Source organism: Dendrobates tinctorius, unplaced genomic scaffold, assembly GCF_039654945.1.
Source record: "Dendrobates tinctorius isolate UK_male_01 unplaced genomic scaffold, ASM3965494v1 ptg000116l, whole genome shotgun sequence".
In the NCBI taxonomy this organism is placed as follows: domain Eukaryota; kingdom Metazoa; phylum Chordata; class Amphibia; order Anura; family Dendrobatidae; genus Dendrobates; species Dendrobates tinctorius.
In genome coordinates this window covers 47,276,006-47,511,885 of record NW_027361784.1, presented here as the reverse complement: position 1 = coordinate 47,511,885, position 235,880 = coordinate 47,276,006, and the positions used below count along the sequence as shown (strand labels likewise).

At 45.8% G+C, this 235,880-nt stretch overlaps 1 protein-coding gene and 1 long non-coding RNA gene across 2 annotated transcripts; both read right to left on the bottom strand.

Moving 5' to 3' along the window:
- Positions 1–72,353: 72,353 nt before the first annotated feature.
- Positions 72,354–178,157, bottom strand: SLC45A4 (solute carrier family 45 member 4). Its single transcript, XM_073590416.1, has 8 exons — positions 177,864–178,157; positions 133,144–133,761; positions 91,246–91,434; positions 89,207–89,386; positions 87,674–88,737; positions 84,741–84,840; positions 82,635–82,846; positions 72,354–82,473 (listed from the first exon to the last, which is right to left on the bottom strand). The coding sequence occupies exons 2-8, from the start codon at positions 133,379–133,381 to the stop codon at positions 82,105–82,107; spliced, it is 2,352 nt and encodes a 783-aa protein (XP_073446517.1). The 5' UTR covers positions 133,382–133,761; positions 177,864–178,157; the 3' UTR covers positions 72,354–82,104.
- LOC141101354 (uncharacterized) lies at positions 164,680–177,129 on the bottom strand. Its single transcript, XR_012234950.1, has 2 exons — positions 166,619–177,129; positions 164,680–166,580 (listed from the first exon to the last, which is right to left on the bottom strand). It is a non-coding gene; the product is annotated as an uncharacterized lncRNA (long non-coding RNA).
- Positions 178,158–235,880: the final 57,723 nt, after the last annotated feature.

Below are 235,880 nucleotides of genomic sequence, written 5' to 3'. Positions count from 1 at the left end.
AATGGTTAATGTAGAAACCCAACTGATCAAGATGATATTCACTGTAAAGACCCCAATTGTCAAGATGATAGTCAATGTAGAGTGCCCCACCAGTCAAGAAGTTATTCTCAATGTAGAGACCATACCGGTCAGGATGAAATTCTAGCTGTAAATAGTAAGGCCAGCCAAAATGCGAATCAATGAAGAAAGCTCTCCTAGTCAAGAAGATACTCATCATTGGCTCCTGTTCAGTAAAAATTGTAGTCTAAAGATACCCTACTAGATGATAAGATTCTCATCGTAGAGACCCTAGGGGTCTAGGTGTAGACAGTGTTGCTAGTCTAGAGCAGGGTTCCCCAACGCCAGTCCTCGAGGCCCACCAACAGTTCATGTTTTCAGGATTTCCATAGTATTGCTCAGGTGATAATTGCATCACCTATACAATACGAGGGAAATCCTGAAAACATGACCTGTTAGTGGGACTCGAGGACTGGCATTGGGGAACCCTGGTCTAGAGGATAGGCAAAGAATAAAGTTCTACAAGTCAAGAAGATACTTAGCATAGGCAACCAATCAGTCAAGATTATACGTAGTAAAACGATTCTCAATATAGAGATGGAATATGTCTTCTGTGTTGCCGTATCAATCCATGTCGCAGTTCAGCAGAGCAATCCAATGCCAGCAACAAACAAACAGGTTTAAAAGAAAACTGCTGTACTACAACAACGTAGATTCACAGAGAAGACAACGATGGATTGCTCCCCACTCATCACCAACTTATAGTTCAGGGGGAAAAAAAAAAAATCGATGTAGAAATATCGGTAGATTGTTATATGTCGCTGCCAGTGATATTCCTGAAGAAATCCACAGTTGTCTCTACAAATAGCTTTGGATCCTTCCTGATTATGACTTGGAGCAAGTAAACAGCAATCATCTAGTTAATGAATAAAACATAGTTCAAATCTACCAAACTCTATACAGGAGTAACAAATGAATAGAAATAAGTGGTTCAATAAAACTTGGCAACGCAGTTCAATAGGATTAAGTCAAGGTTTCGCCCACAATTTTCGCTTCTTCTGGGGCAAAACCTTGAGTCGAACTTATAAATCAGCATCTTTATGAGCTGGCCTCATATGTTTTTATTGACATTTCTTATTAATCCCTTCACGACCAATGACTCATATTTACGTTATCGGCGGTGTCCCTGCCTTTGGTGCAGGCTCCCACGCTAAGCCTACATCTTTCTCCACATTTGATGGCTGATTTATTTACAGTGGGGGAAAAAGTATTTAGTCAGTCACCAATTGTGCAAGTTCTCCCATTTAAAAAGATGAGAGAGGCCTGTAATTGACATCATGGGTAGACCACAACTATGAGATTCAAAATGAGAAAACAAATCCAGAAAATCACCTTGTCTGATTTGGGAAGATTTATTTTGCAAATTATGATGGAGAATAACTAATTAATCATTAACAAAGGTTCATCTCAATATTTTGTTATGTATCCTTTGTTGGCAATGACAGAGGTCAAACGTTTTCTGTAAATCTTCACAAGGTTGGCACACACTGTTGGTGGTATGTTGGCCCATTCCTCCATGCAGATCTCCTCTAGAGCAGTGATGTTTTGGGCCTGTCGCTGGGCAACACGGACTTTCAAATCCCTCCAAAGGTTTTCTATGGGGTTGAGATCTGGAGACTGGCTAGGCCACTCCAGGACCTTAATATGCTTCTTACGAAGCCACTCCTTCGTTGCCCTGGTGGTGTGCTTGGGATCATTATCATGCTGAAAGACCTATCCACGTTTCATCTTCAATGCCTTTGCTGATGGAAGGAGGCTTCCACTCAAAATCTCACAATTCATGGCCCCATTCATTCTTTCATGTAGACGGACCAGTCGTCCTTGTCCATTTGCAGAGAAACCATCCCAAAGTATGATGTTGCCACCACCATGCTTTACAGTAGGTATGGTGTTCTTTGGATGCAACTCAACATTCTGTCTCCTCCAAACACGACGAGTTTTGTTTCTGCTAAACAGTTCTACTTTGGTTTTATCAGACCATATGACATTTTCCCAATACTCTTCTGGATAATCCAAATGCTCTCTAGCAAACTTCAGACGGGCCTTGACATATACTTCCATTTCCTTATTATTGCTCCCACAGTTGATTTCATCACACCAAGCTGCTTGCCTATTGCAGATTCAGTCTTCCCAGCCTGGTGCGGGGCTACAATTTTGTTTCTGGTGTCCTTCGACAGCAATTTTGGTCTTCACCATAGTGGAGTTTGGAGTGTGACTGTTTGAGGTTGTGGACAGGTGTCTTTTATACTGATAACAAGTTCAAACAGGTGCCATTATTACAGGTAAAGAGTGGAGGACAGAGGAGCCTCTTAAAGAAGAATGTACAGGTCTGTGAGGGCCAGAAATCTTACATGTTTTTAGGTGACCAAATACTTATTTTCCACCATAATTTCCAAAATAAATCTTGCCAAATCAGACAAGGTGATTTTCTGGATTTGTTTTCTCATTTTGACTCTCATAGTTGTGGTCTATCTATGATGTCAATTACAGGCCGCTCTCATCTTTTTAGTGGGAGAACTTGCACAATTGGTGGCTGACTAAATACTTTTTTCCCCACTGTATTCAGATGAGAAAAAGCTGCGGGTGGATCCAAGATCCACCGACAGCTGTTAGCCAGTTAAATACCGCTGTCAATCACCGGCAGAAGCATTTAACAAGAGCAGGCAAGAAGTGCGTCATTGATTCCGCTCATTGGTTCCCCTATCTAGTGATCGCTGGGCATCATATGGGTTATCATGAAAGTCGAGTGTCTGCTGAAGACCCTTGTGTCTTTCATCATGATCCTTCTGTGCATGCAGACCCGTGGCCGGCGTTCAGAGGGGATTGTGATTTTTGCCATACGTAGCAGCACTGGAACACCGCTGTGTATAGCACAGGTGATCAGACCATAGCAGCTTCAAGTCTCCTAAGGGGACTATTTAACACAGTATAAAAAAAAAAGTTTTAAAAAATATTAAAAAGAAAAAAGAAAACTTAAAATGACCCCCCACCCCTTTGCCCCATTAAAGATAAAACAATTTAAAAAAAAAGGAAAGACTCATATATGGTATTGCTGAGTTCAGAAATGTCTGATCTATCAAAATATAAAATAAATTAATCCGATCAGTAAAAGGCGTAATGAGAAAAAAAATTCAAACCTCGGAATTATGTTTTTGTGGCCCCTGCAAAATTGCAACAAAATGCAATAAGAGATCAAAAGATCATATCTACCCTAAAATAGCATCAATAAAAGCATCAGCTCAGGGCACAAAAAACAAGCCATCACCCAGATCCCGAAAAATGGTGAGAAAATCAAATGTATTTATTTTTTTGCAAATGTTTTTGATTTGTTTTCACCTTTTAAACTATACGTTTGGTATCGGCGTACTCGTACTGACCTGGGGAATCACATTGGTCACATACGGATATATGTCTAGTAATATGAAAAAAAAGTTATGGCTCTTGGAAAAAGGGGAGGGAAAAAGAAAAAAAATGGAAAGTTGCCTGAGGGTGAAGGGGTTAGGCTAATTTCACATTAGCGCTTTTGAGCGCAGCGACGGCCTGCGCATGGCCGCCGCTAAGCCCTGCCCCCTGCCGCGCCTCCATCGGTAGCTCCGCCTACCGGCGCATGACGCAGCATGCGTCCTGCATCCCCTATCTTTATCACTGGGGGCGCAGGCCGTGCGCAGTATGCGTTTGGCGGCGCATGCGTCCTTTTGACGGTGCGCCGACCTGCGCCAAACGCAACCTGCTGCAGTTTGGTTGCGCTCGGCGCACTGTCAAAAAGGCGCATGCGCTGCCAAACGCATACTGCGCATGGCCTGCGCCCCCAGTGATAAAGATAGGGGATGCAGGATGCATGCAGCGTCATGCGTCGGTAGGTGGAGCTACCGGCGGAGGCGTGGCAGGGGGCGGGGCTCAGCGGCGGCCGTGCGCAGGCCGTCGCTGCGCTCAAAAGCGCTAGTGTGAAACTAGCCTTAATGTTTGTGAGTATAATTTTACTAAACATTTGGTACTCCATACTCCAGTAACTAATTTGGTGGATTTACACTTATTTTTATTTCATCATCTCTACATCTATGTTCGCTGCTTACTTTATCCAAGACGTCATCAGGATCAAAAACTATTTGCAAAGAAACCTGAGGATGTTAATTCAAATCTCAGCTCATTCTCAGGTTAGGAGTCCAATAGGCGGTCTTACTCAATAACTGCTATCTGTCAAGACCACCCCCTGGAATCCTAAGCCCAGCAGAATGACCAGGGATATGTATTCCTTGCAAGTTATACTGAATATTTTCTCACAAAACTATCAGTCCTGGTTTCTAAGATATTGCAGACACAATAATCAACGAACAATTCCCTTTAAGGTGACACTCAGATTAGACAGTACTTGATTTAGGGATCCCTAAAAGAAAGAAGACATTGCTTAATATAGACAGTCCTAAAGTCCAGATGAAATCTAATTTTCGAGTGATAAAGGGTGTAAGAGCGATGACGGGCGTCCCATTATCTAGTCTGCGGAATCGTCTTCCGAGTGCTTCTTGGGTGTTATGGCTGCAACATTTGGATTAAGAGTTGGCCGAAGAGAATGTTCTCATCATGAGCAGATTCGTATCTCCATGGTGTCTGTGGCTTCACATGAGCCCAAAGCTCAAAGCTCCATAGCGAAGAGCGAGCGCTGCAGGGGCGATAACATCACGGAAACGTTTCACATATTTTACTTTTTTTTATGTTTCTGTTGTTTCAAAGTTTTACTTTTTTTTGGGGCCAAACGAGTGGACATTTGTCACCTGCAGGCGCTGAATCCCAGAGGAGCGAAGGCAAATATTTATTATCCATGTTTAGTTTTTGGTTCCATTAATAGTGAAGAATTAAACAACGGGATCATTATCTGTTCTTTGCTGTTCTTCACTTTTTGACATATAAATGTTTCCTTGGAAAATCTCCAGTGCTGTAAAGCCTGAATAATGAATGCAGGAAAATGATGAGTGTCTGCCATCAAGAACGATCTGAGAACTCATTTATTTGTTTTTTTTTTATTTGTTTTTTATTGTGTTTTTTTTTTAAGTATATTCAGATTTTAGGTTATCTGTAGAGTTTAGGACATTAGGGTCCCCACAGGTCAATTGTTTTTCCCATGCATGAATATAAATCAGCCAGCCTCCTCCCCAAAAAACGTAATCTCGTGCTTTACGGCTATGGAGGGAGGGTATACGGGTTGTGGACCATATGATACCCACCCTTACACATCCTGCAAATAGTGGGGGTCCAGGTCCTGAGACCCCCACCTAAAGGCTGCAGCTCTGCAAGCAGACGTTCTCAGCTCCTGCATGGGAATGTGCATACTGCAGCGCACGGACAGCGCTCTGGGTGCACGCTCCTGTATACACTGAGCGCCTCTGCTAGCCGAGCTGTGGGATCCTAGAAGCGTTTTAATTATTCGGTGGGAATCCAATCGGAAGAACCCGTACGGTGGTTTCACCTAATTTAAAAAAAGAAACAATAAATAGATAGATACACAATAAGAATAGTGTGATCCTTATGTAGCTTAATAATTATATTACCCCTTCCTGGTGCAGAGCTTACCATATGTATACAGCAGAAATAATACTGTATATTTACTGGGTACACGTAAATAATAATATTATGACATATTTATATAGGGGTTGGCGTTTTGATCACAATTCCAAATTCTATCACAGCAATAAAAAAAAAATAATAATTTGGGCTGCAGCCAAAACATGGACTATCTCACTACAGCTACCACTAGGGGGAGGCTCACTACATACAGATTTATACAGTCACCACTAGGTGGAGCTCTCTACGTACAGATATATACAGCCACCACTAGGGAGAGCTCTTTACATACAGATTTATACAGTCACCACTAGGGGGAGCTCACTACATACAGATTTATACAGGCACCACTAGGGGGAGCTCACTACATACAGATATATACAGCCACCACTAGGGAGAGCTCTTTACATACAGATTTATACAGATTTATACAGTCACCACTAGGGGGAGCTCACTACATACAGATTTATACAGTCACCACTAGAGGGAGTTCACTACATACAGATATATACAGCCACCACTAGGGGGAGCTCTCTACATACATATTTATACAGTCACCACTAGGGGGAGCTCACTACATACAGATATATACAGCCACCACTAGGGAGAGCTCTTTACATACAAATTTATACAGTCACCACTAGGGGGAGCTCACTACATACAGATTTATACTGTCACCACTAGGGGGAGCTCACTACATACAGATATATACAGCCACCACTAGGGAGAGCTCTTTACATACAGATTTATACAGTCACCACTAGGGGGAGTTCACTACATACAGATTTATACAGTCACCACTAGTGGGTGCTCTTTACATACAGATTTACACAGCCACTACTAGGGCAAGCTTGCAAATACAGAAATTTGAGGAACCAGTAATGGGAGTTCACTACATACACATCTACACTACTGGGATTAAAAATAAATAGGCAGTATAAAAAAATATGGGTAGTATAATAAATGAAAATGCACACAAAAAGCACGCAAAACAAGCAATCCTTAGTAAAGTATACTCTAGCCACATACAGTATACAGTATACTCTATCTCAGATAATAGTCCCATCTGTAGCCTGTTAATAGTGAATGCAGCTTTGGATGTGACTGGAGTATACATTTTAAGATTAGGCTAGTTGTGCACATAAGTACTGCATTTGCAAAGAGACTTTGATTTAGGGATAAGACTTGATGTCTATGATATTTTGGCTACTTAAGAATAAAGGGAAAATATTCTTCAGGCCCAAGAATATAACAGTCATTGAGGAAGGAGAACAGGGACAGATGAACCATGACCCCCTCCCCATAGGGAACATTAGTCTATTGTAAAAAGGAGGGCTGATTATTGAATAATGGCTGGATTTACTTAGCGCTGTCACTGAAACTTAATAATATTCAATGATGGAGATCTGTGAATATCACAGAGATCAGGGACATCCAAAAAATAATGTGTCCCTCAGACATAGCATTAGCACTGGGTTGCATGTGGCAGATCCCTCATGTCAAATCATTAGTGCGAACATGTCAGACTGAATCATATTTAGCGCCTATCACAGTGGTTAAACTTGAAGCCCCCTATAGTTGAGGTGTTCCTCACCTAGGGTCTATGGGACTCTCACAAAATAGCCATTACTATACCTACCTGTCCATATACCTTCATCAGTATCTAGTGGACATCATGGCATAAAACCTTAGAATAAGAAACATAGAGAATGGCGAAAGAGGAGTAAGTGAATCTTGTGTAAAGGAAATTTGTCACCTCAATTTTGGCGACCACAGCCATCAGGGGTGCCTCCCATCTTCTAGCGATGATGTCCTTCTTCTTACTTCTGCCGCGGCTCCGGCGCAGGCGTACTTTATCTGCCCTGTTGAGGGCAGAGTAAAGTACTGCAGTGCACAGGCGCCGGACCACTGTGACCTTTCCCGGGGCATGCGCACTGCAGTACTTTAACTTCCCTATTGAGGGCAGAGTGTTGTGAGTTCATTTTCTGGACTACCAGTTGTGAGTTCTCCTTCCAGGCTCCCTCTGGTGGTAACAGGAGGTAGTGAGGCTGATTTAATCAGTAGAGATCTGCCACCTGATAATGAGGATGACGATTGGACCTCAGGAATCTCAGACTGGATTTAAGACAGCCGACGCCCTACTCTGGTGCTGGTGATTCCTTCTGGCTTGTCAGGTCTTGGTTCTCATCTCTGCTCCAGTCAGCTCAAGCTAAGTTTTTCTGCTAATGTTCACACTTGATTTTGTTGGTCTATTCAGTTTTTTGTGTGGTCAGCCAGCCCCGGCTGGGGCTGTGCTGAATTTCCACTCTTATTTATCTGTATTTTCCAATTTGCTTTTTGTCCCTTATTAGATTGGCCTCTTTTTGCTCTGTCTCAGAATATTTCAGAGTGCTGATATAGTGGGAGAAGTCTAGTGACTTCAGGGTTAATTTTGTTATCAGAAGTGTTGGACATTATTTTTGTAGGGTTTTGGGCAGATTGCAGACAGTGTCTTTCCTTTCCTGTCCTTTCTAGTTAGTTTGGGCCCCATCGTTTGCTCAGCCTATTTTCCTGCCTATGTTTGTGTTTTCATCTTGTTTCACCGTCAATACAGGTGTGGGGGATGTCTTTCCTTTGGGGTCTGCTCTGGGGCAGTTAGTGTTCAACTTTTCTTGCTTTAGGCTTATGTAGTCCTCCGGCGGTGACGAGGCGTCTAGGTTCATTGTAGGTACGCTCCACGGCTGCTGCTAGTTGTGTGGTTCGGATCAGGGATCTGCAATCTGCATAGTTACCAACCTCTCTGGTTTTTCTGGGGCTTAGCTTGTTTAGGTTTTTTCTCCTCGGTGACCCATTCATAACAGAATCACCAGCCATACCGCAGATTCTAGGGTACTCAAAAGCAGGAAAAAGTTGTTAAAAAAGAAAAAAAAAGTGTCAGAATTTTTTTTTTTAGATGTATTTTTTCCTCTTTTTCTCTGGGGCCGTAGGAGGATTTTTTTTCCCTAATGGAGATTAAGCAATTGTCTGATCATGTGGAGCAACTTGCTGCTAAAGTGCAGGGAATTTCCACCTACCTCATTCAGTCACATGCTGCTGAACCTAAGATCCCTACTCCTGATCTGTTTTCTGGGGATCGGTTTAAATTTCTGAATTTTAAGAATAATTGTAAATTATTTTTTGCTTTGAAGCCTAACTCATCAGGGAGCTCTGCGCAGCAGGTTAAAATTGTCATCTCCTTGCTGCGCAGCGATCCCCAGGATTGGGCTTTTTCTCTGACATCTGAAAATCCTATTCTGACTAATGTGGATGCATTTTTTCAAGCCTTGGGGTTGTTGTATGATGAACCTAATGCTGTTGATCAAGCTGAGAGAACCCTGTTGGCATTAAACCAGGGTCAGGATTCTGCAGAGTTATACAGTCAAAAATTCTGAAAGTGGGCGGTCCTTACTTCATGGAATGATGGTGCCTTGGCAGCTCTCTTTCGGAAGGGTTTATCAGAGACCGTAAAAGATGTTATGGTGGGATTTCCTGTTCCCTCTGGTCTGGATGATTCTATGTCATTAGCCATTCAAGTTGATCGGCGTTTACGTGAACGTAAAACTACACGAGAGGTGTTGCCACCTTTTGAACAAACGTCTGAACCTATGCAATGTGATGGGGTTTTGTCTAGGGCGCAACGTCAGGAGTTTAGAAGGCATAATAAGCTGTGTTTTTTCTGTGGAGATGCCTCTCATACTATTTCTGTCTGCCCTAAACGAGAGAAATGTTTTGCACACACATTTGTTGTGGGCAGTGTACAACCTAAGTTCCTTTTGGCAATTACTCTGATCTGCTCCTTATCCACGTTTTCCACTAAGGCTTTTGTGGATTCAGGAGCAGCGTTGAATCTGATGGATTTGGACTTTGCTAAACGTTGTGGTTTTTCCATGACGCCTCTGCGGACGCCTATTCCTTTGAGGGGTATTGATGCTACTCCTTTGGCAGAGAATAAACCTCAGTTTTGGACCCAGGTGACAATGCGAGTTACCCCAGACTACCAAGAAAATTGTAAATTTTTGGTGCTGCATAATTTGCATGATACTATTGTTCTGGGTTTTCCCTGGTTGCAAACTCATAATCCAGTTTTGGATTGGAAATCTGGGTCTGTGGTGAGTTGGGGTTGTCAGTGTGTTCTTAGGGACGCACCTGTTTTCTCCACCTCTCCTCAGTCTCGATATTCCTGCTTATCTGGCCGATTTTTCTGATGTATTTAGTGAGAGTAAGTCTGCATCTTTGCCTCCTCATAGGAGTTATGACTGTGCAATTGAGTTGATGCCTGGGTGTAAATTTCCCAAGGGTCGGCTTTTCAATTTATCAGTACCCGAACATGATGCTATGCGATCCTATATTAAGGAGTCGTTGGAGAAGGGTCATATTAGACCATCCTCGTCACCTTTAGGTGCTGGGCTTTTTTTTGTGGCCAAGAAAGGTGGTTCATTAAGACCGTGTATTGATTATCGTTCCCTTAACAAGATGACGGTTAAATATCAGTACCCGTTACCTCTGATGTCTGATTTATTCTCCAGAGTTAAGAGTGCCTGCTGGTTTACTAAGCTTGACCTCAGGGGGGCGTATAATCTTATTCGCATCAAGCACGGGGATGAATGGAAGACGGCGTTTAATACTCCGGAGGGACATTTTGAGTACCTGGTGATGCCTTTTGGGCTCACTAATGCCCCTTCTGTCTTCCAGTCCTTTATGAATGATATTTTCCGTGACTTTGTGGATAAGTTTTTGATCATCTATCTGGATGATATTTTGATCTTTTCTAGTGATTGGGATTCTCATGTGGAACACGTCCGGACTGTGTTCTGGATTTTGAGGGAGAATTCCCTGTTTGTTAAGGGATCAAAATGCCTCTGGTGTACAGAGGATTTCATTTTTGGGATTTATCTTGTCTCCATCGACTATTGAAATGGACCCGGCCAAGGTACAGGCCATTTATGTTTGGGTTCAGCCTACTTCTTTGAAGGCCCTCCCGAAGTTTTTGGGTTTGGCTAATTTCTATCGTAAATTTATAGGTAATTTTTCTGGTATTGTCAAACCACCAACTGATCTGACCAAGAAGGGCGCTGATGTGCTGAATTGGTCTCCTGAGGCTGTCTCAGCATTTCAGTAGCTTAAGCGGAGATTTACTTCAGCTCCGGTTTTACGGCAACCTGATGTCTCACTTCCATTTCAGGTGGAGGTAGATGCTTCTAAGATTGGTGCAGGAGCTGTTTTGTCCCAAAAAGACCCTGTGACTTCTAAGATGAATCCTTGTGCCTTCTTTTCTTGAAAGTTCTTTCCATCTGAACGCAACTATGACGTGGGGAATCGGGAATTGTTGGCCATGAAATGGGCATTTGAGGAGTGGAGACATTGGTTGGAGGGAGCTAGACATCAAGTTGTGGTCCTCACTGATCACAAGAATTTGATTTATCTGGAGTCGGCCAAATGCTTGAATCCTAGACAGGCTAGATGGGCCTTGTTTTTCACGAGTTTTAATTTTGTGGTCTCTTTTCTTCCGGGCACTAAGAATGTTAAGGCAGACGCCCTTTCTAGGAGTTTCTTTGCCGATTCTCTTAATGTGACCAAGCCTACTACCATCCTAGGTGAGGGGGTAGTTCTTTCTGCCATTTCGCCCGATTTGAGGCGCGCCCTGGAGGAATTTCAGGAGGATAAACCTGAGCGTTGCCCTATGAGAAAATTGTATGTTCCTGACCAGTGGAGAAAGAGAGTGATGTCTGAAATTCATTGCTCCGCATTGGCTGGTCATCCAGGTATTTTTGGTACCAGAGATTTGGTGAGTCGGTCTTTTTGGTGGCCTGCCTTATCTCGTGATGTCAGGAATTTTGTACTTTCCTGTGGGACTTGTTCTCGGTCTAAACCCTGTTCTCGTTCTAGTGGGTTGCTGATGCCTCTGCCGGTGCCCAAGAGGCCATGGACCCATATCTCAATGGATTTTATTTCTGATCTTCCGGTCTCTCAGAGAATAACTGTTATCTGGGTGATTTGTGATAGATTTTCGAAGATGGTCCATCTTGTACCACTCCCAAAGTTGCCATCTTCTGCAGAGTTGGTGCCCTTGTTTTTACAATAGGTGGTTCGGTTACATGGGATTCCTGAGAACATTGTGTCTGACAGAGGAGTCCAGTTTGTTTCCAGATTCTGGAAAGCCTTTTGTTCCAATCTGGGAATTCAGTTATCCTTCTCCTCCGCGTTTCATCCCCAGACCAATGGACAGACTGAGAGAACAAACCAGACCTTGGAGTCTTATTTAAGATGTTTTATATTTGCTGATCAGGATGATTGGGTCTCATTTCTGCCCTTGGCCAAATTCACGCTGAACAATAGAGCTAGTTCTGCCACTTTGATGTCACCCTTTTTCTGTAATTTTGGGTTTCATCCTCGATTCTCTTCAGGGCAAGTGGAGTGTTCATCCTGCCCAGGTGTGGACACTGTGGTTGAGAGAATGCAGCAGATATGGGACCAAGTGGCGGATAAGTTGTCACTCTCTCAGGAAAAGGCCCAGCGATTTTCCAACCGGCATAGGACTATTGGTCCCCGGTTTAAAGTGGGTGATATGGTTTGGTTGTCGTCTAAGAATATTCCTATGAAGGTTGCATCTCTAAAATTTAAGCCAAGATTTATTGGACCGTATAAGATTTTGGAGATTCTTAATCCTGTTTCTTTTCGATTGGCTCTTCCAGTTACGTTCAAGATCCATAACGTATTTCACAAATCTCTGTTGAAGAGGTTTGTTGAGCCAGTGGTTCCTATGGCAGCACCTCCTGACCCTGTGTTGGTTGAAGGCAATGTGGAATATGAGGTAGAGAAAATATTGGATTCTCGTTTGGTTAGACGGAGACTCCAGTATTTGGTCAAATGGAAGGGTTATGGCCAGGAGGATAATTCTTGGGTCTCTGCCTCTGATATTCATGCCAATAGATTGGTTCGTGCTTTTCACCGGGCCCATCCTGATCGGCCTGGTGGCGTGGATGAGGGGTCGGTGACCCCTCCTCAAGGGGGTTACTGTTGTGAGTTCATTTTCTGGTCTACCAGTTGTGAGTTCTCCTTCCAGGCTCCCTCTGGTGGTAACAGGAGGTAGTGAGGCTGATTTAATCAGTAGAGATCTGCCACCTGATAATGAGGATGAAGATTGGACCTCAGCAGGGCCGGCCCGAACGTATAGGTGAACTAGGCGGCCGCCTAGGGCGCCGACCCAAAGGGGGCGCCAGAGAAAAAATAGAAATTAATATAAAAAATCTTTTCAAAAGGCAAAAAGTTTTAGGGATGGAAAGAAAAGTGTACATATTTAAGGGAAAATATGACGCAAGAGAGGTTGGTTGGGTTGGCAACAATTTCGATAGAATCTGAAGTTGCTAAACAAATTAATCTCGGTGACTTAGTGTCATCCTTTTAAAAAAAAAAGGCAAGGAAACAAAAATTTTAATTACCTATGGTCGTTTTTGTTTTGTGTTATTGATTACTTTGTATATATTTGTCCTATACAACTTCTCAGAAGATTAAAGAGTTAGGAGAGAGTTAATTAATCATTGTTGTTGTGGTTTATTTTGCTCCTAAATTTATATCCCAAGTTTTCATCTGCCAAGAATAGTAAGGGCGCAACAAAATAGTTTCGCCTAGGGCGCCTTAATCTCTCGGGCCGGCCCTGGACCTCAGGAATCTCAGACTGGATTTAAGACATCCGACGCCCTACTCTGGTGCTGATGATTCCTTCTGGCTTGTCAGGTCTTGGTTCTCAGCTCTGTTCCAGTCAGCTCAAGCTAAGTTTTTCTGCTAATGTTCACACTTGATTTTGTTCGTCTATTCAGTTTTTGTGTGGTCAGCCTGCCCCGGCTGGGGCTGTGCTGAATTTCCACTCTTATTTATCTGTATTTTCCAATTTGCTTTTTGTCCCTTATTAGATTGGCCTCTTTTTGCTCTGTCTCAGAATATTTCAGAGTGCTGATATAGTGGGAGAAGTCTAGTGACTTCAGGGTTAATTTTGTTATCAGAAGTGTTGGACATTATTTTTGTAGGGTTTTGGGAAGATTGCAGACAGTGTCTTTCCTTTCCTGTCCTATCTAGTTAGTTTGGGCCCCATCGTTTGCTCAGCCTATTTTCCTGCCTGTGTTTGTGTTTTCATCTTGTTTCACCATCAATACATGTGTGGGGGCTGTCTATTCCTTTGGGGTCTGCTCTGGGGCAGTTAGTTTTCCCCTTTTCTTGCTTTAGGCTTATTTAATCCTCCGGCCGTGACGAGACGTCTAGGTTCATCGTAGGTACGCTCCACGGCTGCTGCTAGTTGTGTGGTTAGAATCAGGGATCTGCAATCTGCATAGCTACCAACCTCTCAGGTTTTTCTGGGGCTTAGCTTGTTTAGGTTTTTTCTCCTCGGAGACCCATTCATAACAGCAGAGTAAAGTATGCCTGCGCAGGAGCCGTGGCAGAAGCAAGAAGGAGGATGTCATTGCTAGAAGATGGAAGGCGCTGGATCGGACTGCGACACCCATCGGACCTGACCGGACACCCAATTAAGTATAATCTAACTTGTTTTTCTGTTCTTTCAGGTTACATCGGTGGCTTATCTACAGTATTACAGAATGCTGTAGATAAGTCCCTGATGGCTGTGGCCGCACCTCATAAGCCAAAAATGAGGTGACAGATTCCCTTTAAGGTCACAGTCTGAGAGTTACATAGCGGAAGGAGCAGTGTTCCACCACAGCAGAGTATTTCTAGAGAGGACCATAATCACCTCATAGGAGATCCCACAGTGAAAAGAGAAGGTTGTACAACAGCATACCTCCCAACCGTCCAGGATCCGGCTGGACAGGACTGCATTTGGGGAGCTGTCCCAGGAGATCAGCGCATTCTCAAGATACAGCTGTAGTTCAATACAGCAAGGGGAGCAAGGAGCCATCAGATCCGTCCTCTGATCAGTCAGAGTAAAAACTAAAGAGAATAAAAGAAACTTGAGGTCACCTGACTAGATTAAGAGGGCAGTGCAGTTCACACGGGCATGAGGAATGCTTGTATGGGGGATCACACTGTGTGTTGGAGAATGTACTGTGGGGACATCATACTGTGTGTGGGTGACTGTACTGTGGGGACACCATGCTGTGTGTGGGGGAATGTACTGTGGGGACATCATACTGTGTGGGGGAATGTACTGTGAGGACATCATACTGTGTGTGGGGGAATGTACTGTGAGGACATCATACTGTGTGTCAGGAATGTACTGTACAGACATCATACTGTGTGTGGGGAATCTATTGTGGGGACATCACACTCTGTGTGGGGGAATGTACTGTGGGGACATCATACTGTGTGTGGGGGAATCTATTGTGGGGACACCATACTGTGTGCGGGGAATCTACTGTGGGGACATCATACTGTGTGTGGGGAATCTACTGTGGGGACATCACACTGTGTGGGGAGGAATGTACTGTAGGGATATCATACTGTGTGTCGGGGAATGTACTGTGGGGACATCACACTGTGTGTGGGGGACTGTACTGTGGGGACATCATACTGTGTGTGGGGGAATGTACTGTGGGGACATCATACTGTGTGTGGGGGAATGTACTGTGGGGACATCATACTGTGTGGGGGAATGTACTGTGAGGACATCACACTGTGTGAGGGGGAATCTACTGTAGGGACATCATACTGTGTGTGGGGAATCTACTGTGGGGACATCACACTGTGTGAGGGGAAATGTACTGTAGGGACATCGTACTGTGTGTCGGGGAATGTACTGTGAGGACATCATACTGTGTGTGGGGGAATGTACTGTGAGGACATCATACTGTGTGTGGGGGAATGTACTCGCGGACATCATACTGTGTGAGGGGGAATGTACTGTGGGGACATCATACTGTGCGTGGGGGAATGTACTGTGGGGGCATCATACTGTGTGTGGGGGAATGTACTGTGGGGACATTATACTGTGTATGGGGGAATGTACTGTGGGGGCATCATACCGTGTGTGGGGGAATGTACTGTGGGGGCATCATACTGTGTGTGGGGAAATGTGCTGTGAGGACATCATACTGTGTGTTGGGGAATGTACTGTGGGGACATCATACTGTGTGTGGGGGAATGTACTGTGGGGACATCATACTGTGTGTGAGGGAATGTACTGTGGGGACACTATACTGTGTGTGGGGGAGTGTACTGTGGGGACATTATACTGTGTGTGGGGGAATGTACTGTGGGGACATCATACTGTGTGGGGGAATGTACTGTGGGGACATCATACTGTGTGGGGGAATGCATTGTGGGGACATCATACTGTGTGGGGGGAATGTACTGTGGGGACATCTGACTGTGTGTGGGGAATGTACTGTGAGGACATCATACAGTGTGTGGGGGAATGTACTGTGGGGACATCATACTTTGTGTGGGGAATCTACTGTGGGGACATCATACTGTGTGGGGGGGAATCTATTGTGGGGGCATCACACTGTGTGTGGGGGAATGTACTGTAGGGACATCATACTGTGTGTGGGGAATCTACTGTGGTGACATCATACTGTGTGGGGGGGAATGTACTGTGGGGACATCTGACTGTGTGTTGGGAATGTACTGTGAGGACATCATACTGTGTGTGGGGGAATGTACTGTGGGGACATCATACTTTGTGTCAGGAATGTACTGTACAGACATCATACTGTGTGTGGGGAATCTATTGTGGGGACATCACACTCTGTGTGGGGGAATGTACTGTGGGGGACATCATACTGTGTGTGGGGAAATCTATTGTGGGGACACCATACTGTGTGCGGGGAATCTACTGTGGGGACATCATACTGTGTGTGGGGAATCTACTGTGGCGACATCACACTGTGTGGGGAGGAATGTACTGTAGGGACATCATACTGTGTGTCGGGGAATGTACTGTGGGGACATCACACTGTGTGTGGGGGAATGTACTGTGGGGACATCATACTGTGTGTGGGGGAATGTACTGTGGGGACATCATACTGTGTGGGGGAATGTACTGTGAGGACATCACACTGTGTGTGGGGGAATGTACTGTGAGGACATCATACTGTGTGTGGGGGAATGTACTGTGGGGACATCATACTGTGTGTGGGGAATCTACTGTGGGGACATCATACTTTGTGTCAGGAATGTACTGTACAGACATCATACTGTGTGTGGGGAATCTATTGTGGGGACATCACAATCTGTGTGGGGAATGTACTGTGGGGGACATCATACTGTGTGTGGGGAAATCTATTGTGGGGACACCATACTGTGTGCGGGGAATCTACTGTGGGGACATCATACTGTGTGTGGGGAATCTACTGTGGCGACATCACACTGTGTGGGGAGGAATGTACTGTAGGGACATCATACTGTGTGTCGGGGAATGTACTGTGGGGACATCACACTGTGTGTGGGGGAATGTACTGTGGGGACATCATACTGTGTGTGGGGGAATGTACTGTGGGGACATCATACTGTGGGGGAATGTACTGTGAGGATATCACACTGTGTGTGGTTGAATGTACTGTGAGGACATCATACTGTGTGTGGGGGAATGTACTGTGGGGACATCATACTGTGTGTGGGGAATCTACTGTGGGGACATCATACTGTGTGGGGGGAATCTATTGTTGGGACATCACACTGTGTGTGGGAGAATGTACTATGGGGACATCATACTGTGTGGGGGAATGTACTGTGAGGACATCATACTGTGTGTGGGGGAATGTACTGTGAGGACATCATACTGTGTGTGGGGAATCTACTGTGGGGACATCATACTGTGTGGGGGGAATCTATTGTGGGGACATCACACTGTGTGTGGGGGAATCTACTGTAGGGACATCATACTGTGTGTGGGGAATCTATTGTGGTGACATCACACTGTGTGGGGGGGAATGTACTGTAGGGACATCATACTGTGTGTCGGGGAATGTACTGTGAGGACATCATACTGTGTGTGGGGGAATGTACTGTGAGGACATCATACTGTGTGTGGGGGAATGTACTGGCGGACATCATACTGTATGTGGGGGAATGTACTATGGGGACATCATACTGAGCGTGGGGGAATGTACTGTGGGGGCATCATACTGTTTGTGGGGGAATGTACTGTGGGGGCTTCATACCGTGTTTGGGGGAATGTACTGTGGGGACATCATACTGTGTATGGGGGAATGTACTGTGGGGGCATCATACTGTGTGTGGGGGAATGTGCTGTGAGGACATCAGACTGTGTGTGGGGGAATGTACTGTGGGGACATCATATGGTGTGTGAGGGAATGTACTGTGGGGACATTATACTGTGTGTGGGGGAGTGTACTGTGGGGACATTATACTGTGTGTGGGGGAATGTACTGTGGGGACATCATACTGTGTGGGGGAATGTACTGTGGGGACATCATACTGTGTGGGGGAATGCATTGTGGGGACATCATACTGTGTGGGGGGAATGTACTGTGGGGACATCTGACTGTGTGTGGGGAATGTACTGTGAGGACATCATACTGTGTGTGTGGGGGGAATGTACTGTGGTGACATCATACTTTGTGTTGGGGAATGTACTGTACAGACATCATACTGTGTGTGGGGAATCTATTGTGGGGACATCACACTCTGTGTGGGGGAATGTACTGTGGGGACATCACACTGTGTGTGGGGAATCTACTGTGGGGACATCATACTGTGTGAGGGGAATCTACTGTGGGAACATCACACTGTGTGGGGAGGAATGTACTGTAGGGACATCATACTGTGTGTCGGGGAATGTACTGTGGGGACATCATACTGTGTGTGGGGGAATGTACTGTGGGGACATCATACTGTGTGTGGAGGAATGCACTGTGGGGACATCATACTGTGTGTGGGGGAATGCACTATGTGGACATCATACTGTGTGTGGGAATGTACCGTGGAGACATCATACTGTGTATGGGAGAATGTACTGTGGGGACATCATACTGTGTGTGGGGGGGAATGTACTGTGGGAGCATAATACTGTGTGTGGTGGATGTACTGTGGGGGCATCATACTGTGTGTGGGATGTACTGTGGGGGCATCATACTGTGTGTGGGGGAATGTACTGTGGGGACATCATACTGTGTGTGGGAAATCTACAGTGGGGACATCATACTGTGTGGGGGGAATCTATTGTGGGGACATCACACTGTGTGTGGGGGAATGTACTGTGGGGACATCATACTGTGTGTGGGAATGTACCGTGGAGACATCATACTGTGTATGGGAGAATGTACTGTGGGGACATCATACTGTGTGTGGGGGGAATGTACTGTGGGAGCATCATACTGTGTGTGGGATGTACTGTGGGGGCATCATACTGTGTGTGGGGGGATATACTGTGGGGACATCATACTGTGTGGGGGGAATCTATTGTGGGGACATCACACTGTGTGTGGGGGAATGTACTGTGGGGACATCATACTGTGTGTGGGAATGTACAGTGGAGACATCATACTGTGTATGGGAGAATGTACTGTGGGGACATCATACTGTGTGTGGGGGGAATGTACTGTGGGAGCATCATACTGTGTGTGGTGGATGTACTGTGGGGGCATCATACTGTGTGTGGGATGTACTGTGGGGGCATCATACTGTGTGTGGGGGAATGTACTGTGGGGACATCATACTGTGCGTGGGGAATCTACTGTGGGGACATCATACTGTGTGGGGGGAATCTATTGTGGGGACATCACACTGTGTGTGGGGGAATGTACTGTGGGGACATCATACTGTGTGGGGGAATGTACTGTGAGGACATCATACTGTGTGTGGGGGAATGTACTGGCGGACATCATACTGTGTGTGGGGGAATGTACTGTGGGGACATCATACCGTGCGTGGGGGAATGTACTGTGGGGGCATCATACTGTGTGTGGGGGAATGTACTGTGGGGACATCATACTGTGTGTGTGGGAATGTACTGTGAGGACATCATACTGTGTGGGGGAATGTACTGTGAGGACATCATACTGTGTGTGGGGGAATGTACTGTGAGGACATCATACTGTGTGTCAGGAATGTACTGTACAGACATCATACTGTGTGTGGGGAATCTATTGTGGGGACATCACACTCTGTGTTGGGGAATCTACTGTGGGGACATCACACTGTGTGGGGAGGAATGTACTGTAGGGACATCAAACTGTGTGTCGGGGAATGTACTGTGGGGACATCACACTGTGTGTGGGGGACTGTACTGTGGGGACATCATACTGTGTGTGGGGGAATGTACTGTGGGGACATCATACTGTGTGTGGGGGAATGTACTGTGGGGACATCATACTGTGTATGGGGAATCTACTGTGGGGACATCATACTGTGTGGGGGGAATCTATTGTGGGGACATCACACTGTGTGTGGGGGAATCTACTGTAGGGACATCATACTGTGCGTGGGGGAATGTACTGTGTGGGCATCATACTGTGTGTGGGGGAATGTACTGTGGGGACATCATACTGTGTATGGGGGAAAGTACTGTGGGGGCATCATACCGTGTGTGGGGGAATGTACTGTGGGGACATCATACTGTGTATGGGGGAATGTACTGTGGGGGCATCATACTGTGTGTGGGGGAATGTGCTGTGAGGACATCATACTGTGTGTGGGGGAATGTACTGTGGGGACATCATACTGTGTGTGGGGGAATGTACTGTGGGGACATCATACTGTGTGTGAGCGAATGTACTGTGGGGACATTATACTGTGTGTGGAGGAATGTACTGTGGGGACATCACACTGTGTGGGGGAATGTACTGTGGGGACATCATACTGTGTGGGGGAATGCATTGTGGGGACATCATACTGTGTGGGGGGGAATGTACTGTGGGGACATCTGACTGTGTGTGGGGAATGTACTGTGAGGACATCATACTGTGTGTGGCGGAATGTGCTGTGGGGACATCATACTTTGTGTGGGGAATCTACTGTGGGGACATCATACTGTGTGGGGGGGAATCTATTGTGGGGGCATCACACTGTGTGTGGGGGAATGTACTGTAGGGACATCATACTGTGTGTGGGGAATCTACTGTGGGGACATCATACTGTGAGGGGGGGAATGTACTGTGGGGACATCTTACTGTGTGTGGGGAATGTACTGTGAGGACATCATACTGTGTGTGGGGGAATGTACTGTGGGGACATCATACTTTGTGTCAGGAATGTACAGTACAGACATCATACTGTGTGTGGGGAATCTATTGTGGGGACATCACACTCTGTGTGGGGGAATGTACTGTGGGTACATCATACTGTGTGTGGGGGAATCTATTGTGGGGACACCATACTGTGTGCGGGGAATCTACTGTGGGGACATCATACTGTGTGTGGGGAATCTACTGTGGGGACATCACAATGTGTGGGGAGGAATGTACTGTAGGGACATCATACTGTATGTCGGGGAATGTACTGTGGGGACATCACACTGTGTGTGGGGGAATGTACTGTGGGGACATCATACTGTGTGTGGGGGAATGTACTGTGGGGACACTATACTGTGTGTGGGGGAATGTACTGTGGGAGCATTATACTGTGTGGGGGAATGTACTGTGAGGACATCATACTGTGTGTGGGGGAATGTACTGTGAGGACATCACACTGTGTGTGGGGGAATGTACTGTGGGGACATCATACTGTGGGTGGGGAATCTACTGTGGGGACATCATACTGTGTTGGGGAATGTACTGTGAGGACATCATACTGTGTGTGGGGGAATGTACTGTGAGGACATCATACTGTGTGTGGGGGAATGTACTGTGGGGACATCATACTGTGCGTGGGGAATCTACTGTGGGGACATCATACTGTGTGGGGGGAATCTATTGAGGGGACATCACACTGTGTGTGGGGGAATCTACTGTAGGGACATCATACTGTGTGTGGGGAATCTATTGTGGGGACATCACACTGTGTGGGGGGGGAATGTACTGTAGGGACATCATACTGTGTGTCGGGGAATGTACTGTGAGGACATCATACTGTGTGTAGGGGAATGTACTGTGAGGACATCGTACTGTGTGTGGGGGTATGTACTGGCGGACATCATACTGTGTGTGGGGGAATGTACTGTGGGCACATCATACTGTGCGTGGGGGAATGTACTGTGGGGGCATCATACTGTGTGTGGGGGAATGTTCTGTGGGGGCTTCATACCGTGTGTGGGGGAATGTACTGTGGAGACATCATACTGTGTATGGGGGAATATACTGTGGGGGCATCATACTGTGTGTGGGGGAATGTGCTGTGAGGACATCAGACTGTGTGTGGGGGAATGTACTGTGGGGACATCATACGGTGTGTGAGGGAATGTACTGTGGGGACATTATACTGTGTGTGGGGGAGTGTACTATGGAGACATTATACTGTGTGTGGGGGAATGTACTCTGGGGACATCATACTGTGTGGGGGAATGTACTGTGGGGACATCATACTGTGTGGGGGGAATGTACTGTGGGGACATCTGACTGTGTGTGGGGAATGTACTGTGAGGACATCATACTGTGTGTGTGTGAGGGAATGTACTGTGGTGACATCATACTTTGTGTTGGGGAATGTACTGTACAGACATCATACTGTGTGTGGGGATTCTATTGTGGGGATATCACACTCTGTGTGGGGGAATGTACTGTGGGGACATCATACTGTGTGTGGGGAATCTACTGTGGGGACATCATACTGTGTGTGGGGAATCTACTGTGGGGACATCACACTGTGTGGCGAGGTATGTACTGTAGGGACATCATACTGTGTGTCGGGGAATGTACTGTGGGGACATCATACTGTGTGTGGGGGAATGTACTGTGGGGACATCATACTGTGTGTGGAGGAATGTACTGTGGGGACATCATACTGTGTGTGGGGGAATGCACTATGTGGACATCATACTGTGTGTGGGAATGTACCGTGGAGACATCACACTGTGTGTGGGGGAATGTACTGTGGGGACATTATACTGTGTGTGGGAATGTACCGTGGAGACATCAGACTGTGTATGGGAGAATGTACTGTGGGGACATCATACTGTGTGTGGGGGGAATGTACTGTGGGAGCATCATACTGTGTGTGGGATGTACTGTGGGGGCATCATACTGTGTGTGGGGGAATGTACTGTGGGGACATCATACTGTGTGGGGGGAATCTATTGTGGGGACATCACACTGTGTGTGGGGGAATGTACTGTGGGGACATCATACTGTGTGTGGGAATGTACCGTGGAGACATCATACTGTGTATGGGAGAATGTACTGTGGGGACATCATACTGCGTGTGGGGGGACTGTACTGTGGGAGCATCATACTGTGTGTGGTGGATGTACTGTGGGGGCATCATACTGTGTGTGGGATGTACTGTGGGGGCATCATACTTTGTGTGGGGGAATGTACTGTGGGGACATCATACTGTGCGGGGGAAAGCATTGTGGGGACATCATACTGTGTGGGGGGAATGTACTGTGGGGACATCTGACTGTGTGTGGGGAATGTACTGTGAGGACATCATACTTTGTGTGTGGGGGAATGTACTGTGGGGACATCATACTGTGTGTGAGGGAATGTACTGTGGGGACATCATACTGTGTGGGGGAATGTACTGTGAGGACATCATACTGTGTGTGGGGGAATGTACTGTGAGGACATCATACTGTGTGTGGGGGAATGTACTGTGGGGACATCATACTGTGTGTGGGGAATCTACAGTGGGGACATCATGCTGTGTGGGGGGAATCTATTGAGGGGACATCACACTGTGTGTGGGGGAATCTACTGTAGGGACATCATACTGTGTGTGGGGAATCTATTGTGGGGACATCACACTGTGTGGGGGGAATGTACTGTAGGGACATCATACTGTGTGTCGGGGAATGTACTGTGAGGACATCATACTGTGTGTAGGGGAATGTACTGTGAGGACATCATACTGTGTGTGGGGGAATGTACTGGCAGACATCATACTGTGTGTGGGGGAATGTACTGTGGGGACATCATACTGTGCGTGGGGGAATGTACTGTGGGGGCATCATACTGTGTGTGGGGGAATGTTCTGTGGGGGCTTCATACCGTGTGTGGGGGAATGTACTGTGGGGACATCATACTGTGTATGGGGGAATGTACTGTGGGGGCATCATACTGTGTGTGGGGGAATGTACTGTGGGGACATCATACTGTGTGGGGGGAATGTACTGTGGGGACATCTGACTGTGTGTGGGCAATGTACTGTGAGGACATCATACTGTGTTTGTGTGGGGGAATGTACTGTGGTGACATCATACTTTGTGTTGGGGAATGTACTGTACAGACATCATACTGTGTGTGGGGAATCTATTGTGGGGACATCACACTCTGTGTGGGGGAATGTACTGTAGGGACATCATACTGTGTGTCGGGGAATGTACTGTGAGGACATCATACTGTGTGTAGGGGAATGTACTGTGAGGACATCATACTGTGTGTGGGGGAATGTACTGGCAGACATCATACTGTGTGTGGGGGAATGTACTGTGGGGACATCATACTGTGCGTGGGGGAATGTACTGTGGGGGCATCATACTGTGTGTGGGGGAATGTTCTGTGGGGGCTTCATACCGTGTGTGGGGGAATGTACTGTGGGGACATCATACTGTGTATGGGGGAATGTACTGTGGGGGCATCATACTGTGTGTGGGGGAATGTACTGTGGGGACATCATACTGTGTGGGGGGAATGTACTGTGGGGACATCTGACTGTGTGTGGGCAATGTACTGTGAGGACATCATACTGTGTTTGTGTGGGGGAATGTACTGTGGTGACATCATACTTTGTGTTGGGGAATGTACTGTACAGACATCATACTGTGTGTGGGGAATCTATTGTGGGGACATCACACTCTGTGTGGGGGAATGTACTGTGGGGACATCATACTGTGTGTGGGGAATCTACTGTGAGGACATCATACTGTGTGTGGGGAATCTACTGTGGGGACATCACACTGTGTGGCGAGGAATGTACTGTAGGGACATCATACTGTGTGTCGGGGAATGTACTGTGGGGACATCATACTGTGTGTGGGGGAATGTACTGTGGGGACATCATACTGTGTGTGGAGGAATGTACTGTGGGGACATCATACTGTGTGTGGGGGAATGCACTATGTGGTCATCATACTGTGTGTGGGAATGTACCGTGGAGACATCACACTGTGTGTGGGGGAATGTACTGTGGGGACATCATACTGTGTGTGGGAATGTACCGTGGAGACATCAGACTGTGTATGGGAGAATGTACTGTGGGGACATCATACTTTGTGTGGGGGGAATGTACTGTGGGAGCATCATACTGTGTGTGGGATGTACTGTGGGGGCATCATACTGTGTGTGGGGGAATGTACTGTGGGGACATCATACTGTGTGGGGGGAATCTATTGTGGGGACATCACACTGTGTGTGGGGGAATGTACTGTGGGGACATCATACTGTGTGTGGGAATGTACCGTGGAGACATCATACTGTGTATGTGAGAATGTACTGTGGGGATATCATACTGCGTGTGGGGGGAATGTACTGTGGGAGCATCATACTGTGTGTGGTGGATGTACTGTGGGGGCATCATACTGTGTGTGGGATGTACTGTGGGGGCATCATACTGTGTGTGGGGGAATGTACTGTGGGGACATCATACTGTGTGTGGGGAATCTACTGTGGGGACATCATACTGTGTGGGGGGAATCTATTGTGGGGACATCACACTGTGTGTGTGGGAATGTACTGTGGGGACATCATACTGTGTGGGGGAATGTACTGTGAGGACATCATACTGTGTGTGGGGGAATGTACTGTGAGGACATCATACTGTGTGTGGGGGAATGTACTGGCGGACATCATACTGTGTGTGGGGGAATGTACTGTGGGGACATCATACTGTGCGTGGGGGAATGTACTGTGGGGGCATCATACTGTGTGTGGGGGAATGTACTGTGGGGACATCATACTGTGTATGGGGGAATGTACTGTGGGGGCATCATACCGTGTGTGGGGGAATGTACTGTGAGGACATCATACTGTGTGTGGGGGAATGTACTGTGGGGACATCATACTGTGTGTGAGGGAATGTACTGTGGGGACATTATACTGTGTGTGGGGGAGTGTACTGTGTGGACATTATACTATGTGTGGAGGAATGTACTGTGGGGACATCATACTGTGTGGGGGAATGTACTGTGGGGGACATCATACTGTGTGGGGGAAAGCATTGTGGGGACATCATACTGTGTGGGGGGAATGTACTGTGGGGACATCTGACTGTGTGTGGGGAATGTACTGTGAGGACATCATACTGCGTGTGTGTGGGGGAATCTACTGTGGGGACATCATACTTTGTGTCAGGAATGTACTGTACAGACATCATACTGTGTGTGGGGAATCTATTGTGGGGACATCACACTCTGTGTGGGGAATGTACTGTGGGGGACATCATACTGTGTGTGGGGAAATCTATTGTGGGGACACCATACTGTGTGCGGGGAATCTACTGTGGGGACATCATACTGTGTGTGGGGAATCTACTGTGGCGACATCACACTGTGTGGGGAGGAATGTACTGTAGGGACATCATACTGTGTGTCGGGGAATGTACTGTGGGGACATCACACTGTGTGTGGGGGAATGTACTGTGGGGACATCATACTGTGTGTGGGGGAATGTACTGTGGGGACATCATACTGTGGGGGAATGTACTGTGAGGATATCACACTGTGTGTGGTTGAATGTACTATGAGGACATCATACTGTGTGTGGGGGAATGTACTGTGGGGACATCATACTGTGTGTGGGGAATCTACTGTGGGGACATCATACTGTGTGGGGGGAATCTATTGTGGGGACATCACACTGTGTGTGGGAGAATGTACTATGGGGACATCATACTGTGTGGGGGAATGTACTGTGAGGACATCATACTGTGTGTGGGGGAATGTACTGTGAGGACATCATACTGTGTGTGGGGAATCTACTGTGGGGACATCATACTGTGTGGGGGGAATCTATTGTGGGGACATCACACTGTGTGTGGGGGAATCTACTGTAGGGACATCATACTGTGTGTGGGGAATCTATTGTGGTGACATCACACTGTGTGGGGGGGAATGTACTGTAGGGACATCATACTGTGTGTCGGGGAATGTACTGTGAGGACATCATACTGTGTGTGGGGGAATGTACTGTGAGGACATCATACTGTGTGTGGGGGAATGTACTGGCGGACATCATACTGTATGTGGGGGAATGTACTATGGGGACATCATACTGAGCGTGGGGGAATGTACTGTGGGGGCATCATACTGTTTGTGGGGGAATGTACTGTGGGGGCTTCATACCGTGTTTGGGGGAATGTACTGTGGGGACATCATACTGTGTATGGGGGAATGTACTGTGGGGGCATCATAATGTGTGTGGGGGAATGTGCTGTGAGGACATCAGACTGTGTGTGGGGGAATGTACTGTGGGGACATCATATGGTGTGTGAGGGAATGTACTGTGGGGACATTATACTGTGTGTGGGGGAGTGTACTGTGGGGACATTATACTGTGTGTGGGGGAATGTACTGTGGGGACATCATACTGTGTGGGGGAATGTACTGTGGGGACATCATACTGTGTGGGGGAATGCATTGTGGGGACATCATACTGTGTGGGGGGAATGTACTGTGGGGACATCTGACTGTGTGTGGGGAATGTACTGTGAGGACATCATACTGTGTGTGTGGGGGGAATGTACTGTGGTGACATCATACTTTGTGTTGGGGAATGTACTGTACAGACATCATACTGTGTGTGGGGAATCTATTGTGGGGACATCACACTCTGTGTGGGGGAATGTACTGTGGGGACATCACACTGTGTGTGGGGAATCTACTGTGGGGACATCATACTGTGTGAGGGGAATCTACTGTGGGAACATCACACTGTGTGGGGAGGAATGTACTGTAGGGACACCATACTGTGTGTCGGGGAATGTACTGTGGGGACATCATACTGTGTGTGGGGGAATGTACTGTGGGGACATCATACTGTGTGTGGAGGAATGCACTGTGGGGACATCATACTGTGTGTGGGGGAATGCACTATGTGGACATCATACTGTGTGTGGGAATGTACCGTGGAGACATCATACTGTGTATGGGAGAATGTACTGTGGGGACATCATACTGTGTGTGGGGGGGAATGTACTGTGGGAGCATAATACTGTGTGTGGTGGATGTACTGTGGGGGCATCATACTGTGTGTGGGATGTACTGTGGGGGCATCATACTGTGTGTGGGGGAATGTACTGTGGGGACATCATACTGTGTGTGGGAAATCTACAGTGGGGACATCATACTGTGTGGGGGGAATCTATTGTGGGGACATCACACTGTGTGTGGGGGAATGTACTGTGGGGACATCATACTGTGTGTGGGAATGTACCGTGGAGACATCATACTGTGTATGGGAGAATGTACTGTGGGGACATCATACTGTGTGTGGGGGGAATGTACTGTGGGAGCATCATACTGTGTGTGGGATGTACTGTGGGGGCATCATACTGTGTGTGGGGGGATATACTGTGGGGACATCATACTGTGTGGGGGAATCTATTGTGGGGACATCACACTGTGTGTGGGGGAATGTACTGTGGGGACATCATACTGTGTGTGGGAATGTACAGTGGAGACATCATACTGTGTATGGGAGAATGTACTGTGGGGACATCATACTGTGTGTGGGGGGAATGTACTGTGGGAGCATCATACTGTGTGTGGTGGATGTACTGTGGGGGCATCATACTGTGTGTGGGATGTACTGTGGGGGCATCATACTGTGTGTGGGGGAATGTACTGTGGGGACATCATACTGTGCGTGGGGAATCTACTGTGGGGACATCATACTGTGTGGGGGGAATCTATTGTGGGGACATCACACTGTGTGTGGGGGAATGTACTGTGGGGACATCATACTGTGTGGGGGAATGTACTGTGAGGACATCATACTGTGTGTGGGGGAATGTACTGGCGGACATCATACTGTGTGTGGGGGAATGTACTGTGGGGACATCATACCGTGCGTGGGGGAATGTACTGTGGGGGCATCATACTGTGTGTGGGGGAATGTACTGTGGGGACATCATACTGTGTGTGTGGGAATGTACTGTGAGGACATCATACTGTGTGGGGGAATGTACTGTGAGGACATCATACTGTGTGTGGGGGAATGTACTGTGAGGACATCATACTGTGTGTCAGGAATGTACTGTACAGACATCATACTGTGTGTGGGGAATCTATTGTGGGGACATCACACTCTGTGTTGGGGAATCTACTGTGGGGACATCACACTGTGTGGGGAGGAATGTACTGTAGGGACATCAAACTGTGTGTCGGGGAATGTACTGTGGGGACATCACACTGTGTGTGGGGGACTGTACTGTGGGGACATCATACTATGTGTGGGGGAATGTACTGTGGGGACATCATACTGTGTGTGGGGGAATGTACTGTGGGGACATCATACTGTGTGTGGGGAATCTACTGTGGGGACATCATACTGTGTGGGGGGAATGTATTGTGGGGACATCACACTGTGTGTGGGGGAATCTACTGTAGGGACATCATACTGTGCGTGGGGGAATGTACTGTGTGGGCATCATACTGTGTGTGGGGGAATGTACTGTGGGGACATCATACCGTGTATGGGGGAAAGTACTGTGGGGGCATCATACCGTGTGTGGGGGAATGTACTGTGGGGACATCATATTGTGTATGGGGGAATGTACTGTGGGGGCATCATACTGTGTGTGGGGGAATGTGCTGTGAGGACATCATACTGTGTGTGGGGGAATGTACTGTGGGGACATCATACTGTGTGTGGGGGAATGTACTGTGGGGACATCATACTGTGTGTGAGCGAATGTACTGTGGGGACATTATACTGTGTGTGGAGGAATGTACTGTGGGGACATCACACTGTGTGGGGGAATGTACTGTGGGGACATCATACTGTGTGGGGGAATGCATTGTGGGGACATCATACTGTGTGGGGGGGAATGTACTGTGGGGACATCTGACTGTGTGTGGGGAATGTACTGTGAGGACATCATACTGTGTGTGGCGGAATGTGCTGTGGGGACATCATACTTTGTGTGGGGAATCTACTGTGGGGACATCATACTGTGTGGGGGGGAATCTATTGTGGGGGCATCACACTGTGTGTGGGGGAATGTACTGTAGGGACATCATACTGTGTGTGGGGAATCTACTGTGGGGACATCATACTGTGAGGGGGGGAATGTACTGTGGGGACATCTTACTGTGTGTGGGGAATGTACTGTGAGGACATCATACTGTGTGTGGGGGAATGTACTGTGGGGACATCATACTTTGTGTCAGGAATGTACAGTACAGACATCATACTGTGTGTGGGGAATCTATTGTGGGGACATCACACTCTGTGTGGGGGAATGTACTGTGGGTACATCATACTGTGTGTGGGGGAATCTATTGTGGGGACACCATACTGTGTGCGGGGAATCTACTGTGGGGACATCATACTGTGTGTGGGGAATCTACTGTGGGGACATCACACTGTGTGGGGAGGAATGTACTGTAGGGACATCATACTGTATGTCGGGGAATGTACTGTGGGGACATCACACTGTGTGTGGGGGAATGTACTGTGGGGACATCATACTGTGTGTGGGGGAATGTACTGTGGGGACACTATACTGTGTGTGGGGGAATGTACTGTGGGAGCATTATACTGTGTGGGGGAATGTACTGTGAGGACATCATACTGTGTGTGGGGGAATGTACTGTGAGGACATCACACTGTGTGTGGGGGAATGTACTGTGGGGACATCATACTGTGGGTGGGGAATCTACTGTGGGGACATCATACTGTGTTGGGGAATGTACTGTGAGGACATCATACTGTGTGTGGGGGAATGTACTGTGAGGACATCATACTGTGTGTGGGGGAATGTACTGTGGGGACATCATACTGTGCGTGGGGAATCTACTGTGGGGACATCATACTGTGCGTGGGGAATCTACTGTGGGGACATCATACTGTGTGGGGGGAATCTATTGAGGGGACATCACACTGTGTGTGGGGGAATCTACTGTAGGGACATCATACTGTGTGTGGGGAATCTATTGTGGGGACATCACACTGTGTGGGGGGGGAATGTACTGTAGGGACATCATACTGTGTGTCGGGGAATGTACTGTGAGGACATCATACTGTGTGTAGGGGAATGTACTGTGAGGACATCGTACTGTGTGTGGGGGTATGTACTGGCGGACATCATACTGTGTGTGGGGGAATGTACTGTGGGGACATCATACTGTGCGTGGGGGAATGTACTGTGGGGGCATCATACTGTGTGTGGGGGAATGTTCTGTGGGGGCTTCATACCGTGTGTGGGGGAATGTACTGTGGGGACATCATACTGTGTATGGGGGAATATACTGTGGGGGCATCATACTGTGTGTGGGGGAATGTGCTGTGAGGACATCAGACTGTGTGTGGGGGAATGTACTGTGCGGACATCATACGGTGTGTGAGGGAATGTACTGTGGGGACATTATACTGTGTGTGGGGGAGTGTACTATGGAGACATTATACTGTGTGTGGGGGAATGTACTCTGGGGACATCATACTGTGTGGGGGAATGTACTGTGGGGACATCATACTGTGTGGGGGGAATGTACTGTGGGGACATCTGACTGTGTGTGGGGAATGTACTGTGAGGACATCATACTGTGTGTGTGTGAGGGAATGTACTGTGGTGACATCATACTTTGTGTTGGGGAATGTACTGTACAGACATCATACTGTGTGTGGGGATTCTATTGTGGGGATATCACACTCTGTGTGGGGGAATGTACTGTGGGGACATCATACTGTGTGTGGGGAATCTACTGTGGGGACATCATACTGTGTGTGGGGAATCTACTGTGGGGACATCACACTGTGTGGCGAGGTATGTACTGTAGGGACATCATACTGTGTGTCGGGGAATGTACTGTGGGGACATCATACTGTGTGTGGGGGAATGTACTGTGGGGACATCATACTGTGTGTGGAGGAATGTACTGTGGGGACATCATACTGTGTGTGGGGGAATGCACTATGTGGACATCATACTGTGTGTGGGAATGTACCGTGGAGACATCACACTGTGTGTGGGGGAATGTACTGTGGGGACATCATACTGTGTGTGGGAATGTACCGTGGAGACATCAGACTGTGTATGGGAGAATGTACTGTGGGGACATCATACTGTGTGTGGGGGGAATGTACTGTGGGAGCATCATACTGTGTGTGGGATGTACTGTGGGGGCATCATACTGTGTGTGGGGGAATGTACTGTGGGGACATCATACTGTGTGGGGGGAATCTATTGTGGGGACATCACACTGTGTGTGGGGGAATGTACTGTGGGGACATCATACTGTGTGTGGGAATGTACCGTGGAGACATCATACTGTGTATGGGAGAATGTACTGTGGGGACATCATACTGCGTGTGGGGGGACTGTACTGTGGGAGCATCATACTGTGTGTGGTGGATGTACTGTGGGGGCATCATACTGTGTGTGGGATGTACTGTGGGGGCATCATACTTTGTGTGGGGGAATGTACTGTGGGGACATCATACTGTGCGGGGGAAAGCATTGTGGGGACATCATACTGTGTGGGGGGAATGTACTGTGGGGACATCTGACTGTGTGTGGGGAATGTACTGTGAGGACATCATACTTTGTGTGTGGGGGAATGTACTGTGGGGACATCATACTGTGTGTGAGGGAATGTACTGTGGGGACATCATACTGTGTGGGGGAATGTACTGTGAGGACATCATACTGTGTGTGGGGGAATGTACTGTGAGGACATCATACTGTGTGTGGGGGAATGTACTGTGGGGACATCATACTGTGTGTGGGGAATCTACTGTGGGGACATCATGCTGTGTGGGGGGAATCTATTGAGGGGACATCACACTGTGTGTGGGGGAATCTACTGTAGGGACATCATACTGTGTGTGGGGAATCTATTGTGGGGACATCACACTGTGTGGGGGGAATGTACTGTAGGGACATCATACTGTGTGTCGGGGAATGTACTGTGAGGACATCATACTGTGTGTAGGGGAATGTACTGTGAGGACATCATACTGTGTGTGGGGGAATGTACTGGCGGACATCATACTGTGTGTGGGGGAATGTACTGTGGGGACATCATACTGTGCGTGGGGGAATGTACTGTGGGGGCATCATACTGTGTGTGGGGGAATGTTCTGTGGGGGCTTCATACCGTGTGTGGGGGAATGTACTGTGGGGACATCATACTGTGTATGGGGGAATGTACTGTGGGGGCATCATACTGTGTGTGGGGGAATGTACTGTGGGGACATCATACTGTGTGGGGGGAATGTACTGTGGGGACATCTGACTGTGTGTGGGCAATGTACTGTGAGGACATCATACTGTGTTTGTGTGGGGGAATGTACTGTGGTGACATCATACTTTGTGTTGGGGAATGTACTGTACAGACATCATACTGTGTGTGGGGAATCTATTGTGGGGACATCACACTCTGTGTGGGGGAATGTACTGTGGGGACATCATACTGTGTGTGGGGAATCTACTGTGAGGACATCATACTGTGTGTGGGGAATCTACTGTGGGGACATCACACTGTGTGGCGAGGAATGTACTGTAGGGACATCATACTGTGTGTCGGGGAATGTACTGTGGGGACATCATACTGTGTGTGGGGGAATGTACTGTGGGGACATCATACTGTGTGTGGAGGAATGTACTGTGGGGACATCATACTGTGTGTGGGGGAATGCACTATGTGGACATCATACTGTGTGTGGGAATGTACCGTGGAGACATCACACTGTGTGTGGGGGAATGTACTGTGGGGACATCATACTGTGTGTGGGAATGTACCGTGGAGACATCAGACTGTGTATGGGAGAATGTACTGTGGGGACATCATACTTTGTGTGGGGGGAATGTACTGTGGGAGCATCATACTGTGTGTGGGATGTACTGTGGGGGCATCATACTGTGTGTGGGGGAATGTACTGTGGGGACATCATACTGTGTGGGGGGAATCTATTGTGGGGACATCACACTGTGTGTGGGGGAATGTACTGTGGGGACATCATACTGTGTGTGGGAATGTACCGTGGAGACATCATACTGTGTATGTGAGAATGTACTGTGGGGATATCATACTGCGTGTGGGGGGAATGTACTGTGGGAGCATCATACTGTGTGTGGTGGATGTACTGTGGGGGCATCATACTGTGTGTGGGATGTACTGTGGGGGCATCATACTGTGTGTGGGGGAATGTACTGTGGGGACATCATACTGTGTGTGGGGAATCTACTGTGGGGACATCATACTGTGTGGGGGGAATCTATTGTGGGGACATCACACTGTGTGTGTGGGAATGTACTGTGGGGACATCATACTGTGTGGGGGAATGTACTGTGAGGACATCATACTGTGTGTGGGGGAATGTACTGTGAGGACATCATACTGTGTGTGGGGGAATGTACTGGCGGACATCATACTGTGTGTGGGGGAATGTACTGTGGGGACATCATACTGTGCGTGGGGGAATGTACTGTGGGGGCATCATACTGTGTGTGGGGAATGTACTGTGGGGACATCATACTGTGTATGGGGGAATGTACTGTGGGGGCATCATACCGTGTGTGGGGGAATGTACTGTGAGGACATCATACTGTGTGTGGGGGAATGTACTGTGGGGACATCATACTGTGTGTGAGGGAATGTACTGTGGGGACATTATACTGTGTGTGGGGGAGTGTACTGTGTGGACATTATACTATGTGTGGAGGAATGTACTGTGGGGACATCATACTGTGTGGGGGAATGTACTGTGGGGGACATCATACTGTGTGGGGGAAAGCATTGTGGGGACATCATACTGTGTGGGGGGAATGTACTGTGGGGACATCTGACTGTGTGTGGGGAATGTACTGTGAGGACATCATACTGCGTGTGTGTGGGGGAATGTACTGTGGTGACATCATACTTTGTGTTGGGGAATGTACTGTACAGACATCATACTGTGTGTGGGGAATCTATTGTGGGGACATCACACTCTGTGTGGGGGAATGTACTGTGGGGACATCATACTGTGTGTGGGGAATCTACTGTGGGGACATCATACTGTGTGTGGGGAATCTACTGTGGGGACATCACACTGTTTGGGGAGGAATGTACTGTAGGGACATCAAACTGTGTGTCGGGGAATGTACTGTGGGGACATCATACAGTGTGTGGGGGAATGTACTGTGGGGACATCATACTGTGTGTGGAGGAATGTACTGTGGGGACATCATTACTGTGTGTGGGGGAATGCACTATGTGGACATCATACTGTGTGTGGGAATGTACCGTGGAGACATCATACTGTGTATGGGAGAATGTACTGTGGGGACATCATACTGTGTGTGGGGGGAATGTACTGTGGGAGCATCATACTGTGTGTGGTGGATGTATTGTGGGGGCATCATACTGTGTGTGGGATGTACTGTGGGGGCATCATACTGTGTGTGGGGGAATGTACTGTGGGGACATCTTGCTGTGTGTGTGGGAATGTACTGTGGGGACATCGTACTGTGTGTGGGGGAATGTACTGCGGGGACAGCATACTGTGCGTGGGGGAATGTACTGCGGGGATATCATACTGTGTGTGGGGGGAATGTACTGCGGGGATATCATACTGTGTGTGGGGAATGTACTGCGGGGATATCATACTGTGTGTGAGGAATGTACTGCGGGGATATCATACTGTGTGTGGGGGAATGTACTGTGGGGACATCATACTGTGTGTGGGGGAATATACTGTGGGGACATCATACTGTGTGTGGGGGGAATGTACTGCGGAGATATTATACTGTGTGCGGGGAATTTACTGTGGGGATATCATACTGTGTGTGGGGAATGTACTGTGAGGACATCATACTGTGTATGGGAGAATGTACTGTGTGGACATCATACTGTGTGTAGGGGGAATGTACTGTGGGAGCATCATACTGTGTGTGGTATGTACTGTGGGGGCATCATACTGTGTGTGGGGGGATATACTGTGGGGACATCATACTGTGTGTGGGGAATCTATTGTGGGGACATCACACTGTGTGAGGGGGAATGTACTGTGGGGACATCATACTGTTTGTGGGAATGTACCGTGGAGACATCATACTGTGTATGGGAGAATGTACTGTGGGGACATCATACTGTGTGTGGGGGGAATGTACTGTGGGAGAATCATACTGTGTGTGGTGGATGTACTGTGGGGGCATCATACTGTGTGTGGGATGTACTGTGGGAGCATCATACTGTGTGTGGGATGTACTGTGGGGGCATCATACTGTGTGTGGGGGAATGTACTGTGGGGACATCATACTGTGTGGGGGGAATCTATTGTGGGGACATCACACTGTGTGTGGGGGAATGTACTGTGGGGACATCATACTGTGTGTGGGAATGTACCGTGGAGACATCATACTGTGTATGGGAGAATGTACTGTGGGGACATCATACTGCGTGTGGGGGGACTGTACTGTGGGAGCATCATACTGTGTGTGGTGGATGTACTGTGGGGGCATCATACTGTGTGTGGGATGTACTGTGGGGGCATCATACTTTGTGTGGGGGAATGTACTGTGGGGACATCATACTGTGCGGGGGAAAGCATTGTGGGGACATCATACTGTGTGGGGGGAATGTACTGTGGGGACATCTGACTGTGTGTGGGGAATGTACTGTGAGGACATCATACTTTGTGTGTGGGGGAATGTACTGTGGGGACATCATACTGTGTGTGAGGGAATGTACTGTGGGGACATCATACTGTGTGGGGGAATGTACTGTGAGGACATCATACTGTGTGTGGGGGAATGTACTGTGAGGACATCATACTGTGTGTGGGGGAATGTACTGTGGGGACATCATACTGTGTGTGGGGAATCTACTGTGGGGACATCATGCTGTGTGGGGGGAATCTATTGAGGGGACATCACACTGTGTGTGGGGGAATCTACTGTAGGGACATCATACTGTGTGTGGGGAATCTATTGTGGGGACATCACACTGTGTGGGGGGAATGTACTGTAGGGACATCATACTGTGTGTCGGGGAATGTACTGTGAGGACATCATACTGTGTGTAGGGGAATGTACTGTGAGGACATCATACTGTGTGTGGGGGAATGTACTGGCGGACATCATACTGTGTGTGGGGGAATGTACTGTGGGGACATCATACTGTGCGTGGGGGAATGTACTGTGGGGGCATCATACTGTGTGTGGGGGAATGTTCTGTGGGGGCTTCATACCGTGTGTGGGGGAATGTACTGTGGGGACATCATACTGTGTATGGGGGAATGTACTGTGGGGGCATCATACTGTGTGTGGGGGAATGTACTGTGGGGACATCATACTGTGTGGGGGGAATGTACTGTGGGGACATCTGACTGTGTGTGGGCAATGTACTGTGAGGACATCATACTGTGTTTGTGTGGGGGAATGTACTGTGGTGACATCATACTTTGTGTTGGGGAATGTACTGTACAGACATCATACTGTGTGTGGGGAATCTATTGTGGGGACATCACACTCTGTGTGGGGGAATGTACTGTGGGGACATCATACTGTGTGTGGGGAATCTACTGTGAGGACATCATACTGTGTGTGGGGAATCTACTGTGGGGACATCACACTGTGTGGCGAGGAATGTACTGTAGGGACATCATACTGTGTGTCGGGGAATGTACTGTGGGGACATCATACTGTGTGTGGGGGAATGTACTGTGGGGACATCATACTGTGTGTGGAGGAATCTACTGTGGGGACATCATACTGTGTGGGGGGAATCTATTGAGGGGACATCACACTGTGTGTGGGGGAATCTACTGTAGGGACATCATACTGTGTGTGGGGAATCTATTGTGGGGACATCACACTGTGTGGGGGGGGAATGTACTGTAGGGACATCATACTGTGTGGGGGAATGTACTGTGAGGACATCATACTGTGTGTGGGGGAATGTACTGTGAGGACATCATACTGTGTGTGGGGGAATGTACTGGCGGACATCATACTGTGTGTGGGGGAATGTACTGTGGGGACATCATACTGTGCGTGGGGGAATGTACTGTGGGGGCATCATACTGTGTGTGGGGGAATGTACTGTGGGGACATCATACTGTGTATGGGGGAATGTACTGTGGGGGCATCATACCGTGTGTGGGGGAATGTACTGTGAGGACATCATACTGTGTGTGGGGGAATGTACTGTGGGGACATCATACTGTGTGTGAGGGAATGTACTGTGGGGACATTATACTGTGTGTGGGGGAGTGTACTGTGTGGACATTATACTATGTGTGGAGGAATGTACTGTGGGGACATCATACTGTGTGGGGGAATGTACTGTGGGGGACATCATACTGTGTGGGGGAAAGCATTGTGGGGACATCATACTGTGTGGGGGGAATGTACTGTGGGGACATCTGACTGTGTGTGGGGAATGTACTGTGAGGACATCATACTGCGTGTGTGTGGGGGAATGTACTGTGGTGACATCATACTTTGTGTTGGGGAATGTACTGTACAGACATCATACTGTGTGTGGGGAATCTATTGTGGGGACATCACACTCTGTGTGGGGGAATGTACTGTGGGGACATCATACTGTGTGTGGGGAATCTACTGTGGGGACATCATACTGTGTGTGGGGAATCTACTGTGGGGACATCACACTGTTTGGGGAGGAATGTACTGTAGGGACATCAAACTGTGTGTCGGGGAATGTACTGTGGGGACATCATACAGTGTGTGGGGGAATGTACTGTGGGGACATCATACTGTGTGTGGAGGAATGTACTGTGGGGACATCATACTGTGTGTGGGGGAATGCACTATGTGGACATCATACTGTGTGTGGGAATGTACCGTGGAGACATCATACTGTGTATGGGAGAATGTACTGTGGGGATATCATACTGTGTGTGGGGGGAATGTACTGTGGGAGCATCATACTGTGTGTGGTGGATGTACTGTGGGGGCATCATACTGTGTGTGGGATGTACTGTGGGGGCATCATACTGTGTGTGGGGGAATGTACTGTGGGGACATCTTGCTGTGTGTGTGGGAATGTACTGTGGGGACATCGTACTGTGTGTGGGGGAATGTACTGCGGGGACATCATACTGTGCGTGGGGGAATGTACTGCGGGGATATCATACTGTGTGTGGGGGGAATGTACTGCGGGGATATCATACTGTGTGTGGGGAATGTACTGCGGGGATATCATACTGTGTGTGAGGAATGTACTGCGGGGATATCATACTGTGTGTGGGGGAATGTACTGTGGGGACATCATACTGTGTGTGGGGGAATGTACTGTGGGGACATCATACTGTGTGTGGGGGGAATGTACTGCGGAGATATTATACTGTGTGCGGGGAATTTACTGTGGGGATATCATACTGTGTGTGGGGAATGTACTGTGAGGACATCATACTGTGTATGGGAGAATGTACTGTGTGGACATCATACTGTGTGTGGGGGGAATGTACTGTGGGAGCATCATACTGTGTGTGGTATGTACTGTGGGGGCATCATACTGTGTGTGGGGGGATATACTGTGGGGACATCATACTGTGTGTGGGGAATCTATTGTGGGGACATCACACTGTGTGAGGGGGAATGTACTGTGGGGACATCATACTGTTTGTGGGAATGTACCGTGGAGACATCATACTGTGTATGGGAGAATGTACTGTGGGGACATCATACTGTGTGTGGGGGGAATGTACTGTGGGAGCATCATACTGTGTGTGGTGGATGTACTGTGGGGGCATCATACTGTGTGTGGGATGTACTGTGGGGGCATCATACTGTGTGTGGGGGAATGTACTGTGGGGACATCATACTGTGTGTGGGGAATCTACTGTGGGGACATCATAATGTGTGGGGGGAATCTATTGTGGGGACATCACACTGTGTGTGGGGGAATGTACTGTGGGGACATCATACTGTGTGGGGGAATGTACTGTGAGGACATCATACTGTGTGTGGGGGAATGTACTGGCGGACATCATACTGTGTGTGGGGGAATGTACTGTGGGGACATCATACTGTGCGTGGGGGAATGTACTGTGGGGGCATCATACTGTGTGTGGGGGAATGTACTGTGGGGACATCATACTGTGTGTGTGGGAATGTACTGTGAGGACATCATACTGTGTGGGGGAATGTACTGTGAGGACATCATACTGTGTGTGGGGGAATGTACTGTGAGGACATCATACTGTGTGTCAGGAATGTACTGTACAGACATCATACTGTGTGTGGGGAATCTATTGTGGGGACATCACACTCTGTGTGGGGGAATGTACTGTGGGGACATCATACTGTGTGTGGGGGAATCTATTGTGGGGACACCATACTGTGTGCGGGGAATCTACTGTGGGGACATCATACTGTGTGTGGGGAATCTACTGTGGGGACATCACACTGTGTGGGGAGGAATGTACTGTAGGGACATCAAACTGTGTGTCGGGGAATGTACTGTGGGGACATCACACTGTGTGTGGGGGACTGTACTGTGGGGACATCATACTGTGTGTGGGAATGTACTGTGGGGACATCATACTGTGTGTGGGGGAATGTACTGTGGGGACATCATACTGTGTGGGGGAATTTACTGTGAGGACATCATACTGTGTGTGGGGGAATGTACTGTGAGGACATCAGACTGTGTGTGGGGGAATGTACTGTGGGGACATCATACTGTGTGTGGGGAATCTACTGTGGTGACATCATACTGTGTGGGGGGAATCTATTGTGGGGACATCACACTGTGTGTGGGGGAATCTACTGTAGGGACATCATACTGTGCGTGTGGGGGGAATGTACTGTGGGAGCATCATACTGTGTGTGGTGGATGTACTGTGGGGGCATCATACTGTGTGTGGGATGTACTGTGGGGGCATCATACTGTGTGTGGGGGAATGTACTGTGGGGACATCATACTGTGTGTGGGGAATCTACTGTGGGGACATCATACTGTGTGGGGGGAATCTATTGTGGGGACATCACACTGTGTGTGTGGGAATGTACTGTGGGGATATCATACTGTGTGGGGGAATGTACTGTGAGGACATCATACTGTGTGTGGGGGAATGTACTGTGAAGACATCATACTGTGTGTGGGGGAATGTACTGGCGGACATCATACTGTGTGTGGGGGAATGTACTGTGGGGACATCATACTGTGCGTGGGGGAATGTACTGTGGGGGCATCATACTGTGTGTGGGGGAATGTACTGTGGGGACATCATACTGTGTATGGGGGAGTGTACTATGGGGGCATCATACCGTGTGTGGGGGAATGTACTGTGGGGACATCATACTGTGTATGGGGGAATGTACTGTGGGGGCATCATACTGCGTGTGGGGGAATGTGCTGTGAGGACATCATACTGTGTGTGGGGGAATGTACTGTGGGGACATCATACTGTGTGTGAGGGAATGTACTGTGGGGACATTATACTGTGTGTGGGGGAGTGTACTGTGGGGACATTATACTGTGTGTGGAGGAATGTACTGTGGGGACATCATACTGTGTGGGGGAATGTACTGTGGGGACATCATACTGTGCGGGGGAATGCATTGTGGGGACATCATGCTGTGTGGGGGGAATGTACTGTGGGGACATCTGACTGTGTGTGGGGAATGTACTGTGAGGACATCATACTGTGTGTGTGTGGGGGAATGTACTGTGGTGACATCATACTTTGTGTTGGGGAATGTACTGTACAGACATCATACTGTGTGTGGGGAATCTATTGTGGGGACATCACACTCTGTGTGGGGGAATGTACTGTGGGGACATCATACTGTGTGTGGGGAATCTACTGTGGGGACATCATACTGTGTGTGGGGAAACTACTGTGGGGACATCACACTGTGTGGGGAGGAATGTACTGTAGGGACATCAAACTGTGTGTCGGGGTATGTACTGTGGGGACATCATACAGTGTGTGGGGGAATGTACTGTGGGGACATCATACTGTGTGTGGAGGAATGTACTGTGGGGACATCATACTGTGTGTGGGGGAATGCACTATGTGGACATCATACTGTGTGTGGGAATGTACCGTGGAGACATCATACTGTGTATGGGAGAATGTACTGTGGGGACATCATACTGTGTGTGGGGGGAATGTACTGTGGGAGCATCATACTGTGTGTGGTGGATGTACTGTGGGGGCATCATACTGTGTGTGGGATGTACTGTGGGGGCATCATACTGTCATGTCGGACACTGTTCACACCAGGGTGTCCGGCAGACAGCAGTAATACCCTGTTGGGTATTCTGTTCCAGTCAGGATAGGGTTAACCAGGTTGTCATGCTGGCTGAGGGTTGGGCCACGCCCTTGGTCTTTAAATAGTTCGTCCTGACTATGGGCGTCGCCGACTATAGCTTTTGCCTAGTGCTAGCAATACCGGTCAGCAGTGGTGGTTTTAGAGCGTCTGATATCTGGTGCAGTATATCCCTCAGTGGTTCTTTCTCCAATCTGTTATATATATATTTGGTTGCCCTTGCACATTATTGTATTCCCTTGTGTATTAACTGTGTGGTGTTTCTTTTACCCCTGTCCATACGTATTTGTGGGGTCTGGTGTCTAGTCCCCTCACTGGGTGGAGGGAGGTGGGTTCAGCTTAGGGCTGGACAGGAGACAGGGACAGGGTGGAGGCTCAGGCAGGCACACCTTCAGTGTAAACCCTGGGTAGAGGGACAGACAGGGTTCCCCTAGTCTGAGGGACATCGCAGGGGTCCCGGGGTTTTTGCCTAAAGTAACCTAGGCATACCTTGACACATACTGTGTGTGGGGGAATGTACTGTGGGGACATCTTGCTGTGTGTGGGGGGAATGTACTGTGGGGACATCGTACTGTGTGTGGGGGAATGTACTGCGGGGACATCATACTGTGCGTGGGGGAATGTACTGCGGGGATATCATACTGTGTGTGGGGGGAATGTACTGCGGGGATATCATACTGTGTGTGGGGGGAATGTACTGCGGGGATATCATACTGTGTGTGGGGAATGTACTGCGGGGATATCATACTGTGTGTGAGGAATGTACTGCGGGGATATCATACTGTGTGTGGGGGAATGTACTGCGGGGATATCATACTGTGTGTGGGGGTATGTACTGTGAGGACATCATACTGTGTGTGGGAGAATGTACTGTGGGGATATCATACTGTGTGTGGGAGAATGTACTGTGAGGACATCATACTGTGTGTGGGGGAATGTATTGTGGGGACATCATACTGTGTGTGGGGGAATGTACTGTGGGGACATCACACTCTGTGTGGGGGAATGTACTGTGGGGACATCATACTGTGTGTGGGGAATCTACTGTGGGACATCATACTGTGTGTGGGGAATCTACTGTGGGGACATCACACTGTGTGGGGAGGAATGTACTGTAGGGACATCAAATTTTGTAACACAACTTGTGGTTTTGGGTCATCATTTTGCTCACTGACCCACGTTCTCTTGGGATTCAGATCATGGACAGATGTGACATTTTCCTTTAGAATGTATTGCGCAGGTAAAATTCAGAATTCATTAGTCCATCAATGATGATGAGTTGTCCAGATACAGCATGACAGGTCCAAACCATGGAACTACCAACACTCAGCATGTGTCACAGATGTCAAAGCTTTATATCCTATAATGCAGTGTTTTTTTTTCCAATTTTCCAAATTTAACGCTTCTCATTTAAACCAATAAGCTCTAATTTAGTCTCATTTGTCCACAAGATATTGGTCCAATAGTCTTCTGGCTTGTCCACGTGATCTTTAACAAACTGTTTATGAGCAGCTATGTTCTTTTTACAGAGGGGTGACTTTCTTCTTGTAATACTGACATGCACACCATTGCCGTTCTGTGTTAATATTAGCTTATGAGAGAGGCCTTTAGTTGCTTAGAGGTTACCTTGGGTTCCTTTGTGACCTCATGAACTATTCTATGCCTTGCTATTGGAGTGATCTTTTTTTTTAGTTGACCACTCCTGGGGACAGTAATAATGGTCTTGAATTTCCTTCATTTGTTAAAAATCTATTTGACTGTGGAGTGGTGAAGTCCAAACTCTTTAGAGAGTTTTGTAATGTTTCCAACCTGATGAGCAACAACAACTCTTCATCTGAGGTCCTCAGAAATCTTCTTTGTCCCTGCCATAATACACTTTCACAATCGTACTGTAAAGACCATACTTTGATAGATCATTGCTCTTTAAATAAAACAGGTCAACCACTCACACCCAATTGTCATCCCACCAGGCTCTAATTGTTAGGAGCGGCGGAACGCACTAAATAAAAATAATAATAAAGTGCGTTCGCCGCTCGGGGTCCACCGTGCAGTAGGTGGTATAACTGCTGCTGAGTAATGGCAGACGAGCAATATGGCGATATAATGCGCACGGGTTCAACTTCACCCGAAGTGCGCAGAGTGGGCTCTGTTCACACACAGAGGCGCCGCAACAAAAACATACAATAGGCTGAGCCTGTTAGAGTCACAGGCCACAGGTAAATGCACACACGGTATAAGGTCACAGGAGCAGGAACTAAGACAGAGGGGCTGCGTCCGTCTAGACCTACCGTGTGTGCGGCGTCGCTACTGCGAACGCCAAGAAGGGCTGCAACTGCAGCGCGGCATAGGACACATCCGCTGGACGACACAGCTACAAAGCAGGCGCTATGTCGGACGCTAGCGCAGAGGTGCGGTGAGCACAGTGGCCTAAGGCTTGCGACAGACTGGCGTAGACTACTGAACTAATTCTCTAACCACATGCGTAATATCAGAGGGAAGGGGTTTCATAATAAGTCAGTCACCAGAATCATACATCTGTCACCATTCACACATAGCAGTATAGTCTATACTAGCGCATGGCGGAACGGCCATGCGCGCTTTTTATAGCAGCCGGGACCTTCCGAAGCTTCCAGATCTCTGAGATGGACCAATGAGATCTGGAGCAGGACCTGAGCACATGACTCCCGATCTCCAATGGGAAACCGTCTCATGAGCATGCTCAGTAGGAGGACAGAGGGACTTAGCCCCTGGAGAGATTTGCTGCAAGGCAATCTCCTCTGCGGTAGATAAACAGCAAGAGACCGCAGAATGTGAGGGTCTGGATTCCTGCAGAGCAGACGCAGAAACCTGACGCCTAACACTAATGTCATCGTCAAATCATCTGTTAATCCTAATGGTTCATATACTTCTACACCTCACACACATGTAATATGGGTCCATTTTTGCTCAATAAAAAAAATGATAAATTCATAATAATTTTTACTAATTTATTTTATGTGGTTCTTTATCTCTTTTTAGGATTTGTATGAAAATCTGATAAAGTTTTAGGTCACATTTATTCAGAAATATGAATAATTCTGACTCGTTAATAAACTTTCCCACGCCAGTTTAAATAGAGGAAGCAGCGAGGCTGCAGATTAGACTTTTCCGGGGTAAAACGAAGAAGGAATGATTATTTAATGTTTCGCACAACGTTCCGGTGAAGTCAGCTCTATCCGTGGAAAGCTAAACCCTGCATCCGGCTTCTGGAAAATATTGGGTTTAGAGTGGCGCCATCTAGCGGTGAATCTGGAAATGAGCAGGTCCAGCCTTACATTTATCTCTGGAACTTTAGCCCTTTCTTTCTCTAATTCCCTATATGGCATATTTCAAGCGAAAATGCTGGTAACCTTACCATGTATCTATTATAATAAAGGACACTAATAGTGTCTGAAAATGAAAGAATAGCAATGACCTTTTTTCCTTTTCGTTCCACCACATTCTCCAATATCTCAAGTAATAAATAAATAAAATTCATTATCAGTCTTTACCAGTTTCCTGAAATGAGAACTAGATGTAACTATCACGGCACCACAATATTATTTTGTATTGTACATCGTCTGAATTGAGAAAAACATTTTTTTTTTAAATTGCAGTTCAAGATCTGTCCATGTGATGGCGCCATCTTACAATTATCGCCACAAAACTGCGCATGGAGCTTCTTATGCAGATTTTTTTTCAGGTTAAAAAAAATATATGCTTAAAAAAAATGTGTTTTTTTGTTTTTGGGCATTTAGTTTTTTCTCAACTGACTCTATACTCAATTTTTGGTTAAAAAAGAAAAGCGTTTCCATGTGGAATATACACATTATTGCTCTCTGAAATCAAAGTACGAATAATCAAAGTGTATTTGCTTTTTTTTATTCATTTCTCCATGTTGGTTTTTGGAGCAAAATCTACATTAAAAAACTTGATGAGCCCGATAATGATTTTTTTTGTGTCTTGCATTTTTTTATGCTTTAATTGATGCAATGTCACATTTACTCTATGTTCGGTATTTGACAAATATATTGAAACGGATCAGCGTGAAAATCAACATAAAAAGAGAAACACGAGATTATTCGTCCTACTTATTTCAATGGAAAAACCCACTTTGCAGGTCACACTTTCACACTGCAAGTTTTGATGAAGTTTTGAAAAACTTCGCTGAGGGAAAAAAGGGAACTTTGCATGTTTGAGGCAGAATTTGCGTGGAATCCGCCACTAAGTAAAAAGACCATATGGAAAATATTCAAAAAAAACTACATAACCGTGTAGAAAAAAGTTTCAGGAGAAAAAAAAGCATCTAAAACCCAAACCAAAAAGAAAGCACCATGTCAAAATTCGGATTCCTCTTAGAAAACTTGCTAGATTTTTACACCTCCCAAATACTCCATTTGAACACAGATTATTTTTCAAGAATCAACCTTCTTATTTTCACCTGTGGACTACTATGGAGCCATGCAGGACCTGTGGACTACTATGGGGCCATGCAGGACCTATGGACTACTATGGGGCCATGCAGGACCTGTAGACTACTATGGGGCCATGCAGGACCTGTACACTACTATGGGGCCATGCAGGACCTGTACACTACTATGGGGCCATGCAGGACCTGTAGACTACTATGGAGCCATGCAGGACCTGTAGACTACTATGGGGCCATGCAGGACCTGTAGACTACTATGGGGCCATGCAGGACCTGTAGACTACTATGGGGCCATGCAGGACCTATGGACTACAATGGAGCCATGAAGGACCTGTAGACTACTATGGAGCCATGCAGGACCTGTGGACTACTATGGAGCCATGCAGGACCTATGGACTACTATGGGGCCATGCAGGACCTATGGACTACTATGGGGCCATGCAGGACCTGTAAACTACTATGGGGCCATGCAGGACCTGTAGACTACTATGGGGCCATGCAGGACCTGTACACTACTATGGGGCCATGCAGGACCTGTACACTACTATGGGGCCATGCAGGACCTGTAGACTACTATGGAGCCATGCAGGACCTATGGACTACTATGGGGCCATGCAGGACCTGTAGACTACTATGGAGCCATGCAGGACCTATGGACTACTATGGGGCCATGCAGGACCTATGGACTACTATGGGGCCATGCAGGACCTGTAGACTACTATGGGGCCATGCAGGACCTGTAGACTACTATGGGGCCATGCAGGACCTATGGACTACTATGGAGCCATGCAGGACCTGTAGACTACTATGGAGCCATGCAGGACCTGTGGACTACTATGGGGCCATGCAGGACCTATGGACTACTATGGGGCCATGCAGGACCTGTAGACTACTATGGGGCCATGCAGGACCTGTAGACTACTATGGGGCCATGCAGGACCTGTAGACTACTATGGGGCCATGCAGGACCTGTGGACTACTATGGGGCCATGCAGGACCTATGGACTACTATGGGGCCATGCAGGACCTGTAGACTACTATGGGGCCATGCAGGACCTGTAGACTACTATGGGGCCATGCAGGACCTGTAGACTACTATGGGGCCATGCAGGACCTATGGACTACTATGGAGCCATGCAGGACCTGTAGACTACTATGGGGCCATGCAGGACCTGTGGACTACTATGGGGCCATGCAGGACCTATGGACTACTATGGGGCCATGCAGGACCTGTAGACTACTATGGGGCCATGCAGGACCTGTAGACTACTATGGGGCCATGCAGGACCTGTAGACTACTATGGGGCCATGCAGGACCTATGGACTACTATGGAGCCATGCAGGACCTGTAGACTACTATGGAGCCATGCAGGACCTATGGACTACTATGGGGCCATGCAGGACCTATGGACTACTATGGGGCCATGCAGGACCTGTAGACTACTATGGGGCCATGCAGGACCTGTAGACTACTATGGGGCCATGCAGGACCTATGGACTACTATGGAGCCATGCAGGACCTGTAGACTACTATGGAGCCATGCAGGACCTGTGGACTACTATGGAGCCATGCAGGACCTATGGACTACTATGGGGCCATGCAGGACCTATGGACTACTATGGGGCCATGCAGGACCTATGGACTACTATGGAGCCATGCAGGACCTATGGACTACTATGGGGCCATGTAGGACCTGTAGACTACTATGGGGCCATGTAGGACCTGTAGACTACTATGGAGCCATGCAGGACCTATGGCCTACTATGGGGCTATGTAGGATCTATGGCCTACCATGGGGCCATGTAAATTCAATTTCTAGAACATTTTCAAAAGTTGTTTTATCTTTTTTTGCGTATTATTGTTTCTCTTATTTTTTATATGCAAAATGTCATGTTTTAATTTTTTTGTTTTTTAACTCTTTTTCTGATGTATCCTTGCGCTATGTATTCCCACAGTAGGGTGATATCACAATATAGCCGACCTATTGTACATGGACTCTCCAGCGCTCATTCACTTAGTTTCCTCCTGTAAGTAATCATCACGAGGGAAGGTCAGACCATCATCAGGAAGAACAGGGAAGATTATCACCTTCTCCACATAGACTGGAATCCTACAACTTCTGCTGTCTGCCCAGATGTGTCTGTTCTATGGATGGATGTAATTCCTGAACACCCTAATATTGCAGCCAACTGCTCATCCACGGATCCCCCATAACAGTGCATCATCCACAGATCCCCCATAATAGTGCATAATCCCTAGATCTCCCATAACAGTGCATCATCCACAGATCCCCCATAACAGTGCATCATCCACAGATCCCCCATAATAGTGCATCATCCACAGATCCCCATAACAGTGCATCATCCACAGATCCCCCATAATAGTGCATCTGTGGCACCCCCAGGAGTACGGTCGCCACAGTGGCTTTGCCTTCCTCCATGGAGGGTAATGCCAGGCTTGGAGGCAATGACGGGTCTCTCTCGCAGTCAATCCATACATGCAACACAGTTCCACTCCAGGTCAGCAAGGGGGACTCTGAACCGGAATTAAGGGGAGGAGTGCTCTCTCAGGGCCAAGAGGAAGGAGTGTTCAGTTAGTCTGCGGAGGGTGAAGTCTGCAGACGTGTGGAAGAAGCGCTGAGATAGAGCTGAGAGGAAGAGCTCATCTCCCGTAAGAGCGCATGAACTGGAGCCTGGTCTCCACGGCTGTATGGACACTGATGGTCCTACAGCAGACACCAGAGGAGTAGAAGGATGTAAATGCATTACTCCCATCTAAGACTTGAGGGCACAACAGCAACACGGATAGTGAGCCGGGACTTAGGAGTGAGGAGTCCCTGGAACAGGCTACAGTTGTCTGCCGTGCAAGTAGAGTTCTTGGGAACATCTGACAGGAGGAACACCAGTGTAACTCAGTACTGGAGATCCCTCAAGTAAGCGCTAGGAAGGAGACTGCACAGCCCATCTGCTGAGAGAGAATTCCTGGGTTGTACCATCTGTAACCAGGACCCTGGACTGCAGTTATCAAGTAAACGTACAGAAACTGCACCCCGCTGTGTCTTGTCTGCTTCCTACCTTCCTGGCACCGCTACATACCCATGCCAACCACATCTACACTGCCCTGGGACTACAGCTTCACCTGTGGGGAGCTTTTACATCTTTGCTGCACCATACCATCAGTCCCAGCGGATCTGCATGCAGCGTCGGCTTAACACCTCCCTTGCCGAGCACCACAGGTGGCGTCACAAACTATTCATTAACTACATTCCACCATTTCCATTCCCCCATTACTTGGGCGCCCAGGGCCACGGACCGGGTCACCGCTGCTGTGACACATCCCACTGACACCGGCCCGGTACCGAGTACCCCACGGCCCTGGGAGGGTGACCCACATCATCCACAGATCCCCATAATAGTGCATCATCCACAGATCCCCTATAATAGTGCATCATCCACAGATCCTCATAGCAGTGCATCATCCACAGATCCCTATAACAGTGCATCATCCACAGATCCCATATAACAGTGTGTTATCCACAGATCCCATATAACAGTGCGTCATCCACAGATCCCCCTGTAAGAGTGCATCATCCACAGATCCACCATAATAGTGCATCATCCACAGATCCCCCATAACAGTGCATCATCCACAGATCCCCCATAACAGTGCATCATCCACAGATCCCCCATATCAGTGCATCATCCACAGATCCCCCTGTAAGAGTGTATTATCCACAGATACCCCATAATAGTGCATCATCCACAGATCCCCATAACAGTGCATCATCCACAGATCCCCCTGTAAGACTGCATCATCCACAGATCCCCATAACAGTGCATCATCCACAGATCCCATATAACAATGCGTTATCCACAGATCCCACATAACAGTGCGTCATCCACAGATCCCCCATAACAGTGCGTCATCCACAGATCCCATATAACAATGCGTTATCCACAGATCCCCCATAACAGTGCATCATCCACAAATCCCCCATAACAGTGTGTCATCCACAGATCCCCATAACATTGCATCATCCACAGATCACCCAAAACAGTGCGTTATAGTTCCCCATCAGTGTGTCATTCACAGATCCTCCATAACAGTGTGTCACCCACAATTCCCTCTTCAGAGTGCATCATTCACAGATCACCATAACAGTGCATCATCCACAGAGCCCCCAAAACAGTTTACTATTATATGTCACTATCTTGCTACACAGTAGACATCACTAAGTACCCACAATAATTCACTGTAAGCATCACCAAGCCACCACCATACTTCACCGTAAGAATCACCAAGCAACTCCCATGCTTTACTGAAAAAATCACCGATCCCCCATTATCTTTCACTCTAAACAATTAGAGCCACCACCATGCTTCACTATAGGCATCAACAAGTCACATCCATGATTAACTGTAGGCATCACTGAGCCACGATCATACTTCACTGTAAGCATCACAGTGCCACCACCAGATATCACTGAGCCATAGTCATGCTTCACTGTAGGCATCACCGAACCAATGCCTATCATCCTTGTAGAGATCACAGAGCCATTGGCATGCTTCACTGTAGACATCACTGGACCACCGCTATGCTTCATTGTAAGTGTGACAGAGGTTTAGTGATACCTACAGTGAGGCATGGCAGGGACTCAGTAATGCCTACAGTGAAGGATGGTAGTGGCTCGGTGATGCTTATAGTGAAGTATGTTATGTATGACATTGAAAAACTGGAGCAAGTTCAGAGAAGAACAAGAACAAGAACAAGTTCAGAGAAGAACCATATTAAAGGAAAAATTCCTTCACATCTACATACACCAATCAGACTAGCTCCCTGGATCAAGGCCCCATGTGAGGCCATTATATTGTATTGGACACTATGTGGGGCCATTAAACTGTATGGAGCACATTTTGTGCCTATTATACTGTACTTTACTAATTTATATGGCGCCATTAATTCCACAGCGCTTTACAGACATTATCAGCACTATTCCCGATGGGGCTCACAATCTGAATTCTCTATCAGTATGTCTTTGGAATGTGGGAATAAACAGGAGAACCCGGAGGAAACCCACGCAAAAACTCCTTGCAGATGTTGTCCTTGGTGGGATTCGAACCCTGCACCCCAGCGCTGCAAGGCTGCAGTGCTAACCACTGAGCCACCGTGCCGCCCTATACTGTATTGAGGACTATGTGGGGCCATTATACTGTATGAAAGGAAATGCTGGGCCCCATTATACTACATGACGTCATTACAACATGCCTGCTGTCCTGAGATATGCAGAGGATCTGAAGACTGAAGACACAGACTAGCGCAGTTGGGGATTGGGGGCCCATTAACGTGTATGGAGCACTATCTAGGTTGCATTGTACTTTATGGAGAAGTATGTGCTGCCCTTTATACTATATGGAGCTCTATGTGGGGCCACTATACTGTATGGAGAACTATGTGTGGCCATTATACTGTATGATGCATCATGTGGGGTCATTATACAGTATGGAGCACTATGTGGGGCCATTATGCCGTATGGAGCACTATGCGTGGCCTATTATACACTAAGGAGCAATATGTGGGCCTATTAGACTCTATGGAGCCCTATGTGGGGCCATTATATTGTTTGAAGTAAGTTTTGTGGCCATTATACTGCATGGAGCACTATGTGGGACCCAGTATACTGTATGGAGCCCTATGTGCAGCCATTATACAGTAGGGAGCACTATGTGCAGCTATTAGACTGTGTGGAGCCCATTATACTGTATGGAGCACTATGTGAGGCCATTATACTGTATGGAGCACTATATAGGGGCCCATTATACTGTATGGAGCACTATGTGGGGCCATTATACTATATGGAGCACTATGTGAGACTATTACACTATATGGAGCACTATGTGGGATCATACTGTATGGAGCACTTTATGTGAGACTATTATGCTGTATGGAGCACTATGTGAGGCCATTATATTTTATCGAACACTACGTGGTGCCATTAAACTGTATTGAGCACATTTTGCGACTATTATACTGTATAGAGCACTATGTGGGACTCATTATACTGTATGGAGCAATATATGGGGCCATTATACTGTATTGAGGACTATGTGGGGCCACTATACTGTAAGGAAGGCAATGCTGGGCCCTATTATACTGGATAATGTCATTACATGTCTGCTGTACTGAGATGTGCAGAGGAGATGAAGACTGAAGACACTGACCAGCGCAGCGGAGAATTGGGCAGAGTATTTTTTTTAATGTGGGGCCCATTAAAGTGTATAGAGCACTATGTAGTGTGCATTATACTTTATGTAGAAGTATGTGCTGCCCTTTATACTGTATGGAGCATTATGTGGGGCCATTACACCGAAGGAGCACTATGTGTGGCCTATTGTACTCTATGGAACACTATGTGAGGCTATTAAACTATAGGGAGCACTATGTGCAGCCATTATACTATATTGAGCACTATGTGGTGCCATTATACTGTATTGAGCACTATGTGGGGCCATTATACTGTATTGATCACTATGTGGGGCCATTATACTGTATTGAGCACTATGTGGGGCCATTATACTGTATTGAGCACTATGTGGGGCCAATGTGGGGCCATTATACTGTATTGAGCACTATGTGGGGCCATTATACTGTATTGAGCACTATGTGGGGCCATTATACTGTATTGAGCACTATGTGGGGCCATTATACTGTATTGAGAACTATGTGGGGCCATTATACTGTGTTGAGCACTATGTGGGGCCATTATACTGTGTTGAGCACTATGTGGGGTCATTATACTGTGTTGAGCACTATGTGGGGCCATTATACTGTGTTGAGCACTATGTGGGGCCATTATACTTGTGATAAAACACTCCGGGATCACCTTTGCTGGGGTCAAAGGCCACGTGGGTTTAGCATGAAACTCAGGTGCACAGCCGGGATTCGGACATAACTGACGCTGGGTCAGGTTTATTTCAGGTGAAAGCAAAACATATAGGAAATAAAGCATAAAACAAATCCTTGCCTGTCCGGCACTAACTAAACAGGGTCCGTACTAACTACCAACTGGAGGGCTTCTCCCAGCCAGCTAAACCAGCGTTACCGTAAGCACAGCTTTCACTCACGTGTGTCTCTCACACAGACAGGCTCTCTGTGTTCCCAGGCTGAGCAACTAACACACCACATGGCATCCTTTTATATCCGCCTCCCATTACTCATTAGTCACCAGGTGAGATACTGACCAGACTAGGCCACATAGGAAAGGTATCTGGGCGAGATATACCTGCCCTCATCCACTATTCCTCCATGATTATCACATATTCCCCCCCCCTCTGCTCAGACCACTCCGGTCGAGCAATGACATCCGCCAAACAGTGCACTCGGGACAGGGCATCCGCATTCCCCATCTGTACCCCTGGGCGGTTCTCCACCGTAAAAGTGTAGGCCTGCAGGGCTAGGAACCATCGGGTCACTCGGCTATTCTGTTCTTTGTGTAAGTGCATCCACTTGAGAGGGGCATGGTCAGTGATCAGCCTGAACTTTCTGCCCACCAGGTAATATTTGAGGGCCTCTAGAGCCCACTTAATGGCTAGGCACTCTTTTTCTACTACCACATACTTTTGCTCATGTTTATTCAGCTTTCTGCTGAGATAGCGGACTGGGTGTTCCACTCCTCACTTGTGACAGTACGGCCCCGATACCGGTCTCCAAGGCATCAGTTTGTACCACAAACTCGCTGCGGATATCCGGAGTCACTAGTACGGGCTGAGAGCAAAGTGCCCGTTTTAGGCTATGGAAGGCTTCTTCAGCCGCTAAGTTCCATATAACCATGACGGAATCTTTCCCTTTGGTAAGATCCATCAGGGGGGTAGCAATGGCTGCAAAATTGGGAATGAACCGGCGATAATAGCGGGCGATCCCTAGAAAGGCTTGCACCTGCTTCTTGTTAACTGGTTGCGGCCAGTCCTGAACCGCTTGAATTTTATCGACCTGGGGTTTAACCATACCCCTCCCAATTACATAACCCAAATACTGGGCTTCTTCTAGCCCGATGTGACATTTCTTGGGGTCCTGCGAAAGCTTGCACTTTCCAGAGTTGAGTCTCCCAGTCCAAGCTGTAAATGACAATGTCATCCAAATAGGCAGAAGCGCACTGCCTGTGTGGCCTCAGGACTCGATCCATCAGTCTCTGGAATGTCGCCGGCGCTCCGTGCAGTCCAAACGGCATATACACATACTGAAATAACCCTTCCGGTGTAGCAAATGCCGTCTTCTCTCTGGCCGCCTCCGCCAGAGGGATCTGCCAATATCCCTTTGTTAGATCTAGGGTCGTAATATACCGGGTCCCTAACCGATCTATTAACTCGTCGACCCGGGGCATAGGGTAGGCAGCAAATTTTGAGACCGCATTCAGTTTCCTGAAATCATTGCAGAACCGGATGGTGCCGTCCGGTTTAGGAATTAACACAATCGGGCTGGACCAAGCACTGTGCGACTCCTCAGTGACCCCTAACTCTAAGGCTGAGTTCACACGTGGCGTTTTTTTCGCGTTTCCGCGGCGGTTTTAACCGCGCGATTTTGCCGCGAAAACGCGAAAAATAAGCATCCCATGCATTCCTATGGGATTCCGCAATGCTGTGCTAATGCTGCGGTTTTTACCGCGGCGGAATCGCTTCGCGGTAAAAAACGCAGCATGCTCATTAATTTGCGGAATCGCGGCGATCCCGCACCCATAGGAATGCATTGTTCCGCTTACTTTCCGCATGTGGCTGTGCACAACATGCGGAAAGTAAGCAGAACAATTGCGGATGGTACCCATGGTCCGGAGGAGAGGAGACTGTCCTCCGGGCTTTGGGTACCATATCCCTGTAAAAAATAGAATTAAAAATAAAAAATATTGTTATTCTCACCCTCCGGCGTCCCGCGCAGGCGTCCCGCGCAGCCTTCCCGCTTCTCTTCACGCTCTCGTTCCCAGTAGTCCTTTGCGAAAATGCTCGCGATGGCGTCCGATCTCGCGGCATCGCGAAGTCTCACGGTCATTCGCGCGACGTCATCGCGAATAACCGCGAGACGTCGCGATCCCGCGAGAACTGACGTCATCGCTGGCATTTTCACAAAGGATTACTGGGAACGGATGCGCGGGACGTCGGAGGGTAAGAATAACAGTATTTTTTTTTTTTTTTTACATTCTATCTTTTACTACTGATGCTGCATAGGCAGCCTCAGTAGTAAAAAGTTGGTCACACTCGTCAAACACTATGTTTGACGAGTGTGACCAACCTGTCAATCAGTTCTCCAAGCGATGCTACAGATCGCTTGGAAAACGCTAGCATTCTGCAAGCTAAATACGCTTGCAAAATGCTAGTTTTTCCGCGGGAAAATCGCGGGAATTTAAAATGCGATTTTCCCGCCGACTGGAATTCCGGAATTCTCGCGGTAATTTCCGCGAGAGTTCCGGTACGTGTGCACTTAGCCTACCATTGCCTTAACTTCTCGGGAGACGGCTTCACGGCGCGCTTCCGGGATTCTGTAAGGTTTCTTTTGGACAGTGACCCCAGGTTCCGTTATGATATCATGCTTCATTAGCATAGTCTGCCCGGGTTTTTCCGAGAAAAACTTTTGCTTGTGAAGTAGAAACTGCCTGACCTCAGTCTTTTGCCGCTCTGAGACAGTCTCTGCAACCCGTACCACCGGTACAGTATGCGAGCAGACGGGCCGGGCCAGATCCGCTGATAAGGCAGACCGATCTTTCAAGGGTTTTATCAGATTCACATGATAAATCTGTTCAGGTTTCCATTTACCTGCCTGATACACTTTGTAGTTTACTTCACCAACTCTTTCCTTAATCTCAAAGGGGCCCTGCCACTTTGCCAGGAACTTATTGTCAGCTGTGGGGACCAGGATCAACACCCTATCTCCGGGTGCAAACGTACGGATCTTGGCGCCCCTGTCATAGATTCTTTTCTGGGCTCCCTGAGCCTGCATCATGTGTTCTTTGACGATGGGCCGCAATACGGTCCTGCATTTGTGTTACATGATCTATCACCGTTTTAAATGGAGTGACCTGACCCTCCCAGGTTTCTTTTGCAACATCTAACAGTCCGTGGGGACGTTGGGCGTACAATAACTCGAAAGGCGAGAACCCTGTGGAAGACTGGGGCACTTCCCTAATGGCAAAAAGCAAATACGGAAGTACATAGTCCCAGTTTTTCCCATCCTTGTCTATCACCTTTCTCAGAATCTGCTTCAAAGTTTTATTGAACCGTTCGACCAGCGCGTCTGCTTGAGGGTGATACACGGACGTGCGTAACGGTTCAATTTGTAGCAACCTGCAGAGCTCCCTCATTACCCTTGACATAAAGGGAGTCCCCTGGTCGGTAAGTATCTGTTTTGGAATACCGACCCAACAAAACACATGCACCAGTTCGTTGGCAATCGTTTTGGTGGTCGTTTTACGCAAAGGGATGGCCTCTGGGTAATGAGTGGCATAATCCACGATGACCAGGATATGTTGGTGTCCACGTGCAGACTGTGGAAGGGGCCCCACTAAATTCATCCCAATCCTCTCAAACGGGACTTCAATAATAGGCAGGGGTACCAAAGGGCTACAGAATCGGGGTTTGGCCGCAGAGGCTTGGCAGCCAGGACAAGACTCACAATACACACGAACATCATGATGCATGCCTGGCCAAACAAAACAGTGTAATATCCTTTCGGTGATTTTCTGGACTCCCAAGTGACTTCCCATCACATGTCCGTGGGCCAGGTCCAGCACTTTCCGCCGGTAGGGTTTTGGCACGACTAATCATTGCACCGTGTCTTCCCCCTTTTTCTCAATCTGATATAATAAATCATTCTCCAGGACCATGTAAGGATATGCCAGCCTAGTGCCAGGTTCTATGGGTACCCCATTTATCACTTTTACATTTGTCCAAGCCTGAGAAAGGGTAGGATCTTTTATTTGCTCACTTTGGAAGTCATCTTTGTGGACTTCCAAATCGGGCAAACGGGGAGGTGGACGGCTGCCTGCCCCCTCCTCCTCCCTGGTCTCCTCAGTATCCCCCACCATGACCGAAAACGGGAACTGAAGGTCATATCCAGTAGACTCGTCACCAGAGTCTTCCTGGAGAACCTCCTCCAGGGGTTCGGGACCCACCCGCACCCTAGGAGAGGAATCACGTACACTGTTACCCTGGGGTATCAATTGATTCTCCCACAATTGCCAGAAGTGGGGGAAATCCCGGCCCAAGATAACATCATGCAACTGTGGCGCCCCTGAGGGTTCAGTCGCCACAGAGGTACTGCACCCCCTCCTGAAGTGTGGTACCCCACTATCCAGGTAAGGTGGAGACACCTGACCACACTCCAACACCTGCATCCCACACAACATAGTAGTGTAGCAAAGCACCTTTGGTGGCTCCCTGCTTGGAACACGAAGAGTGTTGGGAGGTGGGTGGAGCTTAGACTGCACATGAGAGCAGGAGAAGATTAGGAAAAGGTCAGTCTGTGAGAGAAGATCCCTTGAGAGGGATGGAGTGAAGGAAGTGCTGCAGCAGACTCCTGTGACCTGGAGCTGCTGGCACAGGAAAGAGCCATAGAAAGCCTGATTCTTCAGAAGGAAGATAGTTTAGTACGGAACGTAAGGAGAAGAAGAGAACTAAGGACTAGGGTCAGAGCAGAGCCCTTCCTCAAGTTCGAAGCCAATGGCCGGGGTCAGGTCCCCAAGGTTGTATGGATACTGATGTTCCTGCAGCAGAAACCGGAGTAATAGAAGTCGTCACCACTTTATTCCCACCTAAGACTTGGGGGCACAACAGCAACGTGAGTGAGCCGGGACTTGATAGCAAGGAGTCCCCGAAGCAGGTTACAGCTGTCTGCCGTACAAGTAGAGTTCTAAGTAACATCAAGAAGGAGGAACTTGAGTTTAATAAGCAACTACAAGTACTTCAGATTAGGCGTTAGTGTGGAGACGTTCAGAGATGGCACATGTTGGAGGAGTGCTGGAAAGGTGTACTTTACCTTGCCTGGGAGTTGGCTGAGCCCCTCACCTGGAGGACTCGGCACCGAAGTGGGCACCTGTATGCACAACAGACTGTGAGTAAAGCTTTGGAACTACATGCCCTTGTGTCCGCCACTTATTCTTGCGCCTTACACCCGGCTCTGCTACATCTGCTTCTTTCTATCATCTCCCCACTTGCCAACCTCATCTACACTGCCCTGGGACTACAGCTCCACCTGTGGGGAGCTTCAACATCATTGCTGCACCACACCATCCATCCCAGAGAAGCAACCCTGCAGCGCTGGTCAAACTGACCAGAAACCACAGGTGGCGTCTCGAATAATCTTAATAACTTTATCCCCATCACTCTACCCCTTTTACACTGACCGCCTGAGGCTACGGGTCGGGTCGCTGCCACTGTGACATCTCCCACTGTAATCAACGGGCCCAACACCGAGTACCCCACAGCCCCTGGGGGAGAGTCACAACAACGCGGGGACGAGTCCCACTTTATGCTGCACCATCCCATAGGATGTAGAAATGCATACGACCGCGGTGAGGTACGAACAGGTGTCTCCATGCACACATGTTACAGAAAATCTGTCTAATGGTCCAGTCGGGGCTGACACCAGACTGGCCTTCACCAGAGTCACCACACTTCCCGAGTCTACCAATGCCACCACCTTCTTCCCATCCACCGATACATCAAACAGGTGTTTTTCCACCTTACTTTGACCGGCATTCACACTCACTATATGGGCAACCATAGACATGCGTTTTTTAGAGTCTGTGACGTCGCACTGCATGGGTTCAGTAGTGACCGGACAGTTCGCAGCGATGTGGCCCATCTCTTGGCAGCGAAAACACCTAACGGGCCCCTTACCTAGACTAAAGTTCGTTACTCTTGGCGTCACCATGCGAGCAGTCCCGTTTTCCTCCCCCACTGTCTTAGGGATTTTTACTTCTCCCCTACTCCCGGGAACATTCTTACCGATTCCACGTGGAGATGATGAAGACGGAGGTGTGGTAGCGTCGTCTCTGAGTCCTTCCACCACGGATTAACGCTCAACCATATCCACCAGTTGATCTGCCGTCGTAGGATTTCCATGGCTTACCCACTTCCTCAGGGCCGGCGGGAGAGCTCGAGCTCTCAGGTACTTGTCCAGGACGACTCTCTGGATGATCTCTGGTGCCGTCAGTACCTCGGGTTGTAGCCACTTCTTCGTCAGGTGGATCTGGTCGAACATCTGTGACCGCAGTGGTTTATCCGGCTGATAAGTCCATCGATGCCCTCTTTGTGCACGGACAGCGGTCGTCACTCCCAGCTGGGCCAAGATCTCGGCTTTCAGTTTGTCAAAGTCCTGCGTGGCTTCAGGTTCTAAGTCATAATAGGCTTTTTGGGCCTCAACAGAAAGAAACGGGGCAATCAGGCTGGCCCAGCGGGCCTTTGGCCATTTTTCTCGCACCGCTGTCCGTTCAAACGTGGTCAGGTATGCCTCGACGTCATCTTCTGTCATCATCTTCTGCCAGTACCGACTCACGTGAATCACTCTCCAATCGGCTTTCGGGTTAACCTCAGGTAAGGTCGCCAGGCGCTGCGCTACCTGCTGGAGAAGCGAACGATCTGTAGCTGTCATGTTCACCGACTCCTTCAGCTGGGCCATCATCACCCGATTAGCTTCTTGCTGGACGGCGGTGGGCTGTACCAGTGCTTTCACCACGTCCTCCATGTTCATGCTTTCAACGTGGTGCCCGCGTTCTCCACCAATTTGTGATAAAACACTCCGGGATCACCTTTGCTGGTGTCAAAGGCCACGTGGGTTTAGCATGAAACACAGGTGCACAGCCGGGATTCGGACATAACTGACCCTGGGTCAGGTTTATTTCAGGTGAAAGCAAAACATATAGGAAATAAAACATAAAACAAATCCTTGCCTGTCCGGCACTAACCAAACAGGGTCCGTACTAACTACCAACTGGAGGGCTTCTCCCAGCCAGCCAAACCAGCGTTACTGTAAGCACGGCTTTCACTCACAAGTGTCGTTCACGCAGGCTGAGCAACTAACACACCACATGGCATCCTTTTATATCCACCTCCCATTACTCATTAGTCACCAGGTGAGATACTGACCAGACTAGGCCACATAGGAAAGGTATCTTGCCGAGATATACCTGCCCTCATCCACTATTCCCCCAGGATTCTAACATGGAGCACTATGTGTGGCCATTATACTGGGTTGAGCACTATGTGGGGCCATTATACTGTGTTGAGCACTATGTGGGGCCATTATATTGTATTGAGCACTATGTGGGGCCATTATATTGTGTTGAGCACTATGTGAGGCCATTATACTGTCGAGCACTATATGGGGCCATTATACTATATGGAGCACTGTGTGTGGCCCTTTATATTGTATGGCGTACTATGTGAGGCTATTATACTCTATGGAGCACTAAATGGGGCCCATTATCCTGTATGTTGCAATATGTGGTGCCATTATACTGTATGAGGCATTATCTGGAGCCTTTATACTGTATGGAGCACTGTTTGGCCCTTTATAATGTATGGAGCACTATGTGAGGTCATTATCCTGTATGACGCACTATTTGGCGCCATTATACTATATGGAGCACTGTGTGGTGCCAATTATATTGTATGGAACACTATATGGGGCCATTATATTGTATGGAGCACTATGTGGGACCATTAAACTGTATAGAACAATATATGGGGCCATTATACTGTATGGAGGACATTTGGGGGCCATTATACTGTACGGAAAGCAATGCTGGAGCCCATTATACAGTATGTAGGACTATGTGGGTCCATTATACTGTACGGAAGGCAATGCTGGGCCCCGTTATACTGTATGGAGGGCTATGTGGGGCCCATTATACTGTATAGAGTACTTTTTGTGGCCATTATACTGTATGGAGGGTTGTGTGAGGTGTACTGTGGAGGAATTTACTGTGGGGGTAATCTTACTGTGTTTGGGGGCACTTTTGTTTGCAACATGCTTTATCTGCATTATTCAATGTTTTTTATCCTTTGTTATGTATTTAAATTAGGCCATTGGGCCATACGCTTTTTACTGCTCTTAAATAAGATATTAGATTACTCCAATATTTTATTATAGGTTCTATTAATTAAAATGTACCTTGTTGGTGGGACAACCCCTTTAAGTTTATTTCCATATCAAAAAGTTCATAGTTATATTTGATAAGGAAATATTTCCTCAATTGTAGACATTTTTTAAATAAATATCAAGATTGGCCCGTGACTTTCTCCAAGCCTTTAATTTTGTCTCTGTGTATTTGAATTTGACATCCCTGTTCTAGACGTAGAGGATGCCCCCTTGTGCCTATCCCAGGCCTAAGTGTAAAAAGATCAATATAGAGATCTCAGAGATCTGTGTACTGTCCCCTCACATATTTGTACATTGTAATAAGATCGGACCTAAGCCTTCGTTTTTCTAAATTGAATAACCCCAAGTTTAATAACCGGTCTTGGTACTGCAGTCCTCCCATCTTGTTCGCTTTTCTCTGCCCCCGCTCAGATTCAGCTATGTCCTTCTTATACCAAAATTGGACACAGTTTTCTACGTATGACCGCATTAGTGATTTGTATAAAGGCAAAACTATATTCTGGTCACAAGTCTCTATGCCTCTTTTAATGCATCATATTATTCTATTTGCCTTTGCAGCAGCTGCCTGACACTGGTCACTAAAGTGGAGTTTGTTGTCCACCCATACACCCAACTCTTTCAATCTCTTTCAGTGACAGTTTTACAATTTAGTATGTAATTATACATTTTATTTCCTCTGCCGTAGTGCATAACCTTACATTTATTTACATTAAATTTCAATTGCCATTTCTCAGCCCAAGCCTCCAGCTTATATAAATCCTTCTGTAATATTAAATTATCCTCCTTTATGTTGATAACCCTGCAGAGCTTGGTATCATCAGGAAATATTGTGATTCTATTCTGTATGCCCTCCACAAGGTCATTAATAAATATGTTAAAAAGAAGAGGGACCAATACTGACGCTTTTATTACCCAGCTGTTAACTATTACCCAATCTGACGGTATTCCATTAATAACTACCCCTTATTTCCCATCACCAAGCCAGTTGTTACCCCAGTTACACATATTTTACCCTCTTCCCATTTTTCTCATTTTATATACCAACCTTTTGTGCGGCACCATATCAAATGCCATTGAAAAGTCCATATAGACAACATCCACTGTGTTTCCCTAATCCATTCTGAAACTTACCTCCTCACAGAGGCTGGTCATAAAACCATGTTGGTGCTGGGGCATGAGGCTACTCTTATTGAGATACTCAGGATAGCATCTCTTAGGAAACCCTCAAGGATTTTACCGACAGTAGAGTTTAAATTTAGTGGCACCAATGACCCACAGCCACGCTTCATTGTAGACATCCCCGAGCCACCGCCATGCTTCACTGTATAAGTCACTGATCCACCATCATGCTCCACTGTCAGCTGGGTGTTCTTTTGAGTGTGTACTTCATTCCGTCTCTTCTAGACATACTGCTTTATCTATAGGCCCAATAAATCACAGCAATAGAATCCCAGAACTTCTGTTGGTTATTTCTATGGTTTTAAGCATACTGGATCTGCCTTTTCTTTTTGTCGATACTAGAGGTGATGTCTTAGTTACAGCATAGGAATCATCAGAGCTTAAAATACGCCATACAGTGCACACTCAGACCTTATTCCCTGCTGCCATGAAACCTTGCTGCAGGTCACTGCAGCTTTGCAGTCACTCTGGAGTTTTTTGCCCACCTGCCTCCTCAGGAATTTAGTGGCAGCCGGTGACAGCTTACACTTTTTTTCACTTCCAACTGATGTAGCCGATGTTCCCATGTGAATTGTGCTTCAAGCTGTATATTTAGTTACAGTCTTATTTTCCTAGTTTGTTCAAAGCAATTATCTCTACTCCTAGCACTCTTGAAAACCTAACAATATTAGTGCCTGTAGGCCAGGGGTCTCAAACTCGGCAGCGTAAAAGGGCCGCACATGAAAATAAATTTAAGCTGGCGGGCCGCATTCCTTTCAAACTTAATACAGTACAAAATTATTGTTAAACCATTGTTTATTTGAACTACTATAACAATTCTATATTATTGTACTATAATACTGCTAGGCTTAAACTTATGTTGGGGCAGTTACAGCGCAGGTATGGGGGCTCTGTACCTGTATGTAGGGGCAGTTACAGCGCAGGTATGGGGGCAGTGCACCTGTATGTAGGGGAAGTTACAGCGCAGGTATGGGGGCAGTGCACCTGTATGTAGGGGCAGTTACAGCGCAGGTATGGGGGCTGTGCACCTGTATGTAGGGGCAGTTACAGCGCAGGTATGGGGGCTGTGCACCTGTATGTAGGGGCAGTTACAGCGCAGGTATGGGGGCAGTGCACCTGTATGTAGGGGCAGTTACAGCGCAGGTATGGGGGCAGTGCACCTGTATGTAGGGGCAGTTACAGCGCAGGTATGGGGGCAGTGCACCTGTATGTAGGGGCAGTTACAGCACAGGTATGGGGGCTGTGCACCTGTATGTAGGGGCAGTTACAGCACAGGTATGGGGGCTCTGTACCTGTATGTAGGGGCAGTTACAGCACAGGTATGGGGGCAGTGCACCTCTATGTAGGGGCAGTTACAGCACAGGTATGGGGGCAGTGCACCTCTATGTAGGGGCAGTTACAGCACAGGTATGGGGGCAGTGCACCTGTATGTACGGGCAGTTACAGCACAGGTATGGGGGCTCTATACCTGTATGTAGGGGCAGTTACAGCACAGGTATGGGGGCTCTGTACCTGTATGTAGGGGCAGTTACAGCACAGGTATGGGGGTTCTGTACCTGTATGTAGGGGCAGTTACAGCACAGGTATGGAGGTTCTGTACCTGTATATAGGGGCAGTTACAGCACAGGTATGGGGGCAGTGCACCTGTATGTAGGGGCAGTTACAGCACAGGTATGGGGGCTCTGTACCTGTATGTAGGGGCAGTTACAGCACAGGTATGGGGGCACTGTACCTGTATGTACGGGCAGTTACAGCACAGGTATGGGGGCTCTGTACCTGTATGTAGGGGCAGTTACAGCACAGGTATGGGGGCTCTATACCTGTATGTAGGGGCAGTTACAGCACAGGTATTGGGGCTCTGCACCTGTATATAGGGGCAGTTACAGCACAGGTATGGGGGCTCTGTACCTGTATGTAGGGGCAGTTACATCACAGGTATGGGGGCTCTGTACCTGTATATAGGGGCAGTTACAGCACAGGTATGGGGGCTCTATACCTGTATGTAGTGGCAGTTACAGCACAGGTATGGGGGCTCTGTACCTGTATGTAGGGGCAGTTACAGCACAGGTATGGGGGTTCTGTACCTGTATGTAGGGACAGTTACAGCACAGGTATGGGGGCTCTGTACCTGTATGTACGGGCAGTTACATCACAGGTATGGGGGCTCTGTACCTGTATATAGGGGCAGTTACAGCACGGGTATGGGGGCTCTATACCTGTATGTAGGGGCAGTTACAGCACAGGTATGGGGGCTCTGTACCTGTATGTAGGGGCAGTTACAGCACAGGTATGGGGGCAGTGCACCTGTATGTAGGGGCAGTTACAGCACAGGTATGGGGGCTCTGTACCTGTCTGTAGGGGCAGTTACAGCACAGGTATGGGGGCACTGTACCTGTATGTACGGGCAGTTACAGCACAGGTATGGGGGCTCTGTACCTGTATGTAGGGGCAGTTACAGCACAGGTATGGGGGTTCTGTACCTGTATATAGGGGCAGTTACAGCACAGGTATTGGGGCTCTGCACCTGTATGTAGGGGCAGTTACAGCACAGGTATGGGGGTTCTGTACCTGTATGTAGGGGCAGTTACAGCACAGGTATGGAGGTTCTGTACCTGTATATAGGGGCAGTTACAGCACAGGTATGGGGGCAGTGCACCTGTATGTAGGGGCAGTTACAGCACAGGTATGGGGGCTCTGTACCTGTATGTAGGGGCAGTTACAGCACAGGTATGGGGGTTCTGTACCTGTATATAGGGGCAGTTACAGCACAGGTATTGGGGCTCTGTACCTGTATGTACGGGCAGTTACAGCACAGGTATGGGGGTTCTGTACCTGTATGTAGGGGCAGTTACAGCACAGGTATGGAGGTTCTGTACCTGTATATAGGGGCAGTTACAGCACAGGTATGGGGGCAGTGCACCTGTATGTAGGGGCAGTTACAGCACAGGTATGGGGGCTCTGTACCTGTATGTAGGGGCAGTTACAGCACAGGTATGGGGGCACTGTACCTGTATGTACGGGCAGTTACAGCACAGGTATGGGGGCTCTGTACCTGTATGTAGGGGCAGTTACAGCACAGGTATGGGGGTTCTGTACCTGTATATAGGGGCAGTTACAGCACAGGTATTGGGGCTCTGCACCTGTATATAGGGGCAGTTACAGCACAGGTATGGGGGCTCTGTACCTGTATGTAGGGGCAGTTACAGCACAGGTATGGGGGTTCTGTACCTGTATGTACGGGCAGTTACAGCACAGGTATGGGGGCTCTGTACCTGTATGTAGGGGCAGTTACAGCACAGGTATGGAGGTTCTGTACCTGTATATAGGGGCAGTTACAGCACAGGTATGGGGGCTCTGCACCTGTATATAGGGGCAGTTACAGCACAGGTATGGGGGCTCTGTACCTGTATGTACGGGCAGTTACAGCACAGGTATGGGGGCTCTGTACCTGTATGTAGGGGCAGTTACAGCACAGGTATGGGGGTTCTGTACCTGTATGTACGGGCAGTTACAGCACAGGTATGGGGGCTCTGTACCTGTATGTAGGGGCAGTTACAGCACAGGTATGGGGGTTCTGTACCTGTATATAGGGGCAGTTACAGCACAGGTATTGGGGCTCTGCACCTGTATATAAGGGCAGTTACAGCACAGGTATGGGGGCTCTGTACCTGTATGTAGGGGCAGTTACAGTACAGGTATGGGGGTTCTGTACCTGTATGTACGGGCAGTTACAGCACAGGTATGGGGGCTCTGTACCTGTATGTAGGGGCAGTTAGAGCACAGGTATGGAGGTTCTGTACCTGTATATAGGGGCAGTTACAGCACAGGTATGGGGGCTCTGCACCTGTATATAGGGGCAGTTACAGCACAGGTATGGGGGCTCTGTACCTGTATGTAGGGGCAGTTACAGCACAGGTATGGGGGTTCTGTACCTGTATGTACGGGCAGTTACAGCACAGGTATGGGGGTTCTGTACCTGTATGTACGGGCAGTTACAGCACAGGTATGGGGGTTCTGTATCTGTATGTAGGGGCAGTTACAGCACAGGTATGGAGGTTCTGTACCTGTATATAGGGGCAGTTACAGCACAGGTATGGGGGCTCTGCACCTGTATATAGGGGCAGTTACAGCACAGGAATAGGGGCTCTGTACCTGTATGTACGGGCAGTTACAGCACAGGTATGGGGGCTCTGTACCTGTATGTAGGGGCAGTTACAGCACAGGTATGGGGGTTCTGTACCTGTATGTAGGGGCAGTTACAGCACAGGTATGGAGGTTCTGTACCTGTATATAGGGGCAGTTACAGCACAGGTATGGGGGCAGTGCACCTGTATGTAGGGGCAGTTACAGCACAGGTATGGGGGCTCTGTACCTGTATGTAGGGGCAGTTACAGCACAGGTATGGGGGCACTGTACCTGTATGTACGGGCAGTTACAGCACAGGTATGGGGGCTCTGTACCTGTATGTAGGGGCAGTTACAGCACAGGTATGGAGGTTCTGTACCTGTATATAGGGGCAGTTACAGCACAGGTATGGGGGCAGTGCACCTGTATGTAGGGGAAGTTACAGCACAGGTATGGGGGCTCTGTACCTGTATGTAGGGGAAGTTACAGCACAGGTATGGGGGCTCTGTACCTGTATGTACGGGCAGTTACAGCACAGGTATGGGGGCTCTATACCTGTATGTACGGGCAGTTACAGCACAGGTATGGGGGCTCTGTACCTGTATGTAGGGGCAGTTACAGCACAGGTATGGGGGTTCTGTACCTGTATATAGGGGCAGTTACAGCACAGGTATGGAGGTTCTGTACCTGTATATAGGGGAAGTTACAGCACAGGTATGGGGGCTGTGCACCTGTAAGTACGGGGCAGTTACAGCACAGGTATGGGGCTCTGTACCTGTATGTAGGGGCAGTTACAGCACAGGTATGGGGGCTCTGTACCTGTAGGTACAGGCAGTTACAGCACAGGTATGGGGGCTCTGTATCTGTATGTAGGGGCAGTTACAGCACAGGTATGGGGGCTGTGCACCTGTAAGTACGGGGCAGTTACAGCACAGGTATGGGGGTTCTGTACCTGTATGTAGGGGCAGTTACAGCACAGGTATGGGGGCTCTGTACCTGTATGTAGGGGCAGTTACAGCACAGGCATGGAGGCTCTGAACCTGTATATAGGGGCAGTTACAGCACCAGTATGTACTGGGCAGTTACATCACAGGTATGGGGGCAGTGCACCTGTATATAGGGGCAGTTACAGCACAGGTATGGGGGCTCTGTACCTCTATATAGGGGCAGTTACAGCACAGGTATGGGGGTTCTGTACCTGTATGTAGGGGCAGTTACAGCTCAGGCATGGGGGCTCTGAACCTGTATGTAGGGGCAGATACAGCACCTGTATGTACTGGGCAGTTACAGCACAGGTATGGGGGCAGTGCACCTGTATATAGGGGCAGTTACAGCACAGGTATGGGGGCTCTGTACCTCTATATAGGGGCAGTTACAGCACAGGTATGGGGGCAGTGCACCTGTATGTAGGGGCAGTTACAGCACAGGTATGGGGGCTCTGTACCTGTAGGTACGGGCAGTTACAGCACAGGTATGGGGGCTCTGTACCTGTATGTAGGGGCAGTTACAGCACAGGTATGGGGGCTCTGTACCTGTATGTACGGGCAGTTACAGCACAGGTATGGGGGCTCTGTACCTGTATGTATGGGCAGTTACAGCACAGGTATGGGGGTTCTGTACCTGTATGTAGGGGCAGTTACAGCACAGGTATGGGGGTTCTGTACCTGTATATAGGGGCAGATACAGTACAGGTATGGGGGCTCTGCACCTGTATATAGGGGCAGTTACAGTACAGGTATGGGGGCTCTGTACCTGTATATAGGGGCAGTTACAGCACAGGTATGGAGGTTCTGTACCTGTATATAGGGGCAGTTACAGCACAGGTATGGGGGCTCTGTATCTGTATGTAGGGGCAGTTACAGCACAGGTATGGGGGCTGTGCACCTGTAAGTACGGGGCAGTTACAGCACAGGTATGGGGGCTCTGTATCTGTGTGTAGGGGCAGTTACAGCACAGGTATGGGGGCTGTGCACCTGTAAGTACGGGGCAGTTACAGCACAGGTATGGGGGCTCTGTACCTGTTTGTAGGGGCAGTTACAGCACAGGTATGGGGGCTCTGTACCTGTATGTAGGGGCAGTTACAGCACAGGTATGGGGGCACTGTATCTGTATGTAGGGGCAGTTACAGCACAGGTATGGGGGCAGTGTACCTGTATGTAGGGGCAGTTACAGCACAGGTATGGGGGCTCTGTACCCGTAGGTACAGGCAGTTACAGCACAGGTATGGGGGCTCTGTATCTGTATGTAGGGGCAGTTACAGCACAGGTATGGGGGTTCTGTACCTGTATGTAGGGGCAGTTACAGCACAGGTATGGGGGCTCTGTACCTGTATGTAGGGGCAGTGACAGCACAGGTATGGGGGCTCTGTACCTGTATGTAGGGGCAGGTACAGCACAGGTATGGGGGCTCTGTACCTGTATGTAGGGGCAGTTACAGCACAGGTATGGGGGTTCTGTACCTGTATATAGGGGCAGTTACAGCACAGGTATGGAGGTTCTGTACCTGTATATAGGGGCAGTTACAGCACAGGTATGGGGGCAGTGCACCTGTATGTAGGGGCAGTTACAGCACAGGTATGGGGGCTCTGTACCTGTATGTAGGGGCAGGTACAGCACAGGTATGGGGGTTCTGTACCTGTATATAGGGGCATTTACAGCACAGGTATGGGGGCAGTGCACTTGTATATAGGGGCAGTTACATCACAGGTATGGGGGCTCTGTACCTGTATGTAGGGGCAGTTACAGCACAAGTATGGGGGCTCTGTACCTGTAGGTACGGGCAGTTACAGCACAGGTATGGGGGCTCTGCACCTGTATATAGGGGCAGTTACAGCACAGGTATGGGGGCTCTGCACCTGTATGTAGGGGCAGTTACAGCACAGGTATTGGGGCTCTGCACCTGTATATAGGGGCAGTTACAGCACAGGTATGGGGGCTCTGTACCTGTATGTAGGGGAAGTTACAGCACAGGTATGGGGGCAGTGTACCTGTATGTAGGGGAAGTTACAGCACAGGTATGGGGGCTCTGTACCTGTTTGTAGGGGCAGTTACAGCACAGGTATTGGGGCTCTGTACCTGTATGTAGGGGCAGTTACAGCACAGGTATGGAGGCTCTGTACCTGTTTGTAGGGGCAGGTACAGCACAGGTATAGGGGTTCTGTACCTGTATGTAGGGGCAGTTACAGCACAGGTATGGGGGCTCTGTACCTGTTTGTAGGGGCAGGTACAGCACAGGTATGGGGGTTCTGTACCTGTATGTAGGGGCAGTTACAGCACAGGTATGGGGGCTCTGTACCTGTTTGTAGGGGCAGGTACAGCACAGGTATAGGGGTTCTGTACCTGTATGTAGGGGCAGTTACAGCACAGGTATGGGGGCTCTGCACCTGTATATAGGGGCAGTTACAGCACAGGTATGGGGGCTCTGTACCTGTTTGTAGGGGCAGTTACAGCACAGGTATTGGGGCTCTGTACCTGTTTGTAGGGGCAGGTACAGCACAGGTATAGGGGTTCTGTACCTGTATGTAGGGGCAGTTACAGCACAGGTATGGGGGCAGTGCACCTGTATATAGGGGCAGTTACAGCACAGGTATGGGGGCTCTGTACCTGTTTGTAGGGGCAGTTACAGCACAGGTATTGGGGCTCTGTACCTGTATGTAGGGGCAGTTACAGCACAGGTATGGGGGCTCTGCACCTGTATATAGGGGCAGTTACAGCACAGGTATGGGGGCTCTGTACCTGTTTGTAGGGGCAGTTACAGCACAGGTATTGGGGCTCTGTACCTGTTTGTAGGGGCAGGTACAGCACAGGTATAGGGGTTCTGTACCTGTATGTAGGGGCAGTTACAGCACAGGTATGGGGGCTCTGCACCTGTATATAGGGGCAGTTACAGCACAGGTATGGGGGCTCTGTACCTGTTTGTAGGGGCAGTTACAGCACAGGTATTGGGGCTCTGTACCTGTTTGTAGGGGCAGGTACAGCACAGGTATAGGGGTTCTGTACCTGTATGTAGGGGCAGTTACAGCACAGGTATGGGGGCAGTGCACCTGTATATAGGGGCAGTTACAGCACAGGTATGGGGGCTCTGTACCTGTTTGTAGGGGCAGTTACAGCACAGGTATTGGGGCTCTGTACCTGTATGTAGGGGCAGTTACAGCGCAGGTATGGGGGCTCTGTACCTGTATGTACGGGGCAGTTACAGCACAGGATTGGGGGCTCTGTACCTGACCACAGCACACACATGCACAATGCTGACAGACCCCACTGATCGGACAGTCGTCGCCTATAGAGCGGTGTGACAACCCCTGCAGTGAGCCTGCTGTCATGAGAATGATTTGCTCCTGCTCCGTGCACAGCCAGAACTTTACACCCAGTCATTAATCCTGACAGTGAGTAGCAGCACAGCTCTGCAGGAGCAGCCAATGTGACACAGTGCAGAGCAGGTAACAGAAGCGCACAGTTATTACTCCCTCCATAGCCGCCCCCACTGTATAACATGGAGGAGTCCACAGCCGGCGCCAGCACACGGCGCTGTATAAAATCTACCCGAGTCCTCTCACACACGCGCTGGGAGAAAGCTGCAAACTGCTCGCTGCAGTCACATGAGAGGGAGGAGTCACGAGATGGGGTGTTTTTGTTGTGAAGAGATTGTTGGAGTCTAGTCACAACGAAGCAGCACACTCCTCTCTAGCATGAGACATGTGGGGCACCGTGGGCGGCATGCGGCTCGCGTGTTTGAGACCCCTGCTGTAGGCCATTGCCCATAAGATATGTGCATAGATTCTTAAGTAACTGTTGCAAGAAGCTGGTGTCTGGCTATGTTTCATGTCTACAACAGGTCATAACAGCCAGAAGGGCAGCAGATCATAACAGCCAGAGGTGTAGCAGTCATAACAGCCGGAGGTGCAGCAGGTCATAACAGCCGGAGGTGCAACCGGTCATAACAGCCGGAGTGGCAGCAGGTCATAACAGCCAGAGGGACAGCAGGTCATAACAGCCAGATGGGGCTCTACTAATTAGTAAAGACGCTTGTGATGAAGGGGTGAATATGTCTCAAGGCTGCAGTAGTCAGTAAAAGTGGCATGTTGCACTGAATGTGGAGAAACCACTATGCTATTTACATTGCAATAAACCAATGAAGCAAGAACAAACAGCAGAAAGTTTGTTAAGTTTGCAAATAATTTTGACTGTAAGTACAAAACCTTTTTAGAGTAGACCAGAAGTCAGCCTGAACATGGACCCCCTGAAGGTCATTAATCTGGCCAAGATGGCCGCGAGATTCTTCAGGCTATAGCGTTACCTCGCAGCTATTTATGGAAAGAACACTGAATGCAAGAGAAGGAAAGAAACATTGCTGAAGGTGTAAATAACAAGAGCGACCAGCGAGTGCAATCAGTTACTGAAATGTTTATTATGATCGAATTGTTGAACAACGTATCGAAATACACTGTAATACAGAACGGGAAAAATCCCCCAATTTTTTTTTATTTTTTATTATCAATATTTTTTAAATTAAACCAGATCATATAAATCGAACAGAAAATAAAGAACATGGCTTCAATCATATTACAGCAAAAAAAAAAAAAATCATGCAAATGATCAAAACAGAAAAAAAAAACCCCAAACAATATAATACAAGCTCCACAGTGTAATAACAAATCAAAAACAATAATAAAACGACAAAACCAAATCACTCCGCGATCGGTCGCTCGTGACGTCACTCGCGCTTAATCCCTTTTCACCCTCTTTTAAAAACAAACGACTTCATGTGTTTAACACACGCTTATAAAGATCTGCTAAACTCAGCAAGAGCTACGATAGTGCTCAACTTAATAAGTTGATAAAAAAGTAGTTGCTTATACGGGCAGTTCACTATAGAACCAGAATCTTTTTTTTTTTTCTTCATTATGAGATGCCTAAAGTGCAGCTTTCCAGGCATTAAAAAAAAAAAAAAAGTTGCGTGTCGTTTCAGTGTTTCGTTACATCGGCGGTCGCGCTTTGTAACCAATGTGTAAATCGTTTCGCATATATATTTCTTTGTGTACGTTGATAGAGTTCCTACACGTTTCTCTGTATTAAATGCCACATACCAAAATAGTCAACTCTTCATAAAACTGAATTTTTCTATATAAAGTATAGTAGGTGGGGCTGGGGATAGGGGAAAAAAAATGAAAAGTAAAATCTCAAAAATAAACTTTTCGGAGCCGCCAGAGGGCCTCGTTTTGTCTGCCCCCACATGGCGGCCGTATCCAAAAAGCAAGTTGATACATATTCAAGGGGAGATTTATTAAAGTTAGTGCAAGGGGAAAGTAAAGCAGGTGCCCATTGAAACCTTAGGTGTCATTCAGAAGCCCGTATCAAGATCAGGACACCCCACCGTTACAGAGGACCAAACTTAGATCACTATGGAATGTTATGGTGATCTTGGCAGGGTTCATTTGAACCTCGGGGGCGGGATTAGGGTCTTATGGACATATATAGGCAGCTCGCGAATACATAACTGAGCATAAAGGAGGCACATAATGAACGTGAAATAAAAGCTTCATATAATTTGGGAAGGTATAAATATATATAGACTTTTATAGATAGAGCTCTATAGGGGCCAGCGAGGGAGACCACCACTGTCTCTGCCGTACAAAGTAAAGTCATTTTTAGTGTGTTATAAGGTAACACTACACCTATTAAGGCCTATGTCGTAACGTTACAAACAAATCAAAAATTGATGTCCTCATTAGCAGCCCATGTTCAAGAGCAATAATTTGGGAGTGAAAGTGATAAAGATTTACCTTAAAGTGCCAACGCACTACAGATTGAGCTCTACGGAAACAGTGGAGGTCGTTCCTCAGGGGCGGTGCAGAAGAATCAGTCATACAGGACCCTGACTCTGAGGCGAGGAGAGTCGCGTCTGCACCCCCCTATCAATATGCCATTAGTTGCCATATATCGGACTACCCTGAAGTCACTTCTTAAAGGGGATCAAACGAGTTGTGTTTGCCTCAGGCAGATACCAAGATGAAGCAAAGCAAAGCACTTGGGGGCAGGGTTCTTCTAGCCTGCTTGACATGGTCAGCATCCTCCACTTATAGTGCACTCTCCTTTGGGGATGCAGAAGAAAAAAAACAAAACATTTATTTTACAAAAATACCTTGCCCCATGCTGGGTGAACCCCATCGCATCATGGATCGAGGCATCACTGGACCCCAAGCAGGAAAATACATTTTATATTTCTGCAACTTTGAGAAAAATGTTATCTTTCAAGCTCATTAATATTACGCTTCCAATATGTACATAAATTGGGGAGGCTCTAAGTTTAACCTGGCACCAAGTGGCGCAACCAATGAGCACTGGACATGTCCTCGTCCCCACCCCAGAAGATACAAATAAGAGTAAAGTTTAGGAAACGTAAGAAAAAGGTTCCATTACTTTAGCTAAATAAAAAAAAGTGACTCGTCCGGGGCTAGGAGCCACGCTGGGCCTTACTTGGGGTCTGAGCTCTAAAATCAACATTAGAAGTTTTGAAATTTTTTTATAAAGTCATTTACATAATATGTAACATATAGAATACAAGACCCCACTATAAACAAGGTGTACAGCCATCACTGCAAATGAGGTTTAGTGGTCTGCTGCAACTGGTGCCAAGCAGCAGATTGTCTCCAGATTTCGCTCTACCAGTGTAACGACCCACATGACCTTAGTGGGGATGTGTTATCAGAAAGTGAATTAGCTTTTAAATATGGTTTTTTATATTACATGTTTCTTTTCTTCATTTTTTTGATTTATAAAAAAAAAAAAAAACAATTCAGTAATTTTGCAATTTTCAGACTTCCTATCCTTCCAGGGAGCATTTCAGCAGTTTCCTTATCATCAGAGGTGAATTACAGTGACTGATAAAACCTATAATCAAAGCTGACAACAGGTGATATCACAGCTCACCTCCTCCTGTGCAATGACTAATAACACAGGATCCACCAATCACAAGTCCCTTTCCCTTCACAATGACATTTGCACACGCTCATTAGATGCTCATTGCAACTAATTTACATGTGAATTAAAAAAAAAAAAAGAAAGCTAAACGTTTTTAAAAAATAATTTAAAACTAAAAATCCTGATGTAAAGATTAGCTCATTTTCTGATGACACATTCCCTTGGTCTATGAATTTACATTGGCGTCATTTATACTTCCATCGTCAGCCGCAGACTTTGTGCAACGTCTGTCAACCGCAACTGATATGTCACGAGACGAATCTACGACATTTTCAATTTTCTGATACAAAAAATATCTGCAAGGTGATGTGCGTCTGCTTTATTTTCTCATGGGGGAATATCGTTTAAAAGCAAATAACAGCTGTTACCACTGAAAGGAGCCTCGTCTACCAAATACCCAGGTATAAAGGGCAAGTAACCCATCTTTATATTGCAGTGAATAAGGGCACTAGTGAGACCGTTCTTTGGGACATGGCGCCATGCAGTGGTCATCTACGTATCTTACATAAAGCGTCCAATTCTTCCATGAGCACCATACTGTCAGGGATAATATATTGCTCTTATATTATGGTACATGCAAAAAAAAACCTAAAAATACTGCAATCCAGGTCGCCGAATGGTCAACTATTACTATCGCTTCCATCATCCCTTTGGCAAGCCAAACAAGTAGTGTGGCCAACGACAGGTCAAACAACTCCATACTGCCAGTATATTGAGATACGTCTGACGCCAAACACAATCTGTCAGAAGCCGCGCGGCACCATACGGTGCACTGGACCCTTGTAGGAGATTGGAGGAAGAATGAAATGTGATGAAGATCTACAGGTTCTTGGGGAACCAGGAGACTTTAGAGTAGTGGGGCATATCTGGTGCCAAAGCCCTTGAGATGCACCTTATCACCGGTACTGCTGGTGGAAGGAGGACAGACCTCTACAGGGAGAAGCTTGTTTTATGGTTGACTTTCAATATCTGGTCACCAAGAAATCGAAAGGCTCAAACCTATTGATTAGCACCAGAATCAAAAGTGGGAGCTAAAGTTTCGGCATCACCGGAGGACAGGCTTCAATGTAGGGTTTCTCCTGTCACCTGCCCTAGAAGCAAGTGGTTAGGACTTGTCAAATCAGACGCCAAAAAAATCAGCACCAAAATAATCAGCACCAATACGGCCAATGGGAAGAGATGCCCCTAAATCTGTGGCCATCAGACTGTCATATAAAAGAGATACGTCCTATACAAGTCTAGTGCCAAGAGGCATATCTGGCGGCAAAAGGATCTCCAAATCGGCACCAGGGGAACGACCATCTCTCATCATCACCGGCTCGGTAATTACAGTATTCATTGATGTCCGACTAGTGGATGGACAATTAAAGGATCAGAAAGGTGCGAGAGTGCACGGAAGCACGTCATAATAGGGATGTATAAAGCAAGTCCTCCCGGGTATACCCCCGGCTACAAAAGCTCAAACATCACAATAGGCATAAAAAAATAACACTGCAACTTCACCTTGCAACAACCATTAATACTTCATCACCAAACTGTAGGCACTGGCGAAAGCTTAAAGGACAACTCCAGTTGTCAAAAAATATGGATAAAGCTATAGCTTGGAACTGGCAGGATTTACGTGGAACACGTAGTAGCCAACGGAGGTCGGAAAATAAGCGGCTCTTGTGGGAAAATGCAAGGTAGCCACACGCTGCTACAATGTAGACACCACACTGTAAACAGGGGGACAATGTAGGAGGAGGGCGACAATTCAATATCTGACTCTACATGGAGAGACATTTGGAATTTAGAAATCTACAATATACTGACGCCATGGTGGTCGGTGCGCACTAACATTTACAAGATGCTCTACCAAAATTTCCAAAAAAAACCTTCTTCAATTCTGCACTTGGCAAAGTCTTAATAAGTAAAGAGTAAATGTGAAATTGCATGGCCTGAAGACGGGTGGGGTGCTGGTATTCAAAAGTAAGTAGCCATGTTTTCCTAATCCCGGACAACCCCTTTAAAACTATTTTAAACTAATATCTCATAATAAAGTGTTTAGAAACATGAAGCCTCTGCTGATGGCCACATATCTGACTACCAGGATTCTCCTCTAGAGCAGACTGGTCCATAGACGAGCGCAATCTCACCTCCACTGTACAGTATTAGGCTGTGTACCAACGAAAGCGTTTTTTTCACGTTTTTTAAGCATTTTTACCGGCAAAAACGCTTAAAAAACGCTTAGAAGAAGCATCCCATTCATGTTAATGAATTTCGCACTTTTTGTGAACATTGATGTTTTTTTCCGTGAAAAAAAAACGCATTGTGGTAAAAAACGCAGCATGCTCATTAATTTCGCGGAAAAATCCACATTTCAAACTATATTCTATGAGCAGACGGATGCTTCTGTAAAAAACGCATAAAACACTGTGCAAAAATAGCGCAAAAAAAGCGCGTTTTTCCTGGGAAGGAGTCCGTTTTTTTCTGCATACGTGGGTACATAGCCTTAGGAGCAGCCAGAAAACAGGACTGTCTATGAGAAAGTTTTAGCTGCATGATCAATTTCATGCTTCATAGTAGGAGGGACCTAAAACAAGTCTGAGCGGCAGAGAAGCAACCTGTTGTGAAGCAGCACAGAAGCACCATCTCTTGTGCAGCAGTACGGAGGCGCCATCTCTTGTGCAGCAGCACGGAGGCGCCATCTCTTGTGCTGCCTCACGGAGGAGCCATCTCTTGTGCTGCAGCACGGAGGAGCCATCTCTTGTGCAGCAGCACGGAGGAGCCATCTCTTGTGCAGCAGCACGGAGGAGCCATCTCTTGTGCTGCAGCACGGAGGAGCCATCTCTTGTGCTGCAGCACGGAGGAGCCATCTCTTGTGCTGCAGCACGGAGGAGCCATCTCTTGTGCTGCAGCACGGAGGAGCCATCTCTTGTGCTGCAGCACGGAGGAGCCATCTCTTGTGCAGCAGCACGGAGGAGACATCTCTCATGCAGCAGTACGGAGGCGCCATCTCGTGTAGCAGCACGGAGGAGACAGCTCTTGTGACGAGCAGCTTGGAGGCGCCATCTCTTGTGCAGCAGCACAGAGGAGCCATTTCTTGTGCAGCAGCACGGAGGAGCCAACTCTTGTGTAGCAGCACGGAGGAGCCATCTCTTGTGCTGCAGCACGGAGGAGCCATCTCTTGTGCTGCAGCATGGAGGAGCCATCTCTTGTGCAGCAGCACGGAGGAGCCATCTCTTGTGCAGCAGTACGGAGGAGCCATCTCTTGTGCAGCAGTACGGAGGAGCCATCTCTTGTGCAGCAGTACGGAGGGGTCATCTCTTGTGAAGCAGAGCAGCATGGAGGAACAATCTCTTGTGCAGCAGCACGGAGGAGCCATCTCTTGTGCTGCAGCACGGAGGAGCCATCTCTTGTGCTGCAGCATGGAGGAGCCATCTCTTGTGCTGCAGCACGGAGGAGCCATCTCTTGTGCAGCAGTACGGAGGAGCCATCTCTTGTGCAGCAGTACGGAGGGGTCATCTCTTGTGAAGCAGAGCAGCATGGAGGAACAATCTCTTGTGCAGCAGCATGGAGGAGCTATCTCTTGTGCAGCAGACAGGCAATCTTTTGGGCAGCAGCACAGCATGGAGTCAGTTGCTTGTGCAGCAGCACAGAACAGAGAGTCAGTCTCTTGTGCAGCATAATAGTCTGCTTTTTTTTCTATGGCATCCATGAAAATAAATAGCTTAGTATTGATCTCCAGCATGCAGTCATAAATCTGAGCACACATATCATCCCATAACAGGGGAGTCGGTTCGGACACCCCATTCAAATGCATTGGATGCCGATTAATTGCCTATATGGCCGCAGGATCTGCACCAAAAGCCTAGTGAGAGATAGCACATGTGAACGGGGCTTACGGTGACCCTGTAGGAAGAGGACTCCACCACGGTCTATAATCCGAAGCATAGTGTGAACACATGGAGGGATTCAGGGCGATTCCCAAGAGCTGCGTTAGGATTGCCGATCCACTGATCACAGCTTTGCAGCAGCTTGCTTTATGGCTGTAACTGCAGGAAGCTCAGTAGTCTCTATGATCACTGTCTCATGGTTGTGTATAATCCACAGCTACGACGCCCGTGACTCCGCGTGTCCTGTATGATGTACGGCCATCGACCCTCAATATGGGGTCAATCACATTCTTGATGGCTTATGGAACTTCAAGTAATGTGAGATAAAGTTTCTGAAACATTTCAGTATTGCAAAAACAACAACAACCACCTGCCGGGATGGGTTTTAGTTCCGGCAACACATGATTATCGTCAGCATAGAACAGTAATACATTATTACACCCTGCATATAGATTCTTATTGCATTGCTAGGGAGCGGGCTCGGAAAGTCTCCTTAAGGCCTAGGTTCTCCCTTCCACTCCATTTACCAGCTTAGATACATTCTACCTCTCATGGTTATACTCCAGTCACAACCAGAGCTGCATTTACATTTTTTAAAATCTTTTTGGCCTTGTACAATTTCCCCATCTCCACTTTAGTCCTTTGCTCTGCTTCATAAACTCAGCCCAATAGGAATTGTTGGATGCAGCTTTGGATGTGAGTACAGTATACCCAAAATATTTGTAAAGTCACACAACATGTTTTTATATTAGTTGCAAATTGGTAAACAATTTACCTTGACCACTCAAAACTTTGTATTTTTTTCTACTTGGTGTAAACCCCGCTGTTCTTCTGAATCCGGAGCCGTTTTTCTTTTGTTCCTGCGCCTCTCCGTTCCTGAGATACGAGCTCTTCTTCCCGTCATGTAACACTAGTCTGCTTAGCCATGAGGGCGTGGTCATAAACTCTTCTGGGGACGTCCCTTAGAAGAACACACCCACTTGGCAAAAAAAGGACTAAATTTACCTACAGGGAAGAGGAGGCCGCTTCTAAGGAAAGGAAAGGAAAGGAGTAGGAAGAAAAGAAAAATATCGCCGGATTCAGGAGAACAGCGGCATTTACACCTGGTACAAAAAGAAATGATGAGCGACAGCTCGTCTTTAAGTACAGTAAAATTCCTTTAATCCAGCATTTCTCAGCATTCAGAACATTTATTTTATTCCCAGAACCACCTGATTCGGAATCTCACAAAAACCCGAAATGGAAGACTGAGAAGCAATAACCTAATAGGTATAGTAAGAAAAATTGACAATATCATATTTTAGAATTATGGATCTGCTCTCACTCGATAATCTGGAATGTTTGCAAATCCGGACGTGGATTAACGGTATTGTACTGTGCAGCTATGAAGATCTAAAATATATATAATAGTTTTGTTTTTTTTTAATTATTTTTTTCTATCCAATCTATTGTTCCTTCAAGTTTCGGTAAATTCTCACCCCGGCAGCGATAGACCGGTGGCGGCACAGCGTTTACGTTCTTTGAAAAAAAAAATGTCGTTAAGGCAAAAACAAAAAAAAAAAAAAAAAAAAGATTTTTCAACATGCCAATAATCTACTATATACATATTATATAAACCATGCATTTCAGTACAACTATTGAGGATTCAGACTGATGATCGATTATCAAAAAGTGCAAAGAAAAAGAGGAAAAAATGAAAGAAAAAAAAAAATGGTGCTTGGAGCGAAAAAAATCTCCCACGCATGTGCCAATAACGGAACGCTAAAGATTCTGTGCTATACAAAACACGGAAATTCATTTTGGCTTTCGTGCAGCACACTAGCATTGGGTGGAATTTCTCTCCAGCTCCATATACAAAACGTAGAGGTGGCAAATTTCCAAAAATAAATTATGGGGTAAAGCTTTATGGATCTGCCATGATTTTGATAAGACCCCAAAAGTAGCACAAAGACCATCATTACGGCAGTGTGAATATGCGCTGAGACCGGGTTCACACAGGGCGTTTCTTACGTTTTTTGTTTTTTTTTTTCGTGAAAATTTCTTGACCACATTTTTAAATTTTCCATTCCTTTAAGAAAACATTACATTTTAATAAAACGCTTCCAAGGTTTTCTCATCCCCTGTCTGAATCCGGCCTACGCGGAACCCAGATGCCTGAAACGCGTCAGTGTCGATGGGGGTGTGCATGAGTTCCTTAACTAACTTTTAAGATGCAAAAAAAAAAAAAAAAACCATACAATCAACCCCCAAAAAAAGTTTAAAAAAATAAAATGGTGCAATTTTTTTTTTTAAAGTCCTTCCTTACAGTAACCTCTATGGATATAAAGCAGATTTTTTTTTCTGGTGCACTATAGCGATATAATGTAAGAGACCCGATAATTTCCCAACCTGACGGATGATTGGACCGAGGAATTAGGGGTAATATTGCTTTAAATCTTGAATGCCTGATGTCAAGTGGAAAAAAAAAAAAGGAACCAAAACCTCGAATCGCAAACGCAGCCTCAATGCGTCCAGCAAACGGACGGAATTGTCACTACTGGTACATTCCAACGCAAAACGTATAGAATTCAGAACACAAAAGAAAAAAACTAAGCTTTTTTTAAATTTTCTACGTATCAGGTGTTCGGACGCGGAGTACAGGCTGTAACTCTTAACGAAAGTGCATCTGCCGCCGGCACGCAACGGCCATGGATTTACGCGTCTTCTCCATAAAGCTTCCTAAATCTGGTCGCAACTTGTTCATCCAGAGACTCCTGATTCATAAATACAAGGTCGAAAAGTGCAACCTAGATTTTTCCTAAAAAAAAATATATATATTTTTTAAAAAAATTTTAGCGTAAATATTTGTCAGCGAACCAAAATTGTTGCCGCAAGGTTCCGCTGACAGCGGGTGGCGAATCCCCTCGCTTACGGACGACAGATGCACTTTAATGGGCGAGTTCAAATATCAGCGCGGGTTTATAGAGAGAAAATCTATAGTAAAAGGCGTAATTATTTAAGTGCCGATAACAACCGCAAACCTAAGTGTTTCGCAGAACATGCAGGAAAAAAAAAAAAAAGGAAATCCGTAAAAATCTGAATTTTTCATCAAAAAATTGGATCTAATTTTCGACGTTTCGATTTGGAAGTGACCTCGGACTTCACTTTTTTTTCACATACGCACACTTGCAGCACACGTGAAGCTTCGGGTTGTGGTGTGAGCGCAGCCTAGACGTCCGCCCGCCAGTTTGCCGCTATGGCGGGTCTGTACGGTCTGGAATGTGTCGTGATTTTTTTTTTCTAAACTGCGGATACGCTCTCTACTTCCGGAGGAATCGCTGCCTGCCCTTTGGGGGAGAGTTTCAACACCAGCGGCTTCTCGGGACTCCCTCCGTTAGTGATGGCGGCGTCCGGTGCGACCTGACGTTTCGCTTCCTCCTTATTCTCGTCTGGGACTTCGGGGAATATGACTAAGAACACGGCTGTGAGAAATCCCAGGAAGGAGCCTATGGACGCCACCAGAGGGATGACTCGCACAGTGCTCACAAAATCCACCACCGCGCCGAGGGCGGAGGCCACCAAGATCTGCGAGATGTAAACCTGGCACGATAGGATGGCGCAGTCTATGCCGAAGCCTCTCTTGGAGTTCCCGGGACTGTGGTGTATGTACTGCATGGGAAAAAGGATGGAAAAGAATTAGAAAAAAGTTCCATCAGAAACAGCAAAATGAATGAGGTCAAGCTGCAATAACCAGGCACAGCCTGAAGGCAGGTGTGGCGCTGTTTTGGGGAAAAAGGCAGCCATGTTTTACTAATGCGACCTCCTCTCACCTCTTTCATCTCGTGGTATTGTCCGAGCAGGGCGTAGGGACAGTAGGAGATGCTCATGGAAACGATCCCCATGGTGCTGATCATTATCATGGACACGTAGACGTTGGGGAAGATGAACATGACGGCGGTGCCAATGGAGAAGCCCAGCGTCCCCAGGATGTAGATGATTTTGATGCTCAGGTCGTAATTGTCCAGATATTTCTGAAGCAAAACTGCAAGGGAAAACAAAGAGCTGATCCATCGTTCCAGGGACAGAAGCAGAGCCAGTCCAGCCGCATGGTGGCCGCAAGGGGTAGGGCCGGTTTGGCCTCAGGGGTCTGGAACCTTACTTACCGCCTGCATCGCAAGTGCTGTCCCCCATCTGTGCTGACAAAGCTCCAGAGGTGATGTCACGACTACGTCACGCGACTTTAGCAAATAATCACTGGACTCAGTGCAAAGGCAGAGGGCACAAGTGATCGTCTGCAGTGGTCACTTCGTGTGGTCATAGCATCATCGCAGCAGCCATGTGAAGAAAGACTGGGGACAGCATCGGGGGGGCGGTACTGGAGTGGCCGGAAGTAGAGCAAGTGCAAGAGTGGAAAACCCTGCACCAGTTCACGGTCCTAAACCACCAAGGAATTTACCGTTAACCAATTTACTGCTCTAGACCACCAGGAGCGTACGTTATACAACAGGGATTTTACCTTTCACTGACCTACATCACAAGGAATGTTACCTTTAACTGCTGTGGACCACCAAGAATATTACCTTTATCTGCTCTAGACCTCCAAGAATGCTACAATTAACCCTTTAATGGCTGCTGGCAACCTGGAATGTAACCATTAGCCAAACCCATGCCAGGAAAGTAACCTTTAACTGCTCTAGACCGCCAGAAATGTCGCTGTCAACTGCCCTAGACCATCAATAATGTTACTTTTAACTGCTCTAGATCGCCAGGAATGTGACTGTTAACACTTTTGCTGCTGTAAGCCATGAGGAATGTAACTATTAGCCCAATCCATGTCCTAGACCACCAAGAAAGTAACCTTTAACTGCTCTAGACCACCAGGAATGTTACCATTAATCCTTTCACTGCTGTAGGTCACCAAGAATCTATTAGCACAACCAATTCCCTTGACCACCAGGAGTGCTCCTTTCAACCTTTCACTGCTCGAGACCACCAGGAATGTTACCTTTCACTTCCTTACTGCCCTAGACCACCAGAAATTTAACTGTTAACCAACTGACTGCTCTAGACCACCAGGAATGTTACCATTAACCCTTTCACTGCACTGCTCTGTGCCACCAGGGATGATCCCTTTAACCTGTTATTGATCTAGTAGTAACACTATACTCCTTCATTTTCCTAATTTATAAAGGAAGGTACAATCAATTATATCTGTGCGCAGGCTCTTCCAGGTTTGTGCCCCCTGAAACCATATCTTTCATAGTATGCAGTCAGTTAGGATGGGTAACATACGACCGTAGCCAAAGACAATTATATATGAAGTGGACTGATGAGACAATGGCCAGTCCCCACCCCGACCCTGGCGGAGGGCACCTGTCTTATATGGGTGACCACTATGTGAGGCCATGCAGTTTCAGGCCCTGGGGGAGCCACAAGACGTTCTACCTGCTGTACAATATCCTGCCTCTTTTTGCTGCACAGACTTGTTCTTGGTCTCTCCTATAGTAAGAAGCATGAGAGGACTGCAGAGGAAATCATGCATCTTTAAGATAAAAAGGGTCGAGAAGAAGAACGTGTGTCGTCTGTGTGCAGATATGGAGGCTTGGAGGGGACAATTTATAGAAAATGTTATGAGTCAGTGACACATTGGTGATGATGAGGGTCATCCTTCCAGCTCTGCCCCGGTAACACATGGATGTCCGCGTGCTGTCACCGGCTCACGGCAGCCGTGTCTCCTCATAAACCCTATTCATCTGCCAATGAGCGGAGGACGAAAGCAGCAACATCTGCTGCAGCTTATCCCTCTCCGGCATGATACATGGTTTAATTACTGCTCCCTCCATCAGACCCCGCTGTCAGGGGCCGCATCCCTACACGATGGGCACATACTGATACAGATAGAAGACCCCGTATACCCTAGCCTGGGAAAGCCTCACCTGAACAGATGGCGGCAGTAGCAGCATAGATGACCAGGCCCCAGCAGCCCATCTGCACCCCGGCGTTGTACTGATGGAGTTCTGTAGAATTAGCCAATCCCTAAAAGAGAGGAGGAGGTTACAGGACTTCTCTACTAGCAAAGGCTGAACATAGCTGCAGTAGTGCCCAGTAGTCACAGATGGTCTCATACTATCCCCAGTAGTCACAGTAGGTCTCATACTACCCCCAGTAGTCACAGCAGGTCTCTTACTACCCCCAGTAGTCACAGCAGGTCTCTTACTACCCCAGTAGTCACAAGTAGTCACAGCAGGTCTCTTACTACCCTCAGTAGTCACAGCAGGTCTCATACTACCCCATTAGTTACAGAATGTCTCATAATACCCCCATTAGTCAAAGTAGGTCTCATACTACCCTAGTAGTTAGAGCAGGTCTCACACTACCCCCAGTAGTCACAGCAGGTCTCATACTACCCCCAACAGTCACTGCAGGTCTCATACTACCCCCAACAGTCACAGCAGGTCTCATACTACCCCAGTAGTCACAGCAGGTCTCATACTACCCCCAGTAGTCACAGCAGGTCTCATACTACCCCCAACAGTCACAGCAGGTCTCATACTACCCCAGTAGTCATAGCAGGTCTCTTACTACCCCAGTAGTCACAGCAGGTCTCATACTACCCCCAACAGTCACAGCAGGTCTCATACTACCCCCAACAGTCACAGCAGGTCTCATACTACCCCCAGTAGTTACAGCAGGTCTCTTACTACCTCCATTAGTCATAGCAGGTCTCATACTACCGCCATTAGTCACAGCAGGTCTCTTACTACCTCAGTAGTCACAGCAGGTCTCATACTACCCAAGTAGTCACAGCAGATTTCTTACTACCCCCAGTAGTTATAGCAGGTCTCTTACTACCTCAGTAGTCACAGCAGGTCTCATACTACCCAAGTAGTCACAGCAGGTCTCATACTACCCCCATTAGTCACAGCAGGTCTCATACTACCCCCAGTAGTCACAGCAGGTCTCATACTACCTTCATTAGTCACAGCAGGTCTCTTAAGGTACTGTCACACTTAGCGATGTACCAGCGATCCTGACCAGCGATATGACGCGGTCAGGATCGCTGGTGCATCACTAAGTGGTCGCTAGTGAGCTGCCACACAGGCAGATCTCACCAGCGACATCGCTGGGGACGGGGGTCGCTACTTACCTGTCACACCAGGTGATCCTGCGTCCTCCCGCCCGGCTCCACGCGTCGCTCGTCGTCACAGCAGGAAGCGCCGCAGGAAGCAGACGACGAGAAACGGTCCAGGACGTTCTCACGCGATCAGCGATAACCAGCGGGGGAGCCGGTCGTAGGTAAGTATCAGACACAGCGATATCGCTAGCAATATCGCTATAACGTCACAAGTTATAGCGATATTGCTAGCGATATCGCTTAGTGTGACATGCCCTTTACTACCCCAGTAGTCACAGCAGTTCTCTTACTACCCTCAGTAGTCACAACAGGCTTCATCCTACCCCCATTAGTCACAGCAGGTCTCTTACTACCCCAAGTAGTTCACAGATGGTCTCATACTATCCCCAGTAGTCACAGCAGGTCTCATACTACCCCCAGTAGTCACAGCAGGTCTCTTACTACCCCAGTAGTCACAAGTAGTCACAGCAGGTCTCTTACTACCCTCAGTAGTCACAGCAGGTCTCATACTACCCCATTAGTTACAGAATGTCTCATAATACCCCCATTAGTCAAAGTAGGTCTCATACTACCCTAGTAGTTAGAGCAGGTCTCACACTAGGTCTCATACTACCCCAATAGTCAAAGCAGGTCTCACACTAGGTCTCATACTACCCCAGTAGTCACAGTAGGTCTCATACTACCCAGTAGTCACAGCAGGTCTCACTACCCACAGTAGTAACAGTATGTCTCATACTACCCCAGTAGTCACAATAGGTCTTACACTAGGTCTCATACAACCCCAGTAGTCACAGCAGGTCTCTCTACCCACAGTAGTCACAGTATGTCTCATACTACCCCAGTAGTCACAATAGGTCTCACACTAGGTCTCATACTACCCCAGTAGTCACAGTAGGCCTCATACTACCCCAGTAGTCACAGCAGGTCTCATACTACCCCAGTAGTCACAGCAGGTCTCACTACCCACAGTAGTCACAGTAGGTCTCATACTACCCCAGTAGTCACAGCAGGTCTCATACTACCCCAGTAGTCACAGCAGGTCTAATACTACCCAAGTAGTCACAGCAGGTCTCATACAACCCCAGTAGTCACAGCAGGTCTCACTACCCACTGTAGTCACAGTAGGTGTCATACTACCCCAGTAGTCACAGCAGGTCTAATACTACCCAAGTAGTCACAGCAGGTCTCATACTACCCCAGTAGTCACAGTAGGTCTCTTACTACTCCGAGGATTCACAGCAGGTCTGTTAGTATTACTTCTCCAATAGTGACAGCAGGTCTCTTACTACCCCAATAGTCACCTCCGCCTTCTCCTTTCAACACCTTACCCCAGCGGTCACAGAAGTCCCAATACTTCTCCAATAGTCACAGCAAGACCACTATATCCCCACTACTTTCTCCAGCCTTCACATCTGCCTCAGTGCATCCCCAGAAGTCAGAGCAACCCTTACCTTCACGCTAGTCACAGCAGCCCCCTAATTCCACAAACCCTACCTTTACACTAGCCACAACAGCGCCCCTACATCCCCACTATTGTATATAGTAGTCACAGCAGCCACACATCCCCAGTAGACATAGCAGCCCTACTACTTTCACAGTCACAGTAGCCCCCTACACACAGCAGTCTCCCCACATCCTCAGAAGTCATAACGGCCCCTATCGTCCCGTTAGTCACAGAAGACCACCTACTTTTTGAGTAAAGCAGCACACCCCGCCAGCCTTAAGATGACGTACCTTAGGATCACCTTCGAAGATGACCTGACCCATGAAGTCCGTGTAGAACACCGCTTCCGCAATAATGGAAAACCAGGTCAGCAAGTGGCACAAACACAGACGTAACAACTCCTTGGGCATCTTCAGCATGGAAAGCCACAGCAGCCTGACGGTGGTCTCAGTCTCCCCTTCCTCGCTTTCGGTATCGCCGCTGGAGTTGGTGGTACCGCTCTGGTTCCGGTGCCTTTGCCTTTGCCGCTGTCTCTTCTGCATGTCGTAGATGTCATTCATGCTGCGGGACGACTTGATCAGCAGGATGGCGTTGGCTCTCCTGAAACGGTATCGGTGGGAACCTACTTTGCCGTAATAGGAGAAGGTGTAAGAGGGCTGGCGGTAGAACATGTGCCTGCGGCGGCGCATGGAGCTGGCGGTGCAGGACTGCTTCATGCCTATCCTGGCGTGTCCGTTCATGTTCTCCTTCTGTAGAACGTCTCCGCCATTGGGAATTTTAGCTTCGTTAATGTGATTATCGAGCAACATCTCCTCTTCCCTCTCGTTCTCCCTGAGGAAAGCGGACAGGCGATTGAATTTGGATTTGAGGAGTTCCTGGCTGGTGCTGCGCGGCGTGTTAGGATAGGAACAGTCCTGGAAGATGGAGGGTTCGATATAATGTAGGAACTCGGACTCGTAATCCAGCGTGGCGTCGGGCATGTGCAGGACAGAATCGCTTTTGCTCCTTACGATATCCACCTCCAGAAAGTCGAGGTTCAGATCGTTCTCGGACTGGACCTCGTCCGGAAACGTCGAGTAGGGTTCGTCCTCGTTGATGACGTTCAGCCGGGACATGGGCGCCAGGGTGCTGTTCAGCTTCACGCTCGACAGGGTGTCAGCCTCGTCGTCCAGCCGGTCTTGCTGAGGGCTGTACTGTTCTTCTTCGATGCTGAAGAGGTGGAGGCCGACAGATACGCTAAAAATGATGGCTGCGAAGAAGAAAAGGACTTGCTGCTGAGACTTGAAAATAGATCCGAGGAAAGTCTGAGTCCAGTCCAGACCGCCGAGCATGTAACCGATCGCTCCACCGAGGCCTGCGGAGAGAAAGAGGGGAAGGGTAAAGCAATTCAACAATTAGTTATAGGGTTATTTTAAAAAAGTCAAGTTATCCACAGCAGAAGCGATAACTTGCCGATCGCAGGGACCCCCGAAAACGGCGCCGTATGTCTGCACCAATGTATTTAATCAAACTGGTCTCTGGGTATTAGCACAGGAGCGGCTATGTTGCTATGTCTTTCCCCCAATGCTTTACACTGCAGCACTGATTAAACTGATTGCTGTGTATTATCATAGCCTCGTCTACTGGAGTCTGAGCAGTTTATTGCGGTGTTTTTCGCCAGTGCTTTACACTGATTGCTCTGATTGGCTGCCGTGCATCAGCACAGGCTCTTCTACAGACACCAAGCAGAGATGTTGAAAGTGATGATGATTGATAATCCAAAAAGTCAACCAAAAAGTTGCAAAACGTCAAGAATCAGCAGGGTGATTAGGTCGTGCACATACCGGCGGAGAAGGCGTGGATGTTGAGCGCCATGTCCTGCTCTTCGTTATCCGCCACGTCCAGGAGATAAGCACGGATCGGCCCCTCTGTGGCGTCGGCGCAGAAATCTAAGACCACGACGCCCAGCACTGTGAGGACGATGCCAATAGTCTGATTCTCCGGGACATCTCCGATGGCAAGACCTGGGGACAGCGATATATAGTCATATACACGACACAGAATACCCACAATGCAACAGACAACTGAGCTAGACATGAACCAGGGGGCTCAGGATGAACAGACATAACACATATCTACATAGTTGGACATAGATCCATTACTCTCCCAATCATCAGCCATAGAACGACTACTCTCCCAATCATCAGCCATAGATCCACTGCTCTGCCAGTCATTAGCTATAGATCCACTACTCTGCCAATCAGCCATAGATCCACTACTCTGCCAATCATCATCCATAGATGCACTACTCTGCCAATCATCAGCCACAGATCCACTACTCTGCCAATCAGCCATAGATCCACTACTTTGCCAATCAGCCATAGATCCACTACTCTGCCAATCATCAGCCACAGATCCACTACTCTGCCAATCATCAGCCACAGATCCACTACTCTGCCAATCAGCCATAGATCCACTACTTTGCCAATCAGCCATAGATCCACTACTCTGCCAATCATCAGCCACAGATCCACTACTCTGCCAATCATCAGCCACAGATCCACTACTCTGCCAATCATCAGCCACAGATCCACTACTTTCCCAGTCATCAGCCACAGATCCACTACTCTCCCAGTCACCAGCCATAGATCCACTACTCTGCCAATCATCAGCCATAGATCCACCCCACTGCCAATCAGCCATAGATCCACTACTCTGCCAATCATCAGCCTTCTATGTAGGAAACAGGAGGCTACGACTGGACATTGCTTTAGGAGCCAGCTGAAAAGTGCCTAAATGCAGCATTGCACCCAACCCACTGAGTCTCGTCACTGTCTGTGTCAGTCTTCACTGCAGTTTTAGTATTCTATTCATGGACCAGGAGGCACAGGCTGAACAGAACTACTGGATTTATAACCTTTTTTTGCAGAATATCCCGCTGTCTCTGTGTTGCCCTCTATGGGGACCCTTGTAATGGGGGTGTTCGGTGTTGGTGGGAGATACAGGTCCGTTGCCTGTGGTTATTTATTACCTGGTAAGGAGTCATTTCTTCCCACAGCGGGCTCAGAAAAGAACAGAGAGCGTGAAAGGAGATAATATATGAAATAATACTGGAAACAGGATGCATTGTGAGATATGCAATAAAGGGAAAACGGCTCACAACAGGAAACATCCCCCTGTGAACAGGTTCCTAGAGGTTTCTCATGCCAAGTGCTGGCAGCGTTTCCCTCCCTGAGCTCTTCGTATTGAGTCACACAATACTCTGCGAGAACAAACATGAACACCTACTGCATGTGCACACATCACGTATTATACTCCAGTCACATCCAAAGCTGTAGGACAGTTCTACACATTCCGTACCATCAAAACCATTGTGCAATGATAAAATTCTGTCCGCAGTCACCACTAGGGGGGCTCCCTGCATACAGAGATATATGATACGATCCTGTCTGCAGTCACCACTAGGGGGAGCTCTCTGTATACAGAGATACATGATAAGATTCTGTCTGCAGCCACCACTAGGGGGAGCTCCCTGTATACAGAGATACATGATAAGATTCGGTCTGCAGCCACCACTAGGGGGAGCTCCCTGTATACAGAGATACAGGATAAGGTCCTGTCTGCTGCCACCACTAGGGGGAGCTCCCTGTATACAGAGATACAGGATAAGGTCCTGTCTGCTGCCACCACTAGGGGGAGCTCCCTGTATACAGAGATACATGATACGATCCTGTCTGCAGCCACCACTAGAGGAATCTTACAGATTTACATAGTCCCATTTAATAATAAATACATCTTTTATGATCCCTCTCAACGTTATCATTTAGAGGGGTATACTCATCATAAACAATAACATGCCAAACATTGAGGGCTTGTTTCTTACCAATCACAGAGCCATTGAGGAAAAGTGCAACACCCAGCAGGACCCCGACACAGAGGCCGAGGATGAAGGGCCGCCGGCGGCCCCATCGAAGTGTACAGCGATCACTGGCTGAACCAATAAGGGGAGTAAATATCAAACCGAGGATGGGGCTCAGGAACCACGTCAGGCTGTAGTACTGTTCAGGAAGACCTGGGAAAGACAAGGACACAACTAGTCAGAGGGCGAGAGGCTGGGAGACGGGATCTAGTTTATTTATTTATTTCAATTATAAAGTAATTTACACACGTAGCAATTATATTTCTTAAATAAAGGAGCGGTCTGTGCAACCACACTGAAGAGTAAAAGGCTAAGTTCACACGTAGCGGCACTCCCGCGGAAGTTACCACGAGAATTCCGGAATTCCATTCCGTGGGAAAATCGCATTTTAAATTCCCGCGATTTTCCAGCGGAAAAACTAGCGATTTGCAAGCGTAATTAGCTTTCAGAATGCTAGCGGTTTCCAAGCGATCTGTAGCATCGCTTGGAGAACTGATTGACAGGTTGGTCACACTCGTCAAACATAGTGTTTGACGAGTGTGACCAGCTTTTTACTATTGAGGCCGTCTATGCGGCATCAGTAGTAAAAAGATCTAATGTTAAAAATAATTTAAAATAAAAAAAAAAAAAAATAAAAAAAAAAAATCGTGTTATACTCACCTTCCGGCGTCCCGCGCAGCCTTCCCAGGCCTCCGCGATGCTCTCGTTCCCTGTAATGCCTTGCGAGACCTTTGATGACGTCGTGGTCTCGCGATAATGTAGCGGTCTCGCGAGGAATAGGGACCGCTACATTATCACGAGACCGCCACGTCATCAAAGGTCTCGCAAGGCATTACTCGGAACGGAAGCGTCGCTGAGGCCCGGGAAGGCAGCGCGGGACGCCGGAAGGTGAATATAACACCATTTTTTATTCTATTTTTTACAGGGATATGGTACCCAGAGCCCGGAGGACAGTCTCCTCTCCTCCGGACCGTGGGTGCCATCCGCAAATGTTCTGCTTACTTTGCGCATGGTGGGCACAGACACATGCGGGAAGTAAGCAGAACAATGCAATCCTATGGGTGCGGGATCGCCGCGATTCCGCAAAATAATGAGCATGCTGCATATTTTTCCTCAATGCGTTTCTGCCGCGGGAAAATCCGCAGCATTAGCACAGCATTGGAATCCCATAGGAATGCATGGGATGCTTTTTTTTGCGTTTTCGCGGCAAAATCGAGCGTTAAAAACCACCGCAGAAACGCGAAAAAAACGCAACGTGTGAACGCAGCCTAAACCAACAGCAATGAGGGTCAGATATACAGTGCCTACAAGTAGTATTCAACCCCCTGCAGATTTAGCAGGTTTACACATTCGGAATTAACTTGGCATTGTGACATTTGGACTGTAGATCAGCCTGGAAGTGTGAAATGCACTGCAGCAAAAAAGAATGTTATTTCTTTGTGTAATTTTTTTTTAAATTGTGAAAAGTTTATTCAGAGGGTCATTTATTATTCAACCCCTCAAACCACCAGAATTCTGTTTGGTTCCCCTAAAGTATTAAGAAGTATTTCAGGCACAAAGAACAATGAGCTTCACATGTTTGGATTAATTATCTCTTTTTCCAGCCTTTTCTGACTATTTAAGACCCTCCCCAAACTTGTGAACAGCACTCATACATGGTCAACATGGGAAAGACAAAGGAGCATTCCAAGGCCATCAGAGACAAGATCGTGGAGGGTCACAAGGCTGGCAAGGGGTAAAAAGCCCTTTCCAAGGAGTTAGGCCTACCTGTCTCCACTGTTGGGAGCATCATCCGGAAGTGGAAGGCTTATGGAACTACTGTTAGCCTTCCACGGCCTGGACAGCCTTTGAAAGTTTCCTCCCGTGCCGAGGCCAGGCTTGTCCGAAGAGTCAAGGCTAACCCAAGGACAACAAGGAAGGAGCTCCGGGAAGATCTCATGGCAGTGGGGACATTGGTTTCAGTCAATACCACAAGTAACGTACTCCACCGCAATGGTCTCCATTCCAGACGAGCCCGTAAGGTACCTTTACTTTCAAAGCGTCATGTCAAGGCTCGTCTACAGTTTGCTCATGATCACTTGGAGGACTCTGAGACAGACTGGTTCAAGGTTCTCTGGTCTGATGAGACCAAGATCGAGATCTTTGGTGCCAACCACACACGTGACGTTTGGAGACTGGATGGCACTGCATACGACCCCAAGAATACCATCCCTACAGTCAAGCATGGTGGTGGCAGCATCATGCTGTGGGGCTGTTTCTCAGCCAAGGGGCCTGGCCATCTGGTCCGCATCCATGGGAAGATGGATAGCACGGCCTACCTGGAGATTTTGGCCAAGAACCTCCGCTCCTCCATCAAGGATCTTAAGATGGGTCGTCATTTCATCTTCCAACAAGACAACGACCCAAAGCACACAGCCAAGAAAACCAAGGCCTGGTTCAAGAGGGATAAAATCAAGGTGTTGGAGTGGCCTAGTCAGTCTCCTGACCTTAACCCAATTGAAAACTTGTGGAAGGAGCTCAAGATTAAAGTCCACATGAGACACCCAAAGAACCTAGATAACTTGGAGAAGATCTGCATGGAGGAGTGGGCCAAGATAACTCCAAAGACCTGTGCCGGCCTGATCAGGTCTTATAAAAGACGATTATTAGCTGTAATTGCAAACAAGGGTTATTCCACAAAATATTAAACCTAGGGGTTGAATAATAATTGACCCACACTTTTATGTTTAAAATTTATTAAAATTTAACTGAGCAACATAACTTTTTGGTTTGTAAGATTTATGCATCTGTTAAGAAATCCTGCTCTTGTGTGAAGTCTGAAGGCTCTAAATTATTTGCATCTTATCAAACCTGCTAAATCTGCAGGGGGTTGAATACTACTTGTAGGCACTGTAACATTTCATGCAGCAAAAAGGGGGAGAGAGAATTAGCCCCCAACATATTTAGTCCCAGATTTAAGAAGATGTTCCTCGAAAATTAGAAAAAATATTATTACTACCTACCAAACTGACATCTGACAGACTGGTTACTGGGGTAATACTACCGGACAATGAGGGTCTTTATTATATTATTTATTAGCTATATTCTTGTACATAGGAGCAGTATTATAGTAGTTATATTCTTGTACATAGGGGCAGTATTATAGTAGTTATATTCTTGTACATAGGAGCAGTATTATAGTAGTTATATTCTTCTACATAGGAGCAGTATTATAGTAGTTATATTCTTGTACATAGGGACAGTATTATAGTAGTTATATTCTTGTACATAGGGGCAGTATTATAGTAGTTATATTCTTGTACATAGGAGCAGTATTATAGTAGTTATATTCTTGTACATAGGAGCAGTATTATCGTAGTTATATTCTTGTACATAGGGACAGTATTATAGTAGTTATATTCTTGTACATAGGGGCAGTATTATAGTAGTTATATTCTTGTACATAGGAGCAGTATTATAGTAGTTACATTCTTGTACATAGGGGCAGTATTATAGTAGTTATATTCTTGTACATAGGAGCAGTATTATAGTAGTTACATTCTTGTACATAGCGGCAGTATTATAGTAGTTACATTCTTGTACATAGGAGGCAGTATTATAGTAGAAATATTCTTGTACATAGGAGCAGTATTATAGTAGTTACATTCTTGTACATAGGTGCACTATTAGGGTAATTCAATACTAACATATAGGGTTAATATTATAGCAGTAATAGCTGTGATTGGAATACAGACTTTTGTGTAATATTTCCCCTCTGAATACACGCGGGGTACAGTAATAACCCTCTCAGTTGAGGTTTTTCGCACTCAGTGAATGGAATGTGGCTTTGTGTTTTCAGGCCAGCAGACGCGTTTCTCGGCGGTGTCACATGGTGACATCGGCACGTGGCAGGCGATGGTGTAGAGGCCAGTGACAGCGATCTCCCTGCGGGAGGCCATTCTCTGGATAAGCCGGCCACACATTCACATGGACAATGCACTAAACCTGTTGTCAATAAGCGGAGCTCCGCGTCCTACGCTGGAATGAGGCCCCCGATTGTGTGCGGCTTCCAGGAAATTCTACATAAACAGCGGCTGGATCATCTTTGATTTATTTAGCCGTAAAAAGGATGCGGATAAAAAGCCCCGTCCATTGTTATCGGTGTGAATGAACGCGGGCAGCGATAGATGAATGAGCCCGGAGAATGTACTGATCAGCTGCAGTGCGGCGCTCGCTCTCTGCTCCATGGCTGCCGCTGCTGTCACCTCATTGCTATGTCGGATGTCATCACATTGTGTAAATCCTGATGACCTGTCCTAGGAGGTATTTCAAGGTAAGGACTGTGCGGATTATCCCGGCCTGGGAAAAAACAGTAAAGCCATAAACTAAATATTTGCTTTATCTATCGCCTGATTGTAAAACGCGTGTGGTATCTATCACTTTCCCATGTGTCAAGGTACAACATTCCAACTCCGGACCCAGGCATACCACCAATTTTTCGGCATCTTGCAATCTATCAGAATTATATGGTTATTAGTCCGTAACCATGAGTTGCATAACTTTTGCTTAGACTGAAACCAAGTGCCTACAAATAGTAAACCTAAACCTACAGAAGACCTCACACTCGCCACAAATATCTTATTTCTTACCTGGTGTAAATGCCGCTGTTCTCCTGAATCCAGCGCTGTTTTTCTATTCTTCCTGCGCCTCTCCGTTCCTGAGATATGGCCCCTCTTATCAGCATATAAATCTAGCTTTGATATCCAAGTGGGCGTGGTCGTCAGCTCTTCTCGGTGGGCGTCGTCAGAGGACTGCGCCCAATTGTCCAACAAGGCTAGAATTACACACAAGAGAAGGCCATATCTCAGGAACGGTGAGTCCCAGGAGCAAAAGAAACACAGTGCCGGATTCAGGAGAACAGCGGCATTTACAGCAAGGAATAAAATTACCTATGTATGGCAAGTGACGTAAAGCTCCAAACTCTAATATCTAGTTAAAACCAAGAAAAACACATCCTATAACACAGCTAAGATCGTGGATTGTTATCTCTAATGTTTAGAGTTAACGCAAAGTCAACAAGTTGGAAAAAGCTGAATGTGTTTTTGTCTCTGACATTTGTAAGACTTGCAGCCTGGAGGCAAGAAGACAATGAACTCTGCGGACAATGTTGGGCTCGGCGGATAGCAGAAGTGAGATACTCAGGATCTGCATTTCTCGGTGCGCTGTCATAAGACGCGGTCACATGATGGGCGGGAGGTTAAGGACCAGCGCAAGTTTTGGTCTGCATATCACAATGATAGAGACAAGATTGATTTCAGTGGAACCGCTACCTAGACGGACCCCTGAAGAACTCATGAGTAATGTGCCCCTATAACATTAAAGGGGTGCTCCGATAGTCCCCAGGTGGACTTTAGCAGCTAGAGATGCCGAATAAGTGCATAATGCCAGAATGAATACCAGGGTTGTGGAGACCAAGTCATTGAAATTGAGGAGTCAGAGGTTTGGCTTACCGACTCCACAGCCTATACTCCAAATATTCCAGCAGCACAGTCGCCATAGGATGATATTGGGTCTCTTATTCTTGGGATCAGGGGTGACCCAGTGATCACACCACAATGGACAATTAAGCAACCCGCCTAGATGAGAACTATCGCAATATCAAGGTGTCACCAGGCAAAAACAGATGTCACTACAAAAAAAAAAAAAAAAGATGTCACTTCAACCTGCAGCATTTCCGCACTTCATCTTGCAGATTTCACTGCAGTTAATCTTTTCAGGAGCGGACATGTGAGCATATTCACCCCACATTCACAGCAGGCAAGGCTTGGAGAAATTGCTCAAAACAAAAACCAAGAGCTAATGCTCAGACTCTAAAGGCCTCAGCACGTTAAATGTTAAAGTTTGTGACAGTACAATTAGAAAAAGACTGAGCAACTCTGGATTTTTTACTTTTATAGGACTGCCAGGAGAAAGCTTCTTATTTCTAAAAAGAACATGGCTAAAGTCTGAAACTCTGCACGAGAACAAACCACAAGATTTCTGAAAACAAAAGAATCAGTCAGCTGACCGCTAAGACTGTGCTCCAGGAACTCCTGGGCACAGACATCCGAGACTCAGGTGGATTAATCTTCCCTAGGTAAAACTAAATTCCAGCAGCAAAGAAAAATCCCTATAAAATGTCCAGTTTTACGTAAATTACATTAAAATTCCAGAGTTCATATCGTCATCCTACTCGTTCCAGATAAGTCTTTGATTTGTTTACTTAAAGACTTGTCAAGTTCCTTTGTCAAAATCCCCATGCTTCTCAAAATCTCCAGCTTTTTTTTTTTTTTTAATCATTTCAGACCTCCGTTCCAGGGATATGCAGTTTTTATTTATAGAGCACCATGTCTAACAGGCCGCTCTCTTGGGGTGTGTTGTTCTCCCTCTCTATGATGCTGTTCAATCGCCGCTCGACAGCATCTGAACTTGCGCCATAAAGTCGCAAGATCGCGCTCTTCAGCCACATTCAAATGCTGCCGAGGCATGATTGCGCGGTATCAACGGCAACAAAAGGGGAAGTTTTAGCTCTTAGTTTATTCTCTCCGCTCCCCTCAATAATCAGTTTGTTTGTTTTTTTGTAAATCCATTCATTCAGATCCAGACATAAGCCATTTTATTTAGTGGCACTTTTTATGGTCCTTATAATTATACAGCAATCTAAAGACACGCCCCCGAGGATCCTGTGAGTATGCCCCTGAGGATCCTGTGAGCCACACCCTTTGTAAAGGCTATAAAATTGGCAATAAAAATGCCCATATCTCTGGAACCATATGATGTCTTTAAATAAAAAAGAAAGCAAAAAACACATGGAATAATCAAATAAGAGTAAAATCTGAACACTTTTGGCGTTTGGTCTGTGGAATAGAGAAGCAAGGTCCAGCCACCTGTGTTTGAGTCACTGCTGGCAAATACACTGTGTGATCAGAGATGAAATGGGCATTGACATCATCGAACTACGTGACCGCAGGCAAAAGCTGCAGCATTATAAGCACTTTTGCAGTTTACTGCTTATTAAAATTTGCAGTGATTTTCTTTTGTTTGCAGTTAGTTACCTAAGAGACCGACCACTGCTTCATTCTAGCTTGTAAGCACTGCGCTGAAGCTATCTGTGAATAGGAGGCAACTACCCTCCTGAGCTCCGGTTCAGCTTCAGAGCAGTGCTTACAAGCCCAATAGAAAAGATCTTGTAGTAGCTGAGCACATTATGTTGTCTAGCAGCGTGGTCGGTCTCCAAGGCAACGAGCTCTGAAAAACAAAAGCGTTAATATCTCAAGAACTGATGAAAATTTGAATAAGCAGTAAATTGTATTTACAAGCATTATCCGACAATACCCATTTATAAAGATTGGGGTGACCCCTTTTAAGAGATCTTGGCGTACACAAATTAACGCTGTAAAGAATCGCAGGCGGAAATACCTCCAGAGAAAGCAAGCTAAAAGTCCTACAGAAAACCCTTCACTTTACTGCTGCTAATGATTTAGGGGGTGCACTTATTTTTTCACACACTGCTTCTGCATTGGTCCTAGTTTTTGGTAAATAAATAAACGGCAGTGTTTGTTGTATTCCCCGAATTTTAAGAATCTGTAAAGATCAGATGTTTATTATGTCTTGATACATAAAACCCATCGAATCCAAAGGAGGGTGTACTTAGTTTTTCTCCTGGCGTTATAGGTTACTTGTATGGCATGTGTAATCTGTAAAGACAGCCACAATGGTGGTCAATCTGCTTTCCCAGAAATTAGTTCTGCCGGGAGGGAAGGAGGAGGAATCCGGCATCACAACAAACAACATTGTAACATTGTATCACGTCGTCGGACATTGAGAATTCCGGGACGAGTCGCTTCCACTCTCGGAGACGTCTGGAATGGAGGCCCCGTGTGAAGATTCTATTTTTTTTCTTGTTTTCACCTCGTAAGCCAAGTCTGGCCTGCGCTCGTAGCCCGGCACCTTCCACCGCGAGTCCGGAAGCCGAGCGGAACAGGAACAAACAACGTGAGCGGCCGCCATGCAGATCTTGTTGACAACATTCCCAAGGAAGCGGCTATTATTCCGGGACTTATCAGACTCCACTGGAAATAAATCCAGTGACCCGTTCCCTGGCACCTCTGATCCTGTTTACCTGGTCTGACGTCTCACCCCCCTCCAACGGCCATTGCTACAAGTCTGCGCCACGACCACTGAGACTCGGCCGGACTGGCGATTCCCAGCCACTTCCAAACAAACAGGACACCGCTCATAGTAAATAATTCCTTTATTTTATTATTATTTATTTTTTTCCCCCTTCAATGAAACGTTGTTTAAACAATAGTGAGAGCCGCTCCGGTCGTGTTTCACAGGAAGTGCTGACTGTGTGCGAGGGTACGCGAGGTCACGGGGGGCATCGCTATCGCACTATTCCTGGAAGACGCAGATCCCAGCCGAGATCAGATCAGGAGAATTGCTGGACAGTCCGAAGTGGACAATGGCATGGAGGGCAATTCCCCAAAGCACTCCTAGGAGAGAGAGGCGGTGGGGGGTCCCTGAGAAAGTCCTGTAGATTAATAGACCGGAATCCTATTTTAATATCAGATCCCAAACCAGACCCCCGAAACATATCTAGACTTCAATATCAATTTCAGACCCCAGATCAGGCCTGTAAATTAATATCAAACCAGGGAGAGCAACGACCGTACCCTTAAATAAAACTTCAGACCAGACCCCTAAATACCAGCTTCCAGACCCCCCAAAAAATATATTTAAACCCTCTATATTATCTTGAGATTTCTATAATTGCTGACCCCAGACTGAACCTGTACATTACCTATATTAATTTCATTTTCCAGATCAAATCCCCTTAATATAATCAGACCCTCAATAGTAACAGACCCCCAAAGTAGACCTCTGCATTAATTTCAAACCCTGGACCAGCTGTCCTAAATAGATTCAGATCCCAAATATTAATATCAACCCTGTGACCAGACCCCTAAATCAATACGAAGCTCTGAACCACCTAAATGTATTCAGACCCTGTAAATCAATATCAGACTACAGACCAGACCCCTATATTAATATCAGACCCCAGACCAGACCCTTATAATATCAGACCCCAGACCAGACCCTTATATTAATATCAGACCTCAGACCAGACCCCTATATTAATATCAGACCCCAGACCAGACCCCTATATTAATATCAGACCCCAGACCAGACCCCTATATTAATATCAGACCCCAGACCAGACCCTTATAATATCAGATCCCAGACCAGACCCCTATATTAATATCAGACCCCAGACCAGACCCTTATATCAGACCCCAGACCAGACCCTTATAATATCAGATCCCAGACCAGACCCCCTATATTAATATCAGACCCCAGACCCCTATATTAATATCAGACCCCAGACGCTTATATTAATATCTTACCCCTAACTCAATATCAGATTTCCACAAATATATTCAAATCCCCTAAATCAATATCAGACCCCCTATATTAAATATCAGACCCCAGACCAGAACATCTTTATTAATATCACACCTCTAACCATATGCCCGAGACCCCAAAGCATATGTAGTCTCCGGACTAGACACCTAAATATATTTAGAACCCCCCCAAATCAATATCAGACCCCCGATCAGACCCCTAAATCAATATGAATCCCCAAACTACCTAAAAATAATCAGATTCTCCAAATCAATATCCAACCCCAGACCCCTATATTAATATCTGACCCCACACCAAACTCCTATATTAATTTCATACTCCAGAACAGACCCCTATATTACTATCCGACCCCAGACCAGACCCCTATATTAATATCCGACCCCAGACCAGACCCCTATATTAATATCCGACCCCAGACCAGACCCCTATATTATTTTCACACTCCAGACCAGACCCCCATGTTAATATCACACCCCTGACCCAATACAGACTCCCCAAATATCTTCAGACTCCTGACCAGATACCTAAGTATGTTGAGACCCCCTAACTAAATCAGACCCCAGACCCCCTATATTAACCCATTATTGCATACTGTGAGCTCCATGTACATCCCAGACCCAAGTATATACGACTTTTAGCCTCCAGCTGAAAACGCCATTAGGGCTAGGCTGTGGGGCCAACAGTGGGGGGTGAATCCCGGTAAATCCAGGTGAGCCGACATGTTTTCTTTGGTGGCGGTCCATATCCCGGTGTATTGTGGAATTGTTAGTTATGCACTTTTCTGAATTCCTCACCTCTTCTACCTTCTATAATGTGACTGCTCTTATATAATAACATGTGGCCCCCGGTGTGAACAACTGGGTGGTCCGTCCTGATAAATTCATTCCGGAATCCATAGAGGAAACGATGCAGAAGATGCGGCAAGAATCAGAACCGACGCAGTTCACAGGTTGCATACGCCGCAGCATCGATGCTGCTCTGTCTCTGTGCACTTTATGGATTTAAAGGGAAACTCCATCTCTTATTTGTACAAGAAGCATCAGTCCTCTCCAACCAGTCTATGCCTAGTCTTCGCTCAGATCCTTTTTTCTTTTTTGCTTTGGACTGAAGACCAGAAGTAACCGGAGGCAGAGTCTCCCAGCTCGGAAACACCCCACCTAAAATTGGGGCTCATGCCTGCTAATGGGGTCTGTCACAATGTATCTGTGCAGAAACGGCATCCACACCGTCCTACAGCTCTATTAATTGTGGTATCAGAAAGTTACACTAGAGGCTACAATGACACCCCCATAAGGAGCCCCCCGAAATACCACACAGGGCAGACAAGAAAGGGCTTTGCGGCTCTGTACAGTTAGATGCTGCATCACATGACTTCTCTCAGCCAGTGCGCAGTTCTGAAAAGGATCACGTGACACAGATGTGACGTGATCCTTTTCAGGGCTACTGATTGGTTGAGAGAGGTCATGTGATACACCATGTGACTGCACAGAACCAGGAAGTGATTTTTTTTAAGCTGCTCCTCCTCTCATTCACCACTACAAAAAGACCATATTCAGAACCGGCCGGTTTGAAAATCTATCATCATAGATCAGCAGACTTTTTAATCCACTGCTGTACCTGCCAACAGTTCCTTGGAATGTGCCATAAAAGGGGCGGGGCTTATCAAAACGCTCAAAAGTGGGCATTCCCATGGCTTTTTTTTTTTACCCCCCTCTAAATGGCGCCGGTCTCCATTAGGGTACGAGATGGATGCTGTAAACGTAAGGATGTCCGTCATGGTGGCATTTTTCCCTTTAAATCTGCTTTAAGTGAATCAGAAATGGAGCTGATTGGTTTCCATAGAGATCCTCGTGACTGGCAAAACGATCCACGCATCTCTAATGAAGTCACCGCCTCGCCATGAGCGATAAAAAGCCCCCGACACTGATGGATGGCCCTGTACCATATATTGGGGACACGACGCATCAATAATGTGCAGAGGAGCTTTCAGCCAATCAAATGGTGGCGTGCTGCCGGATATTAACGATATCGGTGTCAGGAGGAGGGCGGCCATGAATAGCGTATGCGTGTCACATCTTCAAAGGATGGCAGGGTGGACGACCTTCCCTCACAGCTTCTACCTATGGACAGGAGCCAAAAGCCCAAAGTCCGAGCCACAGGAGGCCATTCCCAGCAGCGACTACTATAGCAAAATCGGAAGAGAACTGTGACAACGCGCCAGCCTAGACCGCCGTGTCACCTACCGGGATCCATCGAAAATAAGCGACAGACCAGCGAGAGTCACTAAAGCAAATTTCTGATTCTTTCAATCCTTTTTCAAGACCTCTGCTTGCTGTCAGCAAACTGCAACACTTCATATTTGTTCGGGTTCATTACTTCTGACTGTTTGCTACAATGTATCGGCTCACTGATTGCCTAAATTTGATACAAACTATCAGCACAGGAGAGACATTATCCCACAGACTGGGATGCAATTGTAGCAAACTTGACCTTAGATGACTTTCTGATCTGGACACATCATTCTTTCCCATGGAGAATTTGATTTTGTTGCAAATTTTTGACAACACACATCCTACAAAATCAAATGCTCCAGGGAAAACAGTGATGTGTCCTGATCAGAAAGTCATTCAAGGTCGAGCCAGTAGTGGACTCTGCCGGTCTTGCCTTTGTTCTAGTCAGGGAGCCGCTTGCTAATAACACACTGGAATACGCTCTCTTAGCACGGTCTTGGTGTCATTTTGGCCAGAGAGGTAAAACTGGCTTTGGTGCACATACCAGTAGATGTCGAGGAACTGATTCACCTTCCGTAGAGGTAAAGACAACCCCCCCCCCCCGCTTATTGCACGGAGAAAGGTGGCCCTTACATTTTGTAGAGACAAAAGCCTATTTCCACATCCTCTATAGACATAGACCCGCCCCCACTTCCCATATAGGCAAAGACCCGCCTCCAATATACGAGAAACCCCACCCCGCTTCCCATATAAGCAAAGACCCACCCCCGCTTCCCATATAGGCAAAGACCCGCCTCCAATATGGCAAAACCCCACCCCCGCTTCCCATATAGGCAAAGACCCGCCTCCAATATACGCAAAACCCCACCCCCTCTTCCCATATAGGCAAAGACCCGCCTCCAATATACGCAAAACCCCACCCTCACTTCCCATATAGACAAAGACCCGCCTCCAATATAGGCAAAACCCCACCCTCACTTCCCATATAGACAAAGACCCGCCTCCAATATAGGCAAAACCCCACCCTCGCTTCCCATATAGACAAAGACCCGCCTCCAATATAGGCAAAACCCCACCCCCGCTTCCCATAGAGACAAAGACCCGCCTCCAATATAGGCAAAACCCCACCCCCTATTCCCATATAGGCAAAGACCCGCCTCCAATATACGCAAAACCCCACCCCCGCTTCCCATATATACAAAGACCTGCCTCCAATATAGGCAAAACCCCACCACTCTTCCCATATAGGCAAAGACCCGCCTCCAATATACGCAAAACCCCACCTCGCTTCCCATATAGACAAAGACCTGCCTCCAATATAGGCAAAACCCCACCCCCTCTTCCCATATAGGCAAAGACCCGCCTCCAATATACGCAAAACCCCACCCTCACTTCCCATATAGACAAAGACCCGCCTCCAATATAGGCAAAACCCCACCCTCACTTCCCATATAGACAAAGACCCACCTCCAATATAGGCAAAACCCCACCCCCGCTTCCCATATAGACAAAGACCTGCCTCCAATATAGGCAAAACCCCACCCCCGCTTCCCATATAGGCAAAGACCCACCTCCAGTATAGGCAAAACCCCACCCCCGCTTCCCATATAGGCAAAGACCCACCTCCAGTATAGGCAAAACTCCACCTCTGCTTCCATGACGCCTGACACCGCATCCCGAACAGAAAAACCCACCCCTGCTTCCAGTAGACATACCTGCTCCCTCTTCCTTTGAAGACAAAGAGGCCCCCGCTTCCCAATTATACAGGGGAAGCCCTGCTTCCGATATACAGACCAGCCACAGTTTAGCATATAAAGACCCACCTCCACATCCCATATAGACAAAGACCCACCTACATTTCCCATATAGACAGAGACCGGACCCCTGTTAGATACACAAAGACCCTCCTCCGTTTCCTTTGTAGACAAAAAGCCGCCCACACTTCCGGTACAGAAAAACACCCGCCCCCATTTCCTATAAATAGAGTCCCGCCCCCACTTTCCGATACAAAGTCCCGCCTCCACTTTCCGATACAGACAAAGTCCCGCCTCCACTTTCCGATACAGACAAAGTCCCGCCTCCACTTTCCGATACAGACAAAGTCCCGCCTCCACTTTCCGATACAGACAAAGTCCCGCCCCCGCTTCTTGTAATCTGTCTTGGTTTCTCTGCTGCAAGAGATGGTTTACACTTGAGTACATGCAGCGAGACACCCAGCTTCTGGTACTTTAGAAGGATTTTTCTAGGGTACAGCTGCTGATCATGTTTTTGTAGAAGAAGGGTCACTGGTGGAATATGGGATTTTATGTTTTGGGGGACAATCATCTGAGGGCAAGTGAACAGACAGCCCCTTTTATATGTATGGACTACAGAGTTGTATAGTCTGGGACCTGTGGCCGGCCGTATTTCTAGCGGAGTCGTGAGGGTGCAGTCCGGAGCCATGATTTTTTTTCGTTCCTAGTTTCACCCAACTTTACAGCTCATACTCACTTGCGAGAGAATTCCACGATTCTCGTGCGAGTCTCTCACATGAAAACCTGGCCCTGCCGCCGGCACTCAGACCGGGACATGTGGCTGCATAGAAATACATGTAGCCGCACGCTCCGGTCCGAATGCTGGCGGCAGTGCCAGGTTTTCATGTGAGAGACTCGCACGAGAATCGTGGAAGTCTCTCGCAAGGGAGTATGAACCCTTACACCGACATAGGCCCGGCCTAGCACTGTGTAAGGCAATATTGAAGTGTCTGCGGAGCCGCTGGCGGTAAATCGCATTTGTCACAGTCATTTTACTGTAATTGAATTGTGGGATTGCAGACCAACATGTAAAGAGGAGACAGTGAACCCTCTGTGCTCTCCTAATCTGAGCAAAATTCATTTTATTTTCCAAATAAATTAACTAAAATCAAGAAGCCGCAGCAGTGTCTTGGTGCAAGGTGGTCGCCTACTGGCATACATCACACTACATCTCCAATGCCAGGTTTACGCCTCATGCTTCCATTCATTACCCTTAGACCCCAATGGTACAAACCTACCTACAAAGAAAGGAGAGGTCTGTAATTTTTATCCTAGGTACACTTCAATTTTGTGATTTTTTGGATTTAATTTTTAGATTGTTACCTATTGTATGATTTTTACATAAATAATTTGCATTTTATTACATGAAATAAACATTTTATACAAGAGAAAAACAGAACTTAATATTTGGTACAGAAACAGTTGTCTGCAATTAGAGGGGTCAGACATTTCCTGTAGTTCTTGACCATGTTTGCACACACTGCAACAGGGATATTGGCCCCCTCCTCCATACAGATCTTCTCCAGATCTTTCAGGTTTCGGGGCTGTCACTGAGCAACATTGAGTTTCAGCTCCTCCAAAGATTTTCTATTGGGTTCAGGTATGGAGACGGGCTAGGTCATTCCAGGACCTTGAAATGCTTCTTACAGAGCCACTCCATAGTTGCTCTTGCTGTGTGCTTTGGGTCATTGTCATGCTGGAAGACCCAACCACGACGCATCTTCAATGCACTTACTGAGGGAAGGAGATTGTTGGCCAAAATCTGACAGTACACATCCCCATCCATCCTCCCTTCAATACAGTGCAGTCATCCTGTCCCCTTTGCAAAAAAAAAAAAAAAAAAGCTCCTCCAAAGTATGATGTTCCCCCCCCCCCCATCATGCTTCACGGTTGGGACGGTGTTTGTGGGGTCGTACTCATCTTTCTTCATCCATCAAACACGGCGGGCGGGGTTGATACCAAAAAGTGCTATTTTGGTTTCATCTGACTACATGAACTTCTCCCATGCCTCCTCTGGATCATCCCCATGGGCCCTGGCAAACATCAAACGGGCCTGGACATGTGCTGGTGTGAGCAGGGGGACCTTGTGCGCCCTGCAGGATTTTAATCTATGACGGCGTAGTGTGTGACCAAGGCCGGTGTCACACTACCATAGAATACAGGCGAGTGCTAGACGAGAAAACATCGCACAGCACTCGGACCAGTGTTAATCTATGGGGCAGCTCACATCACCGTTTATTTCCTCAGCCGTATTCGGCACGCGTGTAAAATCGCAGCATCCTGCGATTGGCACCAAGACTCGCCAATGCAAGCCTATGGGTGCGAGGAAAAAAAATAAATTGCACAGCACTCGGACCATGCGATTGCTGTCCGATTTTGCCGCACAGATGTCCTTTGAGAAGCCAGCAATTCATGTCCGGCTACTGTAAAATCAGAGTGACAGGTTAGAATAAAACAGATATATACACATAGAATACATATATAGATGTCAGTGACACACATATATATATATATATATATATATATATATATATATAATCTAAGCTCCATGTGATTCATGACCACTTTCTCTCTCACAATCTTGCCTTCCTCGGCCTCACAGAAACATGGCCGACACTGCCTCCCCTGCTGCGCTGTGTTACGGCGGCCTCCACTTTACCCACACTCATCGCCCTGGCAAAAGACACAGTGGAGGAGTGGGTCTTCTCCCTACTTCCAACTGCAACTCCTACCCAATCCCACCTCTTCCCTGCCTTGTCCTCCCCTCTTTTGAAGTCCACTCTATCCGCATCTACTCTCCCCTCCAACCTCCAAGTGGCCGTCGTATACCGACCTCCAGGCCCGACCACTGCCTTCATTGACCAATTCTCTACCTGGCTTCTTAATTTTCTTTCAACTGACACCCCCCACTATCATCATGGGTGACTTCAACATCCCCACTGATACCCTCCAGTCAGCAGCCTCCAAATTCCTGTCCCTTACTTCATCCTTTGGACTTGCTCAGTGGTCCTCCTCAGCCACCCACACAGATGGACACACATTAGACCTGGTCTTCACCCATCTCTGCTCTCTTTCTAACTTCACCAACTCCCTGCTCCCTCTATCTGACCATCATCTACTCACTTTCTCATCCCTGTCCTCCTCACCTGTCACCCCTGTCTAGCAACACGCACAACCCCGCAGAAACCTTGCACACCTAGACACCCACGCACTCTCTGACTCTACCACTGGCATCCATATCCTCACTCCATGACACAGACGGTGCCACTGCTTTCTACAATGCCACTCTCACATCAGCTATTGACACGGTTTCCCCTCTCGTTCATGGCAGAATGCGACGTATCAACAGACAACCCTGGCACAATAACACCACTAAAAAGCTCCGGCAAGTGTCCAGGATTGCAGAGCGGCGCTGGAAGAAAACAAATTCGCAAAATGACTTCACCACATTCAAACAGGCAACACTCAATTTCAAATCTGCCCTCACCTCTGCTAAACAGGCCTACTTCACAACCCTCGTATCTTCCCTATCCTACAATCCCGAACAGTAATTCAAAACTTTTAACTCCCTCCTCTGCCCACCACTGCCTCCTCCAACCTCCCTCATCTCTGTCGAGGACTTTGCCACACACTTCAAAAACAAGATTGACCAAACAAGGCAAGTATTCATTGTTCAACCACCACAACCCCTTTGTATACCAGACCAATGCCCAAACCCCATAACCTCACTCGCCAACATCACTGAAGGGGAGCTTAATCGCCTCTTCTCCAAATCGCACCTCACAACCTGTGCACTTGACCCCCATCCCATCCCACCTCCTCCCCAACCTCACCACCACACTTATCCCATCCGTAACCCACCTCTTCAACCTATCACTAACGTCCGGTACCTTCCCTTCTGCTTTCAAGCATGCCACAATCACGCCTATCCTTAAAAAGCCAACCCTCGACCCAACAGCTATGTCCAGCTATCGCCCAATATCGTTGCTCCCATTCGCTTCCAAACTCCTGGAACAGCACGTCCACGCTGAAATTTACTCCCACCTATCATCTAACTTGCTCTTCACAATCTACAATCTGGTTTCTGCCCCCATCACTCCACTGAGACAGCCCTGACCAAAATTACTACCGACCTACTTACAGCCAAATCAAATGGACAATACTCTATACTCCTGCTTTTAGACCTATCCTCTGCATTTGACACAATTGACTGCTGCCTCCTACTACAGATCCTCTCCTCCTTCGGCATCAAAGGCCTTGCCCTATCCTGGATCTCCTCATACCTTTCCAACCGCACATTCAGCGTCTCCCACTCCCACACCACCTCCTCATCCCACCCTCTCTCTGTTGGAGTCCCCCAAGGCTCTGTTTTAGGACCCCTACTCTTCTCAATCTATACACTTGGTCAGGGGCAACTCAAAGTCCCACGGATTCCACTACCACCTTTATGCTGATGACACTCAGATCTACCTCTCTGGCCCAGACGTCACCTCTCTGCTGTCCAGAATCCCAGAGTGTCTATCAGCCATATCCTCCTTCTCCTCTCGCTTCCTCAAACTCAATGTAGACAAATCTGAACTCATCATCTTTCCTCCATCTCACAGATCTTCCTTACCCGACCTAGCTATAACAATTAATGACATCACACTTTCCCCAGTACCAGAAGTCCGCTGCCTCGGTGTAACCTTTGACTCTGCCCTGTCCTTCAAACCGCACATCCAAGCTCTTTCTACCTCCTGTCACCTCCAGCTCAAAACTATTTCCAGAATCCGTCCTTTCTTCAACCCTCAATCTACTAAAATGCTTGTGCATGCCCTCATCTCCCGCCTCGACTACTGCAACATCCTTTTCTATGGTCTCCCTGCTAACACCCTCGCACCTCTCCAGTCCATCCTTAACTCTGCCGACCGACTAATTCATCTCTCTCCTCGCTACTCCTCCGCTTCTCCCCTCTGCAAATCTCTTCACTGGCTCCCATTCCTTCAGCATATCCAGTTCAAATTATTAATACTGACCTACAAGGCCATCTATAACATGTCTCCCCCATATGTCTCTGAACTAATCTCCCGATAACTTCCCTCACGTAATCTCCGGTCCTCCCAAGACCTCCTTCTCTCCTCCACTTATTCGCTCCTCACCCAACCGCCTCCAAGACTTCTCCCGAATAGCCCCTATTCTCTGGAATTCTTTGTCCCAACAAGTCCGACTATCAACCACATTTGGATCCTTCAGACGGAACCTGAAAACCCTCCTCTTCAAGAAAGCCTACAGCCTGCAATGATCCCACTACCTCCTTCTCTCTCACCACTACCGGTGATTTCACCCCAACCAACACCAGAACTGCTGCAACCCACCAACCTACTGTCTCCTTCCCCACCATCCTGTAGCATGTAAGCCCGAAAGGGCAGGGTCCTCTCTATCAGTCTGTCATTGTTAGTTTGTTTACTGTAAGTGATATCTGTAATTTGTATGTAACCCCTTCTCATGTACAGCACCATGGAATCAATGGTGCTATATAAATATATATCTATTACATAGAAGAAAAGCCGGCAATTCATGTGCCGTGTATGGTAAAATCACAGCAGAAGCCGCCAGGATAGAAGAGATGGATTATATACAGTAAATACACAGAATAGGTAGATATACAGATGTCTGTGACAAATACAATTAGTACATTGTGTGTAAATTACTGTACATGTATTTAATAAATTATTTTTTGGAAAAAAATGGCGTGTGCGCCAGTGCAATTTTCATAACTAGCAGAGGGAAAGCCGACGGCTGGGGGCCAATGTTTATAACCTGGGCTTTTTTTTTAGGGTCCCCCATTTTAATAGCCAGTAAAGACTAAGTATACAGTTGTGAGCCGATACTAATAGCCTGGGAAGCTCCATGGGCATTACCCCCTTCCCAGGTTATAAACATCGGCCCCTAGCCGTCAGCTTTCCCTCTGCTGGTTACGAAAGTTTTGCGGGAGCACACACCATTTTTTTTTCCCGAAAATTAATCTTTTATTAATTACATACATGTACAGTAAGCTGCACACACACTGCACTGATTGTATTTGTCACCGACATCTGTATGCTCATGTAAAAAAAAAAAAAAAAATTACATTGCAATCAGATAGAAATCACACTGCATTCTAATGTAAATCAGATGCTAGATGTGAAAAATCAGACTGAACTCTCGTTACACTCGTGTGACTCTCAGCAGGAAGACTCGGACCGATTATTCATACGTTTAGTGTGACTCCGGCCTAACAGGAAGGGTGTGTGTACACGCTGCGGATTCGCAGCAGTTTTTGCTGTGGTGTACAGTACCATTCAAACCTATGTTAAAAAAAAAAAAACGCTGTGCAGACGCTGCGGAATTTTCCGCAGTTTCAAAACCGCAGAAAGAATTGACATGTCAATTCTTTCTGCGGATTCCCATCTCCTCCATTGAACAGATGAAAAACTGCAGGGCAAAACCGCAGGGCAAAACCGCAGGTAAAAAAACGCAGGTCTTTTGACATGCGGATTTTACAAAATCCGCGAGGCCAAATCCGCACCCCATTCCGCAGCGTGTGCACGTAGCCTAATGCTTGAGACTGTAGTCCCAGCTCTCATCAGGTCATAGACCAGGTCCTCCCGTGTAGTGCTGAGCAGATTCCTGACCTTCCTCAGAATCATCCTTACCCCACGAGGTGAGACCTTGCATGGAGCCCCAGACCGAGGAAGATTGAGTCATCTTGTGTTTCTTCCGTTTTCTAATAATTGTGAGAACAGTTGTTGCCTTCTCACCAAGCTGCTTGTATATTCTCCTGCAGCCCATCCCAGACTTGTGCAGATCTACAATTTTGTCCCTGGTGTCCTTAGACAGATCCTTGGTCTTGGCCATGGTGGAGAAGTTGGAGTGTGATTGACTGTGTGGTCAGGTGTCTTTTACACAGGTAACAAGCTTAAACAGGTGCAATTAATACATGTAATGAGTGCAGAATAGGAGGCTTCTTAAAAGAAAAGCCAACAGGTCTGTGAGAGCTGGAATTCCTGCTGGTAGGTCGGTGATTAGTTTGCATTTTATTGCATAAAATAAGTATCTGAAGGGGTTGTCCACTGCCAGGACAAAAAAAATAAAGCCCATACTCCCCTCTGGTGCCAGCGCAATTCTCCCCAGGACGCTCGGGCAGTTGTTGTGACACTGGCGCCCAATCAGCGATGGCATCACTATCCTCACCTTCAGACAAATCAAACATGAAGAGAAGTTCTGGGCGGCAGCGGATCTCAGACTGATTGGGCGCCGGCGTCATGTGTCACAACAGGAGCCCCGGGAAAGAGTGCAGACACCGCGGGAACGGCGCTGGTATGGGAGGAGAGCATATAGGCTTTATTACTTTATAGGGCCCAGGCGGGGGGGGGGGGGTACGAGAAGGAGCTGTCTCCAATTATGTAAAAATCCTATAATGTGATTCTCTGTTTTTTTATTCTTAGTTTCTGTCTCTCATAGGTGGGAAGACCTGCAGCGTCGGCAGTGGATCAAATACTTACCATATTTCGCCACTGTAGATCGTATGGGATGGGGGGGGGGGGGAGGAGACAAAAAAACAAACAAGTTTTTGCCTATACAGTTGTGAGCTAAAATATATTATATATGTATATAAAAAAAAAAAAACGCAGCTCATTAGTTTCTAAATGCAACTTTTTTTTTTTACATAGGGCAAGGAAGAGGGAAAAAAAAAAAAAACAAAAAAAAAACGTTACACCAGTACAGGTTTTGTTTCTTTTTTTTTTTCCATCTCTTTATTTCAGTCTTTAACTCCGTTGTGACTTTTTAGCACAAAACATTACACATTCTGGGAAAGGGCAATAAATGTACATAAAATCGCTACGGGACAGTCTGACCTGAAAGGTATTTACAACTTTTCCAAAATGCGCTGATGAAGAATCAGTCGAAAATCCTAAGGAAAAAAAAAAAAAAAAAGGGGGGAGTGGAAACATGAATATGGCATATTAAAAAAATAAATAAATAAAGGGAAAACGCAATAGTGACTGGGGGCCGCAGGATATTAGCAGGTCACCAAAACTTTTCAATATATGATAAAAACTTTATTTAGTTGCAGGAGGTGAATCCAGGTGAAGCCAAAGTGATGGGCGACGCACCCTCCTCCCCGCAGCAGCTGATCCCTGCCCCCGCCATGTGGCACAGCAGGCCTCCACTCTGGCCCCACAGGTTGGAGATCAATCCATTTGTTGTGAGCGATCGTTAGCGAAAGGTGATCCGTGTTTTGCACATTTATAGAGGTGGCGGCGGCTGCCAGTCACTAGAGGTCGACCGTCTGGATGTCCCAACATGGGCACCTGTAGTAATATTAACCACTCGCTGCTGCCAGGGATCCAACAGGACTTGTGAAATGCATTGCTCAGGTACATCGCTCTCCTACAACGGTGTTATACCGGCTGTGTCAGTCTTCACTGCCCTTCTGTGGCATTCTATTCCTTAATCAAGCTGCTCTGCATCAGGATGCGACCGCAGCAAACATTCAGCTGTGAGAGGTATGAGCAAAAAAGAACTTGGCCATTCACTGACAGCAAGCAGTGATCTTGGAAACTGAAGAAATGACCTCTAGTAAAGAAACCAAGAAAATAACCCAATATGAGTTTTATAAATTAAAAAAAAAAAAAAAAAAACACACACGACATTAACAAATCCCTAAACTTCTCCATAGACTAATTGAAGGATACAGACTTTTTCGTGGAAATTATACTTTTTCTACTTTTTTTTTTTCCTTTATAATTATTTTTTTTTTTTATCATAAAATATATATTTTTGCTATTGCGTTTCACTGCACATTTTGCTCCCTTTGCCATCTCGAGCCTCCGTGTTGCACCTTAGTGAGCGCAGTCTGTTTGAGAGTTTTCGCTGTCTTTTCCTGCTCTTCTCTGTACCAAATTTATGACTACAGTGCGGTGTGATCATTAATCTGCCGAGAGGAGCTCAATAAGAGACAGACTGTTCCATCAGAATGAGATCGCTGACAGATTCTTAGTTGACTCATTCTGCAGCCAGGAGAGAACAGTGTAACAGCTGCTACACCGGGCAAACTAGGCTAACTGTTTTTATTAAACAAATTGAACGTATTTTGGGCTTAATTTTTTGCAAAAGAAAAAAAAAAAAAAATTCCCAATACAATTTATAGCCTTTAAGGGGTTTTTTCCCCCCCCTCTCCTCTTGAAATGGAGGCCCAGACTGTTATATTGATGAGCCGTCCTATGTAACCGATCGGTGGGGGTCTTCCTCCTGGCACACCCACAGCACAGCACCGAACAGTGGCCGTAAACGGTACTGCAAGCATTCTGCCGTGCAGGCAAATGGGAGAAAGCGTTCAGTACCAGTCATGACCACTACACAGTGAAGCAGCACAGAGCACAAGTCCTGGTTCCCTTCGATCAGCTGATTCAGGGATCTCCAGCGATGTCTTAGGCTATTGTTCATACAGTGCTTTTTTTTCCTGCAGGCACAACTTGCTCTTTGCAGTAATGACGCTACTTACAAAAAGCATGTTTTTGCTGCATAATCAGTTACAATTGACTCTTGTGCATGCTGATAAAAAAAAAAAATAATGCAAGTTCCTGAGTTTTCTGCACCAAAAACACAGAAAACCCCGATACTCATTGCTTTCTATGGGTGAAGAAATGCTGAAAAAAAAAAAAAAAAAAAAAAAAAAAAAAATGCTTGAAAGGAGGGACTTGCTGCAGTTTTCAGGATCTTGCCAGAAAAAAAAATAATTCTGAATGCTCGGCTTTTGCTGGCGCTGTAAAACGCAGCTTAAAATCTGCAGCAAAAAAAAAACACCCCCCCGAGTACCTGCGTCTGTAAGGCTAAATAAAAAACCAAGAGCACGGGCCCACCATACACAACAAGGTCAATAAACCCAGTTATAGCCGGCGCCGCCACCAGAAAGGAATTAACACGCAAGATATAATCATAGTAAACATGGCGGAGGCCGGGCAGCAGGCATGTGGGGTATGCCAGTCTCCTGCCAGCCGGGGGCCTCAGTCAGAGAGATTCATTACAAGAACATACGGGGTGGCGGAATGACCAGCTGGCCCGTCTTGTGTAACTTTAATAAACTTAGAGGATTCCTTCCCACTTCCAAGATCTTATTCCAAAATAATAAAAAAAAAACCAAACAAATAACTCAAATTAGAAATATAGTATAGTTCTTCTGATAAGATACTGCAATGCCCTACACACGGGGTAAGCAACACTTCTGAGGTATCCATGGTTACAATTACTCGTACAGTGACAATTCATTGCTAGTGGTCGTAACCATGGAACTCTAAGCTTCTGCAATGCCCTGCACAAGGGGTAAGTGACAACGTATCAGAAGAACTATACTACATTTATAACTGAAGGATCTGAGATTTATTGCATATTGTGACAGCAAGCAGAGGACAAAGAGCCTGTCAGTGAACAGCAATGCTTTACACTCAGAGCTTGAGAACCTGTCCAGACCCCATACTTTGACTAGAAGGTTTGTTACATTGGCATCCAAGCTGCACAGCCAGGAACAATCGCTTTATACCATGCGTCTCTGCATCCAACTGTAACAAGCCCTCAGCAGTGAGAGGCAGTAGTAGGTCTGTACAATTTTGCAGAGGATTAAGGAAAGCACAGGCAGGCCCGTGTCTTGGCGCCCTCGGCATTAACTCCAAGTGACTGTATGTGCCCAGCTGAGAGCGCCAACCGTGACCTATACACTTCACATAATGGGCATATCTGCTACCAATTTAGATCTGGGCAGAAAAAAAATCACCCCAGTGACGAGAGCCAATGGTGGAACTGGGAAAGAGGCGGCTGTGGAAACAAAAACAACATACCAGAGATAATAAGGGAACGAGGAAAGATGTCACCGCAGGTCAGGAGGCTGCAAAAATAACCCCAGAAACGAGAGCCCGGATCACAAGTCCAGAGTCACCCTGGAAGGACCGGAAAATAGGTATTAGACCTACCGGTAATGATGTTTCCAGGAGTCCATCCTGACAGCACCATGGAGGACGTCCTCATCCTCCTTATAGGGACAGGAAAAGCACACGAGAGGTTAAAAGGTCATGTCCCACCCCCTTTCCCTCTGATTTAACAAGTGCCACAACGTGGATAATGCAAGTTACAGTTTAAGGAAACAATCATTACAGCATATGACAAGAAATAATCGCGAGATCACGTAAATAGAGAGGGAACTACCCGTGCTGTCAGGATGGACTCCTGGAAAGATCATTACCGGTAGGTCCAATACCTATTTTCCAGGACGTCCACCTGACAGCACCATGGAGAGTACCAAAGCACCTCCTCAGGGTGGGATTACCGCCTGGAGAACTTTTCTCCCAAATGCGGTCTGTTGACCAGATAACACATCAAAGCTTATAGTGCTTACAGAATGTATCAAGACTGGCCCAGGTTGCTGCTCTACAGATTTGATCGACCGAGGCCCGCTCGGCCCATGAGGCCGATACTGCCCTCGCAGAGTGGGCCTTTACGGAATCTGGCGGACTGGAGCCTTCGGCTTGGTAGGCGTCAGATTACTGAGGTAATCCATCGTGTGATGGCCACCTTAGAGGCTTTTTTCCCCCTTTATTTTTACCCCAAAAAAAGGATGAACAGATTTGGGTCAATGTGCCAACCATTGGTGGCTTTAAGATAGTCTAGGACTGCACGCCTCACATCCAGTGAGTGAAGACGCTGTTCCTTTTTATTACAGGGATTATCGCAGAAAGATGGTAATACCATCTCCTGGTTTATATTTTTAGAAGAGGCTACCTTTGTGATAAATGCCGGGTCCAATCTTAAAATTATACTGTCATCTCTTATCTGGACATATGGGTCCTTAGTGGACAGGGCCTGGATCTCCCCTATTCTTTTGGCCATAGTAATAGTTACCAGGAAGGCCGTCTTACGAGTAAGAGAAGAGATGGTTATTTTCTCGCTGGGGGCGTAGGGGTCTGTACAGAGAAACTCGAGTACCAGGCCCAGGTCCCAAGGCGGGGTGAGCTGCCTAATCGTGGGGCACAGGCGCTGCGTAGCTCTTATGAATCTTATTACCCAGGGATGGGAAGCTAATTGGTAAATCGAAGAAGGCACTCAAGGTCGAGTTCTGGACTTTTAGAGTGCTGGGCTTAAGGCCTTTATTAAACCCTGACTGCAAAAAATTTAGTATGCTAGGGAGGTCAGGTGTGCCTGCCACGAGATCGGACCTGCCACCCTCCAGACAGAATCTTTTCCATATCTTTCGATAGATTGCGGATGTCACCGGTTTCCTACTGGCCTGTAGGGTGGATATGACGTGATCCGACAACCCCTTTGCCTTCAGGATGTCCCTCTCAGGATCCAAGCAGATAGGTGGAGTCTTGCTGGGTTCGGGTGGTGGATCGGGCCCTGGTGAATGATGTCCTTCCACAGGGGTAGTTCGACTGGATTTCCTACTGCCATGGCTACTAGCAGGGAAACCCAGCTCCTCCTCGGCCAGTATGGAGCGATCAACATCAGTCTTGTGTGGTCCTCGCGTATCTTCCTGAGCACTGCCGGTATGAGGGCCAGTGGTGGGAACGCATAAGAGATGGGTTCTCCCCAAGTCTGGCTCAGGGCATCTACGGCCTCCGGATGATCCACCGGATTCAAGGAGTAGAATCTGGGGACCTTTGAGTTATTTCGGCTTGCGAATAGATCTATCCTGGGGGTCCCCCAACGCTGACAGAGATGGTTGAAGATTTCGCTGTTCAGTTCCCACTCCGTCGGGTGGATCTGTTGTCTGATCAAGTAGTCTGCTACTTCGTTCTGGGAACCTTCTAAGTGTACTGCGGTCACCAATCTGACTGTTCGTTCTGCCCAAGCGAATATTCTTCCCGCCAGGGCCTGCAGTGGTTGATGTCTGGGCCCTCCTTGGTGCTTCAGGAATACCACTGCCGTTACATTGTCGGATAATATGCCAACGTGAAGATTCCTTCGTACCGCCTGGTTTTGCCGCAGCGCTTCCCAGACCGCGTAGAGCTCTCTGAAATTGGAGGATCTGGTCCTGATGTCTACTGGCCATCTTCCCTGGACGATCTTCCCTCCTATGTGGGCTCCCCATCCCCACGTACTGGCGTCTGTGGTGACTACCACGTATGGAGAGGTTGTCCAAAGTACGCCTACTTGAAGGTTTCTGGGCTGTGTCCACCACCGTAAGGACTCCTTCACCCGTTCTGGCAGCCATAGGGGTTTGTCGAGCGACGTCTTTCTTCTGTCCCACTTTGCGAGGCTCTCCCTCTGTAATGATCTCGAGTGGAACTGCGCCCACCGGACATGTGGGATGCAGGCCGTCATGAGGCCCAATACTTCCATTGCCTCTCTTATGGAGCCTTGTCGCTCCAGCAGGTCTCCAACCCTGGTCTGAATAGATCTCTGCTTCCTCTCGGGTAGCTGGGATATTCTGCTGGCCGAGTCTAGAAGGACACCGAGAAATACTTTCTTTGTCTCTGGTCTGAGGTCCGACTTCGTCCAATTGATCACCCAGCCGAGGGACTCCATTACGGTTGTTGCTCTGTTTCTGTCTCGAATAAGCGCTTCTTCTGATCTTGCCACCAGTAGGAAGTCGTTTAGATATGGAATGATCATGACACATTGATCCCTCAGGAAGGCCACCATCTCCACCACCAGCTTTGTAAAGATTCTGGGAGCGGAAGCTAACCCAAATGGAAGGCACTGTAACTGGAAGTGGCAGGTCCGGGCTGGCAAACTGACCGCAAACCTTAGTAGCCTCTGGGATGAGGGATGGATAGGGACCTGGTAGTATGCCTTCTTTAGGTCTAGGGTGCACATGACTGTGTCTCTGTCTATTATGAGTATTGCGGATCGGATTGATTCCATCCGGAATCTCTTGTACCTGACCCAGGCATTTAGTGGCTTCAGGTTTATGATAGTGCGGGCCTCGCCGGATGGCTTTCCGATAGAGAACAGGGAAGAGTAATGCCCTCTTCCTGTCGGGGGAACTGGTACTATCACTTTTGAGTTGACCATGTCCAGAAGATCGGTCCACATTGCAGAGACCATCTGGATAACGGTGGGGGCAATATATCTGTCGGGGGGAGGAGAGTAGAGCTCATACTGTAGCCCTCCGCAATGGTTCTGAGGACCCACTGATTTTGGGTGATCCGGGACCAGTTTGCTGCGAAGTGGTGCAGTCTCCCCCCAATACCTATGGTGTCATTTCCTCCTAGATGTGGAAGTTGACGCGAACAGGGAACCCTTGTTCCTCCCACCTTGGCTGTAGGAGCTCCTATATGAGCCTCTATTGGACCTAGCTTGACCGCTGAAATCAGTCTGTCTCCTAGAGAAGGAGCCTCTCCGAAAGGACTGGGGCCGCTTGGGTTTTTCCTCTGGGAACCCTTTATTTTTGTCGGACACTAGCTCTAGAATGTTATCTAGGGCTGGACCGAATACCCTCAGGCCCGAGAAGGGGATGGGGCATAGCTTTGTTTTAGAGGAGTTATCTCCTGACCAGGATTTAAGCCAGACTACTCTTTGGGCTGCATTAGATAGGGAGCTGTTTCTGGCTGCAAACCTCACTGATGCCGCCGATGTATCCGACAGGAACGCCGTGGCCGATTTCATAAGGGGAAGCGAAGCTAAGATCTCTGATCTAGGGGTCTTGTTGGTTAGGTGCTCCTCCAACCGCCCAATCCACAAAAACAGACCTGGCCACCGACGTGGCTGCTATGTTAGCCCTGATAAGAGCCGCCAACGTCTCCCATCTTTTTAACAAGACGTCCGCCTTCCTATCCATCGGGTCTCGGACACTTGACGAGTCCTCAAATAGGATGGCAGTCTTCTTGGTAACTCTGGCTACTGGAACGTCTATTTTAGGGACTTCGTCCCATGCCCGCGTTTCCTCGGGATCAAAAGGCAGTCTATTCTTAAAGTCTCGGGAGAGTATCAACCGACGTTCTGCCTCTTTCCACTCCTCCTGGACCATAGTCTTGATGTGCTCACTTACGGGGAACACGACCTGTCTCCGAGCCACCAGTCCTCCAAACATTAAGTCCTGTCTGGACTGCGGTTTAGGGATTTCCTCCATTTGCATAGTATTTCTGACTGCCTGGACCAACTCGTCCATGTCCTCCAGTCTAAACAGGTACTTCCTGCTCTGATCCTGTCTATCCCCTGGGATCTCGCCTTCTTCCTCCTGATCTGAATCACGGAAGTCGGACTCCTCGCTAGGGCTTGCTTCCGAAAGTGGATCAGCTTCCCACCTTGGGCGCTTGCGGCTTGGCTCTGGGCTGGGGGACTGACGCCGTGCGAGGCTGGCTCTAGAGGCCTGGACTTCCTCCCTTATCAATGATCTCATCTCGGAAAGGAGGGATGGCTATTCCTCGCCTATGACCCTTGAGGTACAGGGCCCGCATAGGGTCTTGTTATAGGTGTCTGGCAGCTTTACCCTGCATACAGGGCATTGGACAGACTTGGAGGTGGCTTTAGCCGGGTCCTTCACCCAAGAGGGGGATTCTGCTGGGGTTCCCTTATCCTAATACAAGATGGGGTAACCGTCTCAGTCCCAGGCTACGGAAATGGGTATGGGAGGGTGGTCTGCGCCATGCGCACTTACCCCTCCACCTGCCGGAGCATTTCCTTCCATCCTGCGCAATCTGTTTCCAGAGCGCGCGCTGGAATTCAAACCCAGCGTGAGACGTCACAGGATGTGACGCGTGAACTCTCGATAGGCTGCCTCCTTCCACTTCCTGCCCGGGCTGCGCCTGTTCTCCTGCCGCCGGTGCCCGCTCGGCCAGCCGCCTGCAGGGAGCCGACCCCCGCCTGCTATGGCGGACTGCTGGAGCCGAAAGGCAGCCTCCCGTTCCTGCGCCGACCACGCTGTCTTACTGTCGGTGCCCGCTCGGCCAGCCGCCTGCGGGGAGCCGACCTTCACCTGCTATGTCGGTGTATCATGGAGCCGAGAGCCTCCCACAGGGAGGAACGGCTCCCTCCAGGAGCATTGTCCTGCTCCTGGCCTTTGGAGCAGAGGGACTCCCCTCGGGGAGTTTCAGCCCCGGGATCTCTTGACAGGAGAAGGATTGGACTGGCCGCACGATCCCGAGCCCCTCCGGTAAGTTCACCGCGGTCTCTCGTGTGTCCCTCCGTGCAGGGACAGGAAAAACACTGAGGGAAAGGGGGAGGGACATGACCTTTTAACCTCTCGTGTGCTTTTTCTGTCCCTGTAAGGAGGAGGAGGTCCTCCATGGTGCTGTCAGGTGGACGTCCTGGAAAGTAAGGAGATGGAAAAGCTGGGTGACAACCAGTAGGGGGCGCTCCGCTCCCAACAAACTCCTGCAGCGCAAGCTTGCCAGACTACACAGTTAGCGGTCATTCTGAGGAGTCAAATAGGGGGCTGGCCGACCATCTAGCGTGTATGGCACCCTCCTGCCATCATCTGTGGGAAGAAGGGAGGATCGGACATGTCGTACAGTCCATCCTGTTCCAGTCACTAAAGATCAGCAGCTCCCAGAGATTTTGCTCCAGACCCCTCTACTAGGCCCAAGGACACTTTTTTCCCCCCCTAGATTTAATGTGCCAGTGATGAGAAATCTTGGGTACAAACCATATGCAAATAAGGCAGGAAGTGCACAGGGGACGTACCAAAGTACCTGGAATAAGCAAAATGCATTTACACGCACCCATGATCTTCAAGGCTCATTGGCCCAAGGCTTAATGTGTACAAGTGGCGAACAAGCATCTACTACTAAGACTGTGTGAAAACGTGCCAACAGGTTCCCTTTACCGCCGTTGGAACCTGCCGGCTGTTAATCAGGGATGCTGCTGACAATCATACACCTGCTGGATCAGCCGACCCGAGCATCCATGTGTGCGGGAAGGGCCAGGACAGACAACCGTCAGCCAGACGCATATGGCCGATCGCTATGTGAGCTGGTTGGCTCCTTAAAGGGGTGTTCTGCATCTATCAAACTTTCATGACCTTTCCCACCAACAGGTCATAGAGGTCTCAACGGGACCCATCAGCTGGAGAGAAGATCATGGAGGCGTCATATGCCATCAGAACGCCGTACATGGATGATGGCTGCCACCAGAGTCTAAATCTCAAGGCTGACGCTGGTCCCACCACTTGCAGATACATCTCACAGCCACATGGGGCACTGCCTCTCATTATATCAGACACTTTCTAAAAGGGACGCTGCTTAGTCCAGAGCCCTCAATGATCGTGACTCATTGTCTTCTGGATTACACAGATCTGACATTGCAACACTGAACGTGCCAGATCACAACAGGCCTAGTGCCATCTAATCACTGGGGACTGGCGCATCGCCGGGCACAAGTCATGGAGAAGGAGGAAACAAAGATGTCCCCCACTGTGCAACCTCAAAGGATCGCAAAGGGGAACTCACCCAGAAATCATCCATGTGTAGACATGTCAGAGTCATAAATGATCTCACAGCAGATCCACAACCTAAACATGTGGATTAAGTAGATAAGAATGATCATGAGTTACATCCTGTATTATACCCCAGAGCTGCACTCACTATTCTGCTGGTGCAGTCACTATGTACATACATTACATTACTGATCCTGTGTTACATCCGGTATTATACTCCAGAGCTGCACTCACTATTCTGCTGGTGCAGACACTGTGTACATACATTACATTACTGATCATGAGTTACATCCTGTATTATACCCCAGAGCTGCACTCACTATTCTGCTGGTGCAGTCACTGTGTACATACAGGATGTAACTCAGGATCAGTAATGTATGTACACAGTGACTGCACCAGCAGAATAGTCAGTGCAGCTCTGGGGTATAATACAGGATGTAACTCAGGATCAGTAATGTATTATACTCCAGAGCTGTACTCATTATTCTGCTGGTGCAGTCACTGTGTACATACATTACTGATCTGGAGACAATTTGCTACCCTGTAGGGGCTGCAGAAATAAAATCCCAGCAGTTGGCATTACCGGGAGTGAGGCCGCAGCCCGCACGCCCCCACCAGCAGGTATCACATTCAGGTCTCAGATGCCAGTACACAGGGTATCAGGTCTCATTCTCTGCTATTCTAACCTGACAAATTTCCTTCCAGCATTTTCCACACCGGATAATGAAAGCAACTTATTAACTTAGAAAGTGGGAGCGCTGCCAGGAGGGAGAGGTGGTAATAACAGATCACCTATTCACCAGGAGAGGCCTTTTGGCCTTGACCGGGCAGATAACCCGGGTTATTGACAGTGATAAGACAATGTGGTGCCGGCGCAGACTATCACAGTTCAGAAAGAAGGGGGGGCTGGAGAGGAGCTCAGGAAGAAGGAGCAGGGGGGGCTGCAGGGGAGCCTGATGAGCAGGGCTGTGGAGTCGGAGTCGGTGCTCATTTTGGTGGAGTCGGTATAAAATGGATCGACTCCAACTCCTAAAATATATAATAAATTGGGTACAGTAGTTCAATGCAGAATGTGCTGAATATTTTCATAGGAATTTGGGAAAGTTATGAAATGTCCTATAAATGACTGTTCTATTCCTGATCTAAGGCTACATTCACACACAGCGTTTTTCCTGCGTTTTTTGTGGATACATTTTTCAGTTGCACAAGCAGATCAGCTTTTTAAAAAACCGCATCACCTGAAAGGTTTTTTGAGCTCATAGATAATGTTTTCAATAGCAAAAGCAGATTAGAAATCTGCTCTATATATCCATGTATGTCTATCCATATCATATCTGTACCAAAAAGAATGAAAGCCGGATAGCACACAGACTAACACTTCCTGCCAGGCAAAGGAGGAGGAAAGAGCGTCTCAAGCATCATTAACAAGATATGTTGTAAGTGACAAAGTTACTGTAACAATGACAGCAGATATGTCCAACAGACGGCTCCTCCAGCTTGTTGTGAAGGACGGTGTACCATTATCACTATTTGCACGACCAGCTTTTACAGCTCTTAATGGAGAAATGGCCGCAAACTCGGTGTTTCTCTGGAAAGAGAAAGTATTAGAAAATTAGTGATTGAAGAAGCCCTTAAACAAAAGGAAGATCTTAAAAAGACTCTCAAAAGATGCTTGATGTTTCTTACAATGGACGCCTGCACACGTCACAGAGTGAACTATTTTGCCATCAATGTCCGATATGTTTGTGACAACAAAAATTGTTACCAACACGCTGGCAGTAAAAGATACTAAGCTCATCACAGCAGCCAGTTTCTCCAGGCCTGAGTGGAAAAAGTTCTGCAAGATTACGAACTCAAAAAAGAACAGGTTCTTCCTATTGTAACGGACAATGCTTCAAACACAAGTACAATTACACTGATGAATGAGAGTAATGAACAACAGCTAGAAGAACATTTAGGATTCAGTATGTTTGAGATGGAAGGCCACAGTGCTGTTCATGTAACTGAGGAACAAACAGATATTACTACAGAAGAACAGCAAAATTATACTGTAGAAATAGATGATCTTGTTGAAGCTGCTTCAAAACACTTTCCTATTCATCACATGCGCTGTGTTGTGCACACGCTGCAGCTGGCAATAAGAGATAGTCTGCAAGAGGGACATGCTGGAAATCTGATAGGAAAAGTGAGGAGATTGGTTATTGCCGCCAGAACCCCTAAAACTGATTCCATCTTGAAGAGACGTGCTGGGAAAGGGGCAATTGTTGATCAACTAAAACCGTTTCTTATAGATATGGCGAACCCTCAGGTAACCCTAAATGAAGGTCAATGGACACAGGTGGCTGAACTGAAGGAATTGCTTAATCACCCATTTACTGTGACTAAAAAAATTACAAGCTGAGGATTTAACTCCTGGCATTTTCATCAGGGAGCGGAAGAACTTGCTATTTTGCTGTTTAATCGCAGATGGCATTTCTGCTTCAATGAAACGGAGAGAGACACAGCTATTGGAAAATAAAATTTTTCTGGCAGCTGTTTATGTGGACCCAAGTTATCGTATATTGCTTGATGATCAACAGCTTACTAAAGGAAAAGAAGCTCTGACTGAGGTAGCAGTTAAGAAGAGTGGCCTACAGGAGGACTGCCAGGCGCAAGAGGACTCGGGTCCTGACAGTGCTACTGCTGCCATATCTTCATCCTCATCAGATGAGGAGTTTGACTTTGACAAGTATTTGGATGATATGGAGCAGGCAAAGCGTTGCCGCAAGGAAAAAGATTTCACTCCGTCTCCTATAGCAAGCAGATGGACCATATTTCAGCAAAATGTTTCACTTGTTCTCAAAGAAATAGAAAAATTCAACCGTTCATCAAAACTGACTGCATGAGGCAATTCCTTTATACCCGGAAATTGCTAGAGATGTTGCCCATGTGGTTACGGCTTTGCCTCCAACCCAAGTTACTGTAGAGAGGTTGTTCTCTAGCCTTAAAATTATTAGGTCAGATTTAAGGTCATCTATGAAGTAGGATCTGATGGAGGCAATTCTATTTCTTAGAACAAATTCATAGACTGCACAAATGTTATTTAGTATGTTTTTGTTGAAAACTGTTTTTTGCCACTTATAGTTTATTACATTATATATAATCAATATTACATAGTGTATTACATGTTTACAATGTATTACAGTTTGTTCTAAAGTTGTATTCCAATAAATATATATTATGATCTAAATATCTTGATTATTGTATCATAAAAATGATTTAATGTCTGATGTTCACATTTGTACTAGAATACATTTTTCACTTAAATATAAGCAATATATGTGGGAGTCGGAGTCGTGGAGTCGGTGTAAGGGAAATTGAGGAGTCGGAGTCGCAGGTTTGGCTTACCGACTCCACAGCCCTGCTGATGAGCTCAGGGTACAAGGGCGGAGGGTGAGGCAGTGAGGAGCTCTGGGCAGAGTAACGCTTCCCCTCCAAGAGTTCATAAAAGGGAATCGATATAGAGGTAATCCCAACATTTAAAGGGAATGTGTAATCAGAAAATTATCTAGCATTTAGGTAATGGTCTCTATGTAGAGAGATTTTTTTTTTCCACCCAAAGTTTAATATGTACTCTATATGGGAAAAAAAAATTTTTTAGATATATATAATTTTACACACATTAGCCCATCATAACAAGTTCAACTGTATCTGCTGGATGCCTATACAGTTTAAAGGAATTCTGAGAGGTGGAGCGCCACGCTCACTCTCCCGTCATTCCCCCTCTGCATCTGACGACACTGAAAGAGGGTGCAATTGAGTCATCACATGCTTCCTGCTATCCTGAGATGTGCAGGTGCTTGGAGCAGCAGGGGAACGAGGAGTAGAGGCGTTGCTTTTTTTGTGGAGTACATTATACTATATGGAAGTCTACAGGGAGTGCATTATGCTATAGAGTACATTATGGTATGTGTAGGCCAATGGGGCCTGCGTTATGGTATATAGAGTGACTATGGGGAGGTACTTTATACTACAGTTGTGCTCAAAAGTTTACATACCCTGGCAGAATTTTTGCTTTCTTGGTCTTTTTTCTTTCTCCACTGATGTTTTGTGGTTGGGTGAAGCCATTTATTGTCAAACCACTTTTGACTATGGAGAGTATTATATATTATATAGAGCCTGCCTATGGGGAGTGCATTATACTATATGAAGGTCTATGAGGAGTGCCTTATGCTATACAGAATCTGCCTTTGGAGAGTGCATTATGCTATAGAGGCCATCATACAGTTGTGGCCAAAAGTACTGACACCCCTGCAATTCTGTCAGATAATACTCAGTTTCTTCCTGAAAATGATTGCAAACACATTCTTTGGTATTATCTTCATTTAATTTGTCTTAAATGAAAAAACACAAAAAGAATTGTCCTAAAGCCAAATTGGATATAATTCCACACCAAACATAAAAAAAGAGGGTGGACAAAAGTATTGGCACTGTTCGAAAAATCATGTGATGTTTCTCTAATTTGTGTAATTAACAGCACCTGTAACTTACCTGTGGCACCTAACAGGTGTTGGCAATAACTAAATCACACTTGCAGCCAGTTGACATGGATTAAAGTTGACTCAACCTCTGTGCTGTGTCCTTGTGTGTACCACATTGAGCATGGAGAAAAGAAAGAAGACCAAAGAACTGTCTGAGGACTTGAGAAACCAAATTGTGAGGAGGCATGAGCAATCTCAAGGCTACAAGTCCATTGCCAAAGACCTGAATGTTCCTGTGTCTACCGTGCGCAGTGTCATCAAGAAGTTTAAAGCCCATGGCACTGTGGCTAACCTCCATAGATGTGGACGGAAAAGAAAAATTCACAAGAGATTTCAACGCAAGATTGTGCAGATGTTGGATAAAGAACCTCGACTAACATCCAAACAAGTTCAAGCTGCCCTGCAGTCCGAGGGTACAACAGTGTCAACCCGTACTATCCGTCGGAATCTGAATGAAAAGGGACAGTATGGTAGGAGACCCCACTTCCCCCGAGACATAAAAAAGCCATGCTGGAGTTTGCCAAAACTTACCTGAAAAAGCCTAAAACGTTTTGGAAGAATTTTCTCTGGTCAGATGAGACAAAAGTAGAGCCTTTTTGGGCAAAGGCATCATCAGTTTACAGGAGAAAAAAAATGAGGCATTCAAAGAAAAGAACACAGTCCCTACAGTCAAACATGACGGAGGTTCCCTGATGTTTTGGGGTTGCTTTGCTGCCTCTGGCACTGGACTGCTTGACCGTGTGCATGGCATTATGAAGTCTGAAGACTACCAACAAATTTTGCAGCATAATGTAGGGCCCAGTGTGAGAAAGCTGGGTCTCTCAGCAGGACAATGACCCAAAACACTTCAAAAAGCACTAGAAAATGGTTTGAGAGAAAGCACTGGAGACTTCTAAGGTGGCCAGCAATGAGTCCAGACCTGAATCCCATAGAACACCTGTGGAGAGATCTAAAAATGGCAGTTTGGAGAAGGCACCCTTCAAATATCAGGGACCTGGAGCAGTTTGCCAAAGAAGAATGGTCTAAAATTCCAGCAGAGCATTGTAAGAAACTCATTGATGGTTACCGGAGGCGGTTGGTCGCAGTTATTTTGGCTAAAGGTTGTGCAGCCAAGTATTAGGCTGAGGGTGCCAATACTTTTGTCTGGCCCATTTTTGGAGTTTTGTGTTAAATGATCCATGTTTCGCTTCATTCTCTTTTGTGTTTTTTCATTTAAGACAAATTAAATGAAGATAATACCAAAGAATTTGTGTTTGCAATCATTTTCAGGAAGAAACTGAGTATTATCTGACAGAATTACAAGGGTGTCAATACTTTTGGCCACAACTGTACATTATGGGATATATTGTGGGGGTCTTTATACTGTGTGGGGGCAATCAGCAGCCCCTAAACTGTTTGGCTTTATCACTCTAAGGGGTCAGTATACTGTGTGAGTGGTACTATACAGTGAGAGGGCATTTTACTATGTATAAGAGCATTACACCGTTTTGGGGAGCTGTACGGGGGGGGGGGGGAGGGACTCTGGACATTATTAAATGTAAAGTGAGCACTTATTGTTATAGGAGCACTCTGGTTATTGTGACTGTTAAAGGGGCACACAGAGGGCATTATTACTTTCTAGGGAGCAAAATGTGGCAAGTGTTTTCTAGAGCACTTGCACACGGCACTGCTATATTCTAGAGCAGTGTTCCCTCAACTCCAGTCCTCAAGAGCCACCAACAGGTCATGTTTTCAGGATTTCCTTAGTATTGCACAGGTGACTGAATTCTTACCTGTTCTGGTGATTCAACTATCACCTTGGCAATACTAAGGAAATTGTTAAAACATGACCAGTTGGTTGCTCTTGAGGATCGGAGTTGAGGAACACTGTTCTAGAGGGTCGTATTACCATCTAGACTTTTACCATCTTAGACTTTATCCTCTAGACTACCATCTAGAGGACTTTGACACCTACTTCAAAAACAAGATTGACCAAACAAGGCAAACTTTTACAGGTCCACCACCCTAACGGCTCCACATACCAGACCTCTGCCCCTCCCTAATAACCTCCCTCTCCAACATCACTGAAGGAGAGCTTACTCATCTCCTTTCCAAATCACGCCTCACCACCTGTGCACTTGACCCCATCCCTTCCCACCTGCTCCCCAACCTCACTAACATGATAATTCCAGCCCTAACCCATCTCTTCAATCTATCCCTAACTTCTGGTACCATCCCCTCTGCCTTCAAACATGCCACCATAACACCCAACCTCAAAAAGTCAAACCTTGACCCAACTGCTATTCCCAGCTTTCGCCCCATATCACTGCTCCCGTTTGCTTCCCAACTCCTTGAACAGCATGTCCATGCTCAACTTTCCTCCCATCTCTCATCTAACTCCCTCCTTGACATCCTCCAATCTGGCTTCCGCCCCCACCACTCAACTGAAACTGCCCTGACCAAAATTACTAATGACTTACTCACAGCCAAAGCTAACAGACAATTCTCCATCCTCCTCCTTGACCTGTCGACCACTGCTACAGATTCTATCTTCCCTTGGCATAAAAGACCTTGCCCTGTCCTGGATTTCCTCATACCTTTCTGACAACACATTCAGTGTTTCCCACTCCCACACTACCTCCTCATCCCACCCCCTCTCTGTTGGAGTCCCCCAAGGCTCTGTCCTGGGGCCCCTACTTTTTTCCCCATCTATACTCTTGGCCTAGGACAAATCAAAGTCCCATGGCTTCCAGTACCACCTGTATGAAGATGACACTCAGATCTACCTCTCTGGCCCAGATGTCACCTCTCTGCTGTCCAGAATCCCGGAGTGTCTATCAGCCATATCCTCCTTTTTAACCTCTCACTTCCTGAAACTCAACCTAGACAAAACTGAACTCCTTATCTTTCCTCCATCTCACGTATCTTCCCTACCCGATCTATTATGGTAAATGGCATCATGCTCTCTCCCGCACCTGAAATCTGCTGCCTTGAAGTAACTCTCGACTCTGCCCTGTCCTTCAAACCGCACAGCCAATCTCTTGCCACCTCCAACTCAAAAATAATTCCAGAATCCGTCCCTTCCTCAGTCCTCAATCTACTAAAACTCTTTTACATGCCCTCATCATCTCCCGCCTTGACTACTGCAGCTCCCTCCTCTGTGGCCTCCCTGCTAACTCTCTTGCATCACTCCAGTCTGTCCTCAATTCTGCTGCCCGACTAATCCACCTCTCCCCTACTGTCTCTCTCCTCTGCAAATCCCTCCATTGGCTCCCAATTCCCCAACGAATCCAGTTCAAACTACTAACACTGACCTACAAAGCCATCCACAACCTGTCCCCTCCCTATATCTCTGAACTAATCTCCCAATATCTTCCATCCTCCCAAGACCTCCTACTCTCCTCCACACTTATTCGCTCCTCACACAACCACCTCCAAGATTTCTCCCGAATATCCCCTATCCTCTGGAATGCCATGCCTCAACACGTCCGATTATCCACCACCCTCGGATCCTTCAAACGGAACCTGAAAACCCATCTTTTCAGGAAAGCCTACAGACTGCAATAACCACTCTGCCGCCTCACCACCACCTGAGCTGCTGCACGCCCGACCTGCTGTCTTTTCCCTGCTATCCCGTAGAATGTAAGTCCGCAAGGACAGGGTCCTCTCCCCTTTGTACCAGTTTGTCATTGTAAATTTGTTGTGGAAACTTGTTTACTGTTAACAATATCTATAACTTTGTATGTAACCCCCTTCTCATGTACAGCACCATGGAATTAATGGCGATATATAAAATAATAATAATCTAGAGCAGAGGTCTCAAACATGCGGCCCGCAGTGCACCACATGTCTCACACTCCAAGGCAGGGGGAAGATAAGTATTCAGGAGCGGCAATGGCATTGGCTGTTCTGTGTGCACACACTGCACAGGACCTGTGATGAGGTCACAGGAGGGGGAGGAGTCAGGGGGTCACATGATCAAGGGCCGCCGTGTGTGCAGGACGGACGCTGCTGTGTGCTGGTTGTCATGGTACTGGATGAAGGCAAGTTTATGCGTGGGGTCAGGAGCAGAGCCCCGTGTGTGCAGAGCAGAGCCCCGTGTGTGCGAGGTGTATTAAGATTGAAAGGAATGCGGCCCCCCAGCTCAATTTTTTTTTTTTTTTTTTTTTATGTGCGGCTCATTTACTCTGCAGAGTTTGAGACCCCTGATCTAGAGCAAAGGTGATAGAATTAATGCTTGAACAGATTATGAAATTATCACCTGTGCAATACTATTGATATCCTGAAAACTTCACCTATTGGTGGGTCTTGAGGACTGGAGTTGATCAGTGTTTCTCTAGAGGCACACGATACCACACAGCAGGTGCAGTAATAGGGACACAGCAGCAGCGGCTCAGTATTGGGGTATCAGCAGGATAAGGAGGTTGTGCGAGTTTTGGATGGATGTGGACGGTGCTGGCTGGAGAAGTTGTCATGTCAGTCTGGGCCAGATGGAAAACACAGGAAACGTGAACGAATCCATCAGAAACAACGGCCTCTGTAAGTCACCATCTATAACTGTACTGTAATAATTTGTATGTTGTGCAGGACTGGTATCTAACACTATATGGCAGTAATATCAGTGCGGTCATTGTATATAGATTATTTTCAGTAACAGTGCGGTCATCTGCTGAGGTTCTCCTACATCCACTATTAGGGAGCGCCACCATAGTTGTAGTCAGGGTTACCCGATAAGGGGCCCACTAAGAAGTTTCGCCCCATCCCTAAACAAAAACCCTAGCTACTCCTCTGGGATGTCACAGCACACCCCCTCACCTATGACTGATAACACTTCTATATACAGTAGATAACCAGGACTGACTGAAACAGGTTGTTTTGCGATTAGACATTCCCTTTAAAGTGATTCATCTATGGGATAGGTTTAAACTTGGTACTGATAGGATTGGATGGGGGCCAACTGATGAGACCTCATCCATTACATTCTGGCCAAGAAGATGAGGATCCTGAACAGGGAGACCCCTCTTCCCTTACACAGTGCATAGAAACATGTTTTCTATACTGGACAGTCCCTTTAAAGAGGAACTGTCATAAATATATGTCCCCCCCCCCCAGTACAAATGCTGCTCTTCTCCTGAAGACGTTTCCCTTTTGTTCCTACTCCTTTCTATTCCCGAGATATGGCCTCATCTTCCCGCTAGACAAATCTTGCCTTTTTAGCCAAGAGGGCATGGTCATTAAAAGAGACGCCCAGAAAAGTGTTGTGGACTGTCCCAATAGGAAAAAAAAAAAAAAAAAAAAAAACACACACACACCACGATCTACACCCTGTAAAGACCAGGCCGTATCTCTGGAACAGAGAGGCGTAGGAACAAAAGAAAACCCACGCCAGATTCAGGAGAACAGTGACATTAAGGCTATGTGCACACGTAGCGTTTTAAAACGCTTACTAAAAACCAGACTCCTTCCCAGAAATCGCGCGGTTTTTTCCGCGTGATTATTTTCGTGTGCGATATTCAAGCACTTTCCAAGCGATTTGAAGCATCGCTTGGAAAGTGATTGACAGGTTGGTCACACTCGTCAAACAAAGTGTTTGACAAGTGTGACCAGGTTTTTACTATTGAGGCCGCCTATGCGGCATCAATAGTAAAAGATAGAATGTTAAAATGCTAAAAAAAAAAAAAAAAAAAAAAAAAAAAAAAAAAAAAAAAAAAAAAAAATCGGTGTATATTTACCTTCCGGCGTCCCGCGCTGCATTCCCGGGCCTCAGCGTTCCCAGTAATGCCTTGCGAGACCTGTGATGACGTAGTCTCGCGTTGCTATAGCGATCTCACGAGATCGCTAGAGTCACGCGAGACTACGTCATCACAGGACCTTGCCGCAAGGCATTACTGGGAACGCTTAGGCCAGGAATGCATCGCGGGACGCCGGAAGGTAAATATACACCGATTTTTTATTCTTTATTCTTTTTTTTACAGGGGTATGGTGCCCAGGGCCTGGAGGACAGTCTCCTCTCCTCCACACCGTGGGTACCAACCGCACATGAGACGCTTAACTTCCTGCATGGTGGGCATAGCCACATGCGGGAAGTAAGCGATTCTCATGCATTCCTATGGGTGCGGAATCGCGGCAATTCTTTGCGATTCCGCACAAAGAATGAGCATGCTGCGATTTTTTCCGCGATGCGATTCCGCCGCGGAAAAAAGCGCAGCATTAGCACAGCATGTGCGGAATGCCATAGGAATGCATGGGGGGCGTTCTGTACACGATTTTTAAGCGTTTTCGCACCGAAAATCGCTGCAAAAATGCTTAAAAATCGCTACGTGTGCACGCAGCCTAATACTGGGTAAAAACATTAGATTTATAGCAAACAACAGATCATCTTTAACAACCACAAGCCATTCAAGAGAACCTTAAAATAAAAATCAGGATTATTCAATCCACAAGACTAACTTTTTTCACTTTACATTCCTTGTGGATTTTTATATGGAAAGTAAACACACACTTACCAATCTGCAATAGAACCGGGGTCACCAGGGCAGTCTCCATAGCGTAGCAGAACTCTCTACCAAACATAACGGCGCCGTGCATCACCCAGAGGCGCACCGGGATGCGGTCTATAGAGCCCTCGCTGATTGTCTCATCCCGGCTCTCGCTCTCCTTGGGCTCGTCTTTCTTCAGCTTGGCCAAGGGAAGGTCCTGGACTTGCATAGTATCCGAGTCGGCATTTTGGGGTGCCATCTTCATCACCACAAAAATATATATATAATATACCTATATTCTTAGAGCTTCTATATAAATATTAATACTATATATCTGCAAAGATAAATAAAGACTTCTTGTGCGCTCCGCTCTCCACGCGTTAATACTTTAGTCTCCGCTGTGTGGATGGCTCCGCAGCTTCGGGAGGGTGCGCAGGAGAGAACGCTATTTGGTGCTAATTCAATCATATGGCTTAATGGCTTTACTGTGAATTACAGTTAAAAATCCATAGTTGCCATTCAGTTAATACCAGTTTCATAATTTCTATAGAAGAAGTGGTAAAACTCTTGGTCTGGTGCTTGCAGGCTGGGAAGGCGACACACATAGGTGATGCACTGTTAATCCCCATCGAGCGGCTGATTAATCTGAAAAACACAAACACATCAGCGTGTCAGAGGGGAAAGTGGCGAGAGGGCGTTGTGCCGATGGGATGCCCCAGGAGAAAGCGCGGAAATAATGCATTTAAGAAAAATAAACAAAAAAAATACAAAAGTATCCTATGATTGTAGAGAAGATGTAAACAGTGCTGTCTGTTCCAATCACTGATCACCTTCACTGTCAAACTTTTTTCTAATATCTAATCTGTATCTTCTCCGACTCAGTTTCATTCCACGGCAAATGAGAATAATGATGATCCCTGTACACCGTGACAGCCCTTCAGATATTTGTACACAGCTATTAAGTCTCCTCTCAGTCGTCTTTTTGCAGCTAAACATTCCCAAATCCTGTAACCGCTCCTCGTAGGACATACTTCACAGTCCGCTCACAATCCTGGTAGCTCTTCTCTGATCTTGCTGCAGTTTGGTCATAGAAATACAATTTATTGGACTAAAGTCGACAATTGATATAGAGGCTGTCAGAAAGCAGATATTCCTCCCCGTCCCACCATAAACGTAGGGAAAACAAAATAAGCGTTTCATGTCTAAACATCCTATACATAGAGAATGGAGACGATTTATCCATTATAATAAGTTGTCAGCCAGGAGGCAGTATTATAGTAATTATACTATTCCTATGTACAAGAATATATTAGTTCTATTCTTGTACATCGGAGCAGTATTCTAGTAGTGATATTCTTGTACATAGGGGGCAGTATTATAGTAGTTATATTCTTGTACATAGGGACAGTATTATACTATTTATATTCTTGTACATAGGGGCAGTATTATAGTAGTTATATTCTTGTACATAGGAGCAGTATTATAGTAGTTATATTCTTGTACATAGGGGCAGTATTATAGTAGTTATATTCTTGTACATAGGAGCAGTATTATAGTAGTTATATTCTTGTACATAGGGGCAGTATTATAGTAGTTATATTCTTGTACATAGGAGCAGTATTATAGTAGTTATATTCTTGTACATAGGGGCAGTATTATGGTAGTTATATTCTTGTACATAGGAGCAGTATTATAGTAGTTATATTCTTGTACATAGGGGCAGTATTATGGTAGTTATATTCTTGTACATAGGGGCAGTATTATACTATTTATATTCTTGTACATAGGGGCAGTATTATAGTAGTTATATTCTTGTACATAGGAGCAGTATTATAGTAGTTATATTCTTGTACATAGGGGCAGTATTATGGTAGTTATATTCTTGTACATAGGGGCAGTATTATACTATTTATATTCTTGTACATAGGGGCAGTATTATAGTAGTTATATTCTTGTACATAGGGGCAGTATTATGGTAGTTATATTCTTGTACATAGGGGCAGTATTATAGTAGTTATATTCTTGGACATAGGGGCAGTATTATAGTAGTTATATTCTTGTACATAGGAGCAGTATTATAGTAGTTATATTCTTGTACATAGGAGCAGTATTATAGTAGTTATATTCTTGTACATAGGAGCAGTATTATAGTAGTTATATTCTTGTACATAGGAGCAGTATTATAGTAGTTATATTCTTGTACATAGGAGCAGTACTATAGTAGTTATATTCTTGTACATAGGGGCAGTATTATAGTAGTTATATTCTTGTACATAGGAGCAGTATTGTAGTTATATTCTTGTACATAGGGACAGTATTATACTATTTATATTCTTGTACATAGGGGCAGTATTATAGTAGTTATATTCTTGTACATAGGAGCAGTATTATAGTAGTTATATTCTTGTACATAGGAGCAGTATTATAGTAGTTATATTCTTGTACATAGGAGCAGTATTATAGTAGTTATATTCTTGTACATAGGAGCAGTATTATAGTAGTTATATTCTTGTACATAGGAGCAGTATTATAGTAGTTATATTCTTGTACATAGGAGCAGTACTATTGTAGTTATATTCCGCTCTCATTTGGAGCAGGGCGGCAACCCGATAAAACTCCCATAATACCGCCACCTGAGATTTCCCAGATCAGCAAATGCGCAGTGAGTGCAGGGGACTGGTCATGCCTGTAGCTAAGCTGTCACCCTCCAATATCTCAAGCCATACACTTAAGATATGAGGGAAGGAATATCTGCTGCACCTAAACATTAGGAGAAGAGAATAAGAGCTTCATATATGACAGAATGGTCAGAGAAGGGGGCTGGTTTAGCTGTTAAAATAAGCAGTCCTCGAGCTTCCCTCACACACGCAAGACACAGGACCAGAAGTGACTATCAAGATCTATGGGTGGTGTGGCAACTGGACCCTCAGGGCACCAGAGTAACTGGACGAGATCTGTAAATTCATAGATCTTAGTTTAGAATTCTCATTCATGAATACCTTTGATAGATCAGCCAGGCGTCATTTGTCAGATGCAAAATAATAACAGGAAACTCTGGGAACTAGGAGCAGCAAAGTGAGTGAAGGGGGCTGGCCGGCCGAGACTCACCATGTCTCTTGCTTAGCCAGCCCCCTTCCCTGTCCATGCACCAATATTAACAAGTTTAGTATGGCAACTCTTTATAGAGGATGTATATATAATTTTTTTTTAGCGAGGGTGGACAACTCCTTTATAAATGATCCTTGCTGTATTTCTATACATATACCCGTCTGGTGGCTCAGTTTTTCAGATCTAGTAAGCTGATCATACAAGTCCAAAAACAATAATATTAAATGGATTTCCTCTTTACAGAACCCCTACTTGTTAGAAGGGTCCCTCAACAGTAAGGAGATCACCAGCAATCACCTGTTACACTTACTCGGAGGGTCCGCATAGACTACACTCCCCTGCAGCGCCACTACAGGAGAAGTGAAGCATTGCACAGTGTCCATTGATATCAATGAGGCATCTGTGTGACGTAGGACAGGTCCTCCAGTGCGAGCAGCGCCTGGACGTGGCACCATCATATACAGCAATCCTGGTGATGTCACCATTGTCTACAGAACGGCATGGAGGAGCCTGGAGTGGCAGCATTACTTCAGTTTCCTGAGCGCAAAGCTCTGACGTACGGAGCGAAAATCTCTCAAAATAGAAGCCATACACCATTTTCCGCTGGGACTCATTGCAGTCTAAAATTCTACCCGCCTTGTTCTTTCCTAAGTCGGCGTCTTCAGGAAGCCAAGAATTATTTCATAAGTTATTGTAGGAAGGGCGAGAAAGTCCAATCTGGTATTCAGAGGAGACCCAGCGCTGACAGATTCATTACAGAAGAGTCAGATTCACTACAAAAAAAAACCCTGAGCAAATACTTGTGTACACCAAGATAGGAGGCAGCATTATAATCGGTCTATTCTTGTACATATGGGGGCAGTATTATAGTAGTTATATTCTTGTACATAGGGAGCAGTATTATAGTAGTTATATTCTTGTACATATGGGGCAGTATTATAGTAGTTATAGTCTTGTACATAGGAGCAGTATTATAGCAGTTATATTCTTGTACATAGGGACAGTATTATAGTAGTTATATTCTTGTACATAGGGAGCAGTATTATAGTAGTTATATTCTTGTACATATGGGGCAGTATTATAGTAGTTATAGTCTTGTACATAGGAGCAGTATTATAGCAGTTATATTCTTGTACATAGGGGCAGTATTATAGTAGTTATATTCTTGTACATAGGGACAGTATTATAGTAGTTATATTCTTGTACATATGGGGCAGTATTATAGTAGTTATATTCTTGTACATAGGGAGCAGTATTATAGTAGTTATATAAACAATATAGGACTTTTATAATAAATGGTGATGGGCATGAGCCCCAAGAATGACTAGCACATTGGTTCTCCAGTTTCATGAACTACACTGAAATACCTAAAAATAGTAGAACATTACACTTGTGTGCATTCCATGTATTCTAAGACATAGATAAAAAGTAGCAGAGCTGAAGACACCAGGGTCATCCATAAAACATGAATAATGTCTTCCGCTTCCCCAGGAGTCTTGATCATTACGGGAGGTCAGAGAAAGATTAGGATGTTACCATTATAACACATGAAACCAGAGCACTGAAATCAACAACTTCCTCTATTGTCTGGTTTATTAGTACGAATATCATAGCTGCCAACCCACGTGACTTCCCTCCGCGTCTCCACACAAGACCATAATACAGTGGATGGCAGTGTGCGGACTGCAGGGGACAACAGCAAAAATGCGACCCCTTCACTTGCCACAGCAGTGACGGTGCTTATGACAGCTGTGAGAAGTATCAGACTCATAAGCTGTTCACATCACCCTTTCTTCACTCCTCAGAGGCTACATCTGAATCCTTGAAAAATGGGATAAGGACGTTTGTCAACGAGGATATTAGCTTTGAAGATGACCTGTCACCAGTTTGAGCAACTTAGCTCTGCAGCCACTATTCAATGACGCGGTCAGAATGCAATGGAGAAGAGAAATTAAGAAAAGAAAATCTTTGAATGAAACAGATATTAGCTTGTAAAGTTCAGCTTATGATTTATTGCAATTCATCTGGGCCTTACCAGAGACTTGTCACTGGGGGGAGTGTACTCCCTCCCCCCTGCATGAGGTTGACCAATCATAAGCAGACAGCAACATACAGGAAGAAAAAAGCACACCCCCCTCTCGTCACTGATCTCAGTGGATACTGTGCAGAGGTAGAGTTCAGTTATGTATCACACGCTGGGGTTAGCAGTCTAGACTAGTCCAGGCTAACATTTTCTTTGCACTGAGACATTATAACAAACTACCAGAATAGAAGATGGAGGGTTCTGATGGAACCCTCGAAAAACAAATGTGCCCAACGGAAACTCCTACAGAGCCAATCACCATTATGAGGCTGACTGAGTCACTCTGGACACCTTCTGGCCTTTTTCCTGACAGTAATAGTCTTTTTTTCCAGATGCATACAACTTTTTTTTTTTTTTTTTTTTAAGGGATTCTGCCTACTAAGACATGGGCTAGGTGCTAAGGGGTGCAAAGGCGAGGTCTTTACTCTGGCCCTGGAGTGGGGCCCAAAATATCCTGGTTTCCATATGAAGAGATCCATTACAAATGTTGTATTTGGGACCAAATGTGCTTTACACAACGCTCCTGTTAACTCGGTTCTTGAATTCTGTCTGTAGGAGTCCAGTGGGCGGTGCTAATCAGTGACTGACAGCTATGTCTGTTGATCCCATATAAGTAAGGCTGTCACTGACTGAATTATGGATAGGTGATAAGTGACTTTAAAGGGTTACTCTCGATATTTGAAGCCAACAGTTAAAGCTGCTGTGGTTGTGACTGTGGCAGAGTCGAGAGTGGCATTAAATGATTGTTTAAATGTCATTGCTGCAGAAAGGCAGCGTCAGATAATCGCGGCGTTGGTTGGGGGACAGAGCTGTCTGACACAACGTGTTCCCGAGTCAGGCAGAGTTCTCCCACGTAATTGCAGCTTGGGAATAAGGGGCCGTGTACCATGTTCTGCTACATGCACATCAATAATATTGGGTATTTGCAGCAGACTGCGCCGCAAATGGTGAAAGCTGCGAGAAAAAGGAAAATCTTCAACATATGGAGCATGCAGAGGTTTTGAAAATCTGCATTTATTTGGATCTCTTCCGCTACATGTATTTTGTGTATAGATTTACAGGCTCTGCAGATTGGCACCAACATAACAGGATGAATTCCTGCAGTTCAGGGCGTCTGACCAATACAGACATCCACGTGCTTCATTACCTACAAAGTGAGAGGTGCTCCCCTCCCCCACCAGGCGCAATTTACAATACAGGAGTCCGCTTATACGCCGGAGCGCCTCTGAATGGATTATAGGATATTACACTGCGGCTTCTGGCCAAAACTCGTGCGACTACATAAACAATCCAGGCACTGAGAGCAGACCTGAGGCTCTGGTTACACGGCAGGATTTCCACATTTAATGACCACGTAGATATTTAATGTCCTGGAAAGTGGATTTAAAGTCAGTGTAATACAGCACAGGAAAAAACTCTATGACCCCTACTGTGCTTTGGTATACGTATCGAAAAAGAGGGTAACGGTGGTGAATGTCAGGTCTCCACCAGTAAAATGTGAAATATGCCAAATTAATACTTCCCTTCTACTGATCCCGAGTTACATCCTGTATTATACTCCAGAGCTGCTCTCACTATTCTGCTGGTGCAGTCACTGTGTACATACATTACTGATCCTGAGTTACATCCTGTATTATCCTCCAGAGCTGCACTCACTATTCTGCTGGTGCAGTCACTGTGTACATACATTACTGATCCTGAGTTACATCCTGTATTATCCTCCAGAGCTGCACTCACTATTCTGCTGGTGCAGTCACTGTGTACATACATTACATTACTGATCCTGAGTTACATCCTGTATTATCCTCCAGAGCTGCACTCACTATTCTGCTGGTGCAGTCACTGTGTACATACATTACTGATCCTCAGTTACCTCCTGTATTATACTCCAGAGCTGCACTCACTATTCTGCTGGTGCAGTCACTGTGTACATTACTGATCAGGAGTTGCAGCCTTTATTATATTCCAGAGCTGCACTCACATTGCCATTGGGAATCTTATAAGCTTGCTAATAGACACCCTAACCTCTAAAGGAGATACTTGAGGCAATGAACAAGTTGGGACATGGAAACTTTTAGGCTCTGAAGTCTGCAGACTAAATAACTGCAGATCTGGAGTGTAATCTATGAGAAATAGCTACAAAAGTAAAAATGGCCGTCAATGTTCTCTCTCCTCTGCCTGATGGATTATTATTAGGCGTATTACAAGAGGTCTTCTAGTCTGCAGGACCAAGGCCACCATTTATGGTCCATTATGCGGCCATGAAAACATGCAGTCCTAAAGAAGACCAATGCCATTGCCAAACACTGGCCTTTACATTGAGGGACGAGACATTGGGCTTACCCATGCCACGGCTATACTGCACCTCCATACGCAGAGAGACGGGAGTGGAGCCGATTGGAAGCCAAAATACCTGCTACTTATTAGTGCCACCTTTTATAGTGGCAGTTTTACCAATCCAAGTGTCGATCTCAACCATGCATTGTTATACCAGGTCTATGCTCCTACTGTCTAGCCTAGACAATGCCGCAAAAGGTTAAGTGCTCGCCCTTGAATGACACTGGCTGCTCTTGGCATTTCATCAGAATGGAGGGCAGTTATCAATGAGCGCTCTTCAGGTTACTTGACATTTCAGCACATTAAGAAACTCTATTCAGTACCAAGACTGGAGAAATGTCATGGCCAGGATCTCCACTGAACATAGGATGAGCCACCTTTGTAACGGTGACGCGTGGGTGGCCGAAGGGTATATTACGTATCCTCCAAAATGCCAAGTATGGGGGTGTCGGGACGTCATACATGCTTCCTTAAAGGAAACCACTGAGCAATCCTGAATATTCAGATTAACAAAATTATAAATGGACCTAGCAGCCAAAATCTAGGTGGGCCCAAGATGGTCTCTAAAAAAAAAAAAAAAAACAGTTAAATTTCAGTGAAAACCGAAGAAAAAGAAAAAACATAGCTACATGCACTCAGACACTGGCTCTGCAAAGTTCCCTAGAGAACTAGCACTTTGTTGGACATGGACCAATCATTCCGAGACCATTGAAGAAAGTTTAAATGTTGGTTTCTATTGGCTAGAAAACCCAAGGGCTGAGACACTAACAAGTGTAATACCCTCCCCAACTACGCTGAACCTGTTCCCTGAATTCTACTACCTGGTTCCTGGCTCAGCCCATCACGAGTGTCGAAACAGGACCGGGAATTAGTGACAATTGGAGCCGTGAGAAAAATCAGTAATAAGCTGAACAAGGAAAGTGACAAACCGGGACTGCATAGGCATCAGAAAGGGCGATCGAGGAAAACCCCTTTCAGGGCAACTTCAGTTGACTATGGCATGTGAAGATTGGGTCATAGTTCTAAGCCCATCTGTAGGATTCTGCAATGGCCGGCTTCCCCCCCCCCCCCCCCCGTTCTTTAGGGAGTGGGAAAAGAAACACAATGTCCTAAAGTCTGAATACTACAAGGTGATGCCGGTTGCTTAAAAATGTGGTCAACTTTGTCACCTTACAAGCCTACAAAAGGTCCCTACTGGTATGTCTGACACGGACCAATAAATCATTCTTGGTCCATACACACCAGCTGAAGACCCATTTTACTGGAGGTGGGTGGGGGCTCAATCATCTGGACCCAAACGAACCCAAGGGGCCAGTCTGCTGTACCAGCATGTGTGTAGTGAAGGGGGCACAGCCTGAAGGTCAGCTGATTGGTTGGGCTCCTGGGGGCCAAATCCCCACTGATCACTCCTTGAAGTGTTAACCCTTTGAAAAGTAGTGCATTATAGATTTAAACACTGTACGGGGCTCTGGAGGTCAGCGCGCGCCCATGGCTGGGGGTACGTTTGGAGCTTAGATGCACTTTCTGCAGAATATTCCGCTTATTAGCGGGGCACAAATGCAGTCTACTCCTTAATCTGCTCAGCTCATTAACCGAGCAAAATTTTCTCCTAAAAGCCGCTTAGCGCTCCGATTTAATTACAGGCTGTAAGCACATGGAAATCTGAACATGGGAAGACGGCGGGAATCAGGCCTTCTTAAGTTATGGGGACACGGCTAAATATCTAATAAATGTCCGGCAGGTGGCGAAATCTGTAGCCTGGAATGTGCCGAGATCAACACGATACGACGCACAGTAGCGGCAGATACGCCCCCGATCGTTAATTAGTAACGCTCATTAAATGATGCAGTCATTTTACATTTAATGGTGAAAAAAAAAAAAAAAAATTAAAAAAAAAAGATATAGAAAGAAATATATAGAAAGATTATATATACATACACACACTTTTAGGTTTAGTTTATGAAGCTTTCAAAATGGCATCCATTCCCTCCCCCACAGAGACTCAAGTTTTTCGCTGATGGCGTGTAGTGAGAGCTTGGGGGTTTGTTTGCATGCAAGCTATAATTTTCGTTGATAGAACACATTTTTTTTATTGCTTTTTTGATCGTACAAGTTAAATAATTTCACATTTTCATACTTGGACATTTAGAGACAAGACCAAATAGGTTTGTTTTTTTAAAATTGGGAAAAGAGCGATTTATACACATTTTTAAAACAATTTTTACATTAGCCCACACCTTTCCTCCAGTAGACTTATTGATTGTACTATAAACTGTAATACAGCAGTACGTAGTAAAACGACTGCTCATTTATGAGGCCCGGTCACAGGCCTCCACCTTTATAATCTGTCTTTGCTGCCCATAGCAACCAATCACAGGGCAGAGGTCACTTTACCAGAGCCATTTAAGAAAAAGAAAGAAGAGCTCTGATTGGTTGCTATAGGCAACCTTCAGATATTTGAGGCCTAGTGTGTTTTAATTTTTCAACTTTGTCAAGATCCCCAGTTGCCGCCGATGAAGGACAGCATTCTCATTTAATTCAGACCTAGCACTGCCCGCACAGCACCGAGGCTCCAGAGAGTTGGGCACAAATCTTAATCCCCTCATCCATTGTTTAGGGGTTAAATATAAGACTGTGGATGGGTCTGACAGCGGGCAAGGAGGAGACTGAATGGAGCGTGTGCTACGGCTGTATGAAGTGATGGAAGAAGAGCAGGACTAGGAGAAGGTGCTGGGATAGATGCAGCACTGCGTGCTCTAAACAAGCAGAGCTTCAGTGCAAAGCACAGAGGACAAGCCAATAGCCTTTTGACTGAACAGTGCCCATTTGTTGAGTTTACTCATCACAATTCACTTCAAAAACTCTGCAATAAGATAATATATAATTGAGACCCACTACATATATACCATTGGTGATGGGTTAATAATGTCTTTTTGGAGCGTTGCACAATTTGTGTGTATATTTTTTTTTTTTTTTTTTTAAGCAATGCTCCAAAAAGGCATTATTAACCCATCACCAATGGTATATATGTAGTGGGCCTCAATAAATGTTAAAATATATATATTTTTATTTTTTTTTCCCTCATGGAGAGCAAAGTGGATTTCACATAGAAATATGGGAAAGTTTTCCCAAGTCTTTTGCAGAAAAAAAAAAAAAAAAAAAAAACACTTTCAGGAAGATTTTATAGTTGATCTGTTTAAACAACAAGTTTTTGTCTTTTTTTCTTTTTTAACATCACACCAACATCTGCGATCATTCAAAGCGGAGTTTATCCTGTAGATGGAGGTGACAGCAGAGAACAGTAATCTGAATTCTCGGTGGTACTGACAGCTTATCCCAAGCCTTTGTAAAGAATAAATCTGATAAATAAGGATACGTTAGGGAATTGCAATTCGTGTAGACTGTCATGGTATATGTCAGTGGCGGCGAACCTATGGCACGCAGAGTTCTCCCGGTTGGCATGCGCCCCATCTCCTCTGGACTAGAAGATGGCAGGGCAGGAGGAGCTACAGCTAACTCCTGTGCCCGCTGCTAGAGACACGAATATTCACTGCACTGGCAATGAGTATTTATTTCTCTTATAAGCGCGCACAGTTTCAGCCACCGTTTTCCAGCAGCTGCCGGGCTCTCAGGGGTGCCCACTCATTAAGGTAATGAATATTCACCTCTCCACTCCCATAGGCGTGGAGAGAGGTGAATATTTATTACCTTAATCAGCAGGGGAACATGCTCGCTCGGCAGCAGATGCTGCTGGTACAGGCACAAGTTGCTGCGAGGGTGTGCAGGGAAGGCAAGTAGTATAGTTTTTTTATGCTTTTCTCATGTGGGCCATACATACAAGGATGGGGATGAGGGGACAATGCATACTCTACTTATACTCAAGTCAATAAGTTTTCCATGTTAAAATTAGGTGCTTCAGCTTATACACGAGTATATATGGTATTTTTTTTTATGTGGGACCTTTATACAGTATGGTGCACCTGTGTTGGGCCATTATAGTATGGAGTACCTCAACCTGCAGCTGAGTGAGTAAAACCTTACAAGTGGTGTTAGACGTGCGGGCAGCGTTCCAGCAGACGTGCGACTGCTACAGGAAGGACTGCATGTCCTGGGTTAAGTCTGTTGCAAGCCAGCAAGCATCGCAAAAAAAAAAAATATATATATATATATATATATATATATATATATATATATATATATATATATATATATATATATATATATATATATATATATATATATATATCTCTCTCTCCTGGTGAAACACTTGGTCCAGTTGCAGAAGCAAGAGAACAAGCTGTTATTACAGCAGATCCAGCTTCTGGAAACTGCTATCCAGGGCAGGATGTGCACCCCAACCCTAGGTCTGGCTGATGATTCCCAAATACGGAAGGCTGACGTTGCAGAAAATGACTCCCGGGGATGATGTTGAGGCCTTCCTGACAGTGTTTGAAAGGGTCGCCAAGAGGGAGAAACTCCTGCCAGAGCAGTGGGCTGAAGTACTGGTGCCATACTTGACAGGAGAACCCCAGAAAGTGTACTATGATTTAGCTTTGCAGGACACCAAAGAGTATGGCAAGCTAAAAACTGAGCTTCTTGCATGCTTGGTGGTAACAATGACTCTAAGGGCGCAACAGGTTCACTGTTGGGTGTATAACCAGGACAAACCACCATGCTCCCAAATGTTAGACCTGTTGCACTTGGTCTAGAAGTGGCTGCAGCCAGAGTCCTCTACACCTGCACAGATGGTAATGGACCGGTTTGTGCACTCCCTGCCTAAGCCCATGCAGTCTTGGGTTGCACAAGGTGATCCACGGAATGCCGATGAAAGGGTTGGACTGGTCAAGAGATACTAGGGGGTTTAAGGTCCCGTGGGAAAGCAGTCCACTCCATATTGGGGGTCCCAACGTCCAAAGGAGAGGGGTGAGGTGGTACCCAAGGTTCTATACGGGTAATATTGTTTGCTGCAGGTGCCATGGCCCATGCCATATATAGCTGCCCATTGTCCCCTGACCATATGGACTGCAGCCTAGGATGCCGATGTTCATAAAATGCATATCCAGCCTGTAGTGTGAACTGTCCACCCAGTGAAGGGCCTCAAGCGTGTCCCATGAAGGTGAATGGGTGGGAGGTAACAGCATTGCTAGACTCCAGGAGTCTAGTGAACCTTGTGAGGGCCACCCTTCCGCTTAAACTGATCCCAGGAAAAAAGGTCAGAGTGCAGTGCATTCATGGTGATGCTAAGGACTACCCTATGGCCAGAGTAGACATTGAAGTGGCACACGGTACCGAGTCCCTTGAGGTCAGCGTCATTCGGGACTTCTTGGCCGGGACTTTTATTTTGGGGTCTGTGGGGCAAGGGTTCTGGGTTCGCAACACCACACCCAGAGGCAGAATGGTTTTCCTCTTTAATGTCCTTGTGGGGGATGAGGAGAACGTGTTCCTAGAGTGACATTCCGGAATTAGGTGTGAGCAGTGAGAATTTTGGGACTGACCAACATAGGGACCCAGCTCTGAAAGAAACCTTCAATAATGTCACTGTCATTAATGGGGATGCACAGGAGCCGGGGGCTGACAAGGTTTCCCCATTTTTTGACGAGTGGGGAGTTGTTGTATTGGGTCACAAAAGTGAGGGAGGAGCTGGAGGAACAGTTAATAGTCAGGGGCCCTATAGGCGGAAGGTGTTGGATATGGGACATTCACACATCTTGGGGGGGGCACATCTGGGAGTGGAGAAACACGAGAACGGATCATGCAGAGGTTCTACTGGCCCGGGTGTCACCGGGAAATTATTGCAGGTCCTGCCCTACATGTCAGTTAACTGCCCCCATCCCTCACTTTTGACGTCCACTTTTGCCATTGCCCGTTACTGAAGTACCATTTGAGAGAACTGCTATGGACTTTGTCAGTCCCCTGGTGAAATCTGCTCATGGGCATCAATACATATTGATCATCCTGGACTATGCCACAAGCTATCCTGAGGCAATTCCCCTGAGAAACTCCTCCACAAAGAGTATAGCCCGTGAGTTGGTCCATGCTTTTTCCCCCAGACAGATTTGCCAAAGGAGATCCTGACCAACCAGCGAACAGCTTTTATGAGTAAGGTGATGAGGGAGTTATGCAAGGTTCTGCAAATCTCCCACTTGAGGATTTTTGTGTACCATCCTCAGACAGACGGCCTTATCGAAAGGTTTAAGAAAACGCTGAAGAGAATGCTGAGGAAAGCCATAGAGAAGGACGGTAGAGACTGGGATTGTCTCTTACCATATCTGTTCGCCATCCGTGACGTTCCACAGGCCTCTATGGGGTTCTCGCCATTCAAACTTCTGTATGGCCGACATCTGTAAGGTCTCCTGGATATAGCCAAGGAAACCTGGCAAACCGAAGTCACGCCCCACAGAAGCGTCATCGAACACGTTACACTGATGCAGCAGAGGCTTGTGAAGGTGATGCCCATCGTAAAAGGACATCACCTCCAGGCACAAGAAGCTCAGGCCAGGGTCTACAACCGGTTAGCCCGAGTAAGACAGTTCAATCCAGGAGACCGAGTCCTTGTGCCAATTCCTACTGTGGAGAGCAAGTTTATGGCCAAATGGCAAGGGCCGTATGAGGTGGTGGAGAAGCTTGGTGATGTAAATTATAGGATTTATAAACCAGGAAGACAGAAACCATATCAAGTCTACCATGTGAACCTCATCAAGCCATGGCAAAACAGAGCCGGCTGAAGCTCTGTGCTTACTGGGCCAGCCAGAAGGCGAGGTTGGAGGTGCCACCATAGCGGAGATGTTGTTGAAGGCCAAAAAACAGCAGTGTCGGGCGTTGCTCCAGAAGAACACGGACCTGTTCTCGGAATTGCCGGGTGTACAAAAGGACATGGAATACAAAGTTCTGACGGAGCCACATGTGCGTGTAAACGTGAAGCCTTATCGGATTCCGGAGGCCCGTCGAGAAGTGATCTCCAAGGAGGTGAAGCATATGTTGAAACTCTGGGTCATTGAGGAATCCGAGAGTGGTTTGTCAAGCCCGATTGTCCTGGTCCCAAAGCCCGATGGGGAATGGAGGTTCTGCAATGACTATCAGAAGTTGAATGAGGTCTCCAAGTTTGATGCATATCCCATGCCATGTGCCAATGAGCTTACTGAGAGACTTGGGCCTGCAAGGTACATAGTCACCTTGGATTTGACAAAGGGTTATTGGCAGATCCCTCTGGCACAGGGAGCCAAGGAGAAGACTGCATTTTCTATGCCGGACGGATGCTTCCAGTATGTTTGGATGCCGTTTAGACTGCAGGGGGCCCCGGTGACCTTCCAGAAAACTATGGATAGAATTATTTTACTCCATAAGCAATACGCTGTGGCAAACCTGGATGATATTAATGCAGAGATCCAAATATTCCAGCACATCTTCTTACTTAAAAATAGAATCTTTATTGAGAAATCATTAAAAATCCAAAAGCAGGATACAGGTTAAAAAAAAAAACCATGGTAAAGACAGGCATTTACGCATTTCAACTCAACAGAGTCTTACTCATGAGTAAACGCCTGTCTTTACCTTGGTTTTTTAATGAAGATTTCTCAATAAAGAATCTATTTTTAAGTAAGAAGATGTGCTGGAATATTTGGATCTTTGCATTTATGTCAGCTTGTGACATTTCCTAGCACCTTCAAAGAACTGCCTCTAACGTGACAAGTAAAAAAAAAAAAAAAAAAAAAAAAAAAAAAAGGTGAGCTGAATATATATTCGTTTCTGGATGATATTGTTGTCTTCAGCCTGGACTGGGAGAGTCATCTGGAAAAGGTCCAGGTGGTATTTGATGCTTTAAGGAAGGCAGAGTTTTCAGTTAACCCGAAGTGTGCCTTGGGGAAAGAAGCAAAATACCTGGGATATGTAGTGGGGAGAGGTGAGATAAAACCCCAAATCAGTAAAGGGGTGGCAAGCCAAAACGTGGCCAAGACCACTATCAAAAAAGCAAGTTAGAGCCTTCCTGGGGATCAAGGGATACTACAGGAGGTTTATCCTGAACTTCGCCATGATGGCCACGGCCCTGACTGACCTCCTTTAAGGAACGAAATCAGTAATGGTCTGAAGAGGCAAAGACGGCATTTAAAGAAAAAAAAAAAAAAAAAAATGAAAGGAGCTCTGTGTAAACATCCGGTTCTGGTAGCCCCCAACTTTGAGAGTTTGTACTCCAAGTCAACGCCTCAGATGCCGGTTTAGGAGCAGTCCTTTCTCAGGAGATGCACGTGGAGGAGCACCCTGTTCTCTACATGAGTAGGAAGCTTTCGTCATGTGAGAGGAATTATTCGGCCACAGAAAATGAGTGCGTGGCCATACAGCAGGCAGTTGACACATTACGGTACCATCTTTTAGGACATAAGTTTAGATTGGTATCAGACCATGCCCCACTCAGGTGGATGAGGGAAACAAGAGGGTAAAAATGCTAGCGTCACCAGCTGGTTCTAAAGCCCCCGTCACACATAGCGATCTGCCGAGTCACAAGTTTTGTGACGCAACAGCGATCTCACCAGCGAGATTGCTGTGTGTGACACTGACCAGCGACCGGCCCCACTGCCGGCTATCGCCGACTGTCCTGGAATGGCCAGGACATTTTTTTGATCGCTGGTCAACCCGCTGGCCAGCACGCATTGCTGCGTGTGACAGACGGGAGACCGGCGATCAGCGTGCTGGTAACTAAGGTAAAAGTCGGGTTTCTAAGCAGCGCGCAGAAACCCGGAGTACCTTAGTTACCAGCGCGCTGGTGCAGGGAGCTGGTAACCAAGGTACATATCGGGTTTCTAAGTGCTGCGCGCTGCTTAGAAACCCGATGTGTACCTTACCAGCTCCCTGTACCAGCGCGCTGGTAACTAAGGTACACAGTGGGTAACTAAGCAACGTGCGTGGCTTGTTACCCTCCTGTCGCTGGTGCTGATCGCTGGTGAAGCTGCCTGTTTGGCAGCTCACCAGCGATCATGTAGCGACATAAGCGATCCTGACAAGGTAATATCGTTCTCAGGATTGCTGGTGCGTCGCTATGTGTGACGGGGCCCTTAGCCCTGCAAGATTTGAACTTCCTTGTAGAACCTAGAGCAGGGAAGCTACATGGTAATGCTGATGCCCTCTCAAGAATCCCTCATCTGGTAATAGAAAGTGCCAAGCCGCATGGCTTTAGGCAGAGGGGGAGGTATGTAAGGAGGCTAATGGCAGAGTAGACGATGGGAGCTGTGTGTCAGATGGCTGCTCTCTGATGTAACTCGGGAGTATTACTTTAGTGCGCAAACCTTAGAAACCGTCCAACACAAAGTGGCAGGATGCAAAATGCAAGCAGGAACAGCGTATACCGAACGCTACAACCAAGTACTGGGAATTGTATACAGGAACATCTGCACAGCATATGGGCCAAGTACCCCCCAAGTCCAGGTGGGAGACCCCAGAAAAGTGGTGGAGAATGAAAGGGTTAAAATCCTGTGGGACTTCCAAGATCCAGACGGATAAACAGGTGATGGCTAACCAGACATTGTGATAGTAGACAAGGAACAGAAGACAGCAATGATAATAGATGTGGCAGTGCCAAGTGACAGCAACATCAGAAAGAAGGAGTATGAGAAGCTGGAGAAATACAAGGGCCTCAAAGGAGAACTGGAGAAGATGTGGAAGGTGAAGGCAACAGTGATTCCAGTGGTGATAGGAGCACTTGGAGCAGTGACCCCCACCCCCCCCCCCCCCCCCCACAAGTTGGAAGAACGGCTACAACAGATCCCAGGAGCAAAATCTGAACTCTGTCCAGAAAAGCGCAATGCTGGGAACAACCAAGATCCTACACAGAACCCTCAAACTCCCAGGCCTCTGGTAGAGGACCCGAGAATGGCAAAGGACAACAAAAGACCACCCCAAGTGTGGGGTGAGAAGGAAGTTTTCTGTTTTTTTTTTTTTTTTTTTTTATATGTAGATTAAGTATGCATGTATGTGTGTCACCAACCAATCATGAAGCATCTTTCATTTCACCAGAGCTGTTCAAAAGAAGCAGAGCTGTGATTGGTTGCTATGAGCAACAGTTTTCCCACTTGACAACACCTCAGCAGACACTAACATGGTGGGAGAAATATAGCATCCCTGGGAACATAAGCTCCAGCCATTTTGGTTTAGTGGGAAAAGGCGAGAATGTGGCTAGGGATGGCAAAAATTGCAAAAAGGAAAACATTTTGGCTTAACCAGGTACAAAGTAGACTCTGAAACTGAAAACTTATCTTGCTTCGGGAGATAAAGTCTTAGTATTGCAGCCTCCAGGTGTAGACTTCCAGCAAGACTCCAAAAAACATCTCCTGAAATGCCAGGGGCGGTGTTGTATGAAAACAGAGATGGCAATTTTGAGCCAAACAAAAAAAAAAAAAAAAAGCCCTAGATCAGAACAAGAAGTCTACATCTGTCAGTAATGCAGCTGCAGGCTTTCAGCCTCATAGTTTATAACTTCGCAGAGACATCAATGTTTTTACCGTCCTATTAATTTTCTTCCGGTCGGTTTCCGTTCAGTGATTTGTAGGTGGAGCCTGCTCGTTGTCACGTCGCTGTCAGATACAGGGACTGCTGTTCCGGTCTCAACCACTGGGAGGCGCCGGGCGGTTACGTCACTGTCAGACTCGGGGACAGCTGTTCCTGCCTCGGCCACTAGGAGGCGCCGTGGTTTCCCCGTGGGTGTTGGTGACTGAAGGGGCTCCTGCGCAGGCATCTGGTGGGTGCAGGCTCCGCTCCTCTGTCAGTCATGAAAGGGTTGGTGCATCACCATCTGGCCTGGTCCTGGGGGCGGTCCAAATGACATCAGACTGTGAGGGATAGCCTGATCCTTCAAATACCTTGGGGCCTGTCCTGCAGGCCACCAGATATAGGCTTGGTTTCCCCAGTGTGCTAGTGTGCTATTGCCATCTTTGATTCTGACCTTTGACTGGATTTCTGACGCCCTTCTGGTTTACGATTCTGACCTTGGCCTGGATTTCTGACTCTGCTCCTGCCTGACGATTTTGTACCTCTGTCGCCCCCTCCTGGTTTACGACTCTGACCTTGGCCTGGTTTTTGACGCTGCAACTGCCTAACGATTTTGTACCTCTGCCTCCCTCCCGGTTTATGACTCTGACCTTGGCCTGGCTTTGACTCTGCTACTGTCTGCCGTTTTTGTACCTCTGCTGCCCGCCTGGTTTAGTCTTGGATTCCTGACTACGCCTTTGGTCCTGTTTTTTAACCCCTTTCTGGCGACTGTCCTGCTCTGGTCCGCTGCTCTTATTCAGACAGCTACCTCCTGGGCTCTGCTGTAAATCCAGATCCCTGTATAGGGGTAAAGGGTATCGGGGTTACTCGGGGCGCTGTCTTACTGCAGCCCAGACTCGCAGACGGCCGTCACATTCGTGAGTCAAACCCATTATCCCCACTTGGACAACATTTGGAAGGATTGGTCACTGGAAAACGCAGACATTCAGAGAACCTATTGATGACTAAGATTTCCATCGGTCCATGGAAGAGCCTCATTTTTGAGCCCTGTATGAAAGCAGCACTTTAGTAGTCCAAGTCTTCTAATGCACTGGTCATACAATATTCATGGAGAATACAGCAGAGTGATGAGCGTTTCAAGTGTCGCCAATAACTTGGCGATTACCAACATCAGAGTATACGTGCAGCAAGAAATCCAGAACTTCAGAGTCTCCCTACTTTGGGGGGGGGGGGGGGGGGGGTGTCACTGGTTTAGGTCAAGACATTTGCTTGGACTTTCTAGGGACTAAGAAGCGCGAGACATAGGAAGGCAGCTACTATAAAAGGAAGGTGATAAACAAGGCCAGTGCCATGGAGTCAGTGGACTAACTGGTTTGGCTGCTGCTCCACCACCAACCAGAGGAAGGGGCTAATGCAGGGACCCCCTCAGTGATCCATTTGCACAGATGCTTTAGGGCAAATAGGGCATAAAACAAGGCTATGGAAAAACTAAGGCAATGCACAAATATCAATGGCCTCCGAAGTCACAAGCTTGTTAGGAATTCCTTTCCCCAGCCATAATGGAAGCAGTCAGAATTGCTACAATGAGTGCATTGCAGTTTTGCCTGGGGACATGCACAATATAATCCAACATGTCCTGCTTGATTTTATATATTTTTTTAGGCCATTTTCAGTGAGTCATAACTGCTCTCCAGATTGATGAAATGGGTAAAGTGGTCTTCCATGACTGGAGCTAGAGAATAATGGAGTCCAGTTTGGCAGATGAGAGATGTGAACGCTCTAGGCCATTCATCAGTGTGATGTGCGGATCTTTAGCCAATAAAAATAATCCTCAGGGGCTGTCCTAGGGCAATAACTCCTGCCCACATATCCTTATATGGTATGTCTGTCATTAAGGGAACGCCCCTGCTCAGGTTCTTATCTCCATAAGCCAGAGACGAAAGCCAATGCAAAGTGTGCCCACAACTATCAATTTAAAAAGACCCCATGCAAAACTAAATTTTTGACTACCTACAGCCTCCATTGGCTAATAAGAAGGGGAAGGTGAGGGGGGAGTAATTTGGCTGTTGGACCTCTATCAATGAGTGGATCAGCTACATATTGCCATTTAGATAAGGCGATGCAACACATTTAATCACAACTTTTTATATATTACAGATATTGTGAATTTATTTATGTTTGTTTTGTTAACACTGAGAATCCCATTAGAGTAAGATTGTCTGCCTAACTGATGAAACTGTGCAAAAGAAAAAAAAAAAAAATAAAAGCAACCTTGCACTCAAAGTCCATATATCATTAGTCACAACTCATTTCTGTTGACTCATTAAGCAGGTAGCTGAAACTGCAGCACGGGGTTAATAGATCACTCACAGAAAGGCGGAAACGCCATGGGATTTACTTCCTATGCACATTAACCACTTGCAAAACCATTAAAAATTAGAACCTGAACTACACATGGCAAAAAAAAAAAAAAAAAAAAAAAAAAAACCCACACTACTTACAGATGCATCAGATCATTGCATGTTGTGAGTATCTGGACTTACATAGGACTGCAGATCCGGTAATAAACCTAACCATATAACATATGTGGATTACACAGGACTGCAGGTAGACCTGCTTTATTATCTACACAGTTACTACCTTACGCGAGCGAAGAGTTAAACGACAAATTCAGCTCCGCGCCATCTGCACGGATATAAAAAAAATAAAATATATGCACTTATGGCAATGGAGGGTGCAATTACAAAGAACATCTGTCTCAAACCCTATGAAAGAGCGAGACACGTGCAGATCTTACCGATCCACCATCAGGAAGCAGGCCGCGTGAACACCAAATCCGACACCTCAGCCTGGCAGCATCCGATCCCAAAAGGAAGAGGGTCCTAGTGGTCACACAGTCCAGCCCCAGGTCCTGATCCGGACCCCTTTTTGTAGAGCGCGCACAAGATCATTGGCTGCGACTGCTGGTTAAAGGGAGGGTCTGGAGTGGCCAGGAGGTCCGCACTGCCCTCCTACCTCTGCCGCACAGGACACACACCATGTGAAAAACAAGAGACACGCTGCACAATGACGATGAATGAGGTCAATCATACAATGAACAGAGGGCCGCAGCCGATCATTGCTGGGAGCCTGCAGGACATTTCTCACTGAGGGGAGGATGCTCACGAATAGGAGCAAGGCCAAGACGTGATAGCTGATCAGCAGGTTTAACCCCTCAAGAGACGGCAGAAGCTTACCACACCCATCATAATAGGCAGAACATGCCAGAAAACCATCCAATAATGTCCTGAACACAAGGAGATAACCCTACAGACCCCAAGTGATCCATTCACATCTAGATCACCGTACAGATGAGTTACGTAGCCAACACGGGTGAAAAAGAGAAATTTCCATAAAAGCTCCAACAGAGAACATCAAAAGGCTAAAAAAAGGGGTTTATGCACAAATACAACGTCCAGTCCACCCCAGAAGAGCTCATCTTTGCGTGCTGATCCCAGTTGTCAATTCACAGGAAAAAAAAAAAAAAAAAAAAAAAAAAAAAAAAAAAAAAAAAAAAGGAACATACATCAGTTTCTACTGCTGTTGTGCAAATGGAATAGACAGATTGAAATGAAAAGCAATAAGCAAGACAACCCCTCTAAAAAGAATAGTTCTGCAGGGGGGAGGGAGGAGACCACAGACCATTTTGCAATTCTAGTCATTTTTTTGCATGTTGTCATTGTCCTCACCTCTAGAGGTACAGTCATGGCCAAAAGTTTAGAGAATGACACAAATGTTAATTTTTACAGTCTACTGCTTCATTTTTTCTAATGGCAATTTGCATATACTCCAGAATGTTATAACGAGTGATCAGCTTAACAGTAATTACTTGCAAAGACAATATTTGCCTAGAAAATGAACTTTATCCCCCAAAACACATTTCAACATCATTGCAGCCCTGCCTTAAAAGGACCAGCTAACATCGTTTCAGTGATTGCTCCATTAACACAGGTGTGGGTGTTGATGAGGACAGGGCTGGAGATCAATCTGTCATGATTAAGTAAGAATGACACCACTGGACACTTTAAAAGGAGGCTGGTGCTTGGCATCATTGTTTCTCTTCTGTTAACCATGGTTATCTCTAAAGAAACACGTGCAGTCATCATTGCACTGCACAAAAATGGCCTAACAGGGAAGAGTATCGCAGCTAGAAAGATTGCACCTCAGTCAACAATCTATCGCATCATTAAGAACTTCAAGGAGAGAGGTTCCCTTGTTGCCAAAAAGGCTCCAGGGCGCCCAAGACAGACCAGCAAGCGCCAGGACCGTCTCTTAAAAGTGTTTCAGCTGCGGGATCGGGCTACCAGCAGTGCAGAGCTTGCTCAGGAATGGCAGCAGGCAGGTGTGAGTGCATCTGCACGCACTGTGAGGCGGAGACTCTTGGAACAAGGCCTGGTCTCAAGGAGGGCAGCAAAGAAGCCACTTCTCTCCAGAAAAAACATCATTGACAGACTGATATTCTGCAAGAGGTACAGGGAGTGGACTGCTGAGGACTGGGATAAAGTCATTTTCTCTGATGAATCCCCTTTGATTGTTTGGGACATCTGGAAAACGGCTTATTCGGAGAAGACCAGGTAAGCGCTACCACCAGTCTTGTCTCATGCCAACTGTCAAGCATCCTGAAACCATTCATGTGTGGGGTGGCTTCTCAGCCAAGGGAATGGGCTCTCTCTCAGTCTTGCCTAAAAACACAGCCATGAATAAGGAATGGTACCAGAATGTCCTCCAAGAGCAACTTCTCCCAACCGTCCAAGAGCAGTTTGGCGATCAACAATGCCTTTTTCAACATGATGGAGCACCTTGCCATAAAGCAAAGGTGATAACTAAATGGCTCAGGGAACAAAACAGATTTTGGGACCATGGCCTGGAAACTCCCCAGATCTTAATCCCATTGAGAACTTGTGGTCAATCAAGAGACGGGTGGACAAACAAACCTTCAAATTCAGACAAAATAAAAGCATTGATTTTGCAAGAATGGACTGCTATCAGTCAGGATTTGATCCTGAAGTTGATTGAGAGCATGCCAGGGAGAATTGCTGAGGTCCTGAAGGGTCAACACTGCAAATATTGACTTGCTGCATTAACTCATTCTAACTGTCAATATAACCTTTTGCTACTCATAATATGATTGCAATTATATTTCTGTATGTGATAAAAACATCTGATTGCTACCTCCAATAGGTGGCACTAGAGTTCTAGTCCTCTTCCTCTCTGAAGAGACAATTTGCATAATTAGCATATTTCCCAGAGGAGCATTGCGGCTTTAAGTCTCCTCACCTCGACATGCTTAGCATGTCATTCTCCGCAAGGAAAAATGATACTTCTTGGATATCGGTCAGACGCCTCTCTCACAGCCAAACCAGATCTCCCACTTTTCACTGATGAGGGGCAGTACCCCGAAACACAGTGTCTGCAAATGGAGATTCTGGCTTGGCTTTTATCCCAAGTCATGTAACTAGGCTCGTTAAAGGGTCAACATTGTCTTTTAGGATTGCTACCTCCAATAGGTGGCACTAGAGTTCTAGTCCTCTTCCTCTCTGAAGAGACAATTTGCATAATTAAAAACATCTGACAAACACATAAAAACCAGAGGGCAGCAGATCATGTGAAAATATAATATTTGTGTCATTCTCAAAACTTTTGACCATGACTGTACAGTAGCACGAGTTGGTGTCTACAACCCACAGGAGTTGCTCAGGTATTGCAGCTCATCCAGGATGGCACATCAATGCGAACTGTGGCAAGAAGGGTAGCAGTGTCTGTCAGCACAGTACCCAGAGTATGGAGCAGATACCAGGAAATAAGCCAGTACACTAGAAATGTGGAGGGGGCATTAAGAGGGCAACAACCCAGCAGCAGGAGTGCTAAATCCTCTTTGGCATTGGCCCTCCTGTTCCTCTGTTGCAGAGCCCTGCAAAAATGACCTCTAGCAGGCCACTAGAATCCATGTGTCTGCTCAAACTGTCAGAAACAGACTTCATGAGGGTGGTATGAGGGCCTGACATTAACAAGTGGGTGTTGTGCCAACAGCCCAACACCGTGCAAGCCAATTGGCATTTGCCAAAGAACACGAAGAATGGCAGATTCTACATTGACACCCTGTGCTCTTCACAGATGAGAGCAGGTTCACACTGAGCACATGACAGTCTCCAGAAGCTGAGGAGACTGTTCTGCTGCCTTCAACCTCCCCCAGCATGATGGGTTTGGTGGTGGGTCAGTAATTGTGTGGAGAGTCATCTCTTTGGATGGTTACACAACCCTCCATGTGCTAGCCAGAGATACTGTGACTGCCATTAGGTACCGGGATGAGAGCTTCAGACCCATTGTGAGACCATATGCAGGTGCAGTGGGCCCTGGGTTCCTTGTGATGCATGATAATGCCAGATCTCATGTGGCTCAAGTGTGTCAGCAGTTCCTGCATGATGAAGGCATTGATGCTATGGACTGGCCTGCCTGTTCCCCAGACCTGAATCCAATCAAGCACATCTGGGACATCATGCCTCGTTCCATCTACCAACTCCACGTTGCACCACAGACTGTCCAGGAGTTGACATGCTTTAATCCTGGTCTGGGAGGAGATCCCTCAGGTGAACATCTGCAGCCTCATCAGGAGCATGCCCAGGTGTTGTAGGGAGGTCATACAGGCATGTGGAGTCCACACACACTACTGAGCATCATTTCCTTGTCTGGAGGCATTTTCATGGAGGTTGGATGAGCCTGTAATACGATTTTGAGAATCATTCCAAATCCAGACCTCCATGGAATATTAATTTTGATTTACATTGATCATTTTTAGGTTGTTCCCAACACATTCCACTATGTAATGAATAAAGATTTGCAACTGGAATATTTCATTCGCCAATATCTAGGATCTGGTATTTTAGTGTGCTTTTATTTTTTTAGCAATATTATATATTAATCTATCACATTTAAAACTTACAAAAAGGAAAAAAATCGGCCTATGCAAAAGGTTTGGCACCCTGCATGGTTAGTACCTAGTAGTGCCCTATTTTGCAAGTATTACAGCTTGTTAAGCTTTAGTCAGATCAGAGCCTTTCAATTCTTGTTTGACGGATTTTCATCCATTCTTCCTTGGGAAAAACTCTTCCAGTTGTGAGATTCCTGGGTCGTCTTGCATGGACTGCCATTTTGAAGTCTAGCCAGAGATTTTCAATGATGTTCAGATCATGTGACTGAGGACTATTGTAAAAGCTTCAGCGTGCGCCTTTTGAGGTCAATTGTGGCATTTGACATGTGTTTAGGATCGTTATTCATTTGCAGAAGCCATCCTCTTCCTCTTTTCAACTTCAGATGTTTTACAAATTGTGTCATGTTTGCATCAAGAATTTGTCGAAATGTCATTGAATCTTTTCTTCCCTCTTCTCGTGAAATGTTCCCAATGCCATTGGTTTCAACACAACCCCAAAGCATGATTGATCCACTCCCATACTTAATGGTTGACAAGATGTTCTTTAGCTGAAATTGTGCCTTCCCCCCCCCCAAACCTTTGATCATTGTGGCCAAGCAGTTCAATTTAATTTCATCGGTCCACAGGACTTGTTTCCAAAATGTGTCGTGTGTTTAGATGCGCTTTTGCATACTTCATCTGTTACTGAATTTTATGGTGACAACTCGAGAGGTTTTCTTCTGATGACTGTTACATGAAAGCCATTTTTGTGCAGGTGTCTCTGAACAGTAGAACAGTGTACCACAACTCAAGAGTCTAAATCTTTCTGAAGTTTCTTTGTAGTCGAGCGGGGGTTCCCATTTGCCTTTTTAGCAATCCTACAAACTGCTTTCACTGAAATTTTGCTTGGTCTTCCAGACCTTATTTTGACCTCTGCTGTTCCTGGTAACTGCCATTTCCTAACATTTAGAACTGAGGAAAGGGGACATTGAAAACACTGCCATCTTCATATAGCCTTCTCCTGCTTTGTGGGCCTCCACCATTTGCATGTTCAAAGTGCTAGGCAGCTGCTTAGAAGAACCCATGGCTGAAGATTTCTGGCACAAGATTAGGCGAGGCTGGGTTTTTAATAACGCTGGGAAATTTGCATCATCTGGCCTTTTACCGAGGATAGTGAAGAAGCCATAACCCAGCAGGCTAATTAAGCTCTGAAACCTTGGTCAAAGTTATCTGAAAACAAATCTTCAAGGGTGCCCAAACCTTTGTATCAGCCCATTTTGCCTTCTGTAATTTTTAAGCTATGTATTTTAGCAAGAAATTGTCAAAGGAAATGTGTCCTCTTTAACGTTAGGCCTTTAGAGATCATTTCATCTTCAACTTGCTTAACTGTTCACAACAGTAATTTGGACCAGCGGTGTCCAAACTTTTACCTGTCACTGTATAAAGGAGCAGTATTATAGCAGGTATATTCTTGTACATGGGGCAGTATTATAGTAGTTATATTCTTGTACATAGGAGCAGTATTATAGTAGTTATATTTTTGTATATAGGGGCAGTATTATAGTAGTTATATTCTTGTACATAGGAGCAGCATTATAGTAGTTATAGTCTTGTACATAGGGGGAAGGAATTATAGTAGTTATATTCTTGTACATAGGGGAGCAGTATTATAGTAGTTATATTCTTGTACATAGGGGGAAGGAATTATAGTAGTTATATTCTTGTACATAGGAGCAGTATTATAGTACTCATTTTGTCTATATTTTACTTCAGTAAACAGGTTTAGCTTTTCAGGAATAAGTGAACATGACTTCTACCACTGATTTGTTTGGCAAATGTACCAATTTTTAACTTCCCTTTGCTCATACATGCGTTTTATGGATACACAAACTTTTCTTTTCCTTTGGCATGTAGGTGACAAAATGCCATCCTATCCCCAGTAATAGAAAGAGGTTTTAGGAAAAGCATTGTTTTTGGTAATATCTGCTGCAGGTATTCAGCATTATCGCCCCTTATTACAACAAGCATACAGCAGTACAATGATGGGGGACGGCAGAACGTCAGTGAAGCGGGCTTAGTCCTCAGTGCGTGCAAGACATCCACATACAATATAGCAGGTCTTATGCATGGAAACGCTATGTTGAGGGCGATCCACAAGGGAACAGTGTCTCAGACCATGGCTGAGTGAACTGTGGCCGAATTATGAATGCAAACAACTGGGTATAAAGTAGTCAGGGAAGAGACTCCAACTTCCACAATGTCATCTCAAGAAGCCAGAAGACAAATCAATGCATGGAGATGATGGGCGGGAGAGGACCCAGTCTTGACTGACCAGTTTTCTGGACATCACATTTTTTCAGAGAAAGTTGGGAAAAGAAGAAGAAAAAAAAGAAAAAAAAAAACCCAAACACACCCACAACCAAAAACCAAGATGAATATGGTTACTGGAGTCATTAAAATACTTTTTAGAACCTATTTTTCCCCCCCATGTTAATTCCCACTAAAATATAATAAAAAAAAAAAAGTTAAATGTCAATTTATGGCATTGGCAAATTGTGTAATAGTACAAGAGAAATATATAGACTGCCGATTTTAAAAAGGTGAAGTTTCCCACTTTAAGTAACCTAAGCAAAATCTTATTTTGCTTTTGTTACAGATGAACCGTCGGTGACATTTCTATATAACCCTATAATGAGTTCACTTAGGCCATCGTGTCTCCCGTAGGCCCCTACTGCTGGTCTCTCGCTTTTTTTTTTTTTTTTTTTTTTTTAAACTTTCCTGTAGATCCTCCACCTTACATTGCTTGATGCTCAGATCAATGACCATTGGGGGCATGTGTGGTCACCATTGGCACCAATTGGGGAAATTGAATCTACTTGGAGTCTGGCTCTCTCTTCAGCTTGTAGACGAGTTTAGTACGTTGGTTTTCCTTCCTACGTGTCCAAATTCTCCCCCAATACTTGTAGTGGGCTGAAAAGTCGAGGAGCATACGGTAAAGACAGCCGAAACCATTCTAAAGTGGTGGTCTCCAATCTAAGGCTCACCTGTCACTGCTAAAAAAAAAAGAAAATTTTTCAGCAAGCCTCTCTAGTTGGAGACCACTGCTGTAGAAAATGAAGGTACAAGTTAAACCTTAAAGTGTTTGCAACAACTGATAAACGACCAACTCCCAGGAAAAAAACAAGACAATCAGCTGCATAAGATATGTGCCTTCACAAAAGGAAGAGAGAACATTCTGTGCCGGGTCCTCGCCTTCGAGCAGACAATATGACAGCACAGTAATTAAGTTTTGTCTAATAAGGCAGAAACGAGACACAGGAGGTCGTGCAGAAAACAGTCATGTAACGCAGTCCAGGACTCAAGGCGCGGGAGCCACTCAAGGGCTTTTGTTTGTTTGTCACTGTGCGGCTAAAGAGTGGAACAAAAAAAAGAATGTGGTCAGTGTGTTCTGTGAGGAGACGTGGACTCAAAATACACAACTTCCAAAAGTCTAAAAAAAATAAATAAATTTACACCCACAGGGACAAAGGGGAGGGAGGTGGTCGTGATACGCAACGTTGGCCAAAAGATGTAGAGATTTGACGGCTGTTCCGGAAACAGTACAATACTCATCGAAATCCGGGGACGCTGAGGATCCAGACTTGGGTACAAAAATATAATCATTAAATGTCCACATGACACATGTACTATAGGACAGGTGGCATTTCCACCCACAAGTGGGCCATGAGGTTAAAGTTGGCGCCAGTCTCCAGAAGTCTGTCCTTTGGTCTATTGTCTCTCCAAGGATCAGCAGCATCGGCCCCACCCCACAGGGACGACTTCCTTGTAGTTTCAGAAGTCCCTTACATGAAGGCTTGACATGCACGGAGCATCTGGGATTGGGCTCCGACAAGCCTCATAGTGGGAGCGTGCGGTCCAGTCCAGGAGGGTTGTGCCGATCACAATAATTTATTTCCAAGCCCATTTGCTGTGTCAGGGCTCATTACCAACATACATTTTGCTACTGGTTCTTGCTGAACACCTCCAATCAGGTGGTGTCCTAACAAGCCGGAAGAGAACGCCACAGTTACTGCGAATGATACAAAATATTCAACATAGAAAAAAAACACCACATGTGAAAATAAAGCTGGAATAGAGTTCAAAACCAGGAGGTACGGACACTATCATCCTTGAGAGAACTGCCATGCTAAAGCAGGGCCAACAGCTAGACCTTCTGATACCCACAGCCCCAAAAATATGCACAATAGGTCAGACACGTGCTCAATGAAGAAAGCCGTATAAATGGGCATGTACAAGTCCTACAGCCCCATTCACATCAGATGGTCAACCGACAAGTTAGACCACCAATACTGTGTGAGGGGACGGTCACCTTAAGCCTAAAGCAGTCTGTAGACTTGTTTGAAGGTCCTTAAAAAAAAGGGGTCAACACCTATGGATTTCTATTAGTCAGCATCAACCCTGCTAGACTGGTCTTGCCAGGGAAAGTCACTGCAAGCCATTCAAGAGTATGGCTATCCATGTATTAAAAGAGCGACTGAAGCCCTCCAGAACAGGAGCCATGCTTACCTCCGATTTGTAAAGGGAAGATCAAAAAGCATGGGAAAACTTATGAGAAAAAAAAAGGGGAGGATACCTAGAAGACCCAAGAGGACTGATGAATGGAGGATGCCTTCACAACATAAGCCATTTGAAACCTTTTGCCAAGCACCACTGATGGGAAGTCACTTCCCTGGGACGCGTACAATACCATGATGGAGAAGTCAAAAGGTGGTGACCGAAAGGTTGAAGTTAAGAAGTCAACCGCAGATACTGGAGTGGTCGTTACAGCCCTTTATTGGCAATTTGAGGCCTCTGCTCCATTTCTATTTTGACGGTGTAAAACCATTCCCATTAGTTCTAACAGAGGTTTCGTTTTTTTTTTTAACCCGATAATGAAGGGAAGGACTATTGACAGGAGGACAGCGACCTCTCCGGAGATCATTTGGAATGTTCTTTTAATCTTCCCACTCCTCTTAGTAGTCAAATACCAACACCCGGATCCAAAACCAACATGTGTGATAAGAGGCCTTTACAAGAATAATCCAAAACAATTAATCTGTTGACAAAAACAACTCTTGAATGAAAAGTTCCGAAGCCGAGAGCACAATGCGGCCATTACCAGTGATAAAGCCTCCGCTTACCAGCAGACAATAGAGGGCTTTCACACAGGAATGGAGTGCGCTGCGGGAAAGCCCTGCTCTGGCATTTTTAAGATATTTCTTCAGATAAATATTAGTTTGTAGTGAGGTCAGGAAGCAGAGTTTGCTGGAACTGCACTTTTGTATTGTGGGAATTGGGAAAGTGCTCAATCCTTGGATCGAATTAAGGCTCCACATAGCTGATCACGAGCGCGGGGAGTCAACGGAAGGCACATTGCAATAGATTAAAAAGTTGCCTTTTGGTTTAGCAGAACGATAGTAGGAGAGCATGCAAGGAACAGCATGCAAGATGGAGACCACCACAAAGCATGAGGAGGGTGCTGAACGAAAGCTCTGAAGATCTCCACCCACATCAGTCCTCATGTTAGAGCGATCAGTGGTCCAAAATTCAATGACCTCAGAAGGGTTGTGCGAGAGTCGGTACGTAAAACCAAGAGCGCCTCCATCAGCTTAAATTCTTTCTTTGCAGTCTGAAGCATAAGGGTTGAAGAAGCTGACCCTTCCTCCCTCCAGAATCATTAGATTTGCCATCAGTAGAGGTTAGGTGGGCACAAAGCCAACTGCGGCATCTGTAGAAAGTCCAACCAAAGCCAAGCCACCATGGAGACACTTTCCACGAACTGAGTCAGAGGAAACACCTGGGAAGCCCCAGATCATTTTACCTGCACAGATTAATGAATAAAAGAGGTCGAAAAAAAAAAATAAATAAATGGCTGCAGTTTAGAGGGATTGTCAGAGTTTGCTAAACCAATGCCTGCACTTGGTCATGGACTTAAAGAAAATGGACACTTTCCTTAAAGTGTAGCTTTTGGGAATAAGCAGTCCTTTATCCATTATGTGACAGTTTTCCCAACTGCAAACTTCATCTCGAATTTGCAACTCACTGAGCTGGGGGGGGGTTAACTGCTGACGTCTCCCATATGCGGCTGAGCACACAGATGCCTGCTCTTCATACCTTAGCACAGACAAATTGTGCCACGTTTGAAAAGTAATTCAAGTGCGAAAAATATTTCAGCCCTAAACACAAAATTTATAGGAAAAAAAAAAAATATATATATTGTCCATTTCCTTTATATTTTTTCTCAGAGTGGATATACTTTGACAAGAAAACTACTTACGGTAGTCCTTCGTCTATTTTGCTCTTTCTGCCTCTGGTTAGTTACTAAGCCTTTCCCAACTCCCACCAGTGTCGGTCTCTGGCACAGAGAGCCATCACTTGCACCGATCATGGGAAGGGGTGGGCGCATGCGCAGTTATTTTGGCAATGACCACAGTGCATGCACCATTTTCAGATTCTGTTGTGTCAGTATGGCAGTGGAAAGCCACAGTGAAATCCCCCGTTTCACACGGCATTTTAAGGGTGGCATATGTGCAGCAACTGGTGAGGCCATTGTCTTCCGAGTCGTTGCGCATGCGCCACTCCAGACTGCACTGTGCAGCTGTGGGTTTTCAGTGTTGCGTTGCCCAATTTGGAACCTGCCCAATCTAATTTGGATTAAGAATAAAAAAAGATTTTTTTTTGGTGTTGCAAAGAAAACTGTTGCATATGGATAAAAGTCTACCACCGGTACGGTTACCGGTTTCGGAGGGAGAAATCTGCTGACAATCTACGTTTAGGTGAGCGGTTGCAGACAGGAGCAATTAGCTGAATGCTGCAGTGTCAGTGCCGCGGCCGCGCACTGGAAGTCATTTCTTGCATTGCATGAGGTCATCGCTTTCCTTTTGAAGTAATTGAATATTGGTCTTCGGCAGATTTCTCGGCCGCTCTGTCGGGAGCGTCTGCTAAAAGCTTCTGAAGAATGAAAAGAGAAAAATACAAAAATCAGCCACTCGTGTGTGGACATAAGAGGGCGATCATACTCGCTGCATATCAGATGGTTAAACTCAGTGGAGGGCACATGGAGCTCACTTGTGGCCAAAATGCCAGGATCTTCTTGTCGGGGTCATGACGGCTTGTGTGGAGCTTTTCAGACCATTACACAACCAGATAATCTGATGGGAAAAGTCACCGTTATCCCTCCTGATTATATCCCCAATAACCGGCTCACTCCGGCAATTCATCGTGTGCAGGGCACATGCCAGTCGGGTGTGGCAAAGGGATTGGCGGCATTCACAAATATGTTATCTGGAACATTAAACGCTCGACAATAGGCTCTGCGTCCAACTCGAGATCGGGGCCCTTACGGCACAGCCCGATATGGAGGTGGACGCACGTGTATGGCTCGCCACTACTACAGTATGGGTACAAAAAAAAGTAAATAAAATATGGGACTTTTCGGTCATCACCTTGTCCACCATGGCAGAAGAGATGGGCACCATGATGATCTGGTTCCCGAGAGGACTCTAGACATGGCCAATGGACCAGAGTCCTCTTTTTGCTCAACTCCATGGCTCCTTCCATGCCATTTGTATGGAAGTTACAGAAACAAGAACCAAGTACTTAACATAGGGTAACCCAAAAGGTGGATATTACCTAGACGCTGGTTAGGCCATCGAGCACTAGAACAAAGACACACAACTTTGCAGCCGCTCCACAAAGACCCCACAAAAATTAAGATAACTCCGTAAAAAGCTTATTTGAAGAGAACATGTAACCAGACCCCTTATGGTTTTCCAGGTTTAGGTAAATCCATTTATGTTACCCAGAAATTAAAAAAAAAATAAATAAATAAATAAAAATAAATAAAATTATAGCAAAAAAGTAAAATATTACTGACCTATTCTACAATCTGACGTCACGCTCACATTAAAAGATGAAGCTTCACTAACCGCAGCGTTACTGATCGGGCCAGACGTGTAGGTGAGCCAAGACCAGATGCCTGAAGATGGGAGATGGCCAGAGGCTCGCAACACAATCTGTGACGAGTCCCAAGAATCGACCAGAGCAAATAAAGGAACGTCTGCCAGGGCTTCTGCTCTACAAAATGTCTTACAAATCCAGGACAGAGTCAGGTTTCTGCAATTATTCCAGATCTCTTCTGGCTCGCTGCACCGCAGAAGATTTCTTAGAAAAAAGGAAGAGCTTCATGTGAGAGCAGGAATCAAAAGCCCAAAACACCCCAGATACAAACACGGCTCAGGATCTTATCTGCTGACATTTACCATATGGGCGAGGATCATCTAGATAAGAATGAGAGGTCACCTACAGTGTGCGACCTCACAGACCGACCGGTCACATGGCCCGTATGACCTCACTGACATCATCCAATCACAGACTGACCTGCTCCATAGACTGCGACGTCATCCAATCACAGACTGACCTGCTACAGACTGTGACCTCACTGCTCTCACTGACATCATCCTATCACAGACTGATCTGCTTCATAGACTGACATCATCCAATCACAGACTGACCTGCTACATAGACTGTGACCTCACTGCTCTCACTGACATCATCCAATCACAGACTGACCTGCTCCATAGACTGACCTCACTGCTCACTGTGACATCATCCAGTCACAGACTGACCTGCTACATAGACTGACATCATCCAATCACAGACTGACCTGCTCCATAATTACCAGATATTTGCCCTTCATGCCAAGGGGAAAAAAAAAAAAAAACCACCACCCAACACCTCGGCATTGCAGGCTGTGTCTTGTATAATTGCTGCAGACTTGTAAGACATGCCGTATGTGGCCTGAAGTCTATTAACCCGACACATGACATGCGGTTATTATCTTCTAGAGTAAACAGAACTCCAGGCTGCGCCGTCAGCCGTGTACTTCCATGGTGTCTGTACACCACCGTACTGGAGTAGTGCATCATGGTTAATGAAAGATTTTACACCAGACATTGTAGGAGGATTTCTAACAAATGGCTCAGACAGGAGCCGAGGTGGAGTATAGATAAGGCACAGTAAAGCAAACTTGGATGCAGCTTTGACTGACTAGAGTGCCAGGTATAACTAGTAAGGTCACATTTTCCTACACTGTATAATCCGTGGCTCTGAGCCAATACTATAGACAACACAAGCTGTAGCACCCATAGAGGTGGTGGTCATCCAGAGCTCCCTGGTTCAGGAATAGAACAGCCAGAAACAGTGAAGACTGACAGCCTGACTGACAGGAGGGGGGGGGTGCAAGAATGGTGTCGGGAAGCACTCTGGAAAGCAGAATTAAGTGCATGAACCACTTCATTAGATAATGCAAGAAAAAAACAAAAAGAAAGTGGCACAGATCACTAAATGCCCGCTTGCTAAAGGATTTTTTTTTGAAGGTTATCCTGCGATCAGTGACTGTCCGAGGCTGCGGAGCGTCGCCTGTACACCGCGCAGCGAGCACATCTGCACTGCAGCACCGCGAGCTGCGCACACAGCACAAACTGCAGCCCCCAAAAAGAAGCACCGAGGGGGGTGATGAGCAGGAGGCGGTACTGCTCTCTACTGGAGGCAGCTCGGCCCTCCAGAAATTACAGTACCCACGGGTGAAATGGGTATCAGGGTTTGTCATTGGGGATTTGAGGCTTCACAACAATTTCATTCCTCGATGTAAATGGAACCTTCATAAATGTGCAGCAAATCTGCCGTGGGCTTTACCGCCGTGGATTTTGCGCGGAAGCATCACAGCATGTCCACACCAGAAAAGGGGCAGCACTGCTCGCAAGTGGTTAACCTAGTGTCATCCAAGCACTGCAGAGAACAACCTGCCGTTACCGGTTCATTGCTGCATTACTAACTCTCGGGCAGCGCGGGAGGCCGGGACACCACCCGTGACGGACACCGTAAAGTGGGTCACCCAGCCGTAACATGACCACAAGGAGAACAGGAGGCTCGGCCAACACAACGCAGGCAACTGCTGACTACACATGAGGTCAGCCACCCCAGGGCGGCCAATGCGGCACAGTCACCGGTGTCCGGTCCGGCAGCTGCATTCCTCTGCAATGACACGGGACAGACACGTGGGCTCCAAGAATGAGATGACAAGCTGGCGAAACAAGAACCAGCACCTTGTCAGGGTGACACAAGGATCACAGACCCCCTACCGGAAGCAGATTGTATTGTGCCAGTAGTGTAGATATTGGGGGGGTCCACACTCCCTGAACAACTGTAAGGACTACCTAATATACCCATTAACTGGAGGGGTACTAGTACAGGCTTCTAAGTCCTGATTGCCTGCCAGGGGGGAGTCCTGAGAAGAACCCATGTACCATAGCGCTGTCGCTTTAGTAAACCTGCAGTGGTCAGGTAGCAATACTATGTTTCACCAGTAGTGGCCGCTGCTGGATAAACATACACCTAGAAGGAGCCACGCCAACACCAGCTGATCGCCAGATTTCTGTCACCCACCGACTCCTTTTATAAAAAATAAAAGGGGTGGTCTTTGTGAGAAAGCCCTTAAAGAGAAAAACCCTTCAAAATCCAAGCGGCTGGAGTTTTCTACCATGCATTAGTCCAGGCATTATCGATTCCAGAAACTAATCACCGGGCAGACTGGCAGGTTAAGTCTCAATTACATGGCTACTTTCTTCCATTTCTAGCACCACACCTGGTCACAGGTTGTGTCTGGTATTACAATTCAGCTCTACAGAAGCCACAAACACCAGACAATCGTGGACAGGTGCGGGGCTTTTTCTTCTACTCCCATTTGCCCTTTAATACGACCTGTCACTTGCCATATTTTTCTTTTCTCTGTGTAAGTGCCACTGTACATTAATAGGGCTACGCCATCCTATAAATGCAAGTTTGTAAGTCAAATCTCACCAATGTGATAGGGGTTTCCGAAATCCGATCAGGATCCGCAGCGTTTGTTTTCTGCGGTACAGAATTGAGCAGAGCGTTACTAAAAAAGCAGCAATTAGCCTCGCCGAGTGGCAATCGGGCTAATCCACGTGCCGCACACCGGCAGCACAGATCCAGTGTCAGCCTCAGATTTGTGATGCAAAAATCCACGTTAGAACGCCGAGATGTGAGCAGAAGAGGGCACGGGTCCACGCTCCCATGGGTGCACCTGTGTAACCACGAGGGGGGCCAACGACACGGACACAGCAGAGATCTTGTATGTAGCAGAGCTGAACTGCTCATTTAAAGGGATATCATCAAGTAGTGGGAAAGATGAAATTGGCGCATGCCATGGATCCTGAGCGCCGGCGACTGCTAGTCCCATCATCTCAGGATGCTGCACTACACGTCTTAGCTCTTCAGGCATTGGCGCTGCGTCTGATGCAGGTCACGCTGAGACTAGTAGCTGCAGAGGCTCAGGGCTGTGATATATAGATAGGAAAACAAGAGGCGTAATCTGCTCCCTCGCCGTTATCAGCCCTGTGACTCTGCAGCTGCAACATTAAAAAATCCAGATACAAAAGCAGAAGAGAAAAACTGAAAAACGGCTGCAATACAGGTCCTCATGGAGCTCAAAACCGTGGTGGACAACTGACGCATTTTGGGCTGCACCAGCTCGAAACACTGATTTACAGATCAATTGCAGGATAGCATTTTAGCGTTCTTACCGCAGCTGTAACACATTAGCACAACTATAGATCTATGGCGATCCAATTATCAGCAGAACCGCCGGGAATGCAAGTACTGCCACTACTATTGATGTAAGATGCGTTATAGTGCAGATCGTGGGGCTATGTTCTGCGTTTCATAACCAATTTACAGGCCCAAAGCTTCATAAAAGCCATCACTGAGCCACTGACGCGTTTTGGGCTGCATATCACATTCCAGTTACCCTCCAGGCTCCTGACTAGAGGACAGGTGCATCACTCATATCCGGCTAAACAGACCTACGAAAGATCACCAAGCAACCAGATGTCTGTGCAGAACTCCCGCATTTTGGGTCATACTAGCGATTTTCAACTACACTCAAGGCTATAAAGGACAAATCACTCACATCCATAAGTATGGACCTTCTTGGTGGGGGCGTTTGTGCCCCATTCATGCATTTCAAACTGTAGATTGCATGTCGCCTCTTTCCCGCTTCCTCTTTGCTCAGTGCAGATGAAGGACTGCGTGACCAGTACCAAGACCCGATTCTGCAGATTTTGGGGGAAAGGGCGACTGTTGCTCTTCCCAAGCCCCTTCTGTAACAATCTACATCTGCGGGTTCTGGCTAGAAAAGGGGAACTGTGCTCTGTGCAGTCATGTGCCGGCCGGCGGGACGACAAACCGATGACTCCTCCACTTTTTTTTGCTCAAAAAGCAGCTTTACAAAAGCATTTTAAGTATTAACCACCGCTGTGCCAAAGCAGACGGAAGCAGGGCCACTGGTATGACCTGGAATAAGAGGACGGACCCGCGCAGACTGTAAGGCTCTGTCTGCAGTCTGTACGGTTACAGTCGCTTATTGAGTACAAAAGTAAAGATAAAGATCCTTTTATATATTTACTGGCCATAATACAGGGAAAGTAGTCACCGACATTGGCCTCAGCCCCAGAACGTACAATCCAACGACCCTGAGGCATAAGCACAATGGGGCACCAGTCCTACTCCGATATCTGTGGACGGCACGGTGGCTCAGTGGGTACAACTGTTACCCAACAATGCTGTTGTCCTTGGTTCCAATCCAACCAAATCTGGATTTTGTATGTGTGTTACTAAACAATCCTGAGAAGTATGGCCTTGTCCACATTACCAAATAGTTAGAACTGTTATTGGTGCACCTGCCAGTCTAATATGTCCAAGAAATGCACCGATTCTCATGCGCTGTGATTTGCCATCCACTATGAGTGGGCAGTTCCTTTTCATCAACATTCTGCCAGCACTACAGGTGCCGAGACAACCTTTCCCTCAGATCCCAATAGGCATTGTCCAAGGATTAGTCTTCCCAAGACTGAACGCCAGCTTCGCTGTCATGCTGCATGCATTCTGACCGACAGGAGGACAAGAGCGATACAAACCTGCTGCCACTTTGCATATTCCATCTCGGCATCCTTGCTGCTACAGACAGATAGCACTGGAACAGTAAGAAGTGTGGAAGTGGTTGGCACTCTGGGACGATTTCTTGTGTTCAAAGGCAAATAAAGTACTCTGCACTGGGCATAAGATGAGCCAAACTTCACAGAAGTTAACATTGCCAACTTAAAAGTTTAGCTTTCTGCCCACTTTTACCAACATGCTCCCTGCACTATAGGTGCTGGAGCTTTCCCCAAACACACCCTGGGTCTCCAGTGGACTCTTTGGTTTGTATGCAGTTAGAACGACAGGAGCAGAGAGGCTGAACAACTCCCAACTTCTGTTATCCTTCTAGGCATTTCTGCTGACAGCGTGGATTACACTCGACAGGCAGTGGGCACCATGTTACACAGAAAGGAGACCCGCTTGTAACCGGCACTTGAGACATTTTTCAGAGGTACACATCTATAAATAAAGTAACTTGCAAAATTTCTATTTATCACGTTATGAGATGAGAGCAACATTTCAGAAAGTACTATCCTACAAGTTTGTCACACAAGGTATATAGATGCCCTTTAAGTGGCCATGTATTGGTTCTGGCAAGATGCCAGCTATCAGCAGCTGATCTGGAATAATACAACCTGCATACGACTGCCAGGACAAACAATCCAAAAAGAAAGAAAAAGCCGCAGCATCCCCAGCGGCCGCTCGTCTGCTGACCTACTTCTGCAGAGATTGGGTTACACCACAACTGGAAAAGTCGGCAAAGCTTGCAGTATTTTTGGAAGTTATGATAGCAATGTGCTGGATATGACGCGAGCGCGGGGGGCACACGGAGGGCTGATACTGCCGGCACGGGGACAAGGTGCCCACCAGGTGCAGATGTGCCGAAACGATAACAGAAAGCATCATCCATTTAAATATACAGGGAAGTGTCATCAACAGACAAGAAATGATTAATCTGGAGTGTAAAATACCGGAGCAAAGTGCACCGTCACCAACGCACCGGACAGTCAGAGCCAGGGGTCAGCCAGCTTGTGAAACTACAACTCCCAGCATATCCTAAAGTGGTCTTAGGCGCCATCAAAACTCTCCGTCATAGATGTGGTCGTTCTTGTAGGAAGATTGTTCTTGTCAAAGCAACATACGCCGCAACTGAACCCAACAGACTCCATTATAAAAGGTCAAAGGAGTTTGCTAGCATTGGTCATAGGGCTTTCCTCTAAAGACCCTCACTGCTGCCGCTACTACGACACTCACCATCCAGGTACCAACAGACCCATGGTATGATCTGGAGCACAGAGGAGTAGAGCCCAGAGCATCAGATCTGATGGAGGATGAGAAGTCGTCCTTCACACCTCCAGTAATGTCCCCGGCTGAGCAGCGGCACCGACATTCAGCCCATCCCCCATCCATACACTGCTGCACAGGGCCTGAAGATCGGCAGGAGGGCGCAGGATATAGGGGAGCAAGCAAAGTCCGTGACATCAGCTCCTCATACCAGCAGGTCCCTAGGACCCCACTATGGTGCAGATGTCCCTCCTACATCCCCCACCCAGGCAGCCCTATTCACATGCAATGGGGTCACATCACTCATTTCTGATGAAAAGCCAAAGATGGAGCAAATACTCGTGCAAGTTTCCTGCACACAAGGACGCGCGAGCACGGTTACTGCAGATCCAAGAATCTGAGCTATAGGGCGCTGCAGGTGTGCTGTGATGTCCTCACCTTACATTGTGGGGACCCCCTACAGGCTCTCATAGCTCAGCTTCCTGAACACGCAAGTCGATAGATTGACGTGAACATAAGTTACATCAGCGTCCCAATAAAGTAAGTGACGTGGAGAGCTACCAAGTTTTTCCTGACCAAAACTTGACTGAAAAAAAAAAAAAAAAAAAAATTTAAAGTGAACCCCCAATGCAGTATGAGAAAAATATTTGCTTTCAGAGCGCCACTCCTGTCCACAGGTCATGTTCGGTGTTGCACCTTAGCCCCAGTCCGTCCAGTGGAGCTGACCTGCAGTACCAGTCACATCCTATAGACAGGTGCGGTGCTGTTTCTGGAATAAAGAAGTTGTTTCTAAATCTACAGACTTTTTGGGCTGCCATCTGTAGAGGTTCTCGTGGATGAGGACTTTTGGAACCAGGTGCAGTGTTTTTTTTGTGTAACGTGTGGCCCATGATGTGCGCTCCCTGGCACGAGTATCCGCACATCGGCAGTCTGATCTAGGACTTTACGTAGCGATGCATCATTTAGTTATCACCCTTACTGGGGTTTGAGTCACAGAGGAATGAGGCAGGACTGGTTCCCAGTGGATGACTGGGATCCACTCGATGCCTCACCGACACATTCATTGGCAAGCAGAGATGATGCAAACCATGGAGTCACTGTAATAAAGAAGAGGCATCCTGAGCCTCGTGCCTCGCTGCCGACGTCTCCATCACATAGCAGGGCTGCAGTACAGCTCTCCTCAGCATCCAGCGCTCTGCAGAGCTGTCCCCATCTCAGCCCTTTATAGGCAGCAAATTAAGACCCTTTGTAGTAAACCCATCCATGTAGGACCGGAGCCGCGGGACAGTGCAGACCACACAAGTGCGCAGGATCTCACCGTCAAGGTCATCGTGGACACCGGAGGGATTCAGGCAGAGGCCCTCGGTATACAGACGGCACGGCGACTACGACACAATGTAGTGATGGAGCGGAACCATTTACGGGGTTAATGCAGAAGTTGCAGCTGGAGCCGCGTACGTCGTAACCTTGAATCAGCACTTACACCGTCGATGTTAGTGCAGCCGCTGCTGCAAAGAGGAGGTGCGCAGTCACATACCCACCGTGTAGAGAGAGGGGCTGTCGAGAGCATAGGCAAACAATACGGCACGCAGAGCATTGCACACCGCCGCGTGCGGATGCAGCAGAGCCAAATTACAGTCTTAACTCTGGGGGGGGGGGGGAGATAAATATGGGCACCAACGGGATTAGCATGCGCTGCGCTCAATGACAAACTCAGCTCTGCAGCATCACTCTATAGTGAATAGATTCAGTGTAACAAGAATGTAGCAATGTAATCACAATGTATCAATATTGACACAGCAATGAAGAGAGAACCTGGACCAGAGCACTGCTGTATACCATCCGTGTCCCAGGGCCCTGCATCATGGGGCAGGTGCAAATACTAATATACCAAGCCTGGCAGCTTCTGGGGGGGGTCCACACTGTCCGGCAGGTGATTGGGGAGGGGGAATGTGACTAAGGAGGATCCACTGGGACAGTGTAGGCTCATTCCACCCGACTGTCCAGGAACAAGAGTGGGATCAGTGGGCGACTGCTAAGCAAAACCTCTGACCACAGGGCCTAGAATTAGTCGGTGGTCAGAGGCAAATCAGAGCCAGGTATATAGTCAGGGCAGGAACTCTGCTCCGGAAGGTTTTTAGATTTGGTTAAAAAGGGAAGCTATAAATTATGTCAGGAGCCAGCCACAAGGGAAAGCAGGTGGAGTAGGACCCCTTTATGGACCATGTGCCCAAAATCTAAGGGGTGCATAACTCACTTTCACCCCAAGAGACCTTGGCAGTGGAGCCATATTCAAAAAAAAAAAAAATGTACATATATAGTCAGTGTAAAGTTTAAGGCTTTGTTCACACCAGGTTTTTTTTTTCCCCAGTTTTGCAAATGCATCAATACTACTACATTGTTAGGAAACTCATGCAGTGTGTGAACACTGCACCAGACAACCCAAGCCCTTGGCTTCACTAGGGTGGTCTTTTCAAAGCTAAAATACAAAACACCTATGAGGAGTGAAGTTAAGGGGTGGTCTTCAAAGACATTCTAGCGATGCCAACCAGGGCAGGATCTCAAGAAGCTTCTACGTTCTGCCCACATTCCTCTTAAGTTGTTCCCCCCCCCCCCCCCATCACCACTTTCCAAAAACATGACATCAAATGAAACTGATCCTCAAAATGGGTCCTGGGTTGGCCGGTGGACCCTGCTCGGGGAATGTCAGCATCACAAATAATGGGCAGAACAATAGTAAATCAGATGCTAAAAGGCAGAAGTGAGGAGATCTGCATACTTGTGGGATTGGGTTCAAGCTTTATTCTTTATAAGAAAAGCAACAAAAACCAGTGAAGTGCAAAAATAATCCAAGAAGTTGACCACCAGCTGCACTCGGCTTCTTGGATTTGCCCGGTCCGAGGTCTCCTGCCTGCTGTAAGAGAAGAACATCTACGGGAGAATAGCAAAGTCACCAACCTGGGACTAGAGATGACACGGCCCGCTTTATGACAACGGCATGTGTGAGGCAATCTATTTCACAACCTCTGGACCCTGCAGTCATCAGAACCCTAGAACACCTTGATCGCAAGCTCTGCTGGCAAACCCAGGCATCTACACCTTACCTCGCAATAAAAGATAGCAAGAATTGACATGAACTGGAAACCATTGAAATATCTGCAACATGTGGCTCAGCAGGTGTTCTAACACTACAAGTCCCAGCAAGCCACAGCAGTCAGTTCTCCACAGCTAGAGAGCACCATACACCGTACATCTGTATCCTAATGTCAGGGCAACACTGGACCAATTCAGCTCCGTGCAGGTAGCCGCACTAGGGGCATCAGCAGCCGGTAAGGGGCACTGCACACAAGGTCACCTACAGGGTAGACTGCAAGCTCTGCAGACAAGCGCACCAACGGCAACACCAACTGAGTGCTCGCGCAGGGATTAGTGTGCAAGCTCTGCAGACCAGTGGAAAGAGCGTATAGGCTGAAAGCACTGCAGAGAAACTCAAGGGCAAAAACTAGGCTGAACGCCACTAGAGTGCGAGCTCCGCAGACAAGAACCGAGGCATCGGAGATGGGAAGTGATTAGTCAGATAAGGTGTTATATGAGCATGCTCGGGTGCTAACCGAGTGTCTTTGGCGTGCTTGAAAAATATGTTTGCGACGCTGTGGCTGCATGTCTTGTGGCCGTTTGACAGCAGCGGGGGCCTATTATTCTAGTACGCCAAAGACACTTAGCACCTGAGCATGTTCGCTCAGCACTAGAGCGGATTGCAGAGAAAATAGATTGCAAGCAGTACGAACAAGTTCATGGTTTTACAATGAACTGCAAGATCTGCAGACAGGTGCACTGGGCAGCAATAGAGGGTGAGCGCTGCATATTGAAAAAGCAACGATTAGGCTAAAAGCTGTAGAAGAGACCAAGGGTTAGAGTGCAAGCTCTGCAGACAAGTGTCCCCGGGGAAGGCGGGAGTATAGCGCCAGCTCTGCAAACATGCTCCCCAGGGAGGGCGGGAATAGAGCGCCAGCTCCGCAGACAGAGGGAAGCCCCGGTGCCCGGCGCCATCACTGGCTGGGGTCAGGCATTAGAGCGCCAGCTCCGCAGACAGAGGGAAGCCCCGATGCCCGGCTCCATCACTGGCTGGGGCCAGGCATTAGAGCGCCAGCTCCGCAGACAGAGGGAAGCCCCGGTGCCCGGCGCCATCACTGGCTGGGGTCAGGCATTAGAGCGCCAGCTCCGCAGACAGAGGGAAGCCCCGATGCCCGGCTCCATCACTGGCTGGGGCCAGGCATTAGAGCGCCAGCTCCGCAGACAGAGGGAAGCCCCGGTGCCCGGCGCCATCACTGGCTGGGGTCAGGCATTAGAGCGCCAGCTCCGCAGACAGAGGGAAGCCCCGATGCCCGGCTCCATCACTGGCTGGGGCCAGGCATTAGAGCGCCAGCTCCGCAGACAGAGGGAAGCCCCGGTGCCCGGCTCCATCACTGGCTGGGGCCAGGCATTAGAGCGCCAGCTCCGCAGACAGAGGGAAGCCCCGGTGCCCAGCTCCATCACTGGCTGGGGCCAGGCATTAGAGCGCCAGCTCCGCAGACAGAGGGAAGCCCCGGTGCCCGGCGCCATCACTGGCTGGGGCCAGGCATTAGAGCGCCAGCTCCGCAGACAGAGGGAAGCCCCGGTGCCCAGCTCCATCACTGGCTGGGGCCAGGCATTAGAGCGCCGCTCTGCAGACAGAGGGAAGCCCCGGTGCCCGGCGACATCACTGGCTGGGGCCAGGCATTAGAGCGCCAGCTCCGCAGACAGAGGGAAGCCCCGGTGCCCGGCGCCATCACTGGCTGGGGTCAGGCATTAGAGCGCCAGCTCCGCAGACAGAGGGAAGCCCCGGTGCCCGGCGACATCACTGGCTGGGGTCAGGCATTAGAGCGCCAGCTCCGCAGACAGAGGGAAGCCCCGGTGCCCGGCGCCATCACTGGCTGGGGTCAGGCATTAGAGCGCCAGCTCTGCAGACAGAGGGAAGCCCCGGTGCCCGGCTCCATCACTGGCTGGGGTCAGGCATTAGAGCGCCAGCTCTGCAGACAGAGGGAAGCCCCGGTGCCCGGCTCCATCACTGGCTGGGGTCAGGCATTAGAGCGCCAGCTCCGCAGACAGAGGGAAGCCCCGGTGCCCGGCTCCATCACTGGCTGGGGTCAGGCATTAGAGCGCCAGCTCTGCAGACAGAGGGAAGCCCCGGTGCCCGGCTCCATCACTGGCTGGGGTCAGGCATTAGAGCGCCAGCTCTGCAGACAGAGGGAAGCCCCGGTGCCCGGCTCCATCACTGGCTGGGGTCAGGCATTAGAGCGCCGCTCTGCAGGCAACGGCTGCACATTACATCACTTCTAACGCTATGGCCGAAGAATAAATACATAAATCGCCGGTTTTCTGCAGAATTGGAGCGTCAGCTCCGCGGACAGGAGCGGCGGCCGCAGCAGGCTCAGGGGAGATAATGGAGGCTCCTACCTGGGGGCTCCGCTGCCAAAAAATGGTTGGATACAGGGCTCGTCCTCCGCCGTGTGTGGGGAGGGCAGGTCACTCACACCGGGGTCCCCAGTAGTCAGGCCGCTCAGGCGCGGTGTCCCCGGTATATATAGGAGAGGCAGGGCTCGGCCGGCTGACAAGTGCAGATCCCGGGCAGGCGGAGCTACACCGGCCTCCTCTCCCAACACCGCGGCCTTCCGTTGACGCAGTTCATTAATATGCAGCAGTGTACGGGATGGGCGGGGCGGATGTAAAGATGACCTCTGATAGGCTGCCCGGCGGGCCCTGTGGGCGGGGTTACAGCCGGTGCACAATGTTGATAATATGTAACCGTCTATACTGAGGTGGGAAGAGGCAAAGTCAGGTACTAAACGCTGATTGGTCACGGGTGAGCTCTCTGGGCGGGGTTACAGCCGGTGCACAAGATGACGTAGTAATGCTTGTTGCCAGGAGCTAGGCAGAGGGGAACCCGGTGTAATAATGGCGCTGAGGGATGAAGGGCGGGAAGGGTGTCGCGTCCGTCCTGGTGTGATACCGTGAGGAAAAACAATCTCAGTCAGGGGTAGGCTGTGATCATGGCAGTGAAGTGAACTACTGGCGGCCATGTAAATCTGAGGGGGAGTAGTGCTGATCATAAGGGAGAATGGGGCGAATTATGAGCTCAAATGGGGAAAAGAGGTGAAGCGTGAGGTAACATAAGGGGCAAATCATGAGGTAAAATGGGGAGAGGAGGTGAAGCATGAGGTAACAAGAGGTTAATCATGAGGTGAAATGGGGAGAGGAGGTGAAGCATGAGGTAACAAGAGGTTAATCATGAGGTGAAATGGGGAGAGGAGGTGAAGCATGAGGTAACATAAGGGGCAAATCATGAGGTAAAATGGGGAGAGGAGGTGAAGCATGAGGTAACATAAGGGGCAAATCATGAGGTAAAATGGGGAGAGGAGGTGAAGCATGAGGTAACATAAGGGGCAAACCATGAGGTAAAATGTGGAGAGGAGGTGAAGCATGAGGTAACATAAGGGGCAAGCAGTAAATCATGAGGTAAAATGGGGAGAAGAGGTGAAGCATGAGGTAACATAAGAGGTTAATCATGAGGTAAAATGGGGAAAAGAGGTGAAGCATGAGTTAACAAGGGGTTAATCATGAGGTAAACTGGGGAAAAGAGGTGAAGCATGAGTTAACAAGGGACAAATCATAAGGTAAAATGGGGAGAAGAGGTGAAGCTTGAGGTAACAAAAGGGGCAAGCAGTAAATCATGAGGTAAAATGGGGAGAAGAGGTGAAGCATGAGGTAACAAAAGGGGCAAATCATGAGGTAAAATGGGGAGAGGAGGTGAAGCATGAGGTAACATAAGGGGCAAATCATGAGGTAAAATGGGGAGAGGAGGTGAAGCATGAGGTAACATAAGGGGCAAATCATGAGGTAAAATGGGGAGAAGAGGTGAAGCATGAGGTAACAAAAGGGGCAAATCATGAGGTAAAATGGGGAGAGGAGGTGAAGCATGAGGTAACATAAGGGGCAAATCATGAGGTAAAATGGGGAGAGGAGGTGAAGCATGAGGTAACATAAGGGGCAAATCATGAGGTAAAATGGGGAGAGGAGGTGAAGCATGAGGTAACATAAGGGGCAAATCATGAGGTAAAATGGGGAGAGGAGGTGAAGCATGAGGTAACATAAGGGGCAAATCATGAGGTAAAATGGGGAGAGGAGGTGAAGCATGAGGTAACATAAGGGGCAAATCATGAGGTAAAATGGGGAGAGGAGGTGAAGCATGAGGTAACATAAGGGGCAAATCATGAGGTAAAATGGGGAGAAGAGGTGAAGCATGAGGTAACATAAGGGGCAAATCATGAGGTAAAATGGGGAGAGGAGGTGAAGCATGAGGTAACATAAGGGGCAAATCATGAGGTAAAATGGGGAGAAGAGGTGAAGCATGAGGTAACATAAGGGGCAAACCATGAGGTAAAATGGGGAGAGGAGGTGAAGCATGAGGTAACATAAGGGGCAAATCATGAGGTAAAATGGGGAGAGGAGGTGAAGCATGAGGTAACATAAGGGGCAAATCATGAGGTAAAATGGGGAGAGGAGGTGAAGCATGAGGTAACATAAGGGGCAAATCATGAGGTAAAATGGGGAGAAGAGGTGAAGCATGAGGTAACATAAGGGGCAAACCATGAGGTAAAATGGGGAGAGGAGGTGAAGCGTGAGGTAACATAAGGGGCAAATCATGAGGTAAAATGGGGAGAGGAGGTGAAGCATGAGGTAACATAAGGGGCAAGCAGTAAATCATGAGGTAAAATGGGGAGAAGAGGTGAAGCATGAGGTAACATAAGGGGTTAAGCATGAGGTAAAATGGGAAAAAGAGGTGAAACATGAGGTTACAAGGGGCAAATCATGACATTTAAAACAGCTGACATGTCCCGGCTTTGAGGTGGGCTCACCGCTGGAGCCCACTTCAAAGGGGGAGATGGGACATGCGCCGTACTAGTACGGCGCATGTCACAAAGGGGTTAAGGATAGGAAATCAATATCAGATCAGTAGGGGTCCGGTAACCTCACCTATCAGCTTGCCAGAGCAAAGATGTAAGCCTTGGGTGGAGCTGCACTGCACCGCTCTGATGTGTGGCGGCTGCTGCGGGGTACTGCAGAGCAGCTCCTGATCTCTTGAATAGGAGCAGATGATGTGCAATACTCAGCAGCAGGCTCAGGGCCTATGTACACCTTCACTCATAAATGCAATGTTATATATTTCTACTAGTGATGGGCGGACTCTTGGATGTTTGGCTTGAGCACCAGAATGGTACTTGAACCCAGACCCCATTCAAATGAATGAGGGGTCCGAACAATCCGGCGGTTCCCACACTGTCCTCCGTGTGACAGCACAAGAAACACCAGCTCTGATCGGCTGTAAGTTTGATACCGCCGGTCACTACTGCGGTTCCCACGCTGTCGTCCATATGACGCCATTAGCCAGCAGCTGTGACCGGCGGTACACACCTTACTGCCGGTCACGGGCATCGCCTGATGATACTCTCCAGTAAGATAGAAGGACAGCATCCAGACTGGAGTGAAGTAAAACATCTTCCTTTTATTCTGCCAAATACAGTGCAACATTTCAACAATACCAGCCTTTATCTACCACACCACCATAGTGCAAACACTACATTTACATAGCATTACTAATTAGTGACAAACCACTAGTATAGTATCACTTCCCCCTTCCTAGCTAAGCCTCCCAATCAGCATATAACATCTAAAAACTCTCTACACATCATATATATTACATACAATAGAAAGACATTGGCATACATTACAGCAACTGAAAGACATACAGATCGCAAGTTTCAAATGTCAACATGAATACAGAATCTCTACTGCGTCCGCATCCTTGTAGTCATGGCATCAAGCTGCCAATGGCTGCCAATCCAGATGGTCCCCGGATATGAGGTAATGATATACATCCTGATATTACCCAGTCCTGAATCAGTTCCCATTACGCCAGGCTGTCACATGACTCACTATACCGCACATGCTTGGATATTGCCCAGTCGTAAAGAGCTATACCTGTACCATGGTGATCAAGTCACCTGACTAAATAGAGGTCACAGGACCAGCAGGTTAAAGGTAAAGAAAAACTGCTGCATATTGAGATATATACTGTATATATATAGAGAGAGAGAGACGTCAGAGATGGCGCGGTTGCAGTCAGGCTATGGGGAAGTGCATGCGTGCTCGCTAAAGTCATGGAGTCGAGTGAACAACCACAGAGTCTAGTGCGAGAAGTGCACGTGCGAACTTGACGGGACCCCCGGACCGGCCGCGATAGCGGAAATGATTACGTCGGGCGCTGAGCCCCGGCTTCGGGGGAATGCGGTGAGAACGGCATGACAAATAAATTTGTGTCAAGAGGGTATCTAATCCTGGAGATAACTAGATTTAAACCTAAAGCATTAAATTTGAAACGCAAGGATCTTTTGAAAGTTAAGAGTTCGCCAGATAAAACGAGGAGGATTCCATTTGTGTCTACAGTACATATTGCCCATTTAGTGGAAAGATGGCTTGAGTATTAATGATCGCTCAGTCATGAAACCAGGAGACACTGAGCTGAGCCTGAGAGCGCAGCTTCAGTGACCTGCAGTGAAGTCATTGAGGTTACCGCCGATCACAGGCAGCTGTTTTCAGGCTCAGCTCATGTCTCCTGGATTCACAGCTGAGCTGTCGCATTATGCCACTACTCAGCCATTCAATTCAGATGAAGCAGAGTTGGCCTCTTCGTGGGACAAATGGATTGTCATCGGACAGGAGAGGAATATGGTGTTTTATTATTTTTAATTTTACATTAATGGGTAATTGAGGGTGGGGAGTGTTTATTTCAAATAAAGGAGTTTTTTCTGTGTGTTTATTTCAGTTAAATGACTTTTTCTGTGTGTGTCTTTATTTAATTTTCACTACAGGGTAAGTAATGAGCTTGATAAGCTGACTTCAACCCCACAAATATTATCCGACTTGCCACCACTCCAGTGCAAGTGGGAAGAGCTGAGCAAAGCGCCAGAATTGGCTCATCTAATAGATGTGCCTTTTCTTGGGTTGCTGCGGGCTGCTACTTTTAGGCTGGGGATGGCCAATATCTATGGCTTCTTTCCCAGCCTGAGAATACCAGCTATCTGCTTTAGCTTGGCTGCTTGTCAAAAAGGGGTGGGACCCCACACCGGGTTTTTAAATTTCTTTAAATAATAAAAAAAGAAATGGCATGGGACCCCTCTATTTTTGATATCCAGTCAGTTTAAAGCTGACAGCTGGTGGCTGCAGCCCGCAACTGTCAGCTTTACCTGCGCTGATTAGCAAAAAATAAAGGGGTCCCATACCATTTATTTATTGCACAGGTGCCAATTGATGAATACTCTCATCAGACAACGCCTGTGACTAGTGGCAGTCTTTTCACTGCTTGTCACAGCTGCTGGATCACGTGTTGTCATCTGTATGACAGCATGGGAACTGCAGCGCTCTGGCAGTAATAAACTTATCATCGAGAGCCGGTGTTTCTTGCACTGTCACATAGATGACCACGTGGGAAACGCTGGATATTCGAGTTGCTGAACTTGAGGAATAACACAGACTTCAGGGAGAAATCTATGTTTGGTCTCCATACACGGACACTAGGTGTTTGGTACGGACATCAAATGTTACTGTTCGGGCTTGCCCATCCCTGATTTTTACCATTTTGTTTCTCAGTGTTTGTAAGTCCCTTATCTTCTTGAGTACTTTTGCAAAAATCTTAAAAACCCATCAGAGATCCTACTCCTGGTTCTGAAGGCACTCGCTGCTCCCCCTCCTTTCAAAGGTAGAGATAGCAGCAGAGGAGGGGGATGTATACAGATCTGAAGTGGATATGGGAGAAAGTATCTCAGCAAGGGAATTAAAAAAAAAAAACAGCTATTGGAAAGGTGGAAAATACATGAAATAAGAATAAATAGGAAATAAGTGCAGAATAGATGCTGTACAAATATGAGCTATGAAGACAGCAGCACATGGGATACACACCGAATCCTTATCCAGCCTATATTACTGACAGAGACACTCCTCCCACAAGAGGAAAATGTTACACTAAAATCATGCTGCAAAATGAGTTTGAAAGTAAGTCAAGGAATGAGGATTGCAGACTGAAGCTTAATGCAATTTTATTAACTTAACGATAAATACCAACAAATGTAAAAATATATATATTTTTCATGTCAATACTGTCAATTTCCTTTATCATCATTATAAGTTGTGAGGTGCGATCTCCTTTATTCAGACTTCATTTTTCAGCACGTGCCACGGATGTTCGATCAGACAGATCTTAGAGAAACGTTATAACCTTGCACCTTATTCCAATTTGTGGAGTGTGGCAGGACGCATGAGCCATATACGGTAATCAAATTTTGAATAGGAAATTTCCTTTGGAAGTCGTGTTTTTTCTTTAGATGTGTTTATTTATTTTTTTTCTTTTTACCAAATGATACAGAGGAACATCTGTAACTAGTAATTAGTACTTGGGAGGATGACCAACGAATCACAAATGAAATGGTGCACAATTTTCCAATTTTATTTTTTTTTAGATCTCCTTCTTTGGAGATGACATGGACATTACGAAAAAAAAAAGCAAATTCCCTGATGCTTGACCAAATAAAGACACGCCTTATAATGTACAAATTACCAAAATAAAATATATTATTCTGTAATTGAATAGACCCTTAAGATGAGTAAAAATAAAAACAGTATGACTAAAGACAGTCACATATCTCAGGAACATGTCATTGGGTAGGCCCAAACAGAAAATGGGACATTCTGTAGAAACATCGGTCTTGAAGAGTCAAAATTGAGTGGACAATATGTAAAAATAAGTTTTCAATAATTGGAGTCTGAGTACAAATAATTGGACTCCCATTTTGGAACAGTTGTGATAGTATCATGAGAAATGTGTTTGGAGAAAGTTGCGTAGGACTTGGTATAAGCAGCAGTAGTGCTCTGTGAGAAGAGAAGCGAGTGTCATTGTGTTAGTATTAATAGTACCAGACTTGAATGAGGTGGAATTAATGTACCAGGATATAGCAAAACAGGAAATTAGTGTGAATGGAGAATAATGTGAAGATAGTGGGGAAAGACTATATTGTAGGAAGACAAATAAGGCCGTGGGTGTAGGGAGAAATTGTTAGCACAGGGCTTTAATGTGAGAGGAAGTAAGGGTGCGACAAGATAATAGTGTGTGGAAAGAAAAATAGGGAAATATATTTATACTACTTGATGAGATTGGTGGAGCAGAAATAGTATGATGCACAATTAGAAAAGTTGGTGCAAGGAAAACAGCGTGAGAAAGTTCGCCAAAACTTGAATGAGAAGAATTCAAGAGAAGTCATTGTACAAATCAGTCTGCATCCATGGACTACTGGATTCAGTCAAACATGAATTTCTATTGGTATTTATATCTCAATAGGGCTGTGGAAGTGGTCACATTCATGTGGGGATGTTCTACCCGAGGCTGGAGGCCTGAAGGAGAAACATTGGATGGACCATTACAAGAAGCCAAGGCAAAGCTGACAGGTTGGATCATGTGACCAGTAACTGCACAGCATGAACAGGGTTTTTCCTTCTGGCCTTCAGCCTCAACCATCTGCAGCACGCACAAACGGGCTTCCAGAGCACGATGATACAGCCTACGAATGACGTCAATATAAGTTCCATTGGAAGCTGAAAAGAGACACCATCAGATGGAGCGTCTCAGAATGCCAGGACAAAGCTGAAGGGTTAGATCATGTGGCTGAGGTCTGCACAGCGTGATTGAAGTTGATGAGTTAGGAACCAGAAAAATTAGCACACATATTACCTGAGCAATTGTAACAAGCATATGCGTACCCAGGATCAAAACTAGGGGGAGGCAAGCCATGGTCATTCAGGTTGTAAAATTTTAGAACGAAAAAGGTGATTAAAACTGCTCCTTACAGAATAATGAGCCCCATACCTGTATATACATCATCACCAACCCCAGCCCACTAAGCCCAGCACCTGTCTATAAATCATCACCAGCCCAATGAGCCCAGCACCTGTATATACATCATCACCAGGTCCAGCCCACTGAGCCCAGCACCACGTGTATATATATTATCACCAGGTCAGCCCGCTGAGCCCAGCACCACGTGTATATATATTATCACCAGGTCAGCCCGCTGAGCCCATCACCACCTGTATATACATCAGCACAGCCACAGCCAGCCCCTGTATATACATCAGCCACAGTCAGCCCGTGTATATACATCAGCCCAGTCAGCCCCCAGCCCCTGTGTTAAGGTGGAACGTACCCAATAATAAAGATGGTAATAGGATTTGAGGTGCGTTCACAGCCCGGGGTCCACCGTGCAGAGGTGATAACCTGCAGCTAAGCAATGAAGAGAGATATAAAGTATGAGAAACCCGGACACCGGCGGGTAACCCCTCACCCGGTGCTTGCAGAGGCGGACTCTGTTACTCCACGGAGTCCACACCAGCCGGCGTGTAAGCGAGACCTGTTAACGTCACAGGTCACTGCTATATGTAGCACCACTCAGAGCGAATGCAATGTCTACCCTGGTGATAACCACCAACCAGCCTAACAACTGTGCTGGTAACCGCACGCAACAGAGTACGGCGCTGCTCTGGCAGACACTGCGGTAGCAGCGGTACGTAAGGCCTGTACTGGCCGACGCCCCAAGGCGCTAGAGAACGGTGAGAGACTAGACTGCGTCGCTAAGCAGTGCTAGAACTATGGTGCTACTCTGATCCCTGAACCCTAACTCATACGTATCAGAGGAGGGAGAATCTTAATGAGTCAGTCACCAGTCTCATATATCCGCCAACTCACACACACTAAGCGTTATAGCATCAGTCTATCATAGCGCATGGCGGGGCGGCCAAGCGAACCTTTTATAGCCGTGTCCTTCCGGGACCCCCCTGATGGTCCAATCTGAGCTGGAGAAGGACCTGAACATGTGACCTCCGATCTCCAATGAGAGATCGTCCATGGGCATGTTCAGTGGAGCAAAAGGAGGACTTAGTCCCTGGAGTCGTGTTCACTGCTGACCAGCATGCGTTGCTATAGCTGGACCAGAGGTGGCAGCAGCAACCAACCCTACAATGCTGGGGTGAGCAGAGCGCTGGGATCGACAAGTCTGCTGAGCAGGCTCCACTGCGGCCGGAGAGGAATTGGAGGCCGCCGAAGGCAAAGCTCGGGTTTCCTGCTGTGCAGCGACAGGAACCCGACACCTAACACCCTGTATATACATCAGCCACAGCCAGCCTCTGTATATACATCAGCCCAGCCACAGCCAGCCCCTGTATATACATCAGCCCAGCCAGCCCCTGTATATACATCAGCCCAGCCACAGCCAGCCCCTGTATATACATCAGCCCAGCCACAACCAGCCCCTGTATATACATCAGCCCAGCCACAGCCAGCCCCTGTATATACATCAGCCCAGCCACAGCCAGCCCCTGTATATACATCAGCCCAGCCACAGCCATCCCCTGTATATACATCAGCCCAGCCAGCCCCAGCCCCTGTATATACATCAGCCCAGCCACAGCCAGCCCCTGTATATACATCAGCCCAGCCACAGCCAGACCCTGTATATACAACAGCCCAGCCAGCCCCTGTATATACATCAGCCCAGCCAGCACTCATTCAGACCCGGCGTGACATCACTGACTGAATAGAATAACAGCGATTGCCTCAGGAGCACATGGGTACTAGGAGCTCCTCCAGATGCCTGACCTGATACGTTCAGCGGCGCGCTGCAGCCAGGGGCAGGAGACGGGGAAAGGAGAACGCTCTCTCTACACCCACAAGGAACGTCCTGACGTTCATCGTCAGGCATTCTTAACCCCTATGTGCAGGGCACCAGGCCACTGATGCTTGTGCGAGCGCGCACACCTGTAAAGCCGCCGTGCCCAAAGATTTAAAGGGTAGGCGGCAGGAAAAACAGGTGGCCTCATCATGATAGGTGCGCGCCCCTGCTTCTAGGGGGGGCAGGTGCCCCCCCTCCACCCAACTGTAAGTGACCCCCTCCCATAAGTGACCATGTTTGTGTCAATAGTGTTTTTTATGCACCTTTTTCAAGGATAAAAAACACAGTTCAGACAACCAGCAAAATGAATGAGATTTCTGAAATCTCGTGCGCAAGCTGCTTATTTTTTCCTGACGGATTCTAACCATCAATGAGGTTTGTTTTTTGTTTCAAATCTGCAGTATGTCAATTCTTTCAGCATTTTTTGCAGTACAAAATGAATAGTAAAAAAAAAATGTTCATATTGTATCCAGCATTTTTCTTCCCAACACGAGTATATGCAACAGATTTTTATGCACCAAAAACCAAATGTGTGCACTTACCCTTAAAGCACCTTTCTGGTATGTTAAACTGTCAGGATATGTTGACATTTATGTCTGAAGCCTTTTCACCCTTTTTACATCTGCTACCAGAGGATTGTCAGGAGAACCTTCCAAACACATTAGCTTTTAGGTCAATCCCAAAACCAATAGCTTCTGTCGATTCTTATCTAATGTACTGTATATAGCCAGCTTTAGAAAATATAGGAGCAACCGCTGAAAAACATTCTTTAAATACAAGGGGAATTGATTTCACATGTGTTCTTATCTGCAAAATGGCTGACACCAATTAAGGCCGTGAAATTAAATAGAAATTGCAGAAAGTAATGTAAATGGCATTTCTGATGATAATTATATTATGGAATAGATCATAATGGAGGTTTACCTACCATTCACGGTCTATGGAAATTGGATGACGATCCCTTAGGTTCATAGGAAGAATCATAACTTCTACCTGTAGGATGCAGGTAAGGAATGAGCAGAGTATCTGCTTCACACTACAGAGGGAAATACTCTCGTCACAATCTTATATTTGGAATCAGGCTGCTTGTGTTTGTTCTCCAGATTACAATTTTGCTCTTAAGTTATAAACATATTTTGTAATACATTCCAGCGAAGCAATGCATTATTGCGTTGTCCCTCTTTAATCATGCGGGTGCATGTTCAGACTTGCAGATTTTTCCCATGGGTGTTTACAATGTTCAGGCTCAATATTCTTTTATTATACATCTGGCCATTTGTGGATATAAAGCTACAGTTTGCTGATCAGTTGCTCTCGTCTACTGTATGCGCACCATCATTGCTCTCCATGATGCTTCTCTCAGGACAGCTATAGGTCAGTTTCCCCATTTGCTTGCCATCATAGGCATATATCCTTACGCAACTACGGCCGTTTCGCGCTCCTGCGCTTCAACGGGTCCAGATCTGGACCCGTTGAAGCGCAGGAGCGATAAACGACCGTAGTCCGTACTATTCACAAGTCTCCCGTGCCGATGCCTTGTATGTTGGAATAAAGCTTTTGTATTTGAACGGTGAGTGCCATCCATTCCTTTTCTTCCATATGGATTCATTGCATGTTGCCTCTTTTGGAGTGAGCACCCGTTCTGTGATATAGGGGTTTTTGTGGTAATTTAAACGCAACGTGTGCTCTGTACCTCTCGGATTTTTGATGGAGGATTAGGTGGAACAGCGGTGCTTAGTGCTTTCTACTTTTGGATTTCCTTGCGCAACTGATAATAAAAATGTGCAACAGCTCCAGCTGGGAAATGCACACACACATCATTTCTGTAAACTTGGGCTCCGAAAATTTGGCACAGGCAAAAAAAACAATAAAACCACCAATCCATATCTGTCCTTGCAAGATCTTCTAACTCTGAGCACCATACTTCTCTTATTCGCATTTATTTGTTTACACATATCCATTGTCGGACTGGGGTGCTAAGGGCCCACCAGTAACATTGACTTTGGGGGCCCACTTTTCATCTGCATACAAATATGATATAACCCTCATTCACAAATGTACCTATATCGCTATATAATAATAAACTGGGTAGTTTGGTTAATGAATGAGATGCTGCCCTTTCTGTACAGAGAGAATCAAGTGAATTATGACAATTACTGCCCATACAGTAAGGTTGGGAGCTTAGATTTGCAGAGGGGCCCACCGGGGGATTCCTCTGTTCCCCTGTGGGCCAGTCCGAGCCTGCACATATCTTTGAAATTTTCTGATCTCAGTTTTAACTTAGTATTTGATGGACCCACCTAATTTACTCTGTGCTTTTACTTGTATTACTAGTCTACTTCATGTTTTTACACTACATTCCTTTGAATGGATTTTGTACCTTCACCGTATGTTATTGTAGTTTATTGTTATTCTATATTCTTATCTCGATGTTACTATCTTATGTGTTCTATAAATAAAGAATTATTTTAAATAAAGGCAAAACAGTCTGTACTGTAAATGGTCCTTTTTTAATATAGTGAATTTCTTTATGGATTTGCCGCAGATTTCACCCATCACACTATCAATCAGTTTTCAAAATCTGCAGTATAAATTGACATGCAGCAGATTAGAGCTATGCTCACACCTGATGGGAAATATACCCATAAATCTGCAACGAATACAAGGGAAAAAAACTGCATTTTGCCTTGTTTTAAAATTGCAAAGTATTGCAGAGACTGAAATCTGCAGTAAAAATGTGTAGCTTTTCCACGCAAAAATGAGCACACATCTTTTTTTTTTACTTTACATAATAATAATAAATTTTATTTTTATAGCGCCGACATATTCCGCAGCACTTTACATTTCAGAGGGGATTTGTACAGACAATAGACATTACAGCATAACAATAATCACATACAGTAGATTATAACAAATAACAAGAGGAGTGAGGGCCCTGCTCGCAAGCTTACAGTCTATGAGGAAAGAGGTAGACACGAAAGGTGGGTGGTAACAGTTGCTCTGATTGTATGGACCAGCCATAATGTTAAGTGTGTAACAGTACAGACACAGAGGGCTAATGGATGCATAAAGCATGTGGGAACATGATGCTGGGAACCTGGTTATGGTAAAATTTTGGCTCTGCCACACAGGGATAGGTTAGGTTAATGTGTTGAGGCGATAGGCCAGTCTGAATAAATACGTTTTCAGGACACGCTTAAAATTGTGGGGATTGGGGACTAATCGTATTGACCTGGGAAGTGCATTCCAAAGAATTGGCGCGGCACGTGTAAAGTCTTGGAGACGGGAGTGGGAGGTTCTGACTATTGAGGATACCAACCTCAGGTCATCAGCAGAACGGAGGGCGCGGGTAGGGTGGTATACTGAAACAAGGGAGGAGATGTAGGGTGGTGCTGAGCCATGGAGGGCTTTGTGGGTGAGGGTAATAAGTTTATACTGAATTCTGGAGTGGATGGGTAGCCAGTGTAATGACTGGCACAAGGTAGAGGCATCGGTGTAACGATTGGTGAGGAATATGATCCTGGCTGCAGCATTCAAGACAGATTGGAGAGGGGAGAGTTTGGTAAGAGGGAGACCGATTAGAAGAGAGTTACAATAGTCGAGACGAGAATGAATAAGAGAAACAGTAAGAGTTTTTGCAGAGTCAAAAGTAAGAAAAGGTCGAATTCTAGAAATGTTTTTGAGGTGCAGATGACAAGAGCGAGCCAGTGATCGAATGTGGGAGGCAAAGGAAAGCTCGGAATCAAGTATGACCCCAAGACAGCGGGCCTGTTGCTGGGGAGTAATAGTGGAACCACACACAGAAATAGCAATATCGGGTATAGGTACATTAGTAGCGGGAGGAAACACCAGGAGTTCAGTCTTTGACAGGTTCAGTTTCAGATATAGTGAGGACATGATATTAGACACAGCGTTTAGACAATCGCCAGTGTTTTCTAGAAAGGCTGGCGTGATGTCAGGAGAAGAAGCGTATAATTGGGTGTCATCAGCATAGAGATGGTACTGGAAACCAAATCTACTGATTGTTTGACCAATAGGGGCAGTGTACAAGGAGAAGAGGAGGGGGCCTAGAACCGATCCTTGAGGAACCCCAACAGTAAGGGGAAGGCGAGAGGAGGAGGAACCGGCAAAAGAAACAGTAAAGGAGCGGTCGGAGAGATAGGAGGAGAACCAGGAGAGAACGGTGTCCTTGAGGCCAATGGAATGGAGCATAGTGAGGAGGAGCTGATGATCCACAGTGTCGAATGCTGCAGAGAGATCCAAGAGAATTAGCATGGAGTAATGACCATTTGATTTAGCTGTTAGCAGATCATTAGAGACTTTAGTGAGGGCAGTTTCAGTGGAGTGTAAAGAGCGGAAACCGGATTGGAGAGGGTCGAGAACAGAGTTTTCTGAACGATAGCGGATAAGACGGGAGTGGACCAGGCGTTCCAGGAGTTTAGAGATGAAGGGAAGATTAGAGACAGGTCTATAGTTAGCGGCACAGTTTTGGTCGAGGGATGGTTTTTTAAGTAGTGGATGTATGATGGCATGCTTAAATGAGGAGGGAAAAATACCAGAAGAGAGAGAGAGGTTAAATATTTTAGTTAGGTGAGGGGTGACAGCAGGGGAAAGGGACTGGAGGAGATGTGACGGAAATGGGTCACTGGTGCAAGTAGTTGGGCGAGAAGATGCAAGGAGCCTGCTTACTTCTTCTTCTGTGACTGGTTCAAAATCAGAGAGTGAGTTAGATGCAGTGGGGGAGGGAGGACAGTGCATGGTATGAGGGGATTTGGAGATAATTTCCTGTCGGATCTGGTCAATTTTTTCTTTGAAGTAATTGGCCAGATCGTCAGCTCGGAGCTCCGTGGTTGGGGCCTGTACTCTTGGATTGAGTAGAGAATGAAAAGTGTCAAAGAGAGGTTTCGGGTTATTGGACAGTGAGGTGATGAGGGTGTTGAAATAGGTTTGGGTATTGAAAATGTCATTCCCTTCTATTGAAACCTAAATTTCTGCAAATTTCCACTGCAGTTGTCTGTGTAAAAGAAGCGATCAGCCGTCAAATGATCTTTTGCCTGCTTTTCAGCTGGTCGCTGGCATATTAACAGACAATAATCTGAAATGTGCACACGTAGCAATGTTCGTCTGGCTGATCATTAGCTTGTGTAAAATGGGTATTCTCAGATAAGCACTGCAGACATTCCCAGGATTTTTTCTAGACCCCAAAAAACGAAGGGTATTTCTCCTGCAGAGTTGTATTTATGGTCCCATGATGTGATGCAAAGTGTAGCCAAAGTCCAATTGGGATACGTTTAAGTTCCCTGCACACATGTAAAACTGTTAAAACTGTTACACATTGTTTTTTTTGCAAATTGATGTCCCATCTTTAGGATAGCCCATCAATACTAGAATGTGTGGATCCATACTCTTGGCATTCCAACAGACTACCTGTGTAACATCTTCTTAATTTGTTATGTTGGTTACAGGTGTAAAGAGCAGCCTCAGTAGCTGAGCCTGCCCCCAACAGCAGTGACCGAAGCCAGCTTTGATTGCTGCCATTTAACTACTGAAATGCCACTGTCAAGCTCTAAATCTTTCTGAATGTCTTTTGCAGTCGAGCGGTGGTTCTAATTTCCCTCTCCAGGAATCCTACGAGCAGCTTTCACTGAAATTTTACTTGGTATTCCAGACTTTATCTTGACCTCCGCTGTTCTTGGTAACTGTAATTTCTTACTTATATTTCAAACTGAGGAAAGGAAAACCTGAAAACCCTTTACTATCTTCTTATAGCCTCTACTATTTTCATTTTCAGAGGGTTCGGCAGCTGCTTAGAAGAACCCATGGCTGCTGGGTTTTTTTGGCATAGGGTAAGAGAAGGCTAGGTTTTTATAAAGCTGGGAAATTTGCATCACCTTGCCTTAAGGACTGAAACCTTGGTCAAAGTTATCTGAGCACACAAATCTCCAAGGGTGCCCAAACGTTTGCATCGGCCCATTTTCCTTTTTGTCATTTTTAAAATTTAAAAAATACTTTCTTATTTGCGTAAAATACAAATGAAATGTGTAATCTTTAACTTTAGGCCTTTTAGAGATCATTTCAACTTCAACTTGCTCAACAGTAATTTTGACCAGGTGTGCTTAAACTATTACATGCCACTCTGTGTATATGTATATATTTATTTTAATTTTTTTTCCCACAAACATTTTCCTTTTGCCTCAAATTTTTCATTTTCACAAGGATAACAGGAGAAAATGGAGCATACAATTTGTTCTGCAATTTGTCCTGAGTACGACGATACCCCATATGTGGTGGAAAACTACCGTTTGGCTGGAACAGATTGCGAATGCCATGTCATATTTGACGAGCCCCTGACATGCCAAAACAGCAGAAACCCCCACAAGTGACCTCATTTTGGAAACTACACACCTCTTCAGAAATTCATCTAGTGATGTAGTGACCATTTTTAACCCTTAAGCGATTCACAGAATGGTATAACATTGGGCTGAGTCAATGGGAAATTACCATTATTTCTGCTAAAATGTTATTTCGGCCTCAAGTTTTTAATTTTCAAAAGAGATCCTAAGAGAAAATGGACCACAAAATGATACACAATTTCTACCAAGTGGGCCAGTACCTCATATGTGGTTGAAAATTACTTTTGAGGCACATTACAAAGCTCAGAAGGTTAAGGAGCGCCATATTTTAGTGCACATTTTGCTGGAATGGTTTTCAAGTGCCATATCACATTCGCAGAGCCCCTGAGGTGCCACAGCAGCAGAACACCCTCATAATTGACCTAATTTTACAACCTACACCTATCAATGAAATCATATAGGGGTGCAGTGATCATATTGACACCACAGGTGTGACAGAACCTTATACCATTGGGCAGTAAAAAAAAAAAAAATTACGTTTTTACCACACAAAAAAAAATTAGCTCCAAATTTTACATTGTCACACAGGGAAATGGGTAAAAATAGCACCAAAATTTGTCACACAATTGTTGCTAACTGTGGCAATACCCCATATGTGGCTGCACAGTACTGCTTAGCCACACTCGGGAGGTTCTGTCTGAATCACGTATTTCAGAGATTTACATGGAAACCCCGGTGCAAGCGCTCAGCGCAGCGCGCAGGATAAATGTCCTCTGAGCCTTACTGTGATCTTCGAGAGGCAGAATTAACAAATTAACAGCAGATGAAGAATTGGTTTTGATTATTTTTTACGCTGTTTCTCGTGCGGTATAAGTGATTAGATAACTTTGTTCTTCGGGTTGGTGCAATTACAGCGATACCAGATTAATACAGTTTTTTATGCTTGGCTCTTGTCACACACTAAAAGACGCTTTTTTTTGCAAAACAAAGTTTTTACATTGCCATAATTTGAGAGCAAAAAAATTTCCAGATTTCTGCCGACAATCATATGACGGCTTGTTTTTTTGCGGGACAAATTGACTTTTTTATTGGTAACACAATGTTTTTTTGATCGCTTTCTATTCTGATTTTTGCAAGGCAGCATGAGCAAAAACCAGCAATTCAGGATTTTTTTTTATGCCGGTCGCCATGTGGTAAAATTGATAAGGCAGCTTTATTCTTCGGGTCAGTATGATTACAGAGATACCACATTTATATAATTTTTTATGTTTTGCCGCTTTTACACAATAAAAACTATATTATAGAAAAAAATTGTTTTTTGCATCGCTTTATTCTCAGAGGTATAACTTTGATTTTTTTGTTGATGGAGCTGTATGGCAGCTTGTTTTTTCCTGGGCAAAATTAAGTTTTCTGCTATATTAGTTTTATTTACATTGGACTTTTTGATCAAGCTTTATTCCAAATTTTTTTCTGCGTTAAATGATGATAAAGCATAGCTTTTTGCCAATTTTTTTTTTTTTTTTTTTTTTACTGTGTTCACTGAAGGAGTTAACTAGTTCTAGGAAAGTTTTATAGGTCAGGTTATTCCAACATTGCAATACCAAAATGTACACGGAGGTAGAAAACAGGAACACTGTGCCTTTAAATCTTCTGTTGGATTTCTATATAGACGGCATAAACCAACATGAAAAGTAAAGTAAACACAGCCCTTCAGGCAAAACAGGAAAACAAAAAAAAGCTGTAACACAATCCATACATTTGCGGGGAGCTGCCCACTCTAGAGTAACACAGGTTCAGTCTTTACCTCCAGGACACAAACCATTGGAGATCCTTTCTCCAGCCCTACTGAACAAAGACTGCCTCTAGAGGCCAACTATTTAAGCACCAGACCACTCCCTGGGGTGGAGATAAGGTGGACAACCTTCCACCCACTCTATGGTTGTCCACAAAAACCCAATCCATTATGTAAATTAGCTGTTAACCCCTCACATCACTTAGTGTGCTGGAGGAAAATCTCTGGGTTTAATATCAATGACATCATTAAGTGTAGTAAAACATTTCTCCCCTACAGAACTTTACCAGCGACTTTTTCATAGTACTTTAATTTGTTTATTTTTATTTTTACATAAATATATGTATTTATTGGATTAATAATGACCCTGCGACCCTGTGGCCATCTTTCAGCCCGGGATCACCATAGAGACCATAGGAACAACGCAATCTCAATCGCGTTGTGCCAATGAGAGCAGAGAGGGAGCTTCCCTCTGCGATGCCCCTCGATGCCTCTATCACTGTTAGCAGCAGCATCAAAGGGGTTTAAATGCCTGCAATCGGTGCTAGTACTGATCATGGACATTGCTGCACTCATATAGAGCTGACGCCGGCATTTAATGATGCTCGACGTGAGCCCGCACTATCGTCACGCCGTACATATACGGTAGTTTGCGAGGACGCACCTCCCGGCGGATGTTTTGAAGGGGTTAAAGAGGACCTTTCACCAAATTTGCTCATGTTGAACTGGACACACAATGTAATTGTGGCTGCAGACAGGAAGAAAACGTTTTTCTAAGTTTTTATATTTTGCCTCTCTGTTGCAGAGATATTAGCAATTTACCCCTTCACGACATCCGCCGTGCATGTACAGCGCGCCCGCCCAATACCTGGTGAAGGCTGTGTATTACAGTCAGGTCCTGCCCCTAACAGTCACGGGTAGAGCAGTGCTCTGTCCGCCATGTTAACTTGATAAGTGCTGCTGTCAATCTCTGATGCACGCGTCATCTTCTCCTCCCATCGGCGCACCTGTGACATGATCGTGGGTCACCAATGGGTTATGACAGCCGAGGTCACCCCTGAGCCTGTCTATACGGAACTCGTTTGAAACCCTGCCGGTGGCCGGGCTTTAAAGGAGAAAGTGATTTCAGCTATATACAGCAATGCTGAGGCATCATTGTGTATAGCAGAAGCGACTGGAGGATCGTACCTTCAGGTCTTCTAAGGGGGCTAACAATAACACTGAAAAGTAAAAAAAAATATGGAAAAAACTAAATAAAAGAAAGTTCAAATCATCCCCTTTTTCCCCCATTGAAAGTCAACATATTAAAAAAATACACATGTGGTATCGCTGCATTTAGAAAAGTCTGATCTATCAAAAAAATAAAAAACAATTAACCCAATCGGTAAACACCGTAAATGGAAAAAATTCCAGAACACCAAAATTACTGTTTTTATGTTGGCCGCAATTCCACGAAAAGGCTCTACCAAGCAACAAAAAGTCCCATCTATCTGAAAATGGTACTAATAAAAACATTGTTTTGCCCTGCAAAAAATAAGCTATCATGAAGCACCATCGGCCAAAAAATAAAAATGTTTACTAGTCTGAGAAAATGGTGACACAATTTTTTTGGGGGGGGCAAACTTCTAATTTTTTTTTTCCACCACTAAAATAATAAAAAAAAAATTGCACATGTTTGGTGTCGCTGTAATCATATCGATGAGCAGAATCATATTGCATGGTCATTTTTACCAGAAAATGTACATTGTAAAAACAGTTCCCAAAAAACAATGTCAGAATTGCGTTTTTTTCACAATTTCATGGAAACTTATTATTATTATGCATTTATATAGAGCCATTTATTCCATGGCGCTTTACATGTGAAAAGGGGAAATATAGACAAGTATAATAAACATGTGTAAGACAAGGGACACACAAGTACATAAGGAGAGGGGACCCTGCCCGCGAGGGCTCACAGTCTACAGGGATGGGTGAGGATACAGTAGGAGAGGGTAGAGCAGGTCGTGGGGTGGTTCAGTAGACCCAGGATCATTGCAGGCTGTAGGCTTGTCGGAACAGGTGGGTCTTCAGGTTCTTCTTGAAGGTTTCTGTTGATGGTGAGAGTCTGATGTGTTGCGGAAGAGAGTTCCAGAGTATGGGGGAAGCACAGGAGAAGTCTTGTATGCGGTTGTGGGAACTTAGAATTTGTTTCCTATTTTCCAGTAGACTATGGGGTAGAATGAATGGAGTCATTCAAAAGTACAGCTCATCCTGCAAAAAAACAAGCCATCTACATGTCAATGTGGACAAAAAAATAAGAGTTATGGCTTAGGGAAGAGGGGAGGAAAAACGGAAAGGCAAAAACAGAAATTGACCGCTGCATGAAGGGGTTCACGTATTACAGCCACCTAATGAGTTAACGCAGGCCAAGTGGTTGATATCAGATAGCAATTCATACAGAGAGAAAAAGTGCAAGCTCACCAGGCAAAAATATTTGTTAACACCCACCAGGGGCTGGCTGGCAAATTTTAGCCTGGGGGGCAAGAACACAGCAGTGGCCCAGGAGTAGCGGTGCATCCTTAACCCCTTTCGGACGTAATATTCCGTCCATGTGACCTGGGCCCTAAGTACCATGGACGGAATATTACGCCTAGCGCGATCAGCAGCGCCCACGTGGTGAGCGCCGCTGATCGCGGCCGGGTGTCAGCTGATTATCACAGCTGACACCAGGCACAATGTGTCAGGGGCGGTCACGGACCGCCCCCGACATGTTAACCCCTTGCACACCGCGATCAAACACGATCGCGGTGTTCCGGGGGTTAAAGGGAAGCATCGGCAGGGAGGGGGCTCCCTCCGTGCTTGCCTGAGGCCCCCACCGCAGCGCAATGTGCAGCGCTGCTGCGGGGGTCTCTTTCCCTACAGGTCCCCGGATCCAAGATGGCGACGGGGACCTTTGGGGGCCTGTAGGGAGCTGACTTCCTCAGTGCCTGCAAAGCGCAGGCATGAGGAAGTCTGCGTCTATGCCTGTGACAGATCGCTGATCTGTCACAGTGACCTGTGATGTGACAGATCAACGATCTGTCACAGGACAGTGATGTCCCCCCTGGGACAACCTAATAAAGTTAAAAAAAAAAAGTGTAAAAATAATTGAAAAAAAAAATCGCTAAATAAATTAAAAAAAAAAAATATTCCCTAATAAATTCATTTTTTTGAAATAATAAAAAAAAAACAATAAAAGAACACATATTTGGTATCGTCGCGTCCATACCGACCTGCCCTATAAAACTGTCCCATTAGTTAACCCCTTTAGCGAACCCCCTAAAAATTAAAAATAAAAAACAAAGCAAAAAATAATGATTTATTATCATACCGCCGAACAAAAAGTGCAATAACGCGCGATCAAAAAGATGCATATAAATATCCATGGTACCGCTGAAAACGTCAGCTTGTCCCGCAAAAAACGAGCCACAGCATCATCAGCAAAAAAGTTATAGCTCGCAGAATAAAGCGATGCAAAAATAATTATTTTTGTATAAAATTGTTTTTATTGCATAAAACCGACAAAACATAAAAAAACGACATTAATGAGGTATCGCTGTAACCATACTAACCCGAAGAATAAAAGCGCGTTATCAATTTTACCGCACACGGAACGGTGTAAACGCACCCCCCAAAAGAAATTCATGAAATGCTGGTTTTTGTTCATTCTGCGTCCCAAAAATCGGAATAAAAAGCGATCAAAAAATGTCACGTGCCCGAAAATGGTACCGATAAAAACGTCAACTCGTCCCGCAAAAAGTAAAACCTCACATGACGTTATAAACTTCTGTGAAGCCCTTGTGGGTTCAAAGTTCTCACCACATACCTAGATACGTTCCTTGGGGGGTCTAGTTTCCAAAATGTGGTCACTTGTAGGGGGTTGCCACTGTTTAGGTACATCAGGGGCTCTCCAAACGTGACATGGCGTCCGATCAGAATTCCAGCCAATTTTGCATTGAAAAAGTCAAACGGCGCTCCTTCCCTTCTGAGCTCTGCCATGCGCCGAAACAGTGGTTCCCCCCCACATATCAGGTATCAGCGTACTCAGGACAAATTGCACAATAACTTTTCCAGTCCAATTTCTCCTTTTACCCTTGGTAAAATAAAAAAAAATGAACCTGAAATTTTTTTTTGTGAAAAAAAGTTAAATGTTCATTTTTTTTTAAATATTCAAAAAATTCCTGTGAAGCACCTGAAGGGTTAATACATTTCTTGAATGTGGTTTTGAGCACCTTGAGGGGTACAGTTTTTAGAATGGTGTCACTTTTGGGTATTTCTTATCATATAGACCCCTCAAAGTGGCTTCAAATGTGATGTGGTCGTAAAAATAAAATGGTGTTGTAAAAATGAGAAATCGCTGGTCAACTTTTAACCCTTATAACTTCCTAACAAAAAAAAAATTTGCTTCCAAAGTTGTGCTGATGTAAAGTAAACATGTGGGAAATGTTATTTATTAAGTTTTTTGTGTGACATATCTCTGTGATTTAAGGGCATAAAAATTCAAAGTTGGAAAATTGCGGAATTTTCAAAATTTTCGACAAATTTCCGTTTTTTTCACAAATAAACGCAAGTTATATGAATGAAATTTTACCACTAACATGAAGTACAATATGTCACGAGAAAACAATGTCAGAATCACCGGGATCCATGGAAGCGTTCCAGAGTTATGACCTCATAAAGGGACAGTGGTCAGAATTGTAAAAATTGGCCCGGGAGTTAACATGCAAACCACACTTGGTAGTGAAGGGGTTAAAGGAGTTGACCAGCCCTGATGAGCGTTTGTACTGGACAGGTGCATTACACCTGTTGTTTACTTTCTTTAACCCCTTTACCCCCAAGGGTGGTTTGCATGTTCATGACCGGGCCAATTTTTACAATTCTGACCACTGTCCCTTTATGAGGTAATAACTCTGGAACGCTTCCATGGATCCCGGCATTTCTGATATTGTTTTCTCGTGACATATTCTACTTCATGTTAGTGGTGAAATTTCATTGATATAACTTGCGTTTATTTGTGAATAAAAAAAACAGAAATTTGGTGAAAATTTTGAAAATTTCGTAATTTTCCAACTTTGAATTTTTATGCCCCTTAAATCACAGAAATATGGCACTCAAAAAACTTAATAAATAACATTTCCCACATGTTTACTTTACATCAGCACAATTTCGGAACCAAAATTTTTTTTTGTTAGGAAGTTATAAGGATTAAAAGTTGACCAGCAATTTCTCATTTTTACAACACCATTTTTTTTATGGACCACATCACATTTGAAGCCACTTTGAGGGGTCTACAGTTGTGGCCAAAAGTATTGACACCCCTGCAATTTTGTCAGCTAATACTCAGTTTCTTCCTGAAAATGACTGCAATCACAAATTCTTTGATATTATTATCTTCATTTAATTTGTCTTAAATGAAAAAACACAAAAGAGAATGAAGCAAAAAGCAAAACATTGATCATTTCACACAAAACTCCAAAAATGGGCCAGACAAAAGTATTGGCACCCTCAGCCTAATACTTGGTTGCACAACCTTTAGCCAAAATAACTGCGACCAACCGCTTCCGGTAACCATCAATGAGTTTCTTACAATGCTCTGCTGGGATTTTAGACCATTCTTCTTTGGCAAACTGCTCCAGGTCCCTGATATTTGAAGGATGCCTTCTCCAAACTGCCATTTTTAGATCTCTCCACAGGTGTTCTATGAGATTCAGGTCTGGACTCATTGCTGGCCACCTTAGAAGTCTCCAGTGCTTTCTCTCAAACCATTTTCTAGTGCTTTTTAAAGTGTGTTTTGGGTCATTGTCCTGCTGGAAGACGCATGACCTCTGAGGGAGACCCAGCTTTCTCACATTGGGCCCTACATTATGCTGCAAAATTTGTTGGTAGTCTTCAGACTTCATAATGCCATGCAACACAGTCAAGCAGTCCAGTGCCAGAGGCAGCAAAGCAACCCCAAAACATCAGGGAACCTCCGCCATGTTTGACTGTAGGGACCGTGTTTTTTTCTTTGAATGCCTCTTTTTTTCTCCTGTAAACTCTATGTTGATGCCTTTGCCCCAAAAGCTCTACTTTTGTCTCATCTGACCAGAGAACATTCTTCCAAAACGTTTTAGGCTTTTTCAGGTAAGTTTTGGCAAACTCCAGCCTGGCTTTTTTTATGTCTCGGGGTAAGAAGTGGGGTCTTCCTGGGTCTCCTACCATACAGTCCCTTTTCATTCAGACGCCGACGGATAGTACGGGTTGACACTGTTGTACCCTCGGACTGCAGGGCAGCTTGAACTTGTTTGGATGTTAGTCGAGGTTCTTTATCCAACATCCGCACAATCTTGCGTTGAAATCTCTTGTGAATTTTTCTTTTCCGTCCACATCTAGGGAGGTTAGCCACAGTGCCATGGACTTTAAACTTCCGGATGACACTGCGCACGGTAGACACAGGAACATTCAGGTCTTTGGAGATGGACTTGTAGCCTTGAGATTGCTCATGCTTCCTCACAATTTGGTTTGTCAAGTCCTCAGACAGTTCTTTGGTCTTCTTTCTTTTCTCCATGCTCAATGTGGTACACACAAGGACACAGGACAGAGGTTGAGTCAACTTTAATCCATGTCAACTGGCTGCAAGTGTGATTTAGTTATTGCCAACAACTGTTAGGTGCCACAGGTAAGTTACAGGGGCTGTTAATTACACAAATTAGAGAAGCATCACATGATTTTTCGAACAGTGCCAATACATTTGTCCACCCTCTTTTTTATATTTCACGTGGAATTATATCCAATTTGGCTTTAGGACAATTCTTTTTGTGTTTTTTTCATTTAAGACAAATTAAATGAAAATAATAACAACAAAGAATTTGTGTTTGCAATAATTTTCAGGAAGAAACTGAGTAGTATCTTACAAAATTGCAGGGGTGTCAATACTTTTGGCCACAACTGTATATGATAGAAAATACCCCAAAGTGACACCATTCTAAAAACAGCACCCCTCAAGGTGCTCAAAACCACATTCAAGAAGTTTATTAACCCTTCAGGTGCTTCACAGGAATTTTTTGAATGTTTAAAAAAATGAACATTTTTTTCCACAAAAAAAATACTTCAGGTCCAATTTTTTTTATTTTACCAAGGGTAACAGGAGAAATTGGACCCCAAAAGTTATTGTGCAATTTGTCCTGAGTACACTGATATCTGATATGTGTGTGGGGGGAACCACTGTTTTGGTGCATGGCAGAGCTCGGAAGGGAAGAAGTGCCGTTTGACTTTTTCAAAGCAAAATTGGCTGGAATTGAGATCGGACGCCATGTCGCGTTTGGAGAGCCCCTGATGTACCTAAACAGTGGAAATCCCCCACAAGTGACCCCATTTTGGACACTACTACCCCAAGGAACTTATGTAGATGTGTGGTGAACAATTTGAACCCCCAAGTGCTTCACAGAAGTTTATAACGCCCGAGCGTGAAAATAAAAAAATCATAGTTTTTCCACAAATATGATCTTTTAGTCCCCAATTTTTTATTTTCCCAAGGATAACAGGAAAAATTGGACCCAAAAAGATGTTGTGCAATTTAAGTAAGTTGATACCCCATATGTGTGGGTAAACCACTGTTTGGGTGCATGGCAGAGCTTGGAAGGAGCACCGTTGGACTTTTTCAATGCAGAATTGGCTGGAATTGAGATCAGACGCCATGTTGCATTTGGAGGGCCCCTGATGTGCCTGAACAGTGGAAACCCCCCAATTCTAACTCCAACCCTAACCCCAACACACCCCTAACCCTAATCCCATCCCTAACCCTAGCCCTAACCCTAACCCTAATGGGAAAATGGAAATAAATACATTTTTTTTAATTTACTATTTATAGCGGGTTTTTATGTTTGGCAGCTGTCATACGCTAAAAGATGCTTGTTATTGCAAAAAATAGTTTTTGCATCACCACATTTTGAGAGCTATAATTTTTCCATATTTTGACCCACGGAGTCACGTGAGGTCTTATTTTTTGCAGCACAAGTTGATGTTTTTATTGGTACCATTTTCATGCACATGACTTTTTTTATCGTCTTTTATTCCGATTTTTGGGATGCAGAATGAACAAAAACCAGCATTTCATGAATTTCTTTGGGGGGTTATCACCATTCCGCGTGTGGTAAAATTGATATGGCGGTTTTATTCTTTGGGTCAGTACGATTACAGCGATACCTCATTTATATCATTTTTCTGTTTTGGCGCTTTTATACAATAAAAACTATTTTATATAAAAAATAATTATTTTTGCATCGCTTTATTCTGCGAGCTATAACTTTATTTTTTCGCTGATGACGCTGTGTGGCGGCTCATTTTTTGCGGTACAAGATGACGTTTCAGCTGTTTATTTATATCCGTCTTTTTGATCGCGTGTTATTGCACTTTTTGTTTGGTGGTGTGATGATAAAGCATTGTTTTTTGCCTTGTTTTTTTGGAATGGGTTCACTAAAGTGGTTAACAAGTGGGATAGTTTTATAGGGCGGGTCGTTACAGACACGGCGACACTAAATAAGGGTATTTCTATTGTTTTTGGGTTTTTTTACAAAAAAAAAGAATTTATTAGGGAATATTTTTTTTAAAATTTATTTAGGATTTTTTTTAAATTATGTTTACACATTTTTTTTTTTTTTTTTTACTTTATTCCATTGTCCTGGGGGGGAGACATTACTATATAGTGTCAGATCGCTGATCTGACACTTTGCACTGCATTGTAGGAGCCACCTCGCTGCAGGACCCGGAAGGTCCCCGCGGCCATCTTGGATCCAGGGGCCTGCAGGGAGGAGGCCCTCGGAACAACGCGAGCCCATCGTGTTGTTCCGAGGGTCTCAGGGAAACACGCAGGGAGCCCCCTCCCTGCGTGATGCTTCCCTATGCCCCGGAACACTGCGATCATGTTTGATCACAGTGTGCCAGGGGTTAATGTGCCAGAGCGGTCAGCTGACACCCGGCCGCGATCAGCTGCAGTCCCCTCCCCGTGAACGCAGCTGATCGCTATGACGAACTATCCCGTCCATGGTCATATGGGCCCGGGTCACCTGGACAGAATAGTATGTCATATGTCAGGAAGTTGCAATTTGGTGCGCTCGGCGCACCGTCAAAAGGACGCATGCGCCGCCAAACGCATGCCTGCACATGGCCTGCATCCCCAGTGCTAAAGATAGGGGACACAGGACGCATGCAGCGTCATGCGCCCGTAGGCGGAGCTACCGGCGGAGGCGTGGCAGGGGGCGGGGCTTAGCGGCGGCCGTGCGCAGGCCGGCGCTGCGGCCTTAAACGCTAATGTGAAACCACCCTCAGTGAGGGTAAAATGTAGCACTACAAAGAAAATGAGGTGCCTGCATGGACAACAAAATAACACATAATTACACCAAATGGTAATAATATAGATTGAATGACCAATATTTCAAATAAATAAAAAAATAATATTAAAAATTGATCAATTAAAAACCAATACCCCAGGTGTTATCTATAACAAATTAATATAGACAACATAAGTGATGAGCAAAGGAAATAAAAGAGGGAAGGGGAGGGGACGCAAAGACCAATCATATGCTTGCAATGTGACAAGGAATACTAATATTGATATCAATAAGTGAATATGTTGTACATGTACAAAATTCAGCAATCAATAAAATAAAAAAATAAATAATACGGTATGTCACACAATAAAGTGCAAGTGCAAGGTGAAAACAGAGACTAACTACAAAAAAATATAATAGAAACTTATACATTAAGAAATCATGGTGATAAAAAATGAATTAATAAATAATGAAGTAACACTATAAACATCACAAATAAGGTGCACGTGCTAAGGAACGGGAGGGGGAAGGGAGGAGGGGATAAGGGAGTAAGGACTGGTCTCAAAAATAATATATTCTCTGTATGTGCAATGCGTTAGTTGGGCAAAGGGTGCTGTAAACTCCATTTATAATACAATAGATAGGGAAAGAATTAATGGCTATTATAAAAAGGATGCAGCATCTAATAGTTACAAACAAAGAATATTAAGCCAAATCCATAGACAGAGGAGCAATAGATTACCTGGGTGTATGGTGGTCATCGTATTTCTTGATCCTTGTTCTGTGTCCTCCTTTGGTCCTACAGTATTTCCGAATGGTCTGTCATTCCTTCTGATACAGCAGATACATATACTGTATCACCTACTGACTGTCTGTCTCACTTTACACTAATCTAATAGTGATATCTATTTCTGTGTCCTATACATGTTTCACCTAAAAACATGTAAGATTCCACGCTCTCACAGACCAGAAACTTCTTCATTAAGAGGCTCTTCTGTCCTCCACTCATTACCTGTAGTAATGGCACCTGTTTGAACTTGTTATCAGTATAAAAGACACCTGTCCACAACCTCAAACAGTCACACTCCAAACTCCACTATGGTGAAGCCCAAAGAGCTGTCGAAGGACAACAGAAACAAAATTGTAGCCCTGCACCAGGCTGGGAAGAATTAATCTGCAATAGACAAGCAGCTTGGTGTGATGAAATCAACTGTGGCAGCAATAATAAGAAAAAGGAAGACTTACAAGACTACTGATAATCTCCCTCGATCTGGGGCTCCACGCAAAATCTCACCCCGTGGGATCAAAATGATCACAAGAACGGTGAGCAAAAATCCCAGAACCACATAGGGGGACCTAGTGAATGACCTGTATAGAGCTGGGATCACCGTAACAAAGGCTACCATCAGTAACACACTACGCCGCTAGAGACTCAGATCCTGCATTGCCAGACGTGTCCCCCTGCTTAAGCCTGTACATGTCCGGGCCCATCTGAAGTTTGCTAGAGAGCACTTGGATTATCCAGAAGAGTATTGGGAGAATGTCATGGTCTGATGAAACCAAAGTAGAAATGTTTGGTAGAAACAAAACTCGTCGTGTTTGGAGGAGACAGAATGCTGAGTTGCTTCCACAGAACACCATACCTACTGTGAAGCATGGGGGTGGCAACATCATGCTTTGGGTCTGTTTTTCTGGAAAGGGACCATGACAACTGATCCGTGTACATGAAAGAATAAATGGGGCCATGTATCCTGAGATTTTGAGTGCAAGCCTCCTTCCATCAGCAAGGGCATTGAAAATGAAACGTGGATGGGTCTTTCAGCATGATAATGATCCAAAGCACACCGCCAGGGCAACAAAGGAGTGGCTTCGTAAGAAGCATATGAAGGTCTTGGAGTGGCCTAGCCAGTCTCCAGATCTCAACCCCATAGAAAACCTTTGGAGGGATTTGAAAGTCCGTGTTGCCCAGCGACAGGCCCAAAACATTACTGCTCTAGAGGAGATCTGCAAGGAGGAATGGGCCAACATACCACCAACAGTGTGTGCCAACCTTGTGAAGATTTACAGAAAACGTTTGACCTCTGTCATTGCCAACAAAGGATACATAACAAAATATTGAGATGAACTTTTATTAATGACCAAATACTTATTTTCCACCATAATTTGCAAAATAAATCTTCCCAAATCAGACAAGGTGATTTTCTGGATTTGTTTTCTCATTGTGACTCTCATAGTTGTGGTCTAGCTATGATGACAATTACAGGCCGCTCTCCTCTTTTTAAGTGGGAGAACTTGCACAATTGGTGGCTGACTAAATACTTTTTTTCCCCATTGTACTATGTGTACAGACATCAGATATTATATACAGGATATTATGTGACTGGTATATATTATACTATATAGATCTGAAAGAACACATATGAACCCAAAATCGTCTTTGTAGTATTCAATAATTTGTTAAACATGGGGTAATCATACATTTTTGACTTGAGGTAATGTTTATAATATGTTTATATTATCTACAGGGTCCAATAGGGGTTATATATATGGTTCTGTTGGGATTCACTGCCACTCAAAATCATATTTGGCACCATGTATAATAATAGTATGATCCATTGCGGGCTGATTAGATGGCTATATTTGGGGTTAACCTTGTTAGGGTGTATTTATTATATATGATTTTTGTATGGCCCAACAAGGGTTATTTGTACGGTATGTCCCTAATTGTCACCAATTCTGTTATGATCTGCTACACCGTTATCCTTTGTCTGGGTAATGGTAGATTAGGATTCTCTATGTATAACTATGTAAGGACAAGGCCTGGCCATAACGCTGATACTATGCGATCTAATTCATTAGGATCGTTTCTCCAGCGTTAAAAAGCTTATAATGTATAATGCTTCCCTTTGTTGTTTATCCTGATTTTGGCTGCCCAGAGTGTCCACTGTGCGCACGCGCCCGACGGGTGGCTTCTGGGTAATCGCTGGATGCGGCTGTCTCGGTCACATGATTCAGTCCTGCCCACGTGAAACGTGGGCGGGGCTTGGCTCGCGGCAAGGGACGCGGTGTTTTGCCTCGTCGTGCGATTCTCCGGAGCTGTCTTCTCGGTGCAGTGTGCGCCGCCGTAACGGGACACCTTCAGGACACCCTTATCTCAAGGGATTAACAAATACTTGATGGCATGGGGTATGTGTGTTTCTTAGTGATCAGAGGGGAGGTTTACACTGAGGGCTTGCGTGATTGGTTGAATAGACAAGATACTCCTCCCATTATTTTAATTTGGCACATCCCCATCTGTAAACTCATTGGTCCCTCTGGGATTAGGGCGTTAAATACATTTGGCCATAGCTGGTCTTATGACCAATCAGAGATCACATTGGAGAACAGGATTTGTTATATGACTTTTAATTGGAGCGGTCTTAATATAAAGGTATGTCCCTGCTGGTGTGATACCAACCCCCGGAAGAAGGCTGAACGCCGAAACGTGCGTTGGGGCTGGCACCATCACCCACAGGAGGTAAAGTTAATCTCTGCACTGCATACACTACTTTTGTAGGACTGGTATTTTCTATGGTATGGAGTCATTATGTCTTAGTGGCACTCTCTCATAGCTATTTAGCGTCTGAAGAGTGATTATTGGGGTTTACTGGATATATGCAGCCTCTTACTGTTATAATTGTGGGTTGTGGTGCCTTGATTTTGGGTTTCCCACTTTTTAACCTTGTATGTTATGTATGTTTTGGCCATTTAATAAAGATTTATATTTTTGCGATTTTGAGTTCATATGTGTTCTTTTTGGATCTATTTAATTTCATTTGAACCCAGTGATGGGTCTAATATTCAGTAAGGGGCTATGCAATGTTTCTCGTATGTAATATTTTGTTGGAAATGCCTCGTACTTTGACTTCAACATCTCTGTTAATTATATATTATACTATATGTGCAGACATCAGATATTATATACAGGATAGTATGTGACTGGTATATATTATACTATATGTACAGGCATCAGATATTATATACAGGATAGTATGTGACTGGTATATATTACACTATATGTACAGGCATCAGATATTATATACAGGATAGTATGTGACTGGAATATATTATACTATAACTACAGGCATCAGATATTATATACAGGATAGTATGTGACTGGTATATATTATACTATATGTACAGGCATCAGATATTATATACAGGATAGTATGTGACTGGTATATATTATACTATAACTACAGGCATCAGATATTATATACAGGATAGTATGTGACTGGTATATATTACACTATATGTACAGGCATCAGATATTATATACAGGATAGTATGTGACTGGAATATATTATACTATAACTACAGGCATCAGATATTATATACAGGATAGTATGTGACTGGTATATATTATACTATATGTACAGGCATCAGATATTATATACAGGATAGTATGTGACTGGTATATATTATACTATATGTACAGGCATCAGATATTATATACAGGATAGTATGTGACTGGTATATATTATACTATATGTACAGGCATCAGATATTATATACAGGATAGTGTGTGACTGGTATATATTATACTATATGTACAGACATCAGATATTATATACAGGATAGTGTGTGACTGGTATATATTACACTATATGTACAGGCATCAGATATTATATACAGGATAGTATGTGACTGGTATATATTATACTATATGTACAGACATCAGATATTATATACAGGATAGTGTGTGACTGGTATATATTACACTATATGTACAGGCATCAGATATTATATACAGGATAGTATGTGACTGGTATATATTATACTATATGTATAGACATCAGATATTATATACAGGATAGTATGTGACTGGTATATATTATACTATATGTACAGGCATCAGATATTATATACAGGATAGTATGTGACTGGTATATATTATACTATATGTACAGGCATCAGATATTATATACAGGGATAGTGTGTGACTGGTATATATTATACTATATGTACAGGCATCAGATATTATATACAGGATAGTATGTGACTGGTATATATTATACTATATGTACAGGCATCAGATATTATATACAGGATAGTGTGTGACTGGTATATATTATACTATATGTACAGGCATCAGATATTATATACAGGATAGTATGTGACTGGTATATATTATACTATATGTACAGGCATCAGATATTATATACAGGATAATATGTGACTGGTATATATTATACTATATGTACAGGCATCAGATATTATATACAGGATAGTGTGTGACTAGTATATATTATACTATATGTACAGACATCAGATATTATATACAGGATAGTATGTGACTGGTATATATTATACTATATGTACAGGCATCAGATATTATATACAGGATGGTATGTGACTGGTATATATTATACTATATGTACAGGCATCAGATATTATATACAGGATAGTATGTGACTGGTATATATTATACTATATGTACAGACATCAGATATTATATACAGGATAGTATGTGACTGGTATATATTATACTATATGTACAGGCATCAGATATTATATACAGGATAGTATGTGACTGGTATATATTATACTATAACTACAGGCATCAGATATTATATACAGGATAGTATGTGACTGGTATATATTATACTATATGTACAGACATCAGATATTATATACAGGATAGTATGTGACTGGTATATATTATACTATATGTACAGGCATCAGATATTATATACAGGATAGTATGTGACTGGTATATATTATACTATATGTACAGGCATCAGATATTATATACAGGATAGTATGTGACTGGTATATATTATACTATATGTGCAGACATCAGATACTATATACAGGATAGTATGTGACTGGTATATATTATACTATAACTACAAACATCAGACATTTTATATAGGATAGTATGTGACTGGTATATATTATACTATAACTACAGGCATCAGATATTATATACAGGATAGTATGTGACTGGTATACATTATACTATAACTACAGACATCAGATATTATATACAGGATAGTTTGTGACTGGTATATATTATACTATATGTACAGACATCAGATATTATATACAGGATAGTATGTGACTGGTATATATTATACTATAACTACAGGCATCAGATATTATATACAGGATAGTATGTGACTGGTATATATTATACTATATGTACAGACATCAGATATTATATACAGGATAGTATGTGACTGGTATATATTATACTATATGTACAGGCATCAGATATTATATACAGGATAGTATATGACTGGTATATATTATACTATATGTGCAGACATCAGATATTATATACAGGATAGTATGTGACTGGTATATATTATACTATAACTACAGACATCAGATATTATATACAGGATAGTATGTGACTGGTATATATTATACTATATGTACAGGCATCAGATATTATATACAGGATAGTATGTGACTGGTATATATTATACTATATGTACAGACATCAGATATTATATACAGGATAGTATGTGACTGGTATATATTATACTATATGTACAGGCATCAGATATTATATACAGGATAGTATGTGACTGGTATATATTATACTATATGTACAGACATCAGATATTATATACAGGATAGTATGTGACTGGTATATATTATACTATATGTACAGGCATCAGATATTATATACAGGATAGTATATGACTGGTATATATTATACTATATGTACAGGCATCAGATATTATATACAGGATAGTATGTGACTGGTATATATTATACGATATGTACAGGCATCAGATATTATATACAGGATAGTATGTGACTGGTATATATTATACTATATGTACAGACATCAGATATTATATACAGGATAGTATGTGACTGGTATATATTATACTATATGTACAGGCATCAGATATTATATACAGGATAGTATGTGACTGGTATACATTATACTATAACTGCAGACATCAGATACTATATACAGGATAGTATGTGACTGGTATATATTATACTATAACTACAAACATCAGACATTATATATAGGATAGTATGTGACTGGTATATATTATACTATAACTACAGGCATCAGATATTATATACAGGATAGTATGTGACTGGTATATATTATACTATAACTACAGGCATCAGATATTATATACAGGATAGTATGTGACTGGTATATATTATACTATAACTACAGGCATCAGATATTATATACAGGATAGTATGTGACTGGTATATATTATACTATAACTACAGGCATCAGATATTATATACAGGATAGTATGTGACTGGTATATATTATACTATAACTACATACATCAGATATTATATACAGGATAGTATGTGACTGGTATATATTAAACTATACTGTATGTACAGGCATCAGATATTATATACAGGATAGTATGTTACTGGTATATATTATACTATATGTACAGGCATCAGATATTATATACAAGATAGTATGTGACTGGTATATATTATACTATATGTACAGGCATCAGATATTATATACAGGATAGTATGCGACTGGTATATATTATACTATATGTACAGACATCAGATATTATATACAGGATAGTATGTGACTGGTATATATTATACTATATGTACAGGCATCAGATATTATATACAGGATAGTATGTGACTGGTATATATTATACTATATGTACAGACATCAGATATTATATACAGGATAGTATGTGACTGGTATATATTATACTATATGTACAGGCATCAGATATTATATACAGGATAGTATATGACTGGTATATATTATACTATATGTGCAGACATCAGATACTATATACAGGATAGTATGTGACTGGTATATATTATACTATAACTACAAACATCAGACATTATATATAGGATAGTATGTGACTGGTATATATTATACTATAACTACAGGCATCAGATATTATATACAGGATAGTATGTGACTGGTATATATTATACTATATGTACAGGCATCAGATATTATATACAGGATAGTATGTGACTGGTATATATTATACTATAACTACAGACATCAGATATTATATACAGGATAGTATGTGACTGGTATATATTATACTATAACTACAGACATCAGATATTATATACAGGATAGTATGTGACTGGTATATATTATACTATAACTGCAGACATCAGATATTATATACAGGATAGTATGTGACTGGTATATATTATACTATAACTACAGGCATCAGATATTATATACAGGATAGTATGTGACTGGTATATATTATACTATAACTACAGGCATCAGATATTATATACAGGATAGTATGTGACTGGTATATATTATACTATAACTACAGGCATCAGATATTATATACAGGATAGTATGTGACTGGTATATATTATACTATAACTACAGACATCAGATATTATATACAGGATAGTATGTGACTGGTATATATTATACTATATGTACAGGCATCAGATATTATATACAGGATAGTATGTGACTGGTATATATTATACTATATGTACAGACATCAGATATTATATACAGGATAGTATGTGACTGGTATATATTATACTATAACTACAGGCATCAGATATTATATACAGTATAGTATGTGACTGGTATATATTATACTATAACTACAGGCATCAGATATTATATACAGGATAGTATGTGACTGGTATATATTATACTATAACTACATACATCAGATATTATATACAGGATAGTATGTGACTGGTATATTTTATACTATACTGTATGTACAGGCATCAGATATTATATACAGGATAGTATGTTACTGGTATATATTATACTATATGTACAGGCATCAGATATTATATACAAGATAGTATGTGACTGGTATATATTATACTATATGTACAGGCATCAGATATTATATACATGATAGTATGTGACTGGTATATATTATACTATAACTACAGGCATCAGATATTATATACAGGATAGTGTGTGACTGGTATATATTACACTATATGTACAGGCATCAGATATTATATACAGGATAGTATGTGACTGGTATATATTATACTATAACTACAGGCATCAGATATTATATACAGGATAGTATGTGACTGGTATATATTATACTATAACTACATACATCAGATATTATATACAGGATAGTATGTGACTGGTATATATTATACTATATGTACAGGCATCAGATATTATATACAGGATAGTATGTGACTGGTATATATTATACTATATGTACAGGCATCAGATATTATATACAGGATAGTATGTGACTGGTATATATTATACTATATGTACAGACATCAGATATTATATACAGGATAGTATGTGACTGGTATATATTATACTATATGTACAGACATCAGATATTATATACAGGATAGTATGTGACTGGTATATATTATACTATATGTACAGACATCAGATATTATATACAGGATAGTATGTGACTGGTATATATTATACTATATGTACAGGCATCAGATATTATATACAGGATAGTATGTGACTGGTATATATTATACTATATGTGCAGACATCAGATATTATATACAGGATAGTATGTGACTGGTATATATTATACTATATGTACAGGCATCAGATATTATATACAGGATAGTATGTGACTGGTATATATTATACTATATGTACAGGCATCAGATATTATATACAGGATAGTATGTGACTGGTATATATTATACTATATGTACAGGCATCAGATATTATATACAGGATAGTATGTGACTGGTATATATTATACTATATGTACAGACATCAGATATTATATACAGGATAGTATGTGACTGGTATATATTATACTATATGTACAGGCATCAGATATTATATACAGGATAGTATGTGACTGGTATATATTATACTATAACTACAGACATCAGATATTATATACAGGATAGTATGTGACTGGTATATATTATACTATATGTACAGGCATCAGATATTATATACAGGATGGTATGTGACTGGTATATATTATACTATATGTACAGGCATCAGATATTATATACAGGATGGTATGTGACTGGTATATATTATACTATATGTACAGGCATCAGATATTATATACAGGATAGTATATGACTGGTATATATTATACTATATGTACAGGCATCAGATATTATATACAGGATAGTATGTGACTGGTATATATTATACTATAACTACAGACATCAGATATTATATACAGGATAGTATGTGACTGGTATATATTATACTATATGTACAGGCATCAGATATTATATACAGGATGGTATGTGACTGGTATATATTATACTATATGTACAGGCATCAGATATTATATACAGGATGGTATGTGACTGGTATATATTATACTATATGTACAGGCATCAGATATTATATACAGGATAGTATGTGACTGGCAGGGCCGGCGTTATGGGCAGGCAGACCAGGCAGCTGCCTAGGGCCCCCGCTCCTCCAGGGGCCCCCAGCCAGCGGCACATCACACAGCCACTATGGGGCCCCTGTGAGGCAGGAGGGCCCGCCTGCCCCCAGCGCCGACTCCCGCCGCCGCACTGAAGGAGGCAGTGATGGGGGAGAGCGCGTCAGCTGACGCTCCCTCTCCCATCATTCCCCGCTCTGCCTCTGACACAGCGGGGGCGCTATGACGTCATCGCGCTCTCACTGTGTGCAGGAGGATACAGGAGCAGCCAGCAGCGCGGGCATGAGGAGAAGGTGAGGAGTGTTGTTTTTTTTTTTTTTAAATCAGTGCGAGTACTAGACTGTGGGGCCACTTTGGGGGGACTATATACCATGCTGGGGGGCGCTATATACCATGCTGGGGGGCTATATACCATGCTGGGAGGGCCATATACCATGCTGGGCTGTATTATACCATGCTGGGGGGACTATATGTATACCATGCTCGGCTGTATCATACCATGCTGGGGGTCTATATACCATGCTGGGCTGTATTATACCATGCTGGGGGGGCTATATACCATGCTGGGCTGTATTATACCAGGCTGGGGGGGGCTATATACAATGCTGGGCTGTATTATACCATGCTGGGGGGCTATATACCATGCTGGGGGGGCTATATACCATGCTGGGCTGTATTATACCAGGCTGGGGGGGGCTATATACAATGCTGGGCTGTATTATACCGTGCTTGGGGCTATATACCATGCTGGGCTGTATTATACCATTCTGGGGGGGGCTATATACCATGCTGGGCTGTATTATACCATTCTGGGGGGCTATATACCATGCTGGGCTGTATTATACCATGCTGGGGGGACTATATGTATACCATGCTGGGCTGTATCATACCATGCTGGGGGGCTATATACCATGCTGGGCTGTATTATACCATGCTGGGGGGGCTATATACCATGCTGGGCTGTATTATACCATGCTGGGGGGGCTATATACCATGCTGGGCTGTATTATACCAGGCTGGGGGGGGCTATATACAATGCTGGGCTGTATTATACCATTCTTGGGGGCTATATACCATGCTGGGGGGGCTATATACCATGCTGGGCTGTATTATACCAGGCTGGGGGGGGCTATATACAATGCTGGGCTGTATTATACCGTGCTGGGGGCTATATACCATGCTGGGCTGTATTATACCATGCTGGAGGGGCTATATACCATGCTGGGCTGTATTATACCAGGCTGGGGGGGGGGCTATATACAATGCTGGGCTGTATTATACCATGCTGGGGGGCTATATACCATGCTGGGGGGGCTATATACCATGCTGGGCTATATTATACCAGGCTGGGGGGGGCTATATACAATGCTGGGCTGTATTATACCGTGCTGGGGGCTATATACCATGCTGGGCTGTATTATACCATTCTGGGGGGGGCTATATACCATGCTGGGATGTATTATACCATTCTGGGGGGCTATATACCATGCTGGACTGTATTATACCATGCTGGGGGGACTATATGTATACCATGCTGGGCTGTATCATACCATGCTGGGGGGCTATATACCATGCTGGGCTGTATTATACCATGCTGGGGGGGCTATATACCATGCTGGGCTGTATTATACCATGCTGGGGGCTATATACCATGCTGGGCTGTATTATACCAGTCTGGGGAGGGCTATATACAATGCTGGGCTGTATTATACCATGCTGGGGGGCTATATACCATGCTGGGGGGGCTATATACCATGCTGGGCTGTATTATACCAGGCTGGGGGGGGGCTATATACAATGCTGGGCTGTATTATACCGTGCTGGGGGCTATATACCATGCTGGGCTGTATTATACCATTCTGGGGGGGGCTATATACCATGCTGGGCTGTATTATACCATTCTGGGGGGCTATATACCATGCTGGGCTGTATTATACCATTTTGGGGGGGCTATATACCATGCTGGGCTGTATTACACCATTCTGGGGGGACTATATACCATGCTCGGCTGTATCATACCATGCTGGGGGGGGCTATATACCATGCTGGGCTGTATTACACCATTCTGGGGGGACTATATACCATGCTCGGCTGTATCATACCATGCTCGGCTGTATTATACAATGCTGGGGGGGGCTATATACCATACTGGGCTGTATTATACCAGGCTGGGGGGGCTATATACAATGCTGGGCTATATTATACCATGCTGGGCTGTATTATACCATTCTGGGGGGCTATATACCATGCAGGGCTGTATTATACCATTCTGGGGGGGCTATATACCATGCAGGGCTGTATTATACCATGCTGGGCGGTATTATACCGTCCTGGGCTGTATTATACCATTTTGGGGGGGCTATATACCATGCTGGGCTGTATTATACCATTCTGTGGGGGGATATATACCATGCTAGGCTGTATTATACCATGCTGGCCTGTATTACACCATTCTGGGGGGTGCTATATACCGTGCTGGGCTGTATCATACCATGCTGGGGGGGCTATATGCCATGCCGGGCTGTATTATACCGTGCTGGGCTGTATCATACCGTGCTGAGGGGTTATATACCATGCTGGGCTGTATTATACCATTTTGGGGGGGCTATATACCTTGCTGGGCTGTATTATACCATGCTGGGCTGTATAATACCATTCTGGGGGGCTATATACCATGCTGGGCTGTATTATACCATTTTGGGGGGGCTATATACCATGCAGGGCTGTATTATACCATACTGGGCTGTATTATTCCATTCTGGGGTGCTATATACCATGCTGGGCTGTATTATACCATTCTGGGGGGGCTATATACCATGCTGGGCTGTATTATACCATTCTGGGGGGGCTATATACCATGCTGGCCTGTATTACACCATCCTGGGGGGGGGCTATATACAGTACCATGCTGGGCTGTATTATACCATACTGGGCTGCATTATACCATTCTGGGATGCTATACATCATGCTGGGCTGTATTATACCATGCTGGGGGGATATATACCATGCTGGGCTGTATTATGCCATACTGGGCTGTATTATTCCATTCTGGGGGGGGGGCTATATACAGTACCATGCTGGGCTGTATTATACCATACTGGGCTGTATTATTCCATTCTGGGGTGCTATATACCATGCTGGGCTGTATTATACCATGCTGGCCTGTATTACACCATTCTGGGGGGGGGCTATATACAGTACCATGCTGGGCTGTATTATACCATACTGGGCTGTATTATTCCATTCTGGGGTGCTATATATCATGCTGGGCTGTATTATACCATGCTGGGGGGATATATACCATGCTGGGCTGTATTATACCATACTGGGCTGTATTATTCCATTCTGGGGTGCTATATACCATGCTGGGCTGTATTATACCATGCTGGGCTGTATTATACCATGCTGGGCGGGCTATATTATACCATGCTGGGCTGTTTTATACCATGCTGGGCTGTATTATACCATGCTGGGCTGTATTATACCATGCTGGGCGGGCTATATTATACAATGCTGGGCTGTATTATACAGCCCAGCATGGTATACAGCCTGTATACCATGGTGGGCTGTATACCATGGTGGGCTGGGCTGTATACTATGCGGTGTGTTATATACCATGTAGGGTACATTTTACACTATATTCTATAGGGGGAGGCTGTGTTAAATAATATGAAGGGCTACATTATATTCTATGGGGAGGTGGGCTGTATTATATTCTATGGGGGACGCTGTATTATAGTTATTATATGAGGAGGGCTACATTGTATTCTATGGAGGGGCTACATTATACTATATAAGGGGCTTCATTATATCCCACGAGGGGGTTGCCATATATTCTATGGAGGGGCTGCATTATACTATATGGGGGGTGGGACTGCATTATATACTATGGGGAGTTACATTATATTCTGTGGAGTGGCTGCATTATATTCTATGGGGGTTACATTATATTGTATGGCGGGGCTGCATTATACTCTGTGGGGTGGCTACATTATACTATATGTGGGCTGCATTATGCTGTATCGAGGACTATGGGGAATACATTATATGAAGAACTATGGGGTGCATTATGCTATGGGAAGTGATTTGTACTACATGGGTGACTATGGCGGTGCATTATACTATATGGAGTGTATTATACGGAGGACTGAGCAGTGTATTTTAATATATGGAGGGCTATGAGGAGTGTAGTATACTATATGGAGGACTGAGCAGTGTATTTTAATATATGGAGAGCTATAAGGAGTGTATTATACTATATGGAGGACTTTGGGGCAGATTATATTATATGGAGGACTATGGGGTGTAAACTGTAGATGTCCTGCTGATAACATGATACTGTATGGTGATCTGTTAGGGTGGTTTCCAATGGCGGATCTTAATAGGGGCGGATGGGGCGGTCGCCCCGGGCCCAAGGTTTTTTGGGGGCCCAGGGCAGTGGCGTATCCAGGGGGGGGCAGGCAGCGCCGCAGCAGGGGGGCGCAGTCGAGCCGTCCGGCCGCCTAATGCAGCAGTCCGCAGTATGCCAGTATCTCCCTCCCCCCCACCCGGCGGCTGTGTTCTGCCGCTACCAGTCCTGGGAGTCGGCGGTTCTCTGTGTCGGCTGTCAAGCTGACAGCCGACGCAGAGAAGGAGGCCGCGCCGACTCCCAGGCAGCAATTGTACTTGGCGTCTATAGACGCCAGTACAATTGAAGCTCTGACCGCCGGGTCAGAGCGACGTCAGCAGCGTGATCAGGTCATGTGATCACGCTGCTGACGTCACTCCCGGCGCCCAGAGCGAACGCTGGTGGTAAGTGTGCTCCTCTGTGGAGCTGAAGAACCACCGAAGATGGGGATGGGGGTTAATGAGCGGAGATGGGGGGTTAATGAGTGGAGAGGGGGGTTAATGTGGGGGTGGGGGTTAATGAGTGGAGAGGGGGGTTAATGAGTGGAGAGGGGGGTTAATGAGTGGAGAGGGGGGTTAATGTGGGGGTGGGGGTTAATGAGTGGAGATGGGGGTTAATGAGTGGAGATGGGGGTTAATGAGTGGAGAGGGGGGTTAATGAGTGGAGAGGGGGGTTAATGTGGGGGTGGGGGTTAATGAGTGGAGATGGGGGTTAATGAGTGGAGAGGGGGGTTAATGAGTGGAGAGGGGGTTAATGAGTGGAGAGGGGGGTTAATGTGGGGGTGGGGGTTAATGAGTGGAGATGGGGGTTAATGAGTGGAGAGGGGGGTTAATGAGTGGAGATGGGGGTTAATGAGTGGAGAGGGGGGTTATTGAGTGGAGAGGGGGGTTAATGTGGGGGTGGGGGTTAATGAGTGGAGATGGGGGTTAATGAGTGGAGATGGGGGTTAATGAGTGGAGATGGGGATTAATGTGCGGGGGTTAATGAGTGGAGATGGGGATTAATGTGCGTTGGTTAATGAGTGGAGATGGGATTAATTTGGGGATGGGGGTTAATGAGTGGAGATGGGGGTTAATGAGTGGAGATGGGATTAATGTGGGGATGGGGGTTAATGAGTGGAGATGGGGGTTAATGTGTGGAGATGGGGGTTAATGAGTGGAGATGGGATTAATGTGGGGGGTTAATGTGGGGATTGGGGTTAATGAGTGGAGATGGGGGTTAATGAGTGGAGATAGGGGTTAATGTGTGGAGGGGTTAATGAGTGGGGATGGGGGTTAATGTGTGGGGGGGATTTGGAGTGGGGGTACATAATGTGTGGGGGGATTTGGAGTGGGGGTACATAATGTGTGGGGGGATTTGGGAGTAGGGACGAGGGGTTATTGAGTGGGGATGGGGGGTACTTAATGTGTGTGGGGGATTGGGGATGGGGGGATTTGGAGTGGGGATGGTATTTAATGTATGTGGGGAGATTTGAGGACACAAAATGAAGAGTATGTATGAGGGCATGTATGAGGAAACAGTATGGGGGATGGGTGCAGACAGTAAGGGGTGCGAACGGGTGAATGCATGTGGACACAGTATGGGGAGTCGGGGATATGTGTGAGCAGACAGTATAGAGAGTGAGGGGGTAAATATATGAGGAGACAGTATGAGGAGGGAGGGGAATAGTGTGAGGAGACAGTATATTGCAGATATTTGTATTTAGGGGCATTATAATGACACTTCTATCTTTAAGGGCGTCGTGTGGAGATTTGCTGCAGAAGACCGGAGAAGATGGAAGTCTGCAGAGACGAGATGTGGATGAGCAAACTCATCATGGGGTCTGGACAAGAAGAAGAAAAGGAGAACGACTCCAGAGATGACGTCATCTATAAGGTACCTGGATGTAAATATTATTTGTGATATTGACTAATTCTCATGTTTTTTATTTATGTCAGGAGCATTACAGGGGTTGTCCAGGTCTGTGCTGAGTCTGCAGACATTCTATGTGACTGCAGACTTCTGAATTCTCACAGTGCTCACTGAATGCTGTAAGGATTCTCTCGTGCTGGTAATTTACATACATGTGGTCACATGCTGACTAGACATGTGTGGCCTCACTCAATGAAAGTGAACGGAGCGAGGCCGGGCACGTCTAGTTGGAATGTGGCCAGAAGTATACAAATCACATACTTGTGTTGACATGACTGTACATCGGCAAGGGAGAATCCTAAATGTGTGCAGTGCATTCGTTGTGAGAATTCAGAAGCTGCAATGTCAGGATTCAGCTCTGCAGGTTCCAGTAGTCATCACATGGACACTTCACTCATATGCGATTTTCATAGTTATGGTCCTGTGACAACGAGCTTCTCTTCCTGCTTCAGTTTTTTACTGAACATTGAGAGCATTAGGGAGAGCAGCTCGTGGGTACATGACTAACTGTGCAAGTCGCATATGTACTGGGGGGGGGGGGGGGCGCCGAACCAAATTCTTGCCCCGGGTGCCAGAAAGCCTAGATACGCCTCTGGCCCAGGGGCCCAGGGGCAGGGGCGGGCTGGGCCGGGTGGCAGAGAGGCAAATGCCCCCCGGACCGCTCCCCCAGCACCTGTACAGGGCCGGCCGTGCCCTGTGCTGTGACGCCGCCGGCAGCAGACAGCCGCCCGCGTCACATTCTATGAGGGGCCGGGAGCTGTGCACGGCCGTCACCTTGACGGCTGCTCAGCTCCGGCTGTACTTCCGGGTCAGATGTCGGGCGTGCGCGATGACGTCATCGTGCACGCGCCGACATGTCCCGGAGGATGCTGAAAGCAGAGGCGCTGCTGGGGAGCGAGCCGGCTGTGAGGTACTGTAAGTATGGGGAACTTTTTTTATTTTTTTTTAATTATAAAATGAATTAAATGGGGGAGGGGGTGAGTGGGGGCTGTACACAATGAAGGGGGGGTGACTGCGGCCTGTATATGATGAAGGGGGGGGGGTGACTGGGGCCTGTATATGATGAAGGGGGGGTGACTGGGGCCTGTATATGATGAAGGAGGGGTGACTGGGGCCTGTATATGATGAAGGGGGGTGACTGGGGGCTGTATATGATGAAGGGGGGGTGACTGGGGGCTGTATATGATGAAGGGGGGGTGACTGGGGGCTGTATATGATGAAGGGGGGGTGACTGGGGCCTGTATATGATGAAGGAGGGGTGACTGGGGCCTGTATATGATGAAGGGGGGGTGACTGGGGCCTGTATATGATGAAGGAGGGGTGACTGGGGCCTGTATATGATGAAGGGGGGTGACTAGGGGCTGTATATGATGAAGGGGGGGTGACTGGGGCCTGTATATGATGAAGGGGGGGTGACTGGGGGCTGTATATGATGAAGGGGGGGTGACTGGGGCCTGTATATGATGAAGGGGGGGTGACTGGGGCCTGTATATGATGAAGGGGGGGTGACTGGGGGCTGTATATGATGAAGGGGGGGTGACTGGGGCCTGTATATGATGAAGGGGGGGTGACTGGGGCCTGTATATGATGAAGGAGGGGTGACTGGGGCCTGTATATGATGAAGGGGGGGTGACTGGGGGCTGTATATGATGAAGGGGGGGTGACTGGGGCCTGTATATGATGAAGGGGGGGTGACTGGGGGCTGTATATGATGAAGGGGGGGTGACTGGGGTTGTACAGGATGAAGGGGGTGAGTGGGGGCTTCACAGGATGAAGGGGGGATGAGTGGGGGCTTCTCATGATGAAGGGGGGTGAGTGGGGCTGCACATGATGAAGGGGGGGTGAGTGGGGCTGCATATGATGAAGGGGGGTGAGTGGGGCTGCACATGATGAATTGGGGGTATGAGGGACTGCACATGATGTGGGGGTAAAATTAACTGCACATGATGATGGGGTAGTGGGGCTGCACATGAAGTTGGGGGGGAAGGGGACTGCACATGATAAAATGGAAGGGGGGATAAGGGGCTGCAAATGATGAAGCGGCACTGCAGATGAAGTGAGTGGGTGATAGGGGACTGCAATGGATGAAGTAAGGGGACTTCAAATTAAAGTGGGGACATTAAAGTGGATCCCCTATGGCCAGGATCACGTTGGGCGATTTTGTGCGTATTGGCCGTAGGCCTACAGCTTATGTGCAACGTCTTTTTAGGCCATGTCCACACGTGGTGGAATGGTGGCGGGTTTTCCGTATGGACCCGCAGCAAACCAAGTGCTGCGGTCCGTACGGCTGTCAATTCCCGACGGGGACCGCAGCGCTCAGGTGGGAAGGGGGGTACAGGGGCCCAGGTTTTATGAACAGCCCCGGGCCCATAGTCCACTTAATCCGCCACTGGTGGTTTCACATTAACGTTGCAGGCCGCTAAGCCCCCCGCTCTCTCCCGCACCTCCTTCGGTAGCTCCGCCTACGGGCGCATGACGCTTTATCACTGGGGACGCACACGGCCGCCGCTAAGCCCCGCCACCTGCCGCGCCTCCTCTGGTAGCTCCTCCTATGTGCGCATGACGCTGCATGCATCCTGCATCCCCTATCTTTAGCACTGGGGACGCAGGCTGTGCGCAGGTATGTGTTTGGCGGTGCATGCGTCCTTTTGACGGTGCGCCGAGCGCACCAAATTGCAACAGGTTGCGTTTGGCGCTGGTCGGCGCACCGTCAAAAGGACGCATGCGCCGCCAAACGCATATCTGCGCATGGCCTGCGTCCCCAGTGCTAAAGATAGGGGACGCAGGACGCATGCAGCGTCATGCGCCCGTAGGCGGAGCTACCGGAGGAGGCGCGGCAGGTGGCGGGGCTTAGCGGCGGCCGTGTGCAGGCCGATGCTGCGGCCTGAAACGCTAATGTGAAACCACCCTTAGGGTGTGTGCACACGTTGCGGATTAGTCTGCGGCTTTTTCTGCAGAGAATCCATATCTCTTGGCAGAAACTGCAGGGTAAAACACATGCATTTTTTCTGCGGATTCCTAGCATGTGTACAGCGGATTTGATGCAGGTTCTAGTGCGGTTTGGCAGTGTGAATGAGAGAGAGAGAGATTGATTTGTATGTCCCGGAACATACACTGCAGCTGCGGTCCCGCAAAAAAGACGTAACATGCTGCGGAAAATAAACCGCAGCAAATCGGCGCGGAATTTTCCGCAGCATGTGCACGGCGGATTTGGTTTTCCATAGGTTTACATTGTACTGTAAACTGCATGGAAACTGCGGCGTAACCGCAGCAAAAACCGCAACGTGTGCACACACCCTTAGTGATCGTTCTGTTCCCATCATTCTTTCTCAGATGGTGGAAAGAGGCCGGGAAACAAGCATTGAACAACTTCAATTTTGACGATCATTTAGCGGCCCCAACTCAGTGCATGTAAATACAATCGAAATGCTTCTGTGTGATGTGCAGTATGTTAGCATTTGGGGCCCCATTTTAAACTTTGCCTAGGGCCCCACTTTGCCTAAAACCGGCCCTGGTGACTGGTATATATTATACTATATGTACAGGCATCAGATATTATATACAGGATAGTATGTGACTGGTATATATTATATAATAACTACAGGCATCAGATATTATATACAGGATAGTATGTGACTGGTATATATTATACTATAACTACAGGCATCAGATATTATATACAGGATAGTATGTGACTGGTATATATTATACTATATGTACAGGCATCAGATATTATATACAGGATAGTATGTGACTGGTATATATTACACTATATGTACAGACATCAGATATTATATACAGGATAGTATGTGACTGGTATACATTATACTATAACTACAGGCATCAGATATTATATACAGGATAGTATGTGACTGGTATATATTATATAATAACTACAGGCATCAGATATTATATACAGGATAGTATGTGACTGGTATATATTATACTATAACTACAGGCATCAGATATTATATACAGGATAGTATGTGACTGGTATATATTATACTATATGTACAGACATCAGATATTTTATACAGGATAGTATGTGACTGGTATACATTATACTATAACTACAGGCATCAGATATTATATACAGGATAGTAAGTGACTGGAATATATTATACTATAACTACAGGCATCAGATATTATATACAGGATAGTATGTGACTGGTATATATTATACTATATGTACAGACATCAGATATTATATACAGGATAGTATGTGACTGGTATACATTATACTATATGTACAGACATCAGATATTATATACAGGATAGTGTGTGACTGGTATATATTATACTATAACTACAGGCATCAGATATTATATACAGGATAGTATGTGACTGGTATATATTATACTATATGTACAGACATCAGATATTATATACAGGATAGTATGTGACTGGTATACATTATACTATAACTACAGGCATCAGATATTATATACAGGATAGTATGTGACTGGTATATATTATACTATAACTACAGGCATCAGATATTATATACAGGATAGTATGTGACTGATATATATTATACTATATGTACAGACATCAGATATTATATACAGGATAGTATGTGACTGGTATACATTATACTATAACTACAGGCATCAGATATTATATACAGGATAGTATGTGACTGGAATATATTATACTATAACTACAGGCATCAGATATTATATACAGGATAGTATGTGACTGGTATATATTATACTATATGTACAGACATCAGATATTATATACAGGATAGTATGTGGCTGGTATACATTATACTATAACTACAGGCATCAGATATTATATACAGGATAGTATGTGACTGGTATATATTATACTATATGTACAGGCATCAGATATTATATACAGGATAGTATGTGGCTGGTATACATTATACTATAACTACAGGCATCAGATATTATATACAGGATAGTATGTGACTGGTATATATTATACTATAACTACAGGCATCAGATATTATATACAGGATAGTATGTGGCTGGTATACATTATACTATAACTACAGGCATCAGATATTATATACAGGATAGTATGTGACTGGTATATATTATACTATATGTACAGGCATCAGATATTATATACAGGATAGTATGTGACTGGTATATATTATACTATATGTACAGACATCAGATATTATATACAGGATAGTATGTGACTGGTATATATTATACTATATGTACAGGCATCAGATATTATATACAGGATAGTATGTGACTGGTATATATTATACTATATGTACAGGCATCAGATATTATATACAGGATAGTATGTGACTGGTATATAATATACTATATGTACAGACATCAGATATTATATACAGGATAGTATGTGACTGGTATATATTATACTATATGTACAGACATCAGATATTATATACAGGATAGTATGTGGCTGGTATATATTATACTATATGTACAGGCATCAGATATTATATACAGAATAGTATGTGACTGGTATACATTATACTATAACTACAGACATCAGATATTATATACAGGATAGTATGTGACTGGTATATATTATACTATATGTACAGGCATCAGATATTATATACAGGATAGTATGTGACTGGTATATATTATACTATATGTACAGACATCAGATATTATATACAGGATAGTATGTGACTGGTATATATTATACTATATGTACAGACATCAGATATTATATACAGGATAGTATGTGGCTGGTATATATTATACTATATGTACAGGCATCAGATATTATATACAGAATAGTATGTGACTGGTATATATTATACTATATGTACAGACATCAGATATTATATACAGGATAGTATGTGACTGGTATATATTATACGATATGTACAGGCATCAGATATTATATACAGGATAGTATGTGACTGGTATATATTATACTATATGTACAGACATCAGATATTATATACAGGATAGTATGTGACTGGTATATATTATACTATATGTACAGGCATCAGATATTATATACAGGATAGTATGTGACTGGTATATATTATACTATATGTACAGACATCAGATATTATATACAGGATAGTATGTGACTGGTATATATTATACTATATGTACAGACATCAGATATTATATACAGGATAGTATGTGACTGGAATATATTATACTATAACTACAGGCATCAGATATTATATACAGGATAGTATGTGACTGGTATATATTATACTATATGTACAGACATCAGATATTATATACAGGATAGTATGTGACTGGTATACATTATACTATAACTACAGGCATCAGATATTATATACAGGATAGTATGTGACTGGTATATATTATACTATATGTACAGACATCAGATATTATATACAGGATAGTATGTGACTGGTATATATTATACTATATGTACAGGCATCAGATATTATATACAGGACAGTATGTGACTGGTATATATTATACTATATGTACAGACATCAGATATTATATACAGGATAGTATGTGACTCGTATATATTATACTATATGTACAGGCATCAGATATTATATACAGGATAGTATGTGACTGGTATATATTATACTATATGTACAGACATCAGATATTATATACAGGATAGTATGTGACTGGTATATATTATACAATATGTACAGGCATCAGATATTATATACAGGATAGTATGTGACTGGTATATATTATACTATATGTACAGGCATCAGATATTATATACAGGATAGTATGTGACTGGTATATATTATACTATATGTACAGACATCAGATATTATATACAGGATAGTATGTGACTGGTATATATTATACAATATGTACAGGCATCAGATATTATATACAGAATAGTATGTGACTGGAATATATTATACTATATGTACAGGCATCAGATATTATATACAGGATAGTATGTGACTGGTATATATTATACTATATGTACAGACATCAGATATTATATACAGGATAGTATGTGACTGGTATATATTATACTATATGTACAGACATCAGATATTATATACAGGATAGTATGTGACTGGAATATATTATACAATATGTACAGGCATCAGATATTATATACAGAATAGTATGTGACTGGAATATATTATACTATATGTACAGGCATCAGATATTATATACAGAATAGTATGTGACTGGTATATATTATACTATATGTACAGGCATCAGATATTATATACAGGATAGTATGTGACTGGTATATATTATACTATATGTACAGGCATCAGATATTATATACAGGATAGTATGTGACTGGTATATATTATACTATATGTACAGACATCAGATATTATATACAGGATAGTATGTGACTGGAATATATTATACTATATGTACAGGCATCAGATATTATATACAGAATAGTATGTGACTGGTATATATTATACTATATGTACAGGCATCAGATATTATATACAGAATAGTATGTGACTGGAATATATTATACTATATGTACAGACATCAGATATTATATACAGAATAGTATGTGACTGGAATATATTATACTATATGTACAGGCATCAGATATTATATACAGAATAGTATGTGACTGGTATATATTATACTATATGTACAGGCATCAGATATTATATACAGAATAGTATGTGACTGGTATATATTATACTATATGTACAGGCATCAGATATTATATACAGGATAGTATGTGACTGGTATATATTATACTATATGTACAGACATCAGATATTATATACAGGATAGTATGTGACTGGAATATATTATACAATATGTACAGGCATCAGATATTATATACAGAATAGTATGTGACTGGAATATATTATACTATATGTACAGACATCAGATATTATATACAGGATAGTATGTGACTGGTATATATTATACAATATGTACAGGCATCAGATATTATATACAGAATAGTATGTGACTGGAATATATTATACTATATGTACAGACATCAGATATTATATACAGGATAGTATGTGACTGGTATATCTAATATATAAAGCTCAAGTGTGTGTATGTATGTATGTACAGTATGTATGTACAGTATGTGTGTGTGTATGTCCGGGATTGGCATCCGCACCGTCGCAGCTACAGCCACGAAATTTGGCACAGTCACACGTCTGGACCCCGAGAGTGTCCTAGGCTATGTTGTGAGGCGAAATTTTAACCCCGCACGTTCCAATTCACCCTATTTACATAATGGGGAAAAAGTGTGTGTGTGTATGAAGGATACAAACATACGCCCCTCATTATGATGTCATAATGGTTGCCATGGCGACGCTGATGACATCATAGGTTGCAAGCCCCGCCGCTCATTATGATGTCATAGTAGTTGACTATGGGGTGGAGGATGTGTGATTGGTATATGGGCACTGGACTATGGGATGGAGGATATGTATGATGGGTATATGGGCATGGGACTATGAGATGAAGGATGTGTGATGGGTATATGGGCACCTCGACTATGGGATGGCGAATATGTATGATGGGTATATGGGCATAGGACTATGGGATGGAGGATGTGTGATGGGTATATGGGCACTCGACTATGGGATGGAGGATATGTATGATGGGTATATGGGCACGGGACTATGGGATGGCGGATATGTATGATGGGTATTAGGGCACGGGACTATGGGATGTAGGATATGTATGATGGGTATATGGGCATGGGACTATGAGATGAAGGATGTGTGATGGGTACTCGACTATGGGATGGCGAATATGTATGATGGGTATATGGGCATGGGACTATGGGATGGAGGATGTGTGATGGGTATATGGGCATGGGACTATGGGATGGAGGATGTGTGATGGGTATATGGGCACTCGACTATGGGATGGAGGATATGTATGATGGGTATATGGGCATGGGACTATGGGATGGAGGATGTGTGATGGGTATATGGGCATGGGACTATGGGATGGAGGATGTGTGATGGGTATATGGGTACTCGACTATGGGATGGAGGATATGTATGATGGGTATATGGGCACGGGCCTATGGGATCGTGGATATGTATGTTGGGTATATGGGCACGGGACTATGGGATGGAGGATAATTATAATTTGCTCTAACTAACCACAGTTAGTTACTATGCCCGGGCAGGGCCGGGCTCTTCAGCTAGTATTATACTATAACTACAGGCATTAGATATTATGCCAGTCACACATTATACTGAAGATAACAGCTGATGTCTGTGCACACAGTATTACACACACAGTATACAGGAGAATATGTGACTGGCATAAGATATACTGTGAGTACAGATATCTGATAGTATCTCTCTATATAAAAATGAATGTGTGTGTGTGTGTATCACCAACCAATCATTAAGCATCTTTCATTTCACCAGAGCTGTTCAAAAGAAGCTGAGCTGTGATTGGTTGCTATGACCAACAGTTTTCCCACTTGACAACACCTCAGCAGACACTGACATGGTGGGACAAATATAGCATCCCCGGGAACATATGCTCCCAGCCATTGTCTGAACCCCAGAAAGGAGCAGTGAGCACATAACAGAAATGAATACCCCCCCCTCCTGTGCCCATATACCCATCACACATCCTTCATCCCGTAGGCACATCTTCCCTCTTAAAGGGATCATTGGAATGTAAGTGAGAGCAAGTGAGTTTCCCGGGCATAGTAACTAATTACGGTTAGTTATAACAAATTATAATGATTATATCTATATGTATAAAGCTGAGCGTATAGCCCCGCCCGCTCCGCATAGCCACATTCACTATAATATCCCACATCATCCCGTCAGCTAGAGCTACCGGACTACTACCACTAATATCCCACATCATCCCATCATCCAGAACTACCGGACTACTACCCCTAATATCCCACATCATCCCGTCAGCCAGAGCCACCGGACTACTACCCCTAATATCCCACATCATCCCATCAGCCAGAACTACCGGACTACTACCCATAATATCCCACATCATCCCGTCAGCCAGAGCCACCTGACTACTACCCATAATATCCCACATCATACCATCAGCCAGAACTACCGGACTACTACCACTAATATCCCACATCATCCCGTCAGCCAGAGCCACCTGACTACTACCCATAATATCCCACATCATCCCATCAGCCAGAACTACCGGACTACTACCCATAATATCCCACATCATCCCGTCAGCCAGAGCCACCTGACTACTACCCATAATATCCCACATCATACCATCAGCCAGAACTACCGGACTACTACCACTAATATCCCACATCATCCCGTCAGCCAGAGCCACCTGACTACTACCCATAATATCCCACATCATACCATCAGCCAGAGCCACTGGGCAACTAATAATAATAATAATAATCTTTATTTTTATATAGCGCTAACATATTCCGCAGCGCTTTACAGTTTGCACACATTTTCATCACTGTCCCCGGTGGGGCTCACAATCTATATTCCCTATCAGTATGTCTTTGGAGTGTGGGAGGAAACCGGAGTGCCCGGAGGAAACCCACGCAAACATGGGGAGAACATACAAACTCCTTGCAGATGTTGTCCTTGGTGGGATTCGAACCCAGGACTCCAGCGCTGCAAGGCTGCAGCGCTAACCACTGAGCCACCGTGCTGCCCTAACTACCACTAATATCCCACATCATCCCATCAGCCAGAGCCACCGGACAACTACCACTAATATCCCTCATCATCCCATCAGCCAGAGCCACCGGACTACTACCCCTAATATCCCTCATCATACCATCAGCCAGAGCCACTGGACTACTACTCCTAATATCCCACATCATCCCATCAGCCAGAGCTACCGCACTACTACTACTAATATCCCACATCATCCCGTCAGCCAGAGCCACCGGACTACTACCCATAATATCCCACATCATCCCATCAGCCAGAGCCACCGGACAACTACCACTAATATCCCACATCATCCCATCAGCCAGAGCCACTGGACTACTACTCCTAATATCCCACATCATCCCATCAGCCAGAGCCACCGGACAATTACCACTAATATCCCTCATCATCCCATCAGCCAGAGCCACCGGACTACTACCCCTAATATCCCTCATCATCCCATCAGCCAGAGCCACCGGACTACTACCCCTAATATCCCACATCATCCCATCAGCCAGAGCCACCGGACAATTACCACTAATATCCCTCATCATCCCATCAGCCAGAGCCACTGGACTACTACTCCTAATATCCCACATCATCCCATCAGCCAGAGCTACCGGACTACTACTCCTAATATCCCACATCATCCCGTCAGCCAGAGCCACTGGACTACTACCCCTAATATCCCACATCATCCCGTCAGCCAGAGGCACCGGACTACTACCCCTAATATCCCACATCATCCCATCAGCCAGAGCCACCGGACTACTACCCCTAATATCCCTCATCATACCATCAACCAGAGCCACTGGACTACTACTCCTAATATCCCACATCATCCCATCAGCCAGAGCTACCGGACTACTACTCCTAATATCCCACATCATCCCGTCAGCCAGAGCCACTGGACTACTACCCCTAATATCCCACATCATCCCATCAGCCAGAGCCACCGGACAACTACCACTAATATCCCACATCATCCCATCAGCCAGAGCCACCGGACTACTACCCCTAATATCCCTCATCATACCATCAACCAGAGCCACTGGACTACTACTCCTAATATCCCACATCATCCCATCAGCCAGAGCTACCGGACTACTACTCCTAATATCCCACATCATCCCGTCAGCCAGAGCCACTGGACTACTACCCCTAATATCCCACATCATCCCGTCAGCCAGAGGCACCGGACTACTACCCCTAATATCCCACATCATCCCATCAGCCAGAGCCACCGGACTACTACCCCTAATATCCCTCATCATACCATCAACCAGAGCCACTGGACTACTACTCCTAATATCCCACATCATCCCATCAGCCAGAGCTACCGGACTACTACTCCTAATATCCCACATCATCCCGTCAGCCAGAGCCACTGGACTACTACCCCTAATATCCCACATCATCCCGTCAGCCAGAGCCACCAGACAACTAACACTAATATCCAACATTGTCCCGTCAGCCAGAGCTACCGGACTACTACCACTAATATCCCACATCATCCTGTCAGCCAGAGCCACTGGACTACTACTCCTAATATCCCACATCATCCCGTCAGCCAGAGCCACTGGACTACTACCCCTAATATCCCACATCATCCCGTCAGCCAGAGCCACCAGACAACTAACACTAATATCCAACATTGTCCCGTCAGCCAGAGCTACCGGACTACTACCACTAATATCCCACATCATCCTGTCAGCCAGAGCCACTGGACTACTACCCCTAATATCCCACATCATCCTATCAGCCAGAGCCACAGGACTACTACCCCTAATATCCCACATCATCCCGTCAGCCAGAGCCACCAGACTACTACCCCTAATATCCCACATCATCCTATCAGCCAGAGCCACCGGACTACTACCCCTAATATCCCACATCATCCCGTCAGCCAGAGCCACCAGACAACTAACACTAATATCCAACATTGTCCCGTCAGCCAGAGCTACCGGACTACTACCACTAATATCCCACATCATCCTGTCAGCCAGAGCCACTGGACTACTACCCCTAATATCCCACATCATCCCATCAGCCAGAGCCACCAGACTACTACCCCTAATATCCCACATCATCCCGTCAGCCAGAGCCACAGGACTACTACCCCTAATATCCCACATCATCCCATCAGCCAGAGCCACAGGACTACTACCCCTAATATCCCACATCATCCCGTCAGCCAGAGCCACTGGACTACTACTCCTAATATCCCACATCATCCCATCAGCCAGAGCCACCAGACTACTACCCCTAATATCCCACATCATCCTATCAGTCAGAGCCACAGGACTACTACCCCTAATATCCCACATCATCCCGTCAGCCAGAGCCACCAGACTACTACCCCTAATATCCCACATCATCCCGTCAGCCAGAGCCACCGGACTACTACCCCTAATATCCCACATCTTCCCATCAGCAAGAGCTACCGGACTACTACCACTAATATCCCACATCATCCTGTCAGCCAGAGCCACTGGACTACTACTCCTAATATCCCACATCATCCCATCAGCCAGAGCCACCAGACTACAACCCCTAATATCCCACATCATCCTGTCAGCCAGAGCCACTGGACTACTACCCCTAATATCCCACATCATCCCATCAGCCAGAGCCACCAGACTACTACCCCTAATATCCCACATCATCCTATCAGCCAGAGCCACAGGACTACTACCCCTAATATCCCACATCATCCCGTCAGCCAGAGCCACTGGACTACTACTCCTAATATCCCACATCATCCCATCAGCCAGAGCCACCAGACTACTACCCCTAATATCCCACATCATCCTATGAGCCAGAGCCACAGGACTACTACCCCTAATATCCCACATCATCCCGTCAGCCAGAGCCACCAGACTACTACCCCTAATATCCCACATCATCCCATCAGCCAGAGCCACCGGACTACTACCCCTAATATCCCACATCTTCTCGTCAGCCAGAGCTACCGGACTACTACCACTAATATCCCACATCATCCTGTCAGCCAGAGCCACCGGACTACTACCCCTAATATCCCACATCATCCCATCAGCCAGAGCCACCGGACAACTACCACTAATATCCCACATTATCCCGTCAGCCAGAGCTACCGGACTACTACCCCTAATATCCCACATCATCCCGTCAGCCAGAGCTACCGGACTACTACCCCTAATATCCCACATTATCCCGTCAGCCAGAGCCAGAGCGCTGAGTGGAACATTCCAAACTTCCATACTGGGGATCTCTTTAAGAGAGGCCTGGCGTCAGAACCAGAGCGCTGAGTATATTTGCCCTGACTTCCACACCAATGATCCCTTTAATAGAAGCCTGGGGTGAGAATCAGAGTGCTGAGGAATTTACCCTAACTTCCATACCGGAGATCCCTTTAAGAGAGCCTGGGGTCAGTACCAAAGCGCACAGTGGATTTTCCCTCACTTCTGTACCGAGGATCCCTCTAAGAGGGGACTTGGGTCAGAACCAGAGCGCTGAGTGGATTTGCCCTAACTTCTATACCGGCGATCCCTTTAAGAGAGCCTGGGATCAGAACCAGAGCGCTCAGTGGATTTGCCCTGACTTGCATACCAATGATGCCTTTAATAGAACTCTGGGGTCAGAATCAGAGCGCCGAGGGATTTGCCCTAACTTCCATACAGGAGATCCCTTTAAGAGAGCCTGGGGACAGTACCAGAGCATTTGAAGGCAATTGCCCTGACTTCCATACCGGGAATCCCTTTAAGAGAGGCCTGGGGTCAGAATTAAAGCGCTGGATGGATTTGCCCTGACTTCCATACCAGAGATCCCTTTAAGAAGGGCCTGGGGTCAGTACCAATGCGCAGAGTGGATTTGCCCTAAATTCCATACCAATGATCCCTTTAAGAGACCCTGGGGTCAGAACCACAGAGCTGAGTGGAACAAT

Coding starts and splice junctions, on each gene's coding strand:
- SLC45A4 (XM_073590416.1), bottom strand. CDS start 133,381: ATGAAGATGGCACCCCAAAATGCCGACTCGGATACTATGCAAGTCCAG. Junction 89,387..91,245: donor CCTCAATGGCTCTGTGATTG/GTAAGAAACAAG, acceptor CGCTGTCCCCAG/GTCTTGCCATCGGAGATGTC. Junction 82,847..84,740: donor TACTGCCGCCATCTGTTCAG/GTGAGGCTTTCC, acceptor TTTCCCTTGCAG/TTTTGCTTCAGAAATATCTG.